We start from the raw sequence: 241,456 nt of genomic DNA on the forward strand, positions 1-241,456 counted from the left end.
AAGATACCCCCCAAGTTTTGTAAACATTGGGTCAGGGGGTCTCGAGATATGGGCTCTCCCCCTTTTCCCTCCCCCCCTTTTCCATTTATGTGGCTGCAGGGGGCGCTTTTTTGGGGATATAGCCCCCAAACTTTTAGCATAGCTTCAGTGAATTATTCTTAAGATACTACCCAAGTTTTGTAAAGATGGGTTCAGTGGGGGCAGAAATATCGCCTTCCCCCTTTTCTCTTTCCATGGCTGCAGGGGGCGCATTTTTGGGGGTGCAGATCCCAAACTTTGAGCGGAGTTTCAGACCAGTGTTCTTAAGATACCCCCCAAGTTTTGTGAACATTGGGTCAGGGGGTCCCGAGATATGGGCTTTCCCCTTTCCCCTTTCCCCTTTTCCCTATTGGGATGAATGGAGCAGCCGATCCTGTGTGCATCTCCTCTCCAGAGCAAAACGTTCCGTGCCTAATTGGAATCATCTTGGATTACAGCCCCTCTTGATGGAACAGAAGACAGCCACAGTAAGACCCCTTTGGGGGCTTTAATCTATAATTTTTCTCCTGTGTATGTGTGTGTGGGGGGGGGGAAAGCAGAGTCTGTGTGTGTGTGGGGAGGGAGCAGTTTCTGTGGGTGGGGGGGAAGCCAAAGGGGGCTTTCGTCGGTTCTGCCTGGGGTGTGTGTTCCCCCTCGAGTCTCTCGCTCCCTGGTTTGAGGGGGGAGGTTTCAGTTGTGTGTTGCAAAGGTGTTGTTTAACAAGGTTGTGTTTGCAGTTGTTTTGCTAATTTCTCCGCTGTTGTCGGGGCTGGGAGCTTTGTGCGTGGGCGGCAAGCTCTGCTGAGAGATGCACATTAAGGGTGGGGGGACCCCTTTCAGGGCCCATATCTCAGCCCCCCCTGACCCAATCTTTACAAAACTTGGGGAGTCTTTCAATAAATGTCCTTTGAAGCTCTGCCAAAAGTTTGGGACCTCTAAGCCCAAAAATGCCCCCCCAGAGCCGCGGAAAGTCGCGGTTGTGTTTTTAATGGCTTTATTCGGCCGAATTTGTTTCCGAACTTTGAATTCCCGCCGAATTGAACGGATCCGAAGTGGGGGAGTTCAGACTTCGGCACGTACCGAACCCACAAGGGCCAAATTCGGCCGAATCCGAACTGTACCGAATTTTTTTTTTTTTTGACAGCCCTAATTCTGCCCCCAAAGACCTCAGGTTCCCTATCCAAGGGTCCAACTTTGGTGTCAAATGGAGTGAAATTTAACAGAATTCCTCATTGAAATTACTTTTTAACCTTAGGGTAAAACGGAAGTTGGCTTCAGGTAGCCGGCTCAAGGTTGACTCAGCCATCCTTCCGAGGTTGGTTAAATGAGTACCCAGCCTGCTGGGGGTAAAGGGAAGATAACTGGGGAAGGCACTGGCAAACCACCCCATAAACAAAAGTCTGCCTAGAAAACGTCAGGATGTGACGTCACCCCATGAGTCAGGAATGACCTGGTGCTTGCACAGGGGACTACCTTTACCTTTAAAACAGGTGGATAGGTATAAAGACTGGGATAGATTTAAAAGCAAAGTGGGATCTGTACTTAAATAGCCTTGCTTGAGGACAATACAGCTAAACAAGTGCTTCTTCTTGTATGCCTCTTTGCATTCTTATTCTGTTTTTCCTCCTCCACCCACTGATTCCTGTTTCACAAAAGAGTTTACATTCTATAGTTTCTCAAATAAGAGAGTGGGAGGCTTTTTACAGTTCATCATGATCTTCTAAGCGCCTGAAGTACTAATGGAACATAAATAGATGCTTTCAGATTGGCCAAGGGATTCCTAATGGACACTATCATCCCACATCATATATAACGAAGGACAAGGAGAGAAAGGAAGGCTGTGATGCACCCCAAGCATCAGAAAGAACGAAGGTTTGCTGGAAATGAGGATTTACACAAGGTGCACAAAGGAAACCTCACCCATCTCAAAGGAAGAGACACTGATGGTGTAAAATAGAAATGAATATCCAGCCTCTGTGCAAGCAGGCTGGATGAAATGGGGCACTCATTTTGAAGCTAGAAACGTGTTATATTGTTAAACCCACTGGGGGAAATTGAAATTAATGGAGCATGAGGCATTTAGACGAAGACAGAGGCTGCAAGGCTCCATTTTCTAACCTTACAACTAGCAACCAGAAATGCTGGCATTCAGAAACTTGCTTGCTTTCGTTTGTACCACAACAGTGTTGAATCTGGCCTCTCACATGCCATCTGGCCTCTTCTGAAAGCAGAAGGGAGTGTCTTAATGTTCATTTTGGGGAAGTAAGAAGTGTTTGTCCTTCATGGATAAGCTTTAAGAGTGTTTATTTAAAAGGTTTATAAATTGACCTGATCTGTATAGACAATCCATGGCCAGAGGGCAGGCAGAAAAATGGTTTGGTCCCTTTCCCTAAGTCCTAGATTAAATTTATTGATTCTCTTTCTAGCCTGCTTTTATTGCGCACACAAAAAAAGGTAGAATTTGTGTATGCACAGTGATCATACCTCCCAATGTCTGACTTGGATTCTTTTTCCTTTCTCTTTTTCCACTTTGCCCCTTGTCAATATGTATTCTTTGAATACTGGAGTCCACATTACACTAATTTAGTATACCTTCAATAAATGCTATCTTTGTTGCCTTTCAAATATCCCTATAAAGTTGAATTTTCTCTGCATCTTCCCTAGGTGGGGAGGGGCCTTGGCTCAGTGGTAGAGCATCTGCTTGGCATGCAAAAGGTCCCAAGTTCAATCCACAGCATCTCCAGCTAAAGGGACTAGGCAAGTAGGTGATGTGAAAGATCTCTGCCTGAGACCCTGGAGAGCCGCTGCCAGTCTGTGTAGACAATACTGAGTTTGATGGACCATGGGGAGTCTGATTCAGTATAAGGCAGCTTCACGTGTTCATGTGTGTTCAGGGTTGCCACCCTCCAGGTAGGGGCTGGAGTTCTCCCAGAATTACAACTGTGCTTTGGAGGGCTTCACATCACCACTGATCATGTGGGAGATGTGAAACCCTCTGGGGAGGGACTGTGGCTCAGAGGTAGATCATCTGATTGGCATGCAGAAGGTCCCAGGTTCAATCCTTGGCATCTCCAGTTAAAGGGATTAGGCAGGTAGGTGATGTGAAAGACCCTGGAGAGCTTCTGCCAGTCTGAGTAGACAACACTGACTTTGATGGACCCAGGGTCTGATTCAGTAGAAGGCAGCTTCATGTGTCCACGTGTTCACTGAGTTCCCCCCACCCAACTCCACCCTCCCCAAATCCAGGAATTTTCCAAGATGGAATTTGCAACCTTAATCCTCCCTGGGTCCTGGCAATCAGATGTGAACTGTGAGCTCTATACTCAGAACTCAGTTCCCAGGCATACAAGGGACAATTTGGATAGGGGCTGTGGCAAGCCAGAAGAGAGGGCTTAACTGTCCACCTGCATCATTTCCCCAACCTAAATTGGTCCCTGCGAGCATTATTTGCCCCATCAGGGAAATCTAGTTGCAGTTTGTTTCCCCAGTGGGGCAAATAGTATACCCAGAGGGCACTTTCGGGTTGTGGAAATGACCAAGTAATCTCACTAAATGACCCAGAGTCTCAATGACAAAATATAATTTCTTGCTGGTGGTTTTCCCTACTATTCCTATTATTATAAACCTTTATTGGATCCCCCTCTTTTAGTCCTCTTTTCTCTGTGATATACTCCTAACTCTTTTTTAATAGTAAAGGTTCCCTAATCAATTGTTCATTTTCCTTCGCCTTTTCTGACTAGTAAACTTTTTAAATATATACATATGGTGAACAGAAGTGAACAAATTGTTCAAAATTTGGACATATCATAGATGTACATAAATAATTTTACAATACTTCCAATTTTATTTTTAATCCCTTTTAGCTTTAGAACACAGAAATTTGAAATGGTGTGTAAGGACAATGATGCATTGGTTATCGCTGACTTCATGACCAATATGATTTGTAATTTCAATGGTTCCATTAAGGAAGGAGATGTAATGCGGATATTCATTATTAAAAAAAAATCCCAGCTGATTCTGATAAATTATTAAAGTGTCATTTGTACAGGATAATCAAGCAACGTAGTAGTAGGGTTGTGGTTTTCAACTTCACCTAAATTTGCCTCTTCCAATTGGTCATGGATGGGGGAAAGACAATGGAGAAGAATGCCAATTATAAGTGGCTGTCTGGTTAAATTCAATCATAATTCCAATCTATAAAAAAGGTGATCCAAATTTACCGGAAAATTTCCGCCCATTTAGTCTGCTGTCAATTCTAGGCAAACTATATGCAAAACTTCTGGAAAGCTGTATTTTAAAATGGGTTAGCTCCAACTCTATCATTAGCCCTGAACAAATCGGCTTTTCTAAAAATAAGTCAACGGTAGACCATTGCCTCACCTTATCAGTGATTGCGGAAAAATACACAAAAATAGGTACAAAAAAACTTTTTGCTGCCTTTATTGACTAAAAGAGCGCATTTGATTCAATATCTAGAGAGATCCTGTGGACCAAATTATCAAAATTAGGCATAGATTTACGTCTCTTATTTCTGTTGAAGAAATTGCATATGTCCACTACATGCCAAATCAGATACTCTGAAAATGGCAGATTAACTGATAAGATCCCAGTTCAAAAAGGTGTCAAACAAGGCTGCATCCTTACTCCCATACTTTTTAATATTTTCCTAACTGATCTAGCTTAATTTTTAGAACCAATTGACGGTCACCCTCCTAAATTAGGGGGCCTTCCAGTCCCTCTTCCTCTCTATGCGGATGATACTGTTATCTTAGCTTTTAGCAAAGAGGGTCTTCAAAGGTATTTGGACTCCTTTAACAGTTACTGTCAATTGAACCATCTTTCTATAAACTATCTCAAATCAAAAGTTCTTGTATTTTCTAAGAAACAGACTTCTTATAGATGGCGAATTGGGAATACCAATATTGAGCATGTCAGACGCTATAAATACTTGGGTGTGTTATTTAACTATAACCTCAGTTGGTCGGTGCACAGAAGTAAAACCATAAAATCAGCAAAGATTTCTTTGACGCAACTTAGACAATTTTATTTTAACAAAGGAAAGCAGTATATTCTGGCGACAATTAGAATTTTTAATCTTAAAATACTACCCCAATTACTTTTTAGCATTCCCATATGGCTTTCCTCTTTTAATCTAGAAGTAGAAAACCTTCAGGCATCCTTTCTTAGACAGATTATGGGAATCCTTAAATGCGTGTCTCTGGCTCAGCTCCTCAACCCCACCCTCACCAGTTCCACTCTGCTCCAGAGTCCATCCCTCCTGCTACTGGCTCCAGCCTGCCCTCCCCCTCATCTCTTCCTCCTGGGGGTGGCCCTTGGGCTGCTACAGAAATGCAAAATTTCATCTGAACTGTGTTTTGGGTGTGGGTGGGTATGACATCTGTGCATGCAAAGTTATTCAGTTATCAGATCAATAATTATATCCAAAACAGTATATCCATACCAATTTATTGTAAGGAAGAGATGTTCATCTAACATTTAGCATTTCTGCCTTTATTCATGTTTTCCGTCAGTTTCTCCAGGTCAGAAGTTAGACCGACATTTTAATTATGTAAGTAAAAAATAGACCTATTTGTGTACATATTGAAATTCCTTGTTTTGACAAAATTTAATACATTATTACCAGGAACTAATGATGTCCTTGGAACTGAAAGTGAACTAAATAATAAAGTTGGCTTAATATATAACCATTATCAGGTGGTAAAAAAGTGGATTCTTTTTCTATTGCTGGCATATTAGGTATTTTGTTGGAAATGTGTAGCTTGGAATACACATTTAGTGTTGGCATCTCTACACAAGTTACCATAATCAAGTCTGAAGACAATCTCATAGCTGACAGTCTGAATTAGAGTTTTCTGTTCTGTTGATCCCCAAGATTGTGACCCTTATGCACTGTTCATTTCAAAGGGGCTTGTGTTACTAAAGCGCTTTCTGGATTAGATTATAAAGCTTCAGGTCACTTGAGCTAAGTCTGAATTCTTCAAACTATGTGCTTCACATAAAAATATATATATTTACATTCCGTATGTTGCTACAGTTTTACTGACGGGAAAGAACAAAGTTAATATTTTTCAAGATTCAACAATTTTGACAAAATAAATGTGGTTTCCTTTAACATACCATTTCACTAGACAGTTCATTTCTAAATTTCCAGCAATTTGCTTTCATGGAGAACTACTGGAAATACGTTCAGCTGGCTCCTATATCTTTTTCTGTATGTTAGTGGCTCTTATTTTAAATTACACCCAATACTCATAGTCCTATGAGTTTTCTGGGAAACAGTTTTTGAGTACAACCCAAGTCAAGGTTCAAATTTCCAATCACAGTCAAATTAACATACTAATAAATAGACAAGAACCCTAATGTTGTTCAGCTAAAACTAAAAATAAAATAGCAAACCCTGAATCTCTCTCCCCACCCCCACTCCTTAAAAGATGCCTTGAAAAGCAGATTTAGTTGAGCTGTAATTTTACAAAACTAATTCCTACTGAAATGTCAGTAACTCTGTTTAGGATGAAAAGGCAAGAGTCCAGTAGCACCTTAAAGACTAACAAAAATATTTTCTGGTAGGGTAGGAGCTTTCGTGAGCCACAGCTCACTTCTTCAGAAAGCTCATACCCTACCAGAAAATATTTTTGTTAGTCTTTAAGGTGCTACTGGACTCTTGCCCTTTTCAACTACGGCAGACAGACTAACACGGCTACCCACTGTGAATTATCTGTTTAGGATTTCACTGCAAATATGTCAGTCTGATAAACACTTCTGTGACAGATCAGTTAAGTTTGTCTTTTTGTTACAAATCTACCAATCCTTTTGTTACTTTGCTTGTGTACTAGAGAAGCCAGAAGCTGGCAGTCAGGGCCCTTGGAATCTCAGAGGGATGTGGGAAGGGATGTTGGAGGAGTAAAAAGGAGAGGTTTAATGGCCACTTCTTCGAATAGGGTCTGGACATCTAACAGGGAGGTTAGGGACAGCTGTATCTCATATTGTTTTCAGTCAGCAACAGAATGGTTTAGCATGATTACCAGGAGGGGTACACTCTGGTTGTTAAGCTCTGGAATTTAGGGCTCAACTACTTAGGGATCCTTGAGTCCATCATGAGGATTCCACAGCTATTTTGGGGATAAAATTTCCTCCATTTATAAATGCCACAGAGGCCCAATCCCGATCAGGACCATCCCTGTGTACCGTTTTCATGGGCCCCAAACCCCAGTGTCCGGGCTTTTGAAAACTGTGTATTGGTGAGGCGAACAGGTGCCTATCCTCCTTACATTCCACATTCCTGATCAGGATCAAGCCTTCCATGGCATTTGTAAACAGAGGGAATTTCATTCCTACAGTGGCTGCTTTGTCCTCATGTTGGATTTGGGGATGCCATCATGCCTAGTTGATCCTTTAGTCTTCCTAGGCAGTGGGAACCTAAGGAACAGACTGAGGCCTGTGTGTTACTGATGGTGGTGGCCGTCAAGTCACAACCCACTTATGGTGACCCCATAGGTGTTTCAATGTACAAGGCAAACAGAGGTGGTTTGCCATTGCCTGCCTCTGCATAGCAACCCTGACCTACCTTGGAGGTCTCCCATCCAAGTATTAAACAGGGCTGACCCTGCTTAGCTTCATAGATCTGGCTAGCCTGGGCCATCCAGGTCAGGGCCTGTGTGTTATTAGCTTGAGCTGTGTGTTATTAGCTCCAGTAAAATCTTATTAAGGTTTGAGTAACCTGAGGAAGGATTGTGAACTCTACTTTCACATAGTAGATTGACAGTCTCTGGCTACCTCGCTTTCTGAAACAATATACTTGAAAGTGAAACTGTTTCTCCAGTCTGAAGTCTCATGCACTGTTGAAAATGCATATATATATAATCTTTGACAACAATGCCATTCTTTCCTAGTCCAGGGAAATAAAGTTCTTATTTTTGTTACCTCTGGTCATCTCCTTGGTTATCACAAATAAACAAGCTTATTAGGTCTTAATTACCAAGGCAGAGGAAAGATGAAGTGTACCTACATAGCATGCATGAGGAAGGTAGAAGTGTACTTTTAAACATAAAATTTACCTCACAGGTAGTTAGCTTACAGAGAATTTACCAAGTACTTTGGAGCCAGTTCCTAAATAATTCTCTGTCCACTCAATTATTTGAGCTTACCCTGTGACAGGAGTAGATGAGGGGAGTTCGTTCTCACACTTTCCAAAAATACGCTACCACAAACTACATATTGGGTTTTTTTGTGCTGTTTATAATACAAGTCCTCGTGTTTGTTCCCGTTAAGACAACCTCCTATTACAGCTTCAACATGGCATCCACATATGATATGGAGGGAAAAAAGCTAATATTATGATATTCTGTGGGCCATCCATTATCAGATCCCACAATGTATTTTTAAGTGTTAAAAAGCAAACATTGAGGGGGAAAGTGAATTGTCATATAATGGAAGAGCCAGCATGGTGTAGTGGTTAAGAGCGGCAGACTCTAATCTGGAGAACTGGGTTTGATTCCCCACTCCTCCACATGAGAGGCAGACTCATGGAAATGGAAAACCAAATGGAAAATAAATGTTAGGATACAAATCAAAATAAATAAATAAATAAATTGTGATGCTCATACTGTTATTTCCATGTTTATACCAGACTGGATTGGGAGGTGGGAGGATTAAGAATGTTAGGTTGGTATCAAACTGGTTTGAATGACAAAGGGATGCAAATACTATGTATTAGACACTGATAGGACAAGGCAGGGGGAACTCCCTGGGGTTCAGTAATTCCTTTTGAACAGGGAAGTGTTTCAGGTCTGGAGAAAATGTTTCATGTTTTTGGAATCTCAGGGTAATTTTCCACATCATTATCAAGCTACAGTTATTACTTTGAGACTCAGATGAATGATAATTCAACATGCCCATATTAGTAACTTAAATACATGGGGGAGCATTGTAAAAAGACAGTTATAAATTTAAAGTATTATCATGACCATATCCAATAGCAAAGTGGCTGGACCCTGTGACAACCATAAAAGGAGCATAACCAGGCCACCCACATATGAGGAAAAGGCCTCTACATTCATTACATACACTCCAAAAATGCAGAATTTGACTGTACATTAGCCAAAAGCAAATGGGAAAAAATGTCTGATGAGAACTGAATATGCTCCAGGAGGCACAGAATGCTGATAGCAGTTGAAAATCAGTTAAAGGAGGAAAGAGGAGAAGATAATTAGAAATTAGTAATCTGAAAGTGGAGATATGGGGAGGGGGAGATTTCATTCCTCTATTCTGCAATTCTTTGGAACTCCCCCCAGCTTGTTCTCTTGAATAGGAAAGTAGCTGCCCCACACACCAATCACTAGGGCAGAACAAGGGGGCCATCCACATAAAAGAGGGAGATTTTGGCATATCAAATGGAAACCTAAGGAAGGCAGAGATATATTGATTTCTCATTTATCCCCCCAAAAGAAAGGAAAAATCTTCAATAATGACAGTCTGGGAACTGAGTGTGCATGTTGCCTGTGCACATACTGACAGATGGAGAAGGTATAAGTGTTCTGAACTCTGCCCACTGAATGGCTTACTGGAAGCTTCATGATTCCACCACTAAGGTACAAAGTTCACAGTAGCATCACAAAGCTACTTCTGGGCTTGGGACAGATGGAGAAGGTATAAGTGTTCACTCTGCCCATTGAATGGCTTAATGGAACATAAGAACATAAGAAAGGCCCTGCTGGATCAGACCCAGGCCCATCAAGTCCTGCAGTCTGTTCACATAGTGGCCCAGGTGCCCCTAGGAAGCCCACAAACAAGATGACAGTTCCGCTCTGAACTGTCCAACTTGAATAGAGAGCTAATGAAGCTGCCCACGTGGTAGTGAAAATGCGAAGCATCCGGACGGCATCCGGACGGCGTTCCTCCATTTCTTGCCAGTCTTCCTCTTCCTCTTCCTGCGCCTGTGGGATTTATAAGCATATGAACTGTACATAAGTCCTAAGGGACTATAAGTGAATGAATGAGATAAGAACTGAATCCTTGCCCGTTGTATATTGTTGTATCGTGTTTGTACTCTTAGCATTTTGTAAGTTTCCTTTGTTAATTTTTGTAGTTTTCACTTTGGCACTAAACTCACTTTTTCATTGAATACTCGTTTGTGTACAATTTTTTAGAGCCATTACTGCTCTTTTCCTTTACCACCTGGAAGTTGGCAACCGTAGCTGGTGCCCATGCCTCGTGCTGCTGCACCACTCCTTGGGGCCAGCGAAAGTAGGCCGGTGTCAGGGTAAGTGCCCATAAGGATGGTGCAAGTGGCACTTATTCCCGCGCTGGGGTCACAGTGCCTCCAAAGGCCTTTCGCCCCCCCTTCAGGATTGCACTGAGAATCACCATATTTGCAGTAAACAATTGACAGATTTCCCTTGACCTCAGCACTCTCGTCATTTCACTTTGTGAGGCTATCCAATGGTTTTAAGTTGTATATATGCAAACATGCACACACATCTTTAAAGAAAATGTGCATGGAAGAATCTACAACATCTATGTGACTCTGACATCTCCAACAGCAATTGATGATACCAATAATTTGCACTTCCGTCTGCTGTTTTTAGAGAAAACTAAGACACTCTGCACAAAACTAAAAACAATTTATTTACAAAAAAATCTGAACAATCCAGTAGAAAAGACTGGGTTAAGAAGTTAAAAACACATCTATTTCCCATTTTATCCTTTTGGGGCCTAGCTCTTCCTATATACTTTTAGAGAAAACATCAACTGGCCATTAACCAAAAACCAGTGTGTCGTTGCTGTATCATAGTGCTGCAAAACTGCTATAGTTGCCATAAAGCATACTGCTGGGAAATACAGTATGACCCAACAATCGTTCTTTTACATCGGGAGCCTTTTGCTGCTCCGTAGTGTCAAATTGACATGAGAGAGGAAACAGGCTGTTTAATTGTGCTCTGCCAGTTTAACTTCAAGGTTGATATCTTTCTTAAAATTCATCCTCCATGCTACACCCTTGCAGAAAATAGTGCCTAATTTCTTTTCCCTTACTACTAATAATAGAAGCATAGCTTTTAGAGATGAAATAGAAAATCTAACCAGGTCAAATTTATGCTGCATTTTCCTTAAGTACAACCAATTATATTAACCATGACAGTTATTTATCTGACTTTTCCCATTCTTACTGCAATCTGAGTCCTTCTTTTACAAAGCTGTAACAGCAAATCTTCTTTAAACAAGGCTGTTATAATTGTTGGTTTCCTGAATTGCTAGAGTTGGCATATTTTCTGTCTCTGTATCTGTTTATTTTTATTTAGGCATCCTGCCTTTCAAGTCCTTAAGGTGGTTCATAACAATGCAAAATTATTATAATATCAACTTCACAATAAAAATGCACTAACAATAAAAACATCAATTGGCAGCATTAAAAGCAGAAGATATCAGCATAGGACATGTAAAAAGGCATGCAAATTCTTCTGTTCCAAAGGCCTTCCATACTAGACAGCTCAACAGAAGTAGGGTTACCAACCTCCAAGTAGGGTCTGAAGTTCTTCCAAAATTACAACTTATTTCCAGGCTGTAAAGTTCAGTTCCTTTGGAGGAAATGGCAGCTCCAGCAGTTACTCTACAGTATCACATCCCTGCTGAGCTCCCTCCCCAAACTCAGTCATTACCTAGTCCTGCCCCCCATCTCCCCAGATCTCCAGGATTTTCCCAAGCTTGAGCTGGCAATCCTGGTCAGAAGGCCAAAGAGAGGGAGTCTGACTTATCGCAGAAGGTAAGGAATGCAATAATCTGACTGAGAAGGTCCAGTACCAGGTGCCCACTAATCTTAGTTCAGGTAATGTGGACTTTTCAAGTAGGGCACCTCTGCTGATCTGCTTTTTAAGGAGTAGTAACAGATCTGGGAACCCTCTGAGATGGGGACCTGGGGAAAGAGGTAGAACAAACACAAGCAAGAGAAGAGTAAGCCATATTTTCTCCTCTTTTGAATCTGGAAGAACATTCTCTGGGTTTCAACCTGGCGACTGTATGGTTGATCATGTAACCCGCCTGCACCATTGTTCCCTGCATACCAAGCACAGCACTGAGTAGTCTTAGTTCACAATACTTTTGCAGCCCCTCTCCATCTTTATGCAGCCACCAAGAGTTAGCAGTTGTGAGTACTCAAAGCACCACTCTGTGACAAAGGGCATTTCTTGGCTCCCAGCATATCAAGCAACACAACGAAGTGTGTGTTTGCAGCACACAGTTCCTTGCTCTGTCACGATAGACAGAAAGCAAGGCAGAGGTTTGCCTCCCTCCTCAGCCAGACATCTTTCTTTCAAGCAGTTGTGGCTTTGAAAAATCTCTCAGCTGCAGAGGCTGCCTTGCTCCTACAAGGACTGTCATGGGGAAGCAGTTTAAAATCTCATTTCCCTTAAAGGAGAGCTGTGTGCTTAATGTAAATTATCTCTGTATGAAAGTTAAATGTGTAAGGGAGATTAATTGCCTATTATTCTGTGAAATGAAGAGTCTGGCAATCCCCCTCTGAAAAGCAGGCCCCTTAAAAGGTGTCCCCATTTGATGGATACAGCAGGTGAGCCCTTCTCTTTCCTTGTGAGCAGCCATGTGAAAATAATGAAGCCAGCAAGTGGCGCTAGCCAAAAAATTCATTTAAAACCGAAAATAGCACAAGTCTTAATCTTAATACCATTTCCATTTGGAGTTTCTTCTTGCAGGGGGACGTGTCTCGGCGTCTAGCATCACCAATGCGAGTTCACCTCATGTGTGGAGGACAGGATCTGGCTGACAGAGTGAGCTGCCACAGCATCATTTCACTGGAATGAACCCAGCAGCTGGGACCTGCATATCTGCTTGAGGCAACACAAAGACTTCCCCATTCGTTAATGTTTCAATAGACAGTTTTTAAGCTATTGAAAAGGTAACAGCCCATAATAGCTTGTTTATTCCATAAAAGATGATAGGACATACACAACCTCTCATACTTTTATTTCCCCCTCCCCCTTGGCCTTGTATCTTTCAGTTTTTCTAAGCCTTCTCTTTGACCCCTCATTTCTGCAACATCTTTCCTCCACCACTCATATTTCCCCAAGTTCTTCTTTTTCACCTCAGTGCCTACCCTGTGCTGATTCTTTCAGCTATGCTTCCTGTTTGCCCACTACTGTATGTTCTCTGCCCTGACCTGGATAGCCCAGAATAGCCTGATCTCATCAGATCTCAGAAGCTAAGCAGGGTCGAACCTGGCAAGTATTTTGATGAGAGACCTCCAAGGAATACCAGGGTCCTGTCGCAGAAGCAGGCAATGGCACACCACGTGTGAATGTATCTTGCCTTGAAAACCCCACCAGGGGTCAACCATAAGTCAGATGTGACTTAACGGTTAAAAAAATGTCCTCTCCAACCACTTTCTTGAAAGTAGTAGTACACATTGTCTTCTGAAACATCTCCCTCAACCAATACTGCCTTTTGTGTGTGTGTTTTAATTTCCAGCCAGCATGGCATAGTGGATAGAATGTCAGACTAGGATCCTGGGAGACCCAGGTTTGAATCCTCACTTCTACCATGGAAGCTCACGGGGTGACCTTGGGCCCATCACAAATTCTCACCCTGGCTTACCTCACAGGATTGTTGGTGTGAGAAAACTGAGGAGAGAAGAACAATGATCTAAGCTGCTTTGGGGCACAACTGGGGAGAGAAGCAAGATATAAATATATAAGTGCAAAAACAGATGGAGAGTTCTGGGTAACTTGGAAGCTTTTATACCGTGTTGTGCTACGTTGGTTGATCTTGATAAAAGGTGTTACATGGCTTTTGAACACATTTAATCCTTGGGACCTGTCCTTGAAATGTGACTGCACTGTTTCTCTTTATTGGTCCCTGATTTTCTCTGTTCTTTTCCTCAGGCATGCTTACTCTCCTCAGGTTCTCCCTCAAGGTTTCTTCTTTCAGAACATGGTCTAAGTTTCATTTCTCTGAACCTGGTATAAACTTGCAGAAAGATCCCTGCCTCAATTCCATCTCATACATTCCTCAAAGAAGATGGACTATTTGCAAATGTCATGTTGTTGTGAATTTCATTACCTCAGAAGCTAAATTCATTATAAGCATTACAGCCATGACATTCATCACCACTATCACATTTTGGCTTAGGATCTTAACATGCAGATTGTCTAGAAGTTACTAGCCTTGGTTTGTTTGTTTTTTGATTTACTTTTGCTACTACATGTACTTGAAGTGGTATGACTGAGGATCATCCTCATGTTTGTTCTTAATGGTTTAATGAACATATGTCCAAATGATATCAAAATATGGTAAATTTCAATTTGTCATATGGCTGTGAAATCAGGAAAGATACAAGAGAACAAAAGTCCCCTGGAGGCACACTCCAAAATCCAAGGAGAAATTCAGTTGAGAAGAATTTGGTAATCATTTCTAATTTAAATCTCCAATGTACTGCCAGTATAAAAGCCATAACAGCCAAGACATTAAAAACAAGATCAACTAAAAAGCAAGGATGCTTGCTTTCTGTTTAACCTCTGTAGCATCCCGAGAGCTGATGAAACAAGGGCCCCTATTTTCCCCATGCCTACACTTATACTATGCGATACCAGATCAGTGAAGTGCAAAACTGCAGGCCTTTATGAGATGTTGCAGGAAAAAGAAATTGATCTAGCTTGTATAACAAAAATGTGGTTGGCAAAGAATGACATGGTGTGTCTGACCCAAATAACAACCCCTAGTTATGTGGTTTTCCACCAACCCCACACAACTGGCCCAGGAGGAGGCTTGGGTATTATCCTCCCTGAGACCTTCAACTTCTGCAGACTTGCAGGACACACTATCACTGGCATTGATTGTATGCTCCTTACATTAGGAACAAAGGATAGATTAGGCATTCTTCTTCGCTATTGGCCACCTGGTTCCCATTGACACTCTCTATGAGTTGGAGAGATATTGTTGTATGTGGTGATGGAGACTCGTAGACTGATTGTTCTGGGGCAGGGGTCGGCAAACTCATTAGTCAAAAGAGCCAAATATCAACAGTACAACGATTGAGATTTCTTTTGAGAGCCAAATTTCTTAAACTTAAACTATAAAGGTAGGTACACTGTTTATTAACTTAATAAACTTTAATTAAAGTTTTAAGTCTTAATTAAACTATAGGTACACTGAATAAAACTTGATATCATACTTAATAGTGATCTTATTTATTGATAAAAATTAAATTGTAAGTCCCTGCCATTTCCCCCTCCCTGTCCAAAGTCCTCGTCTGGAGGCCTGGTCTACCGCCAAAAAAGCCTATTGGTAGACCTGGCCTCCGGCTGAGTCCCATTGGGAGGCCAGGTCTACCCATTGGCTTTCTTGGCAGTACACCTGGCCTCCGGAGGCCCATAGAAGCCAATTGGTAGACCTGGCCTCTGAAGGGGGACTTTTTCCCCTCCTCAGAGTCCAGGTCTACCGCCAAGAAAGTCAGTGGGTAGACATGGCCTCTGAGAAGGGAAAAAAGTAAGTAAGGTATCCATAAAATTCAATCATGACAATGACTGACAAACACTTAATGTGAACAATGTGAGCAAACTTTTCTCTAGATTCACAGACGCAGTAAACACATGAGAACATAAGAAAGGCCGTGCTGGATCAGACCAAGGCCCTTCAAGTCCAGTAGTCTGTTCCCACAGTGGCCAACCAGGTGCCTCCAGGAAGCCCACCAGCAAGATCAGTGCAGCATCATTGTCCTGCCTGCGTTCCATAGCACCTGATATAATAGGCCTGCTCTTCTGATCCTGGAGAGAATAGGCATGCATCATGACTAGTATCCATTTTGATTAGTAGCCATGGATAGCCCTCTCCTCCATGAACAGGTCCACTTCCCTCTTAAAGCCCTCCAAGTTGGCAACCATCACCACTTCCTGGGGCAGGGAGTCCCACATTTAACCACGAGTTGTGTGATGGACTATATAGGTAGGTACACTGTTTATTTACTTAATAAACTTTAATTAAAGTTTTAAGTCTTAATTAAACTATAGGTACACTGAATAAAACTTGATATCATACTTAATAATGATCTTATGTATTGATAAAAATTAAATTGTAAGTAGGGTATCCATAAAATTAAATCATGACAATGAATGACAAACACTTAATGTGAACAATGGCCTTGCATCTCCCCAAACCCCACTGACCTCTCGGTGGCCGCCCTGGTGCATCCCGGCCGCCTCGGCCTCCCGTGCTCGCCTCTCGGCCTCCTCCTCCTGATTGCCGCCACCTAGGCTCTTCCTTCCTTCCCTCCCCAGCCGGCCTGCCATCCGCCCGTCCACCCCTCCTCAGCACCTCGGCCTCTGAGGAGGAGGAGGAGGAGGAGGAGGAAGGCTGCGGAGGGGTGTCCTCCCCCCTCCCCTCTCGCTGGCGTTCTCCAGCTGCAGAAGGGAAGGGCAGGCCACAAGGGGGACGTGCTGGAGGTTGCAGGTGAGGAAGGCAGGGGAGGGGTGTGTGTGCTGGATTGGGGCCTCCCTCCTTCTCCCTGGTGCTCGGGGCAGCACATTGCAAAGATCCGCCGCCCCCCCAGGCACGGTGGCGGCTCTGGGCTGGCGGAAAGACGGAGAACTTTTGCGGGACTTCTGCATGCGTGCAGAGCCTGGCCGAGGCAGGGAAGGGATGCCAGGCTCTCCTCCGCCGCGACATGCAGCCCCGATCCTCCGCCGAAGGAAGCCAGCATCCCCCCGCCCTCTGCGCCCGAGGAAGGTGGCTTCTCTCAGGTGGGCGGCCGTGATCCTGCAGCCCAGAGGCGCACTCAAGGGGCCAAAGAGCCGCATGTGGCTCTCAAGCCACAGTTTGCCTACCCCTGTTTTGGGGGACTTCTACATTCATGATGATGATACCTTGTTGGGACTGGCCCAGGATTTTATAGCTTCTTTGACTGCCTTGCATCACCCCCCAGACTTCATCTTTTGCCCTGAGCCTTTGATGGATGGTTTGGTTTCAGGGCTGGTGTTTGTCCTGAACCATGACCTGACCACTACCTACTTAAAGCCAAAGAGAATGTGGCTCCAACACACTGCATGAGAGGGGCCCTGGTTAAAAAGGTCTGCCCACAGAGGCTCATGAATCCTACTGGACCCAGAGCACTCTGGGACATTTTAGGATTCTAGACATGTGTTCTGTTGAAGCCACAGTGGAAATGTGGAACATGAAGCTCCTTGAAGCTATCAACAAGGTTGCCTCTCACTGACCTCTCCTGCCCTTGTGATGAAACCCAGCCCCCTAGTTTACCACAGAGCTAGGTGAGCTGAAAAGGGTTGGGAGACAACTAGAAAGATGCAGGCAGAAAAATCATTCTGAATCTGACAGATCATACTATAGCACTCATTGTAAGACTTATGAAGTAGCAGTGACTGCAGCATAGAAAGGTTACTTCTCTACTATTATAGCATCACCTAGTTCACGTTCATCACAATTGTTCAAGGTTGCTCAGCATCTGCTGATGCCTAAATCTGAGCCTCTAATGTCCCAGGAACAGACAATTAACTGTTATACCTTTGCCAAGTTTTGTGTTGATAAAATATCAAGAATACACTCTGATCTGGATGTCAGTTGTAACATAGGCACACCAGAAAACAGAATTATATACCACCTGGTCTATTTATGGATATTTTTGTACCAGTTTCCATGATAACTAACCCAGAGCCCCTTCCCTTGGCCATTCAAAGAGATGATTATTGGTCCACTACTTTAAAAAACATCCCTACAGAAAAATGATGTGGCCAATTATCACCCAGTTTCTAATCTGCTGGGCAAAGTGACTGAGAGAGCAGTAGTGGACCAACTCTAAGTCTTCTTGTATAACTCATCTGCTCCAGACCCTTTTCTGTCTGGCTTCAGTCCAGTCTGTGTGACAGCTCTGATAGCTTTACACAATGACCTCCATCTTACTGGTCTTATCTGTACCTTTTTATACAGTAGATCATGCCATCTTGTGGAGGCTCCCAGTCCCAGAGGCAGAAGTACGTATCAGGGATGTGTATTAAACTGATTCAAATAATTCCTCATGGATCAGACTATAAGGAGTGCTGTTGGAAACCAGTTGTCATTAGTGCTGGAACTATTTTGTGGGATACCATCGAGAGTAATTCCATCCCCTATGCTCTCCAATACCTATTTAAAGCCCTTAGGACAAATCATTCATAGTTTGGGGGTTGATTGTAATCAATATGCTGATGATACTCAGCTCTATATATCCTTATCCAAATCTCCTGGTGATGTGGGTAGAGGTCGTTAATTGCTGCCTGGCTGCTGTGGTTAACTGGCTAAAAGTGAACACATTGAAATTAAACCCTGAAAATATCTATCTGCCTGTGGGAAAGGGGGGTGTCTTGAAGGACATTGTTTTCCCTACTTTCGATGGAGCTCAACTGACACTTGCTGAGTTAAAAGACTTGGGGTTATACTGAATCCAGTTTGATTACTGGGGAAAGAAGTTAATGCAGTTGTAAAAAAAAAAAAAGCTTTCTACCAACTCAGCCTAGCCTATAAAATGGCCCCTTACCTTGGCCACCCGGATCCATGCCACCATAACATCAAGACTACTAGACTACAGTAATGCACTGCATATTGGTCTCCCAGCCAGTGTGGTGTGGTGGTTAAGAGTGGTGGTTTGGAGCGTTGGACTCTAGAGAACCAGGTTTGAATCCCCACTGCTACACATGAAGCCAGCTGGGTGACCTTGGGCTAGTCACAGCTCTCTTAGAGCTCTCTCAGCCTCACCTACCTCACAGGGTGTCTATTAAGGGGAGGGGGAGGGGAGGTGATTGTAAGCTGGTTTGATTCTTCTTTAAGTGGTAAGAGAAAGTTGGCATATAAAAACCAACTCTTCTTCTCCTTCTCCTCCTCCTTCTCCTTCTCCTCCTCCCCTCAAAATCAGTTCGGAAACACCTGCTGGTCCAGAATGCTCTGGCTCAGCTATTTGCGGGAGCTAGATGGAGCATGCATATTATTCCCATTCTCAGACACTCCACTGGCTGCTCAGTTTAAGGTATTGGCTATCACATACAAAGTCCTTCATGGCCTTGGCTCCTTTTATTTGGGGGACTGCCTCTCCCCCTACACTAACCTGAAAATGGGCCAAATCAACAACTGCCTGTAGACGTACTGTGTCTCCTACTTTATGGAATGGCCTGCCCAAAGAAGTCAAGAAAGCTCCCACTTCTAGCCTTCCACAAACCATGCAAAACTGAACTCTTCAAGAGGGGTTTTCTGCTCAGGTAATAGGGTTGCACTGTACAAAATGGTTCACAAACTTACTTGGGTAAATTATTAGGGACTGTGGCCTATACTGCCGTGTACAGCTTACTGTAAGTAGGATCCAATTATGTAATTTTGCACCATTTAATGTGTCAAGTTAATACATATGCTATGCCTAAATTCTTTCTGGTAGTTCTAGACTTCTAAAATCCTAATGCATTGGTTATTGAATGTCCCATTTTGTTGACTGTACTGACTCACCATGTGTAAATCTGCCTTGAGTCCCTGTGAGAAAGGCAGACAATAAATAATATAAATGAAAATGAAATACCAAAGAGGCCAGATTATAATTCATAGTAAATTTTCCTTTCTCTCCCTAATTTTCAATCCAAATTGAATGGTTGTGATTTGACAGGGGCTAATCCTAGCCTTTCAGGTTCTTTATCTTTTGGAGTCTCTAATGTCAAAGTTTCCTTTTCCCCTTTAGGAATCATTTACTACCTTACTTGCTTGCAGCAGGATTTATCAGCAGTGCTCACGCATTAACATTCAGGTTGGTAATTCATTTAATTCTATGAAAAGCTGAGAGTGAAAATGTTATGGAAAGACAGTCAAGACTCCAGGAATATAACAATGAGGAGGTGGGAAAAAGGTTGATGCTAAGCCACCTTGTTCGATGCTACTGCATTACATTTATCACTCAAAAAGCAACTAAGCTATTCTCTTTTACACATCTTCTGGGAAAGCTTTGTTAGGAAAGCTTCCATCCGTACAGCCAAGCTATGCAAAAGGAGTCAGACTGAATGGCTGAAAGGTGGGCAATTTAAAATAGCTGACAAACACTTTTTCCGACTCCACTAACAAGCCGGAGCGATTGTTATGTGTCAAGTGCACTGCTGGCCAGATGATTGAAAGGGAGGAATTAACCAAAGGGTCAGCCTTCTGGTTTCCTTGGCGCCGGATTGTTCTGAAAGTGACCTGATTTTTTTTTTAATTATTAAATTGGCAAGTGCGTGAAACAGCACTAGTCTAAACTTTTCTGTCATAATTGACATTTTCCTATTACAGGGATCATCCTTGAGGGTTTTTTTGTTTTTGTATTCTGTTAAATACTCCCAAATCTTGCAAACACTGCAGCTAAAGCTTTTTTCTTAAAATCCGAAGATGCTCTTTTTAATTCAGGGCAATGAAAATCATGTCTTTTGTTAATGAAAGCTCAACCATTTTTTCCAACATTACAGCAGGTGAATGAAGAGACATGGCTATAAATTGAGAGGGTTGCTTATATGATACACGCTTTCAATTTTTTTCTTAGTACAGCCTAAGCCTATACATGTTTACTCCAAAGTAGCTCCACTGAGTTCAATAGAACTTCATATCCGATAAATCTGCACCAAATTGCATCTTAAGGGTATTGAATGAAAGCTGGGATAGGGGAATTGTGGCTGCCTGTCTTGTTGCCAAGAGGAATGCTGTGAGTTTCACTGCATGAAAGGGGAACGTATACTTGCAAAAAATTCAGAAGGAAAACATACTGTTTTCTACAGCTGCTATCAACAATAAGCTATGCCTCACATCTTGTTACCTCACCGTTGTCCAAATCAGAGAGCATGCGAAAGAGCTTTGCCATCGGGGCAGTGCCTCAGTGGTAGAGCATCTGTCCGGCATGTAAAAGATCTCAGGTTCAGTCCCCAGTATCTCCAGTTAAAAGGCTCAAGTAGTAGTTGATGTGAAATACCTTTGCTTAAGAAATCTGCAACCAGTCTGAGTAGACAGTACTGACCTTTATGAGCCAGTGTTCTGATTTAGTATAAGGCAGTTTCACATGTTTATATGGGTGTGCTGGAGTTGTGCTCATGGGCTGTCATTTCCATCCGCTGTGCAGCTGCTTTTGCATCTGTCGCAGTGGGTGACATCGAAACAACATCAGTAACATGGACTTAGATACCAAATGATAAGATTGTTTTAATACCACTGTGTCAATTTATAACTAACTGACTAGTCTGCTCACTCTTTTTCTAAACAATTGGCTCCAGATCAATGCACAGTGATGACAGGTTGGGGGGAGGCAACTAGGACTTCCGTCTGGCTGTATGAGATACTTGAAATGCTGCCAATTGCACTGTATTGTTTGAATGCATCGAATGTAACTCACCAAACAGGCCCAATTTCTCATGAAGAGTCGAACTGCCCAAAGAAAAAATAATTTCCTGTTCATGAAAGCTGATCAGAGAGTGATCCCTTGTTTCCTTGTGTTCAAGGTCCCATTTGCAAAGGATCCAGTATGTGCAAATATTTAAATAGACAACCTATATGTGATATGTGTCTCACAAAATTGGAGCATAGGATTATGTTTGTGTGCGTTTGAATATATATATGTATAGACTCCTGCATAAACGAAACCCTGAATGTATGTTGAGTAGGAGTGGATCCAGCAGGTATGATTTCAATCATTCCCCCCACCCACCCAATACATATATTTGTACACTTAATGAATGTCTACTTAGGGTTTGCCAGGAGTCATTAGAGTAATCAGAGGTGCTCACTTATTTCAGAAAACATAGGCTGTTGACATTTCATTTGCTACAGTCCATATAAAAACCATTTATTCACGTCACCAAAGGAAATGTATTGACACAAATAAAGTTCTTCATGATTTATAAACAACTAGATGATACTGTCTTTTAATATTTCATTCTATTGGTTTCTGTTCTTTACAGCAGTTTTTCTAGCAGGTGAAGTGCTACAAAGCTCCTGGACAATACAATTTCCCATGTTAACAATTAAATTAGTGAGTCTGGCCTTATTGTAAACATGCCAAATTTCTTTGTGCTAAGCACCTAGTCCCTTCTTTTCCAATAACGTTATGCTGTAGATTCAATCATCATTTTAAATGGCATTCCCTTGCTTTAATGTTTTTCCCAGTATAACAGATTAGCTCTGTTTCTTCACAGATTGCGACAGACTGTGGTAACACAGACTTCAAGAGTCCTGGCATTGCTTTGAGAAAGCCCAACACTCTTCTGATTCATATAGCCTCCCCAGATCTTGTGGTTCCAAATTGCCTGATATTATTTCTGGAGGTCACTAATGTGTCCTATTCTCAATGACAAAACTACATTTTGAGAAATGAGATAATAAACAGTATCAGAATTTTTTAACAATGGGAACTCATGGCCCTCTGACTTGCTTAAGACTGAATATAGCTAAGAGGAAGACTGCTCAAAAATAAATAGAAATGAATTAAACTAGAGGGATGTTTAGCAGAGGTAGCAGCTTTCGACTGTGTCTTTTAATATTTAATTGATCACAGGGGTCAGAGAGGGATAAGACCTATTAGATCTATCTTCATTAATGATCGGGAAGCTGAGGTTAACCAGCATGCTAATTAAGTTAGCTGAGGATAATAAATTAGGAAATGTAGCAAATGCCCTTTCTTTAGTAAAGTTTCTATAACTGTAGATAGGATCCACAGCTATTTACAAATATCTACTGAAAAAAGAAGATGGATTGTTGGGAACTATATGTACATCAGCTCCAGATATATTGAAATCTTTTCACACCAGATTGATTAAAACATATGGCAGTATAGAACTAGTGGGTCACTTTGAGGCCAAGCAGGAATTGTTGGGGAGTCTTCTCAAATTGGTCAAAAGGTATTCCTTTTTTTAACCTGTTGCACAATGCTTGTGTTGTAGGCAGCGGTCTTTTGTGATAAAGAGGACTGGTCAGTCACATTGGTTAGGTCTTTAAAAAGGGTTGGCAGTTACTAGGGCAGATTAGGTGCTACAACTTAATTTTATTGGTAAACAGCCTCAGGCAGCCATGAGTAGGGACAGCTAACTAAACTAAATACTTCAGGTTGATTGGCTCAAGGTCCTTCGAAGGGAACTCTTTCAGTGTGAGGCATCATGACTTGAACCAGCACACTGACTGGTCTAGGGAAATTATGATGATGAGCAGCATCTCTTTTGCACATTTTGGTGTGCAAGCAATGAAAAGTGAGGTGTGGCTCTATTACGGATGCAAGCATTGAGTTTTACCCAAATGCGAACCCTCTTAGGGAACTCATACTAGTAAGAAGAAAAGAGTTCATAAATTGCAGTCCAGTGTTTAATAATTTCAATAAACCTTTGTTTAACTGGTATTGGTATCTGGTGTGGGACCAATCAGTATGTTAACAAACTTTTGACCACACTCCTTGAATTTAAAGTCAATTTAATCTATTGCTACAGTGTTTGTTGCTGAAAACTGTAAAATACCACCATAGGATTCTACGATGTGGGGAAATTTTTTACTTAACACTATGCAATTCCCTTCCCCCTCCAAAAAAAATGGCTCTTGCCCAGGGTTTCAGTTGTCTGCTGCTCTTCTGTGGAACTGTTTCCTTCTATGTACCCACTCAAGGACACTTTCATTCATTCTATCACTACCATTATTGTCTGGTGTAAACAAATGTCTTTCATGGATTGCATGAGGTATATTCATGCAAATACACGTTTAGACAGATATGTAAGTATATAAAAGTGTAGAGCACCTCTGAAATGATGGACTGGGTAAGTAGAAGATCTTGCAGCTTGTAATTGATAACCTCTCATTATGGGTCTAATTGCAACTAAAATGAAGCTTTCAGTTCTGACCTATTGATAATGACAGAGAGGGTTAAAAATGAAGGAAATGAGCTAAAAGCAGAGTGATAATGAGGAGCTGGAGAAAATATTTTTTCTGAGAGAAAAGATTAAAAGAGGTAAATGTCTATAGTTGCCCTAAGATGAACATGCTGAGTGTGCTAATGGCTAAAGGGTGAAACATGAAATGAATGGATGGAATTAAGGATAATTTATGCAGGAAAAAAAATGTTGGCCAAGGACAGAACTATTGGACTGTAAAACAGTTTTTGGCAAGAAGCCCTTTAAAACCAACAATGAACAAGTCCTGGAGAATGGGATGTATTGGACGGACTTGACCTAGCTAGCATTTTAGAATATGAATTTTCTTGGGTTTGCCCAAAGGTTTGGCAAAACTGAGTCTGAAGTGGGGCAGCGAAGCTGGAGCAATGACCAGAACAAACAAGCAGTAAAACCCAGAGTCATAAGTTCATTTAGGAAGTATCAGCCAATACAGTTTCCTTATGTGACACCAAGCTGCCTGAATCAAATAATTGGTCTAACAAGGTCAGTATCATCTACTCAGACTGGCAGAGAGTCTTCATGAATAGGATCATAAATAGGGGTAAAGTCTTTTCATACTACCTACTACTAAATCCTTTTAAGTGGAGATATGGAGGACTGAACCTGAGCCCTTCTGCATGCCAAGCAGATGTTCTGCTACTGAGCTAGGGTCCCTCCCCAGACTCTCACACTTCAGTGTCCTGTGGCAGAACTTTACAAACATTTCAGTAGCACATGACCTGCCTTTCTGCCCAGTGCTGTGCGGCCAATCAGTCCCTGGATTGAATGAAGGGAACAGGAATCCTAAAATAAGATTGCAGTGGGTGTGTTCATAAAATACAACTGTATTATGCAGTAGCACTGCAGCTTACTTAAACTTAATCTGGAGGCCACAAACAGTTTTGCCGCTTCTGTTCTACAAGAGCAATATAGGGCATTTCCTCACACACATGCTGTTTTGCACTATAGTCAAAGAAGCAATCTATTCCCCCCCCCACCCATTTCTATATCCAGCAATAGCTGTTATGGATTAGAATAGCAAAATCCTAGCACTTGATTTTGTAATTAAGTGATGAAATAAGGTGTTGGTGCACACAAAGGAATAGCCTCAAACAAATGATAAGCATATATTGAATAGTTGTTACATTACACTCCCTCAGAGAACTACTTTAATGGGATATTAATATGTCAGCCACTTGAAGCTCTCCGACAGATACTGAATGGCAGATCAGAGAATTCAGGGCATGCTCTGTCATTTCTGCATGTGAGTGTGCAGTAGTTTGGGTTTTTCTCATCTTCATGCAAAGCAGCTATAACAAAGATCATTGAATGAGTAAGCAGGCTGTAAAAATAATGAATGACAGAGCCTGTTTCTTGTATCTTGGCGTGTGTTTGATGAAAACAGCCATTCCACTGAAACCCATTGATCAGACAGGCTTAGCGCTGGTTGGGTTTGTGCCATGTGTTTCAAAGGCGACACATTTTATCCTCATTGCTACAGATGGGTATATTCACCTCTAAATACTCCAAAGTGTATGTCAAGGGATCCCAAATTCTGTGTAAATTGACATAAATTTACTTACTAAGGAATATTAAAAAGGGTCCATGAAAAACAAACTGGGAAACAGAACAAACATCATCAGAAGAAATGATGGGAGTCTATAGGAAAACATTTTTCTAACAATAATAATCAAACCATGGATGGTATGGTTAAGGTTGTAGGAAAGTTCAGTAATTTGAAAGAAAAAAATCACTATTGAGAAAAGAAGTGCAATGGGTCTTGAACTTGAAACTAAGTACGACAGATGTTCAAATGAATATCTTGATCTACTGCAAATAATTCAGTATTGATGGGGGGCTACTATTTGCTCCTTTTAATTAATTTATTTAAGCATTTATATGCCACTGTTCTCCTTGGGGGAGATCCACAGTGGCTTCCAATACAAAATTATAATGTCAATAAATAAACAGGAGAAGGGAAAGGAGAAGGGAGAAGACTTCTGAATGCAGGACAGGCATGTGTGTATGTGTCAGTGTCAGCAGTTCCTCCTCCCAGTTCTAAGTGATAACCTGAGGGACAAGAACATTCTGATTCTTGTCCTTCAGCTTGTGCTGCAGGTGCTTGCTTCTGGGTATGCTTACACTTAAAATGATTACCTGTGAGATGAGGCAGAGTCTCAACTACTAAGTTTTACAACAGCTGGCAGTCCTTGCCACCCTCCTTTCTGTCTTTATGTTTAAAATTCACCTAGACATCAAGTTAATGTGCATCTAAGGATCATGCTACATGATCAGATCTCCTGATGTTTATTTTAATATTAAAAAGTAATAGGGGCTAGGAGTCATAGATTGTGTGCAAAATGGAACAGGAAGCTGAGCAGAACATACATGCCCCACCATTGACCATTCAGACTCCTAATTAGCTCCCCTCTGGTAATAATCCAGTAGAAACCATCCTTGGTGTTTATGTACCTAATGAATTTATATTCCTCACTCTCCAAAACATACCTAAGATTTTCAGTTTGGAATGCCAGTTCCCAGATTCTACTTTGACCACCATCCTTGCTGATGCCATACCTTTTCTATCTAAGGACAGGACATTTTACTCCTCCATGGATGTCCCAGGCTAGCCTGATCTGATCAGATCTTGGAAACTAAGCAAGGTTGGCCCTGATTAGCCCTTGGATGGGAGACCACCATGGAAAGTCCGGGGTTGCTATGCAGAGACAGGCAATGGCAAACCACCTCTGTTCATCTGTTGCCTTGAAAACGCTATGGGTCACATTAAGTCAGCTGTGACTTGATAGCACGTTCCACCACCATGAGAAGATATCTGGAAGGTTGAGCAGCTGTATGAGTCATGGCACTTGTCACCGTATAGTTAGTCATCCATGTGTAGGAATTATCATGAGGATTAAGCACACATGATGAATTTACAAAAAGATTGCTGCCAAGTAGAACTATTTAATGTCTCTATGTGGCTGTTCATTATTAGCACTGATCCTCAGTACAGGTACCTCAGAAACACAGATTGCTGTGAATCTGAAAATAGTAATGTGTATATCATATCTACTGTTCCACTTTCAGCTGACTACTTTTCAAGATTACAAGAGATTTTCATCCATGAAATAATGCACAGGACTGAGCAAGAACTTGATGAAAGAAATAAAGGTAATTGTTTCCATCCAGAGCACTGTAGGCATGTGTTCCTGCTTAGTGCTTGTTGTGTAGCATGGCAAACACAAGTCATAAGTTATCCTAAGGTCAAGAAGGATTTTTTTTCTTTTTGGTCTTTGCTGGAAAACATTACACATTCAAATTAGTGAAAGAGTACATGGCCTGTCATTAACTATTTTTGCACACAGTTTGTCACTGTTTCAATGTGGCCTGCTTGTCAGTACCAGGCAAGGCAAATGGTGAATAATTCAAGAAATGCAGTCATGTGCCTGTTGTGCTCAGATAATGGCCACCTGAAATTGAAAAAGAAAATTATTTATTATACTACAGAACATCCCTGAAGAGTGGCGCTAGTATGACAGATGGCTCAAATTGTACCTTGTTTAGTAAAGTGGGTGATGCTACTACCCTGGGTATACCAACTGAGACATGACTTCCCTTTAGTCAAACTGATCTATCAATCCCTATCTATAAAACTGGGTCAGTATTTGTATTTGTCAGTTGTAAAGAGAAGTAATATTGTAGTAGTGAAGCTCAATGTGGAATTCAAATGCTATAGGAATTATTAATATTAATAGGCCTGATCCCAAAAACCCTTACCACTAATGGAATAGCCTTATTCTGCAGAATGGTGCCACCATTAGCAGAATGGATCTATGGGATGTAACCCAATGACACTAAGTTCCATGGCAAAGAGTGATCTGATTTCTCATTTCAAGAATATTTTCTAGAATGAATTCTGGACTAAACGTTAGTCTTTAAAATGTCACTGGCCTCCTGTTTTATTAAGCTGATAAAGGCTAACATTTCTTCCCATCAGAATTTACATTACTCATCTACTATATGCTCAGATATGGGCAAGCCGTTGATTAGTTATTATGTTTTAGGATCTCTTTCTTAAGAAATGGTCTTTTGCTTTGAGAGTATGTCATCCTATTGACTCTAATCCTATCTGGTAACTAATAGCTCAATAATATGCACAAGGATTCAGATCTTGAACACTCAGGCAATGAGGTGGTAAACATGTGTCTGGTGTACACCTCTTCACATATCTCTATACAAAAAAGCCCCTACAACCCAGATATAGAATATTAACATGTCTGATTTCACCCTGACTTCATAGTTTGCTAGGCACAGAGAACTGGGGGGAGGGATATGGAAATATATTCAATTAAGTGAATGCTGTCTGAAATGTTGCAGCACAAATGCAAGTTTACCCCCAGAGTGAGAACCCGGTCTTTCCATCTGCTGATTAGATGTATCAGCTCATTAAACACTAGCATAAGAACATAGGCTGAGACCTTTTGCATAGCAAACGAGCACTGTGAAACTGAAAGCTAAGCCTTCTCTTTTAATGATCTCCATTTAAACAAGGATGAAATCAAAAAGACGAAGAATACTGACTTTTGTCAGTCGCTGAGATATCGGTTTAATCTCCCTATGTATAATTACCCTAATGCCCTGGTCTTGAGGTTCCTGGCTGGATTTGGGGCTAGGAATATTTAACAATTTCATTCCTATGTGCTTTTCCCCAAATACCTTCATAATTAAAAGCTGCCACTAATGTAAAGTCCAATGGAATCACTCCACTAAAAATCTGTTTTCCTATCCCATATTCATACAAGTCCTTGTAATCATTCCATGACTTCAGGCATAGGATGAAAGCACTTCTCCCATTGCCAAGATTGCAAAGAGCCTGTGAATTCCTAAGGCACTCCGCTTTGAAGAGCATTGAGAACTGTATTCTCCAGACAGCATATTTGGCACAATGGGTAACAGTCAGTAATATTCACAAAATATCTTGGAAAAAGGTAATTCTTAGTTCCAGATGGAATTAGTCTGCGTTAGTCTGTAGCACCAAAATAGCACCAAAATAAAACAGGAGACCAGTGGCACCTTAAAGAGTAACAAAATTTATTCCAGCATAAGCTTTCATGAATCAGAGCTCACTTCATCAGGCTCTGAGTGGCTCAGAACAAAAATAGTATACAATAAAGGCTGCAGATAACAGAGGAGGGAGGGTTTATAAAGAGCTTTTAAAAAACATTCAGTCAAAAAATGGATTGATTACAACTGATGAGCTCTGATTCATGAAAGCTGATACCGGTATATATTTTGTTACTCTTGAAGGTATCGCTGGACTCCTTTTTTATTGTGAAGAAGTTCTTGCTTCCATCCACCTTTCTGAGCATTCCTATCATACACAGGAACACAACAATGTGTATATACATAACTTGCAAAGTGAAGAATCAGAAATATCACTGGCCATAATTATCCTGCCTATGGAGATACTTTTCCCACCTCCTTGATCATTGGAATTATTGCCAGCCTCGTTCATCATCACTTCCTGCCTGGCTTGTACATTACTTGCCTTGCTATGAATAGGTACCAGGGATTGTTTGAACTTGAAGTAAGTCACACTAAAGCAATAGAACAAGGTTAGCCATCACTGACTTTGCCTGGATTAGGGCCATTGCTTTCACTGCCCCTGAGGGAAAGAAAGCGTGTTCAGTTTGAAAGGAATGGGTTGGAGGAAAGGGTGTACTGTTACAATTCCAGTCATAAGCAAGTAAGTGGAGCCAAGAAAAATTGAAATATATTCTGAGTAAGCCCAGTATGTTGGGGGCTAATGACAGTAACACACATATCACAGCAGAAGAGAAAAACAAGTTTTAGCAGTAGCATGGAAGTGGAGCAAAACCCAGTGTGGCAAACTCAGCTGAAATGTGACTATATTTCCAAATGCTGATTTCACTCTTAAAAATGGATAACATAAGATGGCTTGGATAGTAGCCCCAGGAGCATCATAAGTATATATTATTTAATGGGTACAATTACAAACAGAAGCAGAAACGCATCCATAAACACCTTCATACCCATCTGAGTCTTGGCTGGTATATAACATTTTGTATCCTGAATGAGAAGGGATAAGAGACTTTATAGCTGATGGGAAATTAAGGCATTCTAAATTGTTATGACTGTATATTTCCATTCTTTGAGACAGCATTTATGAGCTGCCAAAAAAATTATAACAAACATCGCAATTTGCAGCTCCCCTACTACAGATTAATCAATATAGTCTCTTACTGTCTCTCTCTCTCTCACACACACACACACACACACGCACGCACACACACATAGAGTTGCATACCGGGATTTACTCCTGCATAAGCAGGTGAGACCCTGTGGCAAGCATAGGCAGGTATTTGGAGCTTGGGGGTGCAGAGGTCCAAAGGAACTGCCTCTCACAGCAAATTCATCTATTCTTTCTCTTTTAGGACCATGTTCTAACTTCTTCCAAAAATAGTTTTTCCTCATAATGTAAAGTTTGCCTATCTACTGTTTTAAAAAGGTAACGGTCCCCTGTGCAAGCACCAGGTCATTCCTTGATGACATCACATCCAGACGTTTACTAGGCAGACTTTTGTTTATGGAGTGGTTTGCCAGTGCCTTCCCCAGTCATCTTCCCTTTACCCCCAGCAAGCTGGGTACTCGTTTTACCGACCTCGGAAGGATTAAAGGCTGAGTCGCTACCTGAAACTGACTTCCGTCGGGATCTAACTCAGGTCGTGAGCAGGGCTTTTGACTGCAGTACTGCAGCTTACCACTCTGCGCCAAAGGGCTCGGTATCTAATGTTTTAGTCAGCTTGTAAATATACTCTTTTTTCTTTTCTTTTTCTTCTTTTTTTCCTTTTTTGCTACCGTGAATTATAGCGTATCAAACAACGTATTGGCTGCAGTCAAGTCTTATGGGAACAAACTTTTCAATTCCCTTGGGACTGTGCATTCTGGCCACCTCTTCCTATTCCTGGTTTGCAACAAACCATAGCTTGTCATTTTGACCAAATCAGATGAAAAGGCAAATTATGCCTTGTTTTCTTGCCCATAAACTAGTATTCTAAACCAAGACAGAACTGTGGTTTGGAATTTTGGCAAGATTTAAAAACAACAACTCCAGTTTGATCAAAACAACAATCTGTTGGAAATTCAAAGGTCTCCATTTCAGAAATTGTTCTGAGTGGCATGCAAAGGGATTTCTAAAGATTTCTAAGGACTTCTGATGGTTTGTTACTATGTTTGAATGCAGTATTCATTGAATGTTTGAATGCAGTGTCCACTACAGAAGCAGTTGCATTTGAGGGTGGATTGTCATGGAACTTGTTTTAATGAATGTATCACAGTGTGTTGCTAAGTGCAAGCAGAGCACAGTCATATAACTTTTACCATACAGTGATGCAGATTCTAGATTTTCCAGGGTGTTTTTCAAAGTTTATGGTTAGGGAAGTTCAGCCTACCTGGTTGTCAGATAGGCTCTCTGTCGGCCCCGGATAAGAAACAAGATGGTTCCCCCCACGGACAAAATGGAGTTTTTTATGCACTCCATTCCTCCCCCTTTGCACCCGGTCTCCTGCCCAAGATCTGCACCTCAATGGAGACCCACCCGAGTAATCGCTGATCTGATACCGGGTCCCGCAAGACAATGCCGGGAGCCCGGGAAGATCAGCCAGTTAACGCACGCGTTTATTTCCTGTATGCGTTGTCTTAAGTCTTTACTGGTAGTTAACTTCTGTATTGTTTCTTTGTTTCTAAAACCTAATCTACCCCATTGTATTTACCCTATATATGTACTGATATTTCCCCATGTCTGTATTCTAGCCTTAAGTCTCTATGACCTGCTGAACTCGCTGTCTTTCTGAAATAAACTTTTAACTCGCTGCAACGTCTGGAGTGAAGTTCCTTTGCAAGAAACGCAACGTGTTGCTGAGGCCTGACACTGGTCCTCCCACAGTGGCCACTTATGACTGGGAACTTTTTCCAACAATACTTGAACTGACTAGAGCGCATACCCCTTTTGAGCACACACTTTAGATAGATTATTTATTTACGGGCCCTTAGCCAGAGCACACACTTTAAAAGTCCTGTTCAATTCAGAGGGACATGTCTACATAAAAAAAGCACTGGATCAAGGGCACATTTCACAGTTTCACCCACTGAGGCAAGTCAGTATACATTTGTGGAGCTGATTATCACAGAATGTAATTCATTTAACTGAGCCTCAATGCAGCACTTCAAATGATGTGGTTACAGAAACTTTTGATTCAAAAGAAATTTAGATAAATGTTTCCATTCTCACAAATGTGGGTAAGTTCCATTGTTTTTATTAGCAAGTAAAATGAACACATATTTGTAAATAATTATAAAAATACTTACATCCTGGAATTTTCTCCAAGATTACAATAAGCAGGAAGAAGTATCTGTTCCATCATATGCTAAGAGTAATAAGTTGCCGGGTACCAAGTTGGACCATCTAGCTCAGCACTGTCAGGCAGAGAAAATCCTTTCCCATCGCCTATCACTTGAGATCCTTTCGCTAGAGATTCCAAGGACTGCACCAGAGAGAGACCATTTGTATGCAGAGCATGTGTTTTCCAAGTGAGCTACAGCCCCTCCCCACACACTTGGCATGCAAGTCATTTCTTTGAAAAATGATAGTATAATCTAACAGGGCACTATATCATCTATCATCTCCTGTCACTATGCACAACCACCTTAGAATTCAGGAACTGTGCAGATCATACCCCAAGACTGGTTTCTAGAGAGAAGATGCTTCCCACATCTACATCCAACTTGTGTCCTCAAATGTCACATAGATCACACACTCCTCTATCTCTGTCTAGTCTAGAGTGTTGCTTTCATGTCCTCATTCAATTAGCTTAAGTGTCCCTGTCTGTTTCATGACAGGATGTTTTATGTCATCCTCTTTTGCATTTGTATCCATCAATTATGTCTTTCCTTTGGTTGTATAATTCTAACTATACATTCCTTGGTTAAATTCAGATGTTTGGAGAATCAGAAACATGCTAAGGGCTTTATGCTCCCTCTTGTATGCTGATTTGCTCCTCTGTCTCCATGTTACTCTAGTCATAGTCTGCTTCGATGTTCTGGCAAACTATAGTTGACTCAGAAACAGAGGAGGGAACTGGTACAAGTCATGACACAATCCCAGTTCTTTCGATCATGGCTTGCTGGATCAGATCATGATGACTGGGGTCATGTTTTTAACTTCATGGCTAGTATAAATACAAGTGGTTGTTGAACTTGTTGATAAACCTGCAAACCTAAGGTAAAGTAAGACCCGACTTTCTGGATACCCTTAGGCTATGTTTCCTAAATGTAAAATGCTGCTTTTGTCATCAGTGACACTTCTTGTGAGATAAGAAATATAAGTGGTAAGGGCCCTACTTAATTCCCTGCATAGGTTTCTTAGTTGCTCCTTAATCCAAAGCCAATTCTGTGGCTTTGCCTGTGAAGAAAGGAGAAGCATTTTGTTCTTTGCTACCTTAATGTAATCCATTTTAGTGTGTCTAAGACTCTGCATTCAATAATTTTCCAGAGGCCTAGCTCGCACAGTTTGCTCAAATAACACTGTCTGCGCAGGCAGAGCAGAGGTGTTTAAAGACCCCCCTCTTCTTCCCGGAAGACAGCGCAGAGGGGCTTGACAACCCACTGCCCGCCTTCCCGGGACTCCCGGGAAGAAAAGGGGGGTCTTTAAACCCCTCTGCGCTGCCTGCGCAGACAGCGCAGAGGGGCTTGACAACCCACCGCCCGCCTTCACAGGACTGCCGGGAAGAGGAGGGGGGTCTTTAAATCCCTCTGCGCTGCCTGCGCAGACAGCGTAGAAGGGCTTGACAACCCACCGCCCGCCTTCCCAGGACTCCCAGGAAGAGGAGGGGGGTCTTTAAACCCCTCTGCGCTGCCTGCGCAGACAGCGCAGAGGGGCTTGACAACCCACTGCCCACCTTTCCGCAGATCTGTTCCCCCCCCCAGGGTGCCTTCACGGGGCTTTCCTGAAGGCGAGCGGGGGGCCCTTTAAACAGATCTGAGCCTAACAGCTGTTATGACAGTATTTAAAAATCTATTATAATAATCATTTATTTAAAACACATTAATCTATAATTCATTAACTATAGCTGTAAAATCCATTTTTGCCAATTTATCCCAATATGCAGCGGCCTTTAGCCAAATTTTTTAAATTCATCCATATCTTTACCATGTAAAGAATCTGTAAGTTTGGCCATCCACATATACATCCATAGCTTTTCTCTCCAATCTTTAATTGAAGGTTTATTTATTTGCTTCCAGTTCTTAGCAATTGTAATTCTAGCTGCAGCAAAACTATATTGGCATATGACTCTATCACCTTTATCTAAATTCTTTTTAGGAATACCCAATAGACAAAAGGCAGGATCTTTTTTTTATTTTTGAGTTAATCAAATTATTAGTTTCCTTTAAAACTAATCTCCAAAATCTCTTAATTTTTTTACAACTCCACCAAACATGCATAAATGTACCTATATTCGTTCCGCACTTCCAGCAAAGACCCTTGTCCTCTTTTTTCATTTTGCTTAATAATACAGGAGTTATATACCATCTATAAAACATTTTATATAAATGTTCTCTTATTTCATTGGAAATGGTAAATTTAAATTGCTTCTTCCACAAATTTTCCCATACTTCCAGATCTATATTATAACCTAATTCTCTCATCCATTTCACCATCACTGGTTTAATCCTTTCCTGTGCTAAATTCATTTCTATCAATAATTTATACATCCTTCCTATCAGTCCTTTATTCCCCTTAGTTAATATAATTTCAAATTTAGATTTGGTATAATTAAACCCCCTTCTGTTATCTTTATTAAATATATCTCTTACTTTATAATACAGAAACCAATCTTTAATTTGAAGCTCTTCTCTAGTTTTTAACATCCAAATCCCATCCTTACATTCTATCATTTCACTATATATATTAGTATCCAGATTTAAATGGACAAATATGGAAGAAATATAAAGCCTTTTCACAAAAGCTTTTATAGGATTAATCCAACCGGGAGTTTTATTTTCCAAGAAACCTTTATATTTCTTCCATATTTGTAATAAACTACTCCTAATAATATGGGAATTGAAATCTTTATTTACTTTCTCCTTTTCGCACCATAAATATGTGTGCCACCCAAATCGTAAATTAAATCCCTCTAATTCCAATAATTTCGGATTCTCTAATAGAATCCAGTTTTTTATCCAGGTGAAACAAGCTGCCTGGTAATACATTCTCAAATCTGGTAATCCCAACCCTCCTGTTTCTTTCAATTCCACTAAATTATTGTATGCTATTCTATGTCTTTCTTTGCTCCAGAGAAAATTTAAAATATCTTTCTTCCAATTCTTAAATATCTGTGCGCCTTTCAGTATTGGTAAATTTTGAAACAAGAAAAGCATCTTAGGTAATAGCATCATTTTAATTACTGAAATTCATCCCCACAATGATAATGGTATTTTTTTCCCAACTTTTTAAATCTTTTACTATCTGTTGCCATTGATTCACATAATTATTCTGAAATAAATTAAGATTATTATGTGATATCCATATACCTAAACATTTAATTTTATGTTCAATACTAAATCCTGTCTTTTTAGTCAATTTTTGTTGTTGTGAAAGAGTCATATTTTTAACCAATATCTTAGTTTTATTTTTATTAATTTTAAAACCTGAAAGCTGTCCATAAACCTCCATAATCTTATTCCATCTGTCAATTTTCTCAACTGGATCAGTCAAAAAACATACAAAATCATCTGCATATGCTTTAACTTTATAATGATTTCTCCCCAATCTTACCCCAATTACTTCCTCAGTTTGCCTAATATTTGTTAATAAAAATTCTAAAAATTAGGAGCTCTGCAAGAATACCATCGGGTACCGGGGTTTTGCCCAATTTTAAGCTAATAATATGTTCTCTCATCTCATCACAGGTGACAGGAGGCCATTCTGGTACATCAGGGGCTATAAAAGATTCTCTGATAGAAACCCCTGGGGACTTCACATTAAAAACATTAGAATAGTGCGAAAACCATGCCTGAGCATGAATTAAACTTGCAGAGTTGCCGCCAACTGAATAATTATGTCCTGAAATTAGTGACCAGAAAGCTTTGCTATTTTTACTATTAAATGGTTGGAATAACTGCAACCATTTCTCCATAGCAAAAGCTATGACACAATACAACATATTCTCTTGTACTGTCCACTTTTCACACAGCTTCGATGCAGCTTAATTAGCTCTCTTCCTCAATTTACTACTGCAATGACTACTGGAAACATAGGCCATTTATTGGATGACAAAAGCTTCGAAGTTACCACTCAAGTAGCAGAGTTCCTGGCCAAGGTCCTAAAGGAGGGAGAAAGAAGGAGGGGAACCCTCATTTAATTGTTTATTATAAAATTTACTGATGAACTGTGTATTCATTCCTTTCTTAGATCTATATCTAGCTGTTTTACCTGTTTCCTTCTCTTACTTTGTTGTCTTACTGACATTGTATCATTACATCATTGCAGAACCTTTATTAGGCATTTGACTTACATCATATTTAGATTGAAGGCTCCTTGGGGAAAGAACCTGTCTGTTTATACTCTGTAAAGCACCATACACATTGATGACATTATAATAGCAATAATAAGGTAACAATTATAAGGTAACAAATTAAAATGCGTGCTAAAATCCACTATTCAGTATGAATATATGCAGAGTAAGACTACCAATGGATCTAACTCAGCATTGTCTTTAACTGGCAAAGGCTCTCAGGCCAAGAAGGACCTTCCCAACACCAGCTACATTGAGGTACTTTTAAAGGGAGATGCCAGGGATTGAACTTGTGGATGCTAAGTTTCTGTTATACCAGTGAACCATGGCCTCTTTACATGGGCTTTCCTACCACATTGTAGGTCCAATCCTGGTTCTACATAAGTTGCATATACACTGTAAAATTCTGAAATCATAGAATCATAGAGTTGGAAGGGACCACCAGAGGAATCATAGAGCTGGAAGGGACCACTGCAGGAAATTCACAACTACCTCCCCCACACACACCCAGTGACCTCTACTCCATGCCCAGAAATGGCCAAGATGCCATCCCTCTCACAATCTGCCTAATGTCATAGAATCAGCATTGCTGACAGATGGCCATCTAGCCTCTGCTTAATGTTGTGTTATAAACAACCATTTAGAATACCAGGTATTTGTAGGTAGAGGAAAGAGATTATATTGACCTGGTTCATTTTTTCAATCTAAAATTGTTCAGAATATTGGGCTCCTAATATAACATGAAGACAGCCAGTGTGGTGTAGTGGTTAAGGCATCAGACCAGGACCTGGGAAACCCAAGTGTTAGCATACGGGCCTGCCCCCCCCTCCCTGGCAACCCGCTGTGCTGACACTGGACTACTCCGCTGGCCGCGCGCCCTCCCCAAACGCTATGGGACGGCTGCTGCGCGCTCCGTCGTCACGGACACGGCCGCTCCTGCGAGCGCCATGCAGCTAGCAGTTAGGAAGCAGATGCAGGGGCAGCCTCCGGTGAACCAGAGGGAAGCCATGTTCCTGTATAGGCTCTATTCCAGCTGCAGCCATGTCAAGAGAAGCAGAATGTCAGGAAATCAGTGTCAAGCACCCCCCCTTGCAACATCCACCGCTTAATGGATCATCAGCAGCCATCCAGATAACCTGATGACTCATTCCTTCACCTCAGCAGCAGCGACCCCAGGACATTTGCACAGATCGCACCCATTGTTCCTGAATGCTAATCTCGTCAGCAGAGAAGTTCCAGTTGCAAAAGCCATTGGAATTAGAATAGATTTCCAAATTCTCACTACCCTGCCCCGGCAGCCACAGCTTAATCCTTTTGTCACCTTTTGTCGCCTGGGAACCTAGGAGGGGTGCAACCCCTCTCCCTGCCCCCAGAAAAACAGTATAACTGGAGTGCTCCCAGCCCATTCGCTCTCTCTCCCTTGGGCCTTCCCCTCCATACTGCCTGGCACTCTGCCAGAGTGGGTGTTCATGCTTGGACACCTAGCCCCCCCCGTCCCCTTTTTATCCCCCAAAGCTGCATGGAATTCAGGACGGACAACTATGCAAGAGAGGTGCAGTATATTTCCTCCTCTGTCTGCCACATGGCAAAAGTCTCTTTATTCCTCTCTTTGATTCCTAGACTCTGTATGTTATGTGATGTGTATGTGCAGTTTTGTATGTGCGTGTGAACATATAATCTGAGTAAATTCCTTTTAACCTAATTCCATTGCTTCTGCCTCTTTACTGGTCATGGTATGGACTCTGGTAGACAAAGGTTGCATCCCAGCTCAAGTTATGCCCATTGCCGGTTATTGATTCGCTAATTTCCCCATATAACAATTCATAACCGGGCATTTTGGCTAACAGAATTGGTGGAGAAAGCGGGGCAACCCTGTGAGCATTTCAGGCACACAGACGTAGGAGAAAGTCCATGACCTTGTAAATTTGGCAAGGAAGCGTGTGTGTGTATGTGTGTGTGGCTCTAGAGAGCACTATTTTGTGGGTTGGCTTTCCCCCCCTTCATCTCTGCCCACCACTTGTCTCAGCCGCCCGCCGGGCCACCTTCCCGGCAATGCAAGGGAGACGGGGGGGGGTGTCGCCCTGGGAACCGCATCTCTTTCTTGAGATTCCCCATTTTGAATGGCTATCTGGGATGGGTTACTGCAGAGTAGGTTTTGCACGTAGACATCCTGCACCTACACGTAGGCAAATATAATATCCCCTTCCTGGAAGATCGCTCGATAGGAAAAACCTCCCCCCCCCATTTTGCTAGGGTTAAAATACCCGCCCCCAGTTTCTTTTAAGAGGCCAGGAGAGCCCAGATTCTAAACAGCACAGAATCTGCCCAGTGGAAGCCTGCTTAGTAAATAAAGCAGGAGTCCATTTCAAACTGGCCAGAAGAGCCAAGAGAGCAGTCTGAATTGTCAGGGACCCTTAGCTGAAGGAGATAGGCAAGGCTACCCCTTTTAAACTGCCAGAGAGCCTGAGTAGTAGTAGTAGTTCCGTTTTGTGCTGGCCAGGTGCCAAGGAAATAGTCTCTAGGGCTGAGCCAAGGATATAACTCAGAACCCCTTTGCAGAGACTTTGCAGAAAGGGCTAAGCAAAGGACATAGCTTATGCCCCCCCCCGACTAAAATAGCCCTGCCCGACACAGGTAGGAATCCTGGTGGGTGGCAAGACTTCCCAGAGAGTGTAGTTAGTCTTTTCAGGACTGGGCAGAGTAAATAACCCAAGCCCTGCCGAGACTTCAGTGCCAGAGTGGCCAGTCTTTTCAAAAGTGGGAAGGAAAAATTCCCCACTTGTTACGGAGACTTTGCAGACTAAAACAGTCTTGCCAGAGCGCAGGTAAAACAATCCTAGCAGTCTTGGTGAGGCTCCCCAGAGAGAGAATAAAGTCTTACTGGAAACCAGGGAGGTGAACTTTCCTGTGTGCCAACTGAGACAGCAGCACAAGTTAGTGATCTTGCCAGAGGAGGTGCAAGTGCCCGTCCCTCTACCGAGACCTTTTTGGGAGTTGCCTGATTTTCCAGAGAGTGAGTAAAGCAAACTTCCGAATAGGTGAGGGGTCAGGCACCTAGACAGCCTGCGCTCACCAACCAGAAAAATAATAGCAGACTGCCAGGAGAGTCCCTTGCAACCGAGGACAGGAGAAGCAAGTATCCTGATTCCTCCCCCACCCCCTGAAACAGAGGACAGGCGAAGCGAGTAACCTGATTCCTCCCTTTTTGGAAAGTGACGGGTATAGCCGGCGAGCGAGGGCTCAGCTTTCCATAGGGTGCATTTTGAAAATTAAGCCCCGCCAAGGGTTAGGAGGAAAGGATTGAACTATCTGAACCATCTCCGCCGGAGTAGAGCTCCTTAGGGTAACAGCCAGGAGAGGATTAGATTTTTCATGCCATTTCCGCCCGGGGATTGGAAACCAGGAACGTAGTAGTGTAGAGGCGAAAAGATTCCTCACCCCAGTACATTGGAAATAACCAACAGCACCATGTACAAAAAGCAACAGAGTCTCCCACGTCTGGAGAGGTGGATGGCAAAACGGGGTGATAGCCCTTGGGAGGAAGGAAGTTTTAAAACTGAAAACCCCTTGAAAACTTTAAAGGAAGCATTGCAAACCTTCTGCGAGAAGGAGAAACCCTCCTCCTCCAAGAAAGACAAGTTCATGGCATGGGGACTGTACACTGCCCTCCATGACTGTATGGAACTGCTAAATGAGAGTAAGGGAGCATTTGACGAGGCAGAACAGCTTGCTGCCATAGTCCAACAACAAGCCGCTGAAATTCAAAGCCTGAAGCTGGAAAAGCAAATGGCCACAGTCTCTCTTGTAGAGACAACTAAAGAAAGGGACAGCCTAACCCTCCAAAATAGAGATCTCAGGATGCAGTTGCAAGATGCACAAGAGAAATCGGCCCGGGCTGCCCAAGCCGCCAGTTACATGGTAGAGCAGTCCAAGAAAAGATACGAGGCTGCCTCACACGAAGCCTGTGCACAGGAGATCCAAGCTTTAAAACAAAAGTTGGAACTCCAACACTCCCTTGTAAGCACAGTGCGACCGCATCTGGGGGACTCCTTCCCCCTCCATTACGTTTTACCCCCGATAGAGGAGTGCAGCTCTCTGGCCACCCCGGGATGGGAAAACGAACCCCAGGAGCCTGCCCCTCTAAAGCCAGTGGTGACAAAGAATGTCACCACACAACAGGGAAGGCAGGCGGTGGTGACTAAACAGGTCACCGAAGCCAGACCTTGGTCTGGAGAAGAGTTAAAGGCAGCAGTTGCACATGTGGGACCCCTTAACCAGGAAACCGTGGTCACATGGATGACTACTGCCTCTACCTCGTACCCTACCGCTGATGCGGAAGACCTAACCACCTTGGCCATAAACTGCACCCCGCATCACGAGCAAGCTCGGATGCATGCTTTCATATCGTCTCGGGACCTGAGACATATGGAAATAATGCCCTGGATGCGAGAAATGTTAGAGTTCATCCGGATAGGAGTTCACCCAGCCATTTTTGGGGCGGACTATCAAAAACCAGGAGAGGAACCTGAGGCATATGTAATGCGCAAACAGCTCCTGGCACGCTTAGCTAAAATTGTCATTAACAATCAACATGGGGAGCCGGACTACAATGATAAAAACTTCACAGTGGCGTTAGTAGACAATTTGGACCCTGACACCAGAATTATTGCCGGCCTGATATCTGTGGGTGACATGCCCTGGGAAGGAGTAAAATGGAAAATTTGGGAGGCTGCTAGACTTCTCAGAATAAAACAAGCCCGAAGTACAGAGAGAGAAAAGCTCCCTCCAGAACAAATCCAGGCAGTCACCTATTCCAATGACAGCCCCACTCTCAATTCAGCCCAGATCAGGCTCCGCAGTAGGGCTGTCAATTCGGTTCAGCCCGAACTGAAAATCAGCCGAATTTCCCTTGATTCAGCGGTTTTTAGTTCGGGAGGAACCGAACTCAAAACTGGCGGGCAACCGGGGGGGCCGAATTCAGCGAGTTCGGGAGTTCGCGAATAAATTCGGCCAATTCGGGGCAGTCAGTAAGCAGCATAACCTTCAGTAAGCAGCATTCTCCTCCCCCGGCCAATCGGTGGCCAAGCTGGGTCTTCTTCTGGCCAATCAGTCAGGATTGAGTACTGGAGGAATCAGCTGATGTGCGGCCGGCTGGGGAAAGAGAGAGAGAGAGGGAAATCCTCATGTGTGTGTGAGGGGGTGCTTGTGCACATTCGCTCCTTTCCGTGGCTGCAGGGGGCGCATTTTTTGGGGTACCGACCCCAAACTTTCAGGGGATATTCAGATAGGTTTTCTTAAGAGACCACCCAAGTTTTGTAAACATTGGGTCAGGGGGTCCCGAGATATGGGCTCCCCCCCTTTTTCTTTCCATGGCTGCAGAGGGCGCATTTTTGGGTGTGCCGACCCCAAACTTTCAGCGGAGCATCAGACAAGGCTTCTTAAGATACCCCCCAAGTTTTGTAAACATTGGGTCAGGGCCCCCCGAGATATGGGCTCCACCCCTTTTTCCTCTCCCCCCTTTTCCATTTTCGTGGCTGCAGGGGGCGCTTTTTTGGGGGTGCAGCCCCCAAACTTTTATCATAGCTTCAGAGACCACCCAAGTTTTGTAAAGATGGGTTCAGTGGGGGCTGAAATATCGGCTCCCCCCCTTTTCTCTTTCCGTGGCTGCAGGGGGCGCATTTTTGGGTGTGCCGACCCCAGACTTTCAGCCGAGCTTCAGTCAAGGCTTTTTAAGAGACCACCCAAGTTTTGTAAACATTGGGTCAGGGCCCCCCGAGATATGGGCTTTCCCCTTTTCCCTATTGGGATGAATGGATCACCCTCGAGAGATGCATACATATGGATCTTATATTGGATACAAATGGAATCATATTGGATTACCCAGCCACCCAGCCCCTCCTGCTGGAACAGAAGACAGCCACAGTAAGACCCCTTTGGGGGCTTTAATCTATATTTTTTCTTTTCTGCGTGTGTGTGGGGGGGAAAGCAGAGTCTGTGTGTGTGTGTGGGGAGGGAGCAGTTTCTGTGGGTGGGGGGGGAAGCCAAAGGGGGCTTTCGTCGGTTCTGCCTGGGGTGTGTGTTCCCCCTCCAGTCTCTCTCTCCCTGGTTTGAGGGGGGGCTTCATTTTTATTCTTCAGGTTTTTCCTCATTCATAAGATCAGTTAGGTTATTTTGATGCTTGCTCAAAACTGGTTTTCAAATGGTGACTTAAAGAATGCATCTGCCTGGTCCCAAGTCCAATGCAAAAGGAGACATTCCACCCTCTCCTGCTCATTATGCATAGCTAGCTGCCTCTGACCCTTTCCATGGTATGCAAACTCCCAGGTGTCAGGTGTTGCTTTGCACTGTTGCAAAGGTGTTGCATTGCGTGCTTGTGTTGCTTTGCAGTTGTATTGTTTTGCAAAATTCTTCACACCTGCCCCGCCCTTTGCATGTTTGCAAAGGTGTTGCTTTTCAGTTGTGTTGCTTTGCAAAGTTCTTAGCACCTGCCCGCCCTTGCTCTCATCAGCTGTTTGTCTGGCCGGGAGCTTTGTGCGTGGGCGGCAAGCTCTGCTGAGAGATACACATTAAGGGTGGGGGGGACCCCTTTCAGGGCCCATATCTCAGCCCCCCCTGACCCAATCTTTACAAAACTTGGGGAGTCTTTCAATATACGTCCTTTGAAGCTCTGCTGAAAGTTTGGGACCTCTAAGCCCAAAAATGCCCCCCCCCCCAGAGCCACGGAAAGGCGCGGTTGTGTTTTTAATGGCTTTATTCGGCCGAATTTTTTTTCCGAACTTTGAATTCCCGCCGAATTGAACGGATCCGAAGTGGGGGAGTTCGGACTTCGGCACGTACCGAACCCACAAGGGCCAAATTCGGCCGAATCCGAACTGTACCAATTTTTTTTTTTTTGACAGCCCTACTCCGCAGAGTTCACAAAGGAGAGGTTGGAACCAAGTTCAGGAAAAAGGGGCAAGCCGAGGCTGGAGAGAAAGAGGCTTGTGTTTTAAACACTCGCAGCCTTCTTCCTTCCATTCTCAGAAACCCTACCCCACAGGCAACTCTCGCCCAGCCAACTCCCTTCCAAACGCTCCCTCCTTGCCTGCAGAGACAGGGCACAAAGCTGAATTCCCACAGCAATGCAGGTCTTCTGTGTATAAGCCCTCCTCCGCTGCAGGTCAGGATCCCCTTCGATCAATGGCATGGGACCGCTTGCAAAGCAGAGGGGCAAACATGGAGAGCTTTTGCATGCAGCCCACAGCGGTCTTACTCCGCGCTCTTGCTGATCTAGACAGCCCCGCTCCAACTACTGACCCTACCACTAAAGGTCTTCCCCTTAAGGGAATGGACAGAGTCAAAAGACTAATTCAAACCCAGAACCAGCTAAAAACCTTAATGGAAGTGAACAAGGCTCTGAAATTGGAACTAGCCCATAGGGAAAATAAAATACTGGAATTAACAAAGTTTAACAAGGAACGAGATTTGGAGACTGAGAGTCTCTCCAAGAAAAATCAGGAATCAGAAGCTGCTCTTAAAACTAAGCAACTCCAGACTGACTTTGGCAAAATGAACCTCCAACTAGAAAGGAACAGAGTGGAAACTGACAATTTAAAATCACAACTGCAAAGTGTTCTGGAGTGCCATAGAACCACAGAGGCTAGATTACAAACTCTAGAGAAATCCTACTTGGAAATGGAGTCAAAAATGTTACAAGGTGGCAAAGCAAAAGCAGGATTTCCAGTGGCAGGGGTAGTCCTGAAAGAAACAGGACTGCCTGGCAAATCTCAGGCAGGCTCCTCACTTCCAAGTGCCCTGGAAAAGAAAATTAAGTGCAAACCAGCCATTCTGGCAAACCAGAATTTTGCCCAAGTCAGCCTCTTCCTCTTACAAGCCTGAATGGAAGAAGATGCAAAGTGGAACCTTCAAGGACCAACACAAAAACTATGCCTCAGAGCCTCCCAGGACTGAAGCAGCATATTTGGGAGAGCTATTCTCCCTTAATGCAAGAGAAAGGCTGGAAAGCACAGGTCCAGAACACACCTTTTTTCTTACTGGACCCACTCAATACATGGAAAGGACCACAGCCCTGGTGGAAGAAGCCACCACAAACATGGCAAAGTCTTGAATTTGTGTTTTATTTAACCCTTGCTTTACAGAATTCACTTGGATATATACAGGCTCCTCTGCCTGTCTTCTAAAAGGAACTCTGTATATGCACAGAGATGCAACCTCATTAGGAATATAGTTCATGTGTCATGATTTTATGGTCCTTATATATATAGATGTTCGGATAGAGCCAATACCTCATGTGTTGTAGTTTGCTTTAATCCTTTTACTTTGAGTCTAACGTTTTAAATTCTTTCTAAGTTATTGTTGATAGTTCAAATGTTTTCAATTTTGTTTTGCAGCAAACAAATTTATAGAGCTGTTCTAAACAAGCACCCTAGTGGAACAGCTTCTTGGTTTCTCTAATTTTGTGTTTCTTAAGTGTGTAACTTTCTTGAAAGTGTGACTGTGTTATCTTGACCTAATTGATCTAGTTTGTGTTATTGCTAGCAATCTGCAGATATTTCATATAATCAGGTACCCCATGGTGATCACCTTTAGTTTAATGATTTTTCTATTTGAAGATTTTGCAGTTTTCTTGTATGTCATGATGTGCAGTTGTAATGAAACCTCCCTGGGTCAGAGAAGTCTTTCTGGCACAGGAAAAGGATAGTTATATAACGTGTTTTTCTCCTACAGGAAATAGAGTTGTGTGTGTGGTAAATAGGATAAATCGATATTTAGGGTATATGCTTTTGTGAAGATCCGGCCAATCTCACAGAAACATCTGCCTTGGTTCCCCAAAAGTACAATGCGGTTTGTGCAAAATTGGCATGGGGCACCAAATGGAAATGTGCAAGGGAGTGCGCTCCCCCAAGTGCCTGTATGTTTGCAAGTGAAACTAGTATGTGTGTGTGTCAATGCCCCTTCCCACGGTACCTGGGAAAAGGCAAGGAAACCATTACAGTGTACACATAGGATAAGATATATATATAAGGTTAATTTTACTGCGCAGTAAAAGTCTCCTTTTTAGTAAATGGTAAAATATTTGTAAACCTAGATTCTGCCTTTTGTAAATATGTGAAAAGTGAATAATGAAGGGGAGAGCCCCGTGTGCTCTGCCCCTCCCCCCCCCCCACAGCTCCCGGCCCCTCTTCATTCGGTTTTATAGCTATTATTACTGTGTTGGAGAAACATGAAGGTGAAAGTATGTTGACATGGTGTGAGGAAATAAGGTGTTTAGCATATAATAAATAAAAGGATGGCTAATGCTTTGGGACTGCAGCCCATAAGCAGCGGCCAAAAAGGATTGTATTGTTATAAGAAGGTCAGTGAAAAGTTTTGAAGTGTACATGAATAAGATGGTCTCGAGAGTGGTAACTAAAAATAAGGTGGGGCTGCAATCCTAAATGATGCAGTGCTGAATGAGTTCATCCAACATGGTAATAATCTGTAATCCAAGCAATAGGATTCCTCCCCCTGCAGGAACCTTGTGATTTGCTCAGTTTCTGTAAACTCACACCAGGACCTCACTAAACGTGAAACCCAGGTGCTCTATTTTTAAAAGATGGATTTTTGCTTTAATTGGTAAACAGTTTTGAATTTGATTTTTGTGTGCATAACCCCTGAGTATCAAGACTCACCAAAATCTCATTAGGAACAGGGGAAGCCCCATTGCTCTCCCTCCCCTCGCTCTTTAGACAAACTGGAACCCACCCCGGCTTCCAAAGTGCACTCTGCACATGCCCAGTGGTGCCGCAAGCCTTCTGGCACGGGGTGCACCTAACGGAAACAATCCTTTCCTCCTCATGCATTCAGAGGAAAGGAGGGGGGGAGAAGATATCCAATCTACTTTTTATTTTTGAACCACTTTTATTTTTGAATTTGGAATTCTTTAAAGGAAAGAAATATAATCAATTTTTTATTATAAAGTTGAGAAATCTTTGAAGTTTTTATACCTGATTTGAAGTCGAGTTGAAGTTTTTACTCGATTTGAATTTTTTGAATTTGGACATTTTTGAAGAGAGAAATATCAGATTTTGAGCTGGGTTCATTTTCTTTTGAATTGTTGTATGATTTTGATCTTTTTTCTGTTTTTAAGTTATTTTTGAGAATTTTGAAAAGCCCTGATTTTTGTTGGTTTCAACCTAGCTTCTTCATTCCCTGGCATGCTAACAAGGCTATCTGGGATATGAAGGGGGGGTTGGAGAAGCAAACCGCCAATGGAAGAGTCTCTTCCTACACATTGCATGGTATTCATTAACAGTCTTGCTTTCTGATCCATGCCAACCAACCAGGAGAACCGGGAAGAAGAGTAAACCCCCCACCAATTTTGTTCTGTTTACAGTGTTCAACTTTCTCAATGAAACCTCAATGTTTTACAATGTGTGTACTCTCTTTGGTTATTATGGCAGCCTGCATAAGGCTGCTCCCTGATCTAACTTGCTCAAACACCACTTGTCTCTATCATATGAATACCTGCCTGCTTAATAAGCAACCAGGTACTCCCTCCCCTTGGGAAACAAGGGAAAGAGGAACAAAATGTCTTCATGCTCTATTTTAGCTTTGCAACTCTGCTCTCAGCAACCAATGCTAGTTATGTATGCCTGCTAGCCCCTTTTTGGCTAGATTTCTCCCTGCAAGGGCCCCTTCTACCAGAAGAGCCGACCGCATTCAGCTCTCTCCGCCTCAATGGTTTTGTTTGTTTACCTTGCCTTAAGGTGCAATGCTAGCGCAAAGCACCTCCCAGCCATCAATGTGTCTAAGTAATAATATTGTTAAGTATGCAAGCCTCTACTCCCAAGCACCCGCAACTACTGCTGGAACTCCCTGCTGCATGCTCCTCCTTTGTTCCTCTGTGCCACCTCCAGGCAGGACACTCCTGGTCAGCAACAATCCTGCTGCAGCCAGCCTGCGGGCAAGGTGCCCCAAAGGTCACCAAAGGAGGGAGGGTAGTTAACAATGGGCTTGCGAGAATGCACAGGGAAGGGAACAACTACGAAATTTTTCCTTGCTATCAGGGCATGATTAAAAACTGGATCTCTGCTTTAAAACCAAGTGTCTCCCCCTCCCATATAGCAGTCAGTTTCTGTGTAACCCTCGTATCTATGTATTGCCGTAACTGGTTCAAGTGGGACCCTGTGCTGATATTTATATCCAGGGCAACCCTATTGCCAACCTCCTGGGCAGACCTGGATGCCCCAAAAACGACCTCTGACAACTGATCCAGCCACTGCTGCTTCAGTTGCTCTCGCCAAGGAGGGGCTGTGATCTTCCATGTATTGTCAATGTACCATAAGGCTGCAAGGGACTGCCCCTTGGAGCCACTATGTTTGTTTTGCCTAGTTTAAGTCTGTGAATCTCCCATATGTTTTAATATCGTGTAGTAACCCCCAGACCTTTCAAGCATAAGGCCCTAGTCCCCTACAACTAGAGACATGCACTTTCCGTGTGAATTTTCTTTGAAATTGAAGTCTTTATTTTTTTCCCCAAATAAAATCGTTTTCTTGCAAAGCATGATCAAGAATGAAAGTGAGATGTGCAGTGCTCGAGCCAACCTGCCTTGAGAAGAAGAGCCAATTCCAGCCGGTTGAAAGCAACCATTAAGATTTTGTTTAACCCTTCCCTGACTGTAGAACTTTGAGCTCTTTTTGGACTCCAGGGGGGGGGGGATGTTTTGGTTTATTCTTTCCTTTTCCAAGGCACCTTCAGCAAATCACCAGCGGTCTATCTCACTATTTTAGTTTCATAGTTTAGAAATATAATTTGAGTTTAGTAAGAGCATTGCTTTATTTGCTGTTTATCTGTATTGAATGTATTGAAGATTGAACCTGCTGCATTGAGCCATCCAATGTAGTTGTTTTAAATATGCTTGCAAATTCAAGAATTCATATTCCTCTCCAAAGTGTACTGAGTTCCATAGGCAGTCCCCTTTTTAACCTGGCCTGGTTTTAGATTAGCAAATGGTTCCCAAACTCCTTTGGCCATTGCAACCTGGTCTCTTTTTAGATCTACAATCAAGACCTCAAGAAGAAAATTGTGTCGCCATATCAGACGGAGTCTTCAACGGCGACAAGGGGGGGAACTGTTAGCATACGGGCCTGCCCCCCCCTCCCGGACGGGATCTGGCAACCCGCTGTGCTGACACTGGACTACTCCGCTGGCCGCGCGTCCGCCCCAAACGCTATGGGACGGCTGCTGCGCGCTCCGTTGTCACGGACTCGGCCGCTCCTGCGAGCGCCGTGCAGCTAGCAGTTAGGAAGCAGATGCAGGGGCAGCCTCCGGTGAACCAGAGGGAAGCCATGTTCCTGTATAGGCTCTATTCCAGCTGCAGCCATGTCAAGAGAAGCAGAATGTCAGGAAATCAGTGTCAAGCACCCCCCCTTGCAACATCCACCGCTTAATGGATCATCAGCAGCCATCCAGATAACCTGATAACTCATTCCTTCACCTCAGCAGCAGCGACCCCAGGACATTTGCACAGATCGCACCCATTGTTCCTGAATGCTAATCTTGTCAGCAGAGAAGTTCCAGTTGCAAAAGCCATTGGAATTAGAATAGATTTCCAAATTCTCACTACCCTGCCCCGGCAGCCACAGCTTAATCCTTTTGTCACCTTTTGTCGCCTGGGAACCTAGGAGGGGTGCAACCCCTCTCCCTGCCCCCAGAAAAACAGTATAACTGGAGTGCTCCCAGCCCATTCGCTCTCTCTCCCTTGGGCCTTCCCCTCCATACTGCCTGGCACTCTGCCAGAGTGGGTGTTCATGCTTGGACACCTAGCCCCCCCCCCCCGTCCCCTTTTTATCCCCCAAAGCTGCATGGAATTCAGGACGGACAACTATGCAAGAGAGGTGCAGTATATTTCCTCCTCTGTCTGCCACATGGCAAAAGTCTCTTTATTCCTCTCTTTGATTCCTAGACTCTGTATGTTATGTGATGTGTATGTGCAGTTTTGTATGTGCGTGTGAACATATAATCTGAGTAAATTCCTTTTAACCTAATTCCATTGCTTCTGCCTCTTTACTGGTCATGGTATGGACTCTGGTAGACAAAGGTTGCATCCCAGCTCAAGTTATGCCCATTGCCGGTTATTGATTTGCTAATTTCCCCATATAACAATTCATAACCGGGCATTTTGGCTAACACAAGTTAAAATACCCATTCACACCATGGAAGCTTGCTGGGTGACCTTGGGCCAGTCACACAGTCTCAGCCCTGACCCTGGCTAGTATTTGGATGGGAGGCCTCCAAGGAATACCAGGGTCATGACGCAGAGGCAGGCAATGGCAAACCTCCTCCAATTGTTTCTTGCCTTGAAAACCCTATGGAGTTGCCATAAGTCAGCTGTGACTTTATGGTTCTTGCTGCATTATTCACTTGGATCAATCTTGCAGCCTGTATTCCAATATGAAAATAACATACAGCATTAGGCTTGCCTCAAACTTCGTATCATGGAATGTTCACCAGATGTCTGGCAAGTTATGCATGTTGCATTGGAGGCCTGGTCCAATTTTATTCACCACTGAAAGTCTTCACAAAGAATGTGTCAAAGAAGAAGCAGTAATAGAAGTAGACATTCTGAGCAATAGGAAAGGGAAAATCTGTCAAATCTATTTTGTCAGAACAGTTTGTTTTATCTACTCTACACATTCTTATGTAAAGTTATAACATGGGCTTTTATAGTTAAACTTCAGATGAAAACAGTCAAGGAAAGACTTTTCTCATTCCAACTGTGTAACATATTTTGGTGTTGCTTCTTTAGGTTAGCTATTTTAACAAAGAAATTATTACTTTTGCTTTGGACTAAGAGAATATGAATTTCACTGTCATATGTTTTTACATGCAGTTATTTAATACAAACATTGGAAGAACATCTTAGTACATGTCAAGAGCTAGACCTGGGTAAGGTTGGCAATTGAGGGACTATTTTTCAACATTTCTTCCTGTTGAACATACAAAGTCAACTGGAACCGAAATGTTAGGTTTTTTTCTTTTTCTTTGAGAATTGAAGGAATTGGAAGAGAAGCTCTGTGAGAAGTACCTCATTTGCATTTCTTTTTATACTCAGTGAAACTACAGAGACTAGGGATGTCCTTTCAATCTAAATTATGATGATGCTAATTAAGATGGATGAAAGGGTTGACCAAGCAATTATAAATTAAAAGTGTATGAACTGACAAAAGAGAAATGATGTACGTCTCCGCAGTGGTTTAGAAGAAGACAGCTAAACACTTCATATCCCTTCATATTATTTCTTCACCCCAGTACTTAATGGGATGTTCATTTGGCTTTTGCAGCTGAATGCATTCAGGATACATATGAATCTTTTAACCCTAGCTCTTATGCATTTCCACAGCACTTGAAGATTTAGAGGCATCACATCAGTTTCTCACTGATAACTGCAACTATGGGCAGTGGTTGCCCACTGTGACACCCCATATGGGTGTCCTAAAAGTGTTCAGAATTACCAGAGAAGTTTTAAGATTCTAATGCAAAACTATCCATAACAATACTGTATGGCCAAAAAAATCCTTAAAACTGGAAGGCATTAGTCATGTAAGGCAGCTATACCCAGAATGCACTGGAGTTTAGGGTATGATTCTACTAGGCACCATGGTCCTTAAAGGACAGAACTATGTAATTTTTTTCACAGAATTTTTATCTGTGGGGTTGTGACTACACTTCAAGGGCTACAATTCAAGGGAGATAATTTAGCTCTATCATCTTGCACTGTTTTCCTTATCACCAAGCTGCACATTGGGGATAAAATTCTCCATATATTCACTGCTATCAAGATAACTTATTAGTAGCTCTGTACTAAGACCCAGTCAGATTTTTTTGCTTTGAATTGCAGTAATACCTCTCAATTCTAGTTTCTCAAATGCAGTATCAATGGTATCAGTGGTATCAGTGAGCAATGGAGAACATAAAAGCTTGTATCCAACCATCTATGAATGGGAGGCACATGGAGTTCTAGTCCTTCAACCCCTTTTGACACCTTCCCCCAGAAAGATACTTTGCTGGTGTCATGAGACCTACAACAAAGAATGTTCATGTGGGTTGGCGAGTGGAAGGAAAAGTGGATGAAGTTGCCCCTTCCCTCAAGGAAGCTTTGCTTGCAAAAGAGAGAGGAGCAATTTCACTTCCTTGTTTCTCCGCAATACAGCCCCAGACCGGCATAGTCCCCCCAAAATCACAGGACTGATCTTCCCGGAGGTCACAAGGAGATGCAGGAATGTAGATGAATTTGGGAAAACTTTGCATCCCATGCACAAATGATAGGATACAGGTAAAGACCTTAATCCCTCCTTTCTTCTTTCTACCCTAGTTTTTATTCTAAATGGGCTATGGACACCCATCATACACAGGTTGGTCACTTATTTGCTATGATCTAACAAAAACATAAAGTCCAGTGAGCATGGAATTAACTCGATCCCTCTCTTATGTTCCATTTTTTTACTAGCCATGAACACCAGTCCTAGGCAGTAATGGTTTTGGGGTAATTTCCCAATCATCCACCCATCCCTGTCCTGGAAAAAAGTATTCAGTATTAATTCTTCTTTCTTGTTGGAAGCCTTTATGCTAGGAGGGAGTAGTATAGAAGAACATACCCAGATTTATTTCAATTGTTATTACATTTTACATTTATATAAAATGTTTTAAAATTATGTACAAAAATTATCCCTAGCTCTACACTGCATGTACACACTGGTCAATATGTATTTGCTGTCATGGAGCAGCAGATAATCCAAGCCTCCTGGCATGTGGGCCTGTAAGAGACACCTGGTAGTAAATATGTTTTTGGGGTTCACGTGTAAAAATATTGAATGTGTGCATATTAAAAACGATACAGAACTATGTGCTCCTAAGTTCTAGTAGTAAACAAGCTAGCTATGAGATGTTATCATCAGAACACTGGCTTCTGTAATGGAGATCTAACCAAATTATAACCATTTCAAAATGGTTTATGAATCGTTATTCAGCAATCTGTTTTTCTCATTATCAGGGAAGGTGCACAACAATTTTGAATATTCATGCAATCTTGAATTTCTTTACTCTACATAATTATTCATGAAGGAAATGCTTTCCATTTACTTAGTCCCATTTTACATCTCGGTTACCTAAAGTAATAGATCTATTACTATCACATTTTTATCTGCTGCAAATACATGCCAATAAATCTACAACTGAGAAGACACAACTATATACCCAGTCAAAGATATGCATTCAGAGAATTACATTATATTTTTTACCCCAGCCGGAGTTTTCTTCTGTAAGTATTTAATTCAGCCACACAATCATAGCGTCATTGCTTTTTACCATTTCAATCTGATAGGAACATGTTCATTTTCTCAGCACTTCAGACAGAATGTTTTCCCATTTGTTTCAGTAGTGACTGATGGTCAGAACAGCAGAGCCAAATGGTGCTCAGAAATTTGGTAATGAGGCTTATAAAGTTTATTGAATAAAATATAGACGCTCGTTTTGAAGGGCATATAAAGTTGCAACATACATCAGCTTAAATTGGGTAAAAAGCAGTTCTATAAGGGTTCGTTACTTTTTTTTATTTTGAAGGGCATATGAGGGATTTTGCTCCAATAAAGGCAGCCGCAACATCTTTTTGTTACCCAGCATAGTTGTGGTGATAGGAGCAACTGAGAACATAATTGTTATTATTGACTATTAAAATCAATCAGAGATATTATGATTGCCCCAAAGCTTTCCAAATAGATTTTTATATTCCAGTCTGAGAAGGAAGCTTTTGTCTCCCCAGTTTTTCATCTTCCTCTGGCTTCTTCCCTTAATTCCTTGATGTGGTTCTTTAGATCTATAACACCCCCTTGTCAGCCCATTCATAGAGGTCTCCTTTGCGAGCAATGTTGCCACTCAGATATCAAAGTGCACACTTTCCATCATTCGAATAGTTAAATGATGGCAACACTGTGTAATTGAAACAGCAGGAAAGGTCACCTTGGCAGTCCTGTGGCTGGTAAAAAAAAAAAAAGTAGCTTAAGGCACCACAGCTTTTTACTGTGAATCAGTTGACAGAGTTTATGTCTGTGCTCAGACAAAGTACATTTGAATAATCTTAAAGGTGACATAAAGCCCCAAAAGCCCATTTGGAGTTACTGCTGAGAATCAACAAATTTACTAAAGATTTCAGACCAGACAGTTTGCAGTGTTGTGAGTAATGACTGGGGTGAAAATGCCACCAAACCTTTCTTGAGAAAAAGGTCTGCTAGGATGGAGATGGGAAGAGAATATTTAATGTCTGTGCAATGTGTCTTAACAGTGCAAACCAGGTCTTAGGTCAATGGGCTGAGAACTGCATAACTCTGTTTAGGATTGCCCTGTAAATCATCTACATAATGCAGAATGTATATGTTGTAATACAAAATGCCTTTTATCACCTTGATGACCAGTGATTTCAAGGACTTCTCAAACCCCGTGGTGCAGAGTGGTAAGCTGCAGTACCGCAGTCAAATGTTCTGCTCACAACCTGAGTTCTTTCCTGACGGAAGTTGGTTTCAGGTAGCCGGTTCAAGGTTGACTCAGCCTTCCATCCTTCCGAGGTCGGTAAAATGAGTACCCAGCTTGCTGGGGGTAAAGAGAAGATGACTGAGGAGGGCAATGGCAAACCACCCTGTAAACAAAGTCTGCCTAGTAAATGTTGGGGTGTGACATCAGCCCTTGGGTCAGTAATGTTCTGGTGCTTGCACAGGTGACCACCTTTACCCTTTACCAAACCCCTCACATCACATCAGATGTAAAATTACTAGCTTCCAGGAAGTTTCCTAGATTATGTGCAGATCCTGGTATGCCAACAAAAGTCCTTTGATCTGTTAGCTATCTCACATAACCATAGGTATTGGCATCCTGTGCTAGGTAGACAGACCTAGCAGGATTTCAAATTAAGCAAGAAGTTAACATGAACAATTTTGTATTCCTAGAGGGGCTTCTAGCTGACATTGATGCTTTGAGGTTTAAGCTACCAGCCTGAACCATTGTGCTGGCTGCTCCCTTGTTTTTACATAACAACAAGATGAGGAAGGTACTATATGGATTCTCCAGCCAACGTCCATGTGGAACCCCATGTGCTGCCATCCCAGGTTCTTCCCCCCCTCCAGAGAAGGTGAGCTGGGGGGAGGCTATCTGAATATCGGCCAGCAGGTGTTGGCCAATGTCTGGATCCGTTGCCCCTATGCTGCACCAAGCTCTGTAAGCTGTAAACAATAAAGTTGTGGTCCTTTTCACTCCAGCAATGTGTCGTTTGTCCTTCCTTGCAAGCTTGTGGGTTGTCCAAGAGGAGGCTGGGGATTCGCGGTCCTCCGGCTCACCTTAGATGCTGGGTTCACAATGATGCTTTGAGGTTTTAACTATCAGCCTGAACTATTCTGCAGGCAGCTCCCTCATTTTTACATACAATTTACATAAGATGAGGAAGGTACTATATGCATTTGCCAGATTGCTGAGGAACCCAGGCCCTCAAAATGTTATACTTCTAGCCCTCACCCCTCAGCAGCTTTGACAGATTGCAAATTTTCCAAGCACATAACTCACAACTTTCTACTAAACTGCTAAACAAGATCTAGTCTTTTCCCATGGAATATGAAAGCTTTGAATATCTCACATAAATGTATTAAATAGCAGCTCTAAATAGTAGCTACCACCATGACCTTGGCGCTTCCAAGAGATGAATTGATCTGGTTTATTTGTGTGTGCATCTTGTAAACTTTCCTCTACATTCTTACAATAAAAATGTAATTTGTAATTTGTAAATTTGTATCTCGTTCTAAGACGAGATTAGACTAGCTACAACCAATAATATAGTATAGTAAATAATGTAGTAAATAATATAAATAATATAGTAAACAGAAACCCAGTCTAAACCACTGAAGATCCCAGAGAAATCCTATAGATTAATTAATTCATGTATACAACCCTCATAATGTGTAATGGGTTCAAAGTACAAGATCTGAACCAATGTGGTTCAATGTGCATTTCTATACATAAGGTATATGGTGGAAGGCTGATTGTCTTGGTGCTGGAAAGCAAAAGCGCTGAATAGTAAAATAAACTGGCTTGTTTTAAAGAAGAGAAGGAGCTCAATAAAAGTTCACTGGGGCTTGAAAAAAAAAGTACTAGATCTAGAAAAGACTTCACCTTGAATTTGAACAGAAACGAAATACACATACTAGTTTGCAGAACCAGGACTGTAGTAAGGGGAAGGCAGTGAGAAAGACGTTGCTGAGCACATGAGAAGTTTCTGCCTGCCATTTGAAACAATTTTAAAATGGAAAATGGCAAAGGTGTTTTGCAGACACAATTATGTTAGATTCTGCCTGATATTAAAAAGATCTCAGGTTGTAGCAAGTCATGTTGGATGAAAAGAGCAATATCTGCAATGTCTTTGAAAATATAAAAGTCAGAAGTTATTAGATTCTGATTCGAGCATGAATCAAAACTCCCGAGTCCTTGAAAGAGAAGTAGAGAAGTAAAGAAAAATGTGGCAAAGTTTAATGTAGTGTTCAAATGCAGTAACTCTGCCTATGATTAAGCATCAGTATTTTCATGACTATGGAACAGATTGTTATGGGGGATTTAACAGCATAGGTACACAGCTACCAAGATACTTCTATGGCCACCATTTCCAATTTTCTATAGCACCCTTCACGGCAATGCGAGAAACTGATAGAAACTTTTAGCAATATAATAGGAGAATCAAAAAGAAGGATAAACTCCACTTGAGTGACTAGCTGTTGCTTTTTATTCTTCAGAAATGGCATAGTCATTTAAAGCTGTGTTCTGCTAACAGAAAGCAAAATAAACAAACAAAAGGGAACAAAAGAATCACAAGAGTTGTGTATCAACTAAAGCAATACATCTAACTAGCCATATATAATTGAGCTGATGCTCTGTAGCCAAATTTTGACTGGCTGGTACAAATAACTAGGAAATTATTGCCCCAGGCACCCATCCAAAGAAGATAAGAAACAATAGCTTGGTTTTAATTAGTTTATTTAATTAAATAATCTGCATAATATTTAAATATGCTAAATATTTAAATGGGTGGGCTCTGGTAAGGCAGCTCATCTGTGGCTGTTTTTTTCTGACAGACCCACCCTGACTCCAAACAGAGCCAGCATCTTCTGCTAGCTTTGTTTATCATTGCCTGCACATAATGTTCCAAGAGTTGCCCAGTCCTAGCCCTCTGATATGATACACCACACAGCGTCTACCAGGTTCGGAAAGATGTTGCTCAGCACCAAGGACTTTTCCTTCCCAGCCACACTGCACAGCAAGTGATGCTCTGTTCTGAAAATTCCCTCCACCACATGGATGTGTCAGGGTACTTGGCAATAATCCTTACCTCTGGTGTTCAGCTGGCTTAATACTTGCCACACAAAAGGGTTAGCCTAGCTTAACTGCGCCTTGTCCCACCTGGCCAAGCTCTATAACGTTCTGCAGGCACAGATACAGATCAGTTAAATAGGCATCACATCCTTCAACAGAAAGATGCACACCGTCATCCCTATACAGTTGTGGCATATTGTCTTTGATGGAATCTTGTAATATACACACTACTGCTCCATCCACAAATGCAGCGCATATGACTTTATTGACTTTCAGCCTTGCCTGTTCAATGGGGACCAGTTTTCTGGCCCCTCTCCAAACTCTTCTTTCTCAAAAATCGAACCATGCTTACATGGTGTGGGGTGAAAGCTCCTTTAAGCTGGCAATATCCCTATGCATCCTGCAATTCAAGCCATTCCTTTCATCTGCACCAGGCTGTTCTCGCCCAGGTGCAAGATGAGAATATCAGGATGACTGCCCTCTCTCAGAGCCTGATGGAGAGGGGGCAGAAGGTGGTTCCACAACATACTACACTGGCCTCACCACTGCACGTAGGGCTGTGCGTAAAGGCCTCCTTCTTGCTCCCAACTTTCCAGTCAATGCTAATCACACCCATGGCCTTGAAAATAAATTCCAAAACCATGTGTTTCTGCTGCATCGGATTGGACTTGAAACTCAAAAACTGTCTCCAGAACAACACCTCATTAAAATTCTGCAAAAATTCCAACCACATTTGTGTGTCTGCCTTTATCTGTCCTGACACCCTAATGGGCTTTTATGGTGAGCCCATTTAACATTCTTGGTTGAATCGTGGTTGAGGGGAGGAAAAAAGAGAGGGGGAATAAAGAAAATCCACCAGGCACCTACAAAAGCAATCACTCAACTCACAATCCCACCCTTGCGCACCACACAAAGTCTCACAGACATGAGGATAGCTCAACAAGCGCAACAACCTTTCTTCCTGCAGGAAAAGCCTATTCTGAGGAGGCACAGCACCAATATGTACCACTCAGCCTTGCCTCCTAATTGGCAGCTACTACCTCTTGCTGCCTAATGAAGCTTCGTACCTCCTTTGAATCAAGTTGGGCCTGGACAAACTTTCCTGGCAATAATGCTGGGAATTACACATACCCTCCCACCCAACCTCATCCCTTCCTGCTTTATACACTTCCTCCCATGACATGACTGAACTGCTAAATCATTTATTCACTTTTATACATTCTTAACTACAAGCTGTTTTAATTGTTGCTTTTATGTATCTTAAAATTGATTTAATAATGTAGTGTTTTGGTTGATTGGTTTTAATGTTTTTAAAATGTGATTTTATAGTGTATGCTTAATTTGTTAGCCACCTTGGTAGCCCTTCTGAGGCCTTAAAGGTGGGATATAATTTTTGTAAAATAAAATAAATACCTCTATAAAGCCTCCATTTCATTCTCTTTACAACCCCAGCACATGGAGCTGTGTGCCATCTGTCTACTGTCTATTTGGTGTGGTGGGCTAGGAAACTGTCAGTTAACATGTTGTACAGATGCAGCTACTCAAATCCAGCCCTTCAGATACCCAGAGGCAATAATCCATAGTGTGCTCTTACTAAATAACTTCCATTATTTAAGAGACTTTATTAGCTATGAAGTAAGATGCATACTCTTTTTAACTTACACATGCAGACCATTTGGTGACAGCTTTAATTTTTGTTTAGTTTTTAATGCTCATGTTTTAAATGTGGTTGTTTTTCATCCTACTTTTTTGTAGCCACTGTGAGAATCCATATGTGACCATGTGTGTTCATTAAGTTAAATAAATCAAGAATTGGAAAAGGAACAAAAAAAGAATGCTCCCACACTTCTGTAATTTTGCAGAAGCTTTAGGCAATTTCCAATGTCCTGCTCATTTTATAGATTATACCATTTGATTGCATGGCTCTTCAGTTTTGTAATCCTGGTTCAGTTTTTCCAGTGCATTTGCTAATTTTGAAACCCAGCTCTTACTGCATTTTACACATGCTGCTTTTGTTACATATATATTGTTGTATATAGCTCGTATTGCATTGTTTAATAAAATGAATTTTTTATCAATTTCCTGCATTAAACTAAGGTTTAATAGTGAACCATACCTTCACTATTTACCTGACTGGCAGAACTCTAGGCTTTTTTTATATAACATCTCAAAATAACTGTTGAAGTGGCACACACAGGGAGTCCATAGTTGAAATGTTCACTGAAGTATTTACAATGAGAGACTGTGCAATAGGAAAAGACAGGTTTCTAAGATCAAGTATAAATGGCTTAAAATATTTCATCTGGGAATTTTCTAATAGCAGCAAAGAGTAAACATAAGTGATATGTGGGATGGGAATTAAACTGTGAAGCCTGACAAGCAGTGATTAGGTAATGCTCCTTTTGCTATCTAACAGCACTGAAATTATGAGAAACTACTTAATTCCATCAGATTGCTCAACTGTGTCATCTCAATGCAGAGCTCAGTCAATTTAACTATCAGCAAAAAACAAACAGCTACAACAAAAAGATTAGAATGACATTCTGCATTGAAAAATCAAAAGCATGCGTCATTTGCTGATATTGTGGCTTGCAGGTGATGTGCTGCAATTCTAGGCATGGAAGAGGAGTCAGTCAACAGGAAGAGGTGACAAAAACAGCTTTACATCAAAATATTGAGAAGGGACTAACTAGTCATGTAACTCCTATCATAAATCAAACCATCTAGTTCACCTACCAATGAATTCCTGACATCAGTATCCCCATAACAATATACTGGGACACAGCAGAGAATTATCTGCAGACCAAACCGTTCCAGATGGATCATGCAAGTAATTCAAGAAAACCATGCAGATAACTAGTTTTTGGGCTAAGTAACATAAACAAATCTGGAAACTGTAAGTAGTATCTTTACTACAATCTAGAAGTTAGAAATGTGATGATCAGTCATGGGGACAGCCCACAAAAGCATGAGAGACTGAAGGTGTGGTCAACACCATGTATTGCAGGCCAGCTTGCAGGCAGAGAAGCAATATGTGGTGGATCTTGCATCAGTCCCTCCTTTTCCCTTTTCCAGTGTGAATTATTTACATAGTTGTGAATGTATATTAGGTACATGACCCTCATACCTTCCCTTCTGTTTTTTGGTTTACTCAACTATCACTTTTTAACCTCTTCACAAGTTTAAAGCGGTTTAAAAGTTATTGACACCCCCCCCAATAATAGAAACAATAAAACCCATCAGTACCAACAGCAGTAAGTTTAAATATTTACCTTGTTCCACAGGTCACTCATTGGCTGAACACCTTTTGTAATAAATATGATAAATGTGCCTTTCTAAAAGTGAGGAAGGGCATACTCAATGATACATCTTCTCAAGATGATTGGTGAAATTCTGAGGTTGTGGAACAAAGTCCCTGTTTCTTGCTGAAGTCCTCATCTCATGTAGCATAGGTACCCAGGACAGATCTCAGGGGGACAGCGTATTTATAAGGAGGTAGATGAATCTTAGCCTTGGAGATAGTATACATTAATCCTCAAATAATTTTATTGCAGTTGCAATTCACCTTTGTTGGCTTCAGATATAACCCTTTACTTTATTCAGAGCTGAAGAAGAACCTAAGATCATTAGAATTATCTGTCAAAATTTCCATCTCCATTTGCAGAAATTATAATTCAGAAAAAAAATAGCAACCTGGTCAAGTCATAAAGGATGGAACTTCACTCTAGGCTGGAATCTGTTAATTTTGAAAATCCTTTCTTTATACAAAGGGCAAACAGAAAACCTGTTTCCAAGTGCACATGCATATTAAAATAAATTATTTTTATATCATAGTTTTATTCACTGGTTAGCAGTGGTCACAACCTTAACTCAGTATAGATGCTCAGTTGAATATATTTGAAAATCCATTTATTTTCACCTATTGATATGCATGTCTTACACTTGTAAATAATACAGCATTGTAGTGTTGGTTAAGAATAAACACAAAGAAAACAAATGTTGAGAAGCATGTCATAGAATTTTGGCTAAACGTAGGCCAAACTCATAGGTTCTACAAAATTACACATTTATACTTTGAACTATTCCAAGCAAAGTGTCAAATGCTGTGGTTTTCCACTACACATCCCTTTTAAAGCTGACCAGATACAATATTAATAACCCTTTTAAAATACCAAGGAAGGTAACTGGTGCTACAGCTAATTTCTCCTAATTAAAGTATATTTCCTTGTATAAATTTGGATTATTGTGTGGCAGAATGATACACAACACCTCAAACTGATTTTCACCCATCATTAGTTTCCCACCATTCAGTGTCATAATACAACAAATGTAATGGAATCATGGGACAATCTTGTTTCATGTGGCAGGGTACAGTACCCTGGGCTGTTCATTCATCATGGAACCCAGTCTATTTCTAATTAGTCTTTGCCCAATGTTACAATGAGTTGTAACAATAAGAATAGTTGCCAGTGAGTTCTAACAATGGGAATAGTTTCTCTCCCACCAATATTAGTAGTTGCTAGAAGCAACTTTAGGTTGTCAACCAAATTATTTTCACCGACTGAACTTCTGAAATGCAGATCAGTAGGTCAGCCCATTCCTGAAGGGGGAAGCAGTTAGGCAGAAGCCAGGAGCGGCACAGCCACACCGCCTCCACAAAGGCTTCCCGGCCACTGCAAGGAAAATAAAAGTACTTTTAAAATGAAAAGGGGGGAAATGCCCCCATAGAAAGCAATGGGGCTATGCTACCAAAAAAGGTGTCATAGCAACGCCACTGCTCGAGGGGGCATTTCCAGGGTGAAAGGAGTCAGGAAGCTGACTAACGTTAGCACTGCCCCTTGGAATGGCCTGGGAACACCCCCCCCCAAGCCGGCACGGACTTTCCCTTCTGAGAAATCCCTGCTGGTGTGGCTGCGCTGGTGGCGGGGGCTGGCAGAGCTCCGCAGCTCCCAGACACCAACGTGTTTGCCCCCTCGCCAGTGTAGGTGCCACCTTATTCCGTGATAAGGTGGCACCTATGCTGGCACAGGGTCACGCCGGATCCTAAGGAGTTTCGGCCCTCTCCTTCAGGAATGGTCTCTAAATCTCTCTTTTTACCTTCTCTAAAACCAGCTTGCTTTTGTAGAATCTGTGTGGTGTGCAAAAAAGAACAGTCTGCTCTTTGTCCTAAATTTCAAGATAGCATGATGTATATTAAATGGCATATAAAAATTATACATTCTGTAATAACTTAGAAAAAAAGGTTTACAACTGCTTAAGGCATTTAAACATTAAAGATTTTGTTCATGAAACAGCAGATCACCAAGTTTAAAAAATAGATACCAATATAGAAAAAGAATGGTTGGTTTAACAAAATGACTATAGAATGGACCCGAAATACCAAGGAAGTGGTCAAGGAAAATATCAATGGATTCCAAATTTGGACCTAATTGTATCTATCAAGAAACAGAACTGAGCAGACACCTACTTAAGCATCCAGATAGTAATATTTTTTTCAAGCAAGAGATTTTTGTTAAAAGATACCATAAAAGACACATCTGTATGACTACCATTAAATCTCAGAAACTGAAAAAAATAACATGCATCCCTGTCTATCTTCATATAGGGACTAGTTAGTGTCATGTATTATTTATCATCTTTGTAGGACCTGTTGCTAAAAATTAAAGGGTATACAAGGAAATCTTCTTGAAATTATATAAAACTGATATTTTAAAAATACCAGGGAGGGAAAATGAAAATTGACTTTTGACCATCCTTTATTTATCTGACAGGAGTTTCAATAGCTGGTTAGCCTTAGGGAAACATGTCCGACTAATGGAACATTCGTATATGGGTGACATATTCAGATAACTACTACTTGTCAACAATAATGATTAACAATGGATATATAGTTCCATTCCTATAAGAAAAGCAACTTCAGTGTGTTGAAATATGTAGTTCTGGACTATCCCTGACCGGATAGAATAAAAATCAAAAGTGTGCTGTGTCAGAGAAGAATTTCTGGAACAGTAATTTGATGAGAACAGTATGCAATCCCAACAGGGATGGAGGTTTGGGAAAGTTCTGGAGGAAAAGGATCAGGATAGTTCAAAGACTTCTTTTGTAGAGGTGAAATGTCACAAGTCTCAAGCCAGGATCCAATAGATTGCTGCTGCTTCTGTGTCTTTTTAGCATCATCTCTTGACCTCCTTTGCCATATAATTCCTTTAAGTTCGTGGTATTTTTACAAATGTACACAGTTCAGTCCATTGAAATCATTATGATTTGTGCGGCTGAGTTTCCAGTAGTTTTGATCTCAAGTGGCTATGTATAGCAGCTCATGTTCTCATGGAAATAATGTGCATGCCCCAGCAGTTGCAAACTTAACCTCATGGATCGTACTTGAGCATTAAAACTTCCTGTGACTGTATTTAATGTTATCAGTCATGCGTTTGATTTGATTTGTCGTTTGCTATCGAGTTACCTGTAACGATAAAAATATAGAAAGAAGACAAGAACAAATTTAAATGTTTTGAACATGACATTTATAATGGCATAAATCTATTTTCTAAGCCATTATGTAAAGAAGGCAAGTGAAGCAATAAGACTGCATTTAGATCTGCATATTCCAAAATTAATTAATTGTGTAATTAATTTCCTGACTGAGGTTAAACTGAAAACAGGGAATAGACAAGAATAAGGAAAGCATCTCAATTGTTGAAGGGAGGTGGGGTGGTGTCCTGTTTTCTCATTTCCTGACATTGTAAAATTCCCTTATTTCCATTTGACTACACCCTTTTATGGTGGATTCTGGTACACTGAAAATTAGGTTCTGCCCATTATAGTAAAATACTAGTATGCATGTTTGAAATATTTCTCCCTAGAATTGTAGAAGTCTGGCTGAAAAACATCTTTAAGGCTTATTTTTAATGAAGATACATAAAATCTCCCCACCCCCCAAGATCAACCGGCAAATCATGCTAACTAATTAGTAGGAAAAATCACAAGATACACAGAAGAATACAGTAGTTTGGGATCAATAATGACAATACTAAGAGCCAAACTAGATGACAATGTAAGTTCCATAATTGGGCCTCCTGCATTTTTTTTTCAAAATCAGGTATAGCCTTTCCAATTTAAACCACTTCTGCCACCCTACTATATAGACAATGTAGGAAAACATACAGGTACCATTTTGTGTGTACACAAAATAAATGAGTTGTTCAAAAGACCCAATGCTCATGGGAATTCACATACTTTTGTTGAAGCCATAACCTCTGAAAATATAACTCTGGAATATTATTTCATATTTAATGAATTTAAGCAGTCCTGCACTGAAACCAAATTACTGCCTAGGCTGTGGGCAATTTTGCAGATTTGCTCCTTTTTACTTTCATGATCATTTAGATGTCATTTTTTTACTCTCAATACAGAAAGCAGAAATCATTGGAGGGAGGTAGAGAAAGCCTCCTTGGAGAAGAAAAACACATCTGTATATTCAAAATATATTCATCCTCTACCCCTTTGTAGACACAACAACCCTCAAAACTTCACTGCAGCACTTTTATCCACTCTTACATTAAAAACAAAAATACCATAGAGAAAGAGTTTGCAAGACAGAATATTTCACAGTAATTGGCTTTTCCCTATGCTGACTTGGATTTAAAACATGAAGAGAAGGAACAAAATCTGCCATATCAAACAAAAACCTCTTAAGAACTATTTCTGCTGTGTCCGTGGATACAATAATCATGTTACTTTCTGAAATAAAACTTTATCCAATAATACTATCCATTCTCCAGAGCACTGACCCAATGGACTGGCTGTAATAGTGGTTTATCAAGGGATACCTCAGATTTCAAAGGGTCATGTTCCTTAATAATGAACCATTTCTTTGCCCTCAGCAAAACTATCTGCATATCGCTCTTATCAAATCTGCAGAGTGGGAATGCTGCTATATTTTGGGATTTAGGCCATCTATAGTAATGTAGGCATATAAGGAAGAGCAGTGGCAGCAGCATGATCATGTTGGGGAGGGACAGACATTTAAGTTAGGCTATAGTGTTCGGCCATATAAAAGGTTTTTATCATGGTCCTTGAACTTAACAGCTGGATTTGGAATTCCTGCAAGACTCATTTTAGAGGTTTCCGATTTTGTCTCATTGAATGGAAACAGAAAATGCTGTCTATCTACAGAAATTAAGCAACATCATGTTTTCTGCGTTACTCATGTATTACTAGTACTAAATGTGGAATAAGATGGAAAGAGCTACATATACTGTCCTGTCCTCTGAAAAGTAAACAAAAACTAAGTTAGCTATAGCATTATAGTTATGATTATAGTTGAACACAGCCAATAGGGGATTGGCATCTCTTCCAACTCCTGATGCTCACATGGAACCTTTCTCTCCTCCTGTGGAGCCAAAAGGAAGGGGACAGAGTTCCTGCCTACAGGGCTGGGTAAGAAATTCAAGAAGTTGAATCCAGGTCATCTTTTTTACTCACCTAATTCTCCCCCTTGCTTCAGCCCTCTTTTCACATGACTTTTGACCATACAGGTTCCAATATTGCCAGCATACCTTTTTGGTGGTGAAGTGAGAAACCCCCCTCCCTTTTACTAAAGCAGAGAAGTTGGTGGATCCAACCCATTGTGTCATTACACTTCTGCAAAAGTCCATAAGACAATCATGTCGTAACTGCTTTGTACAGTTAAGAAAGCACTGCATAGTATGAGTCACATACTCGTGCGCCACACAAATATTTGATCTGCAGCTGCACAGTGTAAGTAATATATGGTGCACAGCCATTCTCTGTTTATGCAAAGGATGATTTCATGCACTGCTGGATTGTTTTATTTCGGTTTGCTTATTGTTATTATCATTGTCATTATTATTGTTGTTTCTTTGGCGTTCCTAATGGGTTTCAGTTGCCAGCACTCCTGCTGCTCCACCTGTCCTTCCTTTTCTGTCTTAATTTTATGCTGGTAGGTCACACGTTGTTTCTCTGAGTAACACTTGGAAAAGTCCACATTTGCTACTAGCTGGGAACATAAATCCTAATATAAGGGTGGCACACATCAGCCATTAGTGCTAATGGCATCTATCCACTTGCACATTAAACAGAGTCCAGACTGGAATGTGGAAGTCAATTTCATAAAAATGCAGTTAAATTTTAGATAATATCCATCCGTGTTATTTACAGAAAGGTTTTGTTTTTGGATGGCATGCAAGGTTTTCAGCAGAGCAGCTGGAAGGTAAGGTCCTGTGCCAATATCCTTTTTTAAAAAACACACAGAATAGGACTGCAGCACTGTTCTGATCTTAAAAATCCTAGGAGTAACATTCCAAATGTGTTCCAATCAATTCCAATCAACTTTTCAATTAATTATTAATACATCTGAAATTAACTTTTGCTGTTGCTCAGCACTACAGATGGAAAAAGGACTATAACACCCTAAATATTTATTTGAATTAATCTGTTCATACTTGGCAAGAAATTGCTCCCTATGCGCAAATGTCTTTTTTCACATAGGTTGCTACTTTATAAATACAAAGAATTAGACTCTCTTCATTTTCTGTGTACTTGATGCACAATTGCGGAATAATTACTCTTCTGTTTCAAGACTTTTTTTCATTTAAATTGGTGAGTTGCCGCTGTGAGCCAAGCCTAATTGCTTGTGAACTTACTAGTTTCATATTAAAACAGCAATGCATAATTAAATCTGAAAGGGGTTTACATCTCAGATAAAGTTGGATGAGTACATGTTTGCTTGGATTGCTTCATTTACTGCAGAGATAACTTGGAAGGTCTCCTGGAGGATATATCTATCAAATAACCACTGCAGTTGGTCAAAACTGCTGCTGCTGCTTCTGAAGCAAGCAACAATGAACAATGAACAAAATAGACATGATAGAATCAGACCAAGTATCAAAACTCAGTTGCTGTGTGGATTCCTTAGAAGAGCTGGAGGGAAATTTAAAACAACACAGACACCTAGGAGGGAAGACCTTGTTGTATCTACATGTCCAGGGAAGGCTCCATGACCAGGTATAACTCCTGTCAGGAGAAAAATTATTTGGAAAGAAGGGTGGGAGAGTGTGGAAGAGTCTTTATTTTGAAGGGCCACATAGCAATAGAGTAGATTCACCTGAAGAACTGTGAATTAAGTAGCCAGCTTATGTGCACCTATCATAAAAGCCATTCCATTTTCCATTTGGCCAATAGGAAAAACAGAGACTAACATGAACTGAGAAACTCTGTAGCTTCTGAGCAGCGCAAATTAACAAGCAGAACATAATTTAACAGATTTTAACAGCATGTATCCTATGTAGTACATATTTATTTAGCCTTTCCTCTAAGGAACTGAGGAAAGCATACATAGTTCTCCCTTCCCCATTTCCTTTCTTTTCCTAAGCCGCATCCTCTTACATATGTCAGCTTTTCCTCACTAGTTCCCCTAGTATGTAATGACAATTCTTCACTAAGGGCAGTTTGGGATCAGAGGGTCCCTGTCTCAAAATAGCTTTTCTACATTGATCAAAGGTGCATTTCACAGAGGTTGAGGGGAGAAGAAATGGAAGATCAAGTAGGATCAGCCAAACTAATAATTTCCATAGATTTGGTTGTTTGTGCAGCTATATTTAGCAAAAAAAAAAACCAAGTCATTTTCCTATGCATCAGCTGTAAGCAGACTGCTGTTTATTAGCATCAGACTAAATTCTCATCACAAGAAAGAAACTGTTGATGGTTTTAATTTCTGCACTTTACAGAATGGAGATATTGTCTGGAATTGCATTTTTGAACAGATGGGTATGCATTAGACATAGTGTTGTATGTCTTCCACAAATAGTCAACAGTATGATTTGTGAACGAAAGTAAGACTGTGTTAACATAGTCAGTGTGTTTCTGAGAGAAACTAATTTCTTGGCTTGAGCATCATTTATCATCTTGTTTTTCTGGTGTAACTATGTTTGTTACCAAGTATTTCATACTAAAATTTCAAAATGTTGCAAATGGTAGTATAAACATCATTGTGGTTCCAGATTAATCTTGGAAATGTTATGGCAAGATGGGCCAAAGGCTTAGAAGTCAGAAAACACAACCATTTTTTATTATTTTTAGCACTTATATTATTATTTGTGTCAAGTTCTTCTTTTAATATACTTTTCCCACTTCTTTTGGGGTCTAACAATCTTAGACCAGGAATAGCATAAAGGCTACAAAGTTCATGTTTTTTTTTTAATTCACAGGATTTATCTAAATGATTGGCAAGTTTTATTAATTATCATCAAAACATGCAAATCAACTGCAATTCTGCAACACCCCCAGCTAAAACCAAAGATAAAATAACAAGCCCTAAATCCCTCCTTGTCCCCCCCTTAAAAGACGTATTTTGTTCAAATCCCCTCAATGCCCCTGCAAACAGACACGCCTTGCAGCACCTCCTAAATATCTCCAAGGATGAGGCTCTTCTCACCTCTTAAGGGATGCCATGATGGAAAAGGTCTGGCCTCTGGTTGAAGCCAGTCAGGCTACCCTAAGTGGTGAGACAGCCAACAGAAGGCTGCCTGTAGACCACTGGTTCCCAACCGGGGGTCCGTGGACACCCAGGGGTCCGCGAGAACTAAATTAAGGTCCGCGAAACAAAGTTATAAACCCATAATAAATTAATATTTTCAATTAAAAGTTCTCTATTATAAACATATATATTCAAATATTATTGTAAGTTTAATGTTTAACCAACAGTTATGATTAAAGTTTATTTTCAAATTCTCGGAATTTTTATTTTGAACCTTGGGGTCCCTGCACCGAACAAAAAAGTCGTAGTGGTCCCTGGTCAAAAAAAGGTTGGAAAACACTGCTGTAGACCATAATTGGTGCACAAGGACATATGGGAGGAGATGGTCCTTCAAATATGTGGGTCCTAAGTCGTGAAGGGCTTTAAAAATCATAATCAGCTCCTTGAATTGAACTTGGAAACAGACTGGCAGCCAATGAAGCTGTTACAAAATAGGCCACATATGTTCCCTGCGGCTAGCCACTGACAGCAGTTGGACTGCTACATTCTGGACTAGATGTAGTTTCTGGTTTGTCTTAAAGGGCAGCCTCATGTAGATCATTTTGCAGTAATCCAACGATGGGGTTACAGAAGCATGGATCATCATAGCCAGATCAGCTGAGTCTAGGTAATAAGAAAGTTGGAAAAACAGATGCAGCTGATAGAAGGCACTTCTGGCCACCATGGCAACCTGCTTTTCAAATAGCAAGGCAGGGTCCATGAGCACTCCCAAGCTCTTAACCTGCTCTGAAAAAGTCAACATTACTCCGTCTAGGACAAGTGGATTCAGTCCCTCTAGAATATCAGCCTTCCCAAACCAGCATTACCTCTGTGTTGTCTGGAGGCAGCTTCAGTTCTGCCTTAGTCACCTGACCACAGCCTCAAAGCACCAGTGCAGAACCAAGATAAATGCATCTGGCGGCTGGGTGTCATCTGCAGCCCCAAAGCTCCAGACAATCTCACTCAGCAGCCTCAGCATGGGTGAAAGAATAGAACACTGGCACCCTACAAGATACGTTCCACCCAGTTGATTCTGCAGCTCTGGTGGAGATGCTGTGTCTGGTCAAACAGAAGAATGAAACCACCAAAGGGCTATGTTCTTAATACCAACTCCAATGGCAGATGTGCCATTCAGGAAACCCCGGAGCTGCTCTGTCATCACATGCTCTGCCACCTACCCTAAATAAGTAAATTGGATACTGGCCTGTAACTGGCCACCTCATCCCTTGCAGATGAAGTGTTTTTTGTTTGTTTGTTTGTTTTTGAGCAGAGGTTTTATAACTGCCTCCTTCCAAGGCCTAAGGAGAGCCTCCTTAATCAGGGAGGAGCTGATTATTTTTACTAGCGGCTGCAATACCTTTCCTTGGCAAGATTTTAAAAGCCATGATGGTTATGGGTCCAGAGAACAAGTGATGGCCCTCACACTTCCAAGGACCCTGTCTTCATCCATAGAAGGGATCTATTGAAAACTATCCATAATAAAAGGTACCAGATCTGCACTCAACATGGCTTCCAAATTGGAATGGATGAGAGATTTTGTCAACAAATAACCTTTCAAAATATCAATGCAGGAGGCCAAATTTCCATTGTCTGGAGAGTTGAACTTAGGTGTTATCAAGTCATGCATGACTTTGAACAAAATCACTCTAGTCAATTTCCAGTTTGCTTCATGTGACCCAGCTCCCTGGTGAAGCAAGGAACTGGGGGCTTCACAGAGTGTGGAAGAGGATGCCAAGGAGCAACTCTGTTTATGGCCCCAGAAGACCCATCATTCCATGCCTCCACAGGGGCCTCCACAAGGGCCTTCACAGAGTCACCAGGGAGCCTGTGAAAATCCCCTCAGAGATACCTAGGAATCAGCAGGATCCATTAAATTCTGAGGGCAGACCATCCAAATCTGTCCACTCTCCCTGCGGGGAGGAAGGAGCAAGCTCAACCATGCCTTCAGAACATAGTGATCTGACCATGACCAGGGCAGGTCCTCCACCCCCTCCAGTCCCCAGCCGCTAGGTGCAGAAAATAAGGTCCAGCATATGTCCTTTTTCATGTGTTGGGCCCACTGCAATCTGAGACAAACCTGTAGTTGTCATGGTGGCCATGAAGTCCTGAGCCTGAACTGACAAGCCAGCCGTAGCTGTTTAAAGTAAATTGTGATGTCTCTCATTAAGTGTTCGGGGGGGGGGGGGGGCTTAGTAATTTTGTAATTGATCTATCAGAAATTTAATATCTAAGCAATTATGTTTTCTGATCCTATCATTTGATGCTTATTAATTGTTACAGAGTAGGATAGATTCAGTTAAGTAGTTGACATTACATTGAATTTGCTTGGCTGAATGAGCAAATATATTCTTATTGAAAAGCATGTGCTCCCTGCTGTTTAATTTATACATTAATGATCTTAGACCTTGTCTTTTGAGAAATAATTTCCATCTTCTGTATTTGTCCAGTTGTGAAATCCTGATTCTTTTATATGCAGATGATGCAGTGTTAATGTCCAGATCAGTTGTGGGGCTCCGTAAATAGATCAAAAATTTTGAGGATTACTGTAACTGTGATGGTCTGTGTATTAATGTTTCAAAATCTAAGGTTCTGATATTAAGTAAAAGGAAAAGAAGGAAAATCTTCAGATGGCATATAGCAGGCCAATCTATGGAAGAGGTTACTCAATTCAAATACTTGGGAATTCATTTTGATGAATCCTTCACATGGAAATCACACATGGACCTGGTGGGCAATAATGCTATATTTTTATACTGTATATAATGCTGTATTTTTATATAGCAGGAGGTGAATTTGTCCCCTTGGCTTTAAAGGTATATAATGCCAAGGTCTCAAACCAATTTTTGTATGGTGTGGAAATTTGGATTGGTGCTGTCTCTGAGAGGATAGACTGCATCCAGCATAACTTTTTCAGATGCTTGCTGGCTACTCATAGATGTGTCTCGGGCATAGCGCTGAGAGCTGAATTGGGTGAATCATCAACTAAGGCATGGGAAAAGGCATTCCTTGGGAAAGTTAAGATCTTAAAATCTGTGGGGAGACCTACTTTACTTGGACTTGTACAGGCAGATGCTCACATTAGCCAATGGGATTATTTATTGGAAAAGAAAATGAAATGTCTAGGAATTACAAATGACATGGTAAAGACTACAGAGACTGTAAAAATAACTAGGTTAATCAAAATGTGAGTAAAGGAATTGGACCCTAACAGTACATTTGTTAGGGCTTGTAGGGTATGCTCAGCTTCCTTTTGGGGAATTTAATGAGCTGAGAGCCAGTTTAATTACTCCTTTATTTTAAAATATGGAAATGTCCAATGAGGCATCTGGCAGTATGAGGGTGCAGGTGACATGGCTACTATCAGATACAAATGATTCTATTACAGCCCATTCCTGAGCCGTGCTGACACCTCGACTCAAAGGCCTTTGGAGGCCGACTAATGCCTCCGCCGGCGCAGGGGCTCACAACGCCGGTGCCTGGAAGGCACACGCTGGCGTGAGTGGCCCCAGCGCTGTCGTGCAGGCCCGGACGTTGGTCTGTGGCAACTGCCGCAGCAACGCTGGGCCCAGACACCGCTGCAGCCTCCTGCCGGCCTATGAGGGTTGCAAGGGTTTTTGGCACCGGGTAGGCAATGCCGCTGGGTTGCCTCCTAAGCTCGGTGCAGGCATTCCTCTCAGGAATGCGCTGTTACTCTGTCTGTGGCAAAATTTATAGGGGCAATAATTAAATACCAAAAGAATAACACTAAGCAAGGCATTTTTATTCCTTTATTTTCTGCTCAAGGCTATAGCTGTATGAGATGTACTAGATAGACAGACAGATAGACAGACAGCATATACTGGAAAGGGCATCCTTCTAACAGGTATGTTTAGTGCATGCTCACTACCTTCTTTTGTGAATTGCTACCCCAAATTGTCATCACTGCTTTATTTCTTGCCAGCTTCATCAACTTTAGCTTTGTTGCCAATTAGGAACTAGAGCCAGGAATGTCTACTGGCCCAGCAATCTAGAAGCCATACCTTCAATGAGATACTGAGAGATCGTCCTGCCACTTCAGTTGCAAGATGTACTTCATAATCCCTCTTATGACTCAAGGACCATCTAACAGATTGTCTCCACCAATATGTCCCTGTGCGCTAGGTGAGATCCTCAGGTTGCCACCTGGTAGCTTCTCTCTCTGGTATCCTCCCTGACATCAGGGCCTATTGTAGCTCCGATTCTGAAAAATGGGCTCCTTGAGTAGAGATGAAGTGCCAACTGTAGAGTCATTTTATTTGCAGTGGCTTTTAATGGGATATAAACTGAAGATATCTTTTATGAAAGGTTTTTTTTTTAAAAAAAAAAATAACTAGCTCAATCCTGAAATGGGGGGTAGATACGCGGCGGCTGGAAGTGGAAGAGCTGCACCACCTCCTCAGAGGCTTCCCAGCCACCGTGGAGACAAAAAAAGGAGAGATTTAAAAATAAAAATAATTAAAAAGGGGAAAATGCCCCATTGAACAAAGTGGCACAGCCCCACCACAGGTCAAGGGCGTGTTCCCAGGGTGAACAGGGTTAGGAAGCTGCCCAAAGGCAGCTCTGCCCCCGGGAACATCCCCCACATGTCAACATTGGTGTGGCTGCACTGGTGGTAGTGGCTGGTGGCTCCAGGATGCCAGCGTGTTTGCCCCCGCACCAGTGTAGATGCCACCTTGTTCCATGATATGGTGGCACCTACGTTGGTGCGGGGTCATGCTGGCTCTTAAGGAGCTTCACACACCCCTTCAGAAATGGGCTGAATATTCTCCCTTTTTAAATCGTAATTTGTAAGCCACCTTGAATCACAAGGAAATGCAAAATATAACTGTTCTAATAAATAATAAAAAATAATTAGTATCAGTTTAATGCTTGTGTCAAACACTTAGATAGCAAGATAAGCATGCCAGCACCAGCTTATCCACCACTGTCTCCTTGCACGGATTATGTTTGCCATCCACTGCAAGCAAGTATACTCATTATAAACTCTGCTTTCTTGGCTGCTCGCTACTGCAGGCTGAAATTGCTTCTGGAATTCTAATTATTCTCTGCCCATATCTTCTAATCTGAAACTACTCACTGAGTGTTTGGCATGGTTCCATAGGTCTGGTTCTGCCAAAAGATCTGGACTGAAAGAATCTCTCCCTAATGCTTCTCACTGCTTATGCTAATTCCAGAATATCTCATGCTTCTCGCTGAATTTCTAGGAAACTTTAAAAATAGTGCTTCTATTGTGTTTGTCTTAAATATGGCATAGAAGTAACTTCGAATAATAAACCTGTAATGCCTTTTAAAACTGGAATCTCACTGAAGAAATTGAGACCTCTTTATATATATTTTTAAACATCAACTTCATATTTCTTTAGCCAATTAAACTTTGAAAATCATACATGCAATTAAAGGATCATTCATTCCAACCAAATATTATCTATAATTGGTGGCATAAACAACATCATCTCCCCAATGTTTTAAATAAGTGGTGGGTAGACACCACTTATGGAATGGTATGTAATAGCAAATGGGGCCCCTAGTAATTAAGCACCAAAATGCACTAGAAGCCAAAATGACATATTATAAATTAAGGTGAGGAAGAATGCACATTCCAGTAGTATTTACTGAGTGCTAACTTGCTATTGTATGTTGTCTCTATTCACCTGTTATTTACTTTACTCTACATAGCTTAATTTCAGCTGAGAATAACTGGAGTTTGCTCTTTAGTATGTGCAGGATGCCTTTTCCACAGACCTGAACAATCCAAGACAGTCCATACACACCTGGAATTAAAAGAAACATCCTCTAGGTCGGAGGTAATGATTTTCTAGAAAGGCTAAATACTGACACCTTTAATTTTTGAAATGTATTACTTTATATATACCTGGAATATAAACTGAAATATAACCCTTAATTACTGCAGTGCTAGAGGAAAAAGGGAGAGAAAAGAGATAGTTCATTAATTGATGTCACAAAAGAGTCAAAGTCAGGTAAAAACAATCTTCTGTTGTGCAATAATAAGGGTATACAGGTTAAAAAAATTGTATAAATTTTATTTCTGTATTTCAGAAAGGGCATGTTTACCATTATAACAAAATTTCATGAGTATTGATGCTACTTCGTGATTCTGTTTCAGGTAATTTTTTCAGGTATGGAAATACTGGGCATTGGTTGACCTATTTACTGCCATTATCTTCAATAGTTGGTAGACTATTGACAACAGTGAATGTTGAAAGGGTGTTTAAAGGAAGCATTGGCAATTTGGTGTCTGGGCCTTGGCGCTCTCTCTCTCTCCTTCCTTCCTTCCTTCCTTCCTTCCTTCCTTCCTTCCTTCCTTCCTTCCTTCCTTCCTTCTTGCTCCTGCTGCCACTGCTGCATGTGAGGGAGAGTCCCCTGCCTGGTTCGCTGCTGTTTCAGGACTCCAGCTAGCTCTTTCTTCCTTTCCTACCTGTCCATAAGGTCCCTGAAGCCAAAAGACTCCCATAATTTCAGGAGATCATTTTTGGGTCATTTTGGGTAATTCTGAGTGGAAATGAAACAGCAAATTGGGGCATTGTTTTGCCTGTGGAATATCGGAATACAAACCCCTATGTATAACCCCCTGGCCTAATATAGTTAATGTCATGGTTAAAGTTGGATGGCCCAAGCTAGCCTGATCTCATCAGATCTCAGGAGCTAATCAGGGTCAGTACTGGTTAGTACTTTGATGGGAGATCACCATGAAAATCCAGGGTTGCCACACAGAGGCAGGCATCTTCCCTTGAAAACCCTACGGGGTCACCATAAGTTGGCTGCGACTTTAAGGCACCTTCCACCACCGTTATGGTTAAGGTAATGGAATAAAGTTGTCTTCCATGAGCAAACTTCATCAAAAAAGACATAGGCTTTTCAGCCTAGACTGGGCACCATTTTTGACAAAACTAAATCTTTTACTAGAAACCCCCCTCTTCTATAACATAATCCAGTTTCTAATAAGAATTTGTTTGCTTATCATATATGACAAAGGAACATTTACCAAAGCCAGAGATTCATCAAAGCCAGACCCTGAACATATTCAGTACAAATTTATTTATTTGTTTGTTGTATCAGATTTATACCCTGCTCTCTTCCCAGCCAAGGCTGGGCTCAGAGTGGCTAACAACAATAATGAAAACACTCCATCATAACTTACATAAAAACCCACATAACATTACACCCTTAAAATCAATAAAATTTAAAGTAAACTGATGAAATCCTTAAACCAATTGGTACACATTCTGGGCCACAGTGAACCCGGGATGGAACAAAACATAACGAGAGGGTGGGCAGGGAGGCCAGTTATGATATACACCGCTGCTGTGCTCAACCGTACGCCTGGTGAAACACCTCAGTCTTACAGGACCTGAGGAACTGTGTCAAATCTCACAGGCCCCTGATCGTACTGGGCACAAACAGGCCCTGGCCCTAGTTGAGGCCAGCTGGACACTCTTTGGGCTGGGGACCACCAATATATTGGTATTCGTAGAGAGTAATGCTCTCTTGGGTGTGTACCAGGAGAGACAGTCCCGTAGATTTATTTTGGGAATGGTTTTCAGTAACATGTTTCCCTTCAGCCTAACTAATCTCAGGGGATCAATGTGACAAAATGGAGGGGGGAAAGCCCATGTAAACTTTGGAGAAAGGGCAGGATAAATATGTGATTGAAAAACAGATAGGTCAAAAGTAGTAGTGCTGGCAACTGTCGGTCATGCTTTCCATTTTACTGGAAATATAGAGATATTTACACATTTTAGATTTTCAGATTTTATTTTCACTTTATGGATTGTAGTTCTTGTTATGTGAACTATCTAACTTGTGCCTGAAACAATCACATTAAAATATACGTATGTTTATTACAGAGAATGGATCACACTGCAGAGGGCTGACTACTTTGATCTTTGCCAGGGTACAGTTTGAAACTACAAAATCTGCAAAATTATATGATACTCTCTGTATGTAATTGTCAGAAAAAAACAAGATACATCAAAATCTGCTACAACTATGGAAAGCTGTTTTGGGTTTTTTTGTACACACCTGCTGCTCTGTGAGTATTAGACCGAGGCTGGAACATCTTTATTCCTCAACGAACCTTCTGTCCCTTCCTGAGCATCCGACCAAAACTAGGATTCATCACTACTGCCCCAAACGTGGAGCCAGAATATTGTGTGTGTGTGGAATAATCAAAAATTGACATCAGGCACAGCAGAAAATCTCCTTGTTCTTGAAGGATTTTACACGTTTGCCTACGAAACAAACACATGTCAGGTACTACACTGTTACTGGCTGAACCACATCAAAAAAAACTGGAATTAGTGGTAGAACTTTTTTGCTTACAGAAAAGATACACATTGCCTTTAATTGTCTTAAACAAATTTAGTCTTTGTTACCAAAATACATGAGAGAAATGTTTTCCCAATAAGGAACTGTATTGAGCATTAATATAATCACCTTTAGCAAAGAAAGAACATTCACTAAACTGAAGCACAACATCTCAGTTCTTACCACAGACCAACTAAAAGGCTATATTGTTTCAGCAAGCATTTTGATTACTTGTTCTTAATTTGCTAGATAAAAGGCTTGTTTTATTGTTTGATTAATATGTCTTTGTCAATTTTATTGTATATTGCATTTGTGTATTGAATTGTTTTTCATGATGTTGTAAGTCACCTTGAGGCTCTGGAAATGTGGCCAAATTGTTAAATAAATACAAGCAACTATGGCACGATTCAGCAACAGTTATTCATGGGTTTTGTCCTATTGGAAACAACTAGAATTTACAATTAACTTCTAGTGTATTTGACCATAGCATTTATACATTAATATCTAGGGGTTGTATACACATTGCCTTTATACAGGGATCTGAATACACTATTTATATGATCCGCATATTTAGTTCCACTAAGAGTTGCAATCCACATTATTCTGCATGCATGCACACACATTTGAACAATATTTTATTCCTTAGTTATGGTACCTATAGGTAGATATTGCATTTATCTTTTAGAAGCTGAATGCCTCTTTGTACATACTAGCTAGGGAAAAAAATCAGAGTTAAGCAAGCAAGGAAGTTACTACGTTCCCAACTTTTAGGTCACACAAGAGAGGAGGAAACAGGCACAAGTGAGGAGGATAGACTTTCCCTTCACTGGCAGGTTCTTGCAGGTATCTCTCTTCTCTCTAAACACATTCATCTTAACCAACTCTGGTAAAACTTGTACTCTGCATTTGTCAGAAATGGAAGAGATTATGTTAACAATTCTTTGAGTTCCATAACCAATAAAAAGAACCCATCTGTACATGTGACTTTCCAGATTATGGCCAATGTAATGCCAAATATGTTTCAGATTAATTTTAGCCACAGAGCAACAATACTTATTATAAGAAAACAAGCAATGGAGTCACAAGGACTTGTGTGGGGCACTTCATTTTCCCCTTTCCCACTAATTTCTTCTTTCCCTTCCCTGAAAGCCCTCATATCCTATTCCTGCTTCCTTCTCTCCTCCCCTCCCACCAGCCAAACTACCTTTATCTTTCTCCCTGTCTCCAGGTAGGTGAGGCTGAGAGACTTCTGAGAGAACTGTGACTGGCCCAAGGTCCCCAGAAGGCTGCATGTGGAGGAGTGGGGAATCCAATCTAGTTCTCCAGATTAGAGTCTGCCGCTCATGTGAAGGTGTGGGGAAATCAAACCTGGCTTTCCATATTAGAGTCCACCACTCCTAACAACTACACCAAGCTGGCTCATTGGTATGTAGCACATACCAAAGCTGAAAAATATATGTTGTGCCCTAATCAGGCAAAATGGCAATGGTACATATCAGGAGAATTGACTGTGGGTAGCATGCACTCCTGGTGTGAGCAGCTGGATACCCCAGATGCAACACCTGAAAAAAGACATCACAGCATTCAGGACATCTTTCTCCATCCATGATGCACATAAAAACTGTCCCGAGATGGCCCCGACCCAGATCTGTTCGGGCCTGAGCCACTCCCCCACCCCGTCCGGAACCCGGCAAGGGAGGACCAGTCGGGACCCAGGAACAAAGTAGCAACAAACCCCTTACCGGTAGAGCTTTTCTTTTCAGCAGGCCCGTCGGCGGGGAAGGAGAAAGCGGCCGACAAGCCAGGACCGGCGAGCAGCCCCCAGGGAAGAGAGCCGGCAACAGCTTCCCCGCCAAAGTGCAGGGCAGGCGGCTGGAGGACCCGGGAGAAACCGCAGAAAGAATGTGGCAGAATGACGGGGAGCCAGACGGACACGGCAGTTCATCCCGGCTCACGGGCAACAGCCCCGACGCCCAGCTGATAGACAGACGGGGGCGTCCCGGGTGGGGCCGCGCCGGCTTGGGGACGGAGACTGGCCGAGGAAGGCCGGCTTCTAGGGGAGAGCTCTCAGTGCCCTAATAAGGTCTCGGGGGTGGGGCCTGGGTCAGGGGTGGAGAGCCAGGCCTATAAATAGGCTGATTGAGCGGAGGCCGGGAAGGAGCATAGTCAGAGATCTCCGTGATGGCGACTGACAGCGGCGAGACTCTGGCTTCTTCGGAGGGAGAGGTTGACTCAGATTCTCCCTCTGAATGGTCTGAGGCAGAGGAAGCTCCCTTGGCTCGACCCCTCCAGGCGACTGAGGAGCAATGGGCGGTGAACCCCGACCCCACTCCTCTTACAAAAACAGACATCAATATGTTCTCTGGTGAACACAAGTGAACAAGATATTCTTACATGCTTTACATACATACAAGCCTTCTAACTGGATAAACAGGAAAATTAACACACATTGTACGTGAACAAATAAAACTAAAACCACAGCCTGATCCTAAACATGCTAACTCTAGAATGAGGAAAGAAAAAACAGCTAATTGATAATTAAGTACCAGTACTGCTGTGCTTGAAAATTGAGCAAAGAAACATTTAGCAATTTCTGTTGCCATTTATTATGCTATCAGGAGAAAACTGGCCCGTGAACAACTGGGATTAAGTTCCAGATTCTCCATAACAAAAATCCCCAAACACCAAGTTTAATTGCTTAGTGCACACTAGGTTTACAGAATATATATACAAAGTATGACGGTCAGCAGAAAAAGATTTCAGCTATAAACCAAAATACCTGCAAATTTTCTATAAGTAAAAACTTATTTACACCTTTTTGGGGGGGAGGGGGAATAGGCTTTTTACCTATAATTGAACTTCAGCAATAATTATTCCCTCTACGAAGCAGAAACACACCATTTAATAAGAACTTGAAAAACTGATATACTTCTGAATTACCAGTTTTCCTACTTCCAGTATAAAGTACTGCTTTCATGTTTGGATTCCACCTTATTGCTTCAGCTAAAGAACAAACTAGATCTGCCATCTGGAGATCTTTCATGAACTCTCCCACAGGTTTTTCCCTCTTTTATATTTAAAAGGAGTCTTGGGGAGGCTGCTGAGGCCCTCAGGGGTTCTCCCTCATGTTATTTTCCCTATTTAAATACATCTCCCAACTGCTATTTGCTTCATGGTGGAAAACACAAAGATGCCACATGAGTATGGGTATACTTTTTCCCTGTGAGGCAAATTGCAGCTCCAGGAAGGGAAGAAATTAAAATGGGGAAAATGGCAACAAGAAAAAGATTCAAACATCCCTTCCCCAATCTAATTTGGGCTTCCCTTCCCAGGTGCGATAAGCTTTATAAAAGCCACAGGGAATCTGATTATGGATCTCCTGCCATTTCATCAAGTTGTACCCTCAAAGAACGTAAAATAAAGAGCAATGGCATTTTCAAAAATGACCTTCATGTACCAAGATGGAAATATAATGAAACAGTTAATTACATATTTCAATGGCCAGACTTTTTCACATTTTAGGAGATGTTTGACTCTTAACATCTGTAAATTCTGCTTTGCTAATGCAGGTTCCCTGCATTGTTGGGAGGGAAATTATTCTTGTACAATTATATGAGAGGGAATGTGATTAAAATTTCCCATGATTTTTTTATAATACAAATTGCTCACAGGAACACTCCTGTGCCAAAAAAAATAATGCGAAAAGTGGGTCTGAAAACAATGGGCTCAATCCTGCCAAAATTAAGCACTTTTAAAGAATAAAATGTTGCATAGGAACAGATGTTGAAGAGAATGACCTATTTAAAAAAAATTAAGGCCAGTTATAGGTACTAAGACTATAGAAAGTGCTCCAGCCATTTTATACCTATTGCAATTTCTTCATTACTGGGATTACCTTTTTTTTTTCCTAGTGACCATGAGGTTTTGCAGAAAAAGAGGCGAACATAGAGGTCAGTACATCTTCTCAAATGAACACAACTGTACCAAACTAGTCATGATGGCTAATAACTATGATTGCTAAATGGAACCTGTTCAGAGGCAACAACAAGAGACATTTTGGCCTTGATATCCTGCTTTGTAAGGCTTCCAAGGGCAACTGGCTGACCCCTGTAGGAAACAGGATGATGGGCCGGATGGAACTCCAGTAAGAGTCTTATTATGTTCTTCACTATCCTTGTATTCAAATCTTCTCTTTAAAAAATCCTGTGGATTATTATTGTGGGGGGAGGGGAGGTAGTTGTGAATTTCCTGCATTGTGCAGGAGGTTGGACTAGACCCTGGAGGTCCCTTCCAACTCTATGTTTCTGTGATTATCAGCAGAAGTAAAAACACAGACATCTTTGGGTGGTAACAAAGTCCTAGATACATTTGGGACCACAGTCTGACATCCTTTCTGTTTCTATGATGTTATTCAGGAACATCTCTTTTCCTGCATAACATTTTAATGACAGCTAGTTGAGGTATTTATCTTTACCTTCAAGAAAAAAATATCATAAATGTATAATGAAACATTATAATGGCTGTTGGATAAGTTTGTGTTCAACAAATATCCTTTCTGAAACAAACTAAATTATATTACAATGTGGTTTACTAAACTCAGTCACTGATTGTGCGCTCACAAGCAGAGCTTACATACTTCTAAGCCTGCTGACATCAGTGGATTTGGAAGGGTATAATTCCAGTCTCATTTATCACCGCTACCTTTCCATTGTCCTTAACATCATACAAGCTGTGCAACACTGCTTTAATAACAGAGGGAACCCCAAATGCTGGTGTGAAGCCCACAGGTTTTAGTTTGCCTCTGAACGTATCCCTAGCCTATCAGGAAGAAATATACATGCTTTGCATTTTCAATTAAATTTCACATGCATTTTTCTACAGCATTAAATAGCCAAAGCACAGAGAAACCTGCCTTTATGTGATGTGGTATAAGCATGTAGCCCAGCAATTTTAGATTTCCCTTCTCCCTTGTCAACAGTTGCCCCCTGTAGGAAACAGAATGATTCCCCACTCCTCTGCATATAGCCCGCTGGGTGACCTTGGGCCAGTCACAGTTCTCTCAGAACTCTCTCAGCCAACGCGGAGGCATGCAATGGCAAACCACCTCCAAATGTCTCTTGCCTTGAAAACCCTATGGAGTTGCTAGAAGTCAGCTGTGACTTGATGGCACTTTCCTCCACACCTTAAAAACATCCCCCAGGCTCCCAGATAGGTTCCCCATAAGCTACAATGGAGCAGAATAATATTGGATTCCCAAATAAAACCTGGATCTGAATACCATACTAGTATTTGGAACCTGAAAAATCAGGAATACTGATATTTTTCAACTTCAATATACCCGAATCCATGGGGGGGGGGTCATTTTTATGCACGTGCCTAGCATAGGGTAAGAATGATTTAATCCTTTCAGTCCGACACAGCTTTGTGTATTGAAATGGAACCCATTCTAACAGTATTTTTCTGTCATGCTCCATACCTGCATTTAATGTGTACAAACAGAACATTTATTTCTGTGCCTAGGAGACTGGTCTAGAACTAGAGCAGAGAACAGAACAGTAAACAACAATGAACTATTTCTGATTACAGAGAATCAAGAATGCCCTCCAAGACAGTGGGGAAGCTGCAGTGACTGGTAAAATGTGGAATCACTGTGCACAGAAATGCCTATTAGGGCGATTCTCTTTAGAGGCAACATCTGTTGCCTTTTCTGGCTGGGAGAGGGCCCTTTCAATTACTGTATCTACTGAGTCACTCACTGCCTTTCCGCTGTCCTCACCTGGAGCAATTTTGCCAATTAGACAGCAAGATGCCCGAATTATGGTCATTTCCAGATATCATACACTATTCTGATTTTCAGCAACTTGGTATATTTAATGTATTAATGAATTGACGTGATTTGATTTGCATTTTGATTTGTGAATTTCTGGATGCACATTTCTAATCATTCATGAGTCAGCTAAAATTCATACATAAGTTACATTTATTCATAAAACATACAAGCACCTGAATCCAGAGTAATTTTTGAGGATTTGGCTGTGATTCACTAATTTCATTAATTCCTCAATTTCTAGCAAACTGCCGGTTCGTGACATGGAAGACTTTTACTGAACCTGTAGTGAGCCAAGAAACTTATTCTTCTTTTAAATTAGGCAGGAATCCTGCCTGCTTAGCCATGGAACTGCTCTGGCAGGCTGCAACGCTGTTCCTTCCAGTAAGCTACTATAGCTTTGTTCCACGTGCACTGGAGAGTTCCCCCTCCAAGTCATTGCCTGTGCATTCTGCTTGCTTTCTTATCTGGATGCCTTGGTCAGCACCTGGTTTCCCCTGTCCTTGATACTCTGTGGCATAGAACATCCTGTATCTGCTTCCTGCCTAGTCTTCTGTATTACACATGAAGTAGATCTTTAAGTGGCACAGACATTGACAGAGTATTGTTTGCCCTTCTGATATGTCACTCCAACTCTACTTCATTTTCTGGCTTTGACCTCAGGCTTGTTTTGATTTCTAGTTTTTGGCTGACTTCTAAGTGGCTTCAATGAGAGCGCATAGGATTTCAGCTTTAGACAATGTTGCACAAACACAACCTTTTGCAATCTTCAAATTGCTGCCCTCCCCTAAAATCAGCATGAGCTATTCTGAAACAAGTCATTAGAGAACTGCGCCCCAAATGTGAGAATAATTCCACTGTTGTTCTGATGTGCTGATCACACTTATTCTGTTGTCCCACAGGATCTAATCTATAACCTGTTTGAGATAAAAGATGTGCCACTGACAAATCTTAGTTCAATCTGAGCTACAGCCCTATTTGTGAGAAGAAATTGGGAAAGCAAGACAACTCAAAGGGAAAAGGCTAGCAAAAGAGCAATATCTCTCATTGTTGCCAGCACAGAGAACAGAACTTGTACTATTTTTTTCTTTGTGGCTGCCGAAAGTGCTTTTGCATCTGTTATAATTCAGAGGAGGACAGATCATGAGGCACTATATCTGCTTCACTGACACTAATTTCAGCCTTAGCTAAAGATAAATTTCACTTCTAGATCCAGAGTCTCATTCTCAACCCTTCTGTATTGTTCCTACTTGTCCACCCTTGTTTTTTTTTTCCTTAGTAGGGAACCAAGTAGAGATAATCCTAACAGGAAAAAAATGGGAAGCATGGGCTAATGTAACAAATGTCAGCAACAGACAATTACATTTTTCTTACCAATTATCACCTTCTTTGTAATAGTCTTTGGGAGGGGTTGTTAAGTACACTAAATCTGAATTTTGTGATGGACCAATTCTTTCTTTTCAGACATAGTTCAGGTTTATAGAGAACTCTCTCTGTTTCATCTCCTACAGATATTCAATAAAGGTCAAATAAAATCTGCTGGCTCTATCTTCCATCTTCCTATTAATATCCATAAAGTTTTAAAATACATGGGTTGGGATAAATGACCAAAGCATATGACAAGAAACATTCTTTAACATGTGAAAACCTCTTAGGTATCTTCAAATGACTAGTTTTTCCTGAGCTACAGTGACTTTTATAATATTAATAGTGCAATCCTAACTAGAATTAGTCCCAGTTAAAGGTGTAAGTCAGATTAGGATAGCAATGTTAAGCGCAATCTTAAATAGTTTTACATCCATTAATTTCCATGGATTTAAAAGAGTGTAAATCTCCTTAGGATTGCACTGTAAGGCACCTGCAGCTAATTGTGTGAACATTCCAAATGCATGATGAACTCTGTGGTCTCGGACATGTATTTTGGCCATAGAATAGCTATTATGTGTTAGATCCCTGTAGTAAACCAAGTTTTCATGTGCCTCTTGTAAATTATAATATGAAAGTATCCTTGTTACTCTGTACTGAGAATTCTTACAAAGTGGGTAGAACACTCACTTTGCATGTAGGTATTGCTAAATTTGATCACTTGCATCTTCCCACAAAGGACTCCAGCTTTCTACTCACTGGAAAGCTGCTGTGAAGTAGTGCAGAAAATCCTGGGCTGAATATAATAATGAGCTAAGTATAAGGGTTGATCTATTATGATTTTCCTACAAGGAAACCAATTTCACTTAAGATAATATATACAACATTCATGTAGATCATTACGTCCAATTATTCTACATGCATTTCATGCATTATAGGAATGCATGCTGGGATCCTATGATATTTCATGATGAACTTCACTGACAGTGCAATCTAACGGGGGCGGCGAAAGTGCTAAGGAAGCCGACTAGCCATTATGCTGGTGTATCTTGGAGATACACAAGTTTAAGTCAGAGTTATGCTGGTGCAGTGCCCTAGCATTGCCATTTTGCTCTCGGCTGCTATAATAGCTCCACAGTGGCCACCCACTGGCAGGCCAGTGGTGTAGGGCCCTGGACCAGGGTGGAAGTGGGTTGATCGGCGAGCATGGCAGGAGGTAGGCAGCTCCTTAAGCTTTTTCAGCCCGGGAATGCCTTTCATCAGTGGTGGAAAGTTATGCCAGCAAAAAAACACAGTGTAGCCCATAGGCGCTAGTGCAAGCTTAAAGCTTGAGTGCCCTGCCACTGGAGCAGCCATTCCCAAAAGGCCCAGAGGAATACAGGATGCCAACTATGAGCGCAACTAATCACCTTTGCACTCATTCCCTTGCAGGATCACAGCCTTGTGCAACAGCTGCAGGTGTTGCAGTGGAAGGATCATTAGCAGTTGCTGAGCACTTCAACACAGGATGGGAGAGTCTAGTATGGATGGCACCAGCATCTGCCTCAAGGGGGTTCAAGGCAAATTCCCCTTCCATGGAGCTGGGAGTGGAGCTTTTCCATGGTGCCACAGAACTCACTTAACACAGCATTGCGCTTATGCCCAATTGCCATTGCTGCAGGTATCTTTGGTTTGCTTTCCTGCAAATGATAAATCAACAGAGAGACCTCAAGTCGTAGCAAGTATCTCAACCCTCTTACTCTGCTCAGTCTGCAGTCCCAGCCCACCTCGTGGAATGGAGCATTTCACCCAGCCAGCCCTTCCAAGTTCCACCTGCAAGGCTGCTACTTCACCCCAGTTAGACACATGTGAAAGGGAAAGCTCAATCCATCTCCCCATGGCCCCAGAGAGGTGACAACTTGAGTCATCAGACATCACCATTATTTGCAGTTAAATAAAGTCTTGGTTGTGCCACAACCTTGTCTCTGTTTGGTTCTGACTGCATTACAGGGTCCTCCCTTACCTTGCTGGCTGTTGTGTGAAGGGGGGATTGGCCAGTGGGTAGTCCAGGTAAATGAACCAGCATGGTGTGGTGGTTAAAGTGTTGGACTAGGATCTAGGAGTGCCAGGTTCAAATTCCCACTCTGCCATGGAAGCTAGCTGGTTGACCTTGGCCCAGGTCATGGTCCTGTACTCTTATGATTGGCTCTGTCTCCCCTATCCATCACCACTCTGATGTCACACCTTGTAACCTGTACAGGATGCAACTGCATGGTTGCTGAGGATGCTGGTATGGGTGCTGCCTGTGAGGCCCTGCTTCTTAGTGTTTTGCCTGCCTCCTGGCCTCTGCCAGAATCCTTTAGGGAGCAGACTAGCAGCTCTATGATTAAAAGTGGCGCCCTGCCACTGTGGCACAAGCAGTCCTTAGGATTGCACTGTAAGTTGCCTAACTAATGTATATCCTAACTAAAAAATAACCCATGACATGTGAAACAGCCATATGTCTTATATTCTGGGTGGGATATACATATACTGATTTTCTCTGCTCTAAATATACACAGATCTAGTAGTAAAAGGCTATTCCCAAAGATATGCTCCAGAAGCTAAAGCAAAATGGGAATTACAGTGTTTACAAAGTTGACCATACTGGAGCATTATTATGCTGGTAAGGACCATACCACATGGTATAGTGCATGCTTGGGAAAGATCCTCCACTTGGTAAACCCCTGCTAGTCATTGACTCACAATTCAGCTTTGTATTGATTATCTTAACACAAAACTTTTACTCTTCCTTGGTAGAAATGTGAGAAACCTAGCTGTGCCAATTCTTTTGTGATTAATAGTTCTAGCATTCATCATTGAACACATGCCCCCTAGACATCTATAGTAAATTCTTAGTAACTCCTCTCAGATATTACATCAATTTATCTACTGAAATTTGCCTATGTTCCTGAAACAGCACCTGGAATGGTTTGTTCCCTTGCAGAACAGCAATAATGAATCTGCATATTAGTTTACTGAACAGTGAACAGCTTTCCACAACACAGCGAAAGTCTACCTGCACATCTTTTCTTTTATTGCTTTGCCAAATAGTCACCAGTGTGATACCAATATCATAGTTTTCAAGAATTCTTCCCTTTAAATACAGTACCGTTATTGACCAGGATATTCTGAACACATCACTTCGTATTATGTGTAAATATTATTTGAAATATAAATAAATGCAATTAGTGTTTTTTATCCATGTAGTCTTTCTCAAGTTTTTGTACTTAGCAATAAAATTGATCTTTTTCTGTGTGCCCAAGCCTTATTGGTATTTTATTTATTTATTTTAAAACATGTAGATACCTGGATTTTTCCTAAGCACCTCCGCTCCACCTTTCTCTATGTCCCAGAACAATTTATCATTTCTAGAGAATCTACATCTATTTTGCTGGTCAATGACCATAATAAATTGAACTTAACTGAATCTACGTCTACTATTTGTTGAACAGAGAGATAAATATCTTTTCTTTAATTATTGCCTATTAAATTAAATGTGTTAGGAGCTAATGCTCAACCCTTCAAATAAGAATCCAGGCAGTTCAGAACTTCTGAAAAATCTGATATGTTTTGAAAGTGTCATAGTTAGTACGCATTGGGTTGGATCCTATGACCCCTTGCACTGCTGGGTCTTCCAGTTCCCTTCCCCCCAAGCCTTCCTCCATCTGAAGATGTTTTTCTACATTGGAAGAAATCTTTTTCCATGAAAAAAATTCTTAAGAGAAGGATCCAATTTAGCACAAAGGAGATATAAGATCCAACCGTTTGTTTGTAACTGTTAGCTTTGTACTTGTTTTTAATTGCAGGGTTTTTTCCCCATATAATAGAATAATATATTTAGATATCTGTGTAAGGTTTAATTATATTTTGGTTATCTGGTCTTCTGTTTGTGGGGTTTCAGTTGCCAGCAGTGCTGACTCACGATTAGACCTACTGTCAGGGGAAATCTCTGAAAGAGCTGCTTAGACAGCCCAAACTTAAAGCACATTCAAGGGGGGGAGTTGTTTGGAGGTGGAGTGACCCCGCGCCAGCGTAAGTGCTCACATATCATGGTATAAGGGGCACTTACACTGGCGCAGGGGGCAATCCCACTGATGCCTGGCTGCTGCAGAGCTGTGTGGGGCTCCCCCGCTGCTGCAGCCTCTCTGGGAACTAAATCCTGGAAGAATACGGTGGCACCGGCATGGGGGGCGGTCTCAAGGAATTCCCATCCTGACCCCTTCCAGCCCAGGAATGCCCCTTGCTGCTGCGGTGGCAGGGCTACGACACCTTTTTTGATGTCGCAGCCCCACTGTTTTCAATGGGGGCATTTTCCTCATTTTCACCTTTTTATTTTAAAAAAGGCTTTTTTATTCTCTGCAACAGCTGGGAAGTCTCTGAAGAGAAGGTGTGGCTGCACTGCTCCCAGCTGCCACGGATGCACACCCCCTCAGGAATGGCCTGCCTATAAAAGACAACTAAATTCACTACGGTTTAGTTGAATCAGTTCTTCCATATATCACCACTGGAACAATGTCTTTTAGAACAGTTGGTTGTCTTTGATCAAGTGCTGGGGTTTTTTTTTTTATAAACTCTTCATAGAGCCTGATTTGCACTGAAACCATGCAGACTTTCCAGTGCCCTTCACTACTATTGTTTTTACTTAATACAGAAGCATTTGTCAAACAAAAGAGCCTAATCAAAAGAAGATATAGATATATTTTTCTTATAATACTGATTCTCTCTCCAAATATCTATTAAGTTCTTTCAAATCTTGACTATGAGATCAACAAGGTCTTAAAAGTGGCTATGAATTTTACTTCTTTTGGGGCCATTGAGGCATGTACAAAGTACCTTTTGTCTAGTTTTGCTTTTAAATTATATATTAACATCTATGGATTGTTTCTTTTGATGTGCCATATTCATACTTTTATACTGCTGAGTCTTTATGCAGTTCTCAATGATGCTTGAAAGATTTAAGAAAATTAGACAAGAAGTACAAAAAACCTCTACAGGATCTATAAAACTGGCATGACATTTAAATATATAAACAGAGTTTTAGGTTTCTAGTGTACGTACGTATAAAGCATAACATTTGTGAAGTGGAGTATACATTAATTAGTTACATTAATTAGATAACAAAGGGCTTTCATACTAAATTAGCTGCCCGAGCATTAAGGCTTCCTTCTTAAAGAAGAGATAATCCCTTTAAAATCAGTTTATTTACTACCAAGATTAATCTCTGGAATTTGTGAAGCAGTATTAAACAAAAGAATGGTTCTAAGAATGTGCAAAGTACAGGTTTTAATTTTAATCAAGTCTCACCATGACAGAATGGGAACCAAGATTACATTTCTTTTGGACCTTTTCCCTCACAAATCAGTTAATTGGTGGCATTTTAACCTTGTTGAAAGAAGAACATTTTCCTTGGATTACAGGAACTGTAAATATCATCATGATCTTCATCTGATTATTTGAGCATACTTCACAAGCAAAGGTCTACTAAGAGCAACACTTTGGTTTTAGTACTTCAGCCAGATGTCATGTAAATACTATACCTACCCGAGTTGTTTTCACCTTATTCCCAGAAGAACAACTCCATCCTTTCCTATCTGGAAGAACTTTGCACTCTTCACCTTCAAGACATGGTTGCATTTGGCACCACCATTTTTGTTCCACTATTGAAGCTATAGCACAGGAAGAAATGCAAATAGACACTAATTTTATTATTCTTTAGAAATAACGGAATCATCAAGATAATAGTAGCAAAGCCATAAATTGTTCAAAATGAAAACAATGTTAAAAATATTATAGACACTCGGCAGATAAATCTAAAATGATAATTTAATTGGTTTACTTTAATTGGTATCAGAAGGTCATTCCATTGTAAGGCCAGTGAACTGCCTCAGTATTGGAAATTTCAATTTATCTACAAACATGTGCTTCCTTTTAGACTCCTTTAAAAGTCTTCCAAAACAAACTCAAGTTTCTTAGAGATCCATCTTCTTTTTCCTGGTCCATTTCTCCCTTTTAAATTCAACTGTATTTCTCAGATAGTCTGCAAATATGAACTAGCAAAAATTCTAGACTAAAGTATGGAGAAAAAATATTCTTTGAATTTAGTACTGCTTCTATGACAGCTAACAACACAATATGGGGAAACATTTACAACTTTTTATAGAAAATGTGCAAATTAGCCAAAGAAACTTGCATTTCCCCTAGGGATTTCTGTATAGAATGTAAAGAAATCATTTATCTATACTGACTAAAAGAAAGAGGTTAAAAAATCCTCTGTCTCATTGTGTTGCATCTTGGTAGCAAAAATAACATAAAGGAAGTGTGAAATCACAGCACGTGGGACAAATGTGCTGATGTAGCTTTGGGAGCAGTATTAAAATGAATTTGATAAAACACTACAGGCATTCAGATTTTTCCATAAAATTATGCTTCTCAAGGGGTTCCTTGCAGAACTAGACTTGGCAATTTATTTTGAAATCTCCAGCTATCATTCATCTTGGGTATATCTCAAATAACACCATTCTTATCATTATCAACATAGGCTTGAATGAAAGGCAAGTATTACAAAACTCAGGAGGATATAACTGCAGAGGGAAGAACAAACAACATAGTATGTCGCACCATCAACACAAGAAGGAGCTGCTCGGGTGGTACCAGCTACCTGCCCAGGAAAGCAGGAACATTTGACTGTCTGTGATCTTTCTTCTATCTTGTTCTTATTACAACATCGGTGGAGAGCCACCACTTCACAAGTTCCAGTTTTAACATGATGAGCTGTGAAAACAAGAAGTTGACAACAGTGATAGCATTTCTGTATAGATGCAATACAATTCTTTTGAAGCAGAACACTGCCAGAACTGGAGATCCTTTGTAATGCAGACTTCATCTGAGAGTTCCTTCACGTAGAAGTGAACCTATCCTGTTCCCTAGATTGAGATACTAGTCCTTTATAGCTCAGAACATGGTAACTTTCCAGGTGCAGGAAAGAGAAACTGCAGGAAGAGAAGGTAGCCAGAAGGAACCTAGATTCAAATTTGGCATATAATCTTTTTTCCCTATGATTTAGAATTTCATATGACATTTGCAGTGCAATTCTACACAGAGTTAAGCCCTTCAAGCCTATTGACTTCCAGTGTTGTCCTAAACAGAGTTATACTCATTAACTTAGAGTGGAACTCAGCTTAGGATTGCACTGTTAGAAAACAACATTATGTGATGGAATAAGAACTAGAGGCATTGCCATGTATCCAGTCATATTCTGAAAACTTAAGGGAATGAAATGGGATTAGTGATTTCCAGGACTTCTCCCTCCTTCTGAAAATTTTCAGGGTTACAGCGGACTACAACGGGAAGGGAAAATAGGTGGAACTGAAGGAAATATGCCCCCTTCTTCACAGCACAAGGGTGGCAGGGCAGGAGTCAAGGTACAATATTTAATTTGGGAAAATAAGAACCTTTATGGTAGTTTGAAACTTGTCAGGTGAAGAATCCATTACCTCTAGAAATATTTCTTATCAATTAAGGAATAACAAAAAAGCAAAAAGATGGGATAAATTTTTAATTAAATGCCTAGTTGAACATGAATGTTTCTGCCTGGCTAGTAAAAGCTAATAATATGGGCATTAGGTGAGCTTTGAGGAGGAAGGAAGACAGGGCACCCCTAATGAAAAGATCATGTCCCTGGTCACTGGCAACCTCACATCTGTGGTCAGGGGTACCAAGAATGCTGCTTGGGAGGAAGATCAATACTGGAAATCTGGACAGTATGCAAGAATGCAGCCCTTCAGGTGCCCCAGTCTCAAGCAAGTCAAAGCTTTACAGGTGAACACCAGTACTTTGAATTGTGACTAGTAAGAGACAAGTCACCAGTGCAGATCTTTGAGTGCAAAGGGTGCTACGTTTTCAGTTCAGCAAGTCGTATGATGACCCACTGTCCAGAAGTAGACAGATGCTAGAGGCACAAAACATAAACAGCCACCCCAAGCAGAATGGTTGTACAGACCAGCTCAGAAACCTAGTAAGCTGCATTGTAAAACACTAGGGTTGCCAACCTCCAGGTACTTGAGGGGGAAAATAGCACAAGGCTCAAAAAGTTATGCAAAGTACAAAATTTATAACACAAATACTACCAACTAATACAGTGTATAAACTACCACCTATGTGAATATAGACGACAATCAAACAAACAACGAACTTATATACAAAATACAGTCTCTTATAAGCACAACAGCTCTGGAATGCATTCCATACCAGAGAGCTGCATTGACCCGGTGAGGTTCTTCATAGAGACAAGCCCCTTGCGGGCGACCAGGAGCCGTTGTGCCATAAAACTGCTGATGAAGCCCCTAGGGGCGAAAACACGGAAGCACAATCCGGAAGGCGTTCCGTTCATTTTTTCTGGCGGCGTTCATTTTTTCTGCTGAAGAAGGTGTCAATTTCATAGAACAGTTCTTTGCAAACCCAAGCCTTGCAGGCGGAGGAAGCAACTCGTTTGTCAGTGTATTACCAAAGACTGATAGAGCTGTTGTGCTTATAAGAGACTGTATTTTGTATATAAGTCCGTTTGATTGTCGTCTATATTCACATCGGTGGTAGTTTATACACTGTATTAGTTGGTAGTATTTGTGTTATAAATTTTGTACTTTGCATAACTTTTTGAGCCTTGTGCTATTTTTCCCCTCAACTAATTGGTTTAGCATAGGTGTTTTTTTCCAAACCTCCAAGTACTAGCTGGAGATCTCCTGTTATTACAACTGATCTCCAGCCAATAGAGATCAGTTCACCTGGAGAAAATGGCCGCTTTGGCCATTGAACTCAATGCCATTGAAGTCCTTCCCTTCCCCAAACCCCGCCCTCCTCAGGCTCCACCCCAAAAACCTCCTGCTGGTGGCAAAGAAGGACCTGGCAACCCTATAAAAACAGATATCAGCAAACAGGATAGAGATAATGAAAAATTATTATTTTTTATTAGAGAATAAGCTAGCAAGTAGAAAACAAAGAGGACCATATTTTAAGAAGGTAGAGACATGACATAATATACTCTCTAAATAGGATAGAATAATATTATGTATGAGGGTGTTTTATCAAAATTTTGTATTTCCATCCAGAACTTTTCTGTATTATTTTCTATTTTTCTGTATTTTTCTATTTTTAATTTCTGTTTTTTTACACACACACACAAATGAAAAATAAAATATAAAAAAAATGAAATATAAAATTATTGTTGAGCTATGGGTCCCATCCCTACTTCTACTGCTTCTTCCCAAAGTTCTTATTTGTATTCTGAGTTGTCTCACTGATGGTAGATTTTGTTTGTCTCCACACATTCCCATTTAATCGTTTTTATGCAACAAAGCTAACTCTCCAGAGATGCCACATAACACCTTCTAAGCAGAAATCAAGCACCACCTACATGCACCAATAAGCATTTGAAATGCAAGCTATTTAATATATTTAGTTGGTTGTAAAACACTTTCCAAAATAAATTAATGCTGAAACAAAACTTTTCAAGGCAGCACATTTCTCGGTCTTTAGCCATTACCAAGAAAGAATGGGACATTTTTAGGTTTTTATGTCAACATAATCAAATTTAATGGAACAGCCATTTAAATTTATAAATGGTATAGAAAAGCTTTTCAATGGAAAATGTGAAGAACATTAGATGAGAAAATAACCAGACTTTCCAATAATGGTCACAGGAAAAGGTAATTCATTCCATTCTTAATTAAGAAAACCACAACTTTCTATATAAGACATTCCTACCATTTCAATGTAATAAAAATCATTGGCAAAGACCTTCTGCTTTTATATATAATGTGACTTTCCCCTCAAGATATGTGGGAAATATAGTTCACTATTGTCTCTCAAATAATTAAGTTCCAGTGTTATAAATATAGTTATATCTTGCATTAGAGTTAAAAGAAATGTCCCATACAGATCTCCTATAATGAAGTATACATTTCCTGCAATGTGAAGTACTGTTTAACAGTGCAGTCCTAAGCAGAGTTACACCCTTCTGAAACCATTGATTTCAATTGACTTAGAAAGTTGTAACTCAAAGACAAAACAATGGGAAATGAACAGCTTTTCTGAAATTGTTTGTGGAGTCAACATTCAGAAATGAAGAATCTAATTCTGAGTGTCAATCAGGTGAGTATTTTTTCTTATATTTTTACACACATGTATTTTCCTTACATAAAAGAGAGAGCTCCAGAATGAAGACTAGAGCAAAACACAAGTTTCGAGTTTGATAACTGAGAGTGACGCTACATTTATTCCTTTTTCTACTTGAAAACATACCTGCCTCCTTCAGCACATTCCTGAGATCTAAGGGTGAAAGCCCTTAGGAAGTCAGGAAGGCACCGTGACGGCATCTGGGGCCCCCGTGCCAGTGTCTGGGCAGCTAATGCCAGCTAAGCGGGGCCGAAACCTCCGTTGGAGGCAGGACAGCCGCGTTGCCTCCTAAGCCCAGCGCGGGCATTCTTCTCAGGAATGCACTGCTTGTCTACCTCTAAGTGACTATAAGAATGAAGGGAGAAAGAAAGAAGATAATGGGAAGAGCACAGATCCAAGTCTACAAAACCTGTGTTTTCCTTTTCTATTCTACAACCTATCAAGGACTGTGCTCATCATCTGCTTTGTCACCTGTCTTCTCTTCTCCCTCTTTATCTACCCAGTCTCCACCCTGCCAGTATTCCCACCTCTGTGTGTCATGATAGAATCTAGACAATGTCTGCAAAATTCCAATGCTCTCTTGTTCCTGCAATCTACTCTATAGTGCTTACTTTAATAAAAGTTCATGGGTTCAGAAACATTTAAGGAATCATAACATATTCCATGACAAATGTGAAGTATCTCTGTATCAAGTAGTAAATTGACTGGCCCCTGTGTGGATGATAAATGCCACAAAAAGGTGTCATCCACAGACATGAAGGCCTCTGCCTACTTAGGAAAGAGTTGGACTACATACCAAAAAAAATATTGGTTCTAAATTAGGTTCAATAAAATATGAATATCTGGAAATAATAGCCAGTGTTTACTGGACACGATTTATGGAATTATATATGTCAAATAAGATAAAGATGCCAAAGACCATGGATTGTCTAAAACATGGAGCCTAGGCATTGGATGTGGGACCTTGTGCATGCAAAGCAAGTGATTTTCTCTGAGCCAGTGTCCAATACAAATTCCTTAAATTCAGCTCGAACCACTATAATAGTTCTGTACCATGGTCCTCAATAAAGATTTACTATAACAATCTTTAACTAAAACCACCTGTGCATTTTCGAGCAATATTAGGTTTCAAGGATCATGGACTGACTCGATGCAGAGTAGTCCACCATAGGGGACACCATGAAAGTATACTATCCATTAGTTTAAATTGCTCATTTGCTTCAGCCTTGATACAGTGTACCTATTCAGTACCCTTACAATATAAAAGAATGCTTGATTTTCTAGATGGTACAATAAATAAATACAAAATAGTGTGAATAAAATATCTTTCAAGTCAGGCCCTAAATCAGCATGTTACTATTCCATGACTACTGGTTTTGGCAGGAATTTTTTTCAGACATACTGAATGTTTGCTTTGTTCATACTGATTGACACAGAAAGTGAATGTAGGTTATCTTTTCTCTACACTTCAGCAATTTCAATATGTCACATCAGTCTCGGCCTGTCACACTACAAAGCAATGATATGAATAGCCCTGCAATTTTTTTTTAGAGCCTTGTTGCATAATATTTAGATGTTTCCATTTTTTTCTAATGAATTGTACGGTCCAATGTAAGCGGATATTCAAGACAAGACTTTAAGCTAAGCTTTTTTTAAGTAAACGTCAATTAAACATTACAAAAGGAAATATAAAATAATAACATTGTTAGTTACATTTATTTTTTCAAAAGTAGTCTCCTATCGTCAAAGTTCCAGCACATTTTGTTCAAGATTCATTTGGCCAAAGGATCTTCACAAACTTTTATTGTTCTTACAAACCACCATTTAATTTTCTTCAGATCTGTGAAAAATCTGTAATTACATCCAAACCAACTGAAATTAAAACAGCAGCTTGAAGAATTATCTGAAAATCCTAAACTACTCCACAACTCAGACTTTGGTCCAGATCCAGAACAGTTTTACTTAGACGTTTGTTCCACAGTAAGCTGTCCAACTTACTACTGAAAAATTAGGTTCAAAACTGAGGTGCCAAACTCTACACTTTTATTTTCTTTTTATACTTACAAGAATGCAAATAATATTTCCCTCATGGGTCTGATCCATATCCTGCTCCAAATTAAATTTTCATTTAAAATACTGTTCTTTTTCCTACCCAATGCCTAATTAAAATGAATGATGCCTCTCATGTTATATAATTGTACAAAAAAACTTTTTTCTATAGTACATTAATATTGATGTGATGTCACCCTCAAACATTTATCATGAAGTTACAGTTATTCAGTCCTTCTCAAAGTAATCACATAATAGATAGCTTTTTCACTGTATGTTGAAACACTGATGTTTGGAGCCCAGCACACAAATTTGCAGATATCTCACAAACTATACCCCCTGCTGCAATATCTCTAATTCTGCTGACTGAGCCTTGACTTCCTACTTCTGAGATAGTAGCTCATGAAATCTTATACTTCATAAAATATGTCAATCTTTAAGATGCCATAAACTTCTTTTTTGTTTTTGTACAACTAATTTATGGAACTATCACATTTGTAATCCATATAGCAAAACAATAAACAATTTACATTCTCTGAATGGTGGGTATATGACTGAGGGCTCTTTCAGTGGCCTCCCCACAATTATGGGGCAACCTCCCCAGGGACGTGAGCCTGGCCTCCTCACTTTCAGTCTTTAGAAGATGGTTTTATTTAGGATTCAAGAGTTGAGAAAAAGACCTTAATCCCACTGTTCCTTTGCAAATCTATGTACACAGAATCAACTCCTTACCTCTTAAGTGCTAAGTTTCAAGAAGATCAATGAATACAAGATTGTTTGGAATGGAATAGATCTGCACAAGGAACTAAGTGTAAGGAGGGAGAGGCAAGCAGTAAAAATGAAAGTGAAACCTTTTGAGCGGAATACACCACAAGACTTTATGAAGAAAACCACTATTGAAGTCTTACTGACTAGTGATTTAAATCATTATTTAATTCAGGATTTAAATTGATTTGATTTAAATCAAATCCACCTTGGACCAAAGAAAGATAGATTCAGTTTTGTCATTTAGCTTCTAGGGACATTTCAGGTTTGATGTGATCTAGAACCCACTTATTTATCTTTTGGCAGTCCATATTGGTAAAACTGTCTTTCAACACCACATTTCAAATGAATCAACTTTCTTCCTGGCAGCTTTCTTCACTGTCCAACTTTCACATCCATACATAGTAATATGGAATACTATGGTATGAATTATCTTGGTCTTGGTTGCCAGTGACACTTAAGGATCCTTACACTTCAGAATAGTTTCTATCTCCTTCATGGCTGCCCTTCTCTCAATCTCATCCTGATTTCTTGGTTGCAGTCTCCCTTTTGGTTGATGATAGATCTAAGGAATAGCAAATCTTGAACAATTTCAATTTACTCATTGTCAACCTTAAAGTTGACTAATTCCCCAATAGCTATTACTTTTGTCTTCTTGGCCCTTTTTGCTTTAACCTTCATCAGTAGTCATTTCAAGTTGTCAATATTTTCTGCCAGTAAGAGACAGGTTATATCCACAATAATGATCAACTGTTTGACATGGATGCTGTTTAAATCAATAACAATTATTACTTTTGTGCTATATTATTGATTTGTACAACATAGAAGTTTCTTCCATAATGAGGAAAAGACTAAGAAGAGAGGGAAGTCTGAAAAATAAGCACATGTCTATCTAGGGTTGCCAGCTCCAGTTGGAAAATACCTGGAGATTTGGGGGATGGAGCCTGAGGAGGGCGGGGTTTGGGGAGGGAAGGGACTTCAATGGGGTTTAATGCCATAGAGTCCACCTTCCAAAGTAGCCATTTTCTCCAGGTGAACTGATCCCTGTAGCCTGGAGATCAGTTGTAATCCCAGGAGATCTCCAGCCACCACCTGAAGGTTGGCAACCCTATGTCTATCTCAGACCTTAGCTATGTAGCCTCTCTATAAAGCCTAAAAGTAAGTTTTCATAAGTGGTAATCTCACTGATGTTAGGCAACTAGCTTCGAAAAACTGCCTTTGCTGTGCAATTAGCCTACTTAGTCCAAGTGCATGAAGGATAGCAAGAAGAGTTCATATGGCACACTGTGCATTGGTAACCTTTAAAATAAACAGCTAACGAATAGTTTACCATGGTCAAATTGCCAAACTTTACTACACTATGCCAGGAATAAATCTCATTTGTCAGCTTGTCTGCCAACCACCAGTTATTACCATCTGTATGGGAAGACTTTTGGCCCCCTGGCAAAAAAAAAAATCAAGTAAATCTGTATTGCAATTGCATTCCCAGGACAGAAAATCACTAATGACTAATTGAAAAGATTAGATATCATATTCTAAACGTACCATCTAGATATAGAAATAGACTTTGGGTTGGATTATCTCAGTTAAGGGGAAAGGGGAGAAATAGAATTGGATTGGATTAATAGGGAAAAAAACTGGCTCTGATTCATCTGGGCGTGCAAACTTTTGAATGCACAAATCCACCAGCTGGAGTACTTCATATACAGTGTTTTGGATCAGGAGCATTTTTTTGCCATCTGACTTCATCCTGCTGGGTTTAACAAAAATAATTTCATCCAGTCACTCTTTCAGTGTTGTTTATATGACTGCTGTTGGCAGATTACAATTACTTCAATGAAGTTAAAGGCTTTTTCATAGTGAGCTTTAAAATAAAATCAGAATTTTTTTGTTTGTTTATTTACTTTGTTTATAACCCTGCCTCTCTCTAGCCATTTCACTCTAGTTCACTAGCCAGTGTCTAAAACTTGATATTTAGCAACAGTTTATAGAAAATAAGGTGACTGCTTCTTTTGAAAGGGCTGATAAAATGCTTTTCAAATCTCCTTGTCACAGCTCTAGGATTGCCAACCTCCAGGTGGTGGCAGGAGATCTCTCGCTATTACAACTGATCTCCAGCCAATAGAGATCAGTTCACCTGGAGAAAATGGCCGCTTTGGCAATTGGACTCTATGGCCTTGAAGTCCCTCCCCTCTCCTTAGGCTCCACTCCAAAAACATCCCACCAGTAGCAAAGATTGACCTGGCAACCCTACACAGGCCAGGGCTCCCTGCCCTGGGGAGAAGGACTGGAGCATGGACATAGCCCTAAGGAGGGCAGCAGTCCAATAGAAGGTCTCAGGGGCGGCAACTCCAAGGGGGACACTGTCAGAATGGAAGCCTATCAGAATTAGCTCCTTGTGGAGCAGAGGAATTCTTGGTGGTAAAGGCCTCCTCAAGAAGAAGGGCTTACTCTAGAAGAGGAGCAGAGAAATAGGAACTAGGCATGGCTAGAGGAAGGAGGATAAAAGGCCCCAACTGAGGGTGGTGAGAAGGCAGCTGATTGAAGGCTGGAAGAGAGCTGTGGATAGGTGGTCTTGGGGCCGACAGACAGGAAGGTGCCATACCTCCTGCTGGGACTAGGGTTGCCAGCTCTGGGTTGGGAAATACCTGGAGATTGTGTGGGTGGAGCCTGAGGAGGGTGGCTTTTGGAGAAGGGAGGGACTTCAATGCCATAGAATCCAATTGCCAAAGCAGCCTTTTTCTCCAAGAGAACTGTTCTCTGTCGCCTGGAGAGCAGTTGTAATAGTGGGAGATCTCCAGCTACCACCTGGAGGTTGGCAACCCTAGCTGCATCAGAAGTGGCATTCCTGGCCCCAAGGGCAGTCAGGAAGAATTTTTCACACCTGACCCAGGCAGACGACCTACCCCCTGACTTAACCCTGGATGAAGAGTGCAGCAGCCAGGGCAGGAGCAGCAAGGCCTGGGAGAAGAACCCAGATGGGGAAAGAAGCCCTGGCAGTGTGGTGTAAACAGGAGAATAGGAGGAGGCATGAGCTGGATGAGCCACAGGTTGAGGACTGACTTCTGCAGATAGCAATGTAAAGGAATCCAGCCATTGAAGTACCTACTTCATAGTTCTTATGTATCCTCCTATCTGACTGTGCTTTAACAGATGGTCCCTCCACAGGGAGAGAGAATCCCAGTATAGGGGACTTCACAGTCCTTTAATCTGAATTAATTATGTTTAGTCCAGAATCTATACACAGCTCCAAGGTACGGTTAAAAGAAGGCTCACATGTTTTTTTGAAAGATGCATTATGACATTTCAGTAGTTAATCGACAGCATTGTGGAGAGGATGCTCTGTCTCTTCACATGATACAAATAAAAACCAAACGGCAACTGCAGCTATAGGGATATAGGAAAGCAAGTTCTTCAGCTGTGCTGTTGTGTGAGCTAAACTGACAATTTTTCTCTATTATTATGGTAATATTTTGCTTCACACTCTGATCTGAATGAGTCTACTGTGAAAAAATGACCAGGGGCAAGCAGTCCAGGCAGATATTGCACATAGGTTCCTCAGATTTTCCCAGTAAATAGCAAATTTCACAACATATTTCTTAATCCACACTCTAGGGTTATCCTATTTCTTCCCAACAATTTCTCTAAAAGCCAAAACTTAAATTCATTTTAAAAAACAAATACAGTTGATTTTTTTTTCAAATAAAATGATAGACAGTTAATACATTGCACGAGAATCAAGGTTGCTTTGTACTCTGTGGCTCTGCTATGGGTCTTTGGGGTCTCTGGACAGCCAATATAAGAAAAGAGGATGCTCAACGAGATGGCCCTTTTATATTATTCAACAGTGTTGTTCTCCAGGAGGAAGTCCTGTAGTCCAAACTAGAAGACTATGTGCTAGCAAAGCCATACTCAGAGCAAAAAAAGAGAGAGGAAAAAACCCAAAATCTTGTAATTCTGAAACCTCAAAGAGGTATAAACAACCTAATTTAAAAAAAACACACACAAAGATTCACGTGGTACCATGGCTGATACTGCAGACTATGCATAAGAATGAGCCTGTGGATATTGTGTACTTGGATTTCCAAAAAGCTTTTGACAAAGTCCCCCACCGAAGACTGCTAAGCAAACTTCATAGTCACGGGATAAGAGGACAAGTCCTCTTATGGATTGAGAGCTGGCTGAAAAATAGGAAGCAGAGAGTAGGAATCAATGGTCAGTTCTCACAATGGCAGGATGTGAGCAGTGGGGCGCCTCAGGGATCTGTGTTGGGACCGGTGCTTTTCAACCTGTTCATCAATGACCTGGAGTTGGGGTTAAACAGTGAAGTAGCCAAGTTTGCAGATGACACCAAATTATTTAGGGTGGTTAAAACAAAATCGGACTGTGAAGAGCTCCAGAAGGATCTCTGCATACTGGAAGAATGGGCATTAAAATGGCAAATGAGATTCAGTGTGAGTAAGTGTAAAGTGATGCATATTGGGACAAAAATTCCCAACTTCACATATACACTGATGGGATCTGTGCTGGCAGCGACAGACCAAGAAAGGGATCTTTGGGTGGTAATGGATAGCTCAATGAAGATGTCGACCCAGTGTGCGGCTGCTGTAAAAAAGGCAAATTCCATGCTGGCTATAATTAGACGAGGAATAGAAAATAAAACTGCTGATATCATACTGCCCTTGTACACATCTACGGTGAGACCACACTTGGAATACTGTGTACAGTTCTGGTCACCACACCTTAAAAAGGATATTACAGAGCTTGAGAAGATGCAGAAAAGAGCAACCAAAATGATTAGGGGACAAGAGCAACTGTCCTATGGGGAGCGGTTAAGACACTTAGGGCTGTTTAGCTTGGAAAGAAGGCGGCTGAGGGGAGACATGATAGAGGTCTATAAAATTATGCATGGTTTGGAGAGAGTGGACAGAGAGAAGTTTTTCTCCCTCTCCCATGATACTAGAACGTGGGGTCATCTGCTAAAGCTGGAGGGTGGGAGATTCAAAACAGACAAAAGGAAGTATTTTTTCACACAACGCATAGTTACATTGTGGAACTCCCTGCCCCAGGATGTGGTGATGGCTGCCAGCTTGGAGGGCTTTAAGAGGGGAGTGGACATACTCATGGAGGAATGGGTATTCATGGCTATTAGTTAGAATGGATATTAGTCATGCTGCATACCTATTCTCTCTCGTATCAGAGGAGCATGCCTATTATTTTGGGTGCGGTGGAACACAGGCAGGATGGTGCTGCTGCACTCGTCTTGTTAGTGGCTTCCTAGAGGCACCTGGTTGGCCACTGTGTGAACAGACTGCTGGACTTGATGGGCCTTGGTCTGATCCAGCAGGGCCTTTCTTATGTTCTTAACAAACCAAAGCCCACAATTAGCAATAATGTGAGAATTTTCTTGGGAAGGGGAGATAGTAGAAGAGGCAATTTTCAGGGAAGAAAAGAATGCTTGCCACAAAGACTGATATTCTCTGTGGCAGTTCTGTTTCACCTTTAAGAACATAAGAACATGCCATGCTGGATCTGACCAAGGCTCATCAACTCCAGCAGTCTGTCCACACAGCGGCCAACCAGGTGCCTCTAGGAAGCCTCCCAAAAAGACAACTGCAGCAGCACCATCCTGCCTGTGTTCCACAGAACCTAATATATTCGGCATGCTCCTCTGATCCTGGAGAGAATAGGTATGCATTGTGATTAGTATCCATTTTTACTAGTAGCCGTGAATAGCCCTCTCCTCCTTGAACATATCCACTCCCCTCTTAAAGCCTTCCAAGTTGTCAGCCATCACCACATCCTGGGGCAGGGAGTTCCACAATTTAAGAATGTGTTGTTTGAAGAAATGCTTCCTTTTATTTGTTTTGAATCTATCACCCTCCAGCTTCAGCAGATGACTCCGCACCCTAGTATTATGAGAGAGGGAGAAAAGCTTTGGATTGGACTACTGTATGAGGTATGGGTCACTTCATCTTTGTTCTCTTTTAGGACACCTTGTGATGCAGGTCTATTTCACAGAGCTTTTTGTAGATTTTAGATTTTTGCATAAGGTGTATGTACGTATGCATATATATAAGGTTATGATGATTTAAAATAATTTGTTTTTATGGCATTTGTATTTAGTATTACTATAAACATTTTGAACTGAAAGGGAAAAGCAGTACATAAGTGCTTTACTAAATAAATAGATGAAAAAATCCTCTATTTTGTAATGCTAACAGGTTCCTCCAGCTCAAACACTGGAAGTTTGGAGGGCTACGCAGATTCCAAGATCTCGTAAAACATACATTTATAATATTCCAAGTTACTGATTTCAAGTTTACCAAATCACACACCGTTTAAAACAATCTTACACTGAAACAGGCCACCTATCCTGAAACAGCTGAAAAGTTAATATTGTCCTACAAAAGCTCCATCTATAATACAAAGTCTTTGTGTTTGTTGGGGAAGAACTCGAAGATTTTGTATCACACATGTTATGTGTGTTTTGTACCTCCCAAATGCACACTGGCTGTTTTGTTTGCAACCACAGTACCAGGGAGAAGTGGCTGTAGCTTTCCCCCCTCACATCCTCTTGGATTGGACCCAGGTGCAAGAGGAAGGACTGGACCCAGGTGCAAGAGGAAGGACCACAACACACACCAAATTGGAGGAAATAAGCCACCGCTTTATTGAATACCGCCGCAGGAGCACTGGTGCAACATGGGGATGGATCCAACATCGGCCAACCCAACTGCTGCCTGATATAACTCCGCCCCCCAGACCATCTGCTGGGGGGAACCACAGAGTGACAAGCCCCAGGATCCCACATGGGCACAAGACACTGTGTGGCTCCCTTGCCACCTGGTGTGAACAGCAGCCTCCAAGCTGGGCATGCCACTGGATGGCTCCACCCCCAAGACCCCTTAAGGGAGTCCCCGAAATGGGAGAGGTGGGCATGCAGCACCATCTCCCCCAAAATGGATCTGTTCCAATACCCAAACCACCAACCAAGCTGTGGCAAAGGTGAAAAGCAACAAAGAGATAAACCAAAAGTCAGCCTGTAATAACACAAATGCAAATGGTGGATGGGAGGAAGAACTTGCACCCAGAAGGGGCGAGACCCATGTGGCTGCCTGGGTAAACAGGGGAGGGGTGGAGCAGACCAGGGTGATAACCCTTTCCATCAGGTCCACCCAACCTTCCTCCCCCATTTTCCCTTATTTAGAACTTACTGCACTCCAGATTTTCTATTCCATTATCTCATACAAGGTCCAAACTTAATTTAAGAGCCAGCATGGTATAGTGGTTAAGAACAGTGGACTCTAATCTGGAGAACTAGGTTCAATTCCCCACTCCTCCACATGAGTGGCAGACTCTAATCTGGAGAACCATATTTGATTCCCCACTCCTCCACATGAAGCCTGCTAGGTGACCTTGGGCTAGTCACAGTTCTCTCAGAACTCTCTCAGCCTCACCTACCTCACAAAGTGCCTGTTGGGGAGGTATGATTGTGCTTTGAGAAACAGTAGAGAACAGCAAGGTATAAAAACCAATTCTCCTTCTTCCCCCTAAATGGAAGCAAATATATTGTGTCCATTTTAAACCACTTTTCTCTGACTTTTCAGCCACTTCTGTATAATTCCAGACATTCTATAAGGCTACTTTGTGGGATGTCCCATAACTTGCTCACTAAAAGAAAGGTCTTAATTTTTAAAAGTTCAGTTTTACTCTGTAAGCCCCAGGCAAAGCTGTCTGATGAGCATAGTCAAGAGAATACCGCTACTCAGACCTTCAGGAAAAATGGAGCTAACAAGACATCTGCTAGTCTCGTGAAATCTTATCTTTTCAAGTGATCTCCCTTGGTATAATCTCCCCTTCATATTATTGATTCTATATAAATAGTGAGTCACTAAGCCATAGGCCAGCTGAATCAATACCATACCTAAACAAAGTCTAAGAACTAAACCAGCATGAACAGAGAAAACAGAAAAAAAATGTTTCAGCTGGCAAAAGGGACCAAACAAGTTTGGGATTTGTTTTGTAGAATTCCTGTCCCAACCCAATAGCTCTTTTTAAAAATGGTTCCTACCAGTCTACTGAAACTATGAAACTTTGAAATTTTAAAGGAAATCCAATTGCATCCTGATGTGTCTGACCACATACTAAAGCACTATATGAGTCAAAGTGCCATCACACTCACACACCCCTGTACTTATTCCTGCCAAACAGAATTTTTTAAAAAGAAATACTGACTTGTTTTCTTTACAGCTTCCAAATTAATTTTCCTGGTTGCCCCTTCACAGCCATACTGTGTACCATTACCATGGGGAAAAGGGGGAGTAGAGACAGCATCTGATAGGCCCATTATCAAAGTGCTAGCTTCAAAGTAATGTGTGATGAGGAATCACTGAAGCCAACAAACTTCCCACTTTGCTCCTCTGTATGCAACTTTCCCCATTCTGCAGTAGGATAAATATTCATGTATGTCCAGTGCAGTCAGGGAATCTATTTGCAAGTTGAATTTAAAAGATAACGGTAGAAATACTATACATGAATCAATCAGTTGAAGCCAAATAGGCAGCAATGGGTCATAGATATGGATAGGCCTTGGCACACCCAAATCTTGTAGGCTGGTGTTCAATCTGCCACATGCCTCTTTTGAATCAAAAATTTGTACTGATTTAACCAACCCTAGTTTTTGTTTAAACTGAAAGTTAGTCTCATGTTTGTCTTTATTTATTTACTTCATTTATATCCCTCCCCCCACCACTGAGAACCTAAAGTGACTTACAACCATTCTTGTCAATGAATTCTACTTCAATAACTCTGTATTCCCTTAACATCCTTCCTTTGAGTATAGTTATCCTGAGATTATGAGCTGAATGTCCTGGGAAAATTAAATTTAATATAATCCAATAGATTTTGTCCCATTCTGCCATTTTTTAATGTTATTGTATCCATTTATTGCTGATCTGTCTGTGTCTACTTCAGGCTGATCTGTGTCTACTTCACCTCCACGTTTTTCTTCCAGAATGACTGATCCATGGCCAGTTGGCTACACAGTGGAAAGACAGGGTTGAGAGAGATCAGAGGAAGGTTTTGGAAAATGAACACTGCTTATGATCCTTATGTTGCTTCCAATGCTTCAGACATTCAAAAAATTCCCACTCCCTGAATATCTGTCTTATCCAAAGGAAGTTAATGCACATGTTCCCTGTGGAATATGTCAGTTCTCCCTATGTGGGAGCACGATGTGCATCTCTCCTCTTAGCATGAGACCCAGAAGCCTGATTAGCAGGATTAGCTATAACCATATGATACAAATATCACCTTTACATGATACAAATATCAGCTTTAATCTTGCATTTTCTTGCATTAGTTTGGGCCACAGTCTTATTGTCCTTTAACAGTAGGCAGCTATAACTTTCAGCTGCAAGGCAAACTAACAACATTATGCTGAGACAATACAATAGAGGGTTGAAAAAGCCCTGCTGACAGTCAAGAGCAAATTTACGGTTATTTTTTATCTCTTCCATTTGCCACCAGTCATGCTGCCCTTAAGTGCATATTTTCTTAGATGCCGTACATGGGAACAACACACATAAATCATGGCCTACCTAAATGTCAATACAGTTATTAGTCTGAAGTTATAAGCCAAAAGGGAACCAAGCTGGCTTTTTCAGGGGTGGGGGGATTCTTTAACTGACATTTATGAACTTCCGTTTTTCCAAGACAGTTACACATTCTACAGTTTTTATGTGCACAGTTAGCATCATATCATACTGCATTACTCAATGAACTAGCTGGGCAAAGCCCTTGCACTTCCACCCTGAAGATGCCATATCTATGAAACATATCCTAGTGTCTACAGATGCAACAGTCTTTATTGCCATGAATAAAAATAAGTCACAACAATACTCTCCGCCAACTGTGAGCAATCTACACAGCCGAAGCAAAGATTGCAGATATATTTTAACATAAAAGGAGGACTCTTAGCACCTTCTTTAGACACCTTGTGAGCCTTGCTTTGCAGATAAAAGGACAGGTGTAAATAGCCATAAATCAAAACGTTCCCAGATCACCTGCCCACTGCTTGATACTGTCATTGCTTCCTCCTTCCTTTACAGCTAAGTAACTAAGCCCTCACAGCACGGTGCCAGGGACAGAAAGAATTTGTGTTTCTCAAAGTAAAGCTATCAGAGTTGCCATAACCTTCCATTCTATTATTTTGCATGCTGTGGTTTGAAAAGAGCAGTCAGTCCTCTTGCTTTGCACAACACTCATGTCTCAGTCTACCTTCCTGTAAGATATTGTGTTAAATTTCCCTTAGCTGGATGAGATGTGGGTGACAGTATTGACAGGGAACTTGCAGGAAAATGAGCAGGAAGGGCAAGGCTGACATTCAAGAGTCTGATTTGCTAATATGCACATCTGTCCTTTCAACTGTGAATTCAGAAAAGTCAATGGGCGTAACTCTAGTTAACTGTAAAGATCACATTGTTACAGTCAAACTATTATAGTGCATCTATTCTCACCCTCAGCTAACCAATTTGATTGTTTTAGACACACAGTCTGCCTCTGCCAGCCGTGCTGATTTTTTGTTGTTGTTGTAAACTTTCCATTAGATAGAGGGTTGGAAAATGTATATTCTGGGGCATTCTGAAAACAATTAAAATTAGCTGCAGATCTTTCAGAAAAATAGAAAACAGGCAATCTAACTTCTAGCGATTACAAAGCAGAAAGCTGCTTCTATGTTTCTAATGAACTACCATTGAGGAAAATAAGGCATCTGGAAGAGGGAGAGTTTTTGATGTTTAATTTCATTATTCACCCCAGAACATCTGCCAGGTGTAGGAAGAGCAAAGATATCAGCATCAGAGAGAATATATAAAATAAAGTCAGCAGGGCACCATAGTAACACTGCAAAGTAGACCATCCAGTAGAACACTCTAGACCTTTGAGATGACAGCTGTTTGAATACTCTTGGTTTGGATTCAAGCAGGCTTGGGTGAAATGAAACCACAGCCATTCAAACATACAGTATAAAAGACTATAGCTTTTCAATACAAATAGGATGATGTAAGAGCTACGTGCCAGGTGCTGTTGGGTTTGAAGTTGCACCACAGGGATACCATGAACTTTTTCTACTTTTTGTTCCATCAAGTAGGGTCAGAACCATAAACCTCAATTCATGTAGTATCTGCATTCCAACACATGACGAAGCAGCTCCCAGCTAGCTAAATGACTGGATTTTGTGTCTATGTGGTTGCAGTTCCTGCCATAACATCTTAAACAGCATCCTGCCATCTTAAACAATAACATTGCTAGCTCTTCTCTTCCTCTACCTTCAGTCTGATTGCAACAACCTGGGGCAAAAAGCTGCAAGAAGATGCCTTCCAACTGATCCTAAAGCAGTGGCATAGGAAAACTGTCCAGCATAAGCCTGCAGTACAAACTTACTGAATTGTTTAGAATAAAGGATCAAAAATGCCTTATATGCTACTGCAGAACAGTGCACACAGGTGACAAAGGCTGCAGGAGTTTACATTCTGTCTGCTCCCCTCTCTGATTATAAACCAAGGTTCCCGGCTTGACGAGAGCGTCTTTTGGAGGCCCGAACCAGAGAAACAAAACTTACAGGCTGGAAGGCAGGCCGGGTCAGCGGGGCTCTGTTGCACACAGAGCAGGGAGGCTGCCGCATGCCTGGCTCCGTGCTGGGGCTGCCTCCCCAGCCGGGCCAATGGGAGCTGTCCTCATGGGCTTGAATGAGGCTATGAGAAATCAGTTCGGGCTGGGGAGGTGGGGTCAGTCTTCAGAGGTTCGGAGGGAGGAGTTTTCCCTCTGGTCCTCTTTTGAGGGATAAAGGGAGTGGCGTGCGCTCCAAGAGCTCAGTCCATCCCTGTGTTTTGTCCCAACCCACCCACCCTCTCTTTTCATTGAAGTGTAATACTGTTTTTTGTTTGTCACAACTTGGGCGGTGGAGCATGGGGACTGCTGTCAGTTTTTGGGGAAAGTGGCTTGCATGCCCCTTTCCTCCATCATGGGAATCCCAATAAGGGATTTGGGGAAAGGCTCATGGAGGACATGCCCTGATGGAAGGGCAGAAAGCCTCTTCCCAAGTGGCGGGGGTTTACACCTAGTGGCCCACATCCGGGTGATTATCCCTGTACCGCCATCCCTCAATACCCACAGCGAGACCGCTGTGGGTGGGCTTGTACGTCCTCTGCATTGGGGTCGGGTGACGTACCTGATGCTGCTCCCATGCTACGCCAAAGCTATTGCAGCTGTTTCCAATCAAGTTGTGGCCGCATAATTTCCAACAAAGTTTATCCAATCCAAGTTCTCAACCTATAAAGCTTTTAATAAATGTTTAGTAGATAAGTGTTAATAAAGTTTGAGTTGTTGTTTTTTAACACATTGAGTGAAGTTTCTCCACAGTAGGCCCTGGGTCTGCAAATGATCTTCTTTTGTCTCATCAAGGTTTACACTTGTAGGACAGGGATCCCTAAAGGTCAAAGAAGGTGTTACATTTTTTAACAAGTTGGGTTGGAGTTTCCCCACTTCAACTCTCTCATGGCTCAATCAGATGGCAATTGCTGGAAACTAAATTCCCACAGGGGTCCAATTCGAATCAATGCCACTCCCTTTCCCTCACACAGAAAACTTGACACTACTTGTTAAAAAAATGTAACTTCTGCTTTGGCCCTAAGGAAGGCAGGCAGTATCCTACCGAACACCATTCAGCATATTTTTGCATGTGTTGTTACTGGGATCATTCCAAAGATATAGTGCTGATTGCTTTGCATTACCGGCCCCAAATCTTGTGTTCTGTAGACTTTCTTGAACACCCACCAGTTCAACTCAAGTCCTACTAGTCATTTGCAAGTAGGGAGCCGATTATTTGACAAGCTGTTCAGATATGTCCAAATGAATTAAAATCTGGCTGTTTGCATGATTATGCTTTGGAACTACCTCCTCAGGGAGATTTGTATGTCTCCCTCTATTGTTGTCTTCTGCCAGTGGGCAAAGGCTTTTTTGTTCTGTTTGGTATACCCCAATTACCTGTTACTGGTTTTGTCTCTGTTTTTCCCCTCTTATGTCTGTTTATATGTTTTTATTGAATGTTGTATATATAATTTATTTTAAATGTTTTTAATGTTGAAATCTTTTAATATTTGACGTTTGTTGCCTTGGGAACCCTATCTAGGTGGAAAGGTGCCATACAAATGTTTTAAATAAATAAATAGATAAATATTTAAAAGTAAAACATGAGGGGTTTTTTACTGCTAGTTTTTCTGTGTGACTTCAGTGTCTGCCTATGAATCCTACTAATTTTGTGACCATTTCTTGTTATCGCACCTTGAATCGATGTCACTGGCTGTGTGGGCACAAAAAGCAGGCAATCCAATCAATTTAATATTTGTCAGAGGCTGTACCTTATTGGTAGAGCATCTGCCTTGCACACAGAAGGTCCCAGTTTCAGTTCTAGCATCTACAGCTAAAAACATCAGGTAGTAGATTATGTACAAGACATGTATCTGAGACCCTGAACAGCTGCTGCCAGTCAGAGTACACAATGCTGATCTTAATATGCCAATGAACTGATTCAGTATAAGGCAGCTTCATATGTTCATTTCAAGGAAGCATCTGACTGTGCAGGTAGAAGGAGGAGATTGCAAGAAATTCCCTGCTTCATAATACATTCATGACACTTCGGTGATCCAGCTATGATTCATACGCCACTAAAAACATGTGCCTCAATTTATCAGTCAAGAAACTTTATTTCTTGAACTGGGTGAATGAAGCTGCAAGCTCTAATGACCTGGTTCTGGAGAACAACTGGCTACTGTGAGGGCACAAAGCTACTTGAGAGACATGCCTAATTTTCTATAAACTGACTCTCAAAGGATGCAAGAAACACACCTGTCCATAATCCTTCTCTAGTTTTGTTTTTTGTTTTTGTTTTGGGGGGGGGGGTTGTTCCACCACTCTAACAGATTAAAACAAGAGATTCATTGATGTCTTTGTTACTTTCTGGTGATTATAGAATCTGTTATTGTGCACTAGAGAAGAAATGATGGATCTATATGGGTCACTGCCATGATCAAATTCAAATCTTTGTTTTTAGTAAGAAATCTTCAATTATCTACTAAAGACAAATACCCACAGGATCCATATCTACTCAGATTATAAATTTGGATTTAGAAATGAATTTATTTCCTTCAAAATCAATTTCAATTTATAAATCAGTCACCAAATCAATTTGATGTATACGTATACTTTAAAACTAAGGATGTAAATAAGCAGTCAGCTGGGAGTACAAATAATTGCCTGTCTCAAGAAGTATGAGTTATATACTTCTCCTAGTTCTTATAAAATAAGTGGTGTGAAACTGAAATCACTCTGAAGGCTATTTTGCATTTTTATTAAGTTAAGACACCCACTACTGATATGTCTACCATATAAAAGCTTTTTAAAAATAATTTTATTTATTGTGTATTTTTCTCAATCCAACCTGTTAAACCTTCTCCTCTCCATAGTATCAAGTAGCACTCTTCCCTCTCTCTACATTCCAGACAGCCATGTCTCAGTTTTTGTTTCCTTTTATTTTTCTCTGCATCTCATACCACTCTATTTTCTTTCTGCACTATTACCTATTTTTCTACCCTCTCCTTGTGTGTGTGTACACACTCCACTGTTATATTATCATACTCCATTGTGATTACTTACTATTTTTATGTTCCAATAGCTTACGGTTCCTTCATTCTCCTCTGTGTTTTTCTTCAGTCCCTTATTTGATCTACATCTACATCTACATCCCCTCCCTTGTCATCTCTACTACTCAATAGGTTTGGTGGAAATAGCACATAAGACTTTCACTCTCCCAGAAACTTAAACACTGAGAAGAGATTCAGATACAGGTGCATGCCTGCCAACAGGGAACTAAATGAGTGCAGACTTTACCGCACATCTTTGAATCGAGAGAAAATAGGAACACATTGCAGGCATTTTCCTGTCTGCCATCTCACTTTTGATGGGCTTGATTGGCAATATTCCTACAAACAGAAAGTAAAAGGCTACAAACAACAACTACTTGATTTCCCCCAAAAAACCCACATAAAGTCAGGGATTAGCAGAGAACAGCTTATAGGCTTTCTCTCATACAACTCTACTTTTAAATGAACTATGGATGTGTCTTGGCCAGGGCTAGATCTTGTGCGGATTTTGGGGGGGGGGCAAGTGCTCCAAGCGCAAGGAGATGGGGGTGCCAGAACGTGTATGAAGAGAAGTGCTGCTGCACCATGGCACGGGCACAGCTGCCTGCCTGCGGCACAGCTAGTGCATGCACCGCAAAGAAGAAGGAGTAGGAGTTGGTTTTTATATGCCGACTTTCTCTACCATTTAAGGAAGAATCAAACCGGCTTACAATCACCTTCCCCTCCCCACAACAGACACCCTGTGAGGTAGGTGGGGCTGAGAGAGTGTGACTAGCCCAAGGTCACCCAGCTGGCATCATGTGTAGGAGCGGGGAAACAAATCCAATTCACCAGATTAGCCTCCGCCGCTCATGTGGAAGAGTGGGGAATCAAACCCATTTCTCCAGATCAGAGTCCACTGCTCCAAACCACCGCTCTTAACCACTACACCACACTGGCGGGCATGTAGCCTTCCTTGTTGCATGTGCCGTGCCTACAGCAGCTGCGCGTTTGGCCAGGCGGTGGGCGAGCATGTCACAGCAACTGCCCCTTTGGCCACCATCGCCAGGCTCCAGTGCACGTGGCACACACCCTCCCTCCTTCCTGCCCTGGGTGCTTCTTTGCCCAGCTCCGTGCCTGATCTTGCCCTGTGAGAAGTCAGTGTGTCACTAGGTTATCCTCCACTTCCTATAGGAAACCAGTACCCCTCCATGGAATAACTGTCAAGGAATCATGCTCCCCATAATTCCTTGCTGCTGCCTTCTTTGGTTCAGGCTTTGGCCTAACTGCTTCTGATATAAAACTCTGAGAGCATCTTGGGATGCAAGTTCTAAATTTACAGCTGTGAGAATAGTTTCACTTTTAAGAGATAACGCGCAGCTGGCGCCGTTTATGGTGCCTCCTTCCTGAGTCCTCCCTAAATTGAAGGTCAATTGGTTACCAAGGAAATAACTCTCCCAATTAGGCCCTTATCTTGTCACCTGATGGGTTCCAGGTGATTTGTGTTCCTGCAGGCACTTCTCACTTCTGACCCATCAGAGGCAACCTTTTGGTCAGTGTTTGGACATAACGTTAATAACCTGGTTTATTGGCATTCTCGGAACCTGATTAAGTCTTATGAGCTCACCCCACTTGGGTTTTGGGAATAAAGATGGCCAGTTTAGCTATGACAAGTGTGTGGTGTCTTGACATGCATGCGGCATGGAGGCCCATCACCCTCTTGATCTTTTGATGTCTTTTTAGGGTGGGACTCTGCCAAACTGAACCATTGGAATGACTTACTGAATGCTGGAACGCTGTGCAGTTCCATTTTGGGAACTGGTAACATTTTGTAACTTGCTTATGCCTTTTTGCCAAGTTTGAACCAAAGAAACCGTACTGTGTAGTTAGTTGCTTAAAAGCTTTCTTGTTTTGTTTGCTTCACCTTGTCTCACAAACTCTTATCTTTCTGTAAGCAGCAGAAACTTTTAAATAAACCTTTAACCTATTCCTGCTTGTAGTTCTTGACTTTAAACGGCTTCAAGCTCTAATTCTAAGTGCCTTGTTTAAGTGGGTCTGCTTACCAAACTCAAACCCTTTACTTTTGTAGCTTCACCTTGCTGGCAGCTCTATTCTGTAAGGTGAGCACTAGTTATTAATTTGGTATCAGCAGACGGAGGCTGCTCTTGCCCTCTGTCTAGGTTGAAGCTGGATAGTAAGAGCTGGTGGCAGGCTACCTACTGAGCAGGGAGGGTTTCTCTGCTCAGTGTTTTGTTAAAATGTGTTCTCGCTACCTGCCGCTAAAGAGCAACCCAGGCGCTCTGGCTCCAGCATTCCTCTACAATAACAATTCAAATCTTAATTATTTACCAGACTGGAGAATACAGGGGAAAATGTACTTAATTGGATACTTGGCTGTAAGACTTCAAGTAGCAATACCTTTAATTTTTTATGGTACATAGTATAATAATAGGTGTTGCATACATGATGATGGTGGTGGTTGTGATGGTGATGATTCAGCCAAAAGAGCAGCCTTCATTTGTTGTCCCATAATATATAGTCAATCTCAAGATGTGAAGTGATGTCACTGCACTGAATTTTCTCAGCTCCTCTTCACTGACTTCTTTCAAGGATGCATAACATCATTTCAGACACTGAGATTTATTAGATGTTGCCAAAGAAAGGAAAACACAAGATGCAATACATGTTGTCTTGTATCTAGTTCTACAGGCAAGTCCTGTGACCTGTGAGAGAGGTGAAAGACAAATGTGTACGCGAAGAGAGGTTGTCCTTATCTTAGGGTATTGGATAGGTAGAAAGATTGTATGATATAGTGGCATATACTAGATCATTTTACAAATAATTGTCTCAGAGTTTCCATTCAGTTCATGCATAATTTTCTTCTTTTGACAATGAGATCCCATTAGGTCAGGGCACTGAGTTAGTTGTCCGCTATACACTATAATGAGAGGATTGAAAAAAATAGCTCTTTTACATTACAGCACATGTGCTTGCTTAATCTTCAGGAAAATAATCAGTTGAGAAAGCAAGATACCAGCTTTTTAAATCCAAGCATTTTTTAAAAGTCTATGAGCCAGCCAAGATCAAGGAAAAGGTTAATCCTACCGAACGGAAGAATAGTTAAAGAAATTAAAATTGCTGATTTATATATGATTGAAGGATCCATCTGTCCTAGAAAATTAACATTCAAAAATGAAAAGCTCCCCAAATTCTAAATTCTTAACTAACTTTCTAAACAATCTAAAATGTATACACAGCTTTTAAAAGCATGCTAAACATACTGTTGAAGGAACCAAGTGGTTGGAAACACTTATATAGATCCCAACTAGTGTTAAGGGTTGCTAAGGAGGCAGAGCAGCAACCATACCGTTCAGATATGTATATTAGAGTCTGATCATGATCCCTGCCTGAAGATCTGTCTGACACTCATAATGAGGAATAAGTTCAAATCTTAGGCTCATGTATCTTTTCCCACTGCACATTGAAGGATGGTATAAGGAACCATGGTATAAGGAATTACAGCCCATTCCTAAGGGGGGTAGAAATGTGGCGGCTGGGAGCGGCACAGCCACAACACATCCACAAAGGCTTCCTGGCTAGAAAAAAGTAAAATAAAAACATTTAGAATATAAGAAAATGGGGAATCTCCCATTGAATTTAGCGAGGCTACACCAGCTATTTTGCTGTCATGGCCCCGCTGCAGTATAATGGGGCATTCCTGGGGCAAAAGGGGTTAGGAAGCTGCCTAAAGGCAGCTCCGCCCCGGGAATGCTTCCCGGATTGCCGGCGCGGGGAGATATGCTGGGGCGATACCAGTGGGGAGGCTATGCCATTATACCAGTGCTACGCTGCCACATTGCTTCTCAGCACCGGCGTAAGTCGGCGTATCCAGCATCCATGCTAGTTTGCATGGCACAAGTGGCATGGACATCAGCATAAGGGTCATGCCAGCTCCTATGGAGCTTCCCCCCCACCCGGATTGCATGGTTAGTCTCTAAGGGAGCAAACAGATTGTATGGATGGAACCCTACTTACATAGGCCCTGATGCACAGTGAAGGTTTTACACATTATAGGAGATGGTGTAACAAGCTTGCTTTTGGACCCTACTATGAGTTAATGCCTATCTTTACTGATTCAAAATAAGAGGCGGGGTAGAAATTAGTAAGGCAATAAAATACACACTTCAGCATGACGTGAACCTATAAAATTACTGTACCAAAGATACAATAAATACTACTACTTCTTGCTGCTTTATAACTCAAATGAGAAAATATAAATAATTTTTTAAAAAATCTCCTTCGTGGAGAAAACATTTTTCTGACATCTACAACCTATAATACTGTATTGCAGCCATTCACAATCATATTACCTACTATCAAGTCAACAACACAGACAGCAAATTTTTAAAAAGCCAGCTATAACGCTTGTTCTCGTCATGTTTCTGGGGTTGCCAACTCCAGTCTAGGAAATTTCTGGAGATTTGGGGGTGGTGCACGGAGGGGGGGAATTTGGGGAGATTTCACTTTGCATCTATGGAATGCCAATTTTTTTCCCCTGTGAAGTTGCCATTTTCTCCAAAGTAACTTACCTCTAAAGTCTAGATATCAATTGTAATTCCAGAAATCCAGGCCCCACCGGGAGGTCTGCAACCCTATCTCTAAACAAATCCAAGCAATATATTGCAATTACATGGGTAAAGTTGTAAAAGAGATACCATTTTTTCCTAAGTAGTCTTGTACCGTTCTGAAGTTGGCAAGTATTATTTGCTAAGCAGTAGGTGAAATTCCAACTGTTCAGAAAAAGTCTATAGGACAAAGGGCATCTTTATATTGCAGAAATGGCCTTGTGACTTTCTTAAGCATAAGGCAAAAAAATAAAGGGAGAAGTGGCCCTATATGATTGACTGCAGAAAATGTGCTGATGATCATTGCCAGTAGTTGGAAATGTTGAACCTGAAAATTCTTTCTACAGTTCTTGGCTGTGACAGGTCAAAGTGTGGAATATTAACAATAACGTATTCATGCTCTTACTGTTCATTAAAAAAAAATCAAACCTAAAGCCACGAATCAGCAACACTTTCTGACCGTTCAGCCACACTGCTATGGGTTGAAAGCTCAAAACACACAATGAATTCAGCAGCATGGCTCTGCTTTTGGCATACAATTGCAACCATTTATTTATGTTATTTTATTTATATCCTGCCTTTCCACCCAAATAGGGTCCCCAGTGTGGCAAACCGTCATTTTTCAAGTACACATATTCTTTCCCTTTACACTTTAGCATAGTGGTGGCCAACCTTTCTGTAGGGTGTGCCACAAGTCAAGTTCAGAGTATGAGGGTGTACAGCTTAAGAGTATATTATAGTATATGGGCAATGCAAACCATTTCCCCCATGCCTTGGTGTGGGTTTTGCTTATACCTTACTGATCCAGGGATCAGGCAGCAACATAGGGAGGAGCTTACCCAATGTTATAGCTTCGCCAGCAGCTCTGCTTATCTATTTAAACTGCTTATACTCTGCCTTTCCAGCTTACAATTCTAAATTAAAACCATCCGTAATAAAATGAAACCCCATTAACCTCCAAGAAAATGCCTGCAGTTCAAACCCTATTAAAAGCCCTAGCAGATAAACCAGCCTTATAGCACCTCATGAAAGTTTCTAAGTATAGCACATACGCTCACTCGCTTCACGTCAGCAAACCCATTCAATGAAGTGAGAACCACTATTGAAAAGGAATGGGCTCTGGTAGTTGCCAGGCAGACATGGTTAAGTGGGGGACAGCCAGAAGGTAGCAGCTATCAGACCATAGCTCCCACCATATTGTGGTTTATGCAATCAAAATTTGAAAGACAGAGTCTGAGACTGTACACAACAGAATGAGGAGAAAGCTATAAACGATTCTGAACAGCAAAAACTACAACTAGCATTGTACAATGGTATTGATTAGAATCATACCAGAAAGCTATCTCCTATTCATCTATAAATGAAGGGATGCTATTCTCAGAAGCAGGGTTCCTGGCCATAACGTCTTCCAAGCTGCTAGAAACTATCAGACTTCAAACACAATTCTTGTAGTGACAGATTACCATCAAGGGAGAAGAGCTGATTCTGTAGACCTTAGAGGAGAAGAAAGGCCTTTCCTTTACTGGGGAAATACCCAAACTATTTAGTGCAGATACATTTTTCCCTCTCTCTCTAAAATTCATTTGCATAGATAACTAGGATGTTTCAGCACCACACATGTTCCTGAAGATTGTTTTTTATGAGGCTCATTTCATGAACTCATCTATAGCACTTCCCTGCACTGTTTGATGAATCAGTTTTCATGAGAGAAGCCACTTTATTATATGCTTACTCAATTTTTCAAGTTTACCATCTCCAGATAACAAAATAGAAAATAAAGTGATAAAACAGAAACTCATTAAGCAATGTGGGTGAAAAGTTTCTTCAGCAGTAATCATAGGAAATCGAAGTAACAACGTATAGATAACTTTTGCCAGTATTGATTTCTGCACTGACCAACTATGAGAAACCAACAAAGAGATATTACATAATTGTTGTAAGTTAGATAATCCTGGTCTTAAAGCACCAATGGATGGATTCCACATCACTGCCATACAGTAGTACAGTTTCTTACCTTTGTGATGGTTTGCCCCAGATGCTATTTTCCCCCACAGTGTTACAATAAATATTATTATTAGCAGTTTTCCTTTTGTTGCTTTCTGTAAGTATCTTTTATTCATCCTAGAAAAGAAATAAAATACACAAAATGAAATCTATTTATAAAGTACTTATTTCCTTATTCCCCCCTCCCCCCCCCCACTTAGTAAAAGTACTTTAAATGCATTTGGGCATTTAGGCAGTGGCTGGGAGCAGCGCTGCCACACAGCAGCCACAGAGGCTTCTTGGCTGCAAAAGGATTTTTTTTTTTAAGAGAGAAAAAAGAAAAGAAAAATAGCTGAAAATCCATCATAGGGTTTAGCGAGGCTACGCCACCTATTTTGGTGGCATAGCAACACCGCAGCGCAAGGGGGCGTTCCTGAGGCAAAAGGAGTCTGGAAACTGACTCTCAGCTCCACCCCTGGGAATGTCCCCCATGCTGGTGTGCGCTTTGCCTTCTAGGATTTCCCTGCCGGCCTGGCAACAATGACGGCAGAGGCCAATGCATCTCTGTGGCTCCCTGGCGCTGGCATGTTCCCCCTCGCTCTGGCATCCGTGCCACTTTGCGCCATGGTAAAGTGGCATGGATGCTTGTGCAGGGTCATGCCAGCTCCTAAGGAGCTTTCTCCCCTCCAGGATTGCAGCCTTAAGATACCTAACAACCATCCCTGGAAATGAGATCCTCAGGTTAGTCACTCAGCAAGGGATCATGTGGTGTGCCCACTGGCCTTACTGGGGAATCAAATGAGATTCATTTCATTTGCTTAGGGTGGATTTTTTGCCCATTAGGAAAATGCTGCTATATTGATTTTAGATGTGCAAGATGCTGAGTCAATAACTTCTGAACAGGAAAGGGAGTGTATTTCCTTTTAATGCTACCAAGATACTACTCTCAAACAAATGTTAGCTGGTACAAATATAATAGTAACATTTGTAGGCCATGCCAGTAAAGCAAGGGGATAATCCTGTTTTATTTGTTGTGTCACAATCTGCAAGACATCAGACAGACATCCATTTTAGAAAATTACAATGGACCCCAGCTCCTCCAGGAGCATGCCTGGCCTTCCTCCTAAATAAAAGTATGCATAACTTGCAATGCAAGCCTAACCAGAATTATGTCCTTATAAGAGCCAAACTAGATGGTACTTTTTTCACAAGTTCGTCACAAGGATTTACAGCCACACTGCAGCTTCAAGTCCCCATAGCAACTCGGGTGTAAAAAGTAAAGACAAGTACAATTCTGATCAGGAGGACTGTGCAACGGGAGGAGGGGCTTCTGCTTTTCCTCCCTCACACTGTTTTTGGCTGTTGTTATTTGCTCCACCACCACAGCCCACACATCATTCCAGCTGCCAAAAACTATGTGGAGGAGAGAAGGCAGGAGCCCTTCCTCCCCTTGCACAGCCATCCTGATCAGAATCAGGCCCATCTGTACTTTTTACATATGAGTTGCCATGGGGACTTGCAGCTGCAGTATAGTTGCAAGTCCCCTTGGCAAACTCATGAAAAAGTAACATCCAGTTTGGCTCTAACTGTGCTGTGAGCCACTGGGAGACAACTAACCCAAACATATATTATAATAATAGCAAGGGAGAAGTTTCATGGGCGGAGGGGGGGGGGAGACACTCCCATTAATGCCTTCTTATTGCCTAGCTCTGTACAGATCATTTCAACCTCTTAAGCATATAAGAACATAAGAAAAGCTGTGCTGGATCAGACCAACGCCCATGAAGTCCAGCAGTCTGTTCATGCAGTGGCCAACCAGGTGCCTCTAGGAAGCCCCCAAACAAGATGACTGCAGCGGCATCCTACAGGTGTTTCCCAGCACCTAATATAATGGGCATGCTCCTCTGATACTGGAGAGAATAGGTATGCATCATGGCTAGTATTCATTTTGACTAGCAGCCATGGATAGCACTAGCCTCCTCTTGTTCTAGTTCCATACAAGTCAAAGGAGAGGTAAAACTAACAGCTCTGAAACTGAACTGCTGTGGAGAAAGAGTAGGTAACAGGTCAGCACACACATCATTTACTAGGCATGCGCAGCCAATGTACAGCCTTTACAGTACATTGACATGTACAGTTAGAAGCAAGTGCCAGTTTTCCTCAGATACAGCCTGAAGAATTACAGAAACCTGCAACAGCGATTTGACCACAGACCACAGGAGGACACAGGAGAAAAATGAGTGTATTACTGTACAATCCTTAGTCTGTAAAACTGCTTAGGTTAGCAATGAAACCCAACACCATTATAGCATGTAGATATAATCGTGTAATGCAGAAATATGTCACAGTAGCATTCTGCAGGTATCATATCACTGTAAACATTTGTCACTTTAAACTCTCATTCAATATCTGTTCTTAAAGAGGGTTTACATTGCATTCCTAAACAGTATTACACTCCTCTAAGCTTACTGACTTCAACAGATTTATAAGGGTGTAATCCTACTTAGGACTGCGGTGTAAAGGCTGAAGAGGTCTTATTACTGCAGCAGCATTTGTATATATCCTTACATGCAAAAACATCTGCAAATGGTTAATTATATTTCCCTTATTGATCTCACTTCCTAAAGCCGAAAAGGGAAATACACTGAAACATTCACCTAGCTCCAAAATAAAACCACTTTCTCTAAGGTCCAAATTGCAAATTGTATTATAATTTCTAACAAGCCACAATAACAAAGAAAGCGTTTTCAAAGAACAGCAGAGGTTACTAATCCCATGTTTGCCTCATACAGCTAATGCATGGGTGTTTCCTGAGGATAATCAATATAGGTGAAATTAGAATAATTAACCAGTTGATTCTACTCTCAAATGCTCAGTGTTTTAACAGAAATAAACTGTACTGGGGGAGAGGTAAGACCTGTGGTGGCATTCTCAAGAAAACCTAATTGGGAATTGGTATGTGGTCCTTATTTGAATAGGACAGGTTAAGATTCTGAAGAGCACCCAATGTAATTAAAAGGTAAAAAGGTAAAGGTCCCCTGTGCAAGCACTGGGTCATTCCTGACCCATGGGGTGACGTCACATCCCAACGTTTCCTAGGCAGACTTTGTTTGTGGGGTGGTTTGCCAGTGCCTTCCCCGGTCATCTTCCCTTTACCCCCAGCAAGCTGGGTGCTCATTTTACCAACCTCGGAAGGATGGAAGGCTGAGTCAACCTTGAGCCAGCTACCTGAAACCAACATCCGTCGGGATCGCACTCAGGTCATGAGCAGAGCTTGGACTGCAGTTCTGCAGCTTACCACTCTGCGCCACGGGGCAGATTAGGGATGTAAAAATACTTTCTGGTTTAGTTCCTAGTCTGCTTACCAGTGGCAAGCAGGGAGCTGATTTCTTGTTGGCAGTTCAACAACGCATGAACTGCTTGAGCCTGTTTGGTGGATTACTCTCCACATATATAAACAGTACAGTGCAGTATAATTGGCATTACTTCACACATGCATGTTCTCACAGTCTCACACACATACATGTTCTCACACATGGAGAGACTTGTCATCATTGCACAATGCTTGGCAGCAAATTGTTTAAATAAAGAGTGAGAAAACCAATGAGTCAATTGGTTAGTGGTCATAAATAGCACTATGTGGTGTTTTTTTTTAAGTCTCACTATTTGTCAGTGGGTTGGATCCAACCAGCTTTTGTGCTGGTGAAAAGGAAGGCGGCATCCAGTTTGAACACCCAAAAAGACTATATGGACCTGCATGAACAAAAGTAATGTGGAACAGGGGCTGTAATATGGAGGGGAAATGTGTGAAATTGAGTGAAAAGCTGTCAGGATCCAATCCCATGTTATCATGATTATTTCGTACATCCACAATCTTATGGGTATTGTTCCCAATCCATGTATCATTTTATTGCCTCACTGAATGCAAAACTCCACCACTACAGACACAAAGCTGTTCGACAACTGTTCAGTGAGATGGCAGCAAGGAATGGAGATTCCAGTGCTCAAGAGTTAACATGGCTGTCAAAAACAGTTTGTTTCCTGTCAGACATGTTTCCCATGATGTTCACGGTATTTCTAATTGTAATGGTAGCAGTCATGATAGATTGCTATGCATTAATTTAAACAGGCATTGCATTTACACTCCTACTCTATGCCACAAAAATGTAATTTACAAGCTATTTCTACCAAAGTATGCAAGTTTTCTGTTAAGGAACAAAGACACTAGAGACTCTATACAGTTCTCTTTCAAATAATGTTGACTATGTCTAATACCTGCTGTAGGAGGTATCAGAAAAGAATTATTATTTTTAAATTCTTCATTTCATACAATTAATTGGTGAGGACTGGGCTCTAAGCCAGCTATTTCATTTTCTAAGAGTTGTAACATCTAATTTGGCAGCATATGAGAGTCCTGGAGCTTAACTGAATGCTTTACAGCTGTCTTAAAAGTACAGAGAGATACCTATTTTTCAAATACGCAAGACTTTATACGCATTTCAATAAGAATTCTAATTAGTCAATGTGATTAGCAACAAAGCACCTTAGAGTTATAATTGCCAAGATATTTATTCAGATATTTAGCCGATGATAACGGAACAGATAGCATTGTTATTTTAGAAACTAAGGTTTCAATTTAACAGGCAGAATGTTAGTGTAACGAGGAGTAAGAAAACATAACAGTGCAATGAATTGTAGAGAGCCCCCCCCCCATTAGCTGTAGCAAAAACAATCACGAGTACAGCGGCACTTTAAAAATGTGAAAAACTAGAGTGGCATAAACCTTTTGGGATTGCGATCCAATCCCCCAAAGTCATGCAGTGGTGCCTTAAATTCGCAGCTACTTTATATATAGTCAGGTACAAAGAAAAGATTGTAACCTGAGGAGACAAATATCTATGGAATATGAGCAGTAAGTCAGTAAGTCGGTCACACATAGGGCAAAATACAAAGAAAGCTGGAGACGGACTAAATATTTGTGATAATAAATCTTCCTTGATATGCTAATTTTGTATTCCATATTTATTTTTTTCTACTTGCAGTTTTATCGATGATTTATAAAAACACATTGTGCAGGTTAACACAAATAAAACAATCATACACTATTTAAATCAAAATGATTGAATAACATCACATGTATTCTGTCTCCAAATTTCCTCTAGGCTCCCAACACCCACTACCAGCCACAAGATAATGATTCACTATGACTCCAGCCTCATAGAATCCAGGCTCTACTTAGGATTGTCAACCTCCTTCTTTTTATATATATTGTGACATTTAAAATTTAATCAAATCAAAATATAAATTTAACTATTTTTACAAAAGCAAAATAATGGGGGAAAGAGGATTTGTATTTCATTTTGGAAGGAAGAAAAAGATACTAAAGTGGGGGGGAGTAAATGGACGGTTCTCCTCTTCATCAGGCCAGACTTGATCTATTCATCATCATTAAGTATAAACTTATAAACTATTTGCAAGCTTGAATTAGGTTTACACCCATTATACATAAATCATTACCAAGAATAGGGTTACAATTAATGAAGTAAATAACACCTTTAGCAAAATATGTAATTGTTTGCTCTTCCTGACCATTTTATGTAATTTTCTGGCTTAAAAACTTGTTATAGAAGGCCAGCTAAACTGATGAACGGATGTTGTTTGTAGTAATATTGGGTTTGTTATTGGAAAGGTTATAGCAATCATCATAGTAGTGAACATCTGTGCACATTCTATGATCAGACTTAATATTGCTTTTATGTTTTTGAAGGTCCTATGGCTTCCTGTCACAATAGAACTCATAACGTTTCCTCAAAAGGTTTATACTGAGGCATCCACACAGATTTAGCCTTGCCATGAACTCCTTTTCATCTCCAGGGAAAAAACACCAAAAATAAATAACAGTAATGAAGGTAGAAAACCAGCAGGGGTCAGGGGGCTATTCAGTGTGCCACATGGAGTGATCACATGTATGACTATCTGCCTGCTGGACAGAAGTCATGGGTGTGCTCTTGGTGTAAGGAGTTCCTGGCTCTCAAGGAGCAGGTTCATTTTCTTTACACCAAGGTAGCTCAGCTGGAGGAGCTGAGAGGCAGAGAGAGAGAGATGGGCAAGGATTCTAGGGCAATAGTCTCATCCCACATCCCAGTCCCAGGGTGACGGCTACCTGCCAGTGACGGATGATGAACTTTTGCCTGCCTTGTGCAAAGGTTGCAGATATAACCTGTCATTTAGATACTTTTTTAGATAGTGCTGGGGAGGAGCCAGTGGTCATGGTGCACAATGGCACCAACACTGTTGAGAAGTGTAGTCCTGAGGCTCAGGAAGCCAAATTTAGATTGCTAGGCAGGAGACTAAAAGCAAGGACTTCTAAGGTAGCTTTCTCTGAAATGCTACCTGTTCCACATGCAGGACCAGCTAGACAGGCACAGTTGGGGAATCTCAATGCGTGGATGAGGGGGTGGTGAAGGGAGGAGGGCTTTAGATTTGTTAGGAACTGGGCAACATTTTGGGACAAGCTGGGCCTGTATAAAAGGGATGGGCTCCACTTGAACCAGACTGCTGGTGCATAACATTAAAAATATGGCAGAGCAGCTTTTAAACTGAACTGGGTGGGGGGGAGTCAACAGAAGCTGAGAAGCACCCAGTTTGGGCAGGCTCATTGCAAAGAGGATTGTCTACATGGGGATGGAGTAGATACAAAAGGAGATGATGAAGGAAAGCAGAATAGCTTCTTAAGGATGCCTAAGGGCATATGCCAGGCAAGTCAAAAGAGAGTGACAGTGGAGGTGTTTCTATGCTAATGCCCAAAGTCTCCAAGCGAAAATGGGGGGTTGAGTGCTTGGTTTTAAGGGGAAACATAGATATAGTGAGCATTATAGTAACCTGGTGGAAGTGACATAACCAGTGGGATACAGTCATTCCTGGACACAAACTCAATAGAAATGACAGGGAATGGCATATTGGAGGGGGTGTTGCTATGTACATCAAGGAGGGCATAGTGTCTAATCAACTAGAAACCATAAAAAGGGCAGACTCATCCACAGAATCCTTGTGGGTGACAATACAGTGGTCATTACAGTAGTAGACTATCAGGTTAATTCCACAGTGGGTAGCTTTACATACAAAAAGTTGTACTTAAACCTAGTTACTAGTTACTAAAAAGAAGAAATTCTTCTTTCAACATAGATGGTCACATTTGCTTTCGTCTCTTAAGTCTAGAAACAGTAAAACCTTTTGGAAGGATATTGCAACCCCAGCTTCCTACAACTCTCTTCCCGATGTCAGTATCCCTCCCCATGTTTGGGTAGAACATTTTTCCAAGTTTTTCAATTCTCACACTAACCATGTGTTTAGTTCTGATGAATCTATGCCCTTAACTTACCCTAGATGGCCAGCTGTAGATGTCGAGGAAATTCTTGAATTAATAGGTAATCTGAAACCAGGCAAAGCCCCAGGTCCTGATGGTCTCCCGGCCGAATTGTTTAAGGCATCTCCTGATTGGTGGGCTCCACTCCTTGCCAAACTATTCACATCTATTGACCTGTATGGCATATTGCCAAACTCCTGGCTAAATTCAATAATAATTCCTATTTTTAAAAAGGGTGATCCAACTCTGCCTGATAACTTCTGTCCCATCAGTCTTCTTCCAGTCTTGGGTAAACTGTACGCGAAACATCTAGAACAGCGACTCCTTAGCTGGGTAAAGGAAAACGCAATAATAGGCCCAGAGCAAATCGGCTTCCCCAAAAACAAATCAACCTTGGACCACTGCCTGGTTCTGGCCACAATTGCAGAAAAGTACATGAAAATGGGTTGCAAGAAACTCTTTGTTGCTTTTATTGACCTAAAATCTGCCTTCGAGTCCATTATCAGAGATAAACTCTGGTCTAAGCTGTCTAGTATGGGAATTGACCCTCGCCTTTTATTCCTTTTAAAAAAACTTCACTCATCCACAACATGCCAAGTAAAATATTCTTCAAACGGTGGCCTTACTGATAAGATCCCATTTAATAAGGGTGTGAAGCAAGGTTGTATACTTGCTCCCCTTCTTTTTAATCTGTTTCTTTCAGACCTGGCTTGTTCTTTAGAGCCTATTAATGGACACCCTCCTAAATTGGGAGGCAAAGCCGTTCCTATTCTTTTATATGCCGATGACACCGCTATTTTATCCTACTCTAAAATCGGACTCAAACGCTACTTAAGTGCGTTTGAGGAATACTGTCATCTAAATCTTCTTAAAATTAATTACTCTAAGACTAATGTCGTGGTTTTTTAAAAAAAATGGTCGCCCACCAGCTGGCATATTGGTCAGGCCAAAATCCAACAGGTGAAGAGTTTTAAATATCTCGGCATTACTTTTAACTATAACCTTAAATGGGCAGTTCATAGATCCAGGATTACCAAACTTGGGAGAATCTCTTCAAACCAACTGATGTCCTTCTTTCTTTATAAGGGAACCAGTATGTCCCCGCCACAGTTAAGGTATTCAACTCCAAAATCTTACCCCAGATTCTGTACGGTGTACCTATCTGGGCAAATGCGTTCAATCGGGACTTAGAATCCATTCAAGCTAACTTTTTTAGAAAAATGCTTGGGCTCCCTCGCTGTGTCTCTTATTATGCTATTACCTCTGAACTTGATCAAAGCTTGTGTGAAACCAAGGCATGGCTGCTAACCATTCGTTATTGGCTTAAACTGTTTTTTAGAACAGAGCGTGGTTCTCTGATGTCTCTGCTGCTAAAAGAACTTCATAATACCTCCTGGAATTGTTTAATTCTGTCTAAAATAAGATCATCTGGAGTCTCTGTGGAAGACCTGGCTTTAACTAGTGAGGCCCACATTTTTTAAATTGTTAAACAGCGTTTCTTGGATATGGAGCGTCAGACGTTACTCCCCACTCAACCCTTGGTCTGCTCTCCAGCAATGTTGGGCCTCAAGAATTTAACCAACAATATTCCCCATTATTTTCATACGCTGGACATCCCACCCCTCCGCAGAGCCTTCTCTCTTGCTAGGGTTAATGCCTTTCCTTCAAGGATGCTATATGGAAGGTATCAACAAATACCAATCCAGGATAGGACTTGTCCCTGTGATACCTATTCCCTGGACTCAATTGATCATATTCTGTTGGTCTGCCCCTTATATGAAACACCCCGTGGGAAATGATTAAAAAATTGGCTTCTTTCCAAATATCACCTATCTACCCAAGCAAAACGTCAATTTTTATTAAACGATTCCGATCCGGAGGTTACCTTAGATGTTGCCAATTTTCTAGTGGATGTGATGAAAGTTCAAAAAGCCCAAAGTTTGTAATTTCTACTTTTGGAATTTACTGGCCTATGTTTTTATCTTAATGACTGCATATTTTATGTACCTTTGTAACAATTATAATATTACTTATGCCATTAAAGGTTTTTTTTTTTCAAGGTTTTCAAGGGTAGCCGTGTTAGTCTGTCTGCAGTAGTAGAAAAGAGCAAGAGTCCAGTAGCACCTTAAAGACTAACAAAAATATTTTCTGGCAGGGTATGAGCATTCTGAAGAAGTGAGCTGTGGCTCACGAAAGCTCATACCCTGCCAGAAAATATTTTTGTTAGTCTTTAAGGTTAATTTCAGTTCCAGTTCCAGTGCAAAAATGAGCACCTGTATGAAAATGAGGATTTAAGCGTAACATGATTATAACTTTCGGCTTATCTTTAAAGTGGCCATTATATAATAGAGTAACAGCCTTATCTTTACCAGACAGCAAATAGATTAAATTGTAGTGGTGAGAACATACAGGAAATTGTGAAATAAGAGTAATAAGTGTGAAATGTAGTAATAAAAGAACATCTTACAGAAGACTATAAATCATAACTGCATCAAAAATGGGTAAGTGTTTCAATCTTTGCCTTTCCACACAGGCAGATTCTCTGCTCAATTGGACTATCTAAGAATCTGCAAAATAATTCGTTGAGGGGTAAGACATTATGTCTGGCCAAGAAGAAAAGTCTTCAAAAGGTTGTAATGGTTAAGAATCCTAGATAATCTGGAAGCACTGGAAAAGATGGGGTGTTCTGTTCCCAGAAAGATCCCTTCATCCTAAATCTTTATCTTATTCATTACTGAAGGGAGGTCTGAGGGAAAACTTGGATAGGAAATCTGTAAACTTTAAAGTCTTTTGTCTACTATCTTTGTCTAGGTTAACTCAATGGAGTTTTTTTGTGGGATTTTGCCAAATTTCTTTTCAGAAGTCCAAACATATAACATCTGTCAGGTCATCCTATTCAGCTGCTTCTTGAGAATCTCAATGAACTGCAAAAGGTTAATGAAGCAGGGCTTCCTTTTGCAGAAGTCATACTGATTCTTCCATTGGTATGCTATATCTGATCCTACAGGCTTATATTATATAAATAATTTTATTCTTAATAAATACTTGGAACAAACATGGTTTCCTTGGGAAAACATTAGGTTACCTAGCCCTTAATTTCCTGATTCTTCCTCTTCCCCTCCTTCATCCAGCCCCCTTAAAAAAGATGAGCATTGTGTTGACTACTTTCCAATTGGTTCTTGTAGGTTATCCGGGCTGTGTAACCGTGGTCTTGGAATTTTCTTTCCTGACGTTTCGCCAGCAGCTGTGGCAGGCATCTTCAGAGTAGTAACACTGAAGGACAGTGTCTCTCAGTGTCAAGTGTGTAGGAAGAGTCAGAGAGGGGTTGGGTTTGAGCTGAGTACTGTCCTGCAGAAGTAATGTGCTAATCATTGTTTTTCAGGGCAGGAAGCCAAGCCTTATTCATTCTTAAACTCTCTTCTTTTCTGTTAAAGTTGTGCTGAAAAACCTCCAGACTAACAAAGGCTACAGTCAACAATAGCCATGCAGATTAGCTTTGGATTTCACACATTAACAGATCACTTCAGGATACAATAGTTCCATATTAACATACCACACCCTCATTAGTACATTATTTTGATACTTACAGGACAATGATTAGCACATTACTTCTGCAGGACAGTACTCAGCTCAAACCCAACCCCTCTCTGACTCTTCCTACACACTTGACACTGAGAGACACTGTCCTTCAGTGTTACTACTCTGAAGATGCCTGCCACAGTTGCTGGCGAAACGTCAGGAAAGAAAATTCCAAGACCACAGTTACACAGCCCGGATAACCTACAAGAACCAATGAACTCTGACCGTGAAAGCCTTCGACAATACTTTCCAATTGTCTGTAAAAGATGTCAATTTATTGATGAGTTGCATATTTTTATTAGGAGATCAGCAGTTTTGTATATGAATACTTTTTAAGTTCTTGGGCATACACTATCTGGACTTGGAGGCATTAATTTTTAATTTCTCAATTAGCGCTATGACATTATCTCCCTTCACCCCTAATTGACAAGGTTTCAGTTCCACAGTGAAGACTAACTATGGAATACTACAATAATATGACTAAATCAGACACCTATTTGACGAAAAAGTGAAAGTGGTGAACTTGTTCTCATTAAATATTATAGTAATTACTGAGCTGAAACTGAACTAGAGCCGTTATTGTAACATTTCACGTGGTTCAATTCTCTCACAGGGAATGTCTGACAAATGCCACTGTGAGTGAACGTCTAACTGTGCAAGTAATTCCATAAAGAGTACACTACAAATGTATGTTATTTGAAATGGATTTTTATTATACCACAATCAAATCCATTTAAATACTTCTTTAAACATGAAAAAATAGAACACTGATATTCAGTTTTAAATTGAGGGATTACTGGTGGGAGAAGCCTTGATCTTTGATCCCACACATAATTCAGTTGAGAAAACAGGATTGATTACTTGGATGGGTGATGTAACCTAGTCCTTTAGTACAGCCAATCATGTGAATCAGGAGTAAAAACAGGTCTTAAAACAACATCATGGGTATTCCATTGGATCAGACCAGTGGTCCATCTAGTCCAGTGATTAATGTAGTGACTAACAAGCTGCCCTGGAAGGTCAGCAAGCAAGGCATAGAGGCCAAGGGCTTCCCGATGTTGCCTTCTGGATGTGGAGGATCTCTTTAGTCATAACAGCCTATTTTCCATTAATCTAATTCCCTTTTAAAGACAACTAATGCTTGTGGATATCACTACACCCACTGGCAGTGAATTCCACCATTTAATTATTTGTGGAAGGAAGAAGTACTTCATTTTGTCTTTCATGAATCTATTGCCTATCAACTTTATTGGATGCACCTAGTATTAAGGAAAAGGAGAAGTTCTCTCTGTCCACTTTCTTCACCCTTACACTTAAGAATCTTTTCTAGCTCCTACGTAGCTGCCCTTTCCAGTCTCATTCTCCTTCTGATTTCTTGGCTGCAGTCTCCCTTTTGGTTGATGATGGAGTCAAGGAATATAGCACCTTGAACAATTTTAATTTCTTCATTGTCAACCTTAAAGTTGTGTAATTCCCCAGTAGTCATTACTTTTGTGTTCTTGATGTTCAGCTGTAGTTCTGCTTTGGTATTTTCTTCTTTAACCTTCAGCAGTAGTTGTTTCAAGTCTTCACTATTTTCTTTGAGCAATGTGGTTTCCTCTGCATATTTCAAATTGTTAATATTCCTTCCACCGATTTTCACTCCACCTTCATCTAGATATAATCCAGCTTTCTTTATGATATGTTCTGCATATGGTCAAAATTAGTTGTGTTTAAATAAGAAAGATATTATTGAAAATATATTTTATATGTCTATAGCACATACAGGAATTATCATACTCTAATGCTGTGAATTGTTTAACATAAAAATTAATTTAAATAATGATAGCTAATAAATGATGTATAGTTTCATAAATGAATTATCTCATAGCCTATATCTTGACAGCACTTCAACATTATGCAATAATCAGTCCTTCGCCCTTGTTCTTTGGAGCTGGGAATACTTATATAAAAGGTAGCAATTACAGTGTATGAGAAAAGGATGTAATACCCTCTCTTATCCATCAACAGCTATGTTGCCACTCAAAGAGACAAGTAGATGTGTCATCCTCCTCCCCCTTTTAAAATTGCAGGAGACAGCAATGGTATACTACATTTGTGGAGAAGCAGTTATAATGGAGAGTCATAATCCTGCTAGTCTGATTTTCACAAAACGCTCTACTGTCTGCCAGTGCATTTTCATGCCTCAAAAATATACTGATCAAAAGGTAGAAAATTTATTTCTTTTAACAAGACATGAAAAATGAGATGTCTGGGATAAGTGATGACTGCAGTACAAATACTGCTAGTGTGGTTGGGTATACACAGAGTTCACAGAGACCCCCGTTCTATGTTCAAAAGCAAAACAATAAGATTTAAAAAGATTAATAAGAAGGCTATAATAGAACCATGGCCATTAAATATTAGGATCTTAGCAAGGATCAATTTACATTTAAATAGCGCAATCCTGAAGGGGGGATAGATCCATATTATATTAACATGGTTATTATAGAGGATTAAAAAAACTAGTCCATGCACATGCTTACTTGTAGACTAAAACTATAATAAGATTCATTTAAGATATTTTATATCGTAAGGACGTTGAAAAGAAAATTAATTTATCTAGCTGATAACTTTATAATGGATTCTTTGATGCTCTCATGAGATAAGCATTAAAAAGATTGTCCCTTCCCATATTCCGGGCAAAAAAGATTATCCCTTCCCATATCCCTTTACCAAGATTTTTTTTACCAAAAAAATTAATTGGCAAGATAGTATTTCATAAGAAATATATTGCGCTGTTTTATAAATTCACAGTCCTATGGCTTGTGTGAATTTCCCACCATGGTTGCACTTTTGTTTGTAGAAAGCATAGAGAAGGCGCGGTACAAGCATAGAGAAGTCCCCCAACAACACTTTCTGGGACCTACTCACCAGAAAAAAATCATACGTCTGTATCATCTAGGACCATTTTAATAATGCGATCCAGAAGGATACCATGGCTGATGATATCAAAAGGTACAAGAGAAATCCAGACAGAATTCCTCTGGCAGTTGATCCAGAGATGCAAACAAGGTGGTTCCAGTGCCATAAGCAGGTTGGAATCCAGGTTCAAAATTATCTAGATAAATCATTCAATAACACTAGGGATTGTTTTTCCATCACTCTTCTCAGAACTTTCTTCCCAGTGACAGATTTGTTACTGGGTAAGAGTTTCTTGGGTCCATTATCTGTGCAATCCAGAATTGAGGGAGGGAGGCAGAGCCACAAAGGAGCTGGCACGGACACTGGCTCAGGGCAACTTATGCCAGCCCCCGGGAATGGTGCAGTGGTGTGGGACTGTGGCACCGCACTGCCTCCCTGGCAGCATTGTCCTGACGTAAGAGGCCACACCAGCAACCTTTAGGCAGCTTCCTAAGCCCTTTTGGGCTGAAAATACTCCATTTGCAGGCGTTGAGATACACCTGCAGATTTTACAAGCAACAAGAGGCATGGATGCTAAGGATAGGTAGTCCAAGTATCTTGTCCATGTGTTCAGGTTGAACTAATGAAAAGGCATCTAAATGAACAGGACAGATGGAAATCTCAGGAACACTCAAACTGGTCACTGTGAGCTAAGTAATGTGTTATTGCCTCCTGGGGGCCCAGATGTAAAAGGCCTCACTACCCTGTACAGCTTTGCAAGACAGCACTGAAACAATAATATTTGCATATATTGAGAAGATCAAAGAAAACAGACTGGTTTAAGAAAATAAAGGAGCTATTAAAAATAGTAAAACTGAGAGCATGCAAAATATTGTTTGAATATCTGCCGGCTAACATTGTTCATGTTGTGTGCTACACACACAATCACCTCTAACACTGTTAAAAATTATAGCCATTTCCTTTTTCAAAGGAAGGATGCTAACTTGTGTGGAATTTTCCTATTTTACAAATTATGTTATACTTTGATGAATAAAAAATGAGCTATCAATGCCCAGGGCAAACACACAGACTTAAGAGATCAATCAACACTGAGCAAAATTTTCAACACCAAGGGAGTTTGGTTTAATTTTTAATGCCATTGCAGGAGAGAAGCATAATTTGGAAGCTATCAACACCAAATAGTTGCTCAAGATTGTCTGCCAAGATATCAAAATGTTTAAAAAGTCATGCATCAAAATTTACTCCTAACTGCTCTTAGTATTCAAAGCAAAGGCATGTGTCCTAGCTTATGAGAAATGCCCTCAACTTGAAGTTTAAGCGTTACCCGAACAAAATATCATTATTACCCAAAGAACAATGACAATGAGCTTCCTCCCTATTTTTTAGCTTAAGAATGTTCTACCAAGCAGCAGATGTTCTGTATGTGCCAACACTACATTCTATCTGATGTATCAGATTCTGATTCTGATTCTTAAAGCATGGTGTCCTCTTATTGAAAGTCTTTAAGTTTATTAGTATCACATTTCAAATCAAGCCTACTTTTCTAAATTAAGTAATTATAACACTCCTGAAAAAATATCTAATGCATGTTTATTGGAAATAAAAACAAACACATGATTTCTTTTAAAGCCAGTATCACATATGCTATGATGTCACTTCCAGGGAAAATTGGAAGTGATATCACACTGCTTTAGGAATTGTTGGAAACTCTATGGTAAAACTGTAGAATTTACTGCTAGGGTTACAGCACACTGTGTGTGATGCTGGCTTTTAAAAAAAATTCTCCCCACACCACTCAAATGATTTATCATCATGGTCAAGGAGTGAAGCTAATCGGAATAATAGTAGTAGTAATTACTTATTAGCATTTAGATAGCATTTGCTTACATTATCTCAGTCATCTTTACAACACCCCTGTAAAACCAGTATAATGATCCTTTTTAAGGCTGAGGCTGAGAGAACAGATGCCTGGCTAAGACTGTGTACAGCCTGATCATATGCATGCTTAATATAAGTTCAGCCAGGCTTATCCTTGCTAATCTGTACTGCAGCTCTAGAAAATTAATAGGTCATATAAGATTTGAACTTAGGAATTTCTTGGCTCAAAAGTCAGACTACCATCTACTGTGTATGTGTTAAGTACCATTAAGTTGCTTCTGATCCATGGCAACTCTGTGCATTAATGTTCTTCAAAATGTTCTGTCGTCAACAACCTTGCTCAGGTCTTGCAAACTGAGGGCATGGCTTCCTTGATTGAGTCAAGCCACTCTTTTGGGTCGTCATCTTTCCCTGCTGCCCTCAACGTCTTTTCCAGGGATGCTTGTCTTCTCATAAAGTGACAAAAGTATGAAAGCCTCAGTCATTTTAGCTTCTGGGGACAGTTCAGGCTAGATTTGATCTACAACCCACTTATTTGTCTTTTGGCAGTCCACAGTATCCGTAAAACTCTCCCCCAAAACCTCATTTCAAATGAATCGACTGTCTTCCTGTCATTGTCCAACCTTCTGACCCATATGTAGTGATGGGGAATACTATGACATGTACCATGAAGTTTGGTGAAGATTGGGTCAGGGGGCTCAGTTTTATGGGGGAATGGAAACTGACAAGGGCCTTGCTGTGACTGGAATTTTGCAAGTGGTACCCTGGCACTAGGTGTTCAGGAACAGAGACTCCTCCTCCTTTTATGCCGCACACAAAGTAAGAAAATATGAATGCAGTGTGGTGTTTTATGGAATTATAATGATGTACCATTAAACAGATGAGGTATTATATCCTATAACAATCTTCTCCACTGAGACAGAAAAAGAACAAGAGAGGGGGAAAGTAACCATTTCCCCTGATTGTGTAGTTTGTTCTTTTATTATATAAACCTGATTAAGTAACAAATTTCTGCTGTTCTAGAAAAAATTGATTTTACAGAAGACAGAAGACATTGAGTTTAAAATATGTTGCGGTCCTGAAGTAATCAACAAGTCAGCAACTAGAAGACTTGCATCATCTTCGAGTACAATGCACCCAGAACATCTTTCACATCTAATTGTATTGTTTAAAAAACAACAGCCAGGAACATGTGCTCATTGCTGGATTTGACTGACTGGAACTGAACATGGTGGGAATAGAATGAGCATTCAGCTTCAAACACAGAAGAAAAGGCAATCTCATTTAAATGATTTGCTGATATGACTTAAAACAATTTATTTAATCTTTACCTTTTTATGTAAATATCATCCAACTAAGGATTTAAAAGCATAATTTAGAACAGATTTTAGAAAGTATAATTAGATGCCCTGTCAGATGGAAAGACAAATTAAAAGTGCAATTCACACTGCTATGGCAGCCTTGCCACCAAGGAGCTACTAATCTTTTGCACAATACTCACAGCAGAATGTACTCCAGTCTCTGTAGGGCACGTGATTATAGACTTGCAGGGAAACTGGGATTTAAATTATTCATCAGTGCAGATTTTCTTTTGCAAGAAAAATTAGCTTGCCACATAAATAGCAGAAACTGTTAATTCACGGCCTTTTACAAATTAACTGCCTGGTAATGGCATCAGTTATTACCCGTTATTTTTACTAGCACTTACAGAACCAAGATGCTATCAAAGAGACAGCTGTGTGCTTTAAAAAAAATGGTAAAGACAGAATGCAACATCCATGCAGTCAATTAAATTTTCACGATGCATTCAATCATGTAAAAGTAAATCACTACGCAGAATTATGTCAGAGGATCTGATTAATGCAAGTTTATAACTATATCCGTATACTTATGTAGGGAGGGAAAAAAGTTCCGTATCATCTTACAAAATATTGAAATGGAAAAGAAAAAAAAAACCCAGATCTAAAGCTATCAAACCTCTCCAATCTGAATTGTAGGTTTAACTCTCAGGATGTACGCTTGCCAGAATGGCCAAGAGGCACACTCAAGATGAGTTTTCTTACTGGTCAGAAATTATTCTATGATTACTTATTGCTGCAACCACAGTTACACAGGACGAGAGATACAATAGTAATGTTTTTCAATAGAGAATGAGCAACTGCCTCTTCTTTTACAAAGAGAGATGCAAAGGAAGCAAGTGTGGTCTTAGCCCGTGGATGACAAGGTCAGTTGCCACAGGCCCCCCACTGGTGTAGCAATTGCCCATGGCCCTACCACCAAAACGGGAAGGAAAAGAAGATGATGAGCAGGCTCCTGCCACTTGCACTTGCCCCTGAGAACCAGGTTCAAAACCGTATTCAGCCATGGAATCTTGCTGGGTGACCTTGGGCCAGTTACACACATTCATCTTAATCTACCTCACAAGGTTGTTCTGAGGATTAAATGGAAGAGAGGCGAATGGTGTAAACCGTACGAGGCCCCCATTGTGGAAAAATGTGTAGTATAAATGAAGTAAGTAAATAATAAACAAATAAATAAACGAACCATTGTTATTGCCACTACCATATGATGGTCACATGATGATAGAAAAAAATAACAGTTTTGGAGGGGGTAAGGGAGTATGCTCAAAATTACAGGGAATCATAGGATATCATCTAAATTATAAAAGCCCCACACTGGCATTGCAATAGAAAACATATTTGGGCAGTAGCAAGAGAGCACAAGGATAATTACAATTACAAATGTGCCTGGAACTGCCTGTCTGCACAAAGAGAAAGGAAACAATAGCTTACGTAAGAAAAACAGTGTGGTTAGGAAATACAAGGGATAAGCCAATTTAAGGCTCTACGGAATCCAAACTCACAGGTTTGGAGAATTTGGAAAAGTTTTACAACAAGAGTATGCACATAATGTCTATGTGCAAAATGTTGCCTCCAGATCCTTTCATTTGGAAAACCTTTCTGCATAGAACAAAACATCCCCCAGTGGCAACATAAAGAAAGGCATCAGTGGACTGCTCAGTCCACAGCTCATGCTATAGTATGGTCCATATACTATTGCCACCTTATTGGCCACAAGACATCTGAAAAACATCTAATGCAAATAACACAGAGAATGAAATTCTGCAACCACATTAGGTCCCTGTCGTACTTCCTGTAAATTTCTTTTATGTTGCTTGGCAGGAGGCACAAACCTGGGTAGCGATGTATTTTTAGCGAATAATCTTGCCATGCTCCTGGTTCATGTCTAATGAATTATTCAGCCGCTACCCTCTAAGTAAACAATGCCTACATCCAAACTGTGGAATGTGAAAAACACATTGTCTAACATACATTCCATTAACTGGAGTAAAATTGCTAAATGACTGCTGTTCATGAACCTATAACGTACAGCCAAATGTTATTTTGTTAAAGGTGACTTTGCTTATCAGTAAATAAGCCATTTTTGTGGCGGGGGAGGGGGGATGCCAATCACTAAAATCATTCATTACAGAAGCAATAAACAAATATGTACTCATACCTATGTATGTCTTTATGTAAGCAACTCTGGATAGCAATTCTTTACTACCATCATGTCTAGTTGCAATTTATTGTACAGTGAACATACCATTTTACACAACAGAATACTCACAATGGCTTCTGAACCTGGCTCAGCAAAGTATGCAAAACAACCCCCATGAATTTAATAACAATACTTATTGTTATTAAATCCTGCCCTTCCCTGCGCTGAATTTTATACCTTTTCTTATTCTAAGCCTGTATCCTGCTCTGAACCTGGTTCTCTGCTGAGCACCTCATATAAAAAGGAACAGAGTGCTTGGTTGTATTTTTACTCTTTCTCTGAGATCCTCTTGGCTTATAGCTCTGAGACTTAACTCTTGCAAATCCCTACCACTCTTGAAGCAATACACATTCATAGACTGGTTTAACTGGCTTCTCTCACAGGATTTATTTTTAGCAGACAGAAAGAGGCTATTTTCTGATAAAATTAATTCTTTGTGTTTCAAAGCTTCCTAATTACTGCATACCATACATATAAATCAATGAGGAGGAACAAAAGATGTATGGCTTCATTGTGAACTCGTAATTTCCAGTATGCTTCATTTTGTGGCCAAACTGGTTGTACACTTTTAGATGCTGAATAAACAATAATGACTGCATTCAAGCACAAGCCCAGGCTACAAAAGGAAACATATGAGGCTATGCTTTTGTATAATTGCCACATTTGTGTACAAATATTAACAGCCATAGAAGAAAACATAATCGATGGTTTCCTCCAGTACCTGCTTGGCTATAGAAAACAGTAATTACTAGCTATGGGAAGTGCTTAGGTGTTTTTTCTCCAATAGAAGCATTTGACATCAGTGATCATATAGCACATAAGTAGAAAGCTCTGTAACATTATGCCATTAAAGTCATTTTATTTCTGTAGCAGGTAAAACATAAGTCTATGAACAGTGGGGTGTCAAGTTTCTATGTGCTATGTTTCCTATTCTTGTTCTTTTGTATTCTTTAAACTTAGAGGGTTTAATATATATTTCTTGAATGCATTTATAAATACAGCGCAGGGCAACCTATAGGTGTTTACTTTCAGTGAGCTTTTTCACTAAAAGCTGATATTCATATATATATGAATGGGGTTAGAGGCGCGGCCATGGGTCAGTGGTAGCGGATCAGCTTTGCATGCAGCGGGTCATAGGTTCAATCTACTGAAGTCCAGTTTTTAAATCCTCAGGTAACATGCAATGTGAAAGACCACTACCTGAGGCCCTTGAGAGCCATTGCCAGACAAAGTAGACAATGCTGACCATGATATGCCAGAGGTCCATCTCAGTACAAGGTAGTTTCACATTTATATTATGTGATGCTAGTAAGAAAATATATGATGCCCGAAAAGTGGCCTGAACACCTGTGGGAAGGCCTGGATGCTGGGTGACAGGCGCTGCCACTGCAGCGATGCCCCGGGATGCCAACAGGGCCTTCTGCCAGCATCCCACCGGTGTCAAAGCCTGCTCCGGCGTCCTGGGAAGCGTTCCCGGGGCGTTCCAGCACCGGTCTTGGGGAGGAGCCGCCTTTAGGCAGCCTCCAAAGCCCTTTCGGGCTGGGAACACCCCTTTTTTATTTTTGAGAGATATGCCATCTTTTTAGGTGGCATATCTCCTGTGCAACCCTATGGAGGGTTGCACAGATTTTTTACGCCACAGGGAGATTTTTGCAGGGCCAAAACCTCCTATGACCAGCACAGGCATTCCTCTCAGGAATAAGCTGTAACAGTATAATCCCAAGGAGAGTTACTCCAGTCTAAGCCTCAACCATCAACTTCAGGAACTCTCCAGATATTGAGAACAAAACCAGGCATAGTATTTTAGTCTTAACAGGACTTTTATTTCTTTTCACTTTACTAAGACTGCATGCACATTTATTATTGTTTGCCGAGTACAGCATTATGAAATAGAACAATACTGAGTGCAGGATTAATTAGTTCTGTTTAGCTTTTCCCCCCAGTGCATACTAGATTTAATTTAGGTATAATGTTCTTGAATATGTTAAATCAAACCATGCAGATGGATAATTACAACACAGAAGGCATGGACCCCCAGTGCCAAACTGCCCACATGTCTATGAAATAAATCAAGTGACAGATATCTTTGTATATACACAGATAAATATATGTAAGCACCATCAAGTCGCAACAGACTCACTGTGAGTTCAACAAGACAAGGGTCTGTAAAGGCAAGTGAAAAGCAGAGGTGGTTTGCCACCTTCCTCTGCAGAGTCTTCCAATATAGATATATAGACACAAAACAATATGTAATCTAATTATCTAATAACTATCCAGTGGTAGGTCCCTAAGCATGCCCTTATCTAACCTAGCATTGCCAACCTCCAGGTGGGTCTGGAATTCTCCCAGAATTACACTGATCTCCAGACTACAGAGACCAGTTCCCCTGGAAGAAAAGGCAGCTTCACTGGGTAGACACTATGGAATCACATCCCCATCACATCCTCTTTCCAAGTGCTCCCTCCCAGGCTCTGTGCCCAAATCTCCAAGAATGCCCCAAGGCAGAGCTGGCAACCCCAACATGTGTAACATTCCTTTGGTATGTCAAAATCCAGCATGCAAAGTCTGATCATGATGGAACATTATATCATAAGTACTTTTCTTGTGAATAGAACCTACCTGCATGCCTATTGTAAACAATTTGTACAGACCATGTGCAATATAAACTCAGGATAATTTTTAAGAAAATACAATTATTTAAATTTTGTTTAAAGCTATGGAAATTCAGTGAGCTGTCAGATCTACAGGGATGGAATTCAACACTTTCAACTGAAAGCAAGGACATCTACCACCCATTAAATGAAACCACTATAAAACAAATTGCAAAGATCTATACAGGTCCCTGGTCTGCATGTTTTACTATCTCACTGACTAATCCTGTCTCTGTCATACCTGAAAATAAGTACCACTGAGTTTAATAAGCACTTCCCTCTAGTAAGTATGCTTAGTATTATAGTTGTAGGCCATTTTCAGAAATGATACTTAAATTAAATTCCACAATTATACTCACAAGCTCCCCACTGGAGGTAGAAGCTTTAAATCTGTGGTGGGGGAAAATGAAATAGCTCTCTTGAGGAGGTATACTTGTTCCTCTCTGTATAGGATTTTGCACATTCCACCAAAACAAACCTCTCTGACTTATGCCTCAGAGTTTTACTGAGATTCTATGAATTTCTTTATAGTACAGACAGGAGTTATTTACGGAAAGCTCCTGAGGAAGATGCATACTTGGGCAAAGTTCTCTAATTAGTTCACAAAGAGTTGCAGTACATTCTGCTATTAAATATAGCTACCGTATTTTTCACTCCATAGGACGCACCAGACCATAAGACGCACCTCGTTTTTAGAGGAGGAAAACAAGAAAAAATCTTGTTTTCCTCCTCTAAAAACTTGTCTTATGGAGTGAATGCCGGCTGGGCGCGTGCGCTTCAGGTCGGCGCAAGCCGGCGTTCCCCGCCCCGACGGCCAGCTGGGAGGCGGGTGGGGCTGCACAGAGCCGCGCATGCGCGTCAGGACGGCGTTCCCCGGCCCAACGGCCAGCTGGAAGGCAGGTGGGGCCTCCCAGTTGGCCGTTGGGCCGGCTCGCACCGGCTCGCGCCATCCTGACGCGCATGCGGCCCCGACCGCCTCCTAGCTGGCCGTCGGGGCGGGGAACACCGGCTCGCGCCGTCCTGACGCGCACACGCCCAGCCGGCATTCACTCCATAAGACGCACAGGCATTTCCCCTCACTTTTGAGGAGGAAAAAAGTGCATCTTATGGAGCGAAAAATACGGTATTCTAAAAAATCCAACTTTAAAATTAATGATATTTGGTAATAGTAAGAAACATCTAGTGTAAGGATGTGTCACTGGCCACCAAGACTAGATTAATTCATGCCATCGCATTCCCTATTACTATGTATGGGTGTGAAAGCTGGACAGTGAAGAAAGCTGATAGGAAGAAAATAGATTCCTTTGAAATGTGGTGTTGGAGGAGAGTGTTACGGACTCCGTGGACTGCCAAAAAAATAAATCAGTGGGTTATAGATCAAATAAGCCTGAACTGACCCTAGAAGCTAAAATGACTAAACTGAGGCTGTCATTCTTTGGTCACGTCATGAGACGGCAAGAGTCACTGGAAAAGACAGTCATGCTAGGAAAAGTTGAGGGCAGCAGGAAAAGAGGAAGACCCAACAAGAGATGGATTGACTCAATAAAGGAAGCCACAGCCTTCAATTTGCAAGATCTGAGCAAGGCTGTCAAAGATAACATTTTGGAGGACTTTCATTCATAGGGTCACCATGAGTCGGAAGCGACTTGATGGCACTTAACACACACACACAGAAGAAACATCTGCCTGTTATAGATCAGAAGAAAAAAGTGACTCAACACATGTGAAAATAATAGGGCCATGTGTGATGCATTACTAAGAGTGCTAACATTTTGTCTGCCTGGAGCTCTTGTGCCCTTAAGAGTTGCATGAAAAGCACAAATTATGCATATGAATTTATTTACAGTGCTAATAGGGTTGCCAACCTCCAAGTGGTGGCTGGAGATGTCCTGGGATTACAACTGATCTCCAAGCTACAGAGATCAGCTCCCCTGGAGAAAATGGCTGCTTTGGAAGATGGACTCTATGGCATTATACCTCACTGAAGTCCCTACCCTCCCCAAACCCCACCCTCCTCAGGCTCTACCCCCAAAATTTCCAGGTATTTCCCAACCTGGAGCTGGCAACCCTAAGTGCTAATGTTTATAGAGGTGCCAATGAAGCCATCTGTGATGTGAGATGTGCTCTAGGAGCCTTTGCATGTGACAGAGAAGACTGGAGTTCACGTCTTCAATTATGTGGTATAGGAACTTGGGATGGCACATTGTTTTGTTTTGTCCCTGCCTCTTGGAATGATGTGCAATATGCAAAAGTCTCAGACAGTGTCTTCTTTTTGAATATTTTCTGTGCTATTAGCTGTGTTTTACTTTGTGCTGTTTGTTTTGTATGCATCAATTTAGCAAAGTTTTATTATGTATATTTATTATTAATCCAGTATGTTATTAATCTAATATTTCATTATGTATTTGTGGTATCCTTGATATATTTGTAATGGCCTATGGCTAAATGCAAATAAAACCATTCATACCAATCACTTTGTGCTGTTGAACTGCAGCAGAGATGTTTGCACTATGCTGGTACACACCGAGAACTTGTGAGCAGGCTATTCTTTTGAAGTGCACATTGAAATAAAAGTAAGCTATGCAACTTCCTGTTGCTCCTGTGTCTACCAGCCAGCCCTACTGAATAACTCTGTGCACAGTTCACAGGGCAGACAGTTGTCACATGGCTGTTTTGGTTGATGGCATTTGCAAATGTGGCGTACCACAAGCCATGGAGTGAGTACCACCGTTTTATGGCCTTTTCTCTCCAATAGGGTTCCAAAATAGCTCACACAAAAAAAATGCAATGTCAACAAAACAAAATATGTACTAAATATTCTAGGCTGGATTGGAATCCACTGGAGTAGCCCATCAAGGCTATAGGCAAGAGTCCTTTCGCTGACCCGTTTGGCTACAACCAGGATTAAAGTGCCTGCAGCAGGAGGAAAACTAGCCTAGATTTTAAACAGATCTTGCTGATTCACATCTTTCTGGCTTTATGTGAAGTGGCTTGCTTTATATTCTGTTCTGTCTTGGGCTGGGCTGTAAGGTGCAGGGTCACCTCTTTTGCTTCCACATTTAGGTAGGAAAGAAGAGCTTCAGACTGGGGGTGACAGAGGCAAATGCTAACCCAACAATAGGCAGTGTCTGCTGTGCAGTCTTTCCCCAATGAACCCTGCAATCAGCACCAGATTGACTAACAGTTGTCTTCCAGACCCAAGCATTGTTCTGTTTTTTTCGTCATTTCTGGGGCACCTCCAATCACAGTGAGTTTCAGACAATCATTCCACACTGCTGGTTTTTATGTGGAAATTCACTGTGTGTGTGTGTGTGTGTGTGTGTGTGTGTGCCCTACCTTCCTTTTCAGACTTGTTTAGTTTATGGCTTTCCCTTCTGGTTTGTTTGTTTTGTTTTTGTTTTTTGTGTGCATGCACTGTTGCAATAAATGCACTTTATCAAATATAATTCATATGCGTATGAATATGCATATATACCCTTGCCCCCAAGCCCTTGTGTATATGTCTGGCCTTTGATTGGTTAGATGCATTCCAAGGTTTGGCTGTGCAGCAAGTTCAGGCTAGAACTGGAGCAACAACTTGACTGGTGAGAGGGTGAACAGAAGAACAGAACCGGCTCCCCCCACTTTTGCAAATGTAGCTCCATCTACACCAGTGCACCCCAAATGATGCCACCTATCCCCAAGGGATGTGGGCGGGGAGGTGGAGGAAAATAAACATTTCTGCCTTAAGACCAGTTGGAAAGCGTATTTTCTCCCCTGCAGTGGAAGCTTCTCTTCTGTACTAGTTATATGGTCAACATTTCAGGGTTGGTTCCCAGTTGTACAGGTGGCTTGGATTTTTAAAAATTAAATTGGCCTGTCTTTTCCCTTCCTTCAATTGACTCTTCATGACAGCCTCAGCTTTAAGAGAGCAAAATTATATCATTAGACAACAGGAAAGAACATCTATGAGATGTAAGAAAGAACCTTTATGTCTCAAGTGGATATCTTTGTAACCATGAAGAGATGGAGAGCAGTTTTGAACAATGCCTCTCATGTTTACAGCATTCCTGGAAGATTTTATGTTACATTTAATATGTACTGAGGTTAAAACCATTGTTAGTCTTGTAAGAGGCACATTATAAACCTGCACTTCAAGGAGGAAAAAAGCACCATTTTTCTTCCCTTTGTTCTAGGGAACCCAGCCTCCAGGTGAGACCTGGGGATCTGCTGCAATTACAGCTCATCCCCAGACTACAGAGATCAGTTACCCTGGAGAAAATGGATGCTTTGGAGGGGAACTGATCTCTGTAGTCTGGAAATGAGCTGTAATTGCAGCAGATCCCTGGGTCCCACTGTATTATTCCCTACTGAGGTTCCTGTCTTCCCCAGGCTCCATCACCAAATCTCCAAGAATTTTCCAACCTGAATCTGGCAACCCTAGCCCCCCATTCCCTTCTGGTAGCCAGGGGGGACCTGGCAACCCTACTTCATTCTCTTTTTTTAATTAGTCCATAATTGGCTAAGTGTGTTTTAAGTGAAGGGGGGGATCTAAGCTATAATATAACTTAACTAGGGAAGCTGGTAGCTATTTTCTTATCAGAGTACATCAAGAAATTTTAGCAAGTGATTTTCTTCCTGTCAGGAAGATAAAGAGCTTGGAAACATCACCTCCTTAATCTCAGCACAACAGTCTCTTGCTAAAGGCACTGAAGCTACCCTAAACTAGCCCAGTGTAACCTCCTATAAAACAAATGTTATCAAATCTAGAATGCTCTTCCTGTCTGCTTTCCATTTCATGCAAGCCCACAGACCAAGCTGCTTGCTTTTATGAGTGAGTAGCCTCTTCTGAAATATAAGCTAAGACTTTTTAAAATATGACCTAGCACGAAGAGCTTGAAAATTGCACCAGGGCTCAGTGCTCTGGTGTGCTCTTAGAAAGGATGTTCCAGGTGCCAGCACAGAGAGGATTGGCTACTTGTTTCAGATGTTCTGATTGGCTTCCAAGTTCATCTAGTGCATGCACAGTATATCACTGTTTCAATATATCACTAGTATGAGACTTACAAATGCTGAGGTGGGCGGAACAATGAGAAATGGGACAGGCATTACAAACAGGTAAAAAAAACTTGAATCGAGGCATTTTGGGGGGGGAAAGGTCAGGGGAAAACAGGTTTCAGAAAGAGTGGAGAATAGAACTGAGGAAAAGCTACGACAGCAAGGGATATGCAACGAACCTTAAGAACCTCCTTCTCCCATATGAACTTACCCGTCTGCTTTGGTCATCTTCAGAGGCCCTGCTTTTGGTGCCCCCACCATCTGAGGCTAGACTTGTAGCAACCCGAGAAAGTACATTCTAGGTTAGGGTGCTCCAGGGAGATTCACCTGTCTCCCTCTATCATTGTCTTCCACCAGCAAGTAAAGCCTTTTTTGTTTTGTTTGGCTCTCCTCCCTGGTTATGTTATGTGTGTTTGCATTACATGTGTCATTGAATTGTTTTATTGTTTTACTTTATTATAAATGCTGTTTTAATATCTCAAATGGTTTAATGTTGAAATGTTTTAACATTCACTACCTTGGAAACTGTATTTGGGTGGAAAAGCAGCATAGAAATATTTTAAATAAATAAATGTATTTACCCTATTATATTATTATTTGAATCCACCTACTTTATTGGCTTATTAAATGCCTTTGTCTACAGAATTTTCATTGCCTATGTCTACACTTAAATGAGGAGTATGATCTCTGATCATTTCAGCCGGTTGGATAGTGCAGAAAAGATTAAAGCAGATATGTGTTCCCACTGCAACCGATGGCAAACAAGTGTAATATAGAAAGCTAATGCATGGAAAGACTGTAACAAAGAAAAAAATAACATATTAAAATTAAAATGAATTGAACATTTTTTTTTAAAATTGTGCCCATCCCATCCAATTATGCTGCTTCAGACAGAGCACAGGGACGGAGAACACCACCACCCCCGACACCCAGATGGTCCAGGACTGACCATTTGTCCTATGGGTAAAACTTTTTTCCCCAAAGGAGATTCTAGAAAATGAACAGCTTAGTTTCTGGGTTGCTGGCCCAAACAACTTCTCAAGAGTCCTGAACTAATTTAAGATGCTAATGTAGCATCACCATTTTCAACAAAACTCCAAAAGTTAGGTTGGGCAGCGACAGGTAATTTCATAGAATTCACTTAGTATGTTAATAGTGTGTATAAAGGAGTTTGCAACTTAGATTCCTTATCATATAAAATATAACCAACAGGATGGGCAATTCGGATAAAGAAAGAGTATTTTGGCAAGATAAGTTCATGGGTATTTGACAGAAACCTTTCAGTAACTTTTGTCAGGATCAAAGGAAATGTTTGGTAATTTACTGAATCCATATTTCCCAGGGTGGAAAATGAAGCAGCGCACATTTACAAGAATATAAATTATATATAACATGATATTAATAATGGATCAAGAGCCATTTCTGAGTAAGGTAGTTGAGACAGCAGCGGCAGACAGCTCCAGGCTTTTCTGGAGGACACATCGGCCCTGGATCCATTTCAGTCTGGCTTCCGGCCCAGCCATACTGTTCTGGTTGCCCTCACAGATGATCTCCGTAGATAACTGCATTGGGGCAGGGTGCTACTGCTGTTGTTACTCGATCTCTCAGCAGTGTCCGACATGGTCAACATAATCTCCTGACCCACCACCTTGCCAATATTGGGTTACTTGGGACAGTCCTTTAATGGCCAATCTCATTTCTCTAAGATCGGGGACAGAGCGTATCGCTAGGGGAAAGGGTCTCTGCACAATACCCCATGGTATGTGCAGTCCCTCAGGGGGCAATCCTCTCCCCAATGCTTTTTAATATCTATATGCATCCCCTTGTCCAGTTGGTCCAGAGTTTCAGGCTTCAATATGAGTTTCAATATGCAAATGACACCCAGCTGTATCTGTTGATGGACAGCCGGCCGAACACCATTGCAGAAACCTTGGCTATATGCCTGGAGTCTGTGGCGAAATGATTAAGACCTAGTAATCTGAAATTGAATTCCTCAAAGATGGAGATCCTGTGGCTGGGTTAGGGAGATCCTGTGGATGGGTCAAGGAAGTCAGCTCCCGATTCTTAACAGAGCTCAACTTATACCAGCTTCCCCCATCAGGAGTCTCTCTTTCTTTGGAAGCCCAAGTCACAGATATGGTCAGGAGGGCATTGTTCCATCTTCACCAAGCCCAGCAGTTGGCACCCTACCTTTCCCACCCTGATCAAGCCATGGTCATCCATGCAATGGTCACCTCCAGATTAGACTACTGTACCTGGCTCTATGCAAGGCTACCCCAAGGCTGCTCCTGAAATTACAACTGGTCCAGAATGCAGCGGCATGGGTCCTTATAGGGACCCCTTGGAGAGCTCATATACAACCAGTGCTCCACCAGATGCACTGGCTCCAGACTGAGTAATGGATCAGGTTCACGGTCTTCAAAACCATAAATGGTCTGGGACCAGCATATCTTCAGGACCACTTCTCCCACTACACCCCCACTACACTCATCTGGAAACAACTTCCTGGTGATCCCTGACACACGAAGCATCCAGCTGTCCTCAACCTGTCCTTAGGGCTTTCTCGGCCCTGGCGGAACACTGTCTAATGAAAGCAGGGTCCTGGCTCAGTTGCATAGGGCCTGTAAGATGGAAATGTTCTGCCAGGCCTATAGTTGAGGACAGACAGGTTACATCTGCTGATCTCACTTCCTTCTTCCCTCCCTCCTTTTTTCTTTCCCTTCCCCCCTTTTCCCTTCCCCTTCTTTCCCCCTTATTTTCTGCTCTCCTATTTGTTTTCCTTTCCTTGCTTTTTTGCTGGACCTTACTGTATTGTATTATGCTTGTATTCCCTGTTTGTCAAGTGGGGTCTCCATGATTTGTACTCCTTGAGACTAACCTTCACCCATGTTATATATATAGCTGTTGTTAACTGCCCTGGGCCTAGCTTGTGCCAGGAAAGGGTAGAAATAAAATAAAATAAATTAAAAAAAATAAGAAAGGAGTGTTCCATCATACAGAGCATTCCCTGACCATGGAAAATGTTGGAGACAATCAGACAGCAGGGAGGCATTTTGCTGCTTTCCAAGTCGTTCATGATAGGGGAGACATGATAGAGGTCTATAAAATCATGCATGGTGTGGAGAGACTGGATAGGGAGAAGCTTTTCTCCCTCTCTCATAATACTAAAATGTGGAGTCATCTCTTGAAGCTGGAGGGTGAGAGATTCAAACAGATAAAATGAAGTATTTCTTCACACAGCACATAGTTAAATAGGGGAACTCCCTGCCCCAGGATGTGGCGATGGCTGCCAACTTGGAAAGCTTTAAGAGGGGAGTGGACATGTTCATGGAAGATAGGGCTATCTATGGCTCCTAGTAAAAATGGATTTCTAGTCATGATGCATACCTATTCTCTCCAGGATCAGAGGAGCATGCCTATTATATTAGGTGCTGTGGAACACATGCAGGACAATGCTGCTGCAGTTGTCTTGTTTGTGGGCTTCCTAGAGGCACCTGGTTGGCCACTGTGTGAGCAGACTGCTGGACTTGATGGACCTTGGTGTGATCCAGCATGACCTTTCTTGTTCTTACTGTGGGGCAAGCCACAAAGCTCCATGAGGAGGGTGGGTCTCTACAGCTGCTCTGGGCTTGAGCTCTTTCAAAGTTCAGTGTGATGTGAGAGACGAGACCTCTCATCCCCCATGACAACTCTTCCCTCTTCCTATATAACATTTCATATTCCTTACTTCATATTCTGAAACTAGTACACTGAGCATCTGCTTAACCCCAAAAGCAGTAGTATGGAGTGGGAGCAGGAAAACAAACAGTATATTTCATCAGGAAAGAAGACATGTTTTACTTCATGCTGTGACCCGGTAAGGGGAAACTGAGACAGTGCTGCCATTTTCAGCAGCAGTCTTGTTTTTCTTAAAGGTGTCAAATAATCCCTGAGCAAACCAATACACATAAGTGATGGGGCCAAAGGCTGGACATGGCATTGATGAACTAATTCTTCAGGCACAGAACTTTAAAACATGCCTTTAAATGAATGCTTAACTGTCTATACAGGATTTCCAAAGTGCAATTTGCTTGATAGATTCCCAGCCAGTATATTTTCTACCCGGTGAGGTGGGATATTATTGTTGTTGTTGTTGTTGTTAATATTATTATTATTTGATTTGTGTCCTGCTCTCCCCTAGTGTGGCCAGGCTCAGGGCGGCTTCCAACAACAATACAATTAACATCAACATTAAAGCATTAAAACATACATCTTTAAAACCATTATTCCTATTTTAAAATTACAAGAAGGTGCCCTAGACTGCATAACCAGCTCATAAAGTTAACTGTCCTCATCAGAGGAGGTCGGTCCAAAAATATAAAGGTGACAACAGGGAGACTAACAGCCACTGAGAGGCCCACGGGTCCAAAGGAAAAAATTAGGAAGGGACAGGGGAAGGGCTAAAAGGAAAGCAAGGAGGGGAAAGGAGGGAAAGGGCAAAGGAAGGGAAGAAAAAGGGGGGAAGGCCAGTTGAGCTACATAACCGTCACTGTCCTCAACCATATGCCTGGCAGAACATCTCCCTCTTACACACCCTGTGCAACTGAGCCAAGTCTCGAAGGGTGCGGTTCTCATTAGACAGAAAGTTCCACCAGGCTGGGGACAGGGCTGAAAAAGCCCTGGCCCTGGTTGAGGGCAGCTGGATGGTTCTGGGGTAAGGGACAACAAAGATGTTTTCAGAGGAGCATAATACTCTCTGGAGGGAATATTGAGAAAGGCAGTCCCGTAGATACGATGGTCTGAGTCTTTTTAGGTATAATAATAAGAACTTCAGAAGAACTGAAGCCAAGGCAGAAACACTCATCTCTGTTTACTGAGTGAATCTATGGCTGAGCAGGGATTTGAGCCCAACCTATAACCAACATTCCATTGACTTCATTACACTGTTGAGATCCATTTATCTGACCATAAATGTACCAAAACATATGCACACATCTCTAAATCATACCTTTACAGTATTATAGATGATAATGCAAGTTGCAATGCTGTTCAGTTCTTTTGCAAAATGTAATCTTTGACGTAATGTTTTTATTAAAATGGCACAGATTTGTTGCTGTTTTCAGATAATGAAGTATAACTCACTTCAGAAAAGAGGAAGAGGCTAATTTCTCTTCATTAACTGCTCTTTTTTTATGAAAAAAACTTTAAAAGCAGCCTATAAAGAAATGCACACTTATCCTTTATATAAAATTACAGTGGTTAGAATTGAAGGGAAAATGGGCCATGCAAAATGACCATGTTTCATCTACTAATTCAGAATTTATATGATCAGTATAATTCATCTGAGCTTCAAAAGAAAAGTAACAAAAACATGGAATAAACCACAGGAATAGTATTCTTATATTTAATGCAGTAACACATGTTGACATCGCTGTCTGATTTACTGTATATAGTGAGGACACCCTCATATGACTTCAATCCTAGGCAGCAGCAAAGCAGTTACTTTGGTCTTCATGTTGCCACCTGTGGGTGGTGCACCCCCTTAAGTTATTGTGTCAGGCAGAAACCAGAGCTTATGCCTTCTGCTTTGTCATACTATTGCCCAAATGGCTCTTGGCCTGGTGTGCGTATCACTCCCAATTTACACAACCAGTTGGACTCCAGAAATAGAGAAGGTTAACAATTGCTTTATTCAAATACAGGTGAATTCAGGGTTTTAAACACCAAAAAATTCCAACATACACATACACTTCCTGGTCTTTTATACAACGTTGTTGAAGAAGTTCACATGTTTTAACAAGTCCACCTTATATTGGCCCTTATTTGGTAAGTGATTCCAGTGGAAACAGAACGTCTAACCCTTCTATGGTAATGCAGGGCAGAATTCTGAATATACCATACTCAGACAGGATCTGCCCTTGCTCTTCTGGCTCTATTGACTCATTAGCCCATGCCCTTTTGGAATGCCGCTTTTACGAGGAACTTCGATCGCACTATATTTCCCCCCTTTTAATATACAAATCCAATGCCTCTGTGACTGACATAATGCCTTTTTTACTAAGTGATAGGGACCCCAAGGCTACATTGTCAGTGGCAAGATTTGTTTCAGTCCTTATATCCCTCCAACACTAGATATATGCTGCTCAAGATCAATTGATCAAAGAGCTTCTAAGGGATAAAAGGAAAGGAAACAGAACGCTACTGAAAGACTATAGTAATCCTTTACCACAAAAGGATATTATTTATTCATTTCACAAATGTTTATGCTACCTCTCCAGGAACCTGCCTGAGGTGGCTTACACAACAAAAACAATAAAAAAACAAAACATTAAAAGATAATGATTAAAACCCAGAATTAAAAACTCAGCTCAGCATAAAAACATAGACTATAAAACAGATCTCTGACAGCTTAAAATAGTTTCCAAACTAAAATTATGGGAAGGTAGGTTTTTCTGAACACAGCAGCATGTATCCAGCCCCACAGTTTCTCCAATGGAATGACATTTCCATTTGCAGATGACAGGGTAATGGTTTGCATGAATTTTCTTCCTCTGTAGACCCTACTTTGTCCTTTATGCAGTGTGTGTACACTGCATTCCCAATTACTTCTACCTTGCTTGTAACATAAAAATAAAAGCTCATCAGAGCACACTGTTTTCCTTCTGTGATGACAAGACTATGATAAGTGACTTCACTGAAGTGTTGCTGTGGGTAGAATCACTCATTTTAGGCTATGGGACATACCTTATTTGGTGCCTAATGTTCCATGATCCCTTACCATTAAGAAACTGCTTTAAAGTACCTTATCAGAAAAAAATGTATTTCAAGCAATAAATCATGTAGAAGACCTTACTTAGCAATAATATGTTGTGATTTTTGTATCATGAATGAAGTATTATGGAGTGGCATCCCATTTGACTATGTACTGTTGCAGGACATGGTACCTTGAAGAATTAGATTGGCTAATCAGCTAGTCTACAAAACAGATTGGCCTGCACACTGGGAATAGTTTTTTTAAAAGGATTCTACACAGGGTGTGTCCGTCCGTCCGTCCCCCTGGAAGTTACTCCACAGATTTCACCATTTCAATGTATTTTCCATTTTGTAAAATTCTCCATAGTGTGGAATGGTCAAGAAGCCCTGCGTTTGCCCTCACAGATTTTCAGCACCTTACACTAATTAATTTGGAATGCTGGATTGGTTGACCCTTTGCCTTCTAAAATATTCTTTAGATTCTAGCAATCAAATGAAATCCATCTTTGCTTTGGGCCTGATCCAAAGACACTAGAAAGTCTCCCTTTCACTTCAATTGAATCAGACTCTTTTTTCAGTCACTCAGTTCTACAGCAAATTTCCTGTGGTCAAGAGGAATTCTGCCAAGGAATGCTTGAGTAAAAACTGAATATTGATTATGGCACTGGCTTTAGGAAAACATTTTAACAACTCCTTCTTACAGAGAAAAAACCCTCTCTCAAAACACCTAGACACAACAAGAGAAAACCTTCTTCTGTGTTTTAGAAAAATTACATGTTTGCTTGCTGCACAGGAGAGACCCATATAGTAAACTGTGAAAATGTGCCCTATTAACAATAGAACTGCCTAGTTTTTTTCATAAATATGTTATTACAATGCTGGACATTAAATTTTTTACCCAAAGGACATTGTGGACCAACAGGGAAAGTCATGCATATTCAGAATGGGATGACTAAAATAATCTAAAGCTGCAATCATATAAGTTAAGCCTCTTACTAAATATGTAAACTTTATCACTGGAAACCCATCAGTTGCAGTGGGTTAAATGCTATTAACAGCTGTGAAAATAATATCATAAATTAGTCAAGATTATACTTTATATGCAAGCACAAGATAAATTGTTACCTAGCTGGGATTTGAAAAAAAGCAATATTTCTGTACATGTAATAGAAACTGATACACATCCACCTGTATATTTATTTCTCACGCAACATATTTATTTGCTAGGAATTGAGATAATTATTACACAGTTAAATGAACATCATTTCAATGAAATTTTTATTAAAGTATCCCTTATAAAAACTCTCTTTTGAATTCTGCTCTCTTTTGAATTCTGTTAAAATACTGATGCTTTAAGAGTGGGGGTAGGGTAACTTGACATCTCTCCATTAGACATAACCACTAGAATAACAAGTGTTATCACAGCTTTTATATGCAGTAGATGTTTGGATTACTGGAGTTGATAGCTCTATTGATCGACCTTTTGAAGCTTTCCCTTGGAAAATTAATGGAGTCCCCTGTTGTGTAACCTCTGTGGTCCTCCAGCTGGATCTGGGTCCTCCAGCTGGATCAGTGGAATGCCAAGCTCGGAAGATGACTTTACCTGAAGATTCTGTTTTCTAGGGAATCTTCTAGTTTCCTTTCTGTTTTATATTCTGATTGCTATGTTTCACAATGAAGACAATCTTCAATCTATACTCCATGTTTTGGGGCTATCCCCTTCATTTTTGTTATCTATTGGCCCTCAGGCCACAAGAGTATCTTTTGATACAGCATTGGTGGCCTTAGGTTGATAGTCAGCCCTTGCTAAGACTTGTAGAGTGTACTCCATATTATTTGTTGGCCACCTCCTGCACATCCACCTTATTTTTATCAGCTGATCATCCCTAAATTTATTTTGGCTAGATTAAATACTTTTCCCTCTGTTGCTTTGCTGGGTAGGCTTCAGGGAGTAGCTTATTGGGATAGACTGTGTCCTTGTGGATCTGGTGCAACTGAAACGTTAGCTCATATCTTCTTTGAGTGTGTGCTGGTGGCCCCTTGAAGAGATTTCTGGATTCAGCTAGCTCATACTGATTTTGGTATAGCTCTAACTGTGGCAAAATCTTTGGCTGCAGTGGCTTCAATATTAGAGTGGTATTTGTGTGAGTGCCCTGACTTGGATGGCCCAGGCTAGCCTGATCTCGTCAGATCTCAGAAGCTAAGCAGGGTCAGCCCTGGTTAGTATTTGGATGGGAGACCACCAAGGAATACCAGGGTTGCTGTGCAGAGGAAGGCACTGGCAAACCATCTCTGTTAGTCTCTTGCCATGAAAACCCCAAAAGGGGTCGCCGTAAGTCGCTGCGACTTGAAGGCACTTTACACACACACATTAGTGTGAGTCATGTTGCCCAAGACCGTTGGGGCACTGCATTATTTGAAATAAAGAATATCAATACAGACTTCGATAAACTGTCAAATTTTAACCAAGGATAATGAGCAGCTTTTTCATTTCAGGACTAAAAGGTTTCTAACAGTGCAATCCTAAAGAAACTTTCCTAGGAGTAGGCCCCATTGAGCAGACTTCAATAGGATTCTGAGTAGACTTGCTTAAGATTGCACTGCAAAGATCTATATATATAAAAGCCATTCCTCAAGATTCTGTCACTCCATAAAATCATGTCTAGCATGAGCCTGAAACAGAACATGTAACAGACAAAGTAGCTAGACTGTAACCTGGGGATGGTACCACAAAACAGTTGGAGTTGGAGCCAACCAGCTTTGCCAGTAGGTCCCCTTTGACCACGAAAAAGGTTATGCTAGGTATCACAGGACTTGAATGGACAAATGCTATGTGGGACAGGGGCTGTAAAAAGGGAGGACTTGGGAGAGGCTAAGTAGAAAAGTTGGCTGGAGCCAACCCACAGACTGTTTGTAACTTTTCGTGGTAAAATCAACACAGGAACAAAAAGTTCACACAACCAAAAATAAGACAAGATGGTGAATGGGAATGGTAGAAAAATCTATTTCAAAAATCAGAATAAGGAATCCCTGGATAGGAATATATGCTGCAATATAACAATTGCTAATGGGAACATGAATTTCCAATACAAACATAGAGTATGCCCATGCACACAAGAGATTTAATTTGCCAATAATTATACATAAGAAAATTAACATTAACAAAGATGATTTCAGATATGATTTACAAGGTCATAATCTGGTATCATTTTAATATTATTTCATCTGAACACCAGCGTGGTGTAGTGGTTAAGAGTGGTGGACTCTAATCTTCAGAACCAGGTTTGATTCCCCACTCCTCCACATGAAGCCAGATGGGTGACCTTGGGCCAGTCACAGTTTTCTCAGAACTCTCTCAGCCCCACCTACCTCACAAGGGGCCTATTGTGGGGAGAGGAAGGGATTATGATTGTAAACTGCTTTGAGACTCCTTAAAGTAGAGAAAAGAAGGGTATAAAAACCAGCTCTTCTTCCTGTTCTTACTTGGCTCAAACAAGGAAGACAGTACCCAATTATTGGTTCTATATAATAAAATGGTATCTTGAACTAGTAGCTATCCAAGAGAGGATTTATTTTCTTCATGCTATTTTATGACATATATTTCTATGTAACCAAATGGATAACAAACATCAGCTGGATTTCTAAAAACTCAAGATGATACTGAGTTTAACTTGAGATGGCTTTTGAAGCATGAAATTAAGTACCTTGCTCATACGTTTCCAGAAAACTGCTCATAAAGGAGACTCGGTGACTCAGGTGAAAAGTGCTGGCTTTTTACTACTGAGAAGTTGGGCTCAGAACAGAAATAAAGCTAAACTTAGTGTTTTCCATCTGACTAAATTCAGGTGGGGGGAACTGAGCTTCAAAAATTCCCATCAATTTGTCACAAATGACTGCATGTTCAATGGCAGATCAGTACTAGAATGAATGAGGGCCATTCTAACCTGAGAATGTCATGGTTACATAGGAAACAACTCCCACTAAACCAGCCTTTACTAATTGTCATCCATCTCTGTTTGTCATGTGTACGCAAGGCATTCTAATTAAAAGCAACAAATAGAGCCATATATTGCATGACAAATGGAGAGCTTTAAATGCTTCTAAAGTATTACATGGTATTGAAGCTTGCTCAAGAAAAAATAATTTTTGAACACACTAGTCCCCCCCTTTAGGGATATAGTGATTTCCCCCCCTCTTTTTTTTTCCAAATTAAGTTGTCTTGGACATGCATAGTAACAAAATACTAATTTAAGTGCCAGTAGTTGAATATTTATTTTTAAAACCTTCAGCAACAATATGGCAGCTCCAAATCATATAAACAGACGGCTTCCGGTGGTGCGCTGGGACGAGTACGACGTTCCCTCAGGTTGTCCTGGGGGAAATCCAAGTTTGCGCTAATTTAGGGGTGATATATGCACCCCAATCCGACCCTTGCAAGTGGGTCGGACAGCAGGAATTCCCTGCAGCCCGCAAACGCAGTGTGACCTCCCAAAGACTCTGAGGGAGCTTTTATAAGTCCCCCAGAGCTTTGGACGCCGGTCCTGCGAGGGCAATTAGGGAAAGGAATCGCCAAAACGCAACTTTGGCATAAGGCTCTACCTTCCACCACCTTAACACCAACATAAGGACTATTTTAAGAAAAGAACCTCACCTCTCGATGCCTAAGTGAGTACAAAGAACCCTTCGTCTTTTACTGGCATTACCGAATAACCGGGGGGTAGATGAAGATATTCCCAGTACCTCTGCTCCTCCCTTATTTTAATCGGGAAAGTTTGCTTCGTAAATTCCATCAGGATTAGTGGCAGGAGCCTTATCAAATAGATCAGCTTAAATCAAAACAAAGAGTTGGAAGGACGCTTAGATGACGGACTAAAATCTCCACCAATGAGAAGCAACTTTGAGGGAAGGGGAGGGTGAATTTCTTCCTGATTCTCTGGTGAAAAAGAATTTCCTGCCACGTTAGCAGCAAGGGATTCATCAGACCGGAAGCCCCTCTATACCACCCTCTCTATTATCTGAGTCACAACAACAGGATACAAGTCGTAGGACTGGATACGTGTCGCACTTGAGTAACACAGAAATAATTCCTGAAGGAAACAACCATCGAGATGAGGCGGTAGAAGGTCCACGGCAAATTCAACTTCCGGAATACTTCCTGGTAGATCCGACCTAGAGCGTCCAGTAAAACTCGTTGGTATTTCAAAACTTTATTAAGCTGTTTTAAAGCCAAATTTGGCTCTTTTCAACCCAAAAAAATTATTAAGCTGATCATTGAATTACCTTCTATTAATCACCATCTGGAGGGCCCTGTCTGAGGACATGACTTTTACCAGCTTTATTCCAATGTAAATGTCTGGAACCCGACCCCGTTCTGGCTCACTGCATAGCCCTGCCTATACTAAACTGAAGGAGTCAGCACAAGTTTCAGCTATGGATAAGAAATTACAGGATATGTTAGCCAAACAAAAGAGGCAACAACCAAGCAGTTTGAACAGATGTCTACACAGATGGCACAGCTAACTTCTATGATGACAAATCTTGGCCAAGCATCTCAAGCTATTAACCACAAATTGGATGTGGTAACAGGAGACCTTAAAGAAGTAAAAACTCAAATGAGTACTATGCAGTCAGATATGCAAGCAATGGATTCATCAATAAAGAAAGTGATGGAAGAGCATAAGGATACAAAGAAAAAATTAGCAAGCCAAGAAAAACAGATTGAAACAATACAATTAAATCAGACAGCTGTAAAAGATCAAATAGCCATGATGGAGATGAGAGTGAGAGAGACCAACCTTCGTCTGCGCAATTTTCCAGATATGATTGGAGATAACAAAGAAACTGTAGTTCCAAATCTGGCTTACCTGTTTCAAATGGACGAACAAGAATTGAACCAAGCTATTAACAGAGTATACAGAATACCATTACCTGCTAGAATGAAAAGATCTAAGCCAAGAGACCTGATGATAGTGTTCTATGACACTAGGATTAAGGATAAGATCATGAAGATGCATTATGACAACCCGGTGTCAGCAGGAGATATTCCTCTAATTTTATTAAAGGACATACCAAGACATCTACTCTCACAGAGGAATAATTACAAAGAATTTGTGTCTGTTTTGAAAGCTAATGGTATCAAATATCGCTGGATTATGCCACAAGGCTTGGCTTTTACCTACAAAGAAATGAAAATGACAATTACATCTACAGCAGATGTGGGAAAATTTCTGAGGAAATATAAATCAGATCTTAAAGGATTAACTGGGGATCAAAAGGAAGAGGAAGAAGAACAAGAAGAAGAAGAAGAATCACAGGGAGCAGCAGGAGGAACTAAATTATAGACTGCATATTTTGCTTCAATAATCATTGTACCATGGCAAAAGTAATTTCTTGGAATGTGAACGGTTTGAATGAAAAAACTAAAAGGGCTAGAATTTTCAAATATCTACAGAAATACAAATACTCCCTAATTTGTTTACAAGAGACTCATATAACAAAAAACACAAAAAATATTTGGATAGGCAAATGCTTGGACAAGCATTTGTGGCATCGGCCAAAACAAAAACTAAGAAGTAGTAATATATGCTCATTCTAGCCTCAGTCCTGAATTACTATATAAAGACAACGAAGGGAGAATTGTAATTATAAAAACCAAAATATTGGGGCAAAAGACGATTGTGGTAGGAATATATGCTCCCAATGAAGGAAAAACAAAATTTTATGGACAATTGCATGAACTGATCTCTCAGTATGCCAATGACCAGATTTTATTGATGGGTGACTTAAATGGCGTTATTCTCCCAATTTTGGATAAAAAATCAAAAGCAAAAGACGAAAATGAAGGATGTTTACCCAAAACCTTCTTCACCATGGCTACAGAATTGGAATTACAAGACATCTGGAGAACAATGAATACTACAGCCAAAGAATATACCTTTTATTCAGCGAGACATGACTCACACTCCAGAATAGACATGATTTGGTCTAGTAAATCAATTTTTACGCAACTACGTAAAATACATATTTTACCAAGAACTTTTTCTGATCACAATCCGGTTACATTTGAGTGGAACAATAAACAAGCATTTAGATGGCGATTGAATGATAAACTTTTAAAGGAAAATAAGATTCAAAAAGAATTATATGATTTGATTAAAGATTTTTTGAAGTTAATCTTAATGGAGAAACTATGCTGAATATAGTGTGGGATGCATTTAAAGCAGTTCTAAGAGGATTTATGATACAGAAACATGCAGCGTGGAGGAAAACTCAACTACAATTTACCAATAATATACTTTGGGATTTACAAAATTTGGAACAAAAACTTGTTATGGCGTTACAAGAAGAAGAGAAAAACGAAATACAAATGAAGATTTCTGTATCTAAACACCAATTAAATTTGGTCATAATGGAGGAAATGAACAAAAACTTAAAATTTGCCAAACAAAAATATTTTGAACATGCTAATAAACCTGGGAAATTTTTAGCAACACAACTGAAAGACTCATTTCAGAAGAAGATTATAACAAAAATTCAAACTGCTAAAGGACCAGTTCATTCAACTACAGATATACAAAAAGAATTTGTTTCATTTTACACTAAGCTGTATCAGAAAGAAAATATCTCAAAACAGAAAATAGATAAGTTCTTAAATTCAATACAGATTAATATTCTTTCAATAGACCAACGAGAATGGATAGATGCTCCAATCATAAGGGAAGAAATACAAGAAGCAATAATGAAACAAAAACCGGATAAGACACCTGGACCAGATGGAATTACTGCACTATTTTATAGAACATTTAGTGACAACTTAGCAGACTTTTTTGTATTACTTTGCAATACAATTTTGGATAAGGGAGTAGCCCCAGAGACTTGGTCGCATGCATACATATCGTTGATACCCAAGGAAGGAAGAGATCCAGAAAAAACATCAAACTATAGACCTATTTCGTTGTTAAATGTGGACTATAAGATTTATGCCTCGGTCTTATCGAATAGGATAAGAAAATTTATTAAAGACCTTATACATGAAGATCAGGCGGGCTTTGTTCCAGGAAGGCAAATTAAAGACAATATAAGAATCTTATTGGACTCATTAGAATATTATGATCAGAATATTCAACGATCAGCCGCCTTTGTATTTTTGGATGCGGAAAAAGCCTTTGATATGGTCTCATGGGATTTTATGGAAAAAACATTGGAAAAATTAAATTTTGGAGACCGTTTTTTGAAAGGTATATCGGCTATTTATACATCCCAACAAGCGAAAATTTTGGTGAATGAATCAATGTCGGAAAATTGTCAAATTAAGAAAGGAACTAGACAAGGTTGTCCTTTGTCTCCGTTATTATTTTTGTTGGTGTTGGAAACATTATGTTGTAAACTAAGGAGCATGGAGGACATTCGCGGTCTAAAAATTAAAAAACATGAATTTAAATTGAGAGCATTCGCGGATGACCTCCTGTTAATTCTGGAAAACCCAACACAATCAATGAAGATACTACAAGAAACTCTGGACGACTTTGGGGAGATATCGGGATTTAAAGTTAATCAAGAAAAAACAAAGACAATATTCAAGAATTTACCAGAAATAGAGCAACAGGAATTCATCTCGTTTACAGGTTGGGAGAAGGCCAACAAAGTTAAATATTTGGGAATCTGGATCTCAGCGAAGAACAAAGAATTGTTAATTAACAATTACTTTAAACTATGGGGTAAAATAAAAACTGATATGATCATTTGGTCAAATAAAAAGTTGTCACTACTGGGACGTATTTCAATAATTCAAATGAATGTGTTACCAAGGATGCTCTTCTTATTCCAAAACTTGCCTATAATATCACATGTTAAATACTTTGATATTTGGAGGAAGGACATTTTAAACTTCATCTGGCAAGGGAAAAAACCGAGGATTGCTTATAAATATCTGGTGGACCTTAAAGTTAGAGGAGGTTTAGCATTACCAAACTTTCAACTTTACGCTGAAGCGGTAGCCTTAACATGGCTAAAAGACTGGATAACCTTATCAAATACACGTTTACTGGAGCTTGAAGGCTTTAATAATATTAGTGGATGGCATGGCTATTTATGGTATGACAAAATCAAGATACAAGCATCATTTAGGAATCATATAATCAGGTCCTCTTTATTGCGTAACTGGATGAAATATAAACATATTCTGGAACCAGCAACACCGATGTGGATTTCACCGCAAGAAATGTTAACACTACGTCCACTTAGACCGGACAAATTTATAATTTACCAGGAATTAATTAAATGGGAGGGGGAAAAATGTTCATTAAAGGAATTTCAATTTTTTAAAGAGGATCTACAATGGTTGCAATACTGTCAGATTAAATCAGTTTTTGTACAAGACATGAAAAATGGATTTTCTAAAGAAAAGTCCCCTTTCCACAAGATGTTATTAGATAATAATTTGAAATTGATCTCGAAAATGTATAATCTACTTTTAACAATATATTGTGAGCAGGAGACAATTAAACCAACTATGATCGACTGGGCTCAAAATATGGGACATGATATTGCTTTAAATAAATGGGAAAGACTATGGTCAAAAGATTTGAAAGGAATAAATGCGCAATCAATTCGAGAAAACATTTATAAAATGATGTATAGATGGCATTTAACATCTAAGAAGATTGCAAAGATATATAAAGTGACATCCCCTAAGTGTTGGAAATGTAATAAGGAAATTGGTTCCTTCTATCATATGTGGTGGACTTGTGAGAAAGCTAAAGATTTTTGGGATATGATCTACAATGAATTGAGATTAATAGTACAAAAAAATATACCCAAAACACCAGAAATGATGCTATTAAGTATGATACCTGACGACTTGCTAATACAAAGAACTTTTTTGATCTATGCTACAACAGCTGCGAGACTGCTTTATGCAGCAAAATGGAAAGGGGCAGAAATTCCCGAGAAAAAAGACTGGATTGGGAAAATGTTTGAATTGGTGGAAATGGCAAAACTTACAGCCATTTTAAATGAAAAAGACAATGTTCGATTTTTAGGGGAATGGGAGGATTGGATGAAATATTGTGAATATGAATTAAAACTGGGGGAAATGGAAGAATACTTATTAATCTGATCTAGAGGACACAATTAACATTAAGAGTTATAATCATTTATATTAATAGAAGATGTTTTATGAAAGTTAAATGAATTTATGATAGTTAAGATCAGACCAATTACGATGGGATGAATACTTTATTAAGAGGCGGAGAGAGGTGATGGGGAAGTCATAAATTTTCCTCTAATTTGTTTTTTTTTGTTATGAATTCAAGAAACCATAACAACATAGAGTTAGAATTTTGAATTTCATATTGCTTTTATTGTTGTTTACTATCATGGAAAATTTGTATTATAAAAACCAATAAAATTATTATAAAAAAAACAAATCATATAAACAGACAAAAATAACTTGTGTTCAGATCTTACCACCTCCAGAGATGTGTGGAGGCCAGGACTTATTTTACACAGTTATTCTAAATTTAAAACATCATCATGGGATGCAGACCTTTGTACATTCCCCGCCCCCTGCCCATCATCTCATAAGCAAACATTATACATTCTTAAGAATTGATTTTGTACTAAGTCAGACCATTGGTGCATCTGATCTACTGTTGACTACCAGCAGCCCTCTGAAGTCTTTCCAAGCCTTGCTATCTGAGATCTTTTTAAACTGGAGATGCCAGGGATTGAGTGCAATATGCTCTGTATGCAAGGCATGAGCTTGACTCTGAGTTTTGCCTCTCCTTGGCTGTAGTTTACCATTGCCTTCCTCTGCAAAGTACTAACAAAGTTAGCTGAAAGTGGCACTGCCATTTTCTATGAAAGATCTGCCAGTGTCACATTCTACTACTGCTGTGGCCCAATAGCTACACTTCAGGGATTCCTCTGTCCCCATCACCACTGAAACTGTCCGTTTTCTTCTGCTAATATGGCTTTTGATTCCTGAAGGGGGAGGATGCATCTTAGCTTGGTGTCTCAGCTGTGAACATTCCACCTTGAGTGACTCTGCTAGGAGTTTAGCCTCTTGACAAAGTCTAAACTCCTTACGGTATTGCTCTCAGCTTTGCTGACATGCACAGATCCCCTCATCACGTTAATGTGTGTGTCCAAGAGGGGGAACCAGACATAGTTATTCCAAATGTAGCATTGGTGGGGGGCGTTTGTGGTATCAGACACTTAGCAAGGTAAACAATAATTATTGTTTAGTGTAGAATGTTTTTACGATACACTCAGTAAGATCTTAACTCTTAACACCCACCGAAGGTCTTTACGTTCTGCTACTGATAACTTGTTGGTGGCCCCTGGCCCCAGGGTGTGTGTGGCTTTCCTCAACAAGAGCCAGAGCTTTTTCGGCCCTGGCTCTAGCCCGGTGGAATGCTCTGCCTAGTGACATCAGGGCCCTGTGGGACCTGAAAGAGTTCCGCAGGGGCCTATAAGACAGCGCTTTTCCACCAGGCCTATAACTGATGGCAGCTGCAGGTAGTTCACCAGTGCTGGCCTCCCTGTCTTCCTCCTTTTTTCCCCCTCTGGTCTCCCTGGTGATATATAAGGGGGTGGCCTGTCTGATTGGCAATGATATTGTTGGCACAGTAAATTGTGTGCCATCTATTCCAAATTACCGTATATACTCGCGTATAAGCCGAGTTTTTCAGCCCAAAAAAAGGGCTGAAAAAGCCGGCCTCGGCTTATACGCGGGTCAATACGGTAGAGGGGGGAAGGAGGAGGGAGGAGGGAGGGGGGAACTTACCACCGCCATCTTTTCCAGGCCGGGAGCGGCCTCCAGAGCCCCCCTGCGGCCGCAGGGAGGGCGCTCCGCCGCCCCCGCCGCCTTCTCCCGGCCGGGAGCGGCCTTCAGAGGCCTGCTGCGGCCGCGGGGAGGGCGCTCCGCCGCCCCCGCCGGATCTGCCGCTTCCCGCCGCCAGGAGCCCAGAAGGTAAGTCTTGGGGGGGGGAGGGGTTATAAGCCGACCCTCGGCTTATACGCGGGTGCCTAATTTTTCCCCATTTTTGGGGAGAAATTAGGCACCTCGGCTTATACGCGGGTCGGCTTATACACGGGTATATAGTTTGGAAGTTGTATTTTAATAGGATATATTAATTGGTATTTCTCTGTATATCTGTGATTTTATTGTTGTTCCCCACCCTGGCCTGGTTTTGGCCGGGGAGGGCAGGTTAGAAATATAACAAAATAAACAAATAACATGGCTACTGGTAGCATAAAGGTGGAAACGACTGAAAAATGTTTGAGCTTCTAAGTAGCTGAAACACTGGCCAGCTATAAAAAGCACTCAGGAGCCAGAAGCACCTATTGTTCTCAAGAAAGAACGAAAACAACACAAGAGGCTAGTTGCACAGTATTTCTGAAAATCTACCCACTTCAACTGGTCTCAAAAGGGAAGCTGAACATTTTTAAAAATGTTCCCTTACCTTCTGCTTGAAATTTTAATCATTAGTTCTGTTTCTTTTCTCATCAGGAGTGACCCTTCTTCCATCAAAATATTTTCTTTTCCTTATGTCCTACCTTCAAAATTCAGAAGGGGGGTAAAATCTATTTCATATAAAGAAGGAACATGAAAACTGAACCCTTAAAGTAGCTGCTCCATAAGGAAAGCTGCCTAGGTTCACTGGCTCAATAAACTCATCTGCTGCTTCCACCACCAGTCAGTTTTTTAAATGTCACAGCAAAACATTTCTGTGTCTGTTTGCTGCAGCATGGAGAAACTGTGTGGTACCAGATGATCTATATGGAAAGCAAGTACTCAGCACACCACAAGGATTACTTGGAAAATGATACTGAATTTTAGGTGTTGAGCAGTGCAATCCTAAGGGCTACCCATACTGCCATGGCGTCTCACCAATGTAACCATAGTGTTACTAGTCTGCTCCCTGAAGGGTTTGGTTAGTGACCGGCCAGCAGGAAAAAGACTGTGTAGCTGGGTTTCCAAGGCCACAACTGCATCAGTATTCCCAGCAACCATGCTGTAGCTTCCCAACCAGGTGTTTCATTGCTACTGCTGAGCCATGATAGGCAGGGTAGGCAGAACCAATCGGGGCCAGTAGGCCTGGAGGCCTAGCCCTGCACATGTCACAGCCAAGGGGTGGGAAGGGGTGTGGCCAGGGATCGAGGCTCTTACACAGTAGACACCCCCTCCCCATTAAAAGAACTGAGGCCTGTCCAAAATCCCTGGGCAGCTGAAAGAGTTTGCAGGGGCCCTAGAAATCCTCCTCCTGTGGAGACCCCAAGCAGGCCCATGGCCTATACTGTGCAAAGGGTGAAATCACCTTGAAAGGGGCAGAGGGTGCACAAGGTGGCGCACAAGGTACCCTGCCCCCCCCAAAAAAAACCTCTGATTGGGACTAGGGGTGTGCATTCAGCTAAAGCCAAACAGAACCCACCGACACCCCCCCCCAAAAAAAACCTTTTTATTATTGTTCTTTCTTTTTTTTACTGGTAAAAATGATGGCAAGTAAGGGAGCCAAAAAAGTGCATCCCAAATAATGTTGATAGTACAGATTAGATCAGATGCAATGGATCTATTTTGCAGACCTTGGTTTAAAGAAAAAGGAACATTGCTGTGGGCTTGGTATTCCTTTGTTCCCATCATATAGGTTCATCCTCCACTTTCTAGTTTTCTCTAATAAGTTTACAGTGACACCTACATCTGCAAACTACTGGGTTAGCTCTGCCTCCAATCTATGGTCTTCAAACACACAAAGGTGATCTTAGTTATTCCTGGGTCCTGGGCAAAAGGCCAGGATGGGATCTAGAATCACTGCTACACCTGCCAGTACAAATGTCATCATGGGAGCCCTCATAAGACAGGTGAAGAAGAAGGAGGGGGGGGAGGAAGCCCACCAACCCATTACAAGTTTCTATGTCTACACATGATGGAGTGCAACCTTTTTTGCTCTGCTCAGTCATTCCATTTGGAATTACAATGAAGGATCCAGATGTTGATTGACACTGCACCACTGAAATCCATGATTTCCCAGATTTTCCCATCCATATGGGTTGATTCTGTTCTGATCATGACTCTGCCACTATCCACCAACATCAGCAGAGACTGATGCTATGAACAGGGACTAGAAACAACGGGAAGATAAAACAATAGCTTATTGGATAAATTTGTTAGCTGAGTTTGAGCTTCTATCAAAGGCCATCATTTCAAATATTCATGTGCATTCATGAGATAAAAAAATTATCTGATGTTTAAAGTATGACCTGGTGGATACACCAACACTTTTTTTTAACATGATGACATGTTGTTTGAGAGAATGTTCTTTGATACTATCAAATACAGAGTGAATATGCCTTATCAGAAATGCTTAGGACTAAAAGTGTTCTGGATTTTTAATTTTTTCAGATTTTGGAATATTTGCATATGCATAACTTTGGGAATGGGACCCAAGTCTAAACACAAAATTCATTTATGTTTTATATACACATCGTGTGAAGGTAATTTTATACAATATTTTTAATAATGTTATGGGCATCATGGGGAACCTGCCATTGGTGCAAGCAACCTGCACTTGTGTCACTTTATTACCCTTTGTGGAAGCTCAAAAAGTTTTGGATTTTGGATCATTTTGGATATTGGATTTTCAGATAAGAGATACTCAACCTGTACCAAAAAAGACACACTGCAATCAAGTGTGACAGTCAGAAAAACTCATATCCTGAGCTTACCATGTGAATTCTTTACATGAATTTATCACCAGAATATATTTATTGAGGTTTAGTGTCAATTATAAGTGTGACATTCAGTTCCCATCACCAACTTTCTCCGGATGGAAATCAGTTTTCTAAGAACTTCACCATGTATTTTGCTATGGTGTAAAATAAATGCTTCAAATAAAATGTTTCTGCATCAAAATGTTAAAAGCCTGCTTTTTAGACTATAAATCTGCATAATAAGTATATAGTTGCCCCACAACACTGAACAGAGGAACTGAATAACAGAGACTAGGGGAAACCAAGAATATCAAATTATACCCATTATTACGAACATATTTAGCTCTTCTGTCCAAAACTGGGATAATAGATTGGTGTCTGATTATGGAGTATGCCTCTGGATATCCAGTTCTCTATGTATCCATGTACATGTGTGTATATACAGATAGAAAATGAGTCTTGTGGTTTTTTTAACATTCTAGGAACTGACTAAACTGCAAAAATGTATTTGTATTCGTATGTTTTTTCAAAAGTTTTTCCATCCTATCAGTGACTCCTTTAATAAATGGCAAGAATACCTTTCCTATGGGAAACAGAAGCACAACCACCTTGATTATATGGACTACCTAAAATTCATAAGGATTCCGTCCCACTCCGACCCATCGTGAGCGCCACTGGTTCCCCAACATATGAATTAGCTAGATAATTAGCTACAGGACCACATCGGAAAAACCACTTCTTACATCAAAGATTCAGCTCATTTCATCAACAAAATCAGTCCGCTGAGACTCAATCCACAGGATATATTAGTCAGTTTTGATGTTGTATCTCTCTTTACCAAGGTTCCAGTAAAAGACACAATCTCACTGATTAACCAGATTTTTCCGGAAGATATAACTGCCTTATTTCACCATTGTTTGACAACAAGTTATTTTCTATGGGATAAAGAATTTTATTAACAGATTGATGGAGTAGCTACGGGAAGTCCTCTCAGTCCAGTAATAGCAAACTTTTACATGGAATATTTTGAAAAGACAGCATTAGAATCGGCACCTTACAAACCTACAGTCTGGTTCAGGTTCGTGGATGATACATTTACTATTTGGAGCCATGGTGAAGAAAAATTAATGGACTTTCTAAACCATCTCAATAATATTGTTGAAGGCTTTCACGGTCAGAGTTCATTGGTTCTTGTAGGTTATCTGGAAAGAAAAATATCAAGACCACGGTCACACAGCCCGGATAACCTACAAGAACCATCTCAATAATATCCATCCAAACATTCAGTTTACCATGGAAAAAGAAATTGAGGGTAAACTCCCATTTCTTGATACTCTTGTCATCCGTAAAACAAATTTTCAGTTAGGACACAAAGTCTACAGGAAACCAACTCACACAGAGAGCTACTTACACAAAAACTCCAACCACCACCCCCGACAGAAAAGAGGAATAATCAAAACATTAATGGACAGTGCAAGACGGATCTGTGAACCACAGTTTCTCAAGGAAGAAATTGATCATCTAAATCACGCACTGCTAGCAAATGGCTATTCCAGAAATGGAAACCAAACAAAAATCAGAAAACTCAGGAAAAACAGTCTTCCATAGGAAAGGTATTCTTGCCATTTATTAAAGGAGTCACTGATAGGATGGAAAAACTTTTGAAAAAACATAACCTACAAACAGTGTTTACCTTTGATACCTTTGATACTTTTTGCAGGACAATGATTCAGCTCAAACCCTACCCCTTTCTGACTATATATTACTCTTCCTACACACTTGACACTGAGAGACACTGTCCTTCAGTGTTACTCCTCTGAAGATGCCTGCCACAGCTGCTGGCGAAACGTCAGGAAAGAAAATACCAAGACCACGGTCACACAGCCCGGATAACCTACAAGAACCAGTGTTTAAACCCACCAAGAAAATACAACAGATGCAGCAAAAATACACACCAAAACACACACAGTTGTTTTCATGCCACAGAGGACAGCATAAACCTTAGCTGGGTGCTTTGGAAACAGACAGACAAAAAAATCAATTTTCCAGGGGTTGCACATTGCTAAAGATAGAGATTTTATTGAACCTGACCTTTAGAGCGCAAATTCTCTTGTGTCTACTGTCTTTATTCATGCCAAAAAAGTTAATTAAATATTCTACCATAGCATCTGATCTTTATTATATAATGCACGTACTTGAGTAATAATTTAGCTAATTCCCCATTGTCTTCACAAAACAGATAATCTTCTCTTGAAGTTCCAAGTAGTTAAAGAATAATTTCATGCTCAATAATTCCTTTCTGTGCCTCAATACAAGAAGAGACAACGCAGTCTCTTATTGACATGTAAATTGTCAACGAATGAGATTCTCCAAACCAGACTCCCTCCTACTGTCTTAACACTTTATTCCCTTAGATAATGTGGCATTAGAATTAAAAATGAAATGTCTGTTAGTAGCAATAAGTGACACGATTTACTGCTTACAAGCACTTGACTAAGAGAAAGGCAATATAATATTCAGTGGCATAAAGTGTCACAAGGTGTAAAAGCCATACGGAACAAAACGTTACAGCCAGCAATTCCCTTCAGTGGACAAAACATCCAACCCAAAGAAGCATCTTCCAACATTAGGTTCTAACAAAAATTTTATCTTGAACAGTACTCTCCCTAAAGCCCCATTTTCAACTGAGTGTAAACTTCTAAAAATAAATGGAGGGGGGGGGATTTCCAATCCACTGCAATCACATGGGTCATGCCCACAATGAGTGGGGGAGGGCACACACACAGTAGAACATGTGAACTTTACCTTGCACAACTTCATATCCTTTCCCCCTCAGATACATTGGTCCCGATTTTTGGACTTCAAAATGGCAACCCATAAATGTGCTCTGATGCCAGGGAAGATTATGCATCTATTTATTTATCAGACAGAAATGTGAACTCCTAGCAACATCTGCCACCTGCCTCTACAAGAAAATCAAGGCATCTAGGAGCACCCGAAATTGCATACCTTCCCCTTCAGTGGAGTGTAGCCCCTTCTAGAACAGGCTATAGACCTAATCTCACAGCCATATTACCAGTAAACAGCATTTCTTTCTTGCCAGGATGTAGCTTTCATTTGCTTATCCAGTCCCTCACTGCCACCAAACATTGGCTCAGTATTTCTACAGTCTTTCTGAACTGAGATGGAAAGGAGAGATAGAGCTGAATATTACCTGCAGATTGATGACACTGTGATCCAAATCTGTAGATGATCACCTAAACACTTCCATTTAGAAGTTAAAAATACATAGAGGGTAAGTTGGAACCTTAGGGGAACCCCATGTATTCGCACGCATTCTGCCCATCCACCCACTCTGTCATGCAAGAATCTATTAAAAGACCCTAAGAAGCAAAGCTGCCTCACTTTTTATCTCAATGAGTAATTTTAAAGGAAGGCTTCCTGGAAACAAATGACTGCTCATCTCAGGGATATCCTGCAATAGATGGATCCAAAATGACATTTTTAGGTTCTGACAGGATTTTATAGTATGAGATTGTATAGTGCTCACAATTCCAAGCAACATACAGATTTAGTCAAAGTTAATACAAATTAGGAGATGGCTTTGCTTCTTAACCTCCAAATGAATTAAAATGGATTATTATTTTCTAAACAACCTTGTTCTATAGGATAACAAGACATGTCAAAGGCTTAAGATTAGGTTGAAAAGCTGCTACAGTCAGTGTCATGGCTCCACTCACAAAAGATTTCAAAGATGAAAGTGAGTTAGGCAGTTTAAAATTGTTAAAATAATCTGAACAAGGAGCATGATAAATTGTGTAACACAATTTGTGTAGATGGTACGGTTGCCAACTACCTGGAGAAAAAAAGTCCTTTCCCTTTAAAAACATTTAATGGGGTGTTATTTACCAGGTGATTATTTACCTTCCTAACATGAAAAGCTTCAGCTGTCCATTTCCACTAGTCAACCCTCTATTAAAGGGGCATGGTATTTTTCTCCAGGCATGTTGGCAACCCTGGCAGGTCATATTTATTTACTCTAATTGGTAGCAGTGGGATATGAAAGGTGTCCTTAGGAGAGAGAGAAAGAAGGAAGAATAGTAAAAGATAAAATGAAACAATTCCCTTGGCGAGTGAAAGTCCCATTAAGTATTTTGTGGTCTACAGCAAAAAGCATTTCTTCGTAGGAAATGTTTGGTTTTTTTAATCAGTGCTTAATGGAATGCTCTTGCTTTTGAGACTGTAGAATGATGGGCCTTACATTGTTTCTGAAATTACAACTTGAAATGTAGTAATCATTAAGCCTGCAAAATAACACCTGTCACATATTTAAAGCTTAACACTGGAGAAATTAATGAACTCACAGGGGGAAAACCCCCTTAAAAAAAACACTTTTGAATATGTGGCTAAAATGTATTGTCAAAGCTAAGGAAAATGGTAAGACATTCATGTATCATAGCATTTGCACTGTAATCCTAAACAGAGCTATACTCACCTAAACCCACTGTAACATTGCACAATTTGGAAACACTGTAGTCAAAATAATTTTGGATCCTTCTGAAACCTTCAGTAAGAACTAAAGACTTGTTCACAACATATATGGCAGGGGAGAACAGGTGACACTACAACAATGTTGTGGAGTTGCTAATTCTTTCCTGACAGGGCCCTCAGTCTTGACAATGACTCTGTGATGCTCCTTCCCATTTATGCATTTGTAATGATAATGTGCTTAGGTACTTCTGTTGAATTGTTTATACACACAAACACTAAAGCAGATGAAGCTGTACTCTTTACTCCACCTGCATATTGGGAAAAGGTTCACATTTCTGTTAACACAAATGTCAAAAGTACAGGAGCTGTGGCAGAAAAATGTTGGCAAACGCCAGGGGTAAAATGTTGATGTCAAAATCCAACTGCTTCTGACTTTGAAAGAGCATCATTTGTTACAATAAAGGAGAAACATTTTAAGAATCTTTCCTTTCTTATTTACTGAGGAGAAAAAAAATCTGTTTGCTACCAAGGAATTTACTTTATGGAACTCAATGGCATTGATGTGTTTTTAAAAACACATTTTGCTCTCTTTATTTGCAAGAAAAATACTATATTCTCTAATAAACAGTTGGATGTCAATATTTTGTCTCTAGAAGTCTCTGTTTCTGCATTATCCTTATCAATTCTTTCCCATTAGATAGACTGGCTCTGCCAGTGAACAAGCGGTTCCCTGAATTCCATCTGTGCTTTCAAACTATCACCCATCAGTGCAGCTTCAACTTTAAATAAACCTCTGACCAATCAGTGATAGAGAGCCAGTGCAGAAGAAAATAATTCTTCACATATCTTTTGTTCTATTGTTCTTTTGCTGATTTTCAACAAAACAAAAAGGAAATGGCTGGCATTTGTTCAAATCACAATCTGAGACACAATTTTTAAGCAAAAAATAATAATTTATGAATAGCTGATTTTAGGAACTAATAATATCATTTTAGGAACTAATAATATCATTAGCCATTTTCATTCAAATCAGGCAATTATCAGTTCTTGCCACAAGGCAAGAAATAGACAGGAAGCACAGCAGATCCAAAAAGGTGTGTGTAAAACTATCTTAGAATACTGATCTGCTTTTGTAAAAGTGCACCCCATTATCACAGCAGCAAGCAACATAGGCCTTGGAGCCAAAAACGTTTATGAAACAGTTTAATCTTGTGTATGTGAGCCGCACCACTGAAGTTAAATCAATGTGAAGGTTTGCAGTTCTAGCTGTTAGTACCCTGTCGCTTCAGGGAAATTGTGTGCATGGATCAGAAGGGCAAACATAGCTACATAGAATCCTCCAGATTTTCATTAATGGCAGATATACAAACAATAGCAAGCCATAGCAAGCAACAGACAGCATATCTGCAAATGTAAGGAATGAGCAGTCACTACCAAAATTCAGAACATTTTCTCACACTCTTTCACTGCACTTATCATAGCAGAAAGCAGTGTGGGCCTCAGAGCTGAGAATGTTTATGAAACAGTTTAATCTTGTGTGTGTAGGTGTGTTCCACCAATTAAGTTAAACTATTTGTGAAGGTTTGTAGTTCTGGTCATTAGTCCATCTTTAATTGGGCGCCATTTTGGATCTCATTCCAGGAGAAAAGCAAGTTCAAAACGATTTAAATAAAAATTTTACAAATCAAATATTCACAAACATTCACTCACATTTACTTGTTCATTGTGCACGCATCCTTCATACATACACATTACCTGTCATACTATCAATAGTATGATGGACACTTGATCACACGAAGCTGCCTTATGCTGACTCTGACCATTAGACTGTCTAGGTCAGTATCATCTACTCTGATTTGACAACAGCAGAAAAAAGTACTATATTTCCAAATGCTTGCTCTATCTAAGATCTTTGAAGTGGGCAGTGCCTGGGACTGTATCTAGATAGGGCATGTGCTCTATAACAGCCCCACAGTCCCTCCACATTAAAAGTAGAACAGGAAAAATACATTGTGCTATGTTTCAACTCAAGGGGGAGAGAAAAGAGGCCACAGAAGGAGAGTTGAACGCAGAGTCTCACAGCTATTGATCTGAACAGATATTTCTTTGGCTAGGCTCCCAAATGAGTGGGCAGCCAATAATCCATCAGAGTAAAGTCTATGTGTGCCATAATTCCCATTTGTTCACTAGAACCTTCTCTAGGGCAAAAAGTCTCAGCAACAGAGCAACAAAATAATATTGGCACCCCTTCTGCAGTTGGCTCTTGCTTGTAGTAGAAAAAAACAGGATTTCAGAGCATACTCTGGTAAATTTTGATCTTCTGCTTCTTTAATTGTGGATAGCTCAATAATTTAAATTAATCCTGATTAAGAAAGGTATCTGAATGCAACCTTGAAGGCACACATCCAGATTTCTCAATATTCATTTACATGTTCTGGGGGTTGCAGATCACTCCCTTCTGTGCATTTTTGGTAAAAGTTAATTGCTACATAGGTTTGAACTTCAAGTTCTATTTGCTCCCACATACATATTGCTAAAGACAGAAAGGAAAAGGGTTTATATGGTAATTGTATACAAAAAAGGTTGTATGTTGTTAACCAGTTAATTCTATCCAAAAAAACAGAAATAGCATGGTGCTAACTAGATCAACCTAGACAAATAATGAGGGTTTTACACAGCAAGCATAGTGTGAGCATAAATTTGCTCTTGGCAAATTATCCACTGACCATGAGCAGCTATGTTGAAACTAATTAAATTATACAGAGGAAACTATGGGTGGAATTTTGCCTTATGGTCTCAAAAAGTTAAGTAATAATTACATTCATCTTAATAAATATAAAATGATGCAGTCACTCAGGAAGATACAGAAGGTCTTCTTAAGTAAACATGGTATAACTTTATTCAAAATGAACGAAGAAAGGAATACTAAGCCTAACATAGTCTTTCATAGTTTCCCTAGCCAGTTTAACCCTGAGCCATAAGTAAAACCTAATCTGGAACTACTCCAGATTCTGCTACGCAGGAACTATAATAAAACTAAAATAAAAACTATTCCCTGTCTAATTAAGTAATGCTTGTATTTAAATCAAAGATTCCTGATCTACAACCCCACCAAGAAATTGATGCTGTATTTGAGCCCTCCATTCTTCTGCTTTCAGAATGGATTCTACCCCCACCACACCACACAGTGCAATCTAGTAACATAAGGATTGCCGACACTGGAATTTGGGATACTGCCCTTCAATGGTTGCGCTCCTTCCTCTATGGTTGGGGACAGAGGGTAGCATCGAGGCACCCCTTGGTGTGTGGGGTTTCGCAAGGGGTGATCCTCTCATCTATGATATTTAACATCTACATGCGCCCCCTCACCCAGCTCGTTCGGAGTTTCAGGCTGGGTTGTCAGCGGTACGTTTACGACATCCAGTGTTACCTATTGATGGACAGCCAGTCAGATACCACTCTGGACACACTGGCCAGGTGCTTTGAGGCCATGTCGAAATGGTTCAGACAAAGCTGATTGAAGTTAAATCTATCGAAGACAGAGGTCCTGTGGCTGGGTCAGGGAAGGTTGGAGGCAGTGTGCCAGCTCCCGGCTCTTGATGGTGTGCAACTGACACCTGCATTCACTGTCAAGAGCCTGGGTATGATTCTGGATGCTTCCTTATCAATGGAGGCCCAGGTCACAGCTGTAGTCAAGGTGGCTTTTTTCCATCTCCACCAGGCGAGGCAGCTGGTGCCATACCTCTCTGCCCTGACCTAGCCACAGTGATCCATGTGACGGTTACCTCCAGGTTAGTCTACCGTAACTCACTTACATGGGGCTGCCCTTGGGACTGTTCTGGAAACTCCAGATGATCCAGAATGCAGCAGCGAGGGTCCTTAAGGGAACCCCGCTGAGGGCACAAATTTAACAGCATTTGGATAGGCAGCATATGCCAGATGCATTTGCAAACATGGCTGCTTTATAATAACAACATTTTTATAAGTACACATAGCATATTTCATGCTTACGAGTAAACAGTCTAATATCTGAAGAATCTCCTTAAGGCAGCAAAGCCTACCAAACACCTACCATATTCTATATTCCTGACATTAATCTTCTAAAGGTCTGATAGATTCAAGGTGGACATTTTTCCTTGTTTATTTTTACATATCATTGGTCAAGGCCACCAATAAAGTCTCAATATCATAATCAGGTTTGTGTCATGGACTACCCCAGTGTAGAATGAGAGGATGAGTCCTCACCAGAGAAAGAGGACAACCTGTCCCCAAGCCCTGTGAGGCTGGGTCTCAGGCCCTTCTCAGAGGGATCCTGAGCTAGCACCGATACTTCCCCCTTAGCCTGCAGGGCCCTTAGGCGTGGAGGCCTCAGCATGAACCCAAACCTGACCAGACCTGCCATGGTTTCCCAAAGCACCCAGAGCAGAGGAGGCAAGGCATGGACCAGGTGCAGGAGTGTGCACATGGCAGTCCATGGCCTGCCCTCTGCTAAGGAAATGCTACAAGAGACCAATAAGTCAACACAGGATCTGGGCCCCAGTACTCCTCATGAATGGAAGAGCTGACTTAGCTTTCAGGGATGAGCCTAACATGGGAACCAGCAGCACATGTAGGGAAACTCCCAATATATAGCTGCAGCCAGAGTGGGATCAACTTTTTTGCAGTCTTGTTGACTATCCCACCAGTTGCCTGATCTACCTTGTATCACTTCTTGTAATGTGACCCTTGGACTGCTTTGACTCTACTTTTGGCATACATAACCTGAACTTGGACTGCCTTCTGACTTTGTCTGTGTTATTGGACTCTGGACTGTGACCTTAGAACCCCTGCAGTCAGACCCTGTGGCTACTGGGACTTGCATCCCACCTGGTAGCCAGGACAGGTTGTAAGTTCTAGTGCTCTGGATCTAGGAATCTGATGTCATCAAAATATACCTGATGTTCCACTAATACTGCACTATCTTGCCTAAAAGTCAGTGTTTGGAGATGTGTTCTTCAAATTGTCTGCAGTTTGGGATCTAGTATTTATAGGATGTTACAATATATTACACAATGTTGTTTTTTCAAATATTAAACCTTTGCTGAAATGTTTCTGTTAATGAAAAACATACAAAGAAAGCACAATCACACCTTGGGATACACAACCCATTTCCAGCCATTTAATCACATCCATTTGCTAAAGTTCTGCTGCTGAAAAATATTTACGCAATGATAGTTTATTTGCAGCCCTTGGCCAGATAAAACAAGATACATGGATATTTGCGCAATGAAAAATACTGCTATATGCCTGCTATATGATATAAAAGATAATGAAAATTGAATCCTAAACCACTGAATGAAGCACTGAATTCTAACCATACTTCTAAGAGACAATCATTCAGAAATAACAATTACACTAGCAGAATTGCTACTTGCACACCCTTGATGGATGCCAGCTGGTGCGTTCATTGAAAGCAATTGTTCCTTTGAGACTCTTAACAGTTGTCATTATTTTCAGACTTGTGTTAGTTTTATCATGTTGGCTGTGACAGCGTGAATCTTCTAGGAATGTGTAGACAGACAAGGTTTTCACAAATTTAATATAGTACCCAAAATTCCTTTAGGGAACTCTTCCCTTGTTATTTACCTGCTTAAAAAGTATTCCCAGAAGATTAGCAAGGTCTAGTATTTTTCCTTTGCAAATTCAGCAGCAGGTTAAATCCACAAGCTGAAGCGTGTACATGTCTCCTGGCTATTTTCATAACAGGTTTTTTATCCCCCTGCTTGAAATTACTTTCAAGTATCAAGTGTATTTATTTCAGCAGGGAAGAACCCATTAAGGTGAGCACTTCATTCTCAGTAAGAACCTGAACACAAAACATCAGTCAGCCCACTGTCAGTAATAGTCTGCCTTGTGTAGAAGAAAACATAAAAATAGAAATATAAATAATGTGTTATGCAAATTATGTAGATTATGTTAAAATTGGTTACAGAAAGCAACTGCTAATTACTGCAAATCATGTTGCGTTTTTTCGGGATGCAGGATCTGGGAAATTTCATAAGAATACTCATGGAGAAGTGTATCGAAGATATTTGAAAGACAGAGATTAAATGAATATCAAAGCACAAGATGCGGTAGAGTTCAAACCAGAGAAAGATCAGCTTCAAGTTATCAGAAAATGCAAGCTGGAGTGACATAGAACAAAATGGCAACTAGCTTGGCCAAAATGCCAATTTGAGAGTGAGTATTTGTGCAAGGGATAACATCTCATACTGGTGGAACCAATCAGAACCGGGAGAGCTTTACCAAGGATCCCCGATTTAGGTTCTTTGTGTTCAGTCTGGCTTCCGCTTAATCCAGCGTAAGCAAGGAGCCAAGACACTAACCCATGCAAAATAAAACTCTATAATATAGATTGGAATACATTGCACTGTAACAATTAGACTCCCTATAAAGCTCGTCTACCCAGTGTAAATTAATACCCAAACACATAACAGATTGAACGTTCTGCAGATGAAAGTCTCAAAGCCTTCATTAGTTTGCCTCTAGGTTTAAATTTAGCATGTCTTTGTGATTTGTCCCATCTCCTCTGTTCCTGATGAAACTCTTAAACAGCATTCTTCTTTGTCTAAACTTGTAAAGAAATGTTTGGATGAATCCTTAGGGCCACTCAAGTATATGAATATATTAGCCTTTGACTCCAGCCACCAGCAGTAAAATATATCTTCCTGAAATAGTCTAGTTACAATTGATAGGGCAAAAGAAATTTAAATTTAAAAAAACTTTCTTTTTGTCAAAGAATAATGTAAAATTGAGCAACAATGTAATGTGGTGTAGTGGTTAGAGTGTTGAGCTAGGATCTGGGAGAGCCTGGTCTGAATCCCCACTCCATGGAAACTGGCTCGGTGACATGCCAGTCACAAACACCCAGCCTGACCTACCTCATAGAGTTGTTGTGAGGATAAAATGGAGGACAGGAGAAAGATGTAAACCACTTTGGGTCCCTATTGGGGAGAAAAGTGGGGTATAAATAAAGTAAATAAATAAGAGTTTTGTGTTTTGTACAATGAATTACATACAGAGGACCTGTTTACATTTCTCTTGAACACATTGAGGATCTTGCGTGTGATTCCCCTGGAAACATCTGAGGGTTTGCAAGCAGGCTCTATGCAAACCTTCTTCCAGATGTGAGACTGGGAGTTAGTACCATTCATGCGATCCTACTGGTCCCACCCCCTACACACATTCAAATAAAGTGTGATCGGGGTTAGAGTGGTGGAACAATCAAGTCCTTCACACAGATGTTTTTCATTCTTTTTATACAGTCTTGTATCACAGATTTCTTCAAGCTTCTTTAATGCTTCTACCAAGTAATGGCTTATAATACTTATCATCTTCATAGACTGCAACTATAAATAAATATTTTGGAGACAGCGATTCTAATGGATTCATCCTCCACTAAATATTTATTCTTGACAGTATTTTTGCATATTTTTGACAGCACAGCATCTCTGATGCATTAAGCATTCTCACTCCTGTCAACTGTTTAATATTTAAAGAATTATATTGTGACAATGTGCTTTATTTACAAGTAACATTTTGCCAGAAATGGTGAAATAATGTTTGGAAATAGTAACAGTGGACTGACAGTGGTTACAGACTTTCACTAGAGTGAACAGGAAAAAATGTTTCATCTGGAGCAGAACTACAGCCTAAAGAACCCAGGATCCAAACTCAGTTATAATCACAACGGAAATGACTGGGTTCCACAACTTTGAGCCATGTCTTAAACTGTAAGACTATCAGAGTTCAGAATGACCTCGATAGACTAGAGAGCTGGGCCAAAAGCAATAAAATAGATTTCAATAGGGAGAAGTGTAAAGTACTTCACCTAGGCAGAAACAACATAAGGCACAGGTACAGGATGGGAGAGAGTTGGCTTGACAACAGTACATGTGAAAGAGATCTGGGAGTCTTAGTGGACCACAAACTGACCATGAGTCAATGGTGTGATATGGCGGCTAAGAAGGCCAATGCAATTCTGGGCTGCATCAATAGGAGTATTGTGTCTAAATCAAGGGAAGTAATACTACTACTGTATTCTGCATTGGTCAGACCTCACTTGGAATACTATGTCCAGTTTTGGACTCCACAATTTAAGAAGGATGTTGACAAGCTGGAGCGTGTCCAAAGGAGGGCGACCAGAATGATCAGAGGTCTGGAATCTATGCCTTATGAGGAGAGACTTAAGGAGTTGGGTTTGTTTAGTTTGGAGAAGAGAAGGTTGAGGGGAGACATGATAGCCATGTTTAAATATTTGAAGTATGTCATGTTGATGAGGGAACTAGCTTGTTCTCTGTTGCTCCAAAGACTAGGACATGCAGTAATGGATTTAAACTAATAAAGAAGTGATTGGTTCTTGTAGGTTATCCGGGCTGTGTAACCATGGTCTTGGAATTTTCTTTCCTGATGTTTCGCCAGCAACTGTGGCAGGCATCTTCAGAGTAGCAACACTGAAGGACAGTGTCTCTCAGTGTCAGTTGTGTAGGAAGAGTAATATATAGTCAGAAAGGGATTGGGTTTGAGCTGAGTACTGTCCTGCAAAAGTAATGTGCTAATCATTGTCCTGTAAGTATCAAGATAATGTGCTAATGAGGGTATGGTATGTTAATATGGAACCATTGTATCCTGAAGTGATCTGTTAATGTGTGTAATCCAAAGCTAATCTGCATGGCTATTGTTGAATGTTGTATTTGTTAGTCTGGAGGTTTTCAGAACAGGAAGCCAAGCCTTATTCATTCTTAAACTCTCCTCTTTTCTGTTAAAGTTGTGCTGATGTTTATGAATTTCAATGGCTTCTCTGTGCAATCTGACAAAATAGTTGGTAGAATTGTCCAGTCTTTCAGTGTCTTGGAATAAGACCCTGTGTCCTGTTTGTGTCAGTCCATGTTCAGCCACTGCTGATTTCTCAGGTTGGCCCAGTCTGCAGTATCTTTCATGTTCTTTTAGCCTTGTTTGTATGCTGCGTTTTGTGGTCCCGATGTAAACATCTCCACAGCTGCAAGGTATACGATATACTCCTGCAGAGGTGAGGGGGTCTCTTTTGTCTTTTGCTGATCGTAGCATTTGTTGTATTTTCTTGGTGGGTTTAAACACAGTTTGTAGGTTATGTTTTTTCAAAAGTTTCTCCATCCTATCAGTGACTCCTTTAATAAATGGCAAGAATACCTTTCCTATGGGAGACTGTTTTTCCTGAGTTTGCTGATTTTTGTTTGGTTTAATGGCTCTTCTGATTTTATTCTTGGAGTAGCCGTTTGCTAGCAGTGCGTGATTTAGATGATTAGTTTCTTCCTTGAGAAACTGTGGTTCACCGATCCGTCTTGCACGGTCCATTAACGTTTTGATTATTCCTCTTTTCTGTCGGGGGTGGTGGTTGGAGCTTTTGTGTAAGTAGTAGTAATAAAGAAGTGATTCCACCTAAACATGAGGAAGAACTTTCTGACGGTGAGGGCTGTTCAACAGTGGAATGTGCTGCCTCAGAGGGTGGTGGAGTCCCCATCTTTGGAGGTCTTTAAGCAGAGGGTAGATGGCCATCTGTCGGGAGTGCTTTGATTGTGGGATCCTGCATGGCGGGGGGAGGGTTGGGGTCACTGGGGATGTGGGGGGAGGTAGTTGTTAGTTTCCTGCATTGTGCAGGGGGTTGGACTAGATGACCCTGGTGGTCCCTTCCAGCTCTATGATTCTATGATTCTATACCAAAATCTGTTTCTTCTTACTGTTACCAGTTCATTCAAATTCATTTCCAGGGATAAGAAGCCAGGAAAGGGCAACAGTAGCTTGAATCCCTATTCCCCCTTCCCAACACACACACACACACACACAAAGTTTTCTTCTTGCTATCAGGAAGGGGAGGGGGAAGAAGTAGGAATGGGGGAAACGACATCCAGTTGGACTCTAGGGCATTGTGGTGCTAAGGATAAGCTAAGGATATACGGGGTATAGCATTCTTCAGGTTGTTTAAAACCCATGATAAATTTTGTACATTTGTACATTTCCTACTTTTGATACTGTAATGTCATCAAGGATTTCTCATCCATAAAGGAATTCCTTGAATCTATTCTTCATAGTTCTTTGAAAGACTGCAGGCATAAAGTCCAATCCAAAAACTAAATTAAAGTAATGCTTTGTGTGAGTAGAAAGTTGTGTGTGTGTGTGTGTGTTAAGTGCCATCAAGTTGCTTCCGACTCATGGCGACCCTATGAATGAAAGTCCTCCAAAATGTCCTATCTTTGACAGCCTTGCTCAGATCTTGCAAATTGAAGGCTGTAGCTGTCAAGATAGCAAGTCATTGCATATCAGGAACTGTGAGGTCAGGAACACATTGCACTGTGGGAAACTGGATTGAGCTGGATAGAGCAGGTGTTGCTCATGAGCTGATGCAAGAAGGTGCAATGACTAAGCAAATGAGTCAGCTGTGTGCTGATTGGTTCCTGTACACCTGAAATGTATAAAAGTACTAAGAAATGTAACCAACGAGCGGGAGATAGTTGGTGGAGTGTCGAGAGTGTGTGAATTGGATTTTATGCACTGTAAATAAACAATCACTGGCTTTTTGTAGCTTGGCTGTTTCTGGATTCTATACTAAGGACTCTATAATTAATCCGCCAAGCTCCTTGCAACAGGGTTATGGGCCCAGCCTGCTACGCTATACGAGAGTAGGTAGTGGTGGCACTGAGTCAGAGGATCCAGGCTACAGAGCAGTGAGAGAGTCTGAGTGAAAACATGGCTCAGACTGGAATTCCGGTGGAAAAGTTGACTGCTGAGAACTACCACGTCTGGTCAGTTCGAATGAAGCAGTAATTAAAGTGTGAGTCCGTGGGGTGCTGTGGAGGGGGCCCCTGCTGCTGAAGATGAAGAGGAGGAAGCCCCAGTTAGTGCAGCAGATAGGGACCGAGACCGGAAGGCGCTGGCAAATATCATTCTGACAGTAGATGATAGCAAGCTAACGTATGTGGCTGATAAAAACAATGTGAAGGACATGTGGGCGGCTTTGCGGGCCGTGCACCTAGGCACTTCAGCCGGGACTGTTTTTGCGTTAACAAGGAGGCTATACAAGTGCCATAAATCGTCCCTGACGCCAGCCAGTGAGCACCTCAGAACTCTGAGTTGTTTAGACCAGGGGTCTGCAAACTGCGGCTCCCGAGCCACATGTGGCTCTTTGGCCCGTTGAGTGCGGCTCTCCGAACTTAGTTCGGAGCCCCTGCTCTTGCGCCCGCTTGCGCCAGCAGCCGGACTGCGGAGCCGGCGTGCCTGAGAGAGAGAGAGAGAGCGCGAGAGAGCAGGCGAGCGGGCGGGCTGTCCCTCCCCCCCCACGCCGTGGAGAATGGCCAGGTCCCCCTTTCCCTTGCCCTCAATGGTTGGGAGGCTAAAGCCTCCCCTCTTCTCTAGCAGCGCAATTGCTGGGCGGGCGGCTCGGCAATTCCTTCCCCCCCACCCGCCTATCAGCTGTTCGGCAGGGCGGGCTTCCTTTGGTAGACCTGGCCTCCGGCTGAGTCCCATTGGGAGGCCATGTCTACCCACTGGCTTTCTGGGCGGTAGACCTGGACTCTGAGGAGGGGGGAAAGTCCCCCTTCAGAGGCCAGGTCTACCAATTGGCTTCTATGGGCCTCCAGAGGCCAGGTCTACTGCCAAGAAAGCCAGTGGGTAGACCTGGCCTCCCAATAGGACTCAGCCGGAGGCCAGGTCTACCAATAGGCTTTTATGGCGGTAGACCAGGCCTCCAGACGAGGACTCCAGATGGGGAGGGGGAAATGGCAGGGATTTACAATTTAATTTTTATCAATAAATAAGATCACTATTAAGTATGATATCAAGTTTTATTCAGTGTACCTATAGTTTAATTAAGACTTAAAACTTTAATTAAAGTTTATTAAGTTAATAAACAGTGTAACTACCTATATAGTTTAAGTTTAAGAAATTTGGCTCTCAAAAGAAATCTCAATCGTTGTACTGTTGATATTTGGCTCTTTTGACTAATGAGTTTGCCGACCCCTGGTTTAGACAGTTGGAGCTGAGGGGAAAGCAATACTCTCCTGAAGACCGGATGTATGTCATGCTCGGGTCTTTAGATGAGGGATTCCATGTGCTAATTACATCTCTGGAGTGCATGGACGCAACACAGCTCACGCCAGAGTATGTGACCGGGAGAATCCTTGAGGATGAAGCAAGACGAGAGGAATGCCGAGGGCAGATGACCTCAGCCGTGCAGCAAACATAACCGGTGATTAGAGCAGCTCATCTACCTTTGTAGATGCAATAATACACCAGCCGTGTGGTTTATTGCGTCACCTGTCAATGTGGATTACTTTACGTAGGCAGCACGATACGCGCAGTGAAATTGCGTATTGGCGAGCATAGGTCCAGAATCAGGTCCAGGAATTTAGAGGCGCCCCTGACTCAACATTTCATCGATAAACAACACAATGAAAATGACCTTAGATTTTTTGTCATTTGGACTTATAAAGGTAACAATTTTGATGTGGAGAATGTACAAAGAATTCTATTGAGACAGGAAAGCAAGTTCATTCATTTATTTAAATCTTATTTTCCTTTTGGCCTTAATAATGAGTTAGACCTCTCTTGTTATTTATAAGGTGTTAAGTTTTTTCAGAATTTGTTCCTTGCCACTGATTTCCCCATTTTATATGTATAAATTGGCTAGCATTTTCTATGCAACTTTAGCCATAGCCATTTTGAGCAGCCTTTTTGGTGCAACAAGACTGAATTTTTCTCTCTGTATTAGATTGCTATTATTGCATCTACAAAGGTATGTCTCTATATATTTTTTATAAAATTAAAGTATGCTTTGACTTTTTGTATAAAATAGCATTTATTTTTATTAATTATTTATTACACTTTATATAGACAAATCAATTAATATCTATGAAGATTCCAGCTGATGAAGCTGCAACGCTAGTGTGCATCCGGACCGCGTTACTGTGGACTTCTTCAATTTTTCAGCTTTCCTCGTGTTGCTTTTTGAAGAAAACAACCTAGAGATAAGACTCTTACTTACCTTGAAAAAGACTTTCCATCTTGGATTTGCCTGTACATACTATCACTGCTGTTTTCACTTGTCTGTAGATGTTACACATTGTTCACAATATATGTTTGCATAATTTGCTTGTGTATTATTTAAATTAATTTGTTTGAGCCAAGTACTATATTTCCACTACTAGTACATGGAGGTTGGCAACCCTACACTGTGTGGATGCAGACTTTAAAAAAGAAACTCTGCATAATCTTGTTCTGAGGATAGCCAGACTACAACTGGGGTATTTTTCATTTTCAAATCAACAGAACTTTAGAGCATGCTTTTCTCCACAGGATACACCACCTTCCTAAGGCATCTTCATTGCCTTTTTGTGTACTTTTGTAAATTTAAATACATTTCATAATGTCACCTGTATATTGGTTTGCTCCTTCACAGTTCCCAAGAGTGGTGTTCAAAAATCCTGTACATTTTCATTTGCAGATTTCAAAGCAGAGTCAAGGAAAGTTCAGCAAGTAGTCTTTTCTGCATTTGTTCAGCATTCCTTCCTGTCTTTTAGCAACTTTGCTGGAGTTGCAGCAGAATTACAATCCTGAGAAACGTCCTCGGCTCTTCCACAAACTCTACAAACTTCTCTCCAGACCTTGTTAAATTTAAACCATTCTACTATTTTCCTGGGAGGTGAGTTAAAACAGTTCTTCAACAGGTTTACTGACTCCTCAAAAGTTATACCTCCTGGCTTTGCAGAGGCTAACACTTTTCTTATTAAATGGAAATAGAAGGTAGAAGCCTCCACACACAGAGAGAATTGCTTTCTTTTCATCTTCCTGTTGTATCATTAGCATGGAAACATCAAGTATTGCACAGTCCTTTTCCCAGATGTGTTGCTCTGGATTAAACTTTGAAAAAGGCCTTAATGTGGTAGTTGTTTTCCCTCAGCAGCAAGTACTCCTCAAATTGCACCCCTTATATGTCCCTTACTCTGAACAGATTTATGAGGTTACAGTACAAACATGGGTTTATCTCAGTGTTTAGCTGTGTAGAAGTAGTGTTAGCCATGTAGCAGTAGAAAAGAGCAAGAGTCCAGTAGCACCTTAAAGCCTAACAAAATTTCTGGCAGGGTATGAGCTTTTGTAAGTCACAGCTCACTTCTTCATGTTGATGGGTTTATCTGTCGGTCTTTTATTTTCACATGCCTCAGAGGATCTGTTTGCTTTTTAAAAATTAAAGCACCATTTGCCTCTAAGTATCCATATATTTTTCTCCCACCCATCCTCAGAAGAGCTCAGGGTGACATACCTGGTTCTTCCTCTGGTCTCCAGTTTGTCCTCACAACAACCATAAGGGGGAAGTTAGGCTGAGAAAGAGTGATTCAGCTAAGGTCATCTAATGACTTAGTCCGACAATTATAACCAATACACCATACAGACTCTGTGTGCTTGTTTATTTATAAATAACTTTTTAAAAAACAAACTAATTTTTTAAAAAGAGTTGCAAAAATGTTGTGGTTATAGGGGGTAGGTGATGGAATAGATTTATGACATCATAAACTCCAGCTTCCATACCATTGGGAATATGCACACATTTTTTTTTTAAGAACTCACCTAGGAATAGAAATACATACAGTTGTTTACCTCTGCTACTTTTACAGCAGCCATTTTGTACGCTCCTTTGAAATACCCATGTTGTTAAAGAGGAACTACATTTCCAGGAATATATTTTGTAAAATAATATATCCTAAAATGGACAAAAAATATAATATGGACAAAAGTACATCAACTACACATTACTTCGCCTTCTTAGATGTGTTTTTTAAAGCTATATGCAAATATTCTATAAACATGAATGGTTATTAATTTATCCACTTCGATGGAGATGGATTAGTCCAGCCTAGCAGCTTAGAACCTAACAATCAGATTTTACCAAATGTGCTCTAGGACCTTTTATAGAAGGCAATTAATGTAGAAATTAATCAAAATAATATTATTTTACTTAGGAAATCAACCTGAGCTTGATAACTTAAGTTATAAAAGCCCAGTCAATCTAAAGAATCATTGCAATACCAATTTTCCTAATGGTTGTTCCCCTAAATGAAATAGTTTGGGATGTTTCTTTCTAATTTTCTCCTTGTAATTCTATTTCACAGAGCACTGACTTTAACTTGCAGCTTATTTTCTCCATTTAAGTAAACTCGGGGGGGGGATGTGTGATGGTATCAAATCATTGTATTCCAGAATGCCTTGATTTTTTGCCCCCTTCACAGATTCTTTAATTTTTCACATCTAATCTTTCACATACATATGTGAGTTGCCACTTGGTGAAAATAATTTAGAAGTATTAATACATCTAATTCTCAACATTGCCTCATCTGTGGATACAAATCTGGAGACTAGAGCTACAAACAGATCTTTCTGCATACCTGAAAAAGGCTGAGGTTTGCAGAAAAATCTGAAAATTAAAATAAAAGAGGAAAAATACCAGAAACAGCACCTGTGGCTTTAAGAAACAAATGCCCTCAGTGACCATTGCTAAGCAACCACAAAAGTAATGCCAGCCTTCAAAAGCATCTTTTTCTTAGTAAAAGCCATGGGCAGGGTGAAGGGCCCTTTCCAGGGCTGTTTTGGTGTTTGAGGAAAGACTCATTGGGGCCAGGCCTGGGAGCAACAAGTGGCAACTTGATGCCATTTGATTCATCCAGGTACAGCCCAGGTTCAATCTCCACTCTGCCACAGAAATTCACTGGGTGCCCTTGGGCCACACTATTAGCCTAACCCATCTAACAGGGTTGTTGTGAGAATAAAATGGAGGAGATGAGAATGGCGTAAGCTGCTTTGGATACCCATCATGGAGAATGGCAGTGTTTAAAGCAAATTTTAAAAATTAGCTGAACATGGGGGGACCATGAAATGTAGATTGATTGGTGGGTGGGAAGGACAGAAGGAGCCAGGAAAAGGTAAAGATACAGGGGCTGCCAGGAGTAAAGAAAGAGGAAAGAGTCTGTGGAGAAGGAAACACTTTCCTCTAGTCCTTGTGGGTTCCCCACCATGCAACTGGACCCAGTTCAGTGGTTTCTACTGTGCAACTGTCCCCAGCCTTGCAACTGATACATTTCAGTGTTTTCTCAGGCAGAGGTTGCCTGCCGGGGTAAGGAAAGAAAGCTGAACACAGGGGGCAGATAAAGCTAGTTTGGGTGGTGGGTGGGATGAAGAGAAGGAAGCAGGAAAAGGGGAGATGCTATAGGGACTGTCAGGAAAGAGAAATAGAAAATAGTAGGGGAGGGGAGAATAAGATCCTCCCTCCCACAGGTCCTTGTAGGTCCTGACTTGTTATGTATATAAAAAAAGAATAAGTGTCTTAAAATTGCGTAGTGTTTGATCGGTGACTTTAGGGTGCTGTTAAAGCAATGAAAATCATACTAGACCTAAATACAGGATGTTGCAGGGCCCTGATTAAACTTTTTTTTAAAAAATGCATTCCTACATAATGAATTCTCATCCTCAAGTATCCAAGATTGTGCAGATATCTGTAGCTGAGGTATTGACCCACCTAAGGCATTTAACATTACAGGCTGTGTTTAATTAAGTATATTGATAACTTGTCATTTGCAAGTGTGTAAACATCTGCCTCAGCACTTCTTTAAGACATTCCATCCTGATAGGACTATTTTTGGACCAAGTATGATTTGTTTTGCTTGAAAAGTACCTTATCAGTTTCACTTTTCCATAATCTGTACTTTTGCAATAAAAATTAACTCAAGAAATTCCACTTACATTTCCAAGACCCGGGTTGGGGGGGGGGTAGAAATGAGACATCAGGTAGCAGTGCAACTACACCACATCCACAGAGATTTCCCAGCCAGAAAAAAAGTAAAATAAAAACATTTAAAATATAAGAAAATGGGGAAATCACCCATTGGGTTTAGTGAGGCTATGCCAGCTGTCATAGTCCCGCTGAAGAATAAAGGGATGTTCCCGAGGCGAAAGAAGTTAGGAATCTGCCTAAAGGCAGCTCTGCCCTCGGGAACACCTCCCAGGATGGCGGCGCAGGGAGATATGTCAGGATGATGTCAGTAGGGAGGCTGCACTATTGTCCCAGCACCACACTCCCCAGCGCCGGCATAAGTCGCCCTACCCTGGCGTCTATGCCAGTTGGCACAGTGAAAGTGGCATAGAGGCCAGCAAAGGGATCATGCCAACTCCTACAGAGCTTTGCCTCCTCCCCTTAAGATTGCATGGTATGAAACCCTTGGGACTCTTGCGTGTCATAGCCACAGGGGCTGAGTTGATGATTCAGAATGAAAACAAAATCACTGTTTAACAGCCAAAGCATGATACATTCAACATTCTGCTGAGTGCATAGTTAGCACACTGTCCAGGCAGTCTTTAGTTCTTTCCACTTTGACTGACAGAGGCTTCATGGCAGTGATGTCCAGAGGAATGCCCAAACGCAAATCTCATAGAAAATAGCAAGGGTTGACAGTTTCCCTTTTTAACAAGGTTGTCCCTTATCCCATAATGCTGCAGCTCTCTAGTAAGTTGCCACTTTTCCCAGTGGAAGACTAATATCCATTAATACTTTACAAATTCATTTAAATGTATACAATTTAAAATTGCCCTTTGAATGGCAGGCTGGACCCAGTCTAAGAAATAAAAATACCAGTCTGCTGGTAGAAGATGCTGAAGTGGCTAGTTTAAAATTTGTGGTAACTCGAGGGTGTACGCATGCGCTAAATCAAGACGGACGTGGCACTCCGAGCTCTCCTCTGAACTAAAGAATTTATAGCTCAAAAGGAATGTAAATAAGGGAGTCCTAGTATATTCAACGAGATAAGAGGCGAGAAAAACTAAGAGAAGCAGAGGTGATAAGAGTTTTGAAATCTCAACACCGGTAAGACCGCTTTATTTATAGCCTTCCTGGGGGAAGCCTTGAGGCCGCAAAAAGCCTACTCATACTCCCCTAATTAGCTTCTAAAGATGGCTAAGAATATTAAGGAATTGTCAGAACAAATAGCTGTTCTTCACAATACAGTGTCAGCATTTCAAAATAAAATGAGCGAAGAAATGAAGTCCATTAAAGAAGTTATAGCGAAAGTGGGAAAAGAATTAATAGGAATTAAGCAAATAGCTACTGCTGCAAAAGAACTCGCAACAGAAAACAAGCAGAAAATAGTCCAATTAAACTGGCAAATTACAGAACTCTCCGACCACAACAGAAGGGCTAATTTAATTATGGCAGGGATTTCTGAAGAGGTTTCTGCCAAAAATTTAGAAGAAACTCTTAACGAATGGCTGGCTGAGAATGGAGTCAAACTGCAACCAGACGAAATAGAATGAGCTCACCGCTTGCAAAAAAGAGGGAAGGGGGGAGCCCCCCGTGATGTTATAATCAAATTTACAAGAGAAAAGCTTCAACAACAAGTATATAAAGAACTGGGAAAAAAGAAGGACCTCCGCTTCAGAGGAAGAAGAGTGTGGGTGAGACAAGACTTTTGTCAAGAAACTCTTAAGAAAAATAATTTAATGCGGCCCTATGCCCAAAAATTGCATGCAAATAATGTAAAATTTACATGGGGCTATCCATCCTCAATAATTATTTTCCAAGAGGGAAAGAGGCTTATGGCACGAAATACCTCAGAAGCGATAGAACTACTAAAACGGTTGGGAATAGATACAGAAGATATGGGTAAGCAAGAAATGGAAGAAGAAGCAGAATCTGAAGAGGACCCTGAGGAAGGAGGATCAGGAAGAGCTGAAAAACACCCTAGGACAGACACACAAAGGGAAACTACCTAAAAGGGAAGTATACAAAAGTTAACTGAGCTAATGTATAATGTGTAAGAGAATTCAGGAGAGGGAGGAGATGCGTGCACCCCAAGAAGTGGAGAGAGGGGATGTCTTTTTATCCCCAGTTAGCTTCTCTACCACAGGGTGGGATGGGAAAAAGAAGGGATGTGTTAGCAAACTTTTTAAAATATCCTCAGCCATGGAGCCTTAAGTCTCAAAGTAATAAGGAATATGCATAGGTTAATAAGATTACTTACACTGAATGTCAATGGGTTAACTTTGGATCTTAAGAGATACAGGATATCTAAACTCGCAAGAGACCAAAAGATTGATGTGTTATGTCTCCAGGAAACACATAAGAAAAAAAATGATAAGAAGCCGCTTTTAAAAGATACGGCCTGGGTGTCATTAGCAGAAGCTAGAAGCGATTCTAAGATAAAAGGGGTAGCAGTCTTGATTCACAAGAAATATAAACTGGAAGAAGTGAAAAAAATGGTAGATAGAGACGGCAGATACTTATTAGTTAAATTTAAATTGGAAGGTAAACGGTATACAATAGCAAATATTTCCGCCCCGAACAAAGGACAAAAGAAGTTTTTATGTAGAATTTTTTAAAAAATCAAACTATTTTCAGAAGGGAAAATCATTATAGCAGGAGATCTCAACATCAATATTACTAAAGATAAAACAATAAATTTGGGAGAATGGGGTCTGAAAGTAGCGCATGAATTTATGAGCTTACAACCCAAACCCACTCATATATCTAGTAGACATAAAACAGCATCAAGCATACATTACATAATCTTAGGAAAGAACAGCAATATGAACATAAAAGGAATTACAACTCACCCAATTTTGATATCTGACCATGCCCCAATAAGTATTGAAATAGCGATAAACCAAGAACATAAAAAAGTAATTGGAGGTACAATAATTTAATAATGGTTAAGGAAGAGGATAGACAATAAATGAAAGAGCAGACAAAGCTGTATTTTGAGGAAAACAGACGGTCGGTCACTACTAATATCTTATGGGATGCTGCAAAAGCGGTGATAAGGGGATATTGCATAAAAAAAGAAAGAATTGTAAAAAGAGAGTGGTACTCAAAAAGACAACTTAAAATTCAGGAATTGGAAAGATTACAGAGTAAACAAACAGATATAACCCTAATATACAGAGACAAATTACGAACTTAAAAAACAGATAGAGGCTTTAGATTTGGCAACAATATGGAAAAGGGATGTTATGGTGAGGAATGAATTCCAAAGAAATAGCATAAACTCAGCAAAAAGACTAGCTAATTATTTGAAAAATAGAAAGGAAAAACAAAGGGTCAAAAGTATAAAAGTTAATAACCAATCATCACAAAACCCTAAAGTAATTAAAGAGGTGTTTGAGTCATTTTATAAAAATTTATATAAGAAAAGGGACACAGTAGGTTTTGAAGAAGACATTAACTCAATATTGAAGGAGTCTGAGAAAGTTAAATTGGAAGAGGATATCACATTGCAAGAGATAAGAGATGTAATTAAAGAATTTAAAAAGGCAAATCACCACGTCTTGATGGGTTTACAAGTGAATTCTAAAAGGAAATGGCAGAAATACTAGCTCCAGAACTTCAGGAGGTGTTTAATGAAGTCTTGAAGGGCAAGAAAGCTCCAGACTCATGGAGACAAGCAGAAATAATAGTGATTTTAAAACCACAGAAAGACCCAGAAGAGGTAGGATCATACAGACCTATAAGCCTTCTCAACCAAGACTATAAGATATTCGCAAAAATATTGGCAAATAGACTAAAGAGGGTTATCACAAATATAATAAAAGAGGACCAGTATGGATTTGTAAAAGGCAGGAATATAGCACACCCTATTAGAAATATAATTAACGTCCTGCAACATGGCCAACGAAAAAAATTGGGCCTCCTAAAACTGGATGTATTCAAAGCCTTTGACACTCTGTCCCAAGAATACCTGTGGCAGGTTTTGCGCAAATACGGAATAGGAAGTAATTATTTAAATGCAATTCAGGAGTTATATAGGGATGGAACAGCAGTGGTTAAGGTTAACAATGATCACTCGCAAGCCTTTCAGATCCAGAGAGGAGTTCGTCAGGGCTGCCCGCTTTCGCCGCTCTTATTTATCATAGCGATAGAACAACTAGCAGAAAGGATAAGAAATAGCGCAAGGATAGAAGGCTATAAGATTAAGGAAGTAGAAATGAAAATTAACTTATTTGCTGATGATATTATGGTTATTATGACAAACCCTAAAGAAGGAATAAAAGAAATAAAGATTATATTAGAAGACTTTGAAAGGTGTTCAGGATTAAAAGTCAATATTGCTAAATCAGAAATAATATATGTCAATGTGAATAGGGATGAAAAAAAAGAGATTAATAAAATTACAAATATAGGATTGGAAGCTAAAAAGTTTAAATACTTAAGTATAATATTACAAAAGAATATTAATAGAATAGCAGAGGTTAATTATAATAAGGTATGGAGAAAGATAGAAAAGGATATGAAAAGATGGGGAAATTTTTTTTAGGAATTTCCTCTAGAATTAGAAGTACTAAAATGTTCTGGGTGCCTAAATTAATGTATTTATTTCAAACGATACCACTAGGAATTAGTACAAAAAAAAATAGAACACTGGAATAGAATGATAAGAGGGTGGATATTCGATAGCAAAAAATGTAGAATTAAAAAAAGGTTGGTATATAGCCTTAGATCAGAATTGGGTTGGGGTACCCCGGATCTGAATAGCTACTACGCCGCCTTTCAATTAAAGTCATTATTAGAGATAGGAGAAGAAAGTGACCAGAAATGGGTTAGATTTGAAAACAAGATTAACAGTGACATAGGAAGATTTGGCATTTTCTCAAAAGTCTTAAGTAAAGATTTAAAATTAGCTATAGATCCCAGACGTACAGCACTAGAGGTATGGAATAAATGGCAACCTTTATGGCTAAGAAGGACTTCAAGATGGGCTCCGCTAGAGACTATGCATACTGAAATGAGAGAAAGTAAATGGTGGGAAACCCTAAGGTCAAAAGGATATTATAGATTGGGAGATATGTACAGAGGAGGAATCCTAAAACCTTTACAGGAGATAGTAGAAGAGATAGGCAAGCAACACTGGCTAAAAACAACAGGCCTTTATAGAAGGGTTAACATGATTAATGAAAAAGGGGAAATTTGGTCAGAGGAACCAATGGAAGAAATATATAAAGAAATGCAAAAATCAAAACAAGGATTGGCAGGAAAAATCTACAGGAAAATGTTTTCAAATAAAGATAAGACAATAATATATTTACAAAAAACTTGGAGTAAGGAAGGTCAGGTATCAGAAAACACAGCAAGTAAAATTATGAAAGGACTAGAGGAAATAAAAGTTATTAAATTCAATGAATTGGAACATAATTTTTTTACAAAATGGTACAAACCAGCGCAATTAGCGAATATGTTTCCAGGACTAAGCCCCATGTGTTGGCATTGCAGACAATCTAAGGGTTGGTTCTCCCACATGCGGTGGGAATGCCCAGAGGTTAGGGACTTTTGGACACAAATATTAGAAATTATAAGGAGAATATGTTAAGTATCCTTAACCATAGATTTTAAGCTATTGTTAATGAGCACAACAGGGAACTCGGGGGTAAACAAGAGGGATCAGGCCATACTCAAGGCTATGCTATTAGAAGCAAAGCAGTAATAACTCTGGGTTGGAAGGATAAAAGTAAATGGACTATAGAAATCTGGCACAACTATCTGTTTGAATTTATACAGTCGGATATCATCGAGATGATGCGCCAGAAGACTTCATGGGAAGACAAGAGCAGGGAAATCACGAGTAGATGAAAGACCTACTTAGAGTGGATATCAGTGGAAGGAAGAAAAGACATTCGGTGGAAGATCCAGACTTTGTGCCCGTGGCTGGGGTCAAGAGACTAAAAATTATAAGGAGAAGGAGTGGGGCTAGGGAGGGGGATGGGAGGGAATGAGAAAAGTATGTTATACAAACATTGTATGTAGAATAAGAAATATATAATTGAAATATGTATAAAAAGAAACAATAAAAGATTGTGGTAACATAAAATTTAACATTATAATGCAACTATCTTAAAATATCTAAGCCATTATTTCATTTGATTCTTCGATAATCCACTTGAACCTCAATGACTATATGAATTAGAGGATCAGATCCAGATTACAATGTGAGTAGACTTTCATTCACAGACAGAATACATGCCAACTTCTCTTTCTTTCTGCAGTCCCCTGTACCCTTAAATGCCACTTCTGAAAATCAAGGACCCCTCAGGTTGACATGGGATTTAGTGTAGTAAGTTAAACATGGAAGAAAAAATCAGTGACAATTACCCCCCCCCCCACACACACACCATAAACTCTTGCATGAGCAAACAAGAACTCCTTCAAGAGCAGGAGCAATTTTCCAGATTCTCGCTTCCCTTTGCAACTCCAGCGGTATATTCCATGCCATTCCTGACGGTTCCCCAATGTTAAAGAGCAGTTTTACAAGGGGGCCATTACTGATGGAAGATGGCAAAGAGTCATTTCTTGCGTTGCCTCCAGCTTGCAGTATTATATTACTCCAACTCAATTACTTTGCTACGAAAGAAATATGCAGTTATGTTTATTTATTGCATGGTATCCAAGCACATTCTTACACTAAGCACTTCCAGTCAGAGGATACCACAATATGTTATTGTTGGGGAAATGTGACAGGGTCCCACTGTGACCAATTTGTGAAGGACAAATGAAATTACTCATAAAATCATGGCATTAATTAGTAAGTTGATGTTGTATGGCAGCTTGCACTGATAGGTTGGACATCTTTCAGTATAGCAGATTGACCTAGCTCTGGACAAAGCATCTCTTCAAAGAGGCAGGAGCCAGCACAATGGTGCCTGACATGGCCACCTAGTATGCTCCTCCCAAGATGCATATGAACCCTCCTGGGTATGTCCACACCCACCAGCTCCCTTCCATGGGCTGCCAGCAAACCCAGTTCCTTTACCTTCATACTTTTCAGGGGAGGGAATTGAACAGAACTGTTGGGGAAATGTGCAGAACCCATTATGACTAATTTGTGAAGAACTTTGCACATAAAATTACTCATAAAACTTTGACATAAATTAGTGAGTTGGTATTGCCTGGCAGCTTGTGCTGACTGCTCAGATCCCTTTTCAGTATCTTCACCCTGAGGATATGGGCAACACCCTACCAGATGTGTGGCTCGGCACTTGGATCACTGACTGTCTTGGATGTCTAACTGGTAACAAGTTTAATTAGTACCTCCCTGAGGGAAAATGCAGTCCTCTGGCTCTAGAAAGAGCAGTGATGACCTCTCTTTTTTAAAAAAGCTATAGTTGAACCCATCAGATTTAAAGAACTATCACCAACCTTGAAATCGGGGAATGGAAGGTGGCATGGAATACCCTTATCTTGTCAGATCTTGGAAGCTAAGCACTTGGAAGGGAGACCATCAAGGAAGACTCTGCAGAGGAAGGCAATGGCAAACCAAACTCTGATTTTCACTTGCCTTGAAAGCCCCTTGCTGGAGTCACCATAAGTCTGCTGCAACCTGACGGCACCCTAAGCATATGCACTTCTAAATCTTCTCTATATGTCCAGGATCCTTGGGAAGTTGGTAGGAAATCAGTTCTAGAGATACTTCGGTACATCAGATTGTCTGGATCCTTATCAGTCTGGCATTCAACCTGATTTTGGAACTTAGACAGCCTTGGTTGTCTTAATGAGTGACTTATATTGAGAGTGAATTCCTGTTGATGTTTAGGACCTGTAATTGGTTTTCAGTACCATCAACTATGGTATCTTTTTGGAAAACCTGGCACAAATTAGGAGATGGCGTTTTCCAACAATAGCCCCAGTAGTTCTTGAAAGGCAGATTCTAGGTTGAACTTGGGAGTCTGCTGGTGAACTTTATGTAGGGTTCCACAGGGTTCTATTTTGTCCTTTCTTTGGCTCAGGAAGATGTCTGGAGCTTTCAACTGTGTTGCCACAAGTATGCAGATAACATACTGATCTATTCATCTTTTCCATCAAGTCCTAGGGAAACTGCTGAAACCCTGAACTGATGCTAGTGCTCTGTGAGGGACTGGATGATGGTAAACAAACTACAAGTTCTTTAAGTTCAAAACTTTTTTTTCATTCCTTCTAAAACTATCTAGAAAGTAAAAATTACTGTTTTCATCCCATTGACATCAACTGCATTCTCTGCAGAGTCAAAGTATTACTGTTTTGGCTCATGGCACAATAAATTAGTCAATTTTTTAAGGTGCCAAGAATTCTTTGACAAGAACTTGCGCGTACACACACACACACGTTTGCATAACCCAATGAGATCTGGACTTTTCTTGACTAAATAACAGATTTCCTTATACCTTGTTACAAACTGCTTTTGAAACATCCGTTAATTTCCAAAGTGGTTCTGCATTGCAAGATAGTGAGGGCATAGCTCCTGTTTAAGAAACACAAATCAAAAATCCCATTGGGCATGCAGAACCAGTTATTTGGGCCTTTGGATCCTGGCCTTAATCTATTTTTTTCTGCAGTAAACAAATGAAGAGCCACGTGTATGATGTCCTGAGAACAGGGAGATCAGGTAAATGCTTTAGCTTTTTCTGACAAGCAAAAACAAAGAGTATATACAATCCTGAAAGATCCCAGGTTTTGTACCACTAATTGAACACAGGACTTTCTCTGAAAAACAATAGTTCAGCATACATACAAATTGCTGGATTAGCAGCAATCCCTTTAGGCCAGTGTTAATTATTTGAGATGGGAGCCTGGAGACTGGTGTGAGCCAGCAAGGCGGAAACTTGACAAATGGCAAACGGCAACAACTTGTTCCACAAAACAGTAAATACTGATTACTATGATGATGCAGAGCTAAAAAGCTGCTTGACACAAAATGAAATTATTCAGAGTTAATGGAGAATAGAAAGCTTTCAAGGCTGCAAGCACCATAACAACGAAACAAACACATTGTAGAACTGGAGCTTGATCTGTTGGCCCACCCCCTTTAACTCATTGATTCTAAAGACTACTAATTTAATTGAACACTGTTCTTGCTCAGCTGTGGCACTACTGATTTAAACCTGGAACCTGTCTGATATTTGATGTAAGAATTAATTTACTCAAATCAATAAAAATACCTGGAGCTGCTATAGTGCAACCTTGCAGATATTTTTTGCAAGGCCTCCTGTCCCACTTTTGCCCAGGCGTTGTGCTGTTCCTCCTTGAGGGAGCTTGATCAGCAACTTATGATAAGAGCAGGTGATACTGGTTACTGAGCAAAAGAAAAGAAAACTGCTAGAGCACACACTAAACTCAGTTGTCTGGTTCAGGAACTAACAACAAGCATATACCACGAGCAGGAAGCATATAAATTATAAAGCAATTCTAAACATCTTTGTGAACAAGAATGTGGCCTATACTGCATATGCAGCTGAATGAGGCAGTAGAATGCTGAAGTGGTAAAATGCCTTTTCAGAATTCAAATGCATCACATTTTAAACATTCCTGTAAAATGTAAATAACTCAGCCAGGAAACTCAGCCACAGACTACAAAGCAAGTCACATGTATAAAACACAATATTCATATCATTTTTTTGCCATCAAGTGACATCTGACTTACAGAGATCCCCAGCGGGGTTTTCAAGGTAAGAGACGTTCAGAGGTGGTTTGCTATTGCCTGCCTCCACGTCACAACCCTGGTATTCCTTGGAGTTCTCCCATCCAAATACTTGCCAGGGTCAACCCTGATTAGATTCTGGCCAAAAACGCATGGTCCCTTAACCCATTTTATTCCCTGTTTCAGCCAGGATCAAATTGACCCGGGCTGGGGGGGGGGGGACTGTACACATTACCTTGAAAAGCAGGGATGAAACTGTGCCAATCGATCCATGTAAACAGAAAGTGCGGGAGACGTGAAGTTCCTGTTTAGTTTGGCACACACCCCACGCCCCCAGTGATTGGTCATTTTAAATAGACCAATGAGGGCCTTCCTTGCCCCAGGAAATGACCAGTCACCGGGGGTGGGGGTGTTGCAAGCTAAACAGCAAGTGTGCACGTCTCCAGCACTTTCTGTTTATATGGATGGATTTGCACAGAGTTTTGTCCCTGCTTTTCAAGGTAATGCCCACAGTTTTCCCCCAGCCCAGGTCAATTTGATCCTGGCTGAAACAGGGAATAAAGTGGGTTAAGGGACCATGCATTTTTGGCCTTTGAGATCTGATAAGAACAGACTAGGGAATACAAATACTTTAAACAAACAAAAAAATAAGGATTAAACATTTAGAAGACATTTTCTGAAATATTTAACCACTTTATAAATGGTGTGACATTGAAGCTGAGTGTCTCTAGATCATGAGACAATCTGAGAACTTGTTCAGAACACAGGAGTCAAGCCATAGTCTACACAGTAAATGAATCCATGACAGAGAACTCAGAACCCATGATGAGCCAACATACATAAAGTATAGATGAAAGATCATAACACATCACAGTCAAGGAACTGACTGTGTAAAAAACATTAAGACATTTCATACTCCCCTCCCCTCCCAGTACACACTACCCATAAATAGAAGCTCAGACCTTTCAAACACATATTAAAACATGCCATACACAAACATGCTCCATAACACACTCCTAGGCATGAAACACACATCTATTCCCTCTCTTTCACACACATCCACACATGGATGCAAACAAACAGAGAGGACATTGCTCTCCCTGGTTCTCCCTATTTGGTTGCTTCTGCTGCTCTTATTGTCCATCTACATTAGAAGCAGTAGCAGATTTAAGTTAGAGGAATTACCTGCCCGTTTCTGTTATGGCTACCATGATAGAAGTGGTCAGAATCATTGTTCACAAAAATGGTGAAATAACGTATGTCTAGATGAGAAAAAGGTGGTGTTTCAGAGGTAGCTTACCATAAATTCTTCAATTGAAAGGACATTCACTGGGACAAATGTAGTTACCACCTTAAACTGGCAAAATTGGATACTCTCACGGATATTAATTCTGTTTAGGCTTCAGTGGAAAATAAGTTGACTGAAAATCTGTATATTCATTGAATGCCTTAAGTATATATACTGAAAGTCAGTATTTTGGAAGATTTCCTGCTTTTTGTTGCCAAAAGGCAGAGCATGCAACGTTAGAAATCTCACAAGAAGAAGATCCCATGAGCAAGAAACCTACTCTAACAGTATCATCCTAAATAGTTTAGGATTTCACTATAATCTTGTGAACTGGGAGGCTGTGGGAGAAAGAGAGGCATGGAAATATGATTATTTCCCCAAAATGTAGAAGATGATCAAATGAAGCAATTCACAAAGATATTTTAATTATTTAAATGATGCACTGCTAATATTTTCTATTCCAATTCATTTGGAGTTATCAGATGAATAAATAAACCAAATCCATCATGCAAATGTGAGAAGTGTTATAAATTAGAATTGTAATTTAATTTACTATAGCGTCAGTCAACAATAGCACAGAATACTGATGAGGCAATTGTGAAGCATTATTAGGAGAAAAAGATATTTTGAAAATGAGTTTCTACATGGATGAAGGCAAATATACTTGTACAAAGTTCAAATGTATGTCTAGAGAAAGTACTGGACGAAGCGATTTACAGAAAGTATATTTCCAGCTTCCACCAATGGTGTGCTTCAGAGGGTCCTGCACTCAGTGAGATTTAAATACTATAAAACTCCCAGTCTCCAGGAGTAAGACAAAGATGGAAGCATCCCATAGCACCATGCCAATATACTGTATCAATAGTCCAGACCTGTTTCTGTTACCTACCCATGACTCTGTCTGTCCTTGCTGGCAGACTACACATGCTTAGAGGGTGCATAGAACAGGGGTCCCCGACCATTTTGAGCCTGAGGGCATCTTTGGATTTCTGACACAGGGTGGTAGGTGCAACCACAAAATGGCCACCACAGGAGGCACAGCCACACAGAGAGAGAAGGCCCAAGGGCAAGGGAGAACAGGAATCATTTTTTAAAATACACTGGGAGGGAAAGGAGTAGAATAAAACCAGTACTGTGGTAGCAGATGCTGCTAAAACAATATTTTAATCTTTCCAGCCAACTCGATCTCCAGTGGCCAGTCAGAAACCCTATTGGGCTAGTGCCCCACCTGATGCAGTCCACTTTCTAAAAACATTTGGTGGACACCAGGGCCGGGCATCATTTCAATTATCATGAATGTGGCAGGCAGTCTGCACAGCTTTTTGTTGTTGTCAAATATTCTGCCATAGTTTTTAATCTACTACAAGGTTCCCCAACATGGTGCCCATGGGCACTAGGGAGCCAGCCAGTGCAGCCCTTGGTGCCTGTCCAGCTTTTCAGAAAGTGGGTGGACCCATCGTAAGGCAGAGCTTGTTATTGGCTGTCCTCATTCAAATTAAAGGGGGGAGCTGCGGCTCAGTGGTAAAGCTTCTGCTTGGCATGCAGAAGATCCCTGCTTCAATCCCTGGCATCTCTAGTTAAAAGGAACAAATAATAGGCAATGTGAAAGACTTCTACTTGAGACAGAGCTGCTACTATTATGGACCGATGGTCTGATTCAGAATAAGGCAGCTTCATGAGTTCATGTGTGTGACTTCTAATAATGACCTTTACGCCCAATCTTCACAAGGTTTTCTTAGCAAATAATTAAGAACAATACACAGTAAATAAAAATTAATCATAATTTGAAAACTAGGCATATGTATTGTTTATTTTTGGTCTAAGTTTTTGTTCTGTTACTTGAAAATATTGTAGTGCCATTTCCAGAAAAAAAACTGACTTCCTGCAATTACTCTGAGTCACTCAATGCAGATGTAGTCTCAAATGAATCAGATAGATATTAAAACTAAATTCAGAGAAGATGTGTCAGTTGTACTATCACTGGAAATTTTTCTGTCAACACTAATAATTTCCAGAGATGCATGCACAAGCCTTTTTTCTTCTTATTCAGCCATCTCATTCTATAATTCGTTGAATTTCAGTATAAGAGCACAGATTTTTGGTAAAAGTGCTGTTTTCCCTTCCTACATACTGAAATAAGAATTATACAAGAAAAAAAATAAGCAGAGAACAATGATAAATTAGATGACATTGGGTGCTTTGTATAAGTGAGTACAAAGAATTGGCAGTAGTTATTATGAAAGCCAAAGGATATTAAGACATTGAGAAATTATAGACGCTGGCAAAACTCTCCTCTGGGCTCAAACGACATTTGGTACTTTGATAAATAAAGGAGACAAATCAGGTTACAGAAACTGTCTCTCATATCTATCAAGTTGCTTGGATGTAGACATATCAACACTACAAATTATTGACGCTTTATCAGAGCGATAGGAATGGTTCAATGGAAAGGGCATGGTAGTTGTGGGCATTGTACAGTGGTATCATAAGTAACTTGTTCAAAATTTGGATGCAGAACATAAATTAGAGCTTGTGTTTGTTCTAGAACCCATAAATCCTCACCTATTTCTTCTACAGTAATGATGTCAATTATACAGATCCCAAATAGTAGCATGTATCCTACCACTCTCAGCAAGTTTGAAGCCTTGGTTTTCTAACATAAGGAACCTTCCTTCAACTTAAGTAGCTTTCTTGCCAGAGGAAGTTTATAAAGTTTATAAATCTGTTGGAGAAAGTGGACCGAGATAACTTTTCCCCCTCTCCCATAATGCTAGAACTCAGGGGGCACTCAATAAAGTTGATGAGCAATAGGTACAGAACAGACAAAAATAAACATTTATTTTCGCAGCCTGTAATTAAATGGTTTGAATTCACTACCAGTGGACATACAGATGGCCATGAGCATGGATGGCTTTAAAAATAGCTTAGACAAATTCATGGAGGATAGGTCCATAAATGGCTACTAGCCATACAGGGTACAGGTAAAAGGAACCTCCATTTTAAGAGATAGTAAACTTCTGACACCCAGTGCTAGGAGACAACATCAGGGGAAACTTTATACGCTCCGTTTGTTTGGGCTTCCACGGCAACTAGTTGGCCATTGTGTGAAACAGAATGCTAGACTAGATGAACCAATGGTCTGATCCAGAAGAGCTCTTCTTATTTTATTATTTTCTTGAATAGAATTAAATAAAAGGAAAGCTGGAGGAAGAAATGTTGCTGAGAACAGTGCTAGGATACGTAACGTGCTGTAAGCTGAGATCTCCCTAAGACTGGAATAACTCTGTACAGCAATCCTATGCAGGTCTACTCAGAAGTAAATCCCACTGAGTTTGAGAGAACTTACTCCAAGATAAGTATGCATTGGACTGAAGTCTTTATGTTTTGATTCCACCGATTTTTTATAATTCAGCAACAAATAAAAATTTTAAAAATCTGCAAAATAATCTTTTCCCACTACCAGGATTTTGTACAAGAAAATGAGAGCAAACTAAAATTATTTTACATCATTGCATCACACTACAAATCATTTGAACAATGTCTGTTTTGTTACACCAACATTAACATGAGATAACTGAACACTGAGTATTTGACAAAGCAAAGAGATGAAACACAAAGAAATCTGCTTATTTCTCGCAAAAAGAACGACGACGAGAGGAATTACAAACAACCCTCAGAGTATGCAGAGGAAGACAAAAGAACTTGTTCTGCTTCTCCGGTGAAAGAATAATTTTATGTTTCAGCAAAGAGCACATACTTCTAAGTAATAAAGTACAAGAGAACCCACAAATAGAAACAACTTATTACTAGAATGTAACATAAAATATGACCTGCAGTCAAGAAAATGCATTGATTTAAGCAGTTTTGGGGACAAGGTATGTTTGAATTCTGGTCTATTTAAAGGTATGTTTGAATTCTGGCCCATTTACTGCCTGTGTCCATATCAATTAAGAAATTCATCACAATCCCTTTTCAGGTGTTGTTTCTTGAAGGTACAGTACTAGGCATCTTGGTCTCACCAAAACTTCATCTCCAACCATCTCATTCTTCATCTGGAAAAAGTTGATGCAGCCCGTTTTCATACTTTAGACTCAAGACTCAACAATTATGATCATAGGATACTTCAAGAGAGGACAAATCACTTGTGAAAAGGATGGTGTTTATTAAGGAAAACAAGTTGTTATATAGGCAGGGGAGTGGTTACATAGCAAAACAAAACAAAGCAAAAATAGGCTTACAACATACCTCTCTGATGACTGGGGATCTCTGGCAGTCCTCTTGCGATGTCACTCAGTGGGGCTAATTGCTACTCCAACACAGTCCCCCATCAGCCAGTAAGATCCACAGACCTGGAGGCTTGCCTAGCTTTTAGAAATTGTTGTAGCCTAACTGCAAGCAAGTGCCAGCACCTGTCCATGGGATAATTTCCCACTAGCAGACTGTTTCTTACCTTCAGCATTATCTGTTAACTACTAGGAATGGGGCTAATTGGCTGGGAATTGGCAATGCGGGTCTTAAGCCGGGGAGAGAGTGAAAGAGGGTAAACAGAGGGTAAAAAGATTCTCTCTCTCACCATACAATGGTCTTCTACATGTATATCTACTATGCCTGTGCGAGGTGAAATAGAAACACAAATGCTGGAAGTCAATTTATTAAATATATTTAGTCTCGCAGTCAATGCCCATTCAGCCTGCAGTCCTGAAGAGAAGAGGACTGGCCATTTTGGAAAAATAGAACATTTGCCTCAGGTAGTAGACAGCAGGAGTTCTGAGTGTCAGAAAATACTTCCATAGCAGCCAGGAACCTACCACCACTGCAGAAGCTATATATCTAGCACTCTGATCCTGAACAAATTATACAGTAAAAGGAAATAGAAGTCTTGCGGCACCTTAAGTACTAACAAAATTTTATTCCACCATAATCTTTCATGGAGTAGAGTCTATTTCTCAAGATACTACGAGTAGATCGTTTAAAAGGTAAAAATAGTCCCTTATGCAAGCACCAGGTCATTACTGACCCATGGGGTGACGTCACATCACAATGTTTACCAAGCAGACTGTTTTATGGGGTGGTTTGCCATTGCCTTCCCAGTTATCTACACTTTACCCCCAGCAAGCTGGGTACTCATTTTACTGACCTTGGAAGGATGGAAGGTAGGGTCAACCTTGAGCCAGCTACTTGAAACCGACTTCCATCAGGATCAGACTCAGGTCATGAGCTAAGCTTTGACTGCAGTACTGCAGCTTACCATTGCTGATTTCTGTTTAACATTCATCTGAGTAAGAGAGAATACCTTGCTTTTTTTCCTGAGGTAAGTGTAGTCCTTAAAGCATGCTGCAATGTACTCCCCAGTTAGTACTACTAAATGTATGAGAGAAGTAACTGGAATTTGTTAAAAAAAAAAAAAAGTTTTCAATTACTGAACTTTGCTGGAGGCCCCTTGCAGTGGTTATAGGCCCAGTCAGGTTCCTGAAGGTTATTGTTACCTCCTTGCATGAGGGACCACAATGAAAAAGACAATAGGAAACTGAGACATAACTTGAATACATTTAGTGAGGCATTCAAAAGATTTCAGAATACAGAGCTAAAATGTAAGCAAATTTGGCTTTATTGGTTTATTGAATCTGTTGATAGAACACCTACAGTTTTTTCCCAGCTCAGTTTTGATATATATATATATATTGAAAAGTATTGTATTTATAAGGAAGTTGGAAGCTTTAGATGTAGTTTTCCACAATCTCATCATTGCAAACCTTCCAAAATTGGTGCAGCTATCTGGGTATGGCATACTGCAAACAGATGACAGAAATTTCCATTACATTAAGTAAATGAAATGTTTGTTAAGACGGTCACTTTTATTACAGAGAACATTATATCTTTCTTTTAAAAATTACCTGGAGAGTCCTCTCTTGTCCTCTTCAACCTTATCTCTCACTACCAGGTTTTCATCAGTCACTTTTCTGCCTTCCACCAGAGTTCAACACTAGATTGTAATTAAGTGGATCAACTCAGTGTGGTTGTATGTGCAAGAAACTACTGCCCTGGGATTTGTCCATGCATGGGAGAAAATGGGGCCCAACTACATTGTTAAGGAACAAGTTGAATGTAACAAAACAGTTACCTCAATATGTGTTATATATTTTAAAATTTTGTTGACAAGTAAGACGTTTTAACTCATTAAAAACATTTACATTCATATGAAATTATACATGTCTAACAGAGAGATCCTAAAGCCCAGGCAGTCCGCCATGGCCAGCTGTAGCAGAACAATGGTGCCACTGGTCCACTCCCTATGAGGAGAGTTCCACAGTGGCCTGCAGTAAAACAGAGACATTTAGAGGCTTTTTATTGGCTGCAACTGTGCCGGTGTCCAGCAGTGGTCAACCTCAGCATGGGCAGGAGGCAGCGGCATGTCCCTGATGGACAGGGCAGTCACAGCCAAATAGGGGGTTGGAGGCACACGGGCGAGACCAGTGGCTAACCCAGCCCTCGAGAAAAGAGAGGCAGGGCCAAGGAGATGAGCAGCCAGTAAGCAACACTCCCCTCCCCCTTAAAAGGATCACTGAAGGTATGGGAGTGTCCCAGCCGTAACTGGGATCCCCTGGGGTTACAGCCATCACTAGAGATCAGTTCCCATGGAAACCATGGCTACTATGCAGGGTGGACTCTATGGCAAAGCACCCCCATTGAGGTCCCTTGCCTCCCAAGGCTCTATCCCCAAAGTTCCATGGGTCTCTCAACCTGGACATGGCAACACTTTCCCCCTCACCCCCCACTGGAGAGAACTGGCAATCCCTGACCCATAGCAGTTCGAAGACCCTGGGGCTCTTAATGCTGGAGGCATACTCCCCAACCCCCCAAAGCAGCTCCTCTACACATAGAGGGGGAGCAGATATACTTCTGGCGCCAGAGGTGCTCTGCCAACCAGGGCACCTTTCACTTTCCAGCACCCTCAGGAGCCCTTGGGGAGGGATGACATAGCAACTTCTGGATGTGCAGTGGTCCATGGAGCCACCTCTATGAGATGTGGCAGGTCAATGCCACCTCCATGAGATGTGGCAGGTCAGTGCCAGGTGCAAACCTCACACAATAGGAAAGAACACACACACACCCAGCTACTGGGCCACTTACCTACCCTGGGCCTAACCTGGCACCCACTGGAGATGGGCGCAGGAACGGAGTGAAGCACAAGAGCAGACACTGTTGTGCTGCCAGGGACAAAACGGCAATCACTTGGCACCCATCTTGGAATAGCTCCAAACAGACTAAGAGGGCAAAAGCAGGCCTCCTTCGTGACTCCACCCAGGTTGATGTCAGGTGCAAACCTCACATAATAGGAAAGATACTATCTCCTTTACATTTGTGTTCATGCTCTCCTTGCAATAGGTATGCTAATCATGCTGGAGTTTGGAAACAATCAAACTCCCTTCAGATTCGTGGAACCTCCCTCCTCAGGGCTGGAGGACCAGGTAATTTCATCAACACACCCATGACTCACCCTCTGTCTTTCCTTGGAACAGGTCCTACAATATCTTTCCCCATCTAAAAATATATGGCAGATACTTAACTATACTTAATCATAACCACTAGGATATGGTCTCACACCTTCCCTCATCTCCTGTCTTTTGCTTACTCAAATAACTAATCCATTTCAGAAGCAATCAGCCTTTGTCCACCCCCAATGACCACCATTATCAGTGAAGTCACCCTGGTCCAGGGCAGAAATTTGAAATAAATATAGCCACCATTTGCTATGGTTCCTTGTACTTCATTTTGGATCCAAATGCTGTGTCCTGCACTACTGCTGATTACCCCCATGCAGCTGCTACCCCAGATGTTGTCCTCCTCCTTTGAAAGGTAGATATAACTCCCCTCTATCCCTTTTGCCTATAGATCTTGGGTGTGTGTATTCTCATATTGTGTTTTGTCTATGCTTGTACCCCTTTTAAACCCTTCTTTTAGATACAAACGTTTCTTTATTGAAAGATTTCCCACTGATTTCCTCATCACCCGTATACATTGGGCCAAGATTTGGCTTGATAACCTCTCATGGTGCTCTAAGTGTCTCCATAGCTAACCCCCCCCACTAAAACCAGGAGACCCCATCTAATTCCCTTAACACAGCATCGCTTCCCCCCTTCCCATGCTGGGCAAGCACTGTACCTAGGACACTTGATGAGGGTCACCATCGGAAAGGAGGGCTTTGTGTGGAGATGCATCACCCTCCCTTTCCCCTCAGAGTGGCATCCACACAGCCTGGTCACAGTCGCCTGAACAAGGTTGGGAGGTGGGATGGAAGAAGCCAAGATCCATGGCACTGTCCTGTGCAGAATACTGCTGCAGTGAAGGCATCTGTTACTTTCTAACAACAGACTCAAGTGTTTGGGCTGTGGAAACTTTATGGACTACTGATCGACATGTAAATTTTCAGTAATAGTAAGCTGTATAGTTTCATTTATGCAAATTGGTTTTTATTATACTGGTTCTTTGTTGCTCTCTTGCTCTGAATGTTGATGTTGTTTGGCTCTCTAACAGTAAAAGATTGCAGCCCCTTGCATCCAAGACGGGAACTGTTCGCCTTTGCTAGTGCTGAAATAAGACCAAAAAGTCAGAGAGGTTAGCTGAAATTTCATGAGGCCAAACTAGGAACTGCACCACTAGTGCAAACTCCTGGGTTGGCGTCTTAGAGCACTTAGATTCAATTATAAACGTCAATAAGTGTGATGTGGACGTAAATGGTGTCAGTCTTTATTCCGCTACTGGACTTTTATTTTGCTATAATAGACTAACATGGGCTGAAATTGTAACATTGGCTCACTGTTTGTCAAAGAGAATGGGTGGGAAAAACACTATTGTTGGGGAAACAATTAAGGAATGATTAAACACTATCCTTTCACTATATCCTGTTCCAGAGGAAAAGGCCACTCAGATTATAAACTAGATTCAAAGGAGCAGTGCTTTACTGCCTGATGAAACCTGATTACATGTAATAATAACGATACTTAACACTTCAAATGTTCAAAATGGTTCACATGCCTAATATCAACAATTCTTATACAGTCCTATAAATTAAGCCTGTTACGTTTATTTATTGATGACAGCCAAAGGCTGCTACAATCTTAACATAAGTAGTTACAGAAATAAAATATACAAAGACCATACAGAATTTAAAAATACAAGAAGTATGCAGACCTAAAACTATTAAAATGTTCAAGGGAAGAACAATAAAAGTTCAAGTTTCCTTGCCATAAAACAAATTAAACTACAAAATGTTTGGGCAGTTAGCACCAGTTCAGCATACATCGTTGGCCCAACATTTCCTTATCTACTGTTGCTTAAAGAGAAACCTTGTCAGTTATGTAGACATCTGTGTCAGATACAATAAATTATGTTCTCTGCCTGTGTGCTGGTGTTTAAATTAGTTAAAATAGCCACAATAAATTTATATGTAGGTTCAGATAAGAGACGGTTTGATGACCTTTTTCACTCACACAGAGTGCCTACCACCCTCCATAACATCTCTCACACAGGTTCCGGGTTACAGGTAGGTCAGGCAGTCACACATCTTTCCTCTTTTAAATCATATAGACAGCCATGACCATTTCACATCCCAGGTCCTCTCTCTCACTCATAATAAGAGACATCACCAGACAGAGTAGCCCAGTCTCCTTTAATAATTGCCCTTCACTCAGACATTGCACAGAGTTACTTGGGTTAGAAATTCAAACACTGCTTTATTTACATGCTGCCACCATTTATTCATAGCCTAATATGTATAGAGAGAGAGACTGAGATCTTCGTTTGTGTGTGGTTTTATTTCTTTCCCTGAGAAAATGAGCCCAAAGGGTTAAACAAACAAAGAATTAACTTTTATTTCTGGTTTGAACATAAAATTGGAGTAGATCATGTAAAGGTTACAAAGTTTCTTCTCAATTGAATTTTTTAACTGTTTTCGAACTCCAGTATTTGGGATCCTTTGCTACAAACTGACCCTTTTCAGTCAGCTTTACACTGCTCTTCCCACAGCTTCACTCTGCCAGACTCACTCCCAACTCCCAAACTGTTGTTTTATACTCTCTTAACTACTGGTTTCAACTGTTCATTTCACTAACATTTCGGCCGCCCCCACTGGTCACTCTTAGGGAGAGGCAGAACCTAACCTGTCCTTAACAGAGGGCAATACAAAACATAATGTGGGAGATCCTCTGGTTCTGGAGTTCCATAGATACATATGTGCCAGTTAGCATGGCTTTTGGCATGGTTTGAAAACAGACAGCTGTAAAGGCTAACCTAAATTTATAATATGTTATGATAAGCAAATAAGAAGCTTGATTATGGTCTCTTATAAACCACTGAGAAATTTTTGAACCAGATATAATTTTCATATTTAACATGGCATCATGATTATATTATCAGTCTCAAAACTTAATGCCAGCTTGGGAAAAACCCTGAAGATATACCAGAACAGAATTCTTCAATGCTATTCAATTATAACGTGCAGCCCAACTGTTATCTTTCTGTAGTAAAATAAGGCACTACTTTACTAGTTGCCCTACTGGAATATTCTCCTGTCTCCTTAAATACTTACTTGGGTCAACATGTACACGAGTCCTAATTGAAGGGAGATCAAGTTTGTATTATTATACTCGTATCACAGATAGAAGCCATGAAAATATGGTTGTTTACCCAAGGTCACCTAATAAATTCTTGGCTGAGATGAGATTTAAACTGGAGATCTCCTGGCTCAGTATTTCCCACTTTTCCCTTTTCAAAGCAGTACAACTGGAGCTATGCAAACATTTATTTCATTGCTGCCTGCACCAGTTTTCAGTAGACAATGTGCAGCAGCTGTTGAGCCTAAACCCACACTAAATTTATAGAGTGGCCAAACTGTACATACATGTACAGCTCCTATACATGCTACATTATGATACAGCATTATGTTTCAGTAATCACTCTACTTTTAGTGCAGTCATGGTACAAGTTTATATAAGGAGTGCAAAGAACAGGAGTAAGAAATGATATTGGGGGGTCTTTAAATGGCAGTAACATTTTAATGACCTCGATTTTTAAACAGAAGATCAATCCAATTTACAGTTTAATTTGCAGAGGGAGTCTTGTCTGTAACAATGCTGCACCTGCTTCATGATCTGAAAGGAAGTTTTCTGAGGTTCTTAATAATGACACAGGAGGATGAGGGGAAAGAATTGCTGCAGCCAGTCAAACAGCTGCTGAGATTAAATCCCTAGAAATATCCTATAGATAAAAGAGAAAATCTTCAATACAGTGATGGCAGCATGTTTCAGCAGAAGAGAAATGACACAAGGTTAAGGAGTAGTAGAAGAGGGAGAAATATTTAATACTGGTGGGCACATTCCTAAAGTCTCCAATGATATTAGACACGCCATCTCCAATACCTTTTATAATGGATGCTATGTCTCTTAAGTGTTACAAAGATTGTCTGCTAAAATGGAACAAAATGAGTACAAATCACAAATAACTCATTTTTTTTAGAATAGGAACAAGATGCAATATTGCCTCAGCAGACCAATGCCATTAAAATCTTAACTGTAGCCAAAAGAAGTTGTTTGGATTATATCTGGATTCTTTACTCAACAGATATGCTATATGAATTCTTAAAACCATTCCTTCTTTCCAAAGTCATCTCTTTTTAAAATATTACTCATAATAATTGGCTTCATCTGTACTTCAGGTTCTGCCTACATACAATTTTTTAAATATCACAGTACAAAAAGCTCACATCAAATGGATGTTATCTGTAATTAAAGGCAAGATCTAAGTAGACACTACAACAATCTTTAGAAGAGCACAAACTAGTGTAAGAACCCTTGAGGAAAATTGGGTTAGAAAAGTTTCACACACATTCTTCATAGAAGATCTGTGCTCAGACAATGAATTCTCTCACTCACATTTCTTTCTTTTAGAAATAACATTTCATGGGCTGGTTTGAAAGGCAGTAAGAATTTTGCTTTTTGTTAAAGTATTATATATCCATAACTTTGCTCATGTACCTAAACACACTTCCACTGTACACATACTTATCCCAAGAGAGTTGGTTTAGGATAAGAACAGAAGGAAAAGAAAGCCAGCCCTGTAAGGTTCTTCTTTCCATTTTATTTTATTTTCTAGGGTTTTTGTCACCAGATATTACAAAGAAAATGCCTTAAGGCAGACACTTCTACAAGTGGCATCTGAGGTCGAAGTACAAAAAACCATAGTGCCAGCCACTATGGTGACTAGCTGGCACACGCACTTATTTAACAAAGGCAAGTCTTCTTTATCAATTCTTTATCAAGTCATCAATAGATATCACCCAAATGGGACATGTCACATATCAGGGTTTTTTATTTGCTTATTCTGGAAATAGCATACACATATATTAATTATGCTTCTTGTTATAGCAATAAAAAACTCTCACTTCTTCAAAAAGCACTTTAGAATATGCTTTTTGTCAAACATTGTCCTAAGTCTTTTGATACATTCAATCATGATATGTTAGCAGATCAAGTATAATCAATGTTTGGGAAATGTCCATTCTTTTTTTTTTTTTCTTGTTGGCAGTAAATACAGAGTTACCATAGGAGAATCAGATAGTTGACTGACGTGTGGAGTTCCCCAAGGGTCCATTTTATCCCCAATGCTCTTTAACCTGTATGTGAAACCATTAGCTGAGATCATTAGGAGCTTTGGAGTGAGCTGTCACCAATACGCTGTTGATACCCAGTTTTAAATCTCATCTAAACTTCCAGAGGCAGCTTGGAAAGTCCAGGACTAACTTCTTAAGCCTGTGTTCAAGTGACCCTTATACTTATTGAACTGCATCTTCTGTTACACTCCCACATTGGCCCTTCTTGGCAGCCCCTGTAAAGGCACATAGGCAGGATACAAATGTTGTAGATGCAAATGTTGTAAATAAATTAAAATAATTTTTTCAGTGTATTATTTTTGATAATTTTCCTTTACCTTTCTCTTCTTCATTCAATCAACTGCCAGTCTACTGATTCTACAGTACACGTCCATGTTATGAGGTGGGGCTAATAGGTATATACAAGCCCAGGGTTCCCCAACATGGTGCCCATATGCACCATAGTGCCGGGCAATACCTTTCCTGATGCCTACAGGTGTTTTTAGAAAGTTAGTGGGGCCAGATGGAGCTTTTGCCTAGCAAGGATTCCGATTGGCTGTACAGATTTTTATAAACCTTGCTTTGGCAGCAGCTGCCACCACAGCACAAGGATCTTCACTGTGTGGCTGAAGGTAAGCTATGGCAAACACGTTATGGTTTGTTCTGCCTCCTACAATAGCCATTTAATGACAGCCATTTTGTGGCTGCGACCCCTAAACTATGCCAGAATCCCAAAGGTGCTCACAGGCTCAAAAGAGTTGGGACCCCTATATTAGGCGCTAAAGAAATCACATTACATTGACTAATCTTAATACTCAAGCAATTGACCAACCAGTGAGTTACAGTCATAATCTACTACTGACATTTTACAAGGATATCTATGCTAATTAAACACTTCTAGTTTCAACTGTAGAATTTTCAGGAATCTTTAATAAAATTCCACAACCAAGTACACTAAAAAGTAGCTGGCTTGTTGAACGCTTTTAAAATAAAATCCCAAATGTGTTATTACAATGAAGCACATTGTTTAGTGCAAGGCTTTTAAGAATGCCTAGTTTCATTAATACAAACATTTTATTGGCCTTTCACCATGCAATCCTTAGTAGCACTATACCTTTCTAAGTAAACTGTTAATTTAAACTGTTTTTATTATCTATGTTTTATGCTGGGCTAGGGAGTTTAGATGCTGGATTTTAATTAATATCTTTTTTATTATTTTCATTTTGCAATCCACCTTGGGCAGGTTCCTGGAGAGCATAAAATATTTTATATAAATTAAAAAATAAAGTCTACTGACGTAAACAGGCTTAGAAGGGTGTTAATTATACTTGGGACTGTATTGTAGTTGTATAACAACCAGCGATACTAGGCCCACAGGTTAATTGTAACCTTAACTATTTACATCCGCAGAAAAAATTCCTTATTGTTGTCACCAACATGTTGTCCCCATTTTATCTTTTCCTTCTCTATTTTGGCACCAAGACCAGCTGTTTTCTGCCAGTTACATGAAGCCTACAAAGCTTGCTTCAAGCTGTTTATAAAGGTTTCGACCTAGCAGAGAAGGGTTATGTACAATTCAGTGTAATTTTATCCTGCTCATTGGGAACAAAGCCTCTGAGAGAAACAAGCCACTCTAGTCCCAGGCCATTTTTCAGGACCTCTCAGTAAATTATCAAGGTTTGTTAGCACAACTATTTGAAAAACACTTTTTTGGGACTCAGTGTCCTCGAGTAAGTCTCAAAGTAGACCTTAGGATTGTTCTCCTACAGATCCCAAGGAGACTCTCCTATAGCACCATCCCATGTTTTCTACAGATCTTCTGAATTTTTGATCATCAAATATGGCTAAAATTCTTCATTGTGTGAACTGGTGAGAATTAAACCCATGAAACGGTTACCTTGTTCTTGTTTGGAGGTTATAGCAGGTGAGCACGCTTTTAAAATAAAATCCCAAATGTGTTATTACAATGAAGCACATTGTTTAGTGCAAGGCTTTTAAGAATGCCTAGTTTCATTAATACAAACATTTTATTGGCCTTTCACCATGCAATCCTTAGTAGCACTATACCCTTGACCGAAGAACCCTTGATCGTATACCCTTGACCGAAGAACGGTACACTCCTATCTGGGATGGTCATCCTCTTCCACCGAGCGTGCAGCTTCGGGAGGGATGCACATAGAGCAGTGAGGGAGGTAGGGGACACCCACCTAGCCAGCCAGATCAGCCAAATCAACCCTGGTGATCAATGGGATGACAGATGTCGCAGCCAGATCGCCCTCACATCCATGAAACAGTTACCATGACATGCAGCAATGAATAGGGGAAGCAAAGGAGAGAGAGAGAGAGAGAGAGAGAGAGAGAGAGAGAGAGAGAGAGAGAGAGAGAGAGAGAGAGAGAGAGAGAGAGAGAGAGAGAGACTGAAGAAAAAGAGAGCAATGAGATATGAGGTTCATCAAAGGACTCAAATGATAGCAAAGAAATCTGCACACATGCAGAAAAAATACTTCATAAATTAACTAAAACAAAAAATTAAAAAAATATTCAAGGGATTGATCATGAGCTGATCAATCTGAAGAGGTGAGCTGTGACTCACGAAAGTTCATACCCTGCCAGGAATTTTGTTAGTCTCAAAAAGGGATTGAACGTTGAAAGAAGCTGATAGGTTGGTTCCATACTGTGACCATTCTGTGCAAGTTAAGTTGTTACTGTTCCAGCGTTGTTTGCATGCAGAATTACAATACAGGATCCACACTTCAGTGGATTGGGCACTTTTGAAATAATTTACCTCCCTTATAGTTCACATAGAGATTCTGTTCTAATCATGAATCTGCTTTCTCATCTGTTTACTGACAAACTATTTTTCTCAGTGTGAGTCACTCAGCACTGTTACATCATGTCAGCAGGAATATCACCTAATGGCAGAAGTAAAAATAGCCTCAATTCGCAATGGTAAAATGGTATTCTAGTACCAATATCAAAAAAAAAATTTAAAAGCAAACAATTTGGAAGCTGACAGCCAGAGCTATGCTTTCCACATGCCCAAATCCTCATAACATAGTGAAATAGCAGCCCATTCCTGAGAGCCAGTATCATGCAGTCGTCAGCGTGTTGGACTAGGACCTGGGACAACTAAATTCAAATCCCCATTCTGCCATGGAAGCTCACTGGGTGACCTTGGGTCCATCACACTAGCTCAGCCTAACCACCTCACAGTGTTGTCGTTGTGAAGATAAGTCAGAGAATGAGAGAATAATGTGATAAGCTACTTTGGTTCCTGATTAGAAAGAAATGCGGGACATAAATAAAAAACAAAATAAACATAATTCCTTAAACCCCCAAGACTACACTTCTATTCCACATAAAAGGGAAACATTACAACAAATCAGCTCCCAGGAAAAAAGGAGATAGTGGAGAAAGAATAGAAGAACAATGGATTGATTGTGATACTTTCTGAAGGTCCGATTATAACAGCAAGTACAAATGGTGTTAGCTTTGATTGGTATGGAATAACCCATTATAAAAGGGGAAAATGTAAGGCAAAGAAATCAGCATGCTAAATCCCTAAGATCTTATAAAGGCCTAGAGAGGGAAATCGTGATAGGTGAAGATGAATTTCCAAATGGTTCATGCCCCTCCTGTGATTTCTTGTAGGCCTCAGCTTCACTGTCTCTGAAGTGACTCTTGCCTTTACCAAAGGAAGCAAACCAAGCCACCCATAAGCATCCGCAATCAAGCTTTCTACATACACAAAGCACTTCATATGTATGCATATGAAAATGGTTTTGTCAAATAACCAAAAGAAAATTAACAACCCTAATGAGAACTAAACTGACTGAAGAAAACACAGAATACTGAAAACAACTGAAAGCCCATTCCTAAAGGGAGGGGGCGAAGCTCCTTAGAAGATGGCATGACCTTGCACCGACATAGGTCCCACCTTATCACGGAATAAGGTGGCATCTATGCCAGCGCGGGGGCAAACATGCCAGAGTACAGGTGCCACTGGCTCCCATCACCAGCACAGCCCGCTAGCAGAGCTTTTCTGGAAGGGAAAGCCTGGGCTGGCGGAGGGGGGGTTGTTCCCGGGGGTTGAGCTGCCTTTAGGCAGCTTCCACAGACCTTTTGCCCTGGGAATGCCCCCTCAAGCAGCAGCTGGGCTATGCCACCTTTTTTGGTGGCGTAACCCCATTGGAGGCAATGGAAGATTTCCCCCATTTCCTCCAATTATGTTTTTAAAGGTTTTATGCCTCTGTGGCAGTCGGGAAGCCTTGGAGGAGTCAGCTTGGCTGCGCCGCTCCCCCGTGTTATTTAAAGGGAACGCCTGTTCAAATCCTTGAGATGAAAGATAAGAGATAATGAAAGTTTGCCCATGTCATGAATTCTCACAGGCTCCCAGTTTGTATGGAATTGAATTTGAAACCTGATTACGGCTCTATAACCTCTCTAAAGCCTACCCTACAACTGTTTGAAGGGACTTCAGAAGTTGTAGGCTGTAACCGGTTTAAATATCCCCTATCTCATGGAACATAGCTGCCATGAGGATGTCGTTTAGCTATGAAGGATTTGGCTAAACATAGAAAAATACTTCCTTACAGTATGAAGTATAATATACTGCAGAAAGCTTTAATTTTGCCTTCTACAATGTTTTCTGTCATATATTTGTAGAATGAGAAAATATATTCATTGAGCTTACTTTTGCTTTGTACCCTTTATTGCAAAGGAAGTTAATCAAGCTATTATTCACAAAGTGGTTGTTTGAATTCCTACGACCATAATTAACATTTATATGTTTCATCATTAATCAGAAAATTAGAAAACTGCATTATTTAATACTCACCAAGCATTTAACATTTAATTATTTCCACATTGATGTTCTGCTACCTCAATAATCCAGCAAATGATATTTCAGCAAAAACAGTATGTACTAAGAAACAAACAAGTGTTTAAACTTTCTGAAGCTAAAAGCAATAGTAAAATTTTAACCTTACTTTCTATGTCCTTTTTACTTTTTGGCAAAAGACATTATTATATCCCAAACACTGCCGAAAAGAAGTCAGGAAAATAGGAAATGTTTGCAATGTTGTTTAGAGTCTGTTTCAAAACTGATAGTCCTTTATCGTTAATACATCAATTCTTTTTGTGATAAAAGTTTTTGCAAGAGTTCAGTTCTTCAGCAAGCTAAGCAAGCACTTCTCCTCAGCCTCTTCATCCCTTCTTTACTTCGCTTGCTGCCCTCTGAATGTGTTGGGGGGCTTGCACAAACACAAGACTCACAAGACTGGAAAAGAATTGGTTTGAAAAAAATTCATTCTTGCACTGCTGAAGAAGATGCAATGTAAGAAAACTGCTAGTGGTCATAATATTGTAATGGCTACATTACACATTTAAACAAACTATCTTATACCATTGAAGTAAGTACAAATAGCCTGTCATGGTTAGAGGAGATCATTTTTTAAAAAATACAACAAACAGTGCAGAGGCTGTTAGACAGGTTCAATAATGCCTTGCATTGAAGAGCAGCAGCACCAGTGGATTGTAACTGCAAAACTTGCAAACACAGAAAAAAAACTCTTTTAAAAAGTTCTTCTGAGCCAGTGTCAGCCTGTCCAAAATGATATGCTTTAACCATACAGATGAAGACATTTAAGACAAGTCATCAACACTTCTGTAGAGATTTAAGAAAACCTTTCCTCTTGTCAGATGTATACCCTTAAGAACTAAAATTGGAAGGTATTTAAGATCCTTGACTTTACAGAGATGAAAGTCAGTAAAAATGAGATACAGTGTTGTACAGTGGTTAGTGTGTTGGATTAGGACTGGAAGCACCTTGATTCAAATCCTCCATCAGCCATGAAGCTCACTTTGCAACCTTGGACCAGTCTCACACGCAGGATTTGGCTGAGGATCAAATGGGGGAGGAAGAAATCATGTATGCTGTCCTGAGCTCCTTTAAGGAAGAGTATCCATGAGGATTAATAGATAGAGCTAAGCATGAACAGATATTGCACCCTGTTCTTAAAAGCAAAATGCAGACGTATATCTGTCTCTCACTAACCTGTTCAGAATTGTCATGATAGAATGTTAAGCACAGAACAATAGAAACTCTAACTTAAAACACATACATGCAGAGGACGTTTTTCCATTTCCTCCTAGGCTTTTTCTCCCAACCTTTTCACAATTCCCTTCCAATTATTAGAACAATGTCTCGCATCAAAGTTGTTTTTTTAAACAAACTTAATAGAAACTATTGACTTAGCTGTAACAAAAGAAGACTGAAATGTGTTGACATATGAAGACAAAATGATGTTTTCTAAAATGCTTTTCTCTAACAGGGAAAAGGTAAAATGAATATAAACACCTTATAATCAAAGTTAAACACAATGAAGCCCCATTAATTTCAATAAAAGAGTTATCACATGCTTAACTTTCCACCAACAAAATCAATGAGACAACAAAGTCTTAATTTGGATAGGGTCCAAGAAATTATCTCCATTACAGGAAGATACCAATGATCTGATTATGGTTTATGATATTCATCTAAGTGTGCTTTTATTAAAGAAAAGGCACAAAATAGGGAAGATGGTCTCACTTCAGCTGGTACGAAATTAACTATCAGAAATACAAGCAAGCACAGAGGAGTATGTGTGTGTTTATATATACCGTATATACTCGCGTATAAGCCGAGTTTTTCAGTCCAGGGACCTGGCAACTCTACCCCCAGTTCTGGCACCCTAGGTGATTGCTTCGGTTTGCCAAGGGGACAGGCAGGCCCTGATCACAGAATTTGGATACAGGGCACAATACTAATATACTATACGCTGTTTAGGCCTTTTAGTAGCAAAAAGTGGCTTGAAAGTGTGTGAGCGATGTCTAATGACATCTATGTAATCAAACCAGAACTTGATAGGCTAGAGCTTTAAGTAGTCAGAAGACAGGGTCTCTGTGCCAACATATTCCTTACTCCTTCCCATGAGAAATGGAATACATTATGCAAAATAAGCCAACCGGAGGGAAAATGCTTTTCAAAATATCAAAAGGTTGTGGGAATTATTTGTTCTTGGTGCAAAATTTGGGTTACCTTGTCGTAGAATTTCCATTTGTTTGTAACACTGATCACCCTGCCATAGTAACTCTGAAAAAATCCTTAGTGGTGGGTAGGTAATATTTGAAGTTACAATGACATGTTTTCTAATATTAATAAAACTTTTTTTCCTGAATGGAATAATGCAAATTAATGAAGATGTCCATTCTTTCTTTTTCTACAAGCTTATGTTTGAACATATCAGAAAAAAATGTGTAATTCTCGAGGCTTTCCAGACTGCTTTAACCTGTGCAACACATGCACAGTTTTTATTTATTTGTTGTGAGAGATGAGATTTCTTTCCTCATCACAGTGCTTCTGCTATGGGAATATTGCTTTTTCCTAGTTCACAAGCAATATTTTATCATTGGGAAAAATGTATTTCTTCCCAGAGCCAGACCTCCACAGCAAATGTGAATATTGTGTAAAATGTCATAGGCCACTGGACAGGTGTTTCTTTCTTTCTCCCCAAACAGATGTAACATCACCAGTTAAATACTCCATGCCATTTGTGAACTTTTAAGTGTTTTTCATTTAAGGGTGCTTTCACACACGCCAAATAATGCACTTTCAATTGCAGCTGGATTTTACTGTGTGAAATGGCAAAACCCAGTTGTAAACTATAGTTAAAGTGTATTGAAAGCAGATGTAAAGAGTATTATTCAGCATGTGTGAAAGCACTAGAGTCTGACAGCTTCTCCAGTCCAGAATAGGAATTATCACAAGTCCTCATTTAAAAAATAAAAATAATAATGTGGGAAACACTGCTCTCTTTCCCCGCTTTCACTAAGTGAAAGAACAGGCTATAATCAGAAGCATACCCCCCATACATGTTCATAAACAGAGCCTCCTTCACATTCTACTGGATGAACACTGAAAACAGTGCCAGGTCAGAGCTCTGGTTAAGACTTTGCTCAGATTAAGGATAGTGATGCTTGCACACCTGCCAGTTTAGATCACATTCTGCATGCCAGTTGCGAGCAGGGACCCAATTTGACAGGCTGTTCATGAGCAGCTCAAGCCTGTTCCTCAGGTTAGTTTTTATTTAAACAGCGGACTACAGTGCAGTCAACAGGATTTTGTGCATATGCATTCTTAAAGAGTCAGATGATAGTCCTAATTTCCCCACACAAGCTGCCTGCCACTCAGTAGCCAATTGTATAAATAAACAATAAGTAAATGAGTCAGTCAGCCAGTGATTATAAATAAAAACTGATCAAGAGAACTTTATTTCAAAAGTTTATACCCTGGAAATCTTGTTGTTCTTTAAGATGCCACAGAACTTGAATCTTGCTCTTCTACTGCAGGCCAACACAGCTATCTACCTGAAACTAACAAAAATCTGTATTTTTTAAAATAAAGTCTTACTGTTTAGTGTTTATTTCAGTCCACGTTATCATCAAAGTTGTTTCACATACGCCCATTTTTACAGTCTTATGGAAGTAACAGTAGATGCCCTACACACACATACACACACATCATTTCATTATCTGATACAAGTATCCATGATTGTGGAGAATAGATTTCACCTGAGCAGATGCAAAAGCGACTTGCAAGGAAATGAAACCGAAATACCACAGAAGCTGAGCATCCACAAAGTTTTTCAGCAGCTGCTTATGAGAAAAGGCTGAGGGAGTTAAGAATGTTCAGTCTGGAAAAGAGGAGATTGAGGGGGGACATTATTGCTCTCTTTAAGTATCTGAAGGAGCTGTTCCTGTTGGCAGCAGAGGATAGGACATGCAGTAATGGGTTTAAATTGCAGAAAGAAAAGTACTGGCTGGATATTAAGAAAACTTTTTTTCAGTAAGTTGTTTGATAGTGGAATTAGCTACCTAGGGAGGTGGTGAGCTCCCCCTCACTGGCAGTCTTTAAGCAGAGGCTGGACAAGCACTTGGCAGGGATGCTCTAGGCTGATCCTGCACTGAGCAGGGGGTTGGACTAGATGGCCTGTATGGCCCCTTCCAACTCTATGATTCTATAAAATAAATGCCAGCAAGGCAAAGGTATCCAAGCCTCAACCCATGAGTGATAGATCATGGTATGTTCACCTAAACCAAGGCATGGCTGCTAACCATTCGTTATTGGCTTAAACTGTTTTTTAGAACAGAGCGTGGTTCTCTGATGTCCCTGCTGCTAAAAGAACTTCATAATACCTCCTGGGATTGTCTAATTCTGTCTAAAATAAGATCATCTGGAATCTCTGTGGAAGACCTGGCTTTAACTACTGAGGCCCATATTTTTAAAATTGTTAAACAGCGTTTCTTGGATATGGAGAGTCAGACGTTACTCCCCACTCAACCCTTGGTCTGTTCCCCTGCAATGTTGGGTCTCAAGAATTTAACCAACAATATTCCCCATTATTTTCACACTCTGGACATCCCACCCCTTCGTAGAGCCTTCTCTCTCGCTAGGGTTAATGCCTTTCCTTCAAGGATGTTATATGGAAGGTATCAACAAATACCAATCCAGGAAAGGACTTGTCCCTGTGATACCCATTCCCTGGACTCAATTGATCATATTCTGTTGATCTGCCCTCTATATGAAACACCCCGTGGGAAATGGTTAAAAAATTGGCTTCTTTCAAAATATCTCCTATCTACCCAAGCAAAACGTCAATTTTTATTAAATGATTCCAATCCGGAGGTTACTGTAGATGTTGCCAACTTTCTAGTGGATGTGATGAAAGTTCAAAAAGCCCAACGTTTGTAATTTCTATTTTTGGAACTTTCTGGCCTATGTTTTTATCTTAATGACTGCATATTTTATGTACTTTCTGTAACAATTGTAATATTACTTATGCCATTAAAGGTTTCATTCATTCGTATGTTCACCTGCCAAACCTGTTTGCAATGCACTTCACACCATCCCTAATTAAAAACTACACATTGTTTTAAAAGAAACCCCTAAAGTGTCCTACATTAAAGAATATTCAGCATAAACCAAAATGCTATAGAAATGTGAACACAATCATGGTGAATAATGTATTGATTAGTTGGGAGGTGAACAGGACTACTGTTACTGAGACAATTAAATGTTTCCCATCAGTCATGTGCTAGGAAATATTAAAAGACAAGTGGGCTCAATGTTGGGCATTATTTATCCTATGTCCTATATTGTTGCAGTAGCAGCACTAACTTCACTAATGGAAAACATTATTCATTGTGGCAGTGTTTATATATGTACATTTACCAATTATTAATAGCAATACTAACAGACACCTAAAATGGGCCCAAGGATTTTGCCCTATAACCAAAAGGCTTTGATGACCAAAAACAGATGCTTGTTCATCAAAGATTTACTATTCTAATACAGGAATGCTTTGCTATTTCATATTTTCTGCCCGGTGTCATGTATTTTCCACCTCTTTTGTAACTCACATACCATTGGACCTGGTCATTTCAATTGTTTGTGAATAATAGCTTACTCTCAAATGATCCATTTTCCATGACATAGTTCACCTGCCTCATCGTTGTTAAATGAAATGTTCAAAAGCAAAATTATATAATAATTAGTGGTAAGAAACTCATTTTATAATGGTCAACAACAATAAGAGGTCATATGTGTCTAACACAATAAAATTATTTTAAACACTAAAGTGTGTTTTGAAATACACATGAAAGAAATAGTAACAATTGATTGAATTTTATTATTGTGGGAGTAAAAAGCTTTGCTACAGTCCTAGAAGAGTACTAGAGGCTGACATGATTATGTTGTGCTTCCCTTTGATAGGCAACCAGCGGCATGCAGTTCATCAAAAGTTGGAGGTTGTTAACTGCATAATTATTGTGTAGGAACCATTGTATGTTCTATTTGCAATTAGAAGGCATTGACTGTGGACTGAATCAATCTTAAAATGACGTGTAGACATTACAATATTGATGTTATCAGTCACCACACTTTCAGATGATAGCGGTGCAGCTTATAAATATATTGTTCTTTGAAAATACATTTACGTACCAGATGCCCATTGAAAAGCACAACAAAGAAAACATGTTCTATACTATGTTTATACAACATGAAAAAAGTTGATATCCCCTTTGCTGGCCATTGTGCTTTAACATGAAGTTGTATGTTTATGCCCTATGCTTAATGCACAGCTTTATCCAATGGACGTTTGCTTGGAAGTCCCACTAAGTTCAATGTGCAATGGACTGCAGCCGCTATATTTTATTTACCGCCTTCATAATTCTGCATGTTTCTCTGTACAAAGTGGCCGCTTTTTATAGGCTTTTCAATCTGTGCCTCTACTACTTTTCGATATTATTAAATAAGTAATATTTGTAATTTATTTAGCAAACCCCAAGTTGCAATTATATAGTATTTTAATGTCACTGTTGTACATAATAGTATTTTAAATGATAATTAAATCAATCCTGAAAAATACAGATGATACAAGTTTTCAGAATTGTGTATATCCCTTCATATATCCACAAAATCTTTGACTGGGTTACATTTCCTTGTATGTTAATATGGTGCCATGCATGCTTCACAAGAAAAATATACACATCCGCTTCCCCCCGCCGAAACACACTACTGTGTTCCCACACTAGTAGTGCTAGAAAATGTACTCTGTTCTTCATGTTCTGATATTTAACAAAGAGAATGGGGACATTGCTGAAAAAGCCCTCTGATTTAATCTAAGGTTTAAATGAATAAACATGAAACATTTCTAATAAATACTGCTGGAGTTAAAATGTACACACCTTTAATTAATTCGATCCTTTAAATCAAAATAGCTTTTCAAAACAATGGTTGCATTTCTGACTATTAACACAAAATTACATGACTTCTTGTCTTCCAAGTTAAAGAGATACAGTATCTGTGTACCGGTAACTTGATTATTCCCTGAACATTGTAAATCAGAGTATGTGATCAGTTGCCATATGATTTCTAATTGATTGTTTACACTTTAAAAATATCTGGGAGCTTTAAAGATTCATACATAGTAAGTATTTCAATTCATCTGTAGATAAGCAATTTTGCACTTAGAGATGCCTTTTTTCCTCAGAAGTGGCCTTTAACAGATTGATATTCACCCCTAGAACAATGATTATTACATCAACTCCAGTGATTCCATGAACTCTTTCAAATGCTGCTCTCAGACACGGTTGTCAGTGCTGAGTTAAGCCAATGATCTGACTCAGTCCTTGGAATGTGTCTTACAGTGAGCGAGGTCACTGGTCTATTCAGTCATATATGAACACATGAAAATGCCTTTTAATGAATTACAGAGTTTGTTATCTATTGAATAGTACTATGCACTCAAAACAATGAGGCAGGCAGTCTCTGTGATCATACATCTTCTTTGAATATTCCCATATTACATAACTGCATTAGAGAGCCAGTTTAAAAAAGCTATGTGTTGGTTTTAAGATTATTTGTATGAATTTTGAACGTATTGTTGTTTGCCACCCTGAGCCTAACGCTGTTGGGATAGGGCGGGATATAAATCTAAATAAATAAATAATACATCCATCATTTTAGCTCTCAACTCCATTTCACCAGCACTATCTGCTGCATTCTGTGTACCTTGATGTAATACCATGTTCTCTGGAAAAGGCATGCAGAAAAGATGCATTCAGACTATGATTAAGGCTCCATATGTACAATCTGCCAGGATGTCCTTCTATGCAGGCCCCATTAAAATGTTGTCACCACAGTTCCCATGCATTTTGTTGAGGCTGAAGCAGGAGAACTTTCTCCTGGATTGTGTCCCAGTAACCTCTCAGCTAGACAATAACCATCTTATTCATGTTTTCTGGAAAGCCTGATATATGCAGAGATGTGTATTTTGGGGCAACAAATTAAAATTAAATATACTCTGGACTTCATCCTGAAATAATGACGCTAATGTAAAAAAAATAACTTTACAAATTCAGGCATTCATAAACATATTGTGTTCCTATAAGAAAGGGTTACATTATTTAGCTAACTACTGACATACGGTACTGCTGGTTGCAAATTCACTATGTAAATGGTTGCATGTATACTTACTGAAACATAAAAATGTTGGCCTCATGTTGAAAGTAAAGATTGCTTTTCCAGGAGGACCTAAGCCATACATACCTGACTATGGTAATCCATAGCAAACTGTTTATTAATTTTCTCTGACACTAAGAGAGAGGGAGGTATCTTAGCCCTAACTGCACATACACAGAAATAAATTCTACTGAAGTCAATTCCACTGAAGGCAGAAAAAGATTCTTTAATTAGAAATATTTTCCTGGAATTAAGAAGTCGTCTTCTTATTGTTTTAACCATAAAGAATGACAATTGACATAAAACAAACTCCTGTAACTACAGACAGAACTTAAAAGCGATCCAGGCAGTTTTAAGGTGTAGGGAAGTATGAGCAGTAAGGGCAAAAGAGACCAGCAGGACCACTCTGCATCTATGATATTGAAAACAGATGCAACTTTTGCTTTTACTAGATGGACACATAGTTGTACCTGAAGAAAGTATTTCAAAGCTATGTTTTTGCAAAGGTGTTTCAGATGGTGGGGGATGATATGAAAGCAGTATTACTGTTGAATACAGGATAGTAAGCCAAGCAAAAATGAGAAGCATGTTCACCTAATGTATGAGATGAGAGGAAGCTGACAGATGGGCAAAAAAAAAACAACCCTCTCTCATTTTATAAGCACTAACTTGGAGAGAATTTATAAAGAAATTAAGTCATAAACCTCAGGCTTTATAAAAGCTTCCTCCCCCTCCCCCAAAGATTCAAAAAACAATTCCTCCACTCTAACCTCTCCCTCAAGTCATCCAATAAAGCGACTAAACTCCAAACAGAATAAAAATCTGAGGATATATGAGGCTCTGAAAGTTACCAGCTTTGCTCTTTATGAAAGGAGTTAGGCAGAGAAATCAATACTCTCACAGATGGCCCTGCATCTTCTCCTGCAGATATACTGGGGTGGGGGGGGAGAGGGGGGATTAAAATAATAACAGACAGTGTGGAGATTTCAAAGAAGAGATCTGACACATCTCATTGATCCATGCTGAAACACGACTGTGCTAGTTAATACAAATCCAGCGAGGATGAAGACTATCTCCTTATTACTTGAAGGGAATAAAGCTTATTTTATTTCAAGGAAACACTCTTTATTTCTGGACCACACTTATTGCTTAAAACAGAACCGCTGAATAGTCCCTTCTTCTATACTATTCTAGTCACACTGTACCAAAATCAACTCCATAGCAGTCCAGGAAAGCAGCTGTCCCAATTCCCAGTTGCTAGCTTTAAATATGATATTTTTGATCTTACAAACCAAACAGGAATTATCTGGACACAGAGATTAAAGAGCAGTTCTTCAAACATTGCTGGCTTTTCTTAAATCTCTTTTGGACAGAGGGAGGGACCTAGAACGACTATCCTTTTCAAGAACAAACATACTCTCTGCCAAAAATCACTCCCTTCTTTGTTGGGTTAACTAATCCAGAACTACCAGTCCCAGGTTTCCAAAGCACAAGGATCAGCCAGGATACAATCTCCCACGCACCCATAGTCCTACATTGGAAGGACTCTTTGGATTGCATGGAATATGATTAAAGGATGCTAAAATGCTAACTAATCTGCATTGGCTGATTTGGGGTGTGCATCCAAATGCAGAGATCAGTACTTCCTCTATAACTTCTCTCTTCTTCTCGCCTTCCTCCCCAATTCTGGCCAGGTATCAAAAGATTTTTTTCCGCTTCCGATAACAGAAGAGGAAGGGACCAGAGAGTCAGTGTATGGGATTAGCAGAAAAGAACTCGTCGTTCACAACCTACCGCGCCGGCCGCAACGACAAGCCCTCATTCCGCATAAACGTTCAGTTCAAGTATGCCCTTTCACTCTAAACAATCCGGATTAACTACACCAATTGAAGGTTTTGCCTTGGATTTGCCACTCTATAGATGCACATTTTCCCCATCCGAATTCTCAAAACTCTGCATGGGGGCTTATTGTTGAGTTTTGAGAATATGGATGGGGGAAAAGTGCATCTAAAGAGTGGCAATTGCAAGGCAAAACCTCCCATGCATAAATGGCAAATGTATTTCCAATCTCGACCCCATCTCTCCCACTAGTACGACTAGAAAGAGTGATTAGTATCTACCCTCCCCTTTTTTATGCTATTGAGAGTAGAGAAGGATGCTGTTACCGGTTATGGAAAAGGGTAACTAATCCACTTCCAGAGATCTCACAGGTGCCACCTAAACGCTGCCGAGCCCAACCCATGCGGAGGAAACCCCAGCGCCGCCTTTTCGCACCTACCTGCAGCCCCGCTTCCTTATGGAACCACCTAGTGATCCTCCTTCAGATCCCGGAGGGGAACTCCAGCCTTATCGGACTTGCATCGCTTACCAAATTCCAAATCCGCCTGCACCAGCCAGGGGAAGGGATTTGACGGGGAGCGGGGTTGGATCGTTTGGGCTAGGGGGGTTCGGGTGGCGAGGTTTCTCTCTTTTCTTTTCTTTTGGCAATTACTAGCTATTCTTGGGAGAGAAGTTCCCACGCCTCCCGGTCCGGAAATCAACCGGCTAGTGGGGCAGGCGACGCGTGTCGGCGCGCGAGTTCCAAACCACCCAAATTCATTCAAAAGGCGCAAGAAAGGCGGCTGGCTCGCCTCCGGCGGCTGGCGGTGCCGCCTCCCCTCCTCCCACCGAAAAGCCCGGGAAGTCCCGCAGCCTGGCCCTGCTCCCCGCCCTCGGGCCGCTCGGCGAGGCCCCGATCCTGCCTGCCGCCGGGGTGCTGCAGCTGCTGCTGCAGAGCAATCGCCTATTCCACGCCGGGCGAGTTTGCGTGGCTTTCAGCCCCCCGGCGCCCTTTCGGCTCTTCCATACTTTCTCTCTCCAGGGAAAGGCAATCGGGGAGGAGAAGAGGCGGCGGGAAAGCGCCCCTGTCCGCGCGCCGGTCCCTCGCAGATCTCCGCCTGGCTCCCTCGAGACGGATCAGCGGGGGTCTCGCCGGCCTCCCTTGTCAGACGCAGGGCTCGGAAGGGGCAGACTCAAGTCCCGGGGAGGAGGCGGCGGAGGCGGCGGCGGCAGCTCGGGGGCCCCGTCCGCCCAGGCGGAGAGTTCCGTTCCGCGCCTCGTGCCGGGCTCCCTCGTTGGCCGCGCGAGGCGCGAACCCCGCCACCCAGGCGGCGACCCAGACAGGCGCGGCGGCGGCGGCGCGGCTCCCCCGGCAGCTCCAGGACCTCCAAGTGCCGCCTCACGCGGGCCGCCCCCTACGCCGCCGCGGGGGCTGAGCCGGGCAGCGCGGCCTCCCGCATCTCGCGCTCCAGAGCGGGTGCGCCCCCCCCCGCCCTCGCCAGAGGCGCAGAAAACGGGCGCGCGAGAAGCCGCCGCCAGTCCCTGCCGGAATCTGACGCGTTACAAGCGCGGGCCGGGGGGGGGGAAGGAGACGGGGCAAAGGAAGGCGTGCTTGTTTGTTTTCCTTCCCCTGGCGACGCTCCTTCCAGGGTCCGAGGCGGCGGCTTAGACGCCTCTTCTGGGGCGCGTCAGTTCCCCCGGCAAGCTTTTCCCGCCTTTCTGGAGCGCCAACGGACGAATGGAATCCTTCCCGAGGCGGCGCCCTCAGGCGGGCTGCTGGCTGAGCGGGGAGCTGAAGCGAGGGAACGCGCCGCGCGCGCGCGCCGGCCTCTTCCTTCCCCGCCCTCGTGCCTCGTGCCTCGGCTGGAGCCAGAGCGCCGGCTGGCTGCCGTGCGGATCCCCCGCGCCTGTCAACCGCGGCGCCTTTTCAAAAGCCGGCCTCTGTCTCCCTCCAGCGGGGCGAAAGAGGCAGAGGCGGTTGGCAGTCGAGGGGAAGGTCTTTCTTGATCTCTGCCACCACTGCTGCCAGATTGGTCTGTGCAGCTCAATGGAAAATGTCTGAGATGCCAGACAAGAATGACTGGATAAATAAAACGTTTGAACTAGCGGAAATGGCTAAACTTACTGCTTTAGTAAATCAAAAAGACAATGAAGAATATGTGAGAATGGGAGGCGTGGATAACATTTTGTGAAAACGAATTAAATAGGGAAAATGTTAAAGGCTATGATTTAATCTAATTCAACTGATCAATGTTGAAAGGATGAAGTATTCAATAATTAAAGTATATAGGATGATTATATGTAGTTTATAGAAATGATATAATGAATTAGAAAACAAATACAGAAGGGATTATATAGATATTAATTTGATAGAGGGGGGGAAGTCAGAAAAGTCAATACTGATTAGGCTGATTAGTTTGAAATGGTTTTATTTTATGTAACTCTGAAGATGACAATATTGAAATTTAATGTGACATAATAAGAAAATTAAAAATTAAAAAAAGGAAGTCGAGGAGAAGGTGAGGTTTGTCGTTTGGATGAGGAGAAAAGCTTACTCCGTGGTAGTTCAAGCCTCCCTCCCCCCTTGCTTTCTACCCTTGGCTTGTCTGTTCAGGGACCTGCCACAGAATGCCCACTTTGCACACAGGGTCCTGGGTACAAGGTCAGGCTGCAGGGAATGCTAACAAGGCCCCAAGAGTTGAGCAGGGTGCTCGGCAACATATTCGGTGGAATTGTTCACTGCAACACAAGAATGATAAAGGAGAACAAGCTGTGTTTCATCCGCCGGTACTAAGGCACCACAGAAATACTGCCCAGTACCAAGATTAGGTTAATTCATGCCATCCTATTCCCTATTACTATGTATGGGTGTGAAAGCTGGGCAATGAAGAAAGCTGACAGGAAGAAAGTAGACTCCTTTGAAATGTGGTGTCGGAGGAGAGTGTTACGGATTCCGTGGACTGCCAAAAAAACAAATCAGTGGGTCATAGATCAAATCAAGCCTGAACTGACCCTAGAAGCTAAAATGACTAAACTGAGGCTATCGTATTTTGGTCACGTCATGAGACGACAAGAGTCACTGGAGAAGACAATCATGATAGTAAAAGAGGAAGACCCAAGAGATGGATTGACTCAATAAAGGAAGCCACAGCCCTCAATTTGCAAGACCTGAGCAAGGCTGTCAAAGATAGGACATTTTGGAGGACGTTAATTCATAGGGTCGCCATGAGTCAGAAGCCACTTAACGGCACTTAACACACACACACACACACACACACAGCATGGCTGGCTAAGTCATGGTTCAAAAGTAGCATAGGGATGGTCATTCCACTCTGGATGCTGTTATTCATGTCCCAGAGCGCTGATTCTATACCTAGGGACCGTCATTCCTCTGGGGGCATGGTAAGGAACCAGCAAAGACTTGTGGGGGGCACTTCACTTTCCCCTGGATCCCCCCCCCCCACTCCTGGCAACCTTAATATCTTCTCCCGTTTCCCTGCTTTATTCTCTCTGGAATGACACACACAGAGAGTGGAATGACCATCCCTGGGAATAGAATCAGCGCTCTGGGACTGGAATGACAGCCCCCAGAGTGGAATGACTGACACCACTAGGGTTGCCAACCTCCAGGTATTAGCAGGAGATCTCCCACTATTACAACTGATCTCTAGCCGATAGAGATCAGTTCCCCTGGAGAAAATGGCCGCTTTGGCAATTGGACTCTATGGCTTTGAAGTCCCTCCCCTCCCCAAACCCTGCCCTTCTCAGACTCCATCCCAAAAACCTCTCTGTAATGTAATTGAATTACATTACAGCACGCAAAAGTTGAAATGAAAATGTGAAATGGTTTTGACTGAAGCTCTCTGGTCCCCGATAAACTGTTGAACTGGAATAAAATGACAGTCCCCAGAGAGGAATGGCAGTCCCTAGGTATAGAAGCAGTGCTCTGGAACAGGAATGACAGCCCCCAGAGTGGAATGACCATCCCTGTGATTAAAATCAGTGCTCTGCAACCACAATCACAAACTTTAGGGTGGAATGAAATACCTTACATTTTAATATTTCTGGAAATTCTGTAGTTATCCCCAAATCAGTTCCACTTCCTTTTCAGCTGTTGTTTTTCCTTCTAGAGTCATGATGGTGGTGTCTGTCGTTCTGCTCTGAGGACTGTCATTCCAGTCCCAGAGCTCTGATTCTATTCCCAGGGATGGTCATTCTACTCTGTGTGTGTGTCACTCCAGAGAGAATGAAGCAGGGAAAAGGGAGAAGATATGGGGGTTGCCAGGAGGGGGGAAGAAGAAATAGTGTGGGGAGGGAGAAACCTCCAGTGTGTGGGGAGGGGGATCCAGGGGAAAGTGAAGTGCCCCCCACAAGTCTTTGTGGGTTCCCTATCATGCAAGTGGGCCTGGCCCACCAGTTGACACCACACAGCTGTGCCATAGTTTCCCCAGGTAGAGGCTGTGCGGGGTGGGGGGCAGAAGGTGAAGGCAAATAAAGGTAGGTTGGCTGTTGGATGGGAAGGAGAGAAGGAAGCAGGAAAATAGGTTTTCAAGGAAGGAAAAAATAAAATAGTGCAAGAGGGGAAAATGAGATACCCCTGCAAGTCCTTGTTTGTCATGGCTAATAGCCACTAATTATAGCCCTAAAGCACCATGTACTCCATTGCCCATAGTCATGGCCTACCATTCCAATGACAAGCTATCTCTTGGCTAAGTACTCATCTCAGGGAACAGTAGTGTGACTTAAAATATTACTTATTCTTTCCATTTGACTTGTGGCTTAATTGCCAGGAAGATTAACCATCCGCTTTACAATAATACATTCCTTTATTCCTCCCCCAATATAAGATCAACTTCCTCAGCAACTTTGCCTTAGAAAAGGTTCAGATACCTGAAAGGGAAAGGGGTGATGAATGGAATGATACCATAGCTGCCTAAAAGTTTACCACAACATGTATGTAAGTGCACACTTAGGCAATAATCTGTAGGTCCAACAATGCTCAAGGGAGGATGACAATAGAGGTGGAGTTTTACCTCTAAGCGGGAACCACTGCTTCCTTTTAGGGAGAAACATTACCAGAATGATCCCAGGATCCATTGCTTTCCACAGGGTTATGGGTGTGGTGTTGACCAGGCAATTATTGGCTGCACTGTATCATCTTGCATGTCTGGAAGGGTGATGTGTGCCAAGGGAGAAAGCAATATGGTATCTCCCTTGATGCACTGGAGTCCTTGGAGCAGATGAGAAGGGACATAGCACAGCCTCTGCGTCTTTACTTCATTTATACCTCACTCTTCTCACCAATGGGGACCCAAAGCAGTTTACATCATTCTCCTCTCATCTATATTGTCTTCCTCCATCTTGTCGGCTCAGGCACACCAAGGGGAGAAGTGATATCACCATTGGGTTGGCACATGGGAGGCATTGGAGCATTATAGTCCACTTGCCCTAATTTTGACCTAGAAGAGGGTAGTATAGGTGCCAGGCAAGGGCATTCCAAAGGTTAAGTGCCATGACAGCAAAAGCCCTATTTCTAGTAGTCACCTAACTTACTTCGGCAGGCAGAGGCATAGTGAGCAGGGCTTGAAAAGAGGATCTTAACTGGTGGTCTGGGCATTAAAGGATGAGGCAGTTCTTCAGTACCTCCAGAACCTTAAATGCAAGAACCAGCACTTTGAATTGCATCCTAAACAATGGGCAGCCAGCACATATCTTTCAGCACAGGAGTGATACAGTCCCTGATAATATGCCAGCCATATTTTGGACCATCTGAAGTTTCTGGACAGTTCCAAAGGAATTACAGTAAAGTGCATTACAGTAATGTAGCCCAGATGTGATCAGAGAATTGATTACTGTGGCCAGATCATGCTTTCTGAGGTACAGTCATAGCTGGTATATCAACCAAAGCTGATAAAACATGATCTGTACCACAGAGAAAAGCCTCCCACCATAGGCCAAGATCCAGCAGCCATGCCCGAGGTACAAATCTGCTTCTTCAGGGAGAATACAACCCCCTCCAAGGCAGGGCGCGCCCCCCCCCTGGAAGTTGACAACCCTACATTAAACTGACCTACTCATTGGAGTCAGAATTAGTCATCGCTTGCTCCCTTGTTCTGCATGCACGATGGTATAGTTTAAACAACCCTGTAGAGAATATCAAGCTTTTTGAACCTCCAACTATCAGCAGCATCACAAGAACTCATCAAGATCTAGTCACCTGAGTTCATGGTAACATACTGAGTCATAATATCAGAAGGTGAAAAGAGATGCCAAAAGAAGAACTCTCAACGCAGAAGTCTCAGACTGTTTTCCTTTTTAATTGTATGCCTGTTAACAATTGAAAGGGCCGAAAGGTGAAAAAATGGCAGCTACAAGAAAGCAGACTAATTGTGCAAACAGACACATCCGAACGATTTGGGTGCAAATAAATAGGTGCTGACCAGGAACAATTTCCACAGATTCCCCCTCTTGTTATTCTCAAGGATTCCTTAGCTTCCAGGAGAAGCATTTCATAGAGATCAGTGGGTTGCAGTGGGAGGCAGGAAAGTTCCATTCTGCCATTGGGAAAATTAGTCTGGATCCAGCCCTGTAAATCTGGAACACTCTTTCTTTGAGAAGTCAATATACCATTAGACCAAGGTAAAATTGAGACAGTCCCAGTATCTTCCCTCACCACAAACACATCACATCAGACCAGTAATGCTATAACTGAAACTTCTAGAACCACTAAGTATTGAATGGAACTTTACAGCTCAGAGGTCCTAGCATATTGTAGGCCATTCAGGTAAAGCTCTGTTTTGGAAATAAGCCCCACAAACAAGGACCTGATCTGCCACATCTAGGGGCTGTGGCTATGGAGGATGGTCACAATAGTCTTTCAAATGCCTTTGGACTATGTGAGGTGATTGACCAGTGCAAACCCACACTTACTGAAGAGACCATTAACTTTCCTTTCTGCCTGCCCCAACTGGTTGACCAAGACCTCAGAAAGAAGGTATTACCTGAACTCTTAATTCATGAGCTTCTTTTGGCTCTGAGGAAAGTTTCAGAGACCCTCTTGTGTCTCTCATAGGTGTGTGTCTAAACTGTACCAATTGCCTGTTTGCCCAGTCCCCCATCCTAGTGCTGTGAGCAGGGGGTAGTTTTGGTTCCAGAAGTAGCCTTCTGAACAGTATTGTCAGTAGCATCAGGCTTGCCTCTTTCAAGATTAGCTGCTGGGGAGACATAGAGACCCACTGTCTCCACATTTCAGCTGTTCCTTTCTCCCAGAGACATCCCTCAATTCAGCTACTCAGTACCTTTGTCCAATTCTATTGCTTCAATCCTGGACTAAGGATACGTGCCCTCCTCAGGCTGCACCTCTAACCCACCCACAAAGGTCTCCAATTAACGAAGATCTAACCTGTCCACACTCCAGGTGTTCATCATTATGTGTTCATTTCACTTTGTTATTTAATGTTATTTCTGTCCCCATGACAAGGACCTAAGGCAGCTTGAAGAGCTTCCCATCCTCTGAATAAAGTTTTAAATGCAGAATTGTTTTCAGTATATGCATTTGTAAATTTGGGGGTCTGGAGTAAGGTGCAAATGTCTTCTACATCACAACATTTTGCCTAGTTTGCCTCTTCACTGTTATTAGGCAGCATTATTATTAAACACGGCTGGTGTAAAACTGGACTTGCTTCTTCTGCTCTTGTGGACTAGAATGGAAGAGTCAGGGAACTGTTACCATCATAAGGTATTGGCATTATTGCTGAAAAGGATTCCAGTCTTGTGGAAAAGCAGTTATCACCTAATGGGAACTAAGTCCCTGAATCTGTTGCCATGAGTAGATGCGTATCCAAAGAATCTCATAGTATGCAAACCAAAAAGTCAATTTGCAATGAGCAAATGTATGCTGACTCTTCAATGGGTTTCATAAACCTCAATCTTAAATATTATTCTTAGTTTAAAATCATTACAGCTAAGTTTCTGGAGTTTTACTGAGACTAAATAAAAGCAGCAATCTGCCTGGCATAATTATTTATGAGTTACTATGGATGCACTTAAAGTCCAAATATAATTAAGGAAACAAAGAAAAAAATGATTCTATGCTTGTGATGCCTTACGTTAAGCAATTTAAAAGGTTCATAGGGGAAAAATGAGTGTATTTAGTTGTTTCTTAAGACTATTGCCAGTGGGAAGAAATCTGTAAGACATGACAACTAATCAGCAAGAAGGATTAACCTTCACATTAGACATTCATGGTACCGTTTATTATCTCTAAATTATCATTTTATAATCTGTAATGTGTAAGTTTAGACACAGCCTTCACAGACCCTGTTTTGTTTTTATCTTTAAAAAGGTTTTGGGTCTTTGTCCCATTATGACAAGAAATAAATTAGAAGTTCAAATAGAGAATTATTCAAAAGAGACGATCCCAATGCATCTAAGTTGATCCACATGCAATGTATCTAAGTTGATCCCCACTTCCTTGTGCATTGAATTTACTATATCATACATTATAGTTGTCAATCTGATGTGCTTTCAGATGCACATCCAAGTGGGAATACTATCATTCTACACTGTATGGTTTTCAGTCAGATGACATTTGAATGCATGTCCTCATCCATTCATTCTAGTCCTCATTCTAGTCATGCCTAAATAGCTTTTTAAAGCATGACTAAAATTGCATTGGGGCATCTATGTTGAAACAGGTTAGCTTCATACAGAGAGACTAGGAGGCCATTTGCTCCTATTAATTTTTTTTTGCATTGGTTTATTTATGATATAGTATCTGCATTCATCTGTTTACTTATTTACTTCCTTAAATCTCTTCCTTCCCTAGAATGGAGGTTAAGAGGGGATCATAGTATTTTAATATCTGTAATGGACTTTGGTATAGTAAATAAGACAAAGGAGAAAAGGGAAGGGAAGAGAAAAGAAAAGGAGTAGGAAATTCTTTTGCTCTTAACCCTCTAAGTTTCAAGAGAGAATATAAATCAGAATAATACATATTTATGAACTCATATGTATTCATGAGGCAGCATTACCTGCTGCCTTAAAATGCTGTTCTAAACATTATTACTGGTGTTCATGCTTGATGATGTTCTGAGAGTACCCAAGGAGCACAATAATGATAATTACAAATGGATATAGATCTAGATGCTACCATTTTCTACTGAACCCCAAACAGTAAATGCAATCCTCAACCCAGGAACAAGGGGTAGGATTTAAAACTACTTTTAGCAAAGGCAATGTATAGTATTCTCAGCAAAAAGCATAATGAGTTTTAAAATATTAGCAAATACATGATCCCTTTTGAATACTCCGAACAGGGTACGTCAAGAGAATTTTTTTTAAATGGGAACAGTCAACTTTTTAAAAAGACAACAGGATTTCTATTTTAAGACATTTTATTTTTAATTAACTGGGCAAAAGAACTGAGGCAAAATCCACCAAATGGCTCATCATGCCCGCACTATTCTCACCTATCACTCTTCCCCAAAGTTTCTCAGAAGTGCTGCACATAGACAAACGCTGAAACTAAAACTAAAACCAGTTCTGTAAGAGTTCAGAATATCCAGCTGGAATATGTAGCATGCTGGAATCCCTACATATGCTGCCTTGAGTTCCATGAAGGAAGAAAGGTAAGATATAAATATAATAAATAAAGCAGAAAAACAAATGTCAGCAAATCTGTAACAGATTTAAAAAACCAAGTGACCCATCAGTCGGTCTCTTCCTAAACTGATCCTGTGATTTAAATTACAAACCGTGTCATTCTAAGGTGAGGGGTTTGGTGAACTGGTACACAGAAGCAGTATTAATTAATTATCTGAACAGCATTTTTCACTGAGCAACCATGTACTCATAGGCATCAGTAGAAATTAACCACAGCACAACAGGAGATGGTGCCCTAATAATACAAGCATTTGCTACCTTTGTATGTGTGACAGTCTACATTTGCTACCTTTGTATGCATGACAGTCTGAGCAAGTGGTTTTATGGAATTTGCACAGGGAGGTCGGGAACTCTCACAGTATGCCTGAATCAAATGAGGTGGGGCACAATTGTTATCCATGACCCAAATAACCTGAGAGTCTCAGCATGCATTATTTGTTACCCTGTTTTAATATGAAGGACAAAAAAGCTAAGAAATTATTCCAGAGGGGTAATGATGTCTTCTGCAATAATGTTACATGGGGGGGGGGAGTTGAAATGGAAGGACAAGGTAAAAAGAACTGCTATGGACAGTACGGTTTGCTTGTGGAAGGCAGTGGCTCCTAACTTTTTTCGAACATACTATGCCCAGATGCAAACATCCAAAAAGGGGATTTAGGTATAAACAGCAGAGAATAAAAGTGCTTTGGAAAAGACAGTTAAGGGTATGATGATCTGAGAAGACTGGAAACCAAGGATTATATTGTTGATTCTTATGATCATAAAATAAATTTGGATTAACTTCTTGTCAGGATCTTGGGTCACACTGCTTTAACATGTAATCAGTGGGCATTTATCCTTGATTGGGTCTTCAGTCTAGCCTTTTAAAAAACATTAGGTACTTTTCTATTTTGTAAAACAACACCAAAGCAGAAAGCTAACATTATAGCATGTGTCATCAACTGCTTCCTACAGTGCTTTATTTGCAATTTGAAAACAGAGCTATTATCCCATTCCAATCTGAATTAATATAAACACTGTTTCTAAGGGAAAGGATAACCCAGGTAAGGCATATGGGCTGCACCCAGGCCATCAAATAAGAACATATGTACTGTGTCACAGACAATTTTAACCGTGTGTGTGTGTGTAAGTGCCGTCAAGTCACTTCCGACTCATGGCGACCCTATGAATGAAAGTCCTCCAAAATGTCCTATCTTTGACAGCCTTGTATTTTAACCATATAAACCCTGATGTAGCCTGAATTTACAATTATACAAAACATTGTTGTAATGTCTTTTACTCCTTTGATTAAACATGTTATATGCTTTTTAAAACAAAAAAAAATTCAGGCTCCTTCTAAATTTTGTGTGTTCCCCTCCAAGCTGCGGCTTGCAATATTTGAACTGCTGCTGCCCTCATGTGGTTATCCTTTGTCATAGTTCCATGTATCTTGTTATCCCTAAGATTTTCACATGCCTCTTCATGTCACCCACCCATACTAAACACCCGCAACAGTGAAGGAACAGAAACTTCTCCCAGATCTCATCCAGGTGTCAAAGAGATGTTCCTAGCCCTTCTTTCCTGCTAGTAAACGCTCTGGTGTTATACTGTTAAGTGACACACAAGTGTAGCTTCCATCCGAGTTTGCTTTTGTCATTGTACCTTGGATTCGGGGCACTGTTACAAGGCTTCCTGTAGCATAACAGAAGTCCAGACAAGGCTCAAGGCCTGTATTTTAGGGTCCTTGGATTTGGCAAGGTCTGAGGGCACTCTTTTTCATACTCCTCACTATCTATGCCATGTCTCTCTGGGTCCAAGTATACCATGGGTCCCTTGCTCTGCTTCTGAAACTATTATCTTGCATACAGGCTCAGGGAGCTGTCACATCCTGTCTGGTGGAGGGGCAAAGGGCACCTTTTACTGTGGCCAAATGATCTAGGCTATCTAGTTTGGGCTGGAAGACCATTGCTCTTATTGTCTATTAATGTCATTTCAGTAACAAAATAAGATTTTTTTTTCTCTTTCGTGGCTTATGACATTTCATTTATAGGATAAGGCCATATGTATGTGCTGGAAGAGGAGAATTCTGTTACAAGTATGTAGTAGGTCAAGAGAACACCTGGGCTCTGGGAATGGGTAAAGATAATCAGTGGTAAAGACAAGCGGTATAACAATTGATGGAATGGTCAGATTCTAAAATATTGGGGAAGCATTACACTGACGTAAGAATATCTTTTTAGTTCCCCTTAAAGACCATTACTTCATAAAACTGCACCATTAACAATAATCAAAACGTCTGAATACTACAACTTTAGGTCACAGGCAGAGCAATCCTAAGGGTGGTGTAGTTGCAGAACACTCAGGGACGGCACAGCTGAGCCTCCTCCTCAGTGGCCTGCAGTTGTGCGGTTGCAATGGTAAAATAAAATCTCCCCCAAGTCCCATGAAACTGCTCCATATAGTTCCATGGAGCTGTGCCACTATTTTTGCAGGCACAAATTCATGCTGGCAAAAGGTGTTCCCGGTGCAACCAAAGTCAGCCCTGCCCCCTGGAGTGCCCCCTTTGGCGCTGGCATGAGCCCCTGCACCACAGATACACTGCCAGCAAGGCTTCGCTGGCGCTCCTGCCCTGCACTGCTGCCCTGCTCCCCAGCGCCAGCATAAGTGCCCATTTGCAGTGCAATGGGCACTAACACTGTCACAAGAGTCATGCCGCTTCCTAACGCCATTCGACCCCCCTTTCAGGTCTGCACTGTTACAATGCAATCCTATGCAGAGTTACTCCAGAGTTACAGTACTGGAGTAACTCTCGTTAGGATTGCACTGTTAAGAGAACTAATTTTACGGACAATCCTTGTTAGACATTCCAATGTATCAAAGAAAACAGAGTGCAGAAAAGTATTACTGGTTTTGCTGGTAACACACCAACAAATGAAAGAAAAACAAGAGTGGAAAGAAATTATTGGTTTGGTCCTGTCTGGTTTTTCTCCACCTCCCCATTCTGTCTTTGCAATCCATCTCAGCACAACTTTTGAAAATAAGTAAAGCCTTTCATGACCAAGCCAGCTCATGGGAGAATTTTTCCTCAAGAGTTCTCCCCTCAAAATGAGTCATTAGATTTTAAGGATGTCTGTGTGTGTATACGAAACATACTAGAAAACACAAATATATGGGATCAATCTACAGACAGGTAGAATTAGAGAACCCAAGTACAACAAATGAAAACGCACTTTCTAGCTAAATCTAATTACAATGTCTAAACTCCCTCTCCATAGGAATGTGTTCAAGGCACAACATTTTGTGAAAAGGTTTACTGAGGCTTATCCAAGGAGTTGCTGGAAATTTTACTTGTCCTGACTGGGCATGCCTTGCATGTGTCTTGAACAGCCCATAGATGAAGAACTGTATCCACAGGTTTCACTCTAATTTGGAAGCTCCCTTCCTGAGCCAATCAGAGCAAGAGGTACAGATAAAAAAATTCCCTCCAAGAAGACTTTTGATCAATCAGTTCAAAAAGGTAGATTAAACAGCGCTGCCCTCCTCAGCAAAATTATTGCACGGGTAGATGAGGGTGCTGCTTGCAGAGTGGTGAAAACCACTACTTATCAGGTTGGCCAGTTGACAGGATGGCCAAGTGGGTTGAATTGGAATGTTGATTATAGTCTTCCTCTCCCCACCTCTCAGAGTCAAAACAGTGTCAGCCCCCTTCTGGGCTCTTATTGCTCACTTCAAACAGATAGGCCTGTGTTATCTTAAAACTATATTAACACATTCATAACACCCTTTTGCTTTTATGAACATCAGTTCTTGTCAGTCCATTCTTACAAAGAGCAGATGGTAATAAATCAGGTTCTGGACTGTTACCACTTTAAACTGCAGTTGCTGCCCCTGTGCAAAAAAATCCCTACATGCAGAAAGTTAGCATGTCAGGAAGGAAACCAAGTCTAGGCTAGTTCTGTGAGGAATTTCTTGTTGCTATTATATGGAGAAGCATTCATTGTGAATACTCAATGCAGTATAGAGTGGTACAAACCAAAAACAGATGTACTTCATTACCTGCTAAGAGGCAGTTATATGCATCTGCAATCACAAGCATGACCCCCACCCCAACTTCTCAAAGGACAACATCCTCTAGATTTTGCAACCTTATAATTCACACCAGGTTATCAGTATTTCAATAGCATTTTTACAGCTCAGTCTTAAATGCATTTATATGGGAGGTGAGGCCCACTGAAACCAAGTGTGTCTAGGAAAGTCATCTTAATCCTAGGAAAATCTTCAGAATCTTTGATATTCCAGTACTTCAATCCCTGAGTGCTTGTCAGTGCTACCAGACAAGTCCATGAAGAGTGATGCTGTTTGCTGTGGGATCATGGTGACTAATATATTTTCTTCTCTTTCTGGTATAGGTTTATGGTGGTGTTGGTACAACTTGTGTCAACCTGTCGAAGGCTTTCATGGACAGAGTTCATTGGTTCTTGTAGGTTATCTGGGCTGTGTAACCGTGGCCTTGGTATTTTCTTTCCTGACGTTTCACCCGCAGCTGTGGCACGCATCTTCAGAGGAGTAACACTGAAGGACAGTGTCTCTCAGTGTCAAGTGTGTAGGAAGAGTAATATATAGTCAGAAGGGAGTTGGGTTTGAGCTGACTCATTGTCCTGCAAAGTATTAAAGGTAATGTGCAAATCATTGTCCTGTAAGTATCAAGATAATGTGCTAATGAGGGTGTGGTATGTTAATATGGAACCATTGTATCCTGAAGTGATCTGTTAACATGTGGAATCCAAGGCTAATCTGCATGGCTATTGTGGACTGTAGTCTTTGTTAGTCTGGAGGTTTTCAGGACAGGAAGCCAAGCCTTATTCATTCTTAAACTCTCTTCTTTTCTGTTAAAGTTGTGCTGATGTTTATGAATTTCAATAGCTTCTCTGTGCAATCTGACAAAATAGTTGGTAGAATTGTCCAGTATTTCAGGGTCTTTGAATAAGACCCTGTGTCCTGTTTGGATCAGTCCATGTTCAGCCACTGCTGATTTCTCAGGTTGGCCAAGTCTGCATTATCTTTCATGTTCTTTTATCCTTGTTTGTAAGCAGCGTTGTGTGGTCCCGATGTAAACTTGTCCACAACTGCAAGGTATACGATATACTCCTGCAGAGACACAATACATATCTGTATTGTATAGTTAATTGCATAATTCTAAATTAAATCACAGAACACAACAATGCCCAATAAGCATATGATGTTGTTTTTTACAGTCAGACCTTTGGTCCACCTAGCTCAGCGTTGTCTACTCTAACTGGTCTTAAGCAGCTAAAAGCTATTCTTACCTAGGATCATT

The 241,456-nt window shown here is 40.8% G+C and overlaps 1 protein-coding gene across 2 annotated transcripts; it reads right to left on the minus strand.

Annotated features, from left to right (window-relative positions):
* Positions 1 to 63,301: 63,301 nt before the first annotated feature.
* TAFA2 (TAFA chemokine like family member 2) lies at positions 63,302 to 227,068 on the minus strand. Of its 2 annotated transcripts, none has more exons than XM_056847151.1 (6): positions 226,937 to 227,068; positions 118,299 to 118,405; positions 90,613 to 90,765; positions 89,536 to 89,660; positions 76,497 to 76,705; positions 63,302 to 63,365 (listed from the first exon to the last, which is right to left on the minus strand). In XM_056847151.1, exons 2-5 carry the CDS (start codon positions 118,402 to 118,404, stop codon positions 76,694 to 76,696), a joined length of 396 nt encoding a protein of 131 aa, XP_056703129.1. In that variant the 5' UTR covers position 118,405; positions 226,937 to 227,068; the 3' UTR covers positions 63,302 to 63,365; positions 76,497 to 76,693. The 2 variants fall into 2 exon arrangements, with proteins under 2 accessions (XP_056703129.1, XP_056703130.1); XM_056847152.1 differs by having other exon boundaries at positions 226,965 to 227,067.
* Positions 227,069 to 241,456: the final 14,388 nt, after the last annotated feature.

This window comes from Euleptes europaea, chromosome 3, assembly GCF_029931775.1.
Source record: "Euleptes europaea isolate rEulEur1 chromosome 3, rEulEur1.hap1, whole genome shotgun sequence".
NCBI lineage: Eukaryota > Metazoa > Chordata > Lepidosauria > Squamata > Sphaerodactylidae > Euleptes > Euleptes europaea.

Excerpts from the sequence above, each read along its gene's own strand:
- TAFA2 (XM_056847151.1), bottom strand. The coding sequence starts at position 118,404 with ATGAATAAAAGATACTTACAGAAAGCAACAAAAGGAAAACTGCTAATA. Across the intron at positions 90,766-118,298 it reads TGGGGCAAACCATCACAAAG|CTCATCATGTTAAAACTGGA; the intron begins GTAAGAAACTGT and ends TTGTTTTCACAG. Across the intron at positions 89,661-90,612 it reads AGCTCCTTCTTGTGTTGATG|CTTCAATAGTGGAACAAAAA; the intron begins GTGCGACATACT and ends CCTGTGCTATAG.